This window comes from Falco biarmicus, chromosome 9 (genome assembly GCF_023638135.1).
Source record: "Falco biarmicus isolate bFalBia1 chromosome 9, bFalBia1.pri, whole genome shotgun sequence".
Lineage (NCBI taxonomy): Eukaryota > Metazoa > Chordata > Aves > Falconiformes > Falconidae > Falco > Falco biarmicus.
In genome coordinates this window covers 30524178-30798261 of record NC_079296.1, presented here as the reverse complement: position 1 = coordinate 30798261, position 274084 = coordinate 30524178, and the positions used below count along the sequence as shown (strand labels likewise).

Genomic DNA, 274084 nt, shown 5'->3' with positions numbered 1-274084 from the left:
CCCTGTGAGCACGCACGGGGCTGAGGGGTTGGGGTCAGATGTGCCTGATGCAATCTGGGCACAGGCAGTCAGTCTCCTGTGGTCAGAAATGCAGCAGGCAGCGAGCAGGGTTTGGGAATTCAGTTGCTTGCTTTCCATTCCACCCCCCCATCTTGATTTGACTAAGGTAATGGAATAAACAAGTTTCACATGATAAGGATGAGATCTAGCTAGCTGGGCAGCTATTTGACCATTATCAAGCTGAAAGTGTTTTCCTTTTCGGTCATGTATTTTGCTCCATCTTTTTACTTGCCTCACTGTGTCCACTGGCAATAAAAGCTTTCCCCGGTTAACCACCCAGAATGTGTTCATGAGCCTTGCGCTTCAGGTGACTTACCCCTCCAGGTGATAAAAGCAAGTCCCTTCTGCCAGCAAATCAAATATTAGGAAGAAAAAGATCTTTAGAAATGGAAAGAGTGCATCAAAGTGAAAGCATTAAGTCAAAATGTGGAGAAAGGAGAATATTTCCTTGTTGTGTGAATACATTTTTAAAAAATAGTGTCTGAAGTACAGCTAAGGAGATAAGAACTGGGTAAATTTTGTTCAAAATAGATTCGTATCATAAAAGCTGATAACATTGTACAGTTTAATACTCACTGTAAAAGAAATTTTTCAGTTGTTTAAAATGTCACTAAGGCAGAGCAAATTAGAATCTGGTGCTTCCAGCAAATGTGTTGACACAGTTCATTAAATCAGTCATTCTTCTTGACAGCTTTTCAATACACTTTCTGGAACGTGACTCTATACTCAGTGGATGATACACAGGATCATTTGTGTGTTACTGTGACCCATTCCAACCTGAAGGAAGGATTTTAGCCTCATCTTTTGTTCTGTACCTTAAATTCCCATACAGTTCATTAAAGTTAATCACCTGCTTTCTTTCCTTCTCAAAGGTCATGTTACTACTCTTTGTATTTACTCTTATAATCTTATCTTTGAGGAGACAAACCAATTTTAAGTCAATTTACATACTGTTATAGAAAGGGGTTTATGTACTAGTGCAGAGAAAATAAGAAACCTTGGCAAGATGAGGCAGCTGATACTCTCTAAAACCTTTTCCTTGAAAGCTTTACATTAGGACACACCTAGAATAACATTCCAGTTTCCAGGTCTGGGCCGAATCTTGTGAGGTGCTTTCCTAGAGGGATTTAGAGGCTTTCACAACCCCAGTGCCTGGGAAAGCAGAGAGCACCCATAGCTATATGAGACTACATATATTCTATGCATTTAGAATAATGATATGTGAAGGTAGGAGTTGATCCTTCCAAGTGTACATTTTGCTTTTGTCTTCAGTGACCTTACTTACAAATTCTAACATGCTGTTCTAGACAGCATACAGAAATGAAACAAATGGCTGATTGGGTGTCAAAAATAACAAGCTGACATTTGTTCTCACCCTGCCGTCCCACCCCAAGATATTATTTCTTCACCTGCCATTATGCTTCAATAAATACCATCAAATCAGTTTTCTGGCTGAGCTTAGTAGCATCCTCTCCTTTGAGTAATTTAGGCTCTTTATGTCTAAAAGCCTCTTAGTATTTCTCTATACCCCCAATTCTGTGCTAAGGCTGTTGCCCCTCATTCTTCATGCACTTACTGAAGTTAAATTATTTTGTTCACACCTGATAATGTACTTTATTTGCAAGTCTCATCTTTGATATTTCATTTTTGTTATGTAGAAGTGTTCCAGATTAGAGAGGAAAAAAAAAAGAAAAAGAAAAAAAAAAAGCTAAGGGACCCTTTTTCTTTGCTGCTTTTTTTCTCTCCAAAACCAATTAACTTCTTCGTTTAATTTTTTCTCCCCTCCTCCAGAAATAGTGTTAATCTCATAACATCTGCATTTGTGATTTATACTAAGTATATAACAGAACAGTGTGTATTGGTATCAATTCTTTGCCCCCGTGTTAGTGAGGTAAAGTAAGATAGGCATCGTCGGAGCTAGCTAAGGAAATGCAGTTTTCCCAGCAAGTGTTGATTTAGTGAGACCAGACTGCCTCTATCAAAGTATTTGTGTTGAAAGAACTTGCACTAAATCCTGGATCTTTCACCCCTTTCCAGAAGAGTCTGTTGACACAGCAGGTCTTTGCTAACTTGGAGCACCCTGACTGAAACAGGTCAAGGAGTGCAGAGCAAGAGCTTCACCAGTGGAGGAGAAAGCATTGACAGCCAGGCACGGTAACTCGTTCCCCCACACAGCCACCTCTGGAAAACAACCACCGTGGCCGTATTAGCACAAAAGCTTAAAGGTGCTGCTACATTCCCCTCCTTAAACAATTCAATTTTGGATGCATGGCAGGAAGCTAATACAAGATGAGTATGCAATGTAAGAAATAAACATAAGAAATTTTTCTTGCTCTTTTTCCTTTCTTATCATCCTCTTTTTTTGTCCTTTCTTGCCTGAGCCAGTCTATCTTCATAAACTGTTGATTTGTCTGTTGTATTTTTTTTTCTTTCCTTTTGTTTTCATCTTCTTTTCTTGGAAACCAATAAAAGACTGGTGAGGACTTGCTGTTGGGAACAATAAATAAAGTATAGGTATATGTTTCTTCTGCCTTGGGGAAATACGTTGTCAAAATGTTTAGAATATTTTGTCAGAGACTAGTTAGAATTCCATGGACAAATATTACTGAAACCTCGATTTTCATTCCCAGCATGTACTGTTTAGCAAATAACAGTCTTGTCCAGCTTCTAGCAAAGATGTTGCAGCTGCAGTTTTCTTTTCTGCCTTTTCTTGTCTTTGTGAAAATAAATCATCACCACTCTGTGGCAGTAAAACAGAGAGGTAACCGTTCTCATCTTTGGCATTTCTTATCATTGTCAGAATAAATACTTGCATCTGTGCAACCTAAATACAAAATGATGTCTTCTCTTTTTACATTTAGCAAACACTAACAACAGCAAGCTGTCATCTGAACAGAAAACAAATAATTAAGGTGAAATTTATGCTAAAAAATCTGTATCGCTCAGAAAAACAGAGCTCACATCCCTGAAAATTCAGCCTGCACCTTTACAAAGGAGGTTAGTGAGGTTATGATAAAAGTGACTGTGACATTCATGTTACCGAGTTACTAAGACAGATGGTAAGTGCTGAATGCAAACCTAAGGCAAAAAAATGTAAAATTGTGACCATGGGCTGTCCATTGAAAATATATCAAATTAATTTATAGGGTTTCTGCATAACAATTTGCTGAAAGGACTGCCTTGAGATCCCAGTTTATTGAGAAAGAAAACACCTGGAGGGAGGAGATCTGGCTTTACCAGGAGGACTTCAGGACACCGAAGAAAAAAGCACGTTAGAAGCTTGCGGCATAACAGTGAAAATCACAGAGCTATTTTAAGTAGGTCACTGGGGCTGGCCTAAACAAAAGCAGTAAGGTCTGAGTAATTAATGTAGGAAATCAGGTTGTACACTGGTCTGAGTACATGATTCCTGATACCTGATGCTGAAAGTGCTACATACTCAGATTCCATTACGGCAAATAAGGTTCTGCAGATCTTCTGCATGAAGATCTGTTTAAGTGTTCTCCATTTTAAGTGCTTGAGGAAAGCTTTGTTTTCTTGTATATTGCCAGACACAAAGATGCGTAATCCCGTTTGATGTCTCTGAACACTGCTGTGGTAGAGCCATTCAAAAGTAACTCATACATGCTTATGGATTGCTTCTTAAATTCCTTAAGACAAATTAAATTAAGTTCCATCATACACTCAGTCAATGAAAATCTGGAATAATACCTCCAGCTCTTCCATTTTCACACACACTGAAGAAAAGTCTTGACAATACCTATGCTGCTTGTTTGAATGGCTGACAGTGAAGCAGTACTGATCTAATGTAATACCAAGCACCTTACAGATGTAGACAGGCTAAAACGGTGCTCCTTTACTGAAGTACCTTGACTCAACATTGTCAAGAACAGAATGCTGCCATAGGTGTGGCAAGAACAAAAGCAGTTTAGCAGCTGTTTTCTTCTCCTCTTTCAGGGTGACGTGTCTTTTCCCTGCCACAGCGATGTGACAGCTGTTGTGTGCCATCCCTCAAAGCTGCCCTGAACTCCTAGCCCAGTCTCTGCAGCCCACAACTGGCTTCTCTGCTGCCACCATCCCAGGTCTCCGTAACTCATCAGACAGCAAGGCCAGAAACGTGCTGAGAAGGCACTACCGTTTCTCAGTTATGCATTGCAAGCCATATGATCTCTGTGGTAGAAATGAGCCACAAGTCTGCAAGCACAGCGGGCATCAGCTGCACCAAGGACAGACCCGGTAAGCAGGGACATACCGGGAGGTGGCAGCTTCAGTGCCTCGGCCTGGGTTGGAAGCACTTTAGCCTCACTAAGCATCCAGAGCTCCAGACAGCTCACACACTGCCCTTTGTGAACATGTAGCCCAGTGAAGAACGAGACAGCTGAGGACCCCTGGCCTGGCCAGGGCCCTGGAGAGAGGCAGGAACCGCAGACCTGCTGTCTTCAACAGCTGCTCCAAGTCTCCAGACAAAAAAAAGCCTAGTGATGATTACCGCCTGTAGTTTACATGTTCTGTGTTATTTATCAATGGCAGAACGATGTTTGTGCTTTTTGTAACAGTGCTGCACAGTGAATGTTGGTTTGGTTACTGGTCTGTTACAATTCCTCAGTCCTTTTGCATGTGAGGGGACATCTCTTGACATGGCAGCTTGAGGCCTTATTTTACTTTTTTTTTCTTAGCTAACGTAGGAAGGAGAAGCACTTTCAATAACTGGAAAGGATTCCTTTTTTTAATTGACGGTGTTCAGATGGAGCTCAACTAGTTTAACTGGTAATGCATCAGTCCAGCAAGGTTACTGCTCCACCTGGTGGGTGCAAGCCAGGCCTCTGAGGGGAGCGAGCGGCGCTTCGGCTGGGTAGGGTGGCACAGAGACGGCTCTGGTCTCCCTCAGAGCCACCTTTGGTCTCCCTCAGGGCCACCTTTGGTCCTCCTCAGACCCTCGCCTGAGACCCGGGGAATTCACCACACAGGCCTTCCCCTAAGCCACCGCAGCCCCTCTGGCGGAGCACAGGTACCCGCCGCGGCGTGAAGCGCGCTCTCCGCCTGCTGCTGCCGTTCCGTGCCGGCAGCTGCGAAGCCCGGCAGGCCGGCACCTGCCCGGCCGGCACTGGCGGGACTACAAGGCCCAGGCTGCCGCGGGCCGCCGGGGGGCGGTGCCGGGGACGGGGGACCGTGCCCGCCCCGCCGCGCACAGCATGGCAGGCTTCGCCGACCTGAACGTGCCGCAGGGCCCGGACAAGAAGTGCCTGCAGAGCTTGCTGGAGGCCGCGGCCCACTGTGAGTCACCGCCTCGGGCGCGGCGGGAGCGGGGAGGGCGGTGGCGCTGGCGCGGGGCTCGGCCGCGGTGCGGAGCTGCGGGGACCGGGCTGGGGAGGGCCGGGCCCGGCGCGGCTCCCTAGGCTGGCTTCTGCCTCCCCGGGGGCCGAGCCTCGCCCGCTGCCGCCCTGCCCCGGGCCCCTCACCCGGCGGCTTTCTGCAAGCGGCGTGGCTGGGGCCGAGGCCTCCCCGGGGCTGAGCAGCGAGGAGCTCGCGGTGTGGCTGGCAGGCTCCGGCTCTGCCAGTTTATCCCAGTGTAGCAGTTGGGCTTTTCCCAGCGTGGACACATGTTCCCGCCTGCGGTTTCTTACGGCCTACATCGGCTGTCGTGCGGAAGTGTTGTGCAGCCAGGCGCGGCCAGCGCCGTGCGGGGGGCGGCCCTTTGGCGAGCGCGGCGGCTGCCTCTGGTCCTGCCGGGGTGACCGTCCCTCCGGTTCTGCCGGCATAGTTGGGAATGCTCGCCTTGTCCCCTCCTAACTCCATCCCTCCCAGCTCTGCGTCGTCCGCAGTTTTAACAGCTATGCTGAATGGTCTCAACCATTTTTCCATGAGAAAAGTCGTCAACAGAAACAAACTGGGTCAGAGCCCTCGGGGAGCCCAGCCCCGAGTGTGCACGCTCACAGAGCTCTGCCTCGAGTGACAGTTGTCAGGGCCGGGGAGCATTTAAAAGCTAAACATTTATTTATTTATTTATTTATTTATTTATTTATTTATTTTAAGGCACTCTTTGGGTGAATTCATCTTCAGGAAAAAAAATGTTAAAGGTGAATATGCACGTGATTACTAATTCTGGGACATTTAAGTGTTGACTGTTTAACAGGTTTCTGCATGGATTTGTTTCCATTCATTTACTGGACAAAATATTCGTACTATGTGTTTACTTTTTCAGTGGGATATTCTGCAGTTGCTCTTAATCATGTCATCGATTTTAAAGAAAAGAAACAGGTAATTTTGGGGGGTTTATTTGTTCTTAGTGGGTTTTCTTTTATAAACCTACACGCTTTATCGCACGTTCCCAAACAGCTTTATCTGCAGAAGGCACTTCTAGACACGAGTACAAATGTCTGTATTTGTGACAGAACTCCCAGTTTATAATTCAGTATAATTGCCCTGGAGTTAACTTTTAATATGGTCTGTGTATTGTCCCTAGGAAATAGTTTTGTTAGCATGGCAAATTTCTTGTTAGGATTGGAACACAGCTTTTGTTTACGTTGTAAACTTAACCTATGACATTTTTAATAAGTTTGTTTTGTTCTCTTTTAAGGAAATCGTCAAGCCAGTATCTCCTTCAGAGTTGTTTCCATCTTTGCCTATTGTACAAGTATGTCTACTTATAATCTATCTATGTGCTATTATTCTGAGTTATGTTTTTTACCTTGGTGTGTTTGTATATGTGATTTTGTATATTTCGTGTTAATCAAAAAAAAGAAATCTATTCATTGCTTGATTGTTAAAACTCCCAGCATTGGGAGATTGGTACAGTCATGTTAGAGTAGGCTCTATTGGTTATTTTAGAAATTATTAATTTAATTGCTTTGTGTGAATTTTGAATCTTCTTGTAGTTAAATAATTACAGTATAATTCTTGAAATTTGAGTTTGGGAAATAAATTCCTGATTTTGACGGAGCAAGATTTGGATATAATGAACCAAGTCTGTGTTTCAAATCCCTGAGGAACTGCTTTTGCCTTCAGTTGTGGTCTGCCTGGGGAACCATAGCAGTATTAAAACATACTCTGTTTTTCTTCATTATTTTACTTCTCTTTATCTCCCTCCCTCTCTCTTCCCTTCCTCAGAGGAACAGTAAGTTATTCTTTGTTAAGGGCAGATAAAATATCGAACAGATCAATATAAAATAGGAAAATGTAAATACAGACTTTAAAAGATTAGTATAGGCAAGAATATGTGCAAGGCACCATTTTCTTTTTATAGCGGAGAGGGTCAAAGTCACCACAGATTTTTGCTTTGGAGCTTTTTAAATATGTTATTTCATTTTTGTAGGGGACGTCTAAAAGAATCAAAGTCTTAACGCGGCTAACACTTGTTGTTTCTGATCCTTCCCACTGTAATCTCTTGGTAAGTATGATTAGTATATGAATTTTTTAATTTTTATTTCCTTTTCTCAATGACATAAATGGAACTTTGGAAATTGCATGGGGAGAACTTTATGGATTTTGTAGGACAATCAGCAGTGATTTCTCAGATCACATCTTTAGCAAATAATGTGATCATGAAGAGATGCAGACTTGCAAGACTAGATACGGCTTCTGTTGATCATTTTTCAATATGGGACAACAGTTCTGTTATTCTGTTCTATTCTTTGATTTCTGGACTTCTGTGTGTAAACTAGAAGACCATGAGCAAGCCTTGTGTCTGCTTATGTTTTAGCGCTACATGATCAAAGCAAAAGATGTTAAGTGCCTTATCAGGTGGGTGGGACAAGCCTCAAAATAAGAATGACTTCACAGTATGGCTCACAGTAGACACCTCTATGTAATTGGGTGATTATTTGCTTTATTGTAGTACTTGAAAATGAAAAAGGGATTTTCTTCTCATTATTTTGGTCGTCATCGTTGTATATAGCTTTGACATCTGCAAGAATTCAAGGTAATAATTGTTTCCTCCTTTTGTAGAGATCAACATCAGCAAATATAAGGTTATATGACATAATAGCGGTATTTCCAAAGACCGAGAAACTGTTTCATGTAAGTACAATAATCTGATTGGTATTGCTCATTCAATAACTTCTAGTGCCTTGTGCTAGTTTGAGTACATGCTTTGATTTGGTTTTATTTCCCATTTCATACAGGTCTGCATGATGTGGGGCTAATTAAGCAACACAGGCTACCTGGTCAGTTGGTAGACTGAGAAAGTTGGGAGGGATTGCAGGGGGCTGCACGGCCTTGAGGTGACTGGTTGAAGTCTGAAACATCTACTAGATTAATGGACTTGTATGCCTCTGTTCTGTGGTTTTCTTTGTGTGTCTTGTACTCTACTGAGTACTCCTTTCTAGTGAGGAGAGAAAACATCCTCCTTTTTTTCTGATACATAAGTATGTATATATACTATCAGCATGTAGAAGACTTCTGTCTTGAACTTTAACTTCTCAAACTCAGACAGCTTCCCCAAAACACATTTGCTGTCTTCTGTTAGCACCGCTATTGGTTCCTGGTCTCTGAAATGCCAGGGAAAGTGAGAGGATTTTAAAACAGAACTAACATCGTTCTGAGAGTTACTGTCTTCCTTTTAGTCTTAGGTCTTCTCTTGAAAGTTCACCCAAATGAATAGCTGATCACTTTTTCTTTTGATTTTTCCTTTTATTTATTTTAAATCAAAAGAGGAGCAAGAGCTTATGAAACAGAGCTAGTTCTGGTTGTCATAGCATCTTATAAACAGATAAAATTTCTAGACATAAACATGGCTGATTAAACATAACAGCCCTTGCTGCATTGCCAGAGTGAGATCTCTGGTTGTCTTTTGAATGTTTTGGATGCTCAGGTTGAGTGAGAGAAGCTTCACTTATGTGACTTCATGACATGTTTGTTACTTTGCCCGCTGGGAAAACCATTGAGGCTGAATAAAAATACAGCAGTCTTGGGGGACATATTTGAAGGCAAGGCGGTCATTTTCTCGCTCGGGTTTTATCCTGGCTGTTCAGAGCAACCTTGCAACTGGAACTGCCTCCACAAAGTTTGTGAGCATTTGAAGGTGTGCATGTCTCAGTGTTACCAAACAAATGCTAATGTTTGTAACAGCAGTGGTAGTGCTCCAAGTGTGCTAGTGAGAGAAAACAGTGGGTGTGAATCATTTTCAAAACTTTACTTAGGACTAATTTGTGACCTTAGCCCAACGCTGTTGTTTCTCACCTTGGTTTTATGTTGATAGAAATGCAGATATTTTGAACAAAACACCCAATATACTCTGTCACTTCTATGATTTTAGAAAAACAAGGTGTTAGAAGTGTGTTTGACCGTGAACTGGTTTGGTCCATTTCTGGTGTTTGACTGAAAAAGACACATTATTTAGAGGTTACACCTAAATACAGCGATGTGCAGTAATTCAACCATTAATAACGGCACCAAGCATCTTACTGTCTTCCAGCTTTTATCCATAGCTGCTGTATCTTGAATAAACCCTTCCTACCAATAAAATTCCTAGTTTTAAAACACTGTGCGAGGCAGAATTATCTCAGCTTGGCTTGTTGGGTGATAGGTGTTCATTATCTCAGTCTCTGTCATATTTTTAATCACATTGTTGTCAAATACTTGGTAACAGCTGATGTGAATGGTCTTATCAAGTGGAGCATCTGGAAGCAAGTTATCTTTTTGCCAGAATGTTTTTCTTACAGAACCCAAAATTGTGACATCTGACCTGTTGCAAGCTCATAAATAATATTAACTCTGACTGGAAGAGTAGGTGGAAGTGTCTCATCTCTGTTAGCCTTGGCAGGCCACAAGCAGGTGTGCAGTTTAAGGCAGTGTGAAGAAGGCACAGGGGCACCAAAAGCAGATGTGAATCTCTCTGGAGAATTTACTTTCGAAGGGAGCTTGTGAATATAAAACTGAGTCTGGTTGGTTTGTTTGTTTAAATAAGTTAAAGCAGCCTTCTAGTACTGTTGAGTACCTGTTTTGACACGTTAAAATTATATTGTTCTGTTTTGTTTTTTCTAAATTATTTCCTCTCCTTTTCGAAAATTTTGTCCAAGTACGATACAAAGCAAGAGGCTGTAGAAGTAGGGAAACTTAAATGAATCTTTCAGCAGAATAATTCAGGCATTGGTTTTAACAGTTACAGCTTAATGAAACTAACTTCTGACTGCTTTTATTTCCCTTGCAAGATTTTAGGACTCTTGGGGGTGTGAGAGAGGCAAATAGTTGTAAAATACTTTTAAGTGCCAATTTCTACCAGTCTCTTTTGGTCTCCAGCAACAATGTAAAATCTCACTTCTCAAGTGAGGTCAATCAGTTTGTCGTGTGTTTAAAAAAACACCTGAAGCCAGGTAATCAGCAGGACCATGCTTTGTTGTTTTTTGGGGAAAAGAGCTCTCTCATTTAAGGGTGGATGGTTTTTATTTTCAGCTGTTGTGAATCCTGCTGCAGTTGGACATCCAGCTGTGGAAGTGTTTAAGCTTGCATAAACAGCCACTCATTTCTGCAGGTCCTTGTGTGCTCTGCTGGTGAAGCTGCTTGCTTGGCTGCATGGCAGTTTGGTCTGGGGAATACGCTTTTGGCTGAGAAGTAACCAGAGTTTTTGCCAAGTTGTTTTGCAGGCAGATCTGCTTTCCTGCTCTGATTTCAGCATTCAGCCACGCAGATGGTTGTGCTGGCAAAAAGAGGATGGCTGTGCTCTGGGCAGGCCAATGCAGACAGTGACTGTTTAAGCTGACACCCTCGCAGGTGATGGACAGTGTGTTAGGAAGGAAGCAGGATTGTCTGTGAGGCCATCTTCATGGCTTCCGTGCTGGCAGCACTTTCAGTTGGGGAGGGAACCAAAGCATGTTTCTTGCAAACTGTGTGAGGTGGAAGACTTCATCCACACACGTTCACATTCAGGGCAGATTTGTATGTTTATCTTTTGTATAAAGATTTTAGGTTTTCTAACTCTGTGGAGAGCTGTGTCAATTTTGTAGAGGTATCTACAGGAGTCTGGTGCAAGTGACACTATGCGTAGAGTTTCAGCGTATACCTCTGGATCTTGCAACTCATGGATCTTTCACTGTTAAGGATAAAGCCTTCTAGGGTGGGTGGGTCTTGCACCACAAATTATATTTTAAAATTGGCTGTTGGTAATGCAGCATTACCTCAAGAACATCATTTTTCTCACCAACAATTTGGCACTTGGATTATTCTCCATAGAACAGGATTTTTCGTTTTTGTAGAAGAAATATGTGATCGTTGGAGATGTGGTCTAATTTTAGCATGACCCAAAACCAGTCATGACAAGGTCACGAGCCAGGGAAGCTTTTCTGTGACTGAGTGTGGCAGTCATATGTACTGAAAGATGTCCTCATATTCTCCAAAGGGTTTATATCCTCAGGGGTATGAGGACGCTGTGTTTGCCAAGATAATTGCAGAACATGCTCCTTCTTTAAGTCACTCAAAGATTGTTTTGGGCTGCAGCAGGAATGCCCACTCCATGCCAGTAAGAAAGTCTGTGCATGTTGCTTTTAAAAATTTTTGCTTTTTAAGACTTTTGACTGGTTTAATGATATTGGTTAGTTCTGCCTGCTGTTTTTAAGCAATCAGCAGACCACCAGTATCTAAAAAAAACTTGCTTATATAAGTCTGAGGCTGTAGTGCAAAGCCAAATTTCAATGTTTATTCCTAAAATGTTTGCCAGAGCTTTCTTCGGGCCATCCAAGCCGTGTCAATTTATTTATTTCTGGCTGCCTGGAGTTTCCCAGCAGATGGGGCTCTTGCCCACGGTGTGACCGGGCAGGCACTGGGCTGTGTAACTGCTGCATATCATTTTCTGTGTGAAGTTTTTGCTCTTCAGATCCTTTCAGCAGGCAGGGTAACTTAACTTGCCTGTGTGCGTGACTTGTCCAGGAGCCAAAACTCGGCTGAACATTGGAGTGTTTGGAAAATTCTCCTCTCCAGCTTCCCATGTAGTGCAAGAATTCTCTCTCGTGGGGAAGTATGACTCTTAACTTTATTTTTCATTGGTGGTGTTTCCTGCAATGTTCTTGTCACTGGAATCCTGTAGATATCCTGACATTTGGGTCACTCTCTTCCCTACTGTACTTTGCAAAATGGAAAAGTGTCTTCCACTGTTTCTGGAGCTGATTAGGAAGGCTTGTTTTCTCATCACATAGGGCAGCTTGTATGTTTCTGATATGTATTCTCACTATCCTTCATTTTCAGCTTTCTCTCTTCCTGAATTTCCTACGGCCTCACTGACCTTTTTTCTAGGACATGACTCAGAGATGTGCTGATTCCCATAAATCACCTCTGTCTAGGTGGTAGTTTGTATTCCACCTGAGAAAAGGAGTAAAACTGGCTGTAGTAGGGCTAAACTTACACATGTAAGTCTAATTTGATGCATTAGATTCCAGCTGTGCCCTGCCTAACAGAGTTGGTAAAGATGGGGCATAAAGTTCAGTCTGAATGGCCTGGCAGAGACATTTTAACATCAAAACCCTTGTGATTTGCTAGATCTTTGAATTGCCTGCATGTGTGCTGTGGCTCTTCTGTCTAGGAGGGAGTGCTGTCAGCAGCTAAGAAACATTCCTAAAGCTGGGCTTCTGCTCTCATCTCCATCCAAATTTCATATGGACGAACTGGTAGAAGACTACTTTGCAAAGCAAGAGCCTGCCCTGCGTTAGAGCAGCCCAGCCCTGGGATTCCCCACAACACCTACTGCTTTCATGCTGGTGCGAGGAGGGATGAATGGCTGGCGCCTGGCCCAGGCGTATTTGGAGCAGTTGCTGGCAGGTTTCTGAATGCAGAAAGTTCCCCTATGCGTAGAAAATTCCTTTTAAACTACTTCAGCCTATTTTATCTTCTCTGTTACTATGTTGCTTACAGACATTAATCTGGCCCTGTGTGATTGTCTTTATGGGGTAGGCATATATAATTCCTACATATCTTGTGTGCATGAGATTATATGTAAATTGAGGGCTCCCTTTTATGTGCACTCGATTTTCTCTGTCAGTGTGGAGATTCTCCACTCTTTGTTCATTCCTTCTGTCTTTTAATACAGGCTGTAAATTGTGGTATGAGTTCAAAGCTAAGGTTTTAAACTATAACCTTCAGTGCCATCTTCAGACTCTAGAGACATGGCTTTCAGGAAGGGCTGTACATTCCCCACCCAGCAGGAAAGTGAGGCCCTCTGCGTCAGCTTCCAGTACTGGGCATATGGCACCACCAGTCACTGTCTTAACAGTCTCCTTTTCTTTCAGTCTTTTCTCAGTTTCTTCTGGTAAAAATAACCAATCCTGAAAACAAACAGTTGCTATATTGGAACCGGAGAGTGGTGGTCTAAGGGTCAGTTCCTGGGCTGTTCTCTTCGTAAACAGGGGCTGTCCTTGATTAGCTGTGAGTTCTTCTGCCAAAAGCCAGTGTTGCTTCTGCATGTCCTATGTCAGATAAAAACAAAGCAGTAAGTCTTGCCTTTGGGTTTGTCATTATTTTATTGGAAAAGTAGTTCTGTGAGAGAAGGCTTGGATTTTAAGCCCAAAATGCTCAAGCTGTGCACCTGTAGCCCAGCTGTTTTATTGGCATACCTGCAAACCTCACTTTAAAACTGAACTCACCCTGGAGAGACATTTGTTGCATTAAGAAATGAAGGAGAATATTAGTGCACCTAAAGTTGGTTATGCATTTTTGAGCATATTAATAATCTGTTCCTATTTCTTTGCTGTAGATCGCTTGCACAACTCTAGATGTGGATCTGGTATGCATAAACGTAACAGAAAAGCTGCCATTCTACTTCCGAAGGCCCCCTGTGAATATGGTAAATTTACATCTAAATTGTTTCCTTGCTGTTAATTTCTGTATTTAATGTCAGTCTGAGCTGAATTCCCTCCCACCATTCCCATCCAAGTGTTTCTTTTATGTTCTTGCATAATATATAGTGTTGTTTCAGATGTCCTTCACTTCAGGGCCTCCACTGCAGCATTTAATACACAGTGATGTACGTTCTTTCTTTTTCTGCTTCCTGTCCCCCACTTAAGAAGGCAGAAGTGGTGTTCTCAAGGAATGGAAACAGAGCCTTAAGGCCACTACTATGCCAAGCAGTGAGATGTGGTGTGATTGCTGACTAAGCTGCTTCCCAAACCAGAAGTGGTACGGCTGTGTCAGAATAGATAAACAGCCCTGTGACTTAAAAGACAGAAGAATGTGAATGACACTGTTAATCTGGGAGAAGGATGCCCTGGCAGTTATTTGGAAGACAACTGTATTGAATCCATACGTAGATAAAGGAATGTCTTGGCAAATAAACCAAATGTGGAATTGCTGCATATCTGCTGTGGGACGCAAGATGACTATCAGCATGGATCAAATATTTTGTTAATACAATTCTGCCTACTGTTGGTGGTTTGCCAGAAAGCTTAATCTGAACGTGCCTTTAGGTAAACTATTTTTTTCCTGTGAGTATATGTCAGGGTTCATTCCACATGGGCATTCTTGGCTGATGTAGTCCTTAGTGCTTAAAAGTTTAAATTTGGAATTGGCTAGAAATCCTACTTCCTTTTATACAGAAGGCTTAACCTAGAATAAAAAATAACTATAATTAATCCTGAAACAGAACAGAAGTAATACTTTGGAATTTACTATAGACTGGGAATTTTAGCATTCCACTTGGAATAACAATTTTGTTTGCAATGCTGTTTGAAAGGATCCTAGCAGTCTAAAACTCCAGCAATTGACCCAGGTGAGGAGCTGGGAAGCTCTTAGAGCCCTGTTTTTGGAGATGTTTTCCTTGCAAGCTAGTTCTCAGCTTCCACACTCACAGCTTTAAGGCAGTCTGACTGTCAGTCAGACTGGTTTTGTGTGTCGGGCAGTCAGTTTTGGTTGTTGTGATGCCAACCAGACAGATTAGTAGGCAGCTGAAGTGGTGGGGATGCGGTTAAAATCTCCTTGACTGGAAATTGGTGTGTTGTCATCACCTGCTTTTGGTTTCGGTAAATTCTTTTTGTTTGAAGATGCTGGACCAGTTCTGTGTAAAACATTTGATGTGTACATAGTTTCTGTTGTGCTCGCATGCAGAGGTGATGTGTGGATGTGAGCTGGATTAATTCCATCTGGATTCAGTTACTGGACTTTCTTACATTATTAACACTGCAGCATTTTTAATAATACAAGTATAAAGCATAAAGTAACATTTCAGGCAAATGTATTCTAGGCCATGGAACAGACAACTTCTAGCTTTGAACTGTGTCTTTATCACTAACTCACTGTGTCCTGTAGCAAGTTGCTTAATCTTTCTGTGTATGTTTGCAAAACCAAGAATACTAGGCTTTTGGTGAGGTACTTTGACAGATAGCAAAGGGTTTTAAAGCAGTTGGAAATATAGTCAGTATTGCTATTTATAACATCTCCTGTGACTCGCTGTTATTTAACATTGTCACAAATACCAGAGTGTTCTGTGAGACAGGAGAGAAGGGTCCTCGTTGCTCCTTCTTTGCAAGGATGAATTCCTCATCTGCAGGATGTGGGTACTGTGGGAAGCGATGGCCTGCCTTACAGCAGGCTGTGGAGCTAGAGGAGAGTCCTCAACATTTCAGGGTTTGTTTCTGACCAGCAGTGGTTACTGGCTTCCTCAACTCTGTGATAATGGAAAGCCAATTACAACTAATAAATGGGTGGTATATTTTTGTTTGTTGAACTTCACTGATCTGTCATCCCAAGATTCAAGTAGACATATCTGGTGTACAGTGAAACTTCCCACATCGCGCCCCCTGCCTCCCTTCAGGCTAGGCTGTGCTCTTGCTGGAACAATTCCGCCTTAATTTTTTCATATATAACACAGTTAAACTGAGAATAAGCTACATCAATAATAGACAGCAGTTGTTACATTGTTATGCTTCTTTCCTTTTGACTTTTGATCACTCTCTTTCATGTGAAGGCAATAGATCGAGGCATTTACTTTGAACTTCTTTACACGCCTGCCATCAAAGACTCCACAATGAGAAGATACACAATTTCAAATGCGATCAGCTTGATGCAGATCTGCAAAGGAAAGGTAAGCTCTCAAACTGAAAGCGAGCTAATTAATTCAGTTCAAATTCTTCTGGAGTTGTACAGACTGAATCATTTTAAATTAGTTTGACGCTGGGGTTTCTGAAGTTGTGACTGAATCTTTGCCTACTAATACAAGGACACAGTTATGCTAGCTCCAGATGCTTTCAGCCATGCACCACTGCATGCTTTCTTTTTAAGTTGTCAAACTGTTAGGTTGCTCTGAAAAAAAGAATCTATCTGTTATTACAGTATGCAACACCCAAAACAAAAGGTGGAGGCGGAGGGGAGTGCCAGAGATCTCAGGTTTGCACTAGAACTGAAATCTGTGCATGTCTTTAAAATCTCCCATTTCATATATCTGATTGACCAAAACCACTTTTTGATAGTATAGCTTGAATATGGGAGTAGGAAATAATAAGAAAAATTGGAAATCTTGTTTTGTTAAAAAGTTAGTAAATTCCCAGTGTATAAGACAGACCCAACAGCTAGCTGGCTGTCAGCCAGGGCTTTGCTGCAGTCAGATCAACTGCATTCTTCCTTGCTACTGAAACCCAAGGAAGAAGTAATGCTTGCAGCTGAGACGCCTGTAATCCATTGCTTTCATACCTTGCCTCCTCCTAGGCTACCAGGCTAAGCTGCCTGTCATGCTGGGTCTTCTCAGGCCATGTTTTTTTTTTTTAACAGAGAAGCATATCATAATACATATCCAAGTTAAAAGAGATTGTAGCTCCCACCACCTTTACTGGAAAAGGCTTTGCCGCATGTTGCTAGTCCGTAGAAACCAAAATTGGCATTACCCTGCAAATCTAGTCTGAAGTGGGGTATACAGCTTGGAAGGCCAATTAAAAGCAAATCTGTTGTTAACTCTGTTCCCCTCAGGCGTGGCAACCTATTTTATAGGGCAGCAGAGTGGGTCAAACAGATTAATTCCCTTGGTGCTACAGAGAAAAGTATTTGCATGGCCTTTCCTGAGAAGCCCAGTTCTGGGAATTAATTGCACAAAATACTGACTTGGTGATGAGGTACATACATGCAAACCCCCTTTTCGTTGGGATTCCTTTTTGTCAGTGCTCCTGTTTCCTTTGTGCAGTTAAAGATGTGCTTCTCATGTGGTTGTTGATTTGGGGAGCACTGCTTAAGCTGGCATCGCAAACAGAGCAACTGAGATATTCAGGCACTCGGTCCGCATACAGTGCCCCTTCTTTCTGCATCTGTCAATCTAGTGCATTATCTGTGCCTAGAAAGAAAATCAGCTGGAACTGGACATGACAAGTTGTTAGGTGCTGCAGGAGCTGAGAGAGGACTGCTAGCTTGTCTTTATTTTTTGCTGTGAGGCTCGGTACCTGCTGGGCCAGCAGAGGTGGTTATTAGCCCTTGCTGGCGGTTTCCATCAGTTATGTAAAGGCCTTTTTTTAGCAAGATGCAGGATGGCTGGTCCATGGGCTGCTTGCATTGGCACCTGGCATTCAGCTGTCACCTTCTATAACCTATAGTTGCTGAACTTGTAGCAGCTTTTGGATCCTTTTGTTCCTCTCCTGTTGTAGCAAGGCAGAGAAACTTCCAGAAATGTACCGGTGTCCTCAGAACTGGTGTTGAGCAGAGTCCTTAAAACATACTAAAGCATGCAGGGAATGAGGGAGGGACTTGCCTGCTTTGCCAGACAGGTGGTGTGCATAGCCACGGTCCCTCGCCTCTTGTGTTTTGGTAACTGAGTGTGGGTACTTTGCCTGGAGCAGTGTACTGAACAGCTGCTGTCTCCTTTACCTGGGGAGATGATGTTTTGCCTTTGAATTCTTCTCTTTAGCCCTTCCCTTGCATTTACCTTTGCCTGCCTCTCCTTCACTTGCTAGCAGTGCTTTTCTTGTCCGCTCTTGTTTCCTTCTCCCATCTTACCCATCCCCCAGCCGGAAGCCAGTTGCCTTTGAACCAGGTGGAGCATACCTCCAATGCACAGCAGTGAACCACAATCCTGTGCTGGTTCAAGATGGCTCACACAGCTGCTCTGGGAGCTTCTCTGAGCCTGGGAGACAAGTGTTAGTTGCTACAACTCAGAGCAAGAGACTTGAATTTTCCCAGAAAACTCTTGCAGCCAGCACCACTGAAGCTCAAAAGCACCCTTGGGATCCATAGTCTAGTCATTTTAAAGGTGAGCTATGCAGAAAGAAATATCCTGGGCTCCATCATGATGTGTGCTGTTAAGTCACTTTGTATGTATTGCTTCTGCTTCTGGCTTTCCTTATGCTAAGGCAGTTGTCTGTCCCATCCTATCCTCCTTAGCACACAAAGGAGCCTTGGGCACAGTGTGAGCATGCAGCTGTTTCCATGCAGATCGCTCTTTTACAGGTTGAGTTCCAACTGCACACAGAGCATTTATTTCCAGTGTCTGTCCTATTCTTTGTGCTGGGGAGGTGGCAGGAGAAGCAAAGCAAGGCGAGGAAGGGATGAAAAGCCCCGCCACTTGTAATCAGAGGTGGTGTGGTGTGTTGGTGGTACTGATGTCAGAAAGGGAAAGTCTTTTTTGATGCCTTAGTACAATCCCATTCCCGCCCACTCAAGCAGGAATTCCCAAAGCCTTTTATTCAGTATAATAAAAGGTGCAAGGAATTTTTTTGCTGCTGCAAAGTTTGCACCTGTGCAAAACAATCTTCCCCCTGGGTGAGTATCCTTGGAGGTTTAACGTCAGAAGAGCACTGGCAGCTGGGCTATGGTACCTGCCAACCCCCAAGCAGTCATGTACCTGTTCTGCAGAAAGCCTGTGGGAGAAAAGGGAGAAAGATATCCGTATATTCACGGGGGTGCCAGTGTTGAGGAAAGTGAGCGTATGGCGTGGATTGGCAGCCACTGCATAGCTGCAGACTGCTTTCTTGAACCAGTGTGTTTTAAGGCCATTGTGAATGCTGAGGTTAGGACTGAGTCGTACTGCAACACTGAGTAGGCTGAAAATTTGGGAGCACCAAAACTGTCTAAAGGCATGATCTGTAAGGTGCTTCTGGGGGATCCTAGACTCCTAAGTCCATTTCTGTTAAGCTCAGCCCGAATTGTCATTTGTGTGGGGCCTCTTTCAGCTAGTGTAAATAAAGGGGGCACTTTGGAACACAATGTGTGCATTTCTTCTTTATCCTTAAGGTCCCTTTAAAGTCTGCTATGAAAGATAGGGCTGGTAGGTGTTGGCTTAATGCCATCACTCCAGCATTTAAACTGCTTAGCCTGTCCTTCTACTAGGTGCAGTGCTTCTTCAACTCACATCTGTCTGCGAGGGGCTTGTAACTGCAAGGGAGGGCTCGTCCGTGTGCCCCACTGTCTGTAGGGGACAGGGGGATAACCTGGGTTTATTCATGTCCCCAAACTAAGATCCATAGCCTGCTAGAATTCGCTAAATCTGAGAGCACCAGGTACTCTGATGTTTAATTGGGCTCTGAGCCTGAGCTTAACTAACACTCACGAAGTCTTTGCTGCTGGCTGATTTTTTTTTTTCGCTTCTTGATGCTGTCTGACAGATGAACGTTTGATCTCTTTTGTTTTCCAGAATGTTGTTATATCTAGTGCAGCTGAAAGGGTAAGTCCCAGATTATTATTTTTTTTTAAGTCAGAACAATTTGAGGATTTATCTGTGGCTGAAAATACAGCTTTAATCATACATTAAACATATAAAAATTGTGATTTTCAATATGGTTGCCATCTTGTGGGTTTTTTAATCAATCTGATTCATCAAAGATTTATATTGTGGGGTTTGGGAATTATTTTTTTTTGTTTGGATGGGTGGGGGTTTTTTTTACCGCTGTGGTATCTTCTGTGACAGTTTTCTCCCAAATGGGGACTCTGTTTTCCAGAATAGTAGTATTTGTTTGATTTCCTAGTGCATCTTCAGCAGCTTGCTATTATGTAGCATTTAATTTTGGCTTCCTGATAGCCCTGTCCTGCCTGCTTACATTTTTGTCAGCCTGCGAGAGAGTGCATGCCCACATACAACCTTCTTTGTTTTGTTTTAGCCTCTAGAACTACGAGGTCCTTATGATGTGGCTAATCTGTATCCTTTTCCCAAGTCAAAGGCAACAGTTACTGCTAACATGTGAAAGTTCAAAGTGGTTCCATCCTTTACACTCCTTGAACTTTACACAGCGATGCTTGTTGGTGACCAGTTCAATGAATCAGGGCTCTGAGTGGGTGTGAGAGAAGCAACATGAGGTGGTCATGGGGTGGCCTGAGCAGTCACTGCAAACAGTGATGTCTGTGTTCAGCTACAGGTATGTTTTGTTGTGATATGCATTGATACTGTGTGGGTGTAAGTGAAGAAATGAATAAAACCCACAAAAATCTGTGGACACTGGGAACCAAACCAGAAATTATTACTTGTATTCCTTGGGGTGCCCCATCTTTTGCAGAAAAAGCTATAAAATCATACTTATGTTAAGAAGGAAAAAGTTTCTCTCTGAGTGCTGGTTACTTCTGTTCTGAATTTTCCACTCCTTAGTTACATATATGCTTTTAAATAAGTGGATGTATTCTAGAAACCAAGGAGAGTGTCTTTTCTCCCCTTCTTTCGGGAATTTAGATGCATTTTAACTACTCTCCCCCGCTCCCTGCCCTGCAAGCACGAATCTGGACTGTCCCTTAGAAAGAAGGAGCGTGCTCTGAGTCGTGAGAACCGTGTGGGAGGGTGTGTGGCCTGGAAGGATTTTAAACACAGCATTTCCTTCCCTCTTAAAAAGAGCAGTCAAGCTCAACCAATTAACATATCTACTCTGGTGTCATCCCTGCTCGAGGTGGCTGGGAACTTTTCGGCACGATGCTTTCGTATCAGACCGTGCCCTTTCCCCATAATTGAAATTTTCAATGGGGTAATTGTGATTATGCATATAAAAATGTTCCTGTGTTGATAGACTTTCATTTATAAAAGTACAGCTTCTTGTCTGGAAAAAAGCAATGCTGCCAGCAGCTTTCCAGGAGCGCTGCTGGGGACTGCAGCCAGGAGAGCTGGGTGCCTCAGTTCCCTGCCTCTGGGTAACCTTACGCGAAATGTCACTTAGAGTTACAGTTTGCCAATTCCCAGTTATTTGTAGAGTAAGCAAACCTATCATGCAGACAGACTTCCCTATTCTGTTTGTTCCTGTGTATTTTGATCCTGAACAAAGGTGACAGAGGTTTGCTGTTTGGCCTGTCAGAAAGTGAAGCCAAGGCAGCTGTGTCTACCAACTGCAGAGCCGCAGTGCTTCATGGAGGTAGGTGAAAAGCACATGCAAGCTCCTTTAAGTAGCACATGCATTTGTTAAACTAAGTTCATGTTAATGCCTATGTTCCAAGAGGTCCGAGACCTTATAGAGCAAGGCACACCTTGGGGTTTTAGCTGCCCTGTCCAATGCGTGAAGAGGAGCTTGTGTGGCAAGGGTGTTTTATTTTCCCTTGTGGCCATGTTAGCAAATCAGTGGCTGAGCTGATGGTGCTGTCTGTACCAGAGTACTCACTTAACTACGTTAATGAGTCATAAACCATTTAGCCAAAACACACATCTGCCTGTTGCGACTCCTAGTGAAACTGTCCCTTGTTTCAGAAAGGGTTGAACACTGAGGAGGGATGACATCAGCAGATACTACATCATCGACTTCAAGAAAATCAGGATGCATATGTTTTGTGTTTATCCTCTTGCAGCATGAGCGGAGAAGCAACCTATGCCATGTCGCTTTCTGATGCTTTATTATGTGATCTATTTCAGAGTTGCTCTTCATGTGGAGCGTTTCAAATTTGACGCAAAATCAAATACCCTGAATGTTTACTGCTTAGGAAAAAATGTTACATATAATGTACAATGGCTTGAAGTGTTTTGGTGAAACAAAACTTGCTTCCTCATGCTCTCTGCAGATGCAGCTCGCAGTAGCTCTCTATTTGCCCATTTTGAATATTAAGAAAGTGGAAATTTAGCTTGTGACTCCCTGCACTGGAAACCAAATGTTTGCAGTTTATTTTGTGTCCTGGTGTCAGTGCAGGAAAGAGCCACAGTTTGCGTTCCAGCAATCAATTCAGACCCTTGCTTTCCACTGTAGCACCAATTTCATCATCATTATTTATTCTTGATATGTTATTTATTTTTATAATAATCAGAATATAAAAGGCAGTTTAACTTTGACGGAGTAGTTGCATGAGGCTCTTAATTTCTGCCTCTGTCAAGATTTTTTGGGTAGGTACAATTTCTAGTCACCTTCCCAACAACTTGAGTTGCTGTAAATTTCAAATGCACAGTAGGATTTGGTTTGTATCTCTTGTTTCAGAGGAGCTGGGGCTTGAACTTGCTGTAAATTTACAGCAGCAGGTAGCTTTGATCTCTTGGAAAGGGCATTTCTGTGAACAGGTTCCTCCTCCAGCCTTTTACTCGTCTACATAGAGACAGTGTGTCGGAAGAATTTTTGTCAAGTTTATGTGCAATTCTCAAGACTGTCATCTATCTCATCTGTGAAATTAAATAGCAGATGCCATTTCCCTGTCCCCCAAAGAATACTAGCCCAGAATAAGTCAATATATTTTGGCAAGGTTCTTGTAGAGCTCCTTCGCTAACAGAGTGTAGGGAATCTCTTCTACCTCAAATTTTGCAGGGAAGGCTCCCACCAGCAGTTATGAAATTGGATTGGGCTCACTAGGTTGTTTGGCAAACATGAGAAGTTGGATAACATCACACAGTAGTATTTATGGTAATGCTTAGGGTTCTGTAAATAAAATATTCTTGAATACTTTATTCAAAGTATTGAATATATAAAGCCACTTGGTATGTATAGGGGAGCCTCTGCCAATATAACTGTGCCAGTGTAGTCTAAGAAGCCTGGGGTATGTGAATACATGGGGTTTATTTCTTTTTTTTTTAGGAATAGTATGTTTTGCTTAGAAATGCTTTTTACAATGCTTCAAGAATGTGTCCTTCTGTGGCTATTGAACTGATTAAGCCTGGTTTCCTACAGTATTGTGTGTCTGCAGACCTCAGTTTTCCCTTACGTTTGATGTAATTCTACACCCGCTGTTGGGTTTCCCCACTCCATAATGCAGCATATCCCCAAGCTGCCTGCCCATCCAGGTTGCTTACCTACTGTGTGTGCTGGCTGGCTGGCAGGCAAACACGTTGAACTGTGCTTTGCGGCATGGACACCTGAAATGAGTCTGCATTAAATGCATTAGTGTCACTTTTATATTCCAGAAACTCGGAAGAGTGCCTGTGGGGTAGTGTACACTGTGAAGAAGCCTCGAAAGGTTGAGGAGGAAGAAACAGCACTGCCAGCCTGCAAAAAAGCTAAGACTCAAGCTTGAGGACTGAAGCAGTTGTCAGCAGGAGCCTCTACCCCTCTTTACCCGTCCTCTACCCAGCCCAGTTCCTCCCTTACTATTATATTTAGCCTGGAGAAGAATTATTCTTCTGGTGTTCAAGTGAGGAAGGCTGTGGGACTGAGACTGCTGCATGGTAATTCACCACATCTGAAAGGTCATGCTGGGCTTCTGGCCATGGGCTGGAGACTGTCTCTCCACCCTGTCTTAGGTCTTTGGAGTCAGTGCAAACTCAACACCATGTGTCTAACATATGAAAATTTTCAGTTATACAAGTGCATTCCTTTTTTATTAAAAAAGTTTCTAAGAATGCATGCATTCGAAGTCTAGCTCTTATGGTTTCTCAGATTTTGAACACATCTCTACTAAACCTTACAACCACAAGCCCGTAGGTGAAGTTCACCTGCAGTGGGCTCTGAAGAATAATAGTGCAGTTAAAAAAAAAATTAAAATAAATCTGCTTCCCATTCTGTTTTGTGATCAATAGCTATAAAGAAGATCCCAGGATCTGTCACTTGCTAGGAGGTGTCTTGGATTTGTGTTACAGTCTGACTGACTGACCTGACCTGCCAGACACGCATCCCGAAGGCCATCCCTGTCCTGCAGCTCTTCAAACCAAACAGTAACATGAGGTGGTTACCGCAGGTGGGAAGGAAAAGCCCAAGGTTACGGTGAACGTGTGCTCAGCATGCTGTATTGCAGTCACAGCATAACAGCTGTCTCACCTAGGCCTGAGCAGTCTCCCCGTCACATCATTTTTACTGCATCATTTCCTTCTTCATGTCCTGGTCTGGCAGTGTTGTCTATGAGAGTGTTCATTTTGTTGCCTCCTGCCTTTCTGTTTTCCTTCCTGTTAATGCCTCAGTAAACCTAATCTAGCTGCCAAAAAAGCAATCATAACAGATTTATAATCAGCAGAGCATTTTCAGAGCTCTTCCAAATGTTGACTGAAGTTTTTCTTTTGATTAAACCAACATAAAAATTATGTAAGCTGCTGTACTCTAGATACTTCTGAGCCAGCTTTACTGTGAATATTCCAGTTCTCTCTTTGCATCTGACAAGTTGAGAAGTGGAAGTTACAGCATTTAAGATATCGCAGAAGTCTTGCAGTGGGTCATCTCTGAGCTCTTAGTAACTTGACTGAGCAGAATAGATGAAGTTCTCACTAGACTAATGGTACGATATAATGCTGGTGTAAGTCACAACAACTTTTACTTCAACAAATAATGAAATATTTTTCCATTATGTTATTTTACTTGTTGACCTTGTGTTTTGAGTCTGTTTTATTGTACATATTGGGAATGTAATATATATACATGTATACATACAGTAGTTTGTCACTTACAGACTTATCTCCAAAATGATGCTTTAACCAGAGGAGCAACAAAATGTGTTTATCTGGTGCAATTTTCTGAATGACACATTATCCTGCCTTGGCCAGAGAATAACCTACCTTGAGCGTGACAAAAGTTGTTTGGTAACTAGCATATGGACAGAACCTTTTAATTGCTAGGGATCCTTCTGACTACTTGTTTGACTTGATTTTAAAAACTTACAGTCTGCATCTTTGACCTTTAAATAGATACAGTGCTTCAGGAACTGACTGCAAAGTTTCTTCTCCCCCAGTTTCCTGAAGTGTGTTGTTCTGGCCAGTTTGGTGGTGCCTGAACAATTGAACTGCTTCTTGGTTAGAATGACAAACAGACAGAGTCAGCCAGCACTGATGTCATTTCTGTTTCCTGCAAGGCGTGCTCCCAGTGTCCGGGTGATCGTGCAGAAACAAGTAGCGAAGTAGTGGCTTGCAGAGAAGGGCAGCAAGCAGAGGTGTGCCAGATTTTTATGGAGAAGAGTGTTCACAAATGAAGCCTACAGCTGGCAAGGTGATACTTGTGAGTTGTGGTGCTTGTGTGAGGAAAGTCTCATCTGCCTAAAGCTGTTGGCCTCACTCTAGGATAGCTGGCTGCAGACAGAATAGGTATTTCTTCTGCTTGCTCTTCTGCAGGGTTTCTGTAAATTCACTTTGTCTCCAGAATTTGCACTCCAGTAGCAACTATTCATTGCTGCCCACTCCTGACCCTGCCTCATTGCCCAGGACGTTGCTTTGGCCAGACTGTAAAGCCTGCTGGCTAGAAGCCAACGGACATGGGTGGATGAAGGTGTGCAGGAGCCTGTGGCATATTTTGCTGGGAAGCTACGCTATGGAGTATTAGGATTTTAACTGAATGTAGCATGTAACAGCCCAATGAAATTGGACATTGATGTCCACGTTGGCAGCACTGTTACGGTTCTGCTTCTGCTAAAGCAAAGGGAGAGGTGCTTGCCTTTCCTAGCAGGACTCAGCATCTCCCTTGGCTTGGCTAACTGAAAGTGTCTTGTGCTCCACATAGTAAGTACCGACTTGCTGAGAAACAGAGATTTTAAGTCAAACTCTGTAATAAAACTGTAACTTTGTTTTACTAGCTACTCAAGTACTGTCCTTCTGCTTTTGTATGTGTCTCCATTTAACAAAACAAGTAAGAGACTGCATTTATCTAACAGTGGCAGGGAGGTAGTTCAAGGGCTGGCTGCTCTAGGCAGGCGAAATACTTTTTTTTTTGAGGTTGTTAAGAATTTTACAGAGGCCAAAATGTGAACTTCCTTTAAAGAGGCAGAATTATCCTGTGCATGCTCACCACTCCATAAGCCACCACAGCAAATAAAAAGAACCACTCTGTTTATTCAATCTGAAATAGATCAGTACAAAATGTACAGAAAAAGCAGTACAAATTTACAAATATACATAATCTGTTTTTGCATTCTTCAGTCACCAGACTTTGTAGGAGCCTAGCTTAAAAAAATTCACATTCCTGATACTGTCTCCTCTGACCTTCGTAACATTGCATCTGAATCCTGCAGTCCAAACAGTTAAGTGGTAGTTGGAGGTCTGTCCTCGAGCTCTTTATCGACCACAATTGCCAAACCCTGTGTAAACACCATTATTTAACTGCTTCTTTAAATCCTCTTGGCACCTCAGTACACCTTCTTCCATTGCTCTTTCACATACCACCACTCATTTAACATTATTTTAAAAGAATTTGGCAGAGACAAGGCAACAGGTCCAAGCATTTGCTGTTTAGAGCTATTGGAAGGCTTGAGGGAAGTTGCTAATGTAGCTGGAAATACTGCCATCCAAGGCAAAAGGATCTATGCTGCTGGCAAAGATTGCATTAGGATGTAAAGCTATTTTTAAAAAAAGCTACAGTAATAATGAGAATCATTAAAAGTGACGTTTAAAATAAATAAATAATAAATAGTAATAAATAAAGCTATTTTAGAACCAGTGGAATTTTAACACTCATCTAGCCTTTTAAAACAATTTCTTTGCATGTTTTCCATGAAGGTACCTCAAATAATTAAGTATCATAAATATTGTCAATTAAAATACTATGTTCAGGGTTGTTTTCCTCCAGGTTCATAAGCTTTTAAAAGCAGCAAGAAGAGTGGTCTGGTTTCTCTCCTCAGAACTTGCTTAGATGGACGCTTTTATAGGAATTGTCTTTAAGGCTGTTGAATATTTCTTTGGTGCCGTTCTGCCACTGAAGAACAAGATCCATAGGGGTTTTCCCTTGCTGGTTAAAAAAGCAGAGGAAGGAAGATTTAATTTCAGCCAGTGATTGTTGAGTCCTTTGTCCTTCCCTAAGTGTTTGTACAGCGCATCTGCCTGGTGTGAGACCCTTCTGCATGTGCAGGGCCAGACTTACTCTCACCTCCCTGAGATGAGAGTCCTGCTCGGGCAGATCTGGTCCCAGTCATGGTCAGACTCGTGACAAAATTTCCCTGGGTTTCAGTGAGTCTAAGCCGTGTTAGCAAATGCCATGACTAGCACAGCATGCAGGTGTTTCTTTTGATCTAGTTTAAACTGATTAGAAATACATCTAGCTGAAGCCTCCGTAGGACACTCTTCTGTTTAATTGAGAACTCGGATAAGAGTTTGTACTGGTTTAATTAGGTTATGAACCACATCTAAATTAAACGGGAGTAACTTTTGTATGCAGACAGAGCCTGAGAGAGCAAGTCTTTGGCCTTTGGGGCTGTACCTTTCATCATTTTCATACCCTGATGAGGGATAATGCTGCTTCAGAGAGCGTGGGCAGCGAGTAGGGAGTACCATGTGCTGCAGTGGCTGTTTTCTTCCTTGCCCCCGGATTTGATTGATTGCCAGTCAGTCAAAAACATTGTCTGGCATTGGTAAAACCCACGGTCCATCCCACTGCTGCTTGGTTTGGGTTTGGGAGAAAGGGTTTGTGATGTGCTATGCTTTTAACCAGTGTTACATTGCTCCAGCAACCAGCTCGCTGCTGCTGTGGCAGCTACGAACAGAGCCAAGTTTGGGGCTTCTCAAATTGAAGCTCTGCCGAGCCACAGGGGTTTGCTGCCCAATGGTCAGGTTAACAGGCAGTCATCTAGATGTAGTGCTTGGGCTCGTCATCAGCTGTGGGCTTAACAGAAAGGAGATTTCTCTGACAAGCCAAGGTCTTTGTTGTCTCAGCAGCTGTGCAGAGAGCAAGTGTCTGCTGTATCTTTTCAATATGTGATAATGTGTAATTAAAATAAGTCATAGAAAGATGTGATGATGTTTTAAGTTGCAGCTGATGGGTTCTGGTTTTAGAAGAGGTACTGGTTTTTCCTCTTCTCCCTGACCTCACCCATGTTACGCTTTCCCTGTGTCATCTCTGCTTTAATTAACTCTGCAGCGATCTAATTAAGCCTGTTCACAACAGTCTCTCCCAGCCTTGAAACCTATGAAACTGCTCTGAAGGGAAACTTATCCTAGAGCATTTTGAATTACTGCATTTTTAAAATATTACTTACACAGTTCTTTATAGTTAGATCTGCTCCATACAGAATCAGAAGCCTGATCATTTTGTAGCGGTTCAGCCTTACAGCATCGTGCATCGGTGTGTCTCCTTCCTAGAGGCGTGAGACATGGACCACAGCATCAATCCCACTGGTCCCACACCATAGTCCAGCCTCAACCATGTAGCCAGGGATTTTTACAGGCAAGCGGAACTACTGAGGCAGACAGCAGCTTGATGCTACCTGATAACTGACAGGTAAGAAGTTGTTGGTACTTACTCTGTCTCTGGCATTGAGATCTGCTTCACAGGCGATGAGGTGCTCCCCACAGTCATACTGACCCGTTCTCACAGCCACGTGCAAAGGGGTGCTGAGCAGCTGAGAGGTGGGAGGAGAAAGCAATCAGTGGCATGGAACAGGTAAAAAAAGCTTCAAGAACAGCTGCCAAAAGAGCTTTTCATCTCCAATTTAAAAAGCTGCAGAGTCCCCAAAGCACATACCTTGTCTCTTGCATTTATGTTTATCCCTTTGTCCAGTAAGAATTTCAGAACATCCAGGTTCCCCCCTCGGCATGCCCAGTGCAGGGCTGTAGATTCAAGCTGTGGCAGGAAAAGCAAAAGGAAAGTAATTTAATTAATTCATGATTTTATTTTAAAAAAATCCAAAGCATTTTGATCAAATTTCTAAATTAATCCAAAATAATTTTCATGCAGTTTAACCTAAAGCACTTCACTGTGATTACTGAGTTGCTTCTAGTAACAGCTTTTCTTGTTTTGCCCTGATTTCTTTACTACTGTGAGTTTCTCACTCTTCACACTTGTTGAATATTGCTCTTAAAGACAGAGATCTTGGCAATGCTGCTGTGAGAAAGGACGTGTTTTGTCTATTCTGTGAACTTAGAAGTTATCTTTAGCCAGATACCTGGCTGGTATGTGCGAGTTAATATTTTTTATTTAGTGCCTTTTGTGTTCTAAAATGCATAGAAGATGAAGCTCAAGGGAAAGAATAGGTTTTTCTTTAAAACAAACAAATTTATGCAGGTTCACAAAGTGAATTAGAACCCTTTTCATCTGCAAGATTCAGCTTGTCTACCCTCACTCAGTTCTGCTAGGACCACTCTGCCTGTCATTCCTCCTCTTTCTTACACTCTCTGTGAGCACTGATGGGTTAAGTAAGGGGGAGCAAGCCAAACGTTTAGCAAAGGGACACATTGCTAGGAGTGGAGAAGTAAAAAAACCAACCAAAACCACCAGCTGCAGAAGCTGTTGATACTCTGCTACCCTCATGGCTGGCATTCCAGAGGAGCAGGGGTTCCTCCTGAGTGCAGCCTTGAAATCCTGGTCGAGAATGCATGCGTTGCGTGTAGCACGAGATATGTGCGTGGGACAGTGATATCTCCACCACCTGCTAGCAGGCTGAAGTGGTAGCCTGACCTCAGCTCTCTTACCCCACGTTAGGCTTTGTTGTTTGTGGCGGTCTGGTGGCCAGCATGTTCCTCCGCTTCCTGTGTTTTTCCAGCAACCATTTTGGAAATGGGAGGCAGACGCCCCCTCCTGAAACCTCTTCTCAACAGTGTTATTTTAAGGATAGACTTACAATATGCTGTAAGGCCTTTTAATGCTCCTCTTCTATAAGAAGCACTTCTATATGTGCTTCTCTTGGCACTTAGAAAACAAAGAGCAGTTTTTTGACAGAAGTGTGAACTGATGTACATACCATGTCTTTCTGTTCAAGCCGGGCTCCAGCTTCCACCAGCTTCTTCACCACCTCTAGATGTCCTTCAGAGCATGCCCTGTGCAATGCAGTGCGTTTGTACTGGCAAATAAAACAGTGCAAAGTCAGACATTAAATATGGCACAGAGAGGTATCTTTAAATCTTTTCTCTCCTCCTCCCTAGGATGATGGCAAAAACATACTTTATGCTGATTCATTTTCAAGAGCTAATACTTTTGAGACCTGAAATCTGCTAAATTTTAATAGCATCGTGATAGCTCAGAGCTGCCTACCCAGCATTTTAAAGGGTATGAGAAATACCTGCAGTATGGCATTCAAATTTAAAATTATGCCTGTTGAGTTCCCCCATCGAACATGCTACACTGTGTTTTGCAAATGCAGCTTATGCATTATGGAGTATGAGGGCAGGCAGCATCACTTTTTTTGTCATTATGCAGGCAAATTTCTTGTCTCTTCATCTGTAGCATTGGGTGATCACCTGTTACAGAAAATCAGGGTCTCCTGGACACCAACAGCTTGCTTTTAAATAAAAAAAAGCCTTCTGGGGTAATATTTAAAGGGTCTTCATGGCCCCTTTATCACTAGAAAACTTGATATACAAAATTTCCAGCATTTATTTACTTCCCCCTACCCTTTTTTCTCCTCCTAACTGTGGAAGCTACAAAACCTAGTGGTAAAAGTTATTTTTGCTCTGTAGTGACCTCTGTTCTGTAGCCTGCTTTGCAGTAAGAAGGAAGATTGTACCTCATCACAGACATTTGGATCCCCTTTGTCTGACAGGTATTTTTCAATTACTGGCAACTTATTCTCCAGTGCAGCTCTAAAGAATGTTGGTATATCCACTGGTCCTGTCTGATGGAAAGAAATAAACAGGGCATCAATGTGTGTGGTGCAAAACCCCATCAACGTTTTCCCAGAAAAGGGTGCTTTGAGATAACTTACAATAACTTCTGGTTCTGGTTCAGGTTCCTTTAAAACAGGTGCTTTCACTTTCTTGCATTTTTTCTTCTTCCTCAGCTGAATAATTTTTTCAAGGTCCTCCAAGTTTTCAAGTTTTGACCTGTCCTCTAATTTCTTCTTCTTCAGCTGAAATAAATCAGGGAAGCCAGCAAGGTGAGCTGAGTGTGACCACCGCCCCCGTTCAGAGTGGCAGGACAGCATGTGATACTATTTCAGCTGTGAATCCAGCTAAGACTGGATGAACTTTGAAATGAGTTGGCTGGTTTTTTACAGCTAGGGCTAATTGGCCATTAGAATAAGTTACTAAGTGTGCGAGAAATTCTACATCAGCTGTAGTTTTTCATACATCATTGGACCTCTTCCTAAATGCTGCTTCAGCCGTACATTGTGGCCTGGGTGGCATTAATTTTTGGTCCATGTTAGGCCAGGAGTCAGAGCAGCACTGCAGCCCCTTTGGGCCCAGCAATGTAAGAAATCTCACGTCTCGTGCGGCTGACGAGCTGGGAAGCCCCTACCGTTTTAGCTGACTTCCACCGAGCATATCTTCTTCAACCGCCTTTATGATGCAGCCCCTTGTTTATTGTAACTGATCCTCCTTGATAAAAAAACCACCCTTAAGTGAAGAGCAAGATTTATACCAATCTTAGAATTTTACAAGTGTTACAGTTTGGTCAGCTGCAGCAAATGTCCTCTGTGTCCTTGGAGGGGCAGTTCAAGCCTGCTTGTAAAAAGCATCCCTGCATGAAGTCGGCATGGGACACTGCTAACATCAAGGGCAAATGTGTTGCCTGAACTGAGATCCCAGGTACTGTGAGGTGTCCGTGGCTTCAGAAGGGGGGTTCACAAACAAGGGGTAACTCAGGGTGAATACAGATGACAGATTCTGTCCCATCGTGATGTGAAGGTAAATACATTGGTGAAAACTTGTCATATGGTATACATTTTTTTTTCAACTGAATTCTTTTCAAGTTATTTCCACCTGTTCTTTTATTGTTCTCTGCATTTAGGATTTGATCTGTAGATCGTTGACTTAATGGAAAATAATAAAGTTGGCTGAGTGGACTGTGGGTCAACTAGAAACCCAAATAGTTCTTAGGACCTTGTTTTGGAGGTACTCAAAAAACCTCTGTAGCAAGTATTGATATCTCTGTTGAAGTGAATGTCAGTAGTGTTTATTTAATATTTCTGAGGCTCACTTTCCCACCCTTCTTTTTTCAGAACAAAGTCTTATGCCCCCTGCTAGTTAAACCTTTTCATTCCCAAAATGCTTTAAATTTTTAGGCCAGTTGATTGCTTATTCACCAAAGAAAGCAAGATGTTACAGCTACTGTATTTTTGGGGGGAAAAGCATCAGTTCTTTGGGCTATGGAATTGTCGTGCTCTAGGAATGCAAAATGGTACTTTTCTGTAGACCAGTATCACTTTCATTTGTAATTGCTTTTCCCAAATGTGCTAGTAAATCATGCAGTGTTTTCATAAAAATAATATTTTCAAGGTAGATAAGGCTTCTGGCTACAGAAATGCTCTCTTACATCCTTTTTGGGTTAGTTATTTTTGGTGCTGGTCATTAGGTGTGCAAGCTGGAGGTGTTTCACCAGCCAGGATTGCTCCCGACCCCATACTGAAAGCAGGAGGGACCCCCCAGGGTTTCCATCAGACATTACAGGGAGAATTTTGGGTTCTGCTTCACAGCGTTACTGCCTGCACCCACAGGCTACAGGAGTCAGCAGGTCTCCGTGGCCTTCAGTGGACTTTAGACCAACCCCTTTGGTGGTGATCTCCCAAGGGTTTACCTAGCTCACCATGCATGTATTTCTAGCTTAGAAAGGAGGCAAAATTTCAAGAACTGCAGCAGAGAGTGCACGCAAGATGATAGAAAGCCAAGCACAAAACCCAGGAGCCTACCTCCGCTTCTCGTTTTTTCTCCTTCTCATAAGCCAGATCACCTCGGGTCAGTGAGTGTTCAGAGACTGTCTTTAGGTCCTCCTGCTTCTCTAATCTTACAGCAGCTTCATACTCTCCATTTCTGAAGTCCTCAGGGAGGAAGCTGCCAGTCTCTTTATCGTCCGCTTTCTTCCCAGTCACCTGTAAAAGCAAATGTGATCTAATGTAAGTAGCAGTTTCAGGAATGCAGTACCCACCCCCTGGGAGCATGGATTACCGGGGGGGCTAATTGCTTGTCATTCCTGTCCTGCTCTAGGGGTGTGTGACAGACAGAGCGCAGACCTGGTTCAGCCTGTGCCTGGATTAACTGGGTATGCGGACGGACACAGCGATCTCACTTGCAGGCATGCAGCAACCCCCCTTGGCATCTTCGGGGCTTGGATCGCCATCCATGAGGCCAACTCAGTCGGCTTCCTGCCTGGCAGGGGCTGGAGTGCTGCTGTACTGGAAAATGCCGGGGAGTTGGGAAGAGCATCCTTTTTGTTCAGGGTTTCCATGTTGGCTTGCCAGAATACGTGAGGCTCATGAGAAGGCTGTAAAAGGCTGTGGGGGAAAAAGCCACCAGCACCCTGTGAGTGCTGAGCAGGGGAGCTGCGCAGGTAGAGTGGGAGGAGAGCCTTTCTTCCTTGGCACCTTACGGTTTTATTGAAGCACATTCAATGCAGTTACATCGGGTTGCTGGGTAATTCCAAGGCTGGTTTTACCCGTCGCTGGCAGTACCAAAGTCCCCGTGTACAGCACTCAGCAGAATAGCAGGAGGCGGCTCCTGCGCAGCAGCTCTGCAGCAGCGCGGCTTTCCAGAGCTTTCACAAATACTTCTGGTGCTCAGTTGAGGGTGTACAAAGAGATAACTTGTGAAACTTGGTAGAGGCTGTTGTGTATTTTGAGAGTGTTTCAGTAAATTCACATGGTCTGGACTGCCTTTCCCTTCAATCACCTTGTAAAAATGTGTGTGCTGTAACGTTTAACGCTACAGGAGCTGCCAGGGCCTTGCCAAGGAGCGCAGGACAGCACTGACCAGTCAGGCCGCGTGGCATTGCATCCTAACAGAGCCATCCGGGGATAAAACAGTTCCTGCGTGATGTTCCAGTGTTTCACTGGATCGTTCCTGTTTTCTCAGTTTATTGATCCAATCAGGCTTACTTAGTCTGGACCCTGCGATGGGATGTCCTGTTACTTGTGGTCTGGTTTAGACATTTTTTTTCAAAGACTTGATACACCGTGAACAGCAGTGGGTGTAGGAACCCACTAATTTTCTAATAATAAACTAACAGTTTATTATTAGAAAATAATACTATTACTACACTGTTTTTTTAGTTTTAGAAAATACTTCTGTTTCCCTGCATGGATACCTCTTCCCAGTCCCTTACTAGATTGCAATTTACTCAGTGTGATATAAACTTAACAGCTTCTAGAAAAATAAAAATGAAAATCAAGGTCAAAGGACAATAGTTAGCTAAATTTTGGTCATTCTCTTCTTCCTGGCAAACTATGTTCTGATGCAAAATCCAAACAGCTATGCAGTTGTATCAGTGGTGAGCCCCCTTCCCAAGGAAAAGTTAAAGTGAGAATATAATAGGATAATGTAGGGTATATACAGGGTTTGCACCTAGAGCGCAGCAGTGCTGGTAACCTGTTAAATCACCTCAACGATCCACAAAGGTTGTTTCTCTCTGCCTGGTATAAGAAAAGAGATTATGAATAAATGAAAGAAGATTGTACCTACCAGGTCTTCTACTTTCATCATCATCATATTGGCTGGTGTCTGGAGGTTGTACTTCTGTATGGCTGAAACTCCCAAGCGCTCAGGCCGGCTCTGCAGGGACCGCCACGCTAGCTTTGCTTATATATCTTTGGGAGAACTGTGTTTGAATGAGATAATCTTCCAACCTGGGAATCCAAGTATGCTCCTTGGGCTTGCCAGCTGAGAGGTAGGCTCACGCTCATTCCAGACACGTTAACGAGCCAGATCTGGTGTCCAGGCAGGGAGGGGGCGTCAGTCGGTTGGCGAGGAGGGGTGAGCCTCACAGTCTAACCACACCGAGTATGTCAGTCGGAATGAAATGTGACCTCATCGTTCCTTTGGCGGTGACTGCACGGCTCAGCAATGCGAGTCATTCTGTGTGCCCGGTGCCCACTAGGACAGCTGTCTGTTGATAGAGCATTATAACTTCATCTTTTTTTTTTTTTTTAATAACTGACATTCAGATGACTGTAAGACACTGGAAAGGCTAAGTGGTTTATGTACAATAGTCATAGTAATATGTTCCTGAGAAATGGATTATGACCCCTTAAGTCTCGGAAAGCCATTCTTTTCACTGCTATTTATTCTTGGATGATAAACAGTTTTAGGGGAAAGGATTTTTCTCATCATGATGGCAGTCTTCTATATTTGTTGGAAGGAATTCTCTGAAGGGATTACTGAGCCAGAATGATGTCTCTGGTGCTAAAAGGGCCTATGACATGATAAGTTACAATCAGTGTAAGATCCTAAAACAGCAAGCTTTGCATTTTTCTGGGACTTTGCCAGTGATCATAAGCAGAATAATAAATTATGTCCTATTGTGCCAAAAAATATATAAAACTAATACTGTTTTCTCAGGCAATACTTTTCTTTTGGATATTAGATATTAGGGGTAAAGAAGTGATTTGTTCATTTTTGGAGATAAGATGGGATCTAGGCAAATACATATACAAGTGACGTGTGTGTTTTGGGGAAAAGGAGTTACTGAGTCCTTTGGAAAAGCTTTTCTTGTGCTGTGAATCAGAGCAGCCTGGAAGCAGAAGAATGAACATCAGCAGAAGGGAATTTTATAAAAGGAAGATGCACTAATCCTTGCATTTGAAGAGTGTGGATAAATGCCAAGAAAAATCAGTTCTGCAATGCTTGGAGCTCCTGTCTGGTATAGGCCTGACTGTAGGCATGCAGGTCACCTGGCTGAAATGAATACAACTGCTCAGGTGCTTCCAGTACAACATGTACATAAATGCTTCACCAAATGGAGAACTATCTTGGGTGTTGTTTATATCATTAGCATCATTAACAGGCTGCGTTCCTGACATTGACCTTTCAAGGTGTCTCCTCTGAACTATCCCCCAGTAATCTGAGTACATCCAAACTTGTCTTCTAGTGCCCATCATACCTATGCCCTCCCTTTCCCTGAAATGAAGCTGGACATCAGGTGGTTCCTTTACTACTCAGAATATATATGACATTAGAGGATGAGCCCCAGAACTAAAATAGAGTATGTGGCAGCAAGAGAACCTTTCAGAACATTTTTTTCCAAACCTAAGTACAGCCAGGCTATCATTCCCCCCGAGTGGTATGTCCTGAATCACGCTACCAGGCTTTTTTTCACAGAGTTTTGTACTCCTGCTATATGTCTCTACGATAAGAGGCAGCTTGGTTTAGCTTTTTCTTGTTTACAAATGTGCTCTAACAGCTTATCTTGGTCTGTTTTGTTCTGTGACACTTATTTGGGAGATTGTCTTGAAATCTATAGCCCTAGCAGGGCAGCTGCAAAGACTGGTTTAGTGGAAACAGGTCACAGTAGAGACCTGATGTGGGAAGAAAAATGTAGGGGTTTGCTTTAAAAAAAAACCCCTATTTTAAAATCTGTGAACTACCTCTGGCTCCATTGTATTTGAAGCTTACTTTTCCTTTTTTTTCCCTTTGCTTTCCTTTTTTTTTTAAACAGCCTTTTCTTTTTTTTTTTTTGCTTCCTCTTTTTTTAAACAGCCCGATCCATAAACCTGACTCAGCAAAATCTAAACTGGAAGGTTTAAGCGGATAGCTCTTCCTCTGCAAATGGTATGTGAATCCAGAGCTAGAGTCACTTTACGGGAAAACTCAGTGCTTTGAGAGGAGACACAAACCCACTTCTCACATCATGAGTGCTGCCAAAAAACCCCAGCTTATTTAGAGATAATTTAGTAATTATCTTTAAAATATCCCTTCCCTGATGACTAAAAGAACAATAAAGAACAGAAAAGGATCTTCCTTGATTATCCTGAGTTTCTGTGTGAAAATGGCAGCACACAGAAACTCACTTTAACCAAAGGCTGGAATCTAAATGAACCTAATGGTAAATGGTGTTAAGCTAAATGTCATGTAAACCAAGGTAACCCCATTGAAATAGTAGAAATGCACCGATTCATATCAGCTAAGACTCATGGCTTACTACTGTTGCTTAATATTGGAGGGGGAAGTAGTATAATGAGCTTGCAACCTTGTGCTGGACTGTAACCACTTAATCACCTTTCAACAAGTGATTTCTCATCAAGGTGGTAATAGCAGATGGTCAGTGGGAGATGTGTAACAGGAATCTGAGCAACTCGTGCCACTCCGCTAAAGGATAAGGGCAGAGCAATGATCTGCAAGGTGTAAGGCAATCGGATATTGTCACAAAAAAATTTCACAGACAAAACCACAAAAGAGCAGTAGGTTCAGCATGACAGAGAGAAAACTATATGGCACACCCTGTTCCCTGCTGTCAAAAGAGAAGTTGCTTGAATAGTGTAAAGAATTTTTGTAATTAATTTTTTGAAGAGGTTAATGGTACAGTGAAAGTGTTGTGTGTGATGCAGATGATATTGCCACCTCCTGTCAAGTGTATTACCATCATGTTTTCAATGCCGTCACTGCTGTACTTGGCTATCTTATATTTTCCAGCACTCTGCCCTTGGCTCTGTCCTTGCATCTGAAGATGTTGCCCTTTGGAATGCTATTGTGCCTGGCTGTCTCTGTCCTTTTCCTGCTGCTAAATAAGTAAAGACATGAAAATAATCAGTTGCTGGGGAGTGGTTATGCACCTAAGAGGGTATTAATCCAGCAAACTATGTTCCATGTGTGTCATGTCAAGGATTAATTCATATCCAAGGTACACATAAGCAGCAGTAACCCATAGCTTATTCCTCCTGGATTACTGATCTGTTGGTGTGTAATGGCTTGTTTCTTTCGCAGTATGTGTGAGCATCCAGCATGCCTTACATATACACACATGCAGCAGAGCAGTAAAAGTGTATTGCAAGAACTGTATTTATTTCCTCCTCTTTTTTAGCTGTTTGTTTTCCAGGAAAGGCAGGAAACACTTTTATTTGTCTAACATATACTCTTTGACATTTACTGTAAAAAAGCAGTTTGAGTATGAGTTAACTATAATATGCAAGTTATACTGCTTGTGCTCTAACTTTTTCAACGTAGTGATATATTTCTAAAGTGATGAGGGAATTGCTACAGCAACCACCTAAAAACAACTTGGAGACTTCTTATCAATGTATACTTTTGCATATAAAACTGCTAAAGAGAAACACATTGTCTCCTTAGGGGGAAAAAAAAGACCAACCAGAATTATTTCACCTAGGAATATAAAGTTAGTTTTAAGTACAAAAATAGAAAATGAGAAATTATTAAATTAAAGGATAAAGCTATAATTCCATTTCTTCAGATCAGTTGTTACCAAAAAACCAAGTCACAGTCTGGTAGGTTGCTGGTCTGGCCAGCATAGTCCTCTGGTGTCAAAACCCAAACCAGCAATGAGTCAATAGTTGCATCACTTACTGTAGGGCTTAAAAAAAAACCCTCCTCAAATGACATTAGGGTTGAGGATTTCACATAATAGAAAAAAAAAATTACTGTGATTTCTGTCTAAAACAAGGGATTTGAATTTATCTGATGCCGTGAGCTTTATCATGATGGCATTTGCATGACACGTGAATCTGGCTAATTCACCTTAATGGGTCTCAGCTAATAAGCAAGTGCAGCAGAACACACCAGAAGCGTCTGTTACCTGTGGTCGGATGGGTTTATCTGCTGGCTACTTGACCTTCCCAATCAGCAGCGTAGGGCTAGGGCATGCTCCTGGTGCTCCAGCCCACGCATGCAGGTGCTCTGTCACGTAACCTCCGAGTACGGTTTTGCATGGTTGAGGCAGAGCAGTGTTCCCTCAGCCACTACAAAAAGGCTTTTCTGTATTGACGTTGAGTTGTCCAAAAGGTTTCTGCCATTCATAAATAGTCCAGAACAACTCCAAGCCAGTCAGGGAAGGAAAAGTGCTTAAAGAGCTGCAGAAGAAGTTGTTATAGTGAGAGCACGCCTGCAAATCTTGGTTGCTTGAGTCATGATCCAACAGGAACCTATGCTGGCCAGCTGTTCTGCAGTAAAGCATGGCCAGTGCTTTTGACTGGCAGCAGGGGAGAATTGAGCTTCACTCCAGAGAAGCTGTGACATTTAAAATTTATTTTTATTTTGAATTTCAAACTGTCTAACTTAAAGCCCCCAGTTGAATCGTATTGTACCTTTGCCTGAAAGCTCCTAAGTGCGCTCTCTCATCCCAGTAGCACAATGCCTTTTTCCTGTGTAAATTATAGGGATGCTGTAGTTTTGGGTGATACCAACATCCCTCTGAAATGTGACATAGCATGTGCAGGACTGTTCCTTGTTTGTGCCGAAAAACCCCAGCTCCTAGCTGTCCTTCTCTCCACTTACGCAGCAAAAGTAGCAGCTCAGGAGACAGGGAAGTGCTTCGCTGGGCAGCAGTGCCAGGCTCCAGGGGCTGTCCACGAGGGAGCAATGTCACTTGCAAGTGGCTGCTTCAGTTTGGGGAATTCCCCCCTGCAAAGGTGGCACATTTTGTGCGGGGCTGCTTACCAGCAGTGGCCAAATAACATCCAACCGTTGTTTTTTCCCTGTAGCGTTACATTACAGCACATGTTGAACTAGTTATATAACAGGATTCCCAAATCGCGCTTCAGGCAAAATCAACCAAATTACAGTCACAATATGCGATAACAGGGAGGACCTTGGGAGGTCATCTAGTCTGAGTTTCTGCTCAAAACAAGATCAAAATTGAATTCAGGTAAGGTTGCTCAGGGTTTCATCCAGTTACATCTTGAAAACTTCCAAGTTAAGAGATTTCATAACCTCCCTGGCTATCCTGATCCAATGCCTGAGTATCCTAAGAGTAATTTTTTTTTTCCCCTTATACACAGTTGAAACTGCCCCTGTTTCAATTTATGATCACGGTCTCTCATTCTCTTCCCATAAACCTCTGTAAAGAGCCTGGCTCTGCTTTCTTTGTAACCTCCTCGTAGGCTGCCTTTAGTTTCCCTGAAACCTTGTCTTCTCCAGGCTGAACAAGCCCAGCTCACCCAGACATTTCTTACACCGTTAAGTGCTCCAGCCCCCAACCATCTCAGGACTGATGTTACATCATTGTTTGGACACATGATGAAAACACTAAACAGTGTTGTACCAGGAACTGATCCTTGTGGGAATCTGCTGGAAATAGTTCCATTTGTTACTCTCATCACTTTGTGATCTGTCAGTCAGCCAGCTTTTAATTCTTCCAAAGCGCACCCTTTTAATTCCATATAATGGATGCTTTTTAATCATACCAACATATGCCCCGAAATGAAATGCTTTGGCAAGACCCAAGTAAACTGCATTAACATGAATGCTGCTCTCAACCAGACCTTTCATCCTGTGGAAAGAGACTTGTTTAAAAAGATCCAGCCACATGGATTGGCATTTGGTGCATCTAACGTGTCTGATTCTTTCTTGATAAAGCTCTGTTTAACCCTTCCCCCTGTTTTCCCAGAACCAAGTCAGGTCACCCTGCCTGTTGTTCTCTTTCATCATTTTAAACCAGTCAAAATGTCTTGGGAGATAAGGAAAACCAAAAAGGAGCTTCTCTGCTTTGCTGGCACTGAGACTGGCCTGTGAGATCGTTGGATGCAACCCAAGCAGATACTCTACCTCAGGGACTTTCCTCCTCAGGGAGCTTCCTTGGGAATAAAAGGGAGCTCAGGGACTCAAGGTGAGAACGAATCGGATGGATTGTGCTTAAAACTATGAGAATATCTTCAGAGGACATTGATTTTGTAATCTTTTAGCAAAACAATAGTATGTCGCAACACTGGTATAATACGTGCACCCGGGCATAGCAGCCTCTTTCTTTCGCATTTATTGAAACCATATCCTCTATAATGTTAGAAACAGGTTAAGGAGATTTTGAAAATCACCGTTACCTGGGAAAAACAACCTTTCATGGGTTTTTTTTTGCTTTCTTTTTAACATATTGCAATTAAAATGTAAATGCATAAATCTGCCTCACATTAAATTTGATGAAAAGTTTCTTCCCTCCTTTCACGAGATGAGGTTTCACCGGCAGTGGGGTATTATTGGATTTCTATCCAAGCTGTTTTTAACAAATATCTCCTTTGATTGCCATAATACCAGTGAGGGTGGAAAAGCACTGATGCAGCTCTGGAATTACATTATATCATATTACATTGGTCATCCTCTTGGGGCTAGAGGGTAAGTATTTTTGTGATTGTCAACATAGATGGAAGAATCAATTTTCTCTTTTTTATCAATTTGTAAAAGTGCAGTGCATATACGAAAAAATGCAATTTGAGTTTAATTTTAGAGAAGAGAGTAATTCAAAACCAACCAAACAAAACCACACACACACACACCCCCCCCAAACCCACCTTTTCCTCTGAAGTATCAAAATCGGAGGCAAATTTATGTCAGATGATGCACTTGGAAAAAGCCTTGTGCCCTTCTGTAACACCCAGAATTTTTACAGGAGCCTGTTACAACGCTTCGGCATGGTATTTCTGTATTCTGTTTTATTTCAGGAGTAAATGTAAGGAATGCCTGAAAAAGGAGAAAAGAGGAGTGAATGATCTAACCTGATTTCTCTGGGCCTGCAAACTGCAATGTATTCATCTGCAGGCACTATTTTTAGTAAGTTGTTATTTCACAAGAGAAAATACCAAAAACTTCCCCCCTAGCTATTTTGTTTAAGCAAAGGCATCTTCACGCCAGAGCCAGTTGGATAAGACCATAGGGTAGGCATTTCCCCAAAAAACAGTTATCCACATTAAGGAGCTGACTAGGCTGTGACTAGCCGGTTCTTGCTGAGGCTGCACTAAGCTCATATTCTGCCTGTATCTGACTCACACACGTATCATGTAAGAAATTTTCTATCACCTTTGGGTTTTTTTCATGTCTTTGTAGACCATCTGTGTGGCAAAGCCAGTGTAGGGGTAGGCTGTTCTCGCTGCAACATGACAGAAACACCAGGGAGAGCCTTCTTTTTCCTCCCCCCGGGGCACTGAGGGGGAGGATAAAGGACAGCATTAATCCAAATGAAACACTGAATTTCATGGTGAAGAAAGGTAACACTTCTTCAATTGCAACAGAAATTGCAACAGATACATACTTTCCTTTCTCTGATGGATACCAGAAAAAATATACGTATATATATTGAGAAACTGAGAGTACTGACTGACATTCTCATTATCTATGCCCAACTTTTCAGATGGCCAAGGGTTCTGTCTGAACAGAACAAAAAGGCCGCTGCCTTCTCTGACACTGATTCAGACCTCTGTGTTGCCTTTATTTCAAATGAGTGGCCATTTGGTTCTGTTGAGTAACCTTATGCTTTTGCATCACGTTGCATGATGAGGAGGGGAGAGGGCATTGCTTTCCTGCTTAGCAGCATGAGTGGGAGAGCTGGTCTGGAGGAAATAAGAAATCACCAGGATCTTTGCCAAGAAACTGCAGCTTGTGAAACATAGCACAGTTTTGTCTAGTTATTTTGTTTTCTTCATAAAGTCTCTCTGCAATTCTTAGTTTTGGCAGAAAGTGGAAGACAAACACTGAAACTGCATGTCCATCTAAATTGCACTGGACTCCTGGCTTTCCAAGACATCTCCAGCTGACAACAACTTTGTCTGATCTCTAGCCCAAATAGGTCTAGAAAACCTTTTTCCTTTCCTTTTCAATGTTCTTGAGCCGTATTTGTCAGAGATCAAACTCACGGTCACAGTCAAACTCGTACATTTGCACATACTGGCTCAACATGCCAGGCTGCTGAGCGTCTAGCCAGGTACAGGTGAATGTGTGTTTGTCCTTGCAGTTTCCTATCGGGGTTTCCTCTTTTAGTGTTCGATCATAGAAACCAGGAGAAAGATTTTTGCTTTTTTGAGGGGAAAAAAAAGAAAAGATTCACTTGGGAGGTATATGACATTTGTTACCTCCTATCAGAAATCCCTGCTAGGTGACCTGGAGACCTGCACAGATGGAAGATATAAGAACTGTTGCTTTAATCAGAAGTCAATCAATACATCAGCATCAAAAGAAAAAATATATTCTGAAAAGAGCCAAAATAAAGCACTGCCATGTGCTTTGAACATCTACCCAGCAGTAAGAACACTGGGTACATTCTGTGTGCTACAATGGTCATGTCATTTTTAAGGGCTACTGCGATGTGCATCCCATCCTGGCAACGCTAACACAGGGACTTCAAACACTGAATTTGTGATATCACCTCTAGTAAAACCTGAAGAAATGAATCCCAAGAGTATGCATCCATGCTTCCCTCAGCTTAATGCCTCAGATTTAATGGAAAATTGTATAGCTTAGTGCTGATGAGATTGAAAATTATGCTGCTTTCACTAGGGATTTTTAAGGGAGAAAGAGCACCACATTCTATATCAACCATAAATTGTTGATGAGGGAAAGCATCTTCTCATCGGAAATGAATGTTTGGTAGGATGAGCTCTCAAGGCATTACAGTATCATTCACAGGAACACATACAACTGTGAAGCAGGCCTCCAGTCTGTTGGAACCAAATGAATTAATTCCAAATAAAATATTAGACCTGTTGGTGCCAGTTGATTGAGAAAGTCAAGTCAACTACTAAATGCATTTTGCAAGTGCAGAGGACTTTCTACTTACAATATGCACAACCCAGAACTAGTGGGAAAAAACAGTAGATGAAAAATGTAGATGAAACCGTTCCCAAATAGGAAATCATAAGGCTGTAGTGCCAGGTTTTACTTTTGCTGTCTGAATATTATTTTCAAAACTGAGGAATAGTCATGTGAAGGTGATTTTTCCAAAGACAGAACTTCTAGTCAACTGCAGCATTAAAATGCTCAGATCTGGAGAAGTCCTACCCTTTCTGCTCTGAAGTTAACATCAAGCACCTGCAAATACTTCTTTGGTCCCAGAGCCACTGAAGAACCGTGTTGAGTTGCCCATTTCTCTGATGCTGCAAGGGAACAGTCAGAATGCATCTTCCCATGCTAGCTGTAAGGTAACAAAAAAAAAAAAGAAACAAAGGATATTCACATTTGTAATAACTTAGGACTTTACTGCTTAATTTTCCATTGACCTTTCAAAGAACTACTTTTTTTACTGAGCTGCATAAGCAACAGTGTGCATGTGTTCATTATGTTCTAGGACAAGAAGTGGCTGCAGAAAATAGATGAAAGAAATCCAATTTTGCTTTTCTTTTCTTTTCTTTATTGCAAGTTGGTAAATACTTAGCTAGCAACTCAAGAAAATCAGCAGCCTTGCTGTCTGATTGTCTCTTTACCATTTTGCTGCAGCGTGTCACCTAGTCTTTCTAAAAGTGACACCACCCCCTGCAAAGCCCATGTCCTGTATCAGAACTCTTGGTGCATGTATAAAAATAATGATTGTGTGCTTATTTGGTGGCTGGTTGTAACAGATTGAAAACATTGAAAAAGCTGTCTTTATCCCTGGGTGCCAGAAGTCATTCATAAATAGAACTAGAAAAAAACATAAACATAATACCTCAAATAAGGGGTTAAAATGTAATTTGGTATTGTGGGGTTTTTTGGGGTTTTTTTTTAATTATAACTGTACATTTGAGAGTGGCATTTGTTAATCTTTTATCAAAGCATTCTATTTTTCTTTGATCTAACTCTAATTTATTGAGAGCAGTTGCCATAGGCATCTGTAATCCTGCTTTAAATCCCTCTATGCATTCCACTCTGTTCCAGGCTGGCCTTTTTCCGTGCAGCATGGGGAATGCATTCTCCATTTTGTTTGTGTGTGCATCTCCCATTTGTCTCCGTCAGAGTTACAGGCACTCACATACACATGAATAGTCCCTTCAAGTGTATGTCCTCTTCGTATTTTGTTTCACGTGTTCATTAATTAATGTGATTGTTTGCTCCTCAGGAACATCTCGGTTGTCTATATTAATGGACCCTTCAGAATATGGGGAAAACATAAATGTTTTCTTGCTTGATTTTGTCTAAGAATAATGGCAGGGACATGTGGGAGCAGCTTTCGCGGAGCGACAGTGTTTCATTGACACCTATATGACATTGTTATTAAAAATATTACAAGGGACACTTTAGAACCTCAGACTAAGAAGTGCAAAATGGTGTAACTTCTGCCACCTGTAAATGCCAAGGTAAGTGGCCTGAGCAATTCTGAAGCAATTCCATAGCCATTCCATACTTGCAGTGAGGCGCTGGTCTTCCTTACACTCATAAGGCGTTTTGCATTGGTGGACTGTTCCAAAGCCATTGACTTGGCAGAAGGGTTCTCCAGTGAAATGTACGCTGCTGAAGCTGGTATCTTATAGATTCAGAGGCGAATGCACCCCCATTTCTTACGGAAAATAAGACCAAGCACAGTGGCTGGAGCAATTGCTTAGCTATCAGAAATCACAAGGGAGTTGGTGCCAACTAGGAAACAGAATCAGGTTGGCTTGCAGGTTCTTGGCCTGATGCACCTCCATGTTCGTAACAAAGTTACAGTGGGGTGGGATCAGTCCATGGGGTACGTACAGATTTTTTTTAAAGTATAAACCTACAAATACATAACTGAACAGATGAGTATCCAAGCAATTCTATGGCTAACCTGAACTGCTGCATGTTAACCTAGTCACGATGGGCACAGCTATCCCTAGGCCACCAGTGTTAGGCAGATGGATGTGGTGTTATGGACTGTGACTTCCCCTTGCTCCTCAGGTCCCCACAGTGAACCACCACACGGAGATGTGCACATTGGCTTAGCCCAAGGAAGCACTGCTATGCAGGAGTTTTTCTCGTTTCACCCTTTCCACAGTAACAGGTGACTGATAAAGTATATACAGAGTAGATTTTTAAATCCAGTGAAGTCTCCTCACTATCCCAGTGACAAGTCAGTGTTTACCCTTAAGTTACTTAAAACTGTTATTGCATCACTGCAGGTGAATCAATGCAAACTTCAAAAAATAGTCGGTGGTTTCCAGATATTGTAAAAAAACCAGCATTTGAACTTCGGTTTCATCTTTGGCACTTTTATCTCACATGATTGTTCGTGTTTCTTACCAGTGCTAGGGAGTGGAGGCTTGGTCAAGGCTGGAACGTGTGACAACAGGTGACTCACCTTGTTCACCTGGTTTTCACTCAGGTGGCTTTTCTGTGGAAGGCACTTCTGTGTGGCTTCAGATGCCATTAGCAGTTTAAGAGCCAGAGGCAGAGGTGTACTTCAAGTCTTGCAGAAAGATCACTTCTCATTTGCTTTGTGTTAGAGCCTGCCTTCTCAGGTTTAAAGGCCAAGTACCACTCCACACATTCTGGGTTATCAACCCCATCCTGCTCTTTCAACACAGGCACTTGCCTGAGGAAGAACCAGACCAGCCAGTGAGAATGACCGGTTGACTTTTCCATACATATGAAAGCAGGTAATATGGGAGAAGTCTGGCAAAAAATAGAGTGAAGTAGTGGATGGAAGATCTGACCTCAGCAAAAATGATTTTGAAAAAAACCCACACAACAGTTAATAGCTTGATGACTACCTTACCTTAGGCATCCATTTTCTTTAAAGCAGTTACTTCAGTGATCACAGGATTCCTTGACCCAAAACTGGGGACTAATATAAGCTTGCACTATGTTCTGTTGACTTTTGATCTGAAAACCTCCACTGTTCACGTTACACGTTTACTTCCAGGCTGAACTCAAATCTGGACTCATGTTCTCCCCAACATTGCTAAGGAATAAAATCTATTTTGCAAGATGGTTGGTTTTTTAACAATTCCTGCTAGAATTCTGTTGTTCTGTTAGGTGCGAGTTTCTAATTCTTTTGTATTCTTCCCTTAATAGCATGCTTTCAGACAGACATCCACGCGCCTCTCTTAGGGTTCGTTTCCATGAGTTGGTTATTGTGCTGGAAGGGTTCCTTTTGGTACATTTCCCCTGCATCTATATGGCATCCTGCAGTCCCACCCTTGGTGGGATCAGAGTCAAGTCACTCACCAGGGTGCCCTGGAAGCAGATTTTCTGCCGGTGTGGGTGCAGGGTCCTCCAGCAGCCACCGCACCAGCTGTGCACACCGGGCCAGGGCAGGCAGCCTCCTTGCTGCTAAAGGCAAGGTGCGGCCACCCAGCCCCAGCACCGTAACGCACTGCAGCAACGGCCCCCAGCCCTTCCCCACGCCTGCTGCACCCGGTGGGCAGCGTAACCCGCAGGCAGCTCACGAACGCCTAAGGACTGGACGTACAGGCTTGCCACTAGCTGAGGGAGCGAGGGAGGGAGGGGAAAATCTACTCTGCACGTAGGAACTGCTTCGTTCCTATGGTTGTCGTGAGTCTTGTGTTGCAAAGCACAAGTCATGTCCTGGTGCAAGAGCTGGTGAGAGGGGCAGACCGGTTCCTTTATGGGCTCGTGGTTTTGACCACCTGCTGACAGACATTTGACATGCAGGATGCTAATCACAGCATAAGGATCTGCCAGTTCCATCTTGACAGAAATAGCCACAAGCACGAATTACAGAAATTCCACCTAAGTATACAGTCTATAAAATGCAAGTGAATTAATGGGATATAGGTTATTGAAACATAATAAGACCTAATGAACTGTTCATTGCGGAGAAAAGTGTTAGCTCAGGCACAGCCCGTGTTTTATTTTGCAGTCTTATGCTGTAGACACTGAATGTCTAATGGCTTTAGACCTGTTAGAAGGAGCTATAATTCTGTAGCTGTCAGAATAGTCAAAAACATTTTGTTCAGAAGTTACTTCAAACCCAGAATTTACAAACATATTTGGCTGGAAGTTTCAACTTATTTTAAATTGTCATACTCCCAGCATTTTGTTCAAGAAAATGGAATTATTTTTTGAATCAACTGGTAAGTTTTACCCATGGATTATCTGTATTTCAGGATATTCTCTCTATTTCTTGTTCCAGGTAGTAAGCTCCTCAGTTCATAACTTATATATGTCAAAGGCTATGGCCTAAAAGCCATAATCTCCTGAGATGCCATAGATGAGTTTGAAGCTTCCCCAATAATCAGCTCTTACCTTCTGGCTAAAAAACAGCTGGCTGAAGCTAATACACTCAAAACAGAGACAATGCTAACAGAAGAATCCCTTGAACTATTCCATTGCTATGTTAAGAGCACCATTAGTTAAAAGCAGAAATCCCAAAGTCATAAATTAGTCTACAATGCCTTTTGAAAACCCAGTAACCACAAAATACTTCAGCATCTTTGCAGAAGGTTGTGCCATAGTTATACTGGACTTGACTTTGATTGCTCCAGTTCACTTAAGGTGACAGCCAACCATTTTACGCTCCCTTTGACCAGCACACAGCAAATCTGTCTCACTTATGTTCTGCGAGCTGTGTGCTGTCAGCCAGTGAGACGGCTCATGAAGAACTGTCACACAAAGCAGAGCATCTATGCGGGAGGCATTGCTAGATGCAACAAAATGACCACAAACATCACTATGCTGAAGTGCACACCTTGTTTCTGTGTCAAGGCTTTTCACCCCTCTTCCAGGACAGTATTTGTCCAAAGTCAGCTAAACACAAAATCTCAACAGGACTTCCCAGCTGATGGGATCAAGTTATTAATACCAGTTCTGCTCACAGGAGGGGAAAAGCTTCTCTGAAAAATTCACCGAGTGCTGCTTGTTCTAAGCATAGACAATCCTCCACACTCACCCCCTCCCAGCTTGCCAGGGCAGTTAACTGTGAGGTTACTGCTGGGCTGAGCGAGTGCGGCGGACTCTTCGAGCTCAGCATACTTCCGACCTCATTAAGATGGCTTGAGCGTGAGGGGTGAAAGGGAACAGCTGCTAACAGTATCTTCTAAAAGATGACATGAGGTATTTATTAATCGTAATAGTCCCAAGTGAGAAAGAGGAGTCAAGTGGCTGTTAGCAGCATCAGGCAGAAGTGGGCAAACTCAGCTGCGCTGAGGAGCTGGACACGGAGCTGCGGACACCCTTCCCTGGCACAGCAAACGCAGCGCCGCCGCTGCAGCTTCCGCAGCTGCATGTTCATGGAGCCACCAAGTCCAGGGGAAACATGTGGGGTCAGAAGCTTGGAGAGTTTTGGCCAAGGACTAATAACCTCAGCAGCTGCTGACTCTCCCTTCTACTCTGTCTGTACAGGGAATGCAAGCCCTTCACACTAGAAACTATTCCCAGCTGCAGCTGCTAGGTATTCATAACAAATGTCTAATGGCTAAAATTGTGTGCTGTGGACAGTGTCACCTTTCATGCCACATGGGGACAACTGTGTGTTCCTCACTGCGGCTGGGATACTGAGCTGTCATCCCAACATCATCTGGAGCCATTCTTTCTATCAAGTTACTGTTTTCTAACATTATAGACACAGCAGAACCAGACAGCTGCTGCTGTGCCTCGCTGCAAGAGGGGAAGTGCAACTGTAGTGGCCTGTCTATGACTTGCATTTCTATCAGGTTTGATTCCAGGTTGCAGCAGGACAAGGGACATGCAGGTCCTGTTCAGGTCCCTGCAGGTCTGTGCTCTCTAAGGTAGCGTGCCTTTTGTGCTGATATTTGGTATCATCAGGAGAAAACACAAGGAGGATTTATTCCACTGATGAATGAAGGGAGCTGAGCTGCTGCTGACCAAAGCGAAGTTTCTGCTGGATTGCTCTGAAATGCCTTTCTTCAAGTAATCCTGGATCAGTCTTCTGGGAAGAACATACCTTTCTACCAATTTACAATGTAGAACTAATCTGAAATAATATTTCCATGAATCAATCAGTTTTCCAACCCCCAGATTTTGCAATTTTACAAAAATCTGCTTTTTGTTAGAAATAGTTTTGTTAAGATACAATGTGATGCCACGAACAGCCTGATGACCCATAAAGCTCACAGAGAAGCTACTACACTGTGTAGGGATGCAGTGCAGGCCAGTGACCAGAAAGTGCAATGTACCCCATGCATCAGACCTGCTAGGGACACACACCACACCAGCACCATGTGGGCCCCAGCACCTTCAGGTCACTTCAGTCCAAGCACAAGTGAGTGGTACAGTTGACCTGATCATGTATCATGTTCAGACACATCCTGGATATGCTAGACTTAGTGAAAATATTTGGGACACAACTCTGTTGTGTGCACAGCAACAAGTTGGCTGGGATTTCCTGATGTTCAACAGCCAAATAACTGGGAAGTTTCCTCTTGAAGCGATAGGTTGCATATTGCCACCCCAGATCAGCAGAACTGGTGCATCTGATAATCATATACAACTGCCTTTCTCCAGCTCTAAATCTAATGTGATGGACGGAGGTGTGAACTCCAGGCCAAAGGCTCGTACAGATGATTGCTTTCTCCTACATCACTTGCTTTCTCTGCTTTGTAACAGAAAAATACATCGGAGCCCAGTTCTGCTCCTGTGAAAGGACAGGACATGTCCAAGGTTTAAAAGGTTCTGGGATTATTTTTAAAATGACAAGAACAACCACATGATTTCTTTCTTGCTTACAGGACAAATGCTCTCACAAAATAAATCCAGCAACAAAGGGGAGTGGTGGGGAAAGCTGAATAGCATTTGGTTTCACTGGAAGTCTAGTTGGATGAAAATATACTTCCTATATCTGTATCTCAGGGTGTGTTGCTGGTCAAGTGAAGCCAAGCTGCATCATGTTCAGCCAAGACAGCACCAGATGTGTTGATGATGAGACTTATTAGAGTGTATGTGTACAGAATCAGTATAAAGAGGCACTGCAACCTTTGTTATCAAGTAGGGAAATGGCCTCATCCTAAAATGCACAGAGATCACTTGCCTGGTGCTGAGCCACTGGACTCCTGTGGGAGTTAACCGGAGCTGAGAGCTTTGGATGTCTTAGGGTGTACCTCATACAGGGGCTGATGTACAGGGTTCTGCTTCTCAAATACTGACAGGCCCTCATTCTTTCCTGCAATTTAATTCTAGAATTTGGCACTGGCGTGTGTATTTTTTGCCCCCTTTTGTCATCATATATGACACACATAAATTAAGGTGCAATTGTTATTGAGAGATGAGAGGTAAAAGTCCTTTTTGCGTAATTTTACCATAACTGAAAGAACTTCTTATGATGCAAAGCAGGAAAATAGTGTCTGTCCCAATGGAAAACTGGAAGTTAGCATAACTTCAAGTCAGTAACACCTCTTCCCTTCTCTCTGATGCGCATCCTTTATTTATGTACTGATTTAATCCTTCATTTCATAATGAAGCAATCCTTGCAAAGGGTAAGGTTTCTTAACATTTGCAAGAATCCTGTCTCTGAGTTTCACTTGGGTTTTAGTTTGGGTTTCTGCTGTTGAAGAAACAGTCTTAGAAGACCATTGAAGCCAATCTATCACTTGATTGATCTGGGTTTCTAAATTCACTTACACCTCTTACAGAAGAGTATAAACTATTTTTAAGGACTCTTTTAGTTCAAACTGACCCTCTGAAATGGATGCCAAGAAACAAGCAGTGTATATGAAATGATGCAGCTGGGAAGAAAGAACTAAACCTAATGGATTAGCAAATTCAGGTACTTGTTCAGAGTTTAAATGTATAGAGGATCTGAGGTTTTGGCTTTCATGCACATAAGAAGGATCCTTCCCAGTCCCTCTGACAGTGGCATTGTGTCTGCACTTAGGAATGACATGAACAGATCGTACCAAATCCATTCACAGTTACATTCCTTAAATTTACACTCACAATATGTTTCATCGTGAATAGCATTATACTAAAAATAAAAGGAATAGTGATTAATTATAATAAATGCAAATGTATACATTGCTCTTTGCTATTCCTCTACTATTCCTTCACCATTTCTTTTACAACCTTTCTAACATGACAGTAAATCTCTAATCCATAACCTCTAATCTCTGATACTGTATTATATCATACTAAGCTGTTCCTGAAATAAAACCCTTTACTTTCTTATGTCATTTGTATTCTCCAGCTCCCACCCCCATGTTTGGAAGCTTTTGAGGTGTTCTATGTGTGTTCATGCCACGACACAAAAGACTGGGCTGCAGAATTGTGTGGTGTTAATTTAGATGAGTTAGGTACTTATAACTCACAAGATACTTCTCTGTGACAGCATGATTTAAGGTAATTTATTCACATTCATATCATATCTTTTTAAAGCAATCAGAAACAGTGCTATTTGCATATTATTGTATTCTCATAAAATGGTGTAACTGTTTATTAGACCACTAGGATGGTATTGATCAAGTCTGAATGCAGCTGGTTTTAACCAGAAAGCTAACATAAAAATGCCCATTAAAGCTCATGGATGGTTAGAATTGCAACAAACTTCATAAAGAATCATTAACTGTATTCTTCTGTTTTAAATCCCAGTCATCCCTGCACTCTGCTAACAAGCTGTGCTGCACTGGCAGGTGTTTCTACTAAGGGTCACGGACTGGCCAACCTGCTGGCAGTTAGGTAATAAGGGAGGAGAGGAGATACGACCAGCCCCACGTGGAAAAACAAGCTAGAGTGGAGCAGTTTTGGGTTACAGCAGTTTCCTTTTTTAGCTCTGAAGTAAGTCCTCCCTTTACTTTGGGTTATGGGTGAGAGAGATCTGCTTGCTTTGTTTGCAGTAATATGTTGTAGTCTAATTACTATGTTTGCGTTTAATTGTTATATATAATGGTGCCTCAAAAGAGCTGTGCTTTGAAATTATTGCCTGTGTGATCTGAGATGTTGTGTAGATTTTCAGATTTTGTTTGGGTGTTTGGAATCTGTTCTTGAACTTGTTGCCTTTCCCCTGGGTGACTGACAAAAGAAAAAAAAAAAAAAGTCAGGTAAAAACTTCATTAAGTTCTCTGACTTTGCAACTCTAAGCTACTTGCTATGCTTTGAAGAGTTCCTTAATGTCTAGGACAGAAGATAACTGAGAAGAGAGGATGGGTATGATACCTGTGTTTCTTGTAGAGCAGCAAGAAATGGGATGAGATGTGAATAGAAACATTCAGTTTGTGTGATGGACCACTAGCTGATCTTCTAGAGGAACAGTTCTTTAAGTGGGTTGGAGGAAAAAAATCCTAGATGGCTTTTCTTGAGCAATCTGTCTTTCTTGGCTACAGCCTTCTAGTTCCTCATTTGAAGAAAAAAAATCCCAAAACCCTGACCCCTCAGATAACCGCTCTGATATTTGTGAAAAAAATCGCACTCTTCTCTTAAAAATCTGTTATAAATCTGAGTTCCTTATACCCCTTGTTCCTTTTGTGATGCCAGTTCCCCCCACAGGCTGCAGAAGGGATGTGGGATAGTGAACTTGGAAACCATCAAAGCATGGGAGATACCATGAGATGTACTAATTACTGCAATACATCTATGAAAGGTACTACTAAGTATTCCAGGGCAGGGGGAAAGAAAATGTGGGAAATGTTGTTGGCTGTTCTGGAAGCTGGAATGTTCACACAGACTCCCACATGCAGAGAGGTGCTCGTGTCTGGCTGCAGTGGGGCATGGCCAGGAGCTCTGCAGTAGCCCTGTGTGGCCTCTGCTCTAAGGGCTTTGTCTCTGCTGATGGTGAGGGATTGCTGAGCACAGGAGGCAGCAGGTTCCTCTGTTTCTGCCGCATGGTGAGAGGCAGAGGTGGTTGGTGAGAAGTGCCTGCTGACATTGAGCTGTGTTTTGGCTGGGAGTGCTCAGTATCTATCTTGCTATTTGTTTGTAGGTCTCGAGGAGTGTGAAAACCATGTTTAGAAGAGTTGCCAAACACTGTAGATGCAAAGGAGCTTTGTCTTTGTAGGCGTCTTTCCCTTTTGGTCTTGCTGCTTCACCAGAGTTGGATGGCTCTCCAGGCAGCTCTGTAGCAGGTCCTTGTCAAAAGCCTAACTTCATCACCGACCTTTCCGAGCAGCTACAGGCCTAGAGACAGGGCAGGATACTATCTGCCTGGTATCCATGATGGTGTGTTGTGACTGACTTTTCCCCTCAAAATGTTTAAAAATGCAGTAACTGATGCTTTGTGCCTCCTGAATCTGTCACCCGGAGCAGGTGAACAGGATGACTAAACCTTGCTTGGCTGTGGCTCTCGGCCAGAGTCTTGCTGTGACTATCTACTGTTGCTAATACCCTGCTAACTCTCTGCAGAGCTCCTTGTTACAGGTGCTCTCATTACAGACACTAATTGTTCCTTCCCCCGGTCCCCCAGCAGCAGTGAGGCTGCAGAGGAATAATGCACAGCAAATAGTTTGACTCATGCCCACCTTTAGCCTTACTTTGCAATGAGACCTGCATTTGCACATCGGCTTACGGAAGGATGATTTCCATAGCAACAGCAAGGATATGTGGGATAGCACAAATACTGCCTTAGAGAGCATGTAAAGCACCTTCTTAAGAAATGACTGATTACACAGGCTCTAAAAAAACCCCACAATTGGCAACGTGGAGGAAGCATTGTGTAATGTTACCTTTTCGTGGCAAAAAAAGTTTATATTCATATTTTGTTTTGGACACCACTTTTCTTTAAAACAAATTCTGGGTATAGAGAATGAGGGACTTCTGCTTTATGTAAATTGTTAGTGGATGCAGATGGCATGGTTTTTACCTGTGGTGATTCTTCAGCAGCACAGTAAACTAATACTCTTACAGAAGATCTAAAGGGGAGTTACTAAGGCAAGCATCAAGGGGGAGGGGAGAATGACAGCTGGGTTGATTGAGGGGAGGAGGGAAGCAGGATCAGCTGGCAGTCTCTTTAAATAACAGGTTTGTGGTTATTGCAGGGAGGCAGGCTTTTTGCTATCAGAAGACAGGGAGGCGACGCTCTGTGCTTGGAGATGCAGAGAAACAAGACGGGAAATGTGCATGAAGGAATGAAAAACGTTTAATTCTTGGTTACATGCATACACCTCTCTTTCCCCTTGCTGCTGTTGTCCTGCTGCTCTTTCTGGTTTTTTTTGCATAACTCCATGTAGACACAAAACAGTCCTGTATCGGGACACCCTCCCCGGGCTCCTCTGGGGAAGACGGGCAGACAAGCAGGTTGGCTTCTGCAGGTTCAGGTGCATTGCCAGTTTAGGAGGGTTGGCCCTTCATTCTTGGCCCTTTCATGAGCTCGGGGGAGATGTGTCCCTTGGCACACATCTGCAGCAAGCTCTGCGGTGCCAGCAGTGGTTACCTGGATACACACGGCTGTGTCTTTCTGAATGGCATGAGAGTGGGAGGAATAGCTTCAACTCATTATAGGTGGAATGAATAAAAGTAACAATGCTGATTTCATCACTTCCTTAGTAAGGTGATAGCTAATCAACGCTGTGTGCTGCACTGCAGCACAAGTATCTTAAAAATAAGCAGTTTTGGCAGGGGAGAATTTTTTCGTGTTTCAGATATTTGATTTAATCTGTAATGCTGGGGACAGCTAAAACCACTGGAAATCTTGAATCCCATGCTTGAGCTGGATGCTGCAAAAGACTTCCATGTGCTATGCAATTCCTGCACCCTCCACACAAAGAAATCTGGATGAGTTTGCACAGCCCATCCTCCTAGATATTTCCCTCACCTCTTGATAAATGGCTATGGTTCCTGGCCAGGTTTACTTGCTTACTCAACCAGCCAATTTTATTTTTTTCTTCCTCCTCAGCCTGAAGGTTGTATCCTGTAACTTTCATGTGTGCATGCAAAGTTAGCGGCAACAGCAAGAGATTTAGGACCATCCAGCGGGGAGGGGGAGGGAAGATGACACATCCATTCTTGTCTGTTTGGTGCTTTAATAGTGAGAAGGGCAGTGTGGCGTCAGTGACAACTGGCTGTTGGCTCTGCAGAGGTCTGCCTGTCAAGCAGCAGCTGAAAGACTAACTGGGCCCTTATATTTGCAAATCCCCTTTGGCAATGCATGTGTTCTCCCTCTGGCAGTTGTGCTGAGCAGGGATCCTAGACCTGTGTCTTCATATGGGAGCTACGAGCAGGGCTGTGGGATTTTTTTCAGGCAGTGAAACTAGGGATGGCAAGTCCTGCCTGTGGAGATTAATAATGGTGGGCTATCCCACAGGGTCTGCTGCTGTGGGGTTTAAATCTCTGGAACAAAGCAAGCTATTTTCTTTTAATGAGTATTATGTGCTCCAAGCTTATGCTTTAATAGGATTAAACAGTCTCAGCATGGCCTTGGCAGGGTTGCACATACCCTAGGGCAGGAGAGTCTAGACTCCCTGTCTGCCCCAGGCATCCTCACCCTCTTGATGCTGGCAGGTGAGGAGCATGGCTCTGAGGGCACTTTGGCAGGCGTGGTGTGGCTGGATCCAGCCCTAACACAGGCTGCCTTAGTCTGGGATCAGGTTATTGTCCTGTAAGCATGTATTTACCTGCGAACTTTACTTAAAAAAAAAAAAAGTGAAAGATGAGCTGAAATAAAGCATGCACTGATGCAAGCATTGTACTGAGGGATGCATTTCTCTCTGAAGAGAACTGGGCAGGAACCATTAGGAGCTCAGTGCCATCTCCCTCTACGGGAATGTTTCTCTCCTGCCTGTTCCGTCATCTTCCGTTCTTTTGTCTGTATATGACTTGGTCATATAGAGATGTGTAGTGTCTAACACAGTGTGACCATCTGAGGGTGCCCTTGTTCGTAGGGTTGCTTATTCCAGGCTGATCTGTTGCAAAGCAAAAAGAGGTTGAGAGTCTGAACCAGGGTGGGAGGGCAACCAGGGCTAGACTGGTGTAAGCAACAAGCTTCATGTTGGGAGCAGGGGTCTTGTGACGAGAGGCATGAGTGCCTTCTCCTCACTCTTGCTCCTCTGCAAAGAAAGTACAACTTCTTTTCCTTCACTCTGCCTCACCAGCTACAGCTGCTCTACTCTTATGCCAGCCCTCCTGGCAGGTCTGAGATACGGAAGTTGTGGGCCCACGTTTCAGTGCCTGCCCAGCAAACACTGTGAAGGAAGAGTGCAGTTCCAGGATGGAGCTTTCCTCTTGCTAGTGCCTCTGAAGGCAGCTCTGTGGAAGCGAGTTCCAATTAAAATAGATGACTCTAGAAGACCAGTGCTGGAAGCTGTTTTGTTTTATTCCACGTATCAGTTTTCCTCATGGAAATGCAATGTGTCTGTGTCAAGGCTACAAAATAAAATACCTCTTTTTCCAGAAATGAATAAATTAATCATGAATGTCAGATGGCATTGCCACATATGCTGAACAGAGAACAAAAAGGCAACAGCAGCTTGTAATAAAATTCCTTTTATTGAAGCAGTAAAGATCCACATGATCTTCCACCTACCCTTTAAGATGGTAATAAAAGTGACTCAGCTTGGCAGCACTGGTAACAAGTGGTAGATGGCTTCAGAGTTGTTTTGTTAAAGGAAAAACACGCATTAAATACAGCCTTGGGTTGATCAGGTATTGGCTTCTGAAATAAGTGTGAGGAGGAGGATCTGCCTTTACTGCTGGAAGGTTCATGATAAACTTGCACCGTGAAATGAAAGCATCCTCTGCTACTAACGCTTCCCCTCTCTGCCATCTTTCTGCAAAGGCACATGTAAAGAGGAGCTGAGCAAGCAAACAAGAAGTAGTTCAGAGTCTTGCCAATGATTTCAGGGTGATGCTGTGGCAGAAATGGGAAGATGAGTTCTCTGTGACCTTAACTGTGTTCTCACTTCTCACGGTTGTTTCTAAGTCAAAATCACCACTTTGAGGTCTTGTAATGGAAAGCTCTGTAGCAGGGTGGGATATTGAACTCTTTGTCACATAAATGGCATCAGGAAATAGACACCCCCTCATCCCATCTTCATTCAGCTACTTCTCTATCATCTTTTCCAAACACAGCATATCTGTAGGAGTTTCCAATGAGAATGATCTGGTGATCTGCTTACCTAAAATAAGCAGGCAAAAAGTCATTTACAAGGCACTTTAGTACTCGGAGCAAAATCAGCAGAGAATTGAACTGGAAGCACTTATGAGATAGGCAAGCAAGTCTGGTGCTTCTGCGATGGTGAGAGTGCAAAGGGAGGGATGGTGGGGAAAAGCTGAATGTGACAAGCTGCAGAAATAATAACGTAACTGTTCAGGGATCCTTGTGAACAACGAGGGGTGGGGTAAATCTCTGCAGGGGTGCTTCCCCTGCAGAGGGTGGCAACAAATGCTGCTCTGGAGGTTCATTTTGTGTGCAGGCTGGTAGAAGTTCATGCCAGCTGAGGTACTCTGCTCTGACAAAGCTGGTTTGACAGGCCAACGTGACTCTCTGAAATGAGCAATCTTTCTGCCTGCCTGCAGCCCTTTGGGATCTGACTTCTGAAGGCAAACCACTGGCCTACACAGAAACTTGCATTGTGTTTAGCATCTTTGGTAGGAAGCTCAGCTGCAGTTCTGGGGTTCTGGTGGGACTTCATCAAAGCATTCACCTGCTTTCAGGACTTGGGGTTGAAGAGAGGTCAGGGAAAGCTTTTGTGGCTCCACAAGAAACATGATGGCCAGGACAAGAGGAAGAGAGGGAAGGAAATCTGTTTTGCTTTAACTTACTTAGTTTTCCTAGACGCTCTGCTGGACAGAGCATGTACTGATGCAACTGGCTGTACATCCTGGAGGCTTGTAGAGAGCATGTTGGTGATCTCATGGCTGAAAAAGTGTAGCTGAGGGGTTATGGCACTGATTCTTAGTGGTCTGAATCTTGTGTAGGTACCTGTGTTGCGGCAACATGGTAGTAGTATTTCTGGTTTTGTTTCTTTGCCAGAAGCTGAATTTTTACTACTTAAATGGTCTCTGAATGCATCCTCAGCTTTGACCGCTGAGTGCACAAACCACTGCTTTAATCTTTGACAGGGCCTGCACGCCTTTGGCTTTAGGCCAGGAAATCCTGCAGGTCCATACTCAAACCCATACAGTATTGCTTGGGAGTTTCATTATCTCCCACTGTAGGCTGTGCCTGCAAACATCCGGAGTTTGGATTCAATCATCTGCAGGAAGATGCCTTAAAGGGTATCTTAGAAGAGCAGAGTTGAGCTGGTGCCCTGTGGCGCTGCTGCGTGAAATGGAAAGATACCGTGGATGGCTTTGGGCGGGGGGGAACCAGCTCAGTTTAACTTGGAAACACTCTGGCAAGTGAAAAGTTCAATGCAAGGAAAAGATGCTGAAAGCTGAGGAGGAAAGGGGATTTTAGCTGTTGTGCTGAAAATGCTTGTTTCTCAGTGTTGGGGTATGTGTGAGGTCTGCTGGTGTTATTTCCTGGGGCAGAAGAATTGAAGTTGTGCCCCTGCTGGTCTTTGTGGAGGTTTTTGGGAGAGAAGAGCATGGGCGGTAGGGCCCTGCATCCCAAACAGCAACGAAAGAGGGAGAGGAACTTCTGTTAATAACCTGCTGGAGAAAACTGCTCGGATTTTCCCAGAGTAGCACTACACTGTAACAGGGCTTGGTTAGCAACCTCTGGGGATGAGAAGTTATTCAACCTTGTCATCTAGTACAGCAGCAACCCTATTAAACAGGCCCCTCGTTGTGAACAAAATATCTTGGCGCACTGTGTAGCGAGACCTTTCCAACACCAGCTCTCTGAGGGTGGGAGTGATCCTCTTGCTGCACACACACCACGTGGTAATGCTTCCATAAGCTTCTGCAGACCCTAACTTTTTAACATGCTTAGTTCCTAGTAATCTCTCCTCTGATCATTTCAGCAATTGAATGGGGCTCATGCTTTGTGATGGGAACAGATGCGGCTGCCCATATTTTGTTCTCAAAGGGTATGTCTGCTTCATGCAACAGAGTGCAAAACTAACCCCCCCCCCACACACACACACACACTCTCAGCTATCGCTGGCTATGCTCTGGACTTCACATGGGGCAGCTCTGTGCAGCATGACCTTTCCCCTGGACACCAAAAGCAGCAGAGCTATTAAGAGGGCTGCAGGCAGCACACCAGCTGATCTGGGTTCTGCCCTGTATGGATGTTGCTTCTGCTGTGAAGCTCACCTGGCTCTGTGCACCTACGCTGTCCCACAGCACTGGAGGCACCAGCAGAGCTGGCTCAGAGGTGGCTGCCGTGTCTTGCCACAGAGCAGCTGTGCCTGTAGCACCTCTAGCAATAGTAGCACTGAACAGAGATTTCTGTCTCAGACTCCTTCAGGTAACCTATTGCCCACTCCTTTATACTGGCAGCCTGGTGTGCCGTCAGCTAAGCCTCCAGGTCTCCCATGGTCAGCAACTGAACTTTCACATGCAAGTTTGCAAAGGAGATGAATCTTTCCTGGGACAGTCTCCAAGACGGTGAAGCATGTTCCTCTTCCAGCTAGAGATCACCACAGCTTTTAGCAAAACAAATCCCAAGAACAAGGCACACATCCTCCAACCTATAACACAAACATATAGCAGTGTCTATGTTCTTAGAAGGGGGGAAAAAAAAAAAAAAAAGCCCTACCACAACAAGGTACTCCTCTGCCTGTGCCTCAAGGGAGAGATGGGAACAAACAGCATGTGACAGACCTTAGCTGTGTTTTCTAGTTCCAGGCTGGAAGGCACTCAGCTGATAAGCTGGATGTAGGAACCTAGACAGAACAGTGCTGAAGAGACTTCCACAGATCAACATGCTTTAGTTACTAGGGCATTAAGCAGTCTGCTTCAGTCCTCCTAGAAATTTAATTTAAAAAAAATATAACAGTTGATCTAGCTTTGAGTTGTTATTGGACGTTAAGTAAGATTTCTCAGGTGTGTCTTGATCTTCTTGGATGGACATGGAGAGAATCTGGGTCAAGTGTGTCAGCTGTACAATGCACACATCCAAGCACTACCTTGGGATGAGCAATGTGGTTTGCCAAGTGGTGGTGTTTCCTGAAAATCACTCACTGTGCTTAAAAAATGAGGTTTGCGTGTGGTAAAAGAGGAAAGAGTGGAGGGGAGAAAACTTGCCTGTGAAGACTATTGTGAGAAGGTGTCTAAAATGGGAGCAGGATAGGGGGGAAGAGAGGGGGCACAGTAGCTATCAGAGAAGTCACCTTGCTACTCATGATGCAAAATAGTTAATTAGGTTCCCCTCAACCTGTTTGTAAGACCTAGTGATTCATCCTCTTAAGGATGAGTCACTTAAAACAGTGAACAACTGGCTATGAAAATATTTACCTTAGTCTTCATCACATATTTGGCCTGTCCCTATTTCTTTAGTTAGAATAACTCATCTTGTTCCTTCTGTTCTTTAATCTCATGATATTACAGGCGTTTTGACAACCTTGTATAGGCTAGGTGTGATAGGTAGGAGAAATGGGAATAGCATAGAGGTACTTTTCTGTGGATGGTAGAGATAAGGTAAGAAAGTGTTGAGCTTGTGTAGACTGGCTCACAGAGGATTAGTGGGGAAATGGCAGTTTTAAGGTACCTTTTAAAATCAGTTTTACGGAAACTGTAAGCAACTGTTTGGGCTGATACCTGTCTTGAGACAAATCTTCCTGGGAATTTTTCTCATTTTCAAGAGACAGGCTTCAGAACTCAGGCAATAAAAAGATTTGCAACATGGAAAACATTCTGATAACTTACTCTAGGAGAAAACACTTAGAAATTATTTGTCTTTTATCAGAGACATCCCATGATGAACCAAATCTGTGCATTTACGCTTGCCATATAATGAACATAGGAAAAGAGATGTTCAGAGTTAAGATGAAAAATACAAGTGATGTACAGCTACTTAGTGTTCTGAGAGCTCACAGCATCATGGTGCAGCCCTTCATGTGGCATCACTTTGGTCTGGATGCCTGCAGTCTTTCTGTGGCTGACTGACAACATGGTAACGGTTAGCTGAAGTTTGCATATGTCCCGTGATTCAAGGTTACATTTTCTCAGCTTGATAGTCAATATCCAGCTGGATGAATCTCATTGCTTTAGATTCAGTTTATGCTTTTGCAGCAGGCTGTACTGATGTGACAGCCCAACTCCTTCAATTTGGTGGAGTTTAGTTGTTGCTGAATATACAGCAGCGCAGCCAACATCAGGGCTCAACTGTGCACTACTGTATGGATAGTGGACCACCCCCCTTCGACTCCAGTAGTGCTTGCTGGTGATCTTGTAATAAAGCTCCATTGCTGCTGTTATGTGAATAAGATGTGGTATTAAAACTGTGACACTCATCAGAGTGATGATTAAAACTTTCATACACTTGTCCCAAGTTGTTGGCCCCTGAGTAAGACAGGATAAAACTTCTTGCTGCCAGCCTTCGAGGCACTGCAAGACCAATCCCAGTATCTCCCGTTGCAGTAAGAGCCAGTCCTGTTTGTTTTCAGGTCAAGTGAAAAGAAATTTTTATGGTAATGACATGGAGCTATCAAAATGCCCAATTCAAGGCAGGCAGGAGTTTGGGAACCACCTTTAGTCCAAAGCAAAGAGCGAGAGGTCATGTCAGCTCTTAACGTCTTCACAGAAAATGATCTGCAGGCTGCTTTTATGCTGTTTTGATGATCTAGTTTTCTTTAAAACAGCTATATCATTAATGTAAATGTGTGTTACTGCTTGGCTTTTCCTACTCCTTACTTTTGTTGTTTATTTATAAAAAAGAAGGTGCTGCAATTTCTCTCCTATACCAAAGAATTTCTCATTTTTTTTCTGCTCTCACTTTAAAATCCTGAGGCTAAGCCTTCCCTGAAGACTCTGTTTTCCCGTTTCAAATAACTCCAAGTTCACCAACATAAGCTTATTCTCCTTGTGCCTCTCTTGCTCGTGCTTTAGATTCTGCTGCTGCACATGTGTCAATTTCACTTCAATTGCTTTCCATTTTCCCCTCTGCATACAGTAAATTTCATATAGCAGCCACTCAGTTGTTCATCCCTTTTTGATCCTTGCTCTGCTACAATTCAGTTTTAATGTTATCTTCTTTCCACTCCTGTTTCTCTCAAAGTTAAATTCAAATCACAGAATCTCAAGTAACCTGGATCTATTAGCTACAAATAAGGAGCTAGGTATTCTTTCTCTCCGGCAGTACCTCAGATCTTAAATATTCACAAGAATGGATTCTTACTACCTATCTTGGTTTTATGTTCCCTATCCACTCGGTGGATAAGGAATTGGCTGGTGGTTGACAGCTCAATGTCCAAGTGGAAGCCAGTGACAAGTGGCATTCCTCAGGGGTCAGCATTCGGACTGGTGCTGTTCAACATCTTTGTTGGCAACACAGACCCTGGGGCTGAGCACAGCTGCACCAAGTTTGCCAACACCACCAAGCTCTGTGGTGTGCCTGACATGCTGAAGGGAAGGGATGCCATCCACGGGGACCTTGGCAGGTGTGAGCCCTTGTGAACTTCATGAAGCTGAACAAGGCCAAGTAAAAGGTCCTGCATGTGGGTTGGGGCAATCCCAAGCACAAATACAGGCTGGGCAGAGAATGGATTGAGAGCAGCCCTGAGGAGAAGGACTTGGGGGTGCTCGTTGATGAGAAGCTCAACATGGCCCAGCAGTGTGCGCTTGCAGCCCAGAAAGCCAACCATATCCTGGCCTGTACCAAAAGAAGTGTGACCAGCAGGTTGAGGGAAGTGACTGTCCCTCTGTTCTGCTCTCGTGCGACCCTCCACCTGGAGTACTGTGTTCAGCTCTGGGGCCCCCAACAGAAAGAAGGATGTGGACCTCTTGGAGTGGGTCCAGAGGAGGGCCATGAAGATGATCAGGGGGCTGGAGCACTTCTATGAAGACAGGCTGAGAGAGTTGGGGCTGTTCAGCCTGGAGAAGAGGAGGCTCTAGGAAGTCCTTATTGCAGCCTTCGAGTACCCAAAGGGGTCTGCAGAAAAGCTGGAGAGGGACTTCTTACAAGGGCATGGAGCAATAGGACAAGGGGAATGGTTTTAGACTGAAAGAGAATTTAGGTTAATATTAGGAAGAAACTCTTTACTGTGAGGCGCTGCACAGGTTGCCCAGAGCAGCTGTGGGTGCCCCATCCCCAGCAGTGCTCAAGGCCGGGCTGGACGGGGCTTTGAGCACCCTGGTCTAGTGGGAGGTGTCTCTGCCCATGGCAGGGGGTTGGAACTAGATGATCTTTAAGGTCCCTTCCAACCCAAACCATTCGATGACTCTGTTTAGATCTTCCTGAGAAGTTCTCTTTGGGCTTGCTCCTGCTACTGTCTCTAAGCTGGACCCCAAAGCCACTTGGCCACCTTCTCGCCTTCAGGAGGAGGCTGCTGCAGGATGCTTGATAGCAGAGCCTCGCTCTGCACACCTTAGCTCCAGAGACCTTTAGTGTCACTGGGAGTAGAACTGGTAAGGATTTTTTTGACGCATTAGCTTTTCCTATCAAAATACTGGTTCACTAAAACAGACTCACCTTTCCATGGAAACTTGATCTTCCTTAAATTCTTGTCACTACCAGAATACAAAAGCAGAGCAGCAAATAGCTACTGATTAGGACATTTTTCCTGGCCAAACTGAAACAGGTTCAAAGCTCTTGTCAAAATAGGACATGGTAAGGTGGTGAACCTGGGTACATGGTGTCTCAGGTCAGTTTGAGTCACTGAATTATTCTAGGATAGAAATCGTATGCCCATTTATCAAGCAGGTTTCATCTATTCCTTTACTCTTCAGGAATTTATATAAATAAACAGAGGCATCTTCCCCCCACCCCTCCCTCTCCCCCATAAAACTCATTAATTTTATACTGAGTTTCTATTTTGAATTGTATATTTGACTTGTCATGTGTGGAGGTTTGCTTGGGGAGCTCTTGGCTGGCACTTGTTAAATCTGTTTGCAGATTACTAAATCCTATTGTATAAAAGCACATTCACATAGCCAGGGGCCATGTGAATACCCAGGTAAATGCTCATGTGGATAAATCACTTCCAATAGCTATGTCTTTCTGTGCAAACAACAGTTGTTTTCCTGCCAAGGAAAACTACTGCAATAAACATAACATACAAAAATATGTAATTGCATGTACTTCTATCAATTAAAAATACTTCTAAAGAGATAATACAAGAAATGTAAAGCATTTAATGTTATTTACATGTGATGTTGGGCACTCCTTTGTTGAAATGTTGATAACAAGATTCCAGCAAGTACAAATAACTGAGGAAGGTAGTTTATTCCAGTGATGCATACTTGGCTACCTGCTGAGAATGGTGTACTCCAAAGTGATCTCCTCTTAGGAAAGTGAGATGTTCCCAGTTGAGGGTATTTCTTCCATAAACTAAAACTGAAAAGACTTCCTCCCACCCCCACCCCCCACCCCCAGTTTTGAGCCTTCTTCCATCAGAACCCTGAATAAATGAGCAGAATTATAATGAATGTTAAGCAGATGTTTCTCTTAGAATACTGTACAAACTTGCAGAGATGAGCAGGCAAGAATGAAGATAATCACAGTGGAAAACGAAAATAAAATGGAGACAACTAAAAATGAGGAGTCTGACACAGTCCTGAAAATGAAATATTTTTCTACTTCTCCTGCCATGACTGCACCATAAATCTACTTAATTCTTTATATGTCTTAGTGAAGTAGAGGGAGCAAAAACTAAGAAACCACCTAAGATAGATGTGTGCTTTGCCAAAGTAATTAAATCTCATTTTGCTGCTGTAATGACTCCCTGGACTCTGTCCTTTGCTCCCCTGTAAACACTTTTCCTCTGTGATTTCACAATCCTTTGCTGCACCAATCCATTAATGTATCTACAGCCACATATAGTTCCAGACTGTTGAATTTACTCACTCGAGCCTGCTGCACGTAACCACCAAGCCTGCCTTCGCTAAGGAATAACACTTAGCTGACAGCTGGGTAAGTCCCTCAAAAAAGGCCTTGGGCACTGCAACAGGAATTCTTGGCTGAGGCTTTCGGGTACTAAAGTAATACAAATAACTAACTACGTTTTATCATGGTGATCTGTGTGGTGTTTTAGCAGACGGCCCTTTCAGTAAAGCATAAAATTATAGGTGTAAACTTGTTCTAATGGATTTGTGCTGATGATCTCTGCTTACTGTTCTTATGTAGTTGTTTGGCAATGTGCAAAACGGATCAGAGGAAAGGGCTTACCCTTCGGCAAGGGAAGTAAGTGTCTTCTGGTACACAAAGGACAGTCACTGCAACAGTCTCAAATAATAATGATGCAGCTACTTGCAGGTAACACTGGCCTGTTACCTACAAGCAAGCAACAGGATTGTGTTTTTATTATATCCCCTGAATTCTTACTGGGCTGCTGAGAAGGCAGCATTTACTCTGCCTTCTGCCTGTGGTAGTTGTAACATAAAGGCTGCCAAAAAAAACTGCTGATTTGTGCCAGGTATTCCATCATGGTGTGATAAAGCAGGAAATGGAGCCATAGGAGTGCTAGTTTGTCACGGATGTACTGTAGCTTTGCCTGGCTTCATCTGCACTGGCTGCTATGGGAGCAGGAATACTTACATGTTTGCAGGGTCATGGCCCATGCTGACAGTAGATGCAGTCTCTCTTCCAATTGCATGTAAGACAAAACTTCGTATGTGGCATCTGTAGCTATTTGAAGAAGACAGTCCTTATGATAGCAAAAAAAAATTTGCTATTTTTCCCCATGCTGTCCTTAAAAAAAAGAGCTTAGTGTTTCATTCTGGTTTTCATTCCATGACTCTTCCCCCGCACCTGCTGTGACAGGTATGCAAACTTCTTGAGTACTTCAGAATAATTAAGTAGATTTCAAATTTATAAACAAGTTGCAGGGTATAAAACAAAGAACAGCAGTTGGACATGCAAGTGGGACAGCACAAATAAAGAACTAGGACTGAAGCTCACAGCGTCCCCTTCCTTTAAATAAAGCAACCAGTATTGGCTGGAGTGGGGAACTTCACTTAATGTCCAACAGCAATTCCATACAAATAACATGGCTGTAAACTCATTCTAAAGTATGTTACAGCATTGCCGGCTTGAGTTGACACCTCCTGAAACTGAAACAAGAGGGAAGGTGCAAAGCAGGTTTCTGTGACCAGTCATTTCGCTTCTAAAACCCACTACTACATAAATTCAGATCTACGTTGTTTTTGGTTTTTGTGGCTAACCTTGCATCTATGCTTAATGCTGGGAATGGTCACCAAAACAGCAACTCTTAATATTTCAGAATCTGGTTAGAAAACTGTTGCAAATCTGTTAGAAAACAAATACTAAAGCTGTAACCGTGAGCTGTTTCATTGGGAAAGATGATACTGTTATTTCCTTGTAACAGCTGGGAGTTCATCTGTTGGTAATGTCTAATAGAAAATATAGCTTGTGTTGTCATGGGTTTTTTATTTTTTTTATATCATGTTTGAACCTGAGTCAAAAAAGCGAAAGGGGGAGATGTTGCACTAAGAGTCTGGGGGAAGAGGGGGGGAGTAAGACAGCCCTCCCCTAGAGTCATGAGGTTCAGAAAGGATCCTTTCACTTTCTAAACTCCTTCTCAGAGAGGAGTCTAGGTGCAGCTAAATCCAACCCTAGTCTCAGACTTGGTCAACAGGTTTAAGTCTAAAGGCTTAGATGTGCAGCCACTCGTAGAACCAAGCTCTGCCCGTCAGAGCCCAGTTAAGGACTTTGGCTGAAACGGTTTTGCAAAGCTGGCAAAATAGATGATTTATTAAGGCAGCACGTATAACAAATTTGGAATTGGCTTTGATAAATACACTTGCTGCAAAAATCGAGCTTGAGTTAGGTGTACAGTGCTTGTCCTGGCTAATGTCCAACGTAGTTGGAGGCGCAAATCTGATCAAAGAGGCATCCCTGATGGGGAGGAGAGGTCCAGGCCCGCCAACCCCTGCTGTAGTTAAGAGCTGAAAAAAAAGTCCCACCTTGCCAGGAGTATAAAAGTATAAAATCTGGCATTTTAGGACTAAGTATTGTGTGCTGACTGGCCCTTAACCCAGTGCCAATTGGGGAAGGTCAGCTGGGCCCAGTGGTTCAGCGCGGAGCTGGGGGGTCGGTGCAGACACAGGTGTGTGGTTACAGATGGGGGGGTCTTCCTGGCCTTTGCTGCAGCAACACTGGGCTGTGAGGCCCCTGCCTCACCACGGGCATCACTCGGTTTTTCTCATTAGACCATCTCCGTTGCCTGTTTTGCAAGACAGATGTGCTGCTCAAGCCAAACTCTGGACTGCGCTTTGAGCTGGAGGCAGTCATTGGCCATGAGGTCAGGGTGGGGGGTAGCACACTGTCACAAGAGAGAAGAGCAATACTTCAGGTAACTTAAATCAATTTACAGCAGTCCAACTGACATCCCCTTCCTTTGCCTTGTCCCCTAAAACCAAAGCCAAAGGCTGTGCAGGGGAAGGGAGCGCATTTGAACCATTCTCACTTCGGTACAAATCAGGAGGGCTGCCACCTCAGGAGAACAGGTTTGCTCTCCCAGGCACCAGCTGGTGTAGCTGGGAGTACTACAGCTACAGGGCACAAGCGTGTGGTACAGTGAATTTCTGTGGTAGGAGGGGGAAGATTTAAATAGAAAGCTTCTGTGATGGTCGCTCTAGTTTTCTTTTAGATCTGAGCTTTGCAAGCATTTCTCTCCCTCCTGCCTCTTTTTTTTTTTTTTTTTTTTTCTTAAGCCAGACTTCTTCCATTCTTCTACACAATCCAGTACTAGATGTGCAAGTAAAAATATTTTGTAAGAGGTAGAAATACAAGAGATTTTATCCATTCCAATGGTGTTTTTTCTCCGAAATATATATTTATATATCTATATTTTATATGTAAATAGACATATATTTATATAGTCACTGCACTGAGTTGCTGCTGGACCAACAGCCAAAGGTAGACTTTTCTTTATTGGTGTTAATTAGTGCATCTGTTCACTGCTGGCAACAAAAACATGAAACAGGATTAGGGTCAGAAGACATAGAAGCTGCAATGAAATTAACATTTCAACAGGTGTCTCATCTATTTAGGATTATTGAGTTACTGTCAAATCCCAGTCGTACAAGATGGAGTAAGAATAGGATCTGAATCAGTTATTAAAAGCATCTTCTTTGTTTTCCAAAGCCAGAATAATTACCACCCATCCAAATTTAATTGCATGACAGCACCAGCATCATTTCTTCTCAGGGTGACTAATAAATTTTCTTGGTCTCCAAACCTTTTTCTCATGTTAGGCAGCTTTTTGTATTCCAAAATTGGGGTTTGTAGCCTTAAGTTTGAACAAGTGCATGGTTTATACAAATAGACTTCATTAAGGTAATAAGGTGAAATTCAGACAAACCAATAATTTTTGGAGTTTAATTAAACTGTCATCTTAATTCTGAAAGGATGGTTTTCAAGGATATTGGATTTCATACAGTTCCTTCATAAGCGTTGTTTTTGCCAAGAAAATTTGGGTTGTGGAAACAATGATTTACCTCCCTTTTCACCGATTACAGAAAAATAACAATTTGTGTGAGAAAGGAGTGAACCCTACTCGGAAAGTTCTTCTATTGCTGATAAATGATTATTCAAACATTTAAGTCCTCGTCAGCCTCTACAAATGTCACTGGCAGTGGAGGAATACCTGGTCTCCGGAAGGCCCATATAGCTGAAAAAGATTTTACAGCTAGGAAGACTTAGAGGATAACTTATATTTACATTCTGAAATTACACATGGATGTGTTTTTCACTTTAACTGATGCAGTTTCTCCTGTAATTGAGCCTACAAAACATTCCTCTTTGAGCATCAACAAAAACCTTCTCAGAGCTCCACTTCTAGAAACAAGCCAAGGGAGTGGGTTGCAATTAGAGCTGCCTAAATAAGCAGGGGCTTTTGGATCAGTGGCTAAGCTGGAACATCCAAGAAAAACGTTGAGTTGACTCAAAGTGAAATTCTCTTGGGTTTTTCTCTGTAAAATAACGAAGAAATCTCCCTACCTGCGACTGTTTCACTTGAGTCAAAAGCAGGTTTGCTTTGTTTTAGCATCTGTCTGTCAATTTTCAAAACAAATGTCAGGTAAATGGTTGAAGTATTTTGACTTTCCATTTTCTCCTCTTCGGTCACCATTACACCCTAAATCTGAACTGAATTCATGAAAGCTTTCTCTACCTATTTCATCTTCCCAAGGGAGGAATTTTTCAACAAAATATTTACTGAAGGGTATTTAACTTCAACTCCAACTCCAGTCTTCTGTAGGTCTTATGGCCTTTGAACAGGTTGGGTATTGAAATCTTTGTCTGAAAGATGGTGAATTCCAACAGCCTCCAGTAACCCCTGCTCAATTAAAGATTTAGATAGCTCTTTCTCTACACATTAAGAGCCTGGCCCAAGTGAGGTTAATTTCCCTTAGATGGGGCTGGCATTACTGTTCCCAGAGCTGGTGTTGCTGCCTGGGGTCCCGTTGAACCAGGCATTGCCCAGGTCCAGGAGATAAAGCTGGTCCCTGCTGCAGGGAGGTGGAATTGCTTCTCCAGGCATGCGGATAGGTGATGGTGAGGGAGATGAGCAGCCAGGGCCCCCAGGATGGTGGACAGCAACCACTGCATGGGTGGCAATGGCAGTGACATCCAGGTGCCAAACAGCTGTCAGCTTTGTGTTGCTGCTGAAGCAGAAGAGAGGCTTGAAGGAAGGATTCAAAAGGGGATGCGGAGTAAACACTAGCAAAACCATCTCTCCTCAAGCCTTCAGGGCAGAATGGCAGGGACAGAAACGCCTGTTCAAAACTTCCAGTGGGCAAGGCTGGCTGACAGTGCTGTTCTGCTAAGGGTAGGGCAGGACAGCACATCTTGCTGTCTCTGCACCCTTTATGCCCATTGCTGTAGCAGATCAAGCCATTCTGTTGTGTAGGAAAGCTGAACAAGAGCTGCAGGTTAGATGAGGAAAAATAAACACAAGAATAGTTGTGTGTAGCGTTGGTGCTGACTGATCCAGGACCAGCTTTCCAATGTCTGTGGGGTTCTGGAAGGCTGGAAACATCAGAAATTCAAACCATCTCCTTTCTGCCAGTGTGTTAAGATGACTGCCCAAAGAGATGCTAGTCAAACAGATCAAATGCCTTTGTGGTTTGAACGTGCACCTGTCCCAGATCTGGGGGATGTCAGGTTTGAGCATATTGAGCCTTATTCTGGATTTCTTGTTCTGGTTCTGGCTGGAGATGTGGACCGGGTACTGGATTCTGGTCAAACGTTGGTTCCCTGAAGTTTTTGTGCACAGGAATCCAAGTCATAGTTTATTCCAGTTTTTATACAGTGGCAGAGTAGTGTTTGGTACCTCATGGAAGTGCACAGCCTTAGTCTCCAGCTTGCACATCTGTGCAACCCTTAAAGCCGTCCCAGCTCGCTTGCTATGTGCTCTTCTCATGGTGCCTTTAGGACAACAGAGAAGTATGTGTGTGTAAGCATTCATGCGTATGTTTTTAGTGGTGAAAAGGGTTGTTTGCTTTAATTAGTGCTAACCTTTATTTAACAACAAGGTTTTATGCATTCATTGGTGTGCCTGCCAAATTTGTAAACGGAGTGATTCAATAATTCTTCTAGTATTGTGATAATTACTGTGAAACAAGATAATTGCAAGAAAACTACAGACTTCTTTCAATATTGAATTATAGACGTGGAATATTTTACTTAATAGATTCATTCAAATACTTAATTTTTAGCCTTGCCTGTTCAGGAGGAAGGTTAAAATCGCAGCTTGGGCTGACACAGAATTTTAGTCAGGAATTATATTATTGTATCACAATATTTTAGCACTTATTTAAAAATGGATAAAGCAGGAAGAGGAACCTTTTTAACAGAATTTTTGTTCTATAAAGCCCAAAATGAAAAGCTTTGCATGAAGGTTTCCTGTTTGTTTAGACTTATCTTTTAAAGTTCTAAAATGCACTCAGTATTATATGAAAGGCCCCTCAGCAGCGGCTTACTGTTGGTGTTTAAGGGAGAGTGAATGCTAAGTTGCCACATGGAACTGTTGCAAAGCTGTATAAATAGAGAAAGAAAAAAACTTCACTGTTCTAGGTAACTTAAACTCTGACTACGCTGTCAGTTCTGTCCTTAGGTTACCTGCTCCCAGCATATCTAGTTGCATGGTAAGCTGTGATCTCCTCTGCCTGGGAGTCTGTCCGAACTCCCACAGTCTTCCTGATCCACAAAATGCAAAACATAGCTTCTGCCTTCAGCTTTGACCCCCTTTCCTTTGTTCATTTAGATTTAAAGCACCTGAGATGTGAGTTTGCCCAACCACTCTGGACTGTGCCAGACTGCGTAAGGTCTTTTAGAATTCAGAGCTCCAAGCAAGAGGCTTTGAAAACCATGGTTTAGAGTTGTAAACCCATAGTACAAATCTTATCTCTTGCTAGACCAGCCCTTAACTTCGCAGCTCTCTAATTTTATGAAAGACTAGTTCCTGGGCTCCTGTTAGAGAGTTGTGTTATAAATGATTGCCAACTGATATATCTGCCTTTCTACTTTGTAGTAGGAAACAAAATTGAAGTTGCTTTGCACCTGGTGGGACGCAAGGGAGTTCCAAGGCTGAGGATGACAGAAGATGCATTCTCTAATGTAGGCAGCAGAAAAAAAATGTGTATTTTTAAACTATGAGTAAGTTATGACCTCAAAGAAAAATAAGACATGCCTGAAAGTATTAATTGTAAAGACAAGGGGAGGGTAGTTTTTTGTTCCCCTGTATATTTAAGGGAAGAAAAACCTGGCAACCAACTACCGTAGTGAACTACTTACCTCAGAAAAGGATGCAAGAGCTATAGTCAAAGGTGAGTGAGATGTTATCACCTTCTCTTTGTGACCACAATAGTGTCTGGTGATGTATATCCTTCTTCACAGGCAGGAAAGACAGATGACTAGCATCATGAAGATCAGCCTGATAATCACCACTATTTTCCCTCCAGGGAACTACAGGAGAAAGGTCCTTTGGAGACAAGTTTGCTGTTAGTTCATGAGGTCTCCTGGATGCTTGCTGCCCTGCTTAACAGAAAGGCACTTTGTTTCATAGCTCTGGCTGTGGAAGAGGCAGCAGAAATTGCGAAGGAGCATGCAGAACGTGTTCCCCAAACTTAACCATTAATATGCTCATGTTAAAGGGAAATACGATGTTAACTTTGCCAATCAAATGCATCAGGTTTTAGTTAATTTGTGGCCTGGTTTGGTAACACAATAATAATTAAAATGCACTATCCTCATTAGAAGAAAGGAAAGGTTTGTTGTACAAAAGACTAACTAGATTACTTATACCCTCAATGTCAAGAGCTTTTGAAATCAATAACTATGTATTCTTCATGAGATGCTTGCTTTTTCTTCCACATGTAATTACTAATCCAGAAAACTGCCACAAAATAAATTGTGATTTACCTTTGAGGAACCTGTAGATCCTCAGCTGTGGATTAAAGGAATAAATGAGGCTTTATGCATTTAAAAAAGAACAAACCCAACTGAGATAGAAAGGATCACAGAGAATCTTCCTCCTCAAAACAGGAGACGCTACATTCTTAAACCTTATCTCCTCTTGGAAACCCCTGGTGATGGATATCCCATGTGATGTCTACAGAATCTACTGTAGAGCTTTACTTAAAAGGATGATTTCTGCCCCCCTTGGGCTGTAAGTTTCCAGTTCCTCAGGGGCATTTTGAGATGCATAAACCCCTTTCCATCTAGTATGCTCCCAGCACAGTGATCAGACAGAGCCTTCATGATTTTACCACCAGCACTCTGTAAACAGCCCACACAGTATAGGTCTATTTAGCTGGAAAAAAAAAAAATCAAACCCAAATAGAACGATGCAGTTGAGGTACATCTTAAGAAAAACACCAAAGCTATTACCTTAGACAGTTTCCTGTTGAGACTGTGGAAGGGCTCCCTCCTGATTTTAATTGTGTAATTATAAAATTTGACTTGGCCATTGAGTTTTATGGCAGCTCAATGTGACAAAGCTAACAAAAAGACAGAGCTTGTGCATCAAGGGCTCAGTGATCACAAAGAAGTAAATCAGATGGAGGACGCCTGATCAGTCGTGTAACTCTGTATCAGCTTTTGCCTTCTGGGAATGAAATGAAGGAGTCCTAGTGATGCCAAAAGTAACTAATGATACATTATCTGATGACCAAAAGAAGACTGAAGAAGCTCTGGGCCAGATCTAATGCAGCTACAATGCTTTAAGGCAATTCATTTATGTCACTCTATGTTAGCAGAGGATTTAATAATCCACCATGGTCAGATGACATCTCTTTGGAAAAGCACTTCTAGATTAAAGTGTTTCTTTTCTTTCTCCTCCCCACCCACCATTAAACACTAGTAAGAAGGGAATGGCAATGTTAGCTGGCTTCTTCTCTCCAAAATTCATGGTGTACAAGAACTGCCTTTTAACTGGCACTGTGATGCATAGCTCTGGCACTTGCCCATGCCGTAGCACGGCTAGAGAATATGCTCTTATCGAAATGCTCCTGGCCAGTGTTGTAACAAATGCTGATTGGGATTGGGCTGATACATACTGTTGCAGTAGGGACCGGAGGGTTTGGGGGCTCTTTAAGTCAGAAATGAAAATAAGACAACGAAATGTTAATCTTTTCAAGTAGATGCAGTATGCTGTATGGTTTCCCAGATCTGGCCATCTCTCTGAACACGTGGCAGAGCCACGCAGGCACTGGGTCTGTTGCACAGGGAGATCCGCACTAGACATCCTGGAGGGTAACTAATGGGGCCTTCTCAGGGCCAGGGAAAGAAAAGGGTAGGACACTGCAAACACATAAGCATGCTTGCTGTTGCAGTGGAGAAAAGACGTGTCGTCTGAGAGTTATTAGAGATGCAATTAATGAATGGTTAAGTGCAAAATGGCTCTGTTGTTGCCCTGAATTCTTAAGGAGAAAAAAAAAAAAAAAACCACCCTCTCCTGTTGATTTCCTTCATGTATGTCCTAGTTATGCAGGCTGTGTGCTAGGGGGTCGGGATTTGAGCCAGTGTTTGGCAACTCCAGAAATCAAAGACTTAGCACTTCAACTCATTTGCAAGTACCGTATAATGAGCTTTGAGAATTCCTCTTTAGTCTGAGTTTGCTCTCAGAAGGAGTTCTGTAGTCCGTGTATATTAGGGCAGCATAAATGACAGATGAGTCAAAGCCTTTTTCAGTCTCTTCTCTTTTGAACCTAAAGAAGAATTATCTGACTTGACTATCTATGCTTTCCTAAAATTAATTAAAGCTTTACTTCCACTACTTTAAGTCTCAGTGAAAGTTTGTTTCCTACTTATCACAACAACATTGAAAAGCTTCTTAAACAAAATTGATCAGTAAGTTCAACACTTTCTGGTTCCCAAAAAAATTCCAAGGTGAGATCTTGGGTTTGTTCCCCTCCGATTTCAGATTCTTGGAAGGTAACTAGAATCCTGAAGCCAGCAGAAAAATCTGTGTAGAACTCTGGTTCAGCCTTGTTGAGTGAAGATGAGACGCATCCACTAAGCTAAAGGCTACAGAATCAAGCCAGGTCATAACTGAAGCATGCTTCAAGGCGCTCTGAGGGAGCCTGTTAACTGCATGGAATAGATGTTGATATGGTTTTGTTTTCATTTGCCTTATTTTGAGGTGCGTTTCAGCATTAGTTTTGAAAAGCATCTGATAGTGGCCTCAGACCTGTTAAAGTCAGCGGGAGCTGCAAGTCATGAAGTGATCATAAACCAAACTCACCAGGGTGACCAATTGTGATGGAAAGGAAAGGAGAATGGTCCTACTGCAGAATAAGGTGACTCCCTGGGACTCGGAAAAGCTGCTTTTGTAGCAGACTCCTTGTGCAATATCAACACGTTGCTTCTCTAGTGCTTCAGCTATCCTTGCTCTGTAGAGAGGATATTTCCTTACCCAGTAGGACACAGTCCGAGACACCTGGCAAGTAAATGGCTTTATGAATGCTCATTCTTACAACTGACTAAGGTCATCCTCGCTAGTGTAACTGACTGCAGGTCTCTGGAATGGTAACAACATTTTCTGGCACTACATTGAAATCAGGGCCACAAGTGCCAGACTTGAAATCTTAACAAGGAACCACAGTGTGACACAGAGAGGTTTTGGCACAGTAGCTGAATTGCACCTTGATATTCCTGCAGATGGCAGTGGTACATGTTCTGGACATGGGACATTTACGCTGTTTGCCTTCTGAAAAATGGTGATGTTACAGCTCTTGCTGTGGCCAGAAGTATTTTCTTGGAGTGCTGCTTTAGGACTTGCAACAGTTCATATGACTAGCTGCCGAAACAGCCCCTTCCTGAAGTCCCCTTCAAAAGGAAAAGTAGGAACTCTGATATGGGCAAGGGCTGCCTGAAAGGTGAGGCCAAATCTGAGCAAGATATTTGGGACAGTAAAATCAAGCCTGCCTCTTGTGCTATTTTTTCAAGGTTATCTACCCCAAACAGTGGAGGAAGTCACACAAACAAGTGCCTCTTCATTTCCAATTTCTCAAACAATTGACAAGGTAAAGACAAACACAGTCTGTCCAAAGTTGTGCTGTTCATGGTGCTAAATACCAGCTGCTTCCTCCCAGTACTTTTGATAAGGACAGCTAATTAAGGGCAGAGGGAAGTGCAAGGCTGTTTTAACTATCCTTTTACATGTTTATATGGATAAGTGTATTTTTTAATTTTAATTTTTATATATATAATTGTATATGTATTACTTTTGGAGCTACACTTGCGCTTTAAATTGGACATGCCTTTTTTAGATTTGAGTTTGTTCACTGGGTGTATCTTCCCAAAGAGAGCCAACCCTACCATTAATTAAAGAGCTCTTCAGTCCTGCCTGACAATCTCAGCTGTTGGTGAGAACAGCTGGAATTAATATTCTCACCTTACCTCGTCTGACTCTGGTTTAATATAAAATAAATGATCAAAACATTAGTTTCTTACAACTAGAAGTTAGGCTCGTTTGTTGCAAAATACAGCTGCAAACCTCACTGGTTTTGATGACATACCCCTGCTAGTGATCACTTAGAACGAAATAGGAGATCCATTGCTTAAATACTTATAAGATCTGTTCCTGCAGAAGTCTTGCTTTGCATGTTGCTGTCTCTCTTGCCTATCATCGTCAGCCCCATTACAGTAAGCAGTACAAACTGTACTTTCTTCCACATATCTCTCAAAATACCTCTTGTTATGAAGGCAGAATCAAGAGGAACACTTGATGCAGGTTATACTGTGAGCTCTGCCGCTGTATGATGAAGGAAGAAAAATGGATAAAGATTTGAATCCTGACTTCTAATGGCTGAATAGAAACAGAAATATGTTGTGGGGAAAAAACCTTCCGGACTAGATCTTAAGCTAGAAATAAGACCTTTGCACTGTGAAGTGTTCAAACTATGAAGTATAAACAAAGGATCCTTTTTAAAATTATTTTTAAAAGGTGTGTGGATTTGTATCCTCCCATCTCAAAGGAAACCCAAGTGTCAAATCTGAATGTTTCATTGTAGAATAATGGTAGACAACTATTTGCATGTGAACTTGAAATAAAACCACAAGGCGGGGTGGTGGTGTTGGAATGTAGCAAGTCTCTCAAGAGAGTGTTCTCTGCCAGTAAGAAAACAAGATGAGCCCTGAGCAGAGATATTTATTATCTCATATTGGGGGGTGGGGGGGAAGGGGCCAAATTCCAGTCAGTGCTCATCTGAATCCCCCAAAGCTGTACGTGACAAAGAACTCTACTCCATTTAGACTTCATAAAAATCTTTTCATTTCTCACCAGCAAAAATGTGATTCTGATCATCGGCAGCCTCTGATAAATTCTGTGTTTGTGCTATCATATTTGTCATTTTACGAGCTGGTGCTCAGTGTAAAGATAGATATATCTAATACATGCTGATGTTTGTATTGGATTTAGCATGCAAAGGAGCAGTTCAAGAGATAAGGGCAACTGGCAGACTGCCATTTAGAGATGAAAAAATAATAATTCAAATATAATAAAATAGTTAGAAATATCCTGTATATAAGAGTAGAAAAATTCTTGTCTGCATTAATACCTTGCTGTTTCTGGGTTACTCTAAGTCCAATGTGTGTATTTGAAAAATGTATATGTTCAGTTGCATTGAAAGAGTTGGGTTTTTAACCACAGTGTAAGTGTCAGAGATGGATCGAGCTCCTTGGTGTGGGGGAGGGAGTGAAACTATTTCAGCTGCTCAGGTTTCAGAATTGTCTGCTAAGTTTTAGGCTTCCAGGTAACTGATGCAAAACACAGATAATGGGCTGGGCTGGGAGCGAGGAGGGTAAAGGTTATTAGTAGATCAGTCCTGAATGTGCATTTATTTCTGCTCTCAGCAGTCATAGCAGTCGCTGCTGCTTGCTGGGGATTTTGTTTCCCTGGGAGAGAAGGCTATCAGAAAAACAAACCTTTGGCAACTAGTACAGCTTGTCTGCTAAAAAGACAAAGCATGATGGTTGTGAGAAATACTACCTCCAAAATGAGCATGTATGTTACTCCTGGAACCTGGCACTTCACTAGCTCTTCTATGAACACACAGGCTTCACAACCAACTATTTACACGTACCTGGACAGCTGGTGAGAAAAATTGTGCCATTACCTCCCCAAAAGATTCCAAATTTGTTTGCTAGAGAAGGTCTGTATTGCTTGTAAGGTAAAGACTGCTTTTAGAATTCAGAAAAAAATCTTAAGTCTTGACTTGAATTTAACTAGCATATATTTCAGGGAGCCAAATTTAAGAGAATTAAAAATTAGTACTGAGAATACAGCTAATTCAGAAGCAAGGAAAGAATAATGTAATTTGCTCGTTTGAGTGACAATACAGATCATTTAACCTTTAGTTTTATAGTCCCTTCCCCCCGTATCAAATCTAATCTACCTACTAACTTAAGTATTCGCAAATGCCCTACCTCCTGTTTATCAAGCTGCATTAGTGTTCAGCACACCCTCCCTAAACTGAGCACTGCACGCAGCGCTGCACCCAGGTGAGTGATGCTTGTGCAACGCAGGCGGTCATGTCAGCAGCTGCAGTGGAAAAAGCTGTAAAAGCTGGCAGGGATGGGTTCCACAGCTGAAGACTTGTTTACCTTTCAGCATCACCCACCTAAGCTCACTTCAGTGGAAACAACAGTGAGCTTTTTTCAGTCTATGCAAAATCCTGGCACGTATGCAAATGCAGTTCCACTCTCTGCAGACACACAGTAGCTCAGATCACACCACACAGTGTTGCTCTTCCAGTGCAAGGATGACAGAGCATCTGCACCAGCTGCGGGCCCTTTGAACACTCTGCCAGTGTCAGAGTTGTCATTCCACTCCACGGTGGTGGCTGAGAAGGAGGTGAAGGAAAGGTGTGGGGGTGGGTGGGAACTGAGCAAGAACTACAACTAGGAGGAAAGACAAAAGAAAGGATGGGAGGTGTGTGTAAGCTGGGAGAGGACTGCAAGTGTTGCTGTCATGCTGTAATTAACATTACAGATTTTAATTCAGGGCAAACGTGCCTTCCTGGTGCCACACAACCGTGTCCTCCATCACCTATGTAAATGTTTCCAGAACAACATAAAGTTCGTTTGTGGAAGAGATGCGCATTTAGAGTTTTCATCAGAAATATACATTTGCCTAAAAATGCAATCAAATTAATGGTTCAAAGTAAGCTGCATCAGTATATCCAGAGTGCTATGATTCCTGTGTCACTCAAATGATGAAGCTATCTGGAGCCAACTTAATCTATAACTTGTTTCTGCTTCATTGCAGAGTTAATACCCTCCAGGTTCAGTAACTTATGACTAACAACTTGTTGGAAATACTGAAAATAGCTTATGGAAAGGGAAAAGAAAAGGGAATCAAAGGACACAATTTTCCAAAGCAGAGCTTCTGCAGGACCAAGGAGTTGTTTTCTGAAAGTTTGCTTTGGTCCTATTTCTAGTGAAAAATACTATGTAAAGGAAAACTGTATGGCTCACAAGATTAAAAAAACCCCAACTTTAAAGAGATTGTATCCTCGTTCTTCTACTTATCTGAACAGAAATACTTGTACCTTACTTAGTTCTCTCTGAAAAGAACTTCGAAACTAAGATGGACACCTATTGTTGTCTTTTACTTCTACAATAAGAGATGTCATTCGTTAGATAAAATGTCTTTAATGTCGCGTGTTGCTTTATTGATGTTATGATGATGAAGCATGTCCTTTGGTAGCTCAGTTGTGTTTACTGTATGAAAAAGTGAAACTGTTGTGGTAAATGAGAGCCATTAAGATGTCTTTAATCTGGGAACAATATTTGCCTCAAAAACTCTTTCATGTGTGTGGATTTGCCATGGATAGAAGTAGGAGGCGTGTTTTAGCTGCTGTTGATATATTGTTTTAATTGCTCTTTTCTTTCTCTGTAATTTCCTTTTCATGGGTCTGGGAATTCTTGGCCTGGTTTTCTAAGGAAACAAGGCTTATGCAATCATATGATTTGGATGTGGTCATGCATCTGTCTGTCCTGCTGTGGCAGCTTTTCAACCCACCAGCAAATTTTAACCAACTTGGAAAGTAGCAGCAGTCTGCAAGCAATTTATATTCTTATAAATTCATGAAAATCAAGAGCCCGTGGCTGAGGGGAGTGAGACTTTGAGTGCCCCTAACAAGGGAAAGCCCCTCTGCTGAGGACTCAGTTCTTATAAGACAGAAGAGATTCTGCACAACAGAAGCTATAACTATCCCAAATCCAAGAAAAATGTAACTTAAAATTCACACCCAGTTTACTACCAGTGAATTCAGCTCCCACATAATCCATAGCAAACCAGGCTCCATTAACCCCTCTGCTCACAGACCTGTTTATTGTGACCTTGGTCAGGGGGAAGGTAGATCCAAATGCCACCTGTGCATTACTAATACCCTGTATGTTTAGACTTATCTGGAATAGGTGTGTAGAAATAACCATTAAAATGCTGTATTTTATGCTGCTTCAAGCTTTCAGTTGACACTTAATGGCATAATAAATAGAAATGCATAAAAAGCATTTATAGAGACCTTTATTAAGTGTTCTGTTCCTGGGAAATCTGTTTGGAAAGTGGTCTGTTAGTATCTCCTTCCCCTCTCCCTTGCAACGGCATGCAGCTTTTTTACCTCTAACGAAGTTCAGCCAACACAAAAAAAGTGGTAGGCATTCCAGGTCACAGGCATTGAGGTGGCTCAAACATTTTTGAGTGCTTTTGACAGACCAGAATTCATTTTGCAAACTTTCCCTTGTTATTCTTGGATGAACAAAGGTAGAAACACGGACTCCTTGCTGCGCTCTGTGCATCAGTTTTGTCTTGATGAGGATAACTTGTTGCTTCGTTTTTGCATAAATGAAACTGAGTCAAATCATCCTTTTGGCACGTTATTTCTGTTTGAATTCTCATTCTGTTGTTCAGCACTTCAACAGTTCTGAAGAAAATTAACCACAGTGACCCACCAGTTATTTTATGTTGAGCTACTGGAGTTTATTTTCCTCAGATGCTAAATGTATTTTCATGACATAAATCAAGTTAAAGAAAAGATGATATTTCTCATAAAATATTCTTTCATGTCTTACAGCGTTACAGGGCTGATAATTGTGAAGTTTTCCTATTATTTTCTGTACACAAAATTAGTGTTTCTACTATTACTTCCTTGTTGAGAAGTCTTAAAAGGGAAAACTTGAGAACATATTCAGTTTTATAGTATTTTATACCTGAAACAAAACTGCGGTTCTCACCTACTGCTGTAAGAAAGCTTGCACGCAGGAAACGTTTCCCTTTCATATTGCTCACCTCCCAGTTACAGTACTGATGGGAGGTAAGAACGTTCAGCTAGCAGTCAGCTGGGGGGGTCTGGTTTTCTTTCACAGGTGGCAACTACAGATCTGTCACTATCTCTTGCTTCACTGAAATCTCTGGGCATGGATGGAAGCTGAGCTGAGACTGGGTTTTGTTCTGTGTATAGTTACTTTGTGTTTGCAAAGGACTGGAGATGTCACAACTTGTGTCCCTCCAACAATACTGCCAGTGTGCCAGAGGTAACTGGAGGTAAAACCACCCAAGTGGGCCACTTGTCAGAGGTGCGCTGCCAGCTCTGCTATCAGCTCCAGGTGACAATCAGGATTCAATGGCAAGTTACAGTCTGAAGGCTTCTTGACTGTGTTGCAATAGGATTACTTCATCTGTGCTGTAATATTTCCACCCCTCTCCATGAGGACAGCTTTCTATTTTTTGCTATTAGGGAAACCACACTGCCTGGAAAGATGTCTATATTAAGATGACACATTATATGCTGTTGGGAAATAGATTTGCATCTGATTGGCTTATTCTTAGAAGATTAGAGACTGACCATATATGAAAGTATTTCTTCATGTGTTGTTTCTTATGTTTAATATACAACTTGAAAAGGAAGGCTCTGCTAAAAGCTGTCTTCAAAAATGCTTAAAATCTTTCACAGGAATTGAATACAGGCAGGGAACAATGCCTGACCCCCAGATGTTCTTATAAAATGAAGTACTATGCGTAAAAGGATGCTTTTGGCACCTGTAGCTCTTTACCTTCTGTTTACAAAAGTGTCTCCTGGCTGGGCTCAGAAGAGCCTGCTGCCAATGGGAATATTAGTGCAACAGGAGGGAGAACAACTGGAAAGACCCAATATGTTCTTCTGCAATCGCAGGGATAGGGGCCTGCATTCTGCAGCCTCCCAGTCTCCTGGGAAAGCAGTTACCCTGTGATAGAGAGAGAGGGGAAAAAAAAAAACCTATGAAGGCCTTTTAAGAGAAAGGGATAGGGACAGGTTTGCACTGCCATCTTCAGCCTCAGAAAAAAATGGAGGTCTTTCATGTAGTAGACGGAGCACCTGGTTATATGGGGTATCCCCAGCCTGCTTACAGCAGCCAGGGCAGAAACTCAGGCATGGGGACACCAAAGATCCTCATAGGAAAGGTGCTTCTACTTGTCTTCATACCATGCTGAACCACTCACCTGTCACATAGGGAAGGGATGCAGGGATTTCCTCCAGGCAGCCACTATAGGTGCTACAGAAAGAAAATGTATAACCCCTCCACGGTATGGCAGGACAACAAAAATATAGGAGGAAAGTAACAGGCAGTGAAGTAAGACTTGTGTTGGGGAGAGAGAAATCTGAAAAAATGGAGCTGCTTAGAGTCCTAAAAGGGAAAGTGAACACAGAGCAGAGAGAAAGGCTGGGAAGAGTGGGACAACATATCCCCAAGCCTGCAAGTGAAGTCTGAAAAATTGGTTGTGGGTTCCCCTCAAATACAAACACCTCTTTCCTTAATGCAGCAACACAGCTTCAACTAGGGGTCAGAAGATACATAGTCTGGTAATGAAGTGCTTAAACAGCATTTAAGATTTTCCATTACATAGAAATACATATCCACCAGAGAAATGTATCATTATTATTGATTTAATTGCTGTCATGTTTTGCATCTTCAAAAATCTCTTGGTGACTTCTTGGAGAACGTGGAGCCCAAAGTACTCTGAGATTAGTGGGATATTTGAATTATTAACCCCTCCTGTTGCAATATCTGGAACAAACTCTTTCTTAGGAGTTTACAAAGGACTCTACTGGAAATCCAAAAGTGTCTTACAAATACACTAACACTGCTTTACATAAAGCCACACATCTCTGGGAATCAAGCTGCAGAATGAACCATCACATTATTGTAAAGCTGAATAGCTTTAAATACAAAACGCTGAATTCCCAAAAGCTGCTATCAGTAGCCTTTCTGTTTTATGCGCTGTTAAACTTGTGTGCAACAGGCTGTCACTGAACATTTGTTCCACATTTTGCTGAATGAAGAATGAATGCAAGGCAGCTAAGGTACCTTCCCTGCTGAGAGTAAAGATGAACGAATTGGGAGCTGCTGCAGGGATTGAAAAGGAGAGGCTGAGGGCTACCAGCAGCGTGTGCTGCAGTGATGCTTATTTGGGGATTGTGGGAGAAGGAAGCAAGATACTGGAGCTCACTGAAATTGCCAGAGCTATTATATAAGCCATTAACAAAAACCCCAAAACCACCACAACAACAAAAAACTCCACTCTAAGCTGTTAGCTATGTGGACTATACTGCTAAGGGGCAGGGGGAAGTCCTCATTTGGTGTGTATCTTGCAACTGGGAGAAGTTTGATAATGGATGCATGGATGCTCTCAGAAGACAATCAGTAATAGCTACCAGGCTTTACTATCAGCCTCGAGTCTGGCTAGGCACAAAGCATGTGTGAACTGCATCACCTAATCACACTAGCCATGAAGCCACTCCTTTAGCTGAGTATCACGTGGGACCTGCATCAAACCTGTCGGATAAAGGACTCTGACCTCTTTTACTAATAATCCAGCACCCTTTACACCCCTAGGTCTACTTACCTCGGAACTCTGTGGTAAAAGCTGTTGAGGAAAGATTGGTGAAACTTTCTGAAAAGAAAGATGGCATTAAAGTAAGCATGCTGTCAGGAGGGATTAAATTTGGGCTGGTGAAATGTGCCTAAAACCTGTTCTGGAGACAGAAATCTTCTATGTACCAGACATGCTTAGCATGGCTGATGCCAGCATAAGTGTATCCTGTCACATCGGTATGCCTCTTTCTTCACCTTGCTGAGTGAGGCAGCTATGATACTGCCACAAGGACACACCTAGATCCAGTTGTCACTCTTTTTTAAGTGGCTTTGCAGTCCAAATGACCTCCTGAGTCAAAGTCATAATAAATAGAAGATCACTACTTGTCTTTTTATAAGAAAGAAGGTGTATTTTGCATTCAGAGTCTTCCAGGTTCTCCTAGTCCCTTGGTGTGGTACAGCAGGGGCCACGGTGGATGTGTCCATACATCACTGAGGGGCTCATCCAGGCAGAGAGAAGAAGAGGGGCTCCATCTAATGGTTTAAGAACTCCTGTTCCAAATAAAAAAAAAAAAAGTGAGAGGAGCCTCAGGCCAGCCTTGCTCAGGTTTCTGAGGCTTTGGAGATACTGAACCGTCAAATGATGAGCAGTCAGATTTGCTGAAGACTACCACTGGTCAGGGTGTGCTCCCATTTAGACAGCCATCCTATTTTATTATTTATTTCACCAAATACTGTGACTCATTTTTGAGCCTGATACTTGACAACTGAAATAATTCACCTCAAATATAAGCTAAAATTTGGATGCATCATACCAGATTTTAATTTTGAAAATGAGAGTCCAGCTAGTTATGTGTGGGCTTTTGAGACCTGAATTCCAAAGTGCTGCAGTCACAGCAAAATTAAATTCACTCATCTTCATCTGTCAAAGCAAATCTCAAAATATTAGTGAAACTATTTGAAACTGAAAATATCAAAATCTGTGGATATTTATTTTTAAAAAGTTTGATTTTATTGTGAATATTTTTGCATATACATAGATATAGGTTGTGCAGCTTTATGTGTACGTCAGTTACTAAGCCAGGTCTGACCAAGTTATTTTGTGTGGTGGGAACAGTATTATGAAAATTATTTATTTCCAAGTAGGAAACAAAACTGGTCAGGAGCCATATATTTCCTATCTCAGCTCTATATGTATGAAGGCTTTATTAATAGGTTTCAACTTTTTTTCAATTTGTAACCTTCCCTTGTATTTTAGGAAAATACATATATATAAGGTAGTATTTCAAAGGAAGAAAGCCTTCTGCAAAACATGGTTTTATAATTAACTGGTGCTCGCTCTTCTTGCCTTTCCAAAATGCCTCCTTGAATTACAGCATCACAATAGGGATATGAAACTGTAAATGAGGGTGTCATCTTAGAATCTACCCACTTCTCACTATGCAGTTCACCAGCTGGTTTGTACATCCATGTTTTCATTTATTCTTCTACCAATGTCTGTATCTAAGAAATTATGAAAGCTTTTCTTTCCCTCTGGTTGGTCTGCAATATTCTCTATAATGCACTTAATGAGTGCATTTAAAATTAGTGACTTCTATCAGTAACTAAGGATATGTCGGGCTGGACAGAATGCAGCACAGAACATATAAGCTAAACACAGAGGGAGGAAGAAGAAAATTGCAGTAATTACAGTCATCCACTCTGGCAAGCCATTTAGCATCACTGGCAGATTTCATTCATGTGATCTTGTGGGCAACCAGATGGAAAAAGTGGCATTGATTTTCATGACTTCCACCTCCAGAGTTTGTGAACAAAATCCCCTAACAGCATGAAAAATCCTGCCGCTGCCACTGTACCTGCAGCTAGCTCTCCAGCAGGCAGAGGAGCTGCCACTGCAGCTGGGAACTTAAATTATAAGGGCATCTGACATGCATCCTCTTTCTCTCTACTGCTCTTCTTTTTCCAGTCTCTGTTTCCTCACGCTCTGCTGCTCTTTCTCATTTCATCTTTCCAGCTATGAATCTGTCTTTATTGAACATGCTATATGCCAGTGAAGAAGTAACACCTTTAATTCAAAATTCAAATTAACTCCACAGCAGTGCATATGGATCCTGAATTTGGCAGGAATTTAGATGAGATCTTGAAAGTTCCATTACATAAAATTTGGGGGTGTAAAGTTCTTCCGTTTCACCAATTCATCCTGTCGATTCTTCCTATTTACAGTTGTGGCTGTGTGAAAATAGATTCAGTGTTAAGTTTAGGTGTCCACTTACTTCCATTGATTTATCGCTTAAGGATGTCTGTAAATTTGGTTGCTTAAAGCTTTTTCTCAAAATGTTGAATTTCAATTTAAAAAAACATTATGTTTATCATAAGGTTACTGAAAATATAGTTTAGCCTTTTAACCAAGTATTATAGGAAACTGTTTGGTTAGTATTAAGAGAATTTCTGAAGGCTAGATCTAACTGGAGTGTTTGGCAGATGTTTTTTCAGATGGGTGTTTGAAGGAAGTAAGACCTATAGTCCTGCAGTTTGTCCATCTGCTGGATTCCTTTCCCTAATGATGTTTGAATTTGCTGACAAGTTACAGCTATATTTGACAGATAGAGAGACTTTGAGAACATGAAGTTCCTGGAAGCCTCATGAAAACCAGCAGCTGGTCAGGAGAACAACCCAGATTAATGCCACCCCACTTAATGGCAGCTAGTCCAACTAGTCCCGGACATGTGCTTAGCTCCAAGGTGGAGAGCTGTAAGGGATGCAGAAGGGCAGTGGGTGATGCTTTGTGTGCTGTGGTTGGGAGGGGAAATGGGCATCTGGGAGCACTGGGAAAACAGGCAGAGTTAATCTATAGGAAAAAAATGGGCAGGGAACAGATGGCCACAGTCCATCTGCTCAGAAAACAACTTGTTGGCTTACAAAGTAGTTCATATTTAAAACCAGCAGGATTCATAGAATCATAGAATGGTTTGGGTTGGAAGGGACCTTAAAGATCATCTAGTTCCAACCCCCTGCCATGGGCAGAGACACCTCCCACTAGACCAGGGTGCTCCCAGCCCCGTCCAGCCTGGCCTTGAGCACTGCCAGGGATGGGGCACCCACAGCTGCTCTGGGCAACCTGTGCAGCGCCTCACCAGCCTCACAGTAAAGATCTAACTTGAATGTACCCTCTTTCAGTCTAAAGCCATTCCCCCTTGTCCTATCACTCCATGCCCTTGTAAGAAGCCCTTCTCCAATTTCCTGCAACCCCCTTTAGGTGCTGGAAGGCTGCAATAAGGTCTCCCTGGAGCCTTCTCTTCTCCGGGCTGAACAACCCCAACTCTCTCAGCCTGTCTTCATAGAAGAAGTGCTCCAGCCCCTTGATCATCTTCATGGTGCACCTCTGGACCCAATCCAAGAAGTCCATGTCCATCTTCTGTTGGGGGCCCCAGAGCTGAACGCAGTACTCCAGGAAGAGGGTATGTGATGACAGAAGTATTCTGTGTGGCCTTATTCCCCTAGCCTTTACAGACTAATTATCCAGAGGTGAGACACGGTTGTCTCAGGCACACTCCTCTGGCAAGAAACTTCACGTCATTAATCTCATGGACAGAATGCTTCTGCAGTTGTGGTCTCTCTCCGAGTACCTCACAGGCAGGCAATTGCCTGTATGCTGTTTTTAGAGCAATGTCAGGGTGTCCCTATGTTCCCCAGCAGCCAAACTTACGCCAACTCTTCACATGCAAAGTTGAAAATTAATTGCAAGGACAGGATATTTAAGGCTTTCTGTGAAGTATTCAGTATAGCAGCCCAAGGTGTTGACATGTCTGCCTCGAACAAATAAAAGCCACCTGTGATAACTTCCATTGCTTACCATGAAGCTGTAGCCCAGCTGCCAAGACAGAGGCAGCTCTGCTTAAGCAGAGTAAAGTCCGGAGAAATAACAACTGGACATGTGACTAAAACATTTTCAGTTGCTATAAACTCATCTGTAAACAGCGGAACTCAGAAATAAAGAGAGCATGCACCTCATTAAATAAAATGAGATAAAAATAAATAATGTTCAATATACTATAACGAAACTATGCAGTACCTGGCTTTGAATACACAAATCACATTATGAAAGCACTGTACTTTTTCTGCATGGATTTCCGGCTATAGACTCTTCACATTTTAATGAGTGAAAAGTTTCACATAGTGAGAGAATATGCATTTGATAAACCAAAATATCCTGGTAACCATTCTGATTGGAAGTATGAAGAGCAGTCTGTCAAATTCTCCTTCCTTATCTCTTGGTTGAAAATCTTTTCTATGTTTGCCAAGAAAATATACTAGTACACTACCACCTGGTAAGTAAATCTTCCACTGACTCACTTTCAAAATATATATATTGCCTAATAATAATTTAAGCTCTCAGTAGTAACTGTTGGGACTCCTCACATATGTTTTTGTAATAGTTTTAAAAATAATTCAGGATTAAAAACTGCTGGATCCCTACTGTCTGTCTGGGAAGAAGGTTATAAAGAATGTTACTGTGTTCCAAGTGATGGTGCCAACAGGTACATGCAGAGAGGATAACAAAACGTATAAAATATGTTCAGGCTATGGGGAAGAAAAAAAATGCGGTTTTATACTGTGCATTTTAGTATGTGCTAAAAAACAATTTTTATACAATATTTTGTGTGCTGTGTCATCTTAACTATTCACTAGGGAACAAGATGAGCCTTAATAATTAGAAAAGCTCCTTCTCATATAGGAACTTTTCTATCCATCTGTGCTCTATCCTGTGGGAAGAATTCTTAGCTGCTGTTTCTTTTTAAAGAAATTCAAATAAGATCTCTGATCTGTAGGATGTATTGCTACACAAATCTTTCTTTTTGGCCTTTCTCCTTGTACCGTTGCATCCCATTGTAAAGGAAATTTTCAGTATACACAGCTCTAGTTATCTACATGGAGATCTCAGCTGCTCCACCCTAAATATATAAATCCCTCACCACTCATTTGTTTTCAGCAAGGTCCACAGGCTAGGCTACAAATGAACACTACATAAGCAGAACTTTTTTTTTGTCTCCACCTTTTAAAAATATTTATTCCTACATTCTAGCTGACATACAAATAAAACTTAAAAATGTATTTGCCCTTTTGGTACTAACATGTTTGGATGCCCCAGTGAGGACTGTGACATAACAAACCAGAAGAAACACTTGTGACCTTAAGTATTTTGAATTTTAATTTAGAAATTGGTGTAATACATGAAATTGACTCATAATTTATCTTACTGTTCATGTTACCACTGCAGGTGTTCTAGTAGAAACTCTAGAAATTGTAAAAAAATATTTCTAGGGATCTTAAAAAAAAAAAAAAGTCTAGTCTTTCTTTCACTTCAACATTGGCTCAAATCAACATTATCAGAATAAAATGAAGACTCAAAGCAGGAAGTAATTTTCTTTAGGATAATCCAAAAATGTTTACATGGTAGAGTGTGTACATGATTCGAATGTAGGAATCTGGCTTCACCTCCTCCTCCTGAGCAGTCACTTCTCTCAATTGACTTGTGAGCTGTTTTGCACACCACAGGTTACAGAATGGAAGTGCCAAACACTAATTATAATTATGTCCCCATCTGTAAATGAAGAGTGCTTCTGGAGAATTTGCTCTGCCATCCTCCTTTCCTTCATTCATACCATTCAGCAACGTAAAAGTGACTGTCTCGTGTGGTAGCTGGGCTGATGAAGGATTGACTCCAGTAATTATGCTCTGAATCTCTTGATAAGGGGTTGTCTCCTCACTGACAAAAGGGAGACTTTCTCAGAAACAGCTGCTGTGATTATTGAGTGCAGGTATCAGTCTTGTCCTGCCAGCCCACTCAAACAGAACATTAATAGTTTAGTCTATTAAAATCTACGTTTGCAAGTCTCTGTGAGCAGAACTCCCTGGTGTGAAATAATACAGCTCATTACCAGGAGACAACCTGTCTATACCCTTCTCCATTTTGGAGGGAGATTACCCATAGTAATTCACAGGTACTTTATCCCACCTACAAAATGACACGTTGTAATTGTCTCTTATATAATGTAATTATACCTTGGTTCATATTGCATAAAATTATGAAATTCAAACTACTGCTGGGAAACACCTTTCTCTGACATTAAAACTAAAATGCTTCACAGTAATACTAAGCTACAGGGCATAGTTGAGTTAAAAAAAGGAAAAATAGTGAAATGGAAGGAAGTAGAGAAAGTTTCAGGAACAGTGCGACTAGAGAAGAAATAGGAGTTGCCTCAAAGCACTAGAGCAGGTCCAAGGAGATTCCTGCTGCCTTTGCAGGAGTGCAGAACGCCCTATTGAGAATCTAGTCCTGATGTCACTGTAGCTGTGCTTATGATCTGCTCCAACATTGGAGATGTTTGTCTCTAGTACCAGATGCTGGCTGGTAGATAGAAGATGTTTGTCCTTTATTTACATATTTACAATGCACCAATAAATTATATTAAACATACCATTTATCCACAAATCTCAACAGTTTTGTCCCGAGGAGAAAGTAAACTTTTACATATTCTTGCCATAGGCTCTGTACGAATTTTGCAATTAAGCAGCTATTCCAGCTGACAGAAGATAGAGAGATCTCTGGCAACTCCTCCTCCTGCTGGAGCTGAAGCCAGGCTGAGCAGGTGTTTTATACCTCTTCCCCTCTGCAACCGAGTGAAAACATTCTCAGTCTCATCCAAAGGCAAGAGAGCAAATGTTTTCTGTCGTGTAACTCATATGTCAGTGTGTTTCAGTACTCATACAACAGAAATAAAACAATGCTCAAGTTGAAAATATCCAACAAAAATCAGAACTCACAATTCAGTTTCACTGTTGGTATGATATCCTCTGGAATCAGAGTACCACTAAGCTGCGCTCAGTAAAACTGAAACTCAAGGGTGACTGTAGCTGACCAGTAAACAACTGATAAACAAACTTGCTTGGAAAGCCTGTTCCATATGACATAGAACTGTTTACAACGAATGAAACTGAAATGACTGAAATGCAAAATCGTAGTATAAAATAGTATTTAAGAGTATAACAGTTCTAAACAGGGAGTTAGGAGTGGTGATGCTCTCTTTTCAAATGGAAGTATCATGGAGTGCCCTAGTACTATGCTAAATAAGACAGCTTAGCAGTCAAATTCTGGATGAAAAGGGAGAGTGGGATTCATCACTCACTCTGGCAAGAAGTCCTAGCTCATAAGAAAGCTGCATAATTAATGCTATATATTTTAAAGCTGTGAATCGCAATTCCTATGTAAGCTTTGGAAATGGAAGAATGTACCCTGGCAATATTCCTGAGGAGGCAGGGAGGGCACTCACTGAGACTTACGTATATGAAGTAAGAAATTGAGAGTCAGGGATCTGAAAGATAAACGTATACCAAAAGGTTATGTCTTGTCCTTTAGTGGAAGTTATGGGGGCTTACTTGACAGGCAGAATCTAATGACTCGTAAGTTAACTTACAACCCTAAATGTAGCAATTGCTGAGAACCAAGTTAAATACTTTGATTTTGCTTATTTTTAGTTTTAAAAAATATTTCCCAAGCACATATTTTAACATTGAGAACCACGTTCACGCCGGTTGTCCAAAAAAATGCATCGTCGTCAGAAGAGATCCAGATGTGGCTGTTTCTCTAATCACAATTAACTGACAGCTTATAAAAGCCATCATCTTAAGAAAACACTGACATTTGAAAAAGCTTGGGATCAAGAAAAGAGCCCCAGGGAGTAGTTTAGGGCTCCTCACTCTACTAGAAATAAAATCAGCAGAGGAAGTGAAAGACATATAATTAGAAAACTGAGTCTTGAACCAGACAAACCCTCTCCTCCTGTATGCACAGTCTACTGCGAAGCTGTAAAAGCTGTTTACACTAAAAATTCAGTATCATCTAAGAATCTATATTCAGTATCATCTGGAATCTATAGTTCAGGTTTTCACAGCCACTTGATGGATTTAGACTTTACGTCTTACATTGCAACAGAGCGAGTGGTGCCAGCTCTTGTGCTTTGATTATTAGTCTCTTGCTATTTGGTGTCTCCTAGGAGCCAAGAAAACATAAGAAAAGCTTTCGTCTAATATTATATTTATATAATTGCATATTATATGTATGTACTCATATTTAATCTGTGGCCCTCCTGGCTGTGAGGAAAACCTTGACGGGGAAACCCGCATCCATCATTTAGGCAGTCAGAGAACATTTGGTGAGATAACTGTCTTAGTACTGAATAGTGTTTTGCATTGGTTTTACTGTATGCCTTCCTTGCTGTCTCAGTAAGGAAAGCTAATCTGCTCTGATCTCTGTCCTGCCACGTCTAGGCCATCACCGGAGCTGCATTTTCTACTTGTAGCAATACCCTGAATATCTTTATCTTCTGGTATGGTTCCTTCCATGACTCCAGTGCAGGCATCAGTTGTTCCTCACTGACAGCTCTCTCTCTAGGTCTTAGACTTTGGTACTATCATGCCTCCCAGAACCAGGAGAGCCCTCCAAAGTTTTAACACAGGATTTGTTTTCTAGTAAAACCACTACGTGCTCAAGTACCTTCATGTACAGGAAGGACTAGGAAGGATTTTTTCTCTTTCTGCCTTTTTTTCAGATAAACAAAGACTCTGGGGAGAACTACTGTCTCTCTCTGGAAATGTTTTTCATGATCCAGAATTTCTCTATTTATTTTCTGCAAATGAAAGCTTATAGTCACAGATTTTATTTACCAACCCCTCACCCCCCCCCCCCCCCGCCAAACCAACCAACCAACCAACCAACCAACCAAATAAAACCCAAACAAAAACAAAACAAAACTTTTAAGGATAGGACTCAGGTAAAACAATTCAGGTATGACTGAGTTTTCAGTGAGCCTGATGCAACAGCTTAAAACGTAGACAGCCCACTTTATTTTCAGTGAAAATTCTTTTAATCTCTAAAAATACCCTGTGTATTGTGTGACCCCCATTGAGTACAAACTCAGAGGAGTTGAATGCACTGCTCTGATATCACAAATCTGGCTGATTATCACAAACCCAATTATAACCAACAGCTGACCTGACAGTCAAGATCAACACTAGTCTGATCAGCAAAGCCTCAGAATATCCACTTACTGGCATTGCACACTGATGCCTAAATAAATGTGATGCAGTGACCTGGTCAGATGATGCTAAAGCATCTTAAACTCAGAAATCCTGATAAATGCTCTCAGGAAGGCCTGAAGTAGCTAAAAAGGAAAAAGATCTAAGCAGGCACAAGAGAACTCTTCCCTAGATAATGGGTTTTTTTTAATGCAATGCTACCTGGAAAGCATCACAGATAGATTAAAGCAAACCCTTCAAAACTGCTCTCCTACTTGCCATCCAAGAATGAAAGCTGAACATGTGAAAAGTGCTAACTTGCAGGTGGATGCTCAGCCGTAAGTTAGCACCAGCAGACCTGACTCCTGGCCAACTGCTCTGCCGGCTTGCAGGAAAATGGTTCTAGCAAGGGCCCTTATCCCAAACTTCATGCAAGAGCCATCATGAACACAGGTTACAGGAAATATCAGTTCTGTTATCAGCATGAGGGAGTCAAGTGCTTTAATATTAAATGTCAGGAAAACTTGATTGAGCAGCTTACTCATCTGAAAATGAGTCAGGGAAATTCCTGTGGTGCATATGAGTGGAAACTGGGAATCCCTATCGCAAAGAGCTCTCATGGCATATATTTCAATATTACATTTATTGCCATTGTTGACTGTGGGATGGGAAAAAAAGGAACGGTGAGGAGTTGCTTAACTAGAATTCATGAGTACATGAGTAATGTCATACAATCGTGTTATATTCTCATTACCTCCTTGGTTAAAATTACTTATTTCACTGGAAATTACCAAGGGTAAGATATGAGTCATAATCAGCGCAGGAGAAATAAGCTAATGAGAAAGTACCCATTGCTGAAATGTCTTTTTGCCTACACAAACAGGAATAACGTGATATTTCTGTGCAGCAGTTGTTCACACAACAATAATCTTGCTTCTTGAAGACGCACGCCTCGCACCCGCTCCGCCCGCGTTATCACCCGAACTTTAAGTTTTCCTGATCTGATGCGCAAAGAGCATGAGGAATGGGTCCTTCCCCCCGGCTGGTCACGCTGTCCTCTAGTCGCGACTGAACGCCCAGGACCGGGACGCACCTGCCCGGGGGGGGGGCGGGGGAAGGGGCAGCGGGGGCTGTTCCTTGGCAGGAGCCGGACAGAACGGCAAACGCCACCTCCCTGCCAGGGACGCGCAGCCACATCCACATCGAGGACAGCGGGCCCGGGGCAGGCCCCTCCCGCCCAGGCGTTACCGCTGAGGCCGTGTGCCTTCACGGCGCTGAGGACGCGAACCGAGGCGGCGTCCCGCCGGGCCCGCCGGTTACGTAACGCCTCCCGCAGGGGAGCGGAGCCGCGGCGACCGCGGCGGGCAGCTCCGCCGGCCCCTCGGAGTGGGCGGACAACGCTCCTGCGGCCCCTCCAGCCGCCGAGCCAAGCTCCCCGGGCCCCGGCCGCCGCTCCCGCAGCCTGCCCGCCCCCGGCCTCCGGCGGGAAGCGAGGGCAGAGGACGGGCAGCGGCTCGGCACCGGCCTCGCCGCCCCAGCGGGCATGCGCAGCCGTGGGGGCGCATGCGCCTCCCGGGCCCCCGCCAGCGCGCCGGGCGTGCGCAGAGGCGGCGGGCAGGCAGCGGCTGAGGGAGGGCGGTTGGCGGCGGCGGGCGCTGCCGGAGCCCCGTGGGGCGGGCGGGCGGGCAGCGGTGCGCCCCGTGCCCCGCCGCGGCACGGCCCAGTGGGGGCTCCGGCGGCGGCCGAGTGGCGCCGGGGGCCGCCGGGCCGGCAGCGCCCGAGCCAGGCTGTGCCCCAGTTTGTGTCCAATCAGAGAGTGAAGTGTGTGCACCGAGCGGGGCGGCAATGCGTAAACAAGCCCCGGGAAACTCCTCCGCCCCCCGCTCTCCCCTCCGCGCCGCTCCCGCTCGCTCCCCGCGCCGCCCCGCAGCCGCCCCCGCCGCCCGCCAACAAGTCCGGCGAGGCGCGCGTTCCCGCCGCCCAACCGCCTCAGCCGCCCTCCCCTCCCCCCGCCCGCCCGCCCGCCCAGCCGGCGCCGCCCGCGCTGCCACACGCACCCCACTCCCGCACACGCCCGCGGGTGCCCGCGGCCTCCCGAGGGGGAAGGTAAGGGTCCCGCCGGGCCGGGCGGCGGCAGGGGCGGGCGGGGGCCGCCGGGCGGGCGGGTAGGCGGCGGCGGGGTGCGGATGCGCGGGGAGGGGGGGGATCATGTGTCATAACAAGTTGTTGAACGTGACATTGCTCTTGAACTGCGCCGCGGCGGCGGCGGGGAGCGGGGCCGCGGGGGGCAGGGGCCGCCGAGTAACTTTCTCCTCAGATACGCCGCGGAGGAGGGAGGCGGCGGCGCGGGCAGGGCGGCGGTGTTGGCTGCCGGCGGGGACCGCGGAATGCGCCCGGGAGAGGCTGATGCCGTCCGCGATGCTTGTGGCTTCCTGAGGGGGACGGCGCGCAGCGCGGCTGGGTGACGAGCGCTTCGCGTCTGGCTGCTGCGGGAGCCGTTGCCACCCCTGCGGGGATTTTTCTAGCAAAGCGCCTGGGCGGCTAGTTAGCGAGGAGTAGGTTCTGGTCCAAAGCATCTGTTCCTGCGGGTAATCATCCCTGGCTAATGCTCCGTGGCAGTTTGGCCCGCTTCCGTCGTGATTAGCTTGGCTTATTATATAAGATGTCACCGGAGGAGGAGAGGCGCAAACCCTCGGTGTGAGGGGCACAGGCCGGCCCGCCGCGCCCTCCCGCAGCAGGTCGCGGCGCTGGGGGAGCGCCCCGGCCCCGGCCCCGGCCCGCGCAGGGCGGGAGCTCTCCTCGCTGCCCGCCGGTGGAGCACGGCAGCTCCTTGTGCACGTGGTTGGGTGTGTTTCCCAAACCCCTGAGCAGAAGCATAACCTGCGCTGGTTCCCCTCCGCGTGCCCTTCTCTCTCTCGGGAGCAATAAACATTTGAGCATAGCAAAGTTTAAGAACTTGATTTTTGCTTCCTTTATGTGCATGTTTAGTATGTTAGTATGATCTGGGGACGATTGAATGAATCATCAGTTCCATGGAATAAAAGCAAGTGAATCATCTCTCATACACACACATACAACCGTGCGGGAGCATAGTTGTTACTGTAGATAGTGAAAGGTTAGCGTCGGTTTCTGATACGCAGTGGGATGTAAGAAGCATAGACAGCGCTCAGAAACCTAGCAGGTTTCCTGGGGCTACTTTGTGAACTGTGAAAGTTTTGCAACACTCGCTTGCAGTTTTTCCTGGCTCAGTGGTTGAATGATAACTTCCTTCTGTATCAACTTGCTACCCTTTATTTTACCAAAATTCTCAGAAAGGTGCTGTTAATGGCAAGATTTAATTTGCTGTGTTATTCAAAATGTATTAATTTAAAATAAAATTTAAGAAAAAAACCCCCACCACCCACCAAAAAAACTTCCTAAACATAAATGATATTGCACTACGCCTATACACTGAAGTCAGAGACAGATCCCAGACGCTTTTAATCTGGGATTCGTTTTGCTTAGTTTTGTTAAGCAAAAATACTTAGTCTCTGTTAGAGTAAAAATATATAAATACATATTTGGAAACAAATTAAGGCAGTTTATTTAATAAACACGTTAGGGTTGTACCTAGATACTCTTCTGTTCTTGATCCTCTTGCCTTTTGCTGTGTTAAATAGGATTGAGGCTGGGTCCTGTGTATAGTTTTTCTTTCAACTCTGATTTGGTTCCAAAGTAGAATTTCCATCCTCCACGTTTTCTTGATGTGTCTATCTCTACCTGTACAGAGGCAGAACTATGAATTTTAAGAGATTAATTCCTCTTCTTTTTCTCAGCATACCTGCCACTTGAGAAATTAAGTCACTGTTTACAACAAGGAAGTAGTGCTTTATACATACAAGCACTTGGGTTTACAGTATATGAAGATCTTTGCATGGTCTGCCTCCTTTGGCATCAGGTATCCTTAATCTTGCTGCCTCTGTTTTCTACCTGTAGTCGTTCTCCAAACAGGAATGGAGGAATGAATCAGTCATGGAAAGGGTTGGTTTGGGTAATTGTTACTTTTGGGGAGAAAAGGCATATTACCTTTTTTTGTTTGTCTAGAACTGAGTGCACTGGCACTTCAAAAACGGTTTTATTGCGTTAGCTACAGGATTGGAGCAGCTAAGTGTGGGAAAACTACTACTTCAGGGTTCATTGGGCGGCTTTTAACACCTCACTATCAGAAGATTCTGAAGTTAACCAAGTTAGGACTACTGTGAACACATCGTAATAGAGATTCTCTTAATTGAGGTACTTTGGGTGGTCAGATTAACAAACAGGAAAGAAATAGTTTTATTTGTGCGTTTAAATCAGCATTCATCCATTTGTATTTGATTTCCGTACAAAGAAGATAGAAACATACAGTGTGGGTGGCATTCTATGCACCCAGACCTCAGCTGAAAGCAGTAAAGCAAATAATACTGAAAGTGGACTCACTACTCTGCTCCAGCCATTTTTCCCTGCTCTATATGCGCTCTAGTCTTCAAAGCAGAAGTGAAAAACTCTAGGTTTCACTTTTAAGTCTGCAGAATGTGCAAAATAAAGTGAGATAAAATGGATTGGTTTAAGGTTACTTCTCTGCAGCTCCATTTTTTGGGATTGATAAGCAGATTACTGTAGGATGCACAGCAGAACTTTGAGAACAGTGGAGGGCAACGCAGATAAAAGTGGAGTGTCAACTTTGTATTTTGTTTTTTTGCTGTGTTGGGATACATAGACTTGGTTCTTAGCATGATAAATTTATGAATGTATATTAAATCTTACACTGCCTTTTATCAGAAAGAAAACAAAGATGAAGTTATAATCTTTATTTGAAATTAATAGTACTTTGCTTAAAAAATAGTTTATAGTACTTTGCTTAAAAAATAGTTTATCACCTGCTTTGCAGATTCTTTGCTCTGAAAGACTGGTGCCAACAGCACCTTCATATGTCCTTCCAGCTCTCTCAACTGGAAATGAATAGTTAACATCCCAATGGAAAAAAAAAAAAAGATTCTTTCCATTTTGCAGTTTTGACTTTAAAGACCCTTTCTAGGCAGATCCAGCAGTCCCAAGCAAAGTTTTGAGCTGTTTCTGTAGAAGGACATACTGCTAGTGTTGAAAAAGAGAATCCTTTCTTCAGCTACTGAAAACTTTGCACCAAGTGCATGTTGGCTTGGGGGTCATTTGCTCCCTAAATACTCAGATAAAAACATTTGTTACAGTTCTAGGGTAAGAAGTTTAATCTCTGTTACTAATCTCAATATTTAAAATATTAAGAAAATAGTTAGAAAAAGTTGATACTCTACCAAGGTGTATCGCTTTGTGTATTACAGTTGTAGCTAATCTGTTCTTGAATATTGGCGGATAGCACTTCAGACATTTCCTACAGTGAAGCTTATTTCCCTTATTATTGTGTTTTTCTCTTTACATTTTTCCAGTAAATGTAGTGCTATGAAAAGTAACAGCTTTACAGAATTTGCGACTGAAGCCTGTAGTAAGCAGAGCAGGTGTAGCACTGGCAGCAAGTTCCTCCATGCTATGACAAGACTGTGTATATGTAACTGCATGTGTGCATGTGGGAAATAACAGTGTTACTGTCTCTATCTTAATCATTGCTTATAAAATAAAAATCGCCTACTGCCAAGTGTAGGACACTTTTGGAAGGAAAGCTACATAGTGTTACTTGAGCATTATGGTCTCAACAGCTGTCACTTAGTTCTTACATGTGAAACGTAATCTTGGCTGGTTACCTAAAACTGAAACCATTTATCCCATTACTAATAGTCAAATTCATGCATGTCTCAGCAGTTTTCCTAATATCTGGCCAAACTGTTCCTTTGCTACTATGCACTGATCATTTCTTTCCTGATACAGGATAATTTTCTTCCTTTGTCGTTTTATATGTGTTTTGAGGTTTGGCTGAAATAAAAAAAAAATAGCCTGGAAGTTTGCCATAATAACCCTATTTTCATAAAAGACCTAACTAGGGGAAAGATGAGAAGACTTACTTTCTTAGAGAAGGTTAAAGATGAGAGTAAAAGTTATTGGGAGGATTTTACGTACTTAAAGATACTGTTCTATTACTGACTGATGCATCAGAAGGAGGGAGGTACCAGGCTGCAAGGTGTTGCGGTCTGTTACAGTTCAAGAGCTGCTTTCCCACGCTGAATCTTCACTGGCAGTTGAGTTTGCACTGGTTTGAGTATACCACACGGGCGTTGAGCAATGACTGCTGAAGAACCAGGTATCCACACTCAGATAGGGTGCCTTTGGTGACTTCCTGGGCACAGCTTCAGTACTGGTTCTTCCACAAGGAGAAGAACCACTTTGTTGTCATACCACTTCTCCTCTAAGCAAATTCTTATAAAAAAGAACCCTTCCTACACACTAAATCACAAATGGAGATGCACTAAGAAATAGTGTTGGGACATAAATGGTGAAATTTTGGGTTTTGTCCTCATTCACGGGTGTGATTTATTCTATGCATATTATTGATGGCAGCATTACAAAATTATTTTCTGACAAAGATACATTGTTTCTGACAACTTTCTGGGAGTTACCTGCTTCCTCGGAAAAATCTATGGTTCTGTTCTTGGTCTGTGTTTTATGAATAGCAGACAGCTGAATCGATGAGTACAATCTGACACCAGCAGGGATGGTTGTAGCTTGTAATTGCCATAAAATTGCTTGCATCCAGTTTATTATTCCCATCTTCCAAACTCCACCCTGCACACTTGTTTAGTTCACCTGTTACAGTTTGGGTTTTGTATTACGACCTCTTGGGGAACGCTTTGTCATTCATTCTGTATTTGTAAAATTTGCAGCACTTCAGTATTCTGGCTGATTTGGCTTCCAGTCTCTATGGAGATAAGTAATAAATAATAGCTTTCATTTTAGATGGTTTTGTCTGAACCTTTACTGTGTTTCTATGCCAGGCAAAACCAAAACAATTCTTCTGCAGTTTTAATAGAACATTTGTCCAAAGACCAACACTGGAAGTAAAACATGATTCCAGATAGACAGCAGTATGAATGAAAAAGTAACAAATCTTACTCATATTTTTGTCACTCACGTGAAGCTTCAGTGAGGGAGACCATGAATACCACCAAGAGCAAAATTAAGCCCTAAGAAAAATGAGACTTCAGGTTTTTTTTAACATAGTTCAGCAGGAAGAATCTTACAGGAATTCCCAAATGTGATGAACTTCTGTAAGGGACAGATTGGTTGTCATTTTCATAGTATCTTCTGGTCCTTCTTACAAATAAACAAACAAAAAAATTGTGATTTTCTTATGTAGCCAAAACAGCCTGAGCAGCGGTTTGTTCAATTTTGGACTTGGAATCACACACTTCTTTTTGTACCTGAGCTATCCTGGTTCCCTTTGCAGAGATGTAGAATTAGGGACTGCTTACATGGATTATAGACAGATGAAATTGTTACAACTGACTTCTTCCATGGGGAACCAAATGCTGTGGTAATAGCTTGATGACAGAGAGGCAATTTATCTTCACTTTGTAATTACAAGGGTGATTTCACTTTGGCACTGTATCAGAATATGGGAAATATATGGATTTTCAATGTAGTGTTACCAGGTACCTTTATATGAATTTCTATTTGCAGTGGTCTTTAAAAGTATTAATGTTCATTGTTTAGTTTTTCAGGACTAATATAATTGTTCTGTATCAGTTTCAGTCAGTACTAATGAATTCCATTTTACCAGACAAAGCAAGAAAGTACCCAATTTAGTTTGCAACAACTGTGAGCTAGTAGTTGTGTGGTCATATAGATGATTTTATGACTGTTTGTGTGACAGTAACATATATTTCCTAGTGGCTGCAGCTGACAAACTAATTTGCAGAAGTAGAATAGCGAGATTTCTCTTTAGAACTATAAAATGGAACATTCTAATATGCATTATCATTTACATTTTTAAAACCAGTTTCTACCATCATATAAGAAATCAAAGTATTTCTTTTCTGAATACAAATATGTATTCAGACAGATAGTGTGGATTTATGAGAACACACTTGGATTAATTCTTATGTTTTCAGCTGCTTATTAACATTTTATTTTTGTTTTCAGTCACTTTAAAATTAGGATAATGTATGTAAATAAGAGCTTTTATAAAAAAAACCAAACCTAATATAAGACAAGAACTGTAGCTTTGACTGAGCATCCTAACCCATTAAAAAGTTCTTGTTAAGGAACAATCTCAGTGTCCAGTCTTGGCATTCTCCTAATCACTGCATTTTTCATTGTCTGTGGATTTGTGATCTGGAAAGGAAGTACCTGCAGATTGAAATTACTTGTATGGTCGTAAGTCCTATTTTAGCTTTGTCAGTACAGTGATAGCACTTACTGCTCTTGATCAATAGCAGGCCTTGGTACATAAACGCAGCTCTCCAAGACTTAACACTGAGTCTGCTTAGCAGTTGCTGATGTAATAATACAACGTAAAACTTAATAGCATGACCTATAACAAGATATTAATTTCCTGAATCTGAAGTTGTACTTGGAAGAAAGAAAAAGCACTGGAGTTGCTTTCAATAGCAGAAGAATGCATTGTGTTTCCTAGTTCTGGTTCTTTTTAAAAATGCGGGTAAAATATTACCGCCTTACTAATTTAATTTGGATTGGAAAGTGTGTTTATTAGATTATTCCAGTATGTGTCCAAAGTCCCTGAAAGAGAAATTATCGCTTTTCTTTGGGATGTAAAATGCACCAGGGTTATGTGTTTACGTAAGTTTCTTAGACAGAATTTTTCAGATGACTTTTTGCATTGTGTTACATCTATTAAAATCTTTGTGTACTAACAAGGCACATTACAGTAATAGAATACAAAAAAAAAATATTCTGAGGATAGATTTCAGTGCTAGTTAGTACTGATCAGATCTGACAGACAGATAAATTCTCTCTGCCGCAAAAAAAGTAGTTGATCTTGAGATAAAAGTCTTGAGTGATTCTTAAAGAAGCATCGCCACTAATTAAAGCAAGTGAAATTATATTTATTTCCTCCCTCAAGGAGAAGAATGGAATATGTCAGAAAACAGGCTCTTGATTAATTTCCTAGTGAGAACACAGTTCTTTTTTTCAGATGGAAGATCAGCTCTTAACAGACAATGTGTGGATTGAATGAAGTTAAAAATCATAGAATCATAAAGTAATTCAGGGTGAAAAAGACCTTTAAGATCATTGAGTCCAACCATAAGCCTAACACTGCCAAGTTTCTTTCTTCCATGGTTTTATAAAATTGTTACTTACTTTTTTGAAGAATCATCAGTACTAGCTGCAGAGACAGAAGACCCTTTGTATGATATAAATGATATTTTGACTAACTACTCTTGGTTGATTCTGGCTGTGGAATTTCCCTGCATTCAAAGTGATTTTGAAGAGCTGCTTAATCAAACCAATATTTTTCAGCTTTCCATCTTAACTCTTTGAGTTTATCATAGATAAAGTAAATTTTCATGCTTTCATCCCAAATACATATTTACCACAATTTACAAGTGTTTTGTGCGGACAGTGATGACAGAATGCAAATGGATTTATTTGAAATAATGTACTCAGTGACAGTTGTTGCCTCACGCAGACAAGTGTTTATAATCTACCATTGATGTGTAACTTGCTGACAATTTAGAACGTAAATTTACATGGGTTTAGTCTACAATTCAAAATTTCCATTAATTGCAGAGGAGCTTTTCCAATGAATTCAGTGTGAAGCTGGATGAAACCAGTGACAAATTTGTAACAGAGGTGCTTTTCTATAATGTCTGGCTTCTCAAGGTGTAATAGGTCTTATTACATCAACTGATACAATAGGAAAAAACACACAAACTAGGCCCTTTGTCAGGTCTCAAAGAATTAACCTTGAACTAAGGGTGTGATTTCAGAAGACACCTATATGTACTATTGAACTGGGGAACACTATTGAACTGCTATTGAACATGGGAAGTGCTGCTTCTATCTCTTATGCTGTTTGAGCCCTGGCAGTCATTGAACTTGAAAATAAAGTTTAACTAAGCCATCAAGAAACTAATAAAAACAAGTTTTCTGTTGGTCTGGTGTGTTAAATGGACTTAAAGATGGATCAACAAGCTCCAGAGTGGTGCTTCCCTTTTTTGGTGCAACTGATCCATTAGATCAGCTCTGCTGTTCAGTTAAGTGTGGATTTAAGGACAAGTTGGGAATAGCTGCTTTGATTTTATTGTAATTATGGCAATCAAATAGCTAATTTGAGGCGGAAGTGTGGTTATCACCTGGAAAACAAAGTGGATATTAGTATAGGGAGAAAATGTAAGGTAGTGCTTCATCATGGGCAGAAAAAACCCAGATCATTACCACTAGAAAACTGAAGGCTTTAGCTGGTGTGTCACCATGCAGTAGAGGTAGTATCTCTAGTAAGTCTTATCATTTTTCATAGCTAGAAGATCTGTGAACCCTTGTTTCCAGGTTTAACTTGATGATCAGGACTGAGAAGTGGAATTTTCTTAAAAACTTTCTCATGGAATTCATTCTGGCACCTAGAAGTCTTGCTAATATGTGTAATTGCGTTGACAGAAGAGCAGCGTGAACAGAGCAGTGTACATTAAGAAAGTGGTTCTCTAATATTTATTTAAGGTAATCTCTGGTCTTTCTTGGATACTTAGTAGGCTCCTGCACTGAAGTGGATTTTGTGTCACATGGACGTGAGTTCCTGGAGCAGATTTGATGTTGTCTGGTTCTGGACTATTAGGGGCAAACTCTGCATCTGACTTCTTTCTTGGCAGTGGAGAACCCTTCCCACTTCCCCCATCTAGCTGGCCTATACCTAGATTTCTCAAGCACTCTGATACATAAAGAATATTTGCAAAGATTGGCTGAACATTGGACCTTTGGATTCACATTTTCTATCTTTTTTTGGGGTAATATGTGATAACATTGACAGGTAGCGTGCTGACTGAAATTTCCTATAATTCCTACAAGTGATGATAGCTGCTCATCATGTCATTTTTACTGTATGTTTTCAAAGGAAGCATCTTGGGTCTCATGTATCCAAGGTAGTATCCATAAAAACACAAATAATTTAGAACTTTACCCTTAGCTGAACATAACTACTGTAACTTAAACCTGAGTTGATCCATTTGACTCTAGGCCAATATTGAATATGCATGTAGATAGAGAAAAGCCTAACCACAAGTACTGCTTGTACTTACCATAGTTAAGTTACCACAGACCATGCCTTGAATTGCTTATAAAATTGCCAGTTATTAAATAATTCCAAGAACAAGATTAGGGAAAAGTTGTCATTTTGCCTAGTAAAACAATTTTTGTAACCTTTTCATTAAAGCCAGGACTTCAAATTTGGCTTAATTATTGTCTTTGTATTATGAATGTATTTTTTCCTGTCTTCTGAAAATAGAGTAGTGTTTGATCAAAGTATAAGCCTTTGAAAAAAAGTATCTAAGTTTATATATGTTCTTAGAAGAGGCTGGTGAGAGTTTGCCAGCGACATTTTCCAAAGACGGCATCTGCAGCCAAGTGCTTGAGTGGAACTTTCCCTGTCATTGTTTCTCCTTGAATCCCAGTATGGACTCTGATACAAGTATTAAAAAGGAGGAGTTTAGCTCTGTTTTGACTGTTAGAGGCACAGACATCACAAAGGAGAAAGAAGAGGTGACTGCTTTGCAAAGGAGTGAGAATGGCAAGTGGCGTCTGTTTGCAACTATCAGCAGACAAAGGCAGTTAGAAAACCATTAGGAGGGTCTAAGCACAGGGAAATGAGAAGGTGCATGTTGAGTGATCTGGAAAGGTCTCCTGCTCAGGGGAGGGTAGGAGGCCTAAACCCAGTAGAGAACATACTTCCTAAGCCTCTTCTTTCCTCTGCTATCAGCAAATAGCAGAGAGAACAACGGGTAAAGAACGTCTCTCCCTTCAGTGCTTGCTGGATTGGTATTCATACATTTGAGGTCTGTTTGGTGGGTGGAGAATTCAAACTGCTGACAATTTACACTGCACAGAGTCATACTGACTCTGCAGTAGAAATCCTGTATTTTGGGCATAGTTAAGTATAAAAGTTAGATTGTTCTCATATAGCTCTTTTAAGGCTAAAGGACTAAAATGTTAGGACGTTTCTTGTTTTACGCTGTTGGTGTGACCATTATGTATCCATTGTAGTGCTCTTCAATTCTGTTCTTAAAAGGCTTTCTCCCCAGCAACCCCTTATTCACTGCACAGCTGTAAATTGTTTGGGGATTTATCAGTAAAGGAGTTTTCTGCAGTAGACGGTAGAATGGGCGCAGAGGAATGCAGAAAGACAGGGAATAGTCTCAGCTTAGGGAAGTTGAATGCCACCTTGGAGGACTAGTTTCTGTCCATCTTGGATGCTAGATGACTATTTCATGTTGGGTAGGTAACATACATCAGGAATTCACAGATGGGCATTCATTTTTTAACATTTGTGAAACACATGTAACCAAATTTGCCAGTGTTCTGACATTGCCAGGACAGCTAAAATCACGTGAAACTGAGCTGTTTACTGTCTGAGTGTCTTGAAAAATTGAACTTGCATCGAGTGTATGGAACTAAAGAGTACTTGAGACAGTTTGGACCTAGACTTCTGTGTCTCCTGTTTCCATATCTGTAAATTATGGCTAGCAGTGTTTTGTTGTTGAACAGGTGTATTGGGTCTGGCTGAGCCCCATAGCAGCCCTTCAAGCGCTGTGCTCTGTTTTGGTAGCTACAAAAGTGTTGATAACACACCAGTGTTACAGCTGCTGCTGAGCGGTGCTTGCACAGCGTCAAGGTTGTCTCTCCAGCATTATCCCCCTCACCAGTAGGCTGGGGGTGGGCAAAATCTAGGGAGGGGATGCAGCCAGGACAGCTGACCCAAACTGACTGAAAGGATATTCCATACCAGATGATGTCTGCTCAGATATAAAAGCTAAAAGAAAGGAGGAGGAAGGGGGGGCATTTGTGATCAACAGTGTTTGTCTTCTGGAGCAACCACTCCTTATACTGAAGCCGTGCTTCCCAGGCAGTAGCCAAACATTGCCTGCTAATGGGAAGTAGAGAATAACATCTTCTGTTTTCCTTTACTTCTTTGCGTGCAACCTTTGCTATTGCTTTATTAAACTGCCTTTATCTTGACCCACAAGTTTTTTCCATCTTACTTTCTATCCCCCAGTTCTGCTGAGGAAGGGAGTAATAGAGTGGTTTGGTGGGCACCTGGCAACCAGCCAAAGTCAACCCACCACAATAGGTTGTGAAGAAGATCATTTTTTTTACTATTTGAGGAGCATTAAGTACTGGAGTAATGAGTGGGTATGTTTGTGTGATACCAAAGACCCAGGAGTAAAATAAAAAAAGCACAGCTGTCTTTTATACTAGGTTGTTTGATAGGAAATATACATTCATAGTATTGAAACTGGTATTAGAGTTCACACATGCAAAGGCACAGATTTTTTTTTCTTCAACTCTTTTGGAGTCTGTAATTTTTACCAAAGTCGTACTACTCTTGGAAGGCCCCATCTAGATAGAGAGTTTAGTTTCATGGAGATGTACAAGGGATTGGTTTTGCCTGAAGGTTGTGTATTTAGCTAAAGAAATATAATAGACAAATTGGGTTCAGGGAGAGGCACTAATTATACAGGTACAGTTTTCCATAACGTACTTGGGTATACTGCTTGGAGGTACAAAGATGCAATTTTATTTTCTAAACTAAATATGCACTGGGGCATGTCCATGGCATTTTAAGCAGGTGTAAGCTCCTGCTGCCAGAGCTTGAAGAAACTGAGAAAATATCTGCCTATGGTTAGTGTAATATCAAGACAGAGTATATTAGATGTGGCTCAGTGCCATGGTAACACCAGAATATGGTTTCTAGTCAGCTTACAACACAGACATATCTTGCTGCTAGTCAGCCAACTTGCAAATTTTCTTATAATTAAAACAAATAAGATTCATTAAAAATACTTTATTAAAACAAACAATCTTGTTTTTAGGAAGCTGTGACAGTGATCTTAACGGAGGAGTTCTGAATATAGTATTTGCAGGAAGACAGGCAGAGTTTAGGAAAGAACTAGTGTAACCGTAGAACAATAAAGACTGCAATACTTAAACTTGGACAATACAGAACCTTCTCTTCTTTTATACCTCAGTGAGTGGGATGTTACCGATCCTGCTTATTGGAGTGGGTGAGATTTACCTTGTTCATGGCAATAAACCTACACATTCCTTGAAAGTGGTGATTAGTAGTTAAATGTTGATTCCTGTGCTTTCCTACCAGTAAAAAAAGTGTGAAGATTGCCAAGTTCATCCTATATTGATAAGTGTCTCAAGAGCTTGTGCTGCAGATAGGTCAGAGTAGATCAGACAGCTTAGTGTGGTGTTGCTCTAAAAGTAAAATGTTGGCATTAATGTTTATGACTATGCAGTCAACTGACAGGAGTGTTACATGACGTGTTACAGTACATCCCATATGTTAATTTAGCTGCTAAACTATAGTAACTTTTCTTTTTAATCACTCATTTCTATGTATCTTGTGGGCTGCACAATGTTTAAGCAGTGGCTAAAAATCCCAATACTCCATCACTGCTCATTTTATCATGTTATCATGAGCAACACTCACTTGGAAATCACCAGCTCTGCATGCATCAGTCCCTGGACCTGTACCAAATACAGGAAAGCAGTGATTCCTTATAAGCTATACAGCTAAACAGGGTAGGCAAGTACAACTGCTGACTGTGCAGTTGCTGCTCTTGTCTCACTATATACCAAAATGAATCAGTGTGGTATACCCAGAAACAGAGCATCGAGCAGGAGCTCCAGAACTTTTTTTGGGTGCTACTAAAATAGAAAGAAAACTCTGTGATAGAATAGTGCTCTAGCAGCTTGTACTTCTTTTGGACCATGCATAGATGCAGGAGGAGATATTTAGGCTGTATTCCTTTTCTAGAGGAAAGGCAGCAGATCAGATCTTTGCGGGATACCAGTTTGAAGTACCTTCATAGGAGTCCCCTGCAGGAGTGAACTGCATTGCAATTACATGCACAATAGAGTACTGGGCTTAATGACTGAGAGTCTTTTTCAAAGTTGTTTTCCTGTGAGCAAGTAGGTGCTAAATATTTTCAGTTTGGGGGACTGGAGTTCCTGTCTATGTAAACATATGTTTGCAGTCTTGATTTTTAGGTCTTATGCTTGTGCTTTTCTCTGCAACGCTTCTGTTTATGAGCTAGCAATGTTTTGTATTCAGGGATTTATTTTTTCATTGTCTTTCTTTTTTTCTTTCTTTCTTTGCATGTTCCTGCTTATGTCACGAGTAGAAGGAACTGATCAAAACTCCAGGTAGAAGATAAATTCCAGAATAAGAAGAAAATCACAGAAGGATTGTGGAGAAGAATCTGGAGTACAAGTTCTGGTATGAAATTCTAAATATTTTCCTTGGAATTCAGGTCACTGTCTGCTCTGGAAGACAAACCTCGCTTAGTATAGAGTATAGCATGTAAAATAGTTCCACTGAGTGTGCTGGCTGGGCAAAGATTACTTTTTACCAGAAAGACTATGTTTAAATGGGTTCAGATTAGCATAGTTCCTACTCTGTTGTACATGGTATCCACTAAGATATTTTTCATGCTTTATCCAAATGTTGAAGTGCCTTATATGTAAGAAAACTTGTTTGTATGAAAACTAGCTACAAAGTCAGGTCAACTTTCTAGTGCTAGATTTTTTTGCCACTGTTAAAAATGTTTTGAGTATGATTTTTATCCTTCTTCAGGTATCAGAAGGAAAACCATATGTAAACACTCTTGAAAGGCATTCTTCCATCTCCACAGTTTGAAGTCAAATGACAATTCATGTCTTTAATACTGAAGATGTTGAAATCCTGCACGCGTTTAAATAATGCTTTATCAGTATTCACCTACAGAATACCTTGGTCTGTTTCTGACTCCATATCTCCACTAAAGGCACTGGAAAGCATTCCCGCTAATTTAAGGGGCTACAATTTGAATCCTTTATACTTATTGCAGAAATTGTGAATTTAGATCTGTGAATTTACACAAAGTAATAAATATTTTTCCCCTTGAAATCAGATTATGTTTAAAACCCTAGAAAGCTTATTTAAATTTAGGAAACCTTAATTGCTCTTTTTTCACTTCTGTAGCAATAAATTTGCTTTTTTTGACCAGTAAGTATTTCCAGAATTTGGCTATGTAAAAGCTTGTCAGGGTAAAACCAGGTATACTTGCATTACAAGTTGACTGGCTGGAATCAGTCACCTAATCCTAGAGAAAATGGCTTGATTATTTTTAGTCTTATGTAGATGGGTTTGCTGGTACAATTTCAAAAGCTTTCTCTTTGTGCTTTCCCTTTGTAAGGGCAAGACAGAACACTGGAAAGTCACCATGTATGTTTTCTAGGCCCGTATCATAGGTGCTGTTATATAAAAAAAAAACATTTAGTGCCCACTGAACTGAAATTCAAGTGATGATCTCACTGTTGCTAAGTACCAACTTCAGCTGGTATAAAATGTTGCAGCTAGAAGTTTGTAAGTTCTGTGTTCAGCGTGACCAGAAGGAAGGACAGGGAGCAGAGAGAGGAGAAGCTCATTACAAAAGTAGTTTAACTAGATGACGCAAAACTTTGAATAAGGACCAGTACATCAGCAGAAATGAAATGGAGATATAATCTAGCAATATTCTTAAGGTAATATAATCATGATTTCCCTACAGTAGGCATTTGATTCAAGTGTTAGACTACAGTACAGCTTAACTGAATCAAAGGAGTACCACAAAGGAGATGGAAGCCAAAGAATGCATGTAGTGAGTGTAGGCATTTGTATCCTACCAACTCTTTCTTTGCTTGAAACTGCAGAAATAAGTATGTAGTATTTTAGGTGTTCATGAGGGCAACAGCAGAAGAAAACCCATGGGGGTAATTCTAAAATTGATATATTCCATATAAATGTAATTAAGCTCCCTGAAATTAGATGAGTTCAAATAGAAGTCTCATACACTTCCATGGGCATATTCCAGATCTGAGGTCTGAGATAATAAAATAGAAGAATAGGATAAATAGCAAAAGAGGAATCACTGTGTAGAAACTATTTGTAGATTCTATTTACAGAGTGCCTTGTTCACCCCTCACAAAGCACAGATTTCTAAAAGAGTTTTGAAGGGTTGTGGTATAATCAGCTGCCGATGTCAAGTGGAGACAAAGGAGTGAAGGTAGTCTTGGGTGAATGGGCAAGGGGAATATCAAGCAGTTGTCAAATTACATTGCTTCTGTGGTTGTTAATCCTGTAGTCCCTACTCAAATACTGAACTTGGTTCTGGCAATTGCACTTCAGGGAGGATGCAGAAAAATTGAAAAGGGTAGAAGACCTAAAAGAATGATACAGGACTTGGGACACATTCTTTATCATGAAAGACCGGAGGCACAGTTTAGTAAAAGTAAAGCAAAGGTGACACTTCCAGCCAGTAATCAAGCCATTCCTGAATATTGTCTTTGGTAAACTAAATGGAAACATTTGAGATAAAGTAACTGATATTAAAACCCACATTGTTCAGTCTTTCAGATCAAAGGAAAAGTAAATGATTGTAGCTTAGCAAATGAGGTAATAAAACCCAGACTAATTCAGACTATAATTAAGGATTTTTTATTATTATTATTTTACTAATTGGAAGCATTAATGATTGTGGTAGATTCCTCAGCGCTGGTAATCTTGAAAATTAAGGAGGATGATTTAGTCAGACTAATCCATTGAACTTCAGGTGGGAATTAGTAAGTCCTATGGTTTGTGGGTTTTTTTAATGCAGCTCAGACTAGGTGATCACAGTGATCTCTTTTGACTTAATATGTATTACAGTAAAGGTTGTGCAGTCAGTCTTTACTGTAACATTTGGATGTTTAATTATACAAAGCCCTGGCAGAGAATGTTCTGCACACGATTAGCTGAAAATCTCCAGAATTCAGATTGCTAATTCCATAAAAGCAGAATAGAGGGACATGTATATCAAGAAGGCAGTAGGATGCTATTAGACAGATGAGACATTTTTGAGAACACCGTATCTTGTGTAGTTTGTCAGCACTTTATAAAGGCATGCCAGGGTCCCTTGTAAAATATCGGGCTATTTAAATTTTAAATCATCTTTTATCTTCCTTCATAGCTGGTAGTATTCAAAAAGTGCGTGGAAAGTAAAGCAACAGCTAGCCCTGTAGCTTTGCAAAATATAGCCCCTGGATATAAGGGAGAGCTATGCACTGTATTTGCATAGCATGTTGGTCTCCAAGTAGGTTAAGTATCTGCTTGGCCATTTGGTTTCTGTAAAAATACTGTTCCTTATTTGTTCTGTGTTAAGTCTTTTAAAATGTGTTGTTTTAACAACTGATAAAAGCAAGCTAGCTAAGTTGAGGAATGGTCCAAGGTCAGCATTCCAGAGGAGTTTTTTTCTGAAAGAAGAAAGCCAGACTTGAATGAACATCTCATATTTATTTTGCAAATAATAAGATTAGAGAAAATAAATATTGTGTGGAAGTGTATGCCCTAGCTTCCCTAAGGTAACAGTAACACAAGGATGTGTGTTGTGTAAGTAGAACTAACAGATGCTTAGGAATCCTAAGAAGTCAGGTTTCCTGTCTCAGGCTTCTTCTCTTCTTTTTGGCAGATTTTTTTCATACCACTGGTAGAAAATAAGTATTTTATTATAATTGATAAATGTCCTTGTTAATAACTACATTGTCATCCTTGTACCCTATTCCAGTGGTGTGCAAGAACGAACTTTGCCTCAGATGTACAGTAATCTTTAAGCCCCCTGTAAGAGATACACAGCAGTATGCTTCAGTGTTCACAGCATTTTTCATATGTGTGACTGATGGAGAGAGTCGAAGAGTCAGAAGCCACAGGTTCAACCCCCCCTAAAGTCAGTAGAGAGATTTGCTGCAACAACTTCTGATTTATAGCCTGTACGTTTTGATTTCTGTTTTACTCACAAAATTTCTGGATGAAAATCTACTGCAAAGAGGTTGTTTTTTAATTTTTGTTGTAATACAGCATTTTCATGCTCAGTGAGAGAACATTAAAAATATTGGGTAATACAAATGGTGCTTTACTATGAGTGCAATAAAAGTAACAAGTATCAGTGAGGTGGCACCCAAAAATACTGTCATTTATATCTAGTATATTCCCATTCTAAAAAAAAAGTCAGTATCTTCATAGAAATATCTATCTGTTATGAAATCATGTCATTATTCTGTATGGCATCTTACATTGTGTTTCTTGCCATATTAATTAAACGTCTTCCAGCAGTGTATTAAACAATGTGCCTAACATCTGTCACATGCTTTTAACACGTCCTCTCCCCAAGGAGAAAAGCGTGTGCAGTAGGTGGCCATATTTTGGTAGACTTTTTGTGTTTATTTTGGGGCAAGTATGTTGAAAGCCTTTCTGCTGACAACACAAAATCAATGTGTGATGTTACACAAAGTTACTCCTATATAGCTGATTAACCTACAGACAAACTACAGACTGAGCTGAATGCTGCCTGGGTAAGTAGTTAATCTGGTAACCAGCCCACTCCCATATTCTCTCTGTTGCTCAGAGGTGCTGGTCATGTCATACAATGCACATCTGTATCTGGCCATGGAGAAATGGGACAGCACACGTGTGGTTGTAACACAGATACAGGCTTAGTCATGTCACAGGTGTGTATGAATCCTCAATACCTACTCACATATCACCGGACAACACAGCAGAAAGGTTGGACTAATTTTGATTACATTATTTTTGTGGCTTAACTCTGGTAGGCAGCTAAGCATCACAAGCTGCTTGCTTACTCCCTGCCCCAACCACCAATGGGATGGGGGAAGAGTAAAGGAAGCAAACGCGGGGTTGAGGTAAAAGAAAATAGTTGCTTAATAAGTGAAGGATAAGTGGAAGATGAGAGAAAGGAAAGAAAACAAAAAGTGAAGCAAAGGCAATCACTCTACCTCCCACAGGCAGACTGACACCCAGCCATTTCCCAAGCAAAAATATGTAACCTCCCTAAACCCTCCTCTTTTCCCTTTTTATGGCTGAGCATGGCGTTATATGGCATGGAATATCTCTTTGGTTAGTTCAGGTTATCTGCCTGGTTGTGTGCTCTCCCAACTTACTGCACCCCACTCAGTCTTCATTGTGAAAGAGGGAAGGTCTTGATGCTGTGCAAACACTGTTCAGCAATAGCTGGAACATTAGTGTGTTATCAGGATTGTTTTGGTCACAAATGTAAAAACACGGCACTGTATGAGCTGCTCTGAAGAAAGGCAGATGTCCTAGCCAGGCCCAGGTACAATTATTTAGCAGGATGACTTAAAGAGCATTTGAGACTTACATGATTGGACTTAATGATCTTAAAGGTCTTTTTGAACCTAAGCAATTCTATGATTCTGAGTCTATAAAAATCTATAGATAGCATTGGAATAACAAAATCTTTGACAGGAAAGAAGAAGACAGTCTTTTATAGATAAACTTAGTGCTTTTGAACACATTTTATAGTTCTTATGGTAGAGCAGATGATGAATATTTCTAACCCAGACTGAGAAGGGAATCCACACATCAAAGATATTTAAGGTACATACTTACGCAGTGTGTCCCACTGAAGCAGTGTGTCCCGCTGAAGTTGCTCAACACTTGAATGAATTGAAAAATAAGAATTTAAGTTTGTCTTGGACACAAATCTGTACTTAGGTCAGTAAGTGTTCTGTTTCATTCCTTTTACTGCAGAAGACAGGCTACTTACACAGTTGTGTGCATTGCATAATGCTCAGCTTTCTCAAACTAGAGTGTTTATTTTCTTGTGCAGGAGTCTTTTGGATGTTTTGCCTAAATGTCTTATGTTTCCACCTACTCCTGTCTAACATAATGCATTCCTTTTATAGAGAAATGAGATCTGAAAGACCATATTTGGCATTAGTCTCTAGTGAAACTGAAATTTTTGCTGGAATCTACTAAGGGTTTTGCAGGTTTACTAGCAGTGCTGTTTTGGGAATAGAGCAAAAAGGTTGCTGTTATTTTTGTTGACATGGAGTCTGTAGGGATGTAAGCAGTCCAGCATTCCCCATGTGAGCAGTTTTATTTCCACATGATGTTTGAATATTGCATGAAAACTTCATTCTTTCCTCATGTCTGCTCACGTGTCATTAGTAATAAATAGTCACTGACTCCACTGTGGGGTTCACTCTAATGCTTATAAAGTACAGAAGTACTTTTAGACAGAGTAGAAGGTACTTATAGTATCTAACCATCCTGGGTTTGGGAGGCGTGAGAAAGGAACTAGAAGGAAGAATGGAAATGTGGCATTTTCATATGTGCAGTTTCTGCCTGTGCAGTGGTCATCACAACCTAACGAAAGAGAGCAAAGCATCCAAGGGATTATAATGCAATCTTTGTAGCTTCAAGACTAAGAGGTGTAATAGAGCAGTAGACCAGAGGACCACTTCAGTACTTAATAGCATCCACATGCTTCCAGCACATTTTTTTAATATATAATGTAGTGCTGGAATTTTCTCACAGGATGCTTACAGGAGTTAGGAGGAATGACACTTTGTTCTCCCAGAGTTATCAATGCACTGTGGACACTGGTGGTATCCTGTATTTGACAATTTTCCTCCTAGTTATTGGGAGATTGTGGTACTTGTGCATGTGTGGAACAAGAGTAGTTTACAAGTACACTTCTAACCATGCTGCAAAGAGTGCAATGATGGAGACGTTACCCTTAAACCTCTCTGCAGAGCATAATACGTGTGTGTGCTTGAAACTGTAATAATATTTTTTTTTATTTGCCACCAAAAATACTTTCAGTTAATTACAAATACAAAGTGAGACAGTATTTCTGTTTCAATGATTGTTAATATTAACTGCGCTTCGGAAATGAGTGTAACTGCATTTTTATTTCCTTTTTAGTAATGAATGTGTAGCTGTAAAACACTCTATCAGTACTAGATCTGTATTAACCAATAACCTCTTCATCACAGCAGAGGTAAAAGTACATTTACATAGAGACATAAAAATAATTTGTTTCAGGAAGTCATGGAGGTATTGTGTGGGATTAGGCTCTGTAAACAGCCATATCCCCGTTCATGAGATGTTTGTTAACATGAAAAAGCAAGAAGAGTTGATGGGTCTGATTCTTTATCATCATAAGTAATCACTTGCTCTTGCTTAAAAATGAATGCAAAAATGCAATTAAAACACAGTGTTCTGTTTCACTCCCATTTTGTAAGTGTATAAAATTATATATCTATAAATACAAAGACACATACTATATAAGGTATGAAATTCTGAAGAATCCAGCTTTTTATCTTCAAATATTTTAGTTTGAAAAATGTTATACTTGCCTCCATATGCTGAAAATTTGAGACTTAACTTGTAATTCCTTACCAATTCTGTTCTAAAACTTAACTGCAGGTATCATAATTATTTTCAGGAGCCTAGTACCAATAGCAATATGAGGCAATATGTAGGTTAAGTGTTCAGTATGGCTTTTTTCTTTTTTTTTTTAAAAATAAAATCTGTCACCTCAGAGATTAGCTGTCTGATTTAAATGCATGTCGAATGAACATTCAGATGAAGAATGATGTTGTGATTAACACATGATATTGGAATTTGAGAGTTGGAAGTTTAATTCCTAGGCAATCAGGTCTCTCTGTGTGGCTGACATCAGAAATCTATTAGAAAACCAGCTAGAAATATTTTACACTTTGTATAAAACAGGTTCAGTAATGCATCCTTTTCTTCACACACTTTAGATTGGAGACTCTTTAGACCAGATGGGCTCTCAAAGGGTGTGTTTCCACAGCAGCTGAAGGTGTATTAGCTGAATGGATGTATTTGCACCAAGTGTATTCTAGCCAGCTTTGTTAAATAGCAACAAAATAATGTCAGGTGTTCCAGTAAATGGGATGATCCAGCCTGCGCTGGGCCCTTGTGTGGCTAGGTTATGCTGGTGTGCATTCTGTATGTTCACTTCCATAATTACTGGAGTTCGCTAGATTAAAGAGTAGATCTACTTTTACCTTTCAAAAAATTCGGGTTTTTTTAATCAGCTTTTGGTTTATTCCTTTACTAAATCCTGCAGTCAACATTTACATTTACTTCTGATTTATTCTTCTGCAGAAGCAAGCTTCTTCCATCCTCTGTCGTCCCTTGGCCCTCCCTGTCCCGTAGTACATAGATTCTTCCTTTACCCACAGAAGACTGGAAGGCATGACTCTGTGGCTGCTTTGCTCAGGAAACCTGTTTTGCTGGGGAATACTAGTTGACAGTTGCCCCAGAATTCCCAAGAAGTATGATTTCCTTCGTGCTTTAAGAAAAGCAAGAAATAAATACAATTAAAGCTTGAGTCAATACAGATTTGCACAGATTTCCCTAGGGCTGGATAGCAGTAATACATAGCCCAGACCCTAAATGTAGTTACCCTCATTTTCATCCCAAACCACCTCTAACAGAGAGTCCATTTCCTGCATGAGTTACCCACTTCTGAAATTCCATTCTCCTCTATGACAATTGGACTATAGGTGTTCAAAAGGCAAGCAGTGCACTAAATATAAAACTTAATTGATTGAATAGAGATCTATACTATGGAAGGACATATTCTGCAGTTTAAGATTGTGGAGTTTACCTCTTCAGGAAGGATTTAGATTCCTGTTACGTAAGTAACATGGAATAACATCTCTGCCCCAAAGCTGTAATATTTTGAAAACACAATTATTTTTCTGGAAGCTAACAGGTAAATTTCTTCATCAGAATTTGAGTTAAAATTTGGTGCCTCTAAGAAAAGTAGAAATCCCTAGCAGTAAACAAAGGATAAGAGAAATGGAAAAACTTGATTGAAGGGAAAGAAGAGGGAAGCTGAAACAGGCAAAGCGGCTGTTAACCAAGTTTAAACGGACTGTGTTTTGCTGTTATGCATTATTGCAGGAAGCTTACTGTAATGGTAAATCTAACCTTAAATTGTTTCGCATGTACAGTAGCTTCTTCATAATTCAAAATTTTTAGACATGTCATGGGGCAAATGGGAATGGGCATAGAGCTGCTGTGTAATATAGTGATACTGATCTGTAAGGATTTTTAGGAAAACTCAGTAGCTTTTGTTTAATTTACATTATGGTGCTCACCACAGTGGATCCCATAGGCTAATGAAGACAAGGAGGTGACAGAGCCAGTGCATGCTTGGGTGTATTCCTAGTATCCGTGCTGCACGCTGACAAGGGACCAATGTCATGGCCATGAAACAAGACCCCAGCATTCACCATGGCATACGCCTCTGATACAATTCAGACTCAAACTGGGATCGCTAACACCTTCTGTTCACAGGTTGCCTAGACCTGCAAGTAGCAAGCATATTCCAAACTTACTGAGTAACTGGTTAGTATCTCACAGAATCCCAGAAACCTTGAGGTTAGAAAGGATTTCTGGAGGTCATCAATTCCACTGCCCCTGCTTAAAGCGAGGTCAACTACAGCAGGTTGCTCTGGCCCTTATCTGTTGGGGTTTTGAAAATCTCTGAGGATGAAGACTCCGAAGCCTCTCTGGGCAAAAAAAATAATAATAAAAAAAATACGGCACTGTTCAACCGACCTCCCAATAAAACCCTTCCTTTCCTAATGTTTAAATGGAATTTCCTGTGTTTCAGTGTGTCCATTGTCTCTTGTTCTTTCACTGGGCACCACTGAGAAGACTTTTGCTCAGTGTTCTTTACTCCTCCTTCCATCCTCCATCACAAATTTATAGACAACAGTAAGATTGCCCCTGAGCCTTCTTTCCTGCAGGCTAAACACTTCCAGCTTTCTTAATCTGTCCTCATGTGATAGATGTCAATCCCCCAGTCATCTTTGTGGCCCTTCACTAAACTCGCTGCAGTATGTCTTTGTCTCTTTTACTTGGAATTCACAACTGGACACAGCATTCCAGATGTGTCTCACCACCTCTCTTGACCTGCTGGTAATAAGCCCAGGTGGCTGTTAGCCTTCTTTACTGAAATGTGCATTGCCGGCTCATGTTTAATTTCATGTCCACCAGGAAATCCAGGTTTTCTTCTGCAAACCTGCTTTTGAGCCTGTCAGTCAGCATGTACTGGTGCAGGGGCTATTCCTTGCAAGCACAGACTTCGCACTTGCCCTTGGTGAACTTTGTAAGACTCCTGAAGGCCCATTTCTCAAGCCTCTTGTGGTCTCTGTGAGTGGTGGCACAACCATCTGGTGTATTAACTACTGCTCTCAACGTTACATCATCTGAAAAATTGCAGAGTATGCACTCTGTCCCATCACCAGGTCATCAATGATGTTGTTAGGCCGTACTGGCCCCACTATCCACCCTTGGGGTACCCAGTTGTGACTGCCCTCCGGCTGGACTTCGTGTTGCTGATCATAACCATTTGAGACGAGCAGTTCAGCCACTTTTCAGTCCATCTCGTTGTGCATTTGTCTAGTCCAGCCCCTCTAGTCAAAGCAGGGTCAACTAGACAAATTGCCAAGGGTGGAGACTCCACAGCCTCACCAAAGCAAATAATTCCAGTGTTTGTCCACCCTCACAGTGGATTTTTTTTCCTTATGTTTAAAGGGGGGTTCCCATATTTCAGTTGGTGTCTGCTGCCTCTAGTCCTATCACTGGATGATACTGAGAAGTCTCTTGCTCTGTATTACTTCCCCTGTCAGTTATTTATACACATTAATAAGAACCCCCCTGAGCAAGGCTAAATAATCTCAGTTCTCTCAGCCTCTCCTCATATGACAGATGCTCCAATCCCTTAATCATTTTAGTGGCTCTTCAAGCACTTTGTACGATAAAATCGTAAACTGAGAAAATTATGTGGTAGAATAGCAGTTACCTTTCACTCTTTATTGTCAATATTTGCATCTTGTCTGATTAATGTTACTGTGTTCTGTGGTTTTGAAGAAGAGACACTTACCAAAGAAGTATGGATCTTCATGATTTTTTGTCTATGCTAAATGAATTCCAAGAATACTATAAGTGGTTACAAGTTTATTACTCTTTGAGCACTAAGCGCTGTTTAAATTGGCTCCTGTTTACATCAGTTCCAGTGATTTGGACATCAATGGACATCATTGAAAGGTCATGTTCATAGTGAGGATATTTGCTCTAAAATTAATAATATTGACCTTGTTACTAAGTAAAAATTATGTTTCTAAAGATTTGGGTGGGGGGTCCTAGACTCGAGACAAACTATGGAGCTACTTTTTCCTTCATCAAAAAATGACTGTATGTACTCTATATACTGTATACTTTCTGTATACTTTTCTGTATACTTTCCATTTCTCTTCTTCATAACAAGCTTTGTTATGTGGTTTTGTTAGCACAACATTAACTGTACCAAAAGTTGTAGTTTTCAGGAATATTATTAAGTCTCTTTGTACTAAAATTTATTATATGTCCTTATTATAAATAAAGTTTATTTGTCCTTATTGAATGAGGGACACTAATGTGAATTTGGATTATTAGGAAGCAGTTTCAATACCTCACTTTGAGGGCTTTTTAAATGGGTTTGCATTTTTTACATTATTCACTAATTTTATTTTTTTTTAAAGGAAGGTGGGGGGGATTGCTTCACTAGTACAAATGCAGAGAGACGCAGATACAATGAAGAAGTTTGTACCATAGATTTTATATCGGATAAAGTTGTAAATTGGCAGTCTATGTTCGAAGGTACCTCTTTTTGATATATTTTGTAACAAATGGTTTCTCTCATGGTTTTGATAAGTTGCTGCTTAGTGGAAGGCATTGCCCTGAAATACATACATTAGTTGCTGACTGATGGAGGGTTATGATGGCACCAGTGTTTCTGACAAGTTTAAAAGACACAAGGATAAAACACTAGACGACATTGCAGATTTCTCAGCAGGAAAATGTAAATCTCCTTAATTTTATTCCTACTGAGCTGTGGCAACTAAGGTCTTATATTTAAATGTGAATTATTAAGTAGACAGCATGATGATGATAGGAGGAGGCTATGTGTTAAATGTATCAACAAGTTCTCATAAGCCAAATACCTTGTCAAAAATTCATATTCCATCTATGCATTTGGGAAATAATTTTAAGAGTATTATGCCTTTTATTCTTAAAAGCATACCAAGGATATTAGATGAGGGAGTGGAGTGAGATTTGCCATGTAAATTGATAGGTGAAACTTTGCTTTAACCCTCCAGAACCTAAACTTATCACAGCACTGAAGAAAATAGTCACATGTAAAAAACCTCAGCAAGGTGTATACAGGTTGCACTAATATAGAAAGGTCAGATACTGTATAGTATCTTTACAACAGTTTGTCATTTTAGAAAAACATTCTTGAAATGTATTTAACAGGCAGCTTGGTTCAGTACCAATCGTGAAAAATTTTGAAAGTGAAAAGGTTTGGACAGGTTTTGGTTGTTTGATGGGGGGCTTTTGTTTTGGTGTTTGGTTGTTTTTTGTTGGTTTTTTTTTAATGTGTTGACACTGTTAAAAAGAAAATAAGAGGCAGCAGGCAACCTCAAGCTGAGGTACTGTATATGAGATAAATCTCGTCTCTTAGTGTTTGACAATGACTATAGGATTTGGAACTCTTGCAATACAAATTAGAAATAGCAGTGAGGTATGAATAAATACTAAAGAATGGTGCATGCTCTCTGCTTATTTTATAGACCTTTATAAAATATAAGGAGGTGACTTACATACATGTGTACACTGCTGCATGGACTTCCTAAGCGTGATGCAAGTGAATAGTCAGCTACCTGCTTTAGTGAGCTGGACTGTAGATTTGCATGGACTATGGGCATGCACAGTGAGGCACGAATGGTAGTGTTTGTAGAATCAGGGCCTAAATATTAAATATAAACACAGTTCAATTCCATTTAAGTATAGATACCCCTGCAGGAGAATGTAGTGGATTTAGCAAAAATGTGATTCTTGCTAAATGACAGCTTTTTAAAGAGGAAATAAAGATCTGTTTTTCTAAACATAAAGCAAGAATTGTAATAAAACAATCCAGTCTGAGCATTTATCAGACCTTTTCAGTAAGTGCCATTAGATATTTAAGGACCAAAACAGACATTATTTTGTTTTATCCAGACAAAATCATATCTAGAAGGGCTTTGCCTGTGCTTAGGAACTGATTTCTTAGACTCAAAACCATGTAATCTCCTAAAGTACTCCCTACAGTTATTGCTGTCATTTTCTTCATGCAGAATTTTCTAGCAAACGAGTTCATGATCTTGTCTAGCTGATGAGACTGGACAAGTTAGTAATGTGAGAACGAACTTCTGCAGACAGTACAGCTTTTTAAAAGCAGGATTGTGGGAGGGACTCAGCCCTGCTCTGTCCAGAGCCGAGAAAGACAGTCCAAACCGCCATAGCCTACTCAGCTAAAATGCACGTGATCTTGTAAGTACTGTGCTGAACCCAGACTTCCAGGCATTACGACAAGGAAGCTCAATATGCAGGGATGGTAAACGTAGTCTCACAGCTTTTTGTTGATTTTGTGCTCAGTCTAATTAAATGCATATCAACCCAGAACATGCTGTTTACATGCAGGCAGAGTCTGAAGGCCGTGATTTTGGAATTGCAAAAAAAATTCAGTATTTTTTTTTGCATATTGAGAAGTGTTTTATACATCTTTCCTTTTCAAATACTCAGTGATGATAATGTTAGACACAGGCACCACTTAATGAAAACGTTGCTGATCTACTGCAGTCATGGGACTAAAGTTGGGAAACCAGCAGTCAACTTCACAAGCTAATGTGACTGCAGAACTGGCATATGATGCCAAGTTACGGGCTGAGGAGTGATTGTTCACTTAAGAATAGCTTCTGGCTAGAATCCTGAGCTTGTCTCTCCCAAAACTGGCATGTTATTTACATGAAGAATCAATTAAATGTATCAGTTTTACTTAAACTTTTTCCATTAGTATGTTGGATAAAAATTACTAGCATTTCAAGATCATGCTTTCAGTAAAGTGTTATTTGGGGTGACTCTCTTTGTTAATGTGAACTGTTATGACCATCCAGAATGCATAAATAATTTCTGGTTTTGCTTATTCTTAGAATAAGATGGAGACAATGCCTTTTATCTAACTCAGTAGGCCAAATTCAGCAGTGACTAGAGTCATATGATTGGATGGATTGGATCATGTGGAACACACTGCTGCACACAATTTGACTTTTTTTTTATATATATACACTAAATTGCTATCAAAAAAGATCATATGAGGATGTGAAGCTAAGGTTAGAGTATATTGGTCTGCCCCCTATTTTCTCTTAATTTATCCAGAAAAACCATTATTTATTTTACAAGTTAAAAATGAAATTCACAACTATCTATTTTTTATTTCCTCCAATGAAGCCTCCTGTTTTAATTCGCAGACAAAGTGATGGTTCCCATGAATGAGAGTCTTCCCATGCAGTTCAAATGAAATGGAGTCCATCCAACATTGTGTTATTAAGTTAAAGGTTTTATTCTTGTGAGAGCTGGAAACAGAACTCCTGTTGAAAATCGATTGAAGTAGGGTAGTTAACTCCCTGAGACATTGTGAATGTCATTAATTTGTCTTGTAAAAGATGAGGCAATTTGGTTGCTACTTTCCTATTTCCTTTCAAGCCTCTTTGTTTGCTGGTTCTGCCATCATAACAGGCATGAGTAGATTTCTTGAGGATTGCTTTTGCTGAGCTTACTGGAGTTTTAAATTTGTTTTGACTTAAGATCTAGTAGCAAGTCTTGTTTTTAATTTGCAGTGCAAGTTGATTGCATAATTGTGAAGCTGTTTGACATGTGTGATACAATTTGATTTGCATTCCGGCTAGTTTTCAACTGTAAGAAACAAAATCTGTTAGTAACAATTTTAGCAGGAGTCATTGGAAGGTTGTTACAGTTTGTTTTCCATTTCCCAGAGACTGAAAAATTACACTCTTATAAAATTATTTGAACACTTCACATTATTATGTAGTTGAGCTATATACATTGATGAAAGTGGCTTTGATATTTACAGGAGAAGAGTGGAAAAATATATTTTATATATATATAAAGAAAATGCAGTATAGCATGGGAGAAACAATATAATGCTGACAGAAACAAGGATTAAAAGAAAATAAGTAATTGAATTATAGCAAATAGTCATTAGAATGTCTTCTGGAAAAGCAAAGACTTCACTGAGATCCGATTAGAAAACTTGAAACCTATGATTGTACTGGTATAGAGGTACTTTTCCCCTAGAAGGATACATACATAGAGCTGGAAGAGTGTTTGGCCCATGACCAGCAGATCCTGGAAATCTGTGGAGGAGACATAGTCTTGCCCATGCAGACAACAGCTGTATTCAGGCTGGCCTCTGCATGTTACACCACTGGATTTTTTCTGACAATGTGGCTTTGATTGTCACTGATTGATTTCTCTTTTTCCATTGTGTAGTAGCAGGAAGACTTGAAATAGCATTAATTCCTGAGTAAAGTTTTTCTGTAGAAGCCACAGAATAAGCAGGTGATATTATTCTAGAGAGCAGCGTAAAAGGATACTGAACAGGCCGAAGCACGTAATCAGATAGCAATAGAGGTAAAGTAGTTAAGAAGTATTAGAGATTACACAATAATAGAAATGGCAACACAGGAGTGATTTCCATGAGTTCATAGAAAGACTAACAAACTATGCAGTGGACATGAAATAACTGGCCAGAGATCAAAAATGTGATTCTGAAGATGCAAGATCTTTGTGGTGCGTGGAGAGCAGCTGATTTAGAACCAAGGTGGGTTGTTTCAAATTTGTGGCTTTTTTAAGCTGTTACCAAAATCTGTGACCATTCCTTGCTCTTAAGTACTTATACAGAATTGCTGTAAATTTATATAAAGCAGAGGACTGTAAAAAACTACTGCGGTCATTCTCTGTGGTTCCCCACAATTGGAGGCAACTGTGAAATAACGGCTACTCCATTTCAGCCTACAGAACATACCACGAACCTCGAAACATTTTTTTCAATACCCTATAAAAAACTAAAGGCAATGTAGTACAGGAGACCAAAGTGCGTGGAAACTACAGTGTTCCATAAGACAAAAGCAGGAGAGTCTGAGGTATTTTAGTTGCCCACAGGTCCTAACTCCACCACAGAACATTGTTTTGAGGCCAAGCACACAGGCAAATGGGGGCACAGAAGCCTCTTGATTGCACATCTTGTATGCTTCCTGCTGTTGCATCACTCCCTGTGAACAATCTCTGGTGATTCAAAGGCAAATCCCACTTCACCATGGCACCAAAAATCAATTATGTATGAAGAAGAAAAAAAATTGTGGCACAATGCAAGGCTTTATGCCATAATGATGAATTTTTGCCTTTGAAGCCAGAGTAATGTCAATTAGGTTATTCATACGTGAAGAATCATCTTGGCGACATGGCAGCTTATACTGTACCTTTACTGTGCTTAACAAAACCCACCAAACAGAAAGCAACAGCTGATCACAGTTCACTGTTGGACACTAAAGTAACTGAATAGAGAATTTGGTCACTAATATTTTAGAAGTTTGTCCCACTTCCTCTGGGAAGTTTCTTGATATGTTTGTGTCTGATGCATGCAATCATGCCTATTAAAACTATTGTTCAAAACTGAAATACAAAACAGTGACAAAATAATAGAGGCAACACAAGGAAAATACTTTTAAAAAATATGTCCATCACACATAATTCTTAAATCTACAGCTTCTTTCAGCTGAATAATTTTATTTCTGCTGTGATAGATTGGTATTTTTAAATTTGCAATATCCCTGAAGACTGTAACCACAGTTCTTAAATCTGTTATTCACAGGGAGGTATGTCAAGCTGGTCACAAGATTTTCCCTCAGTGTGTTCAATGGTCAGCTAATAATATGTTCTAAACCAGCTATTTTTTCACTTCAATCTCTGCATACAAGGGGCTGAAGTTCAGTTGTCTCCTTCATCCTTGTGTCAATTTCTAGTCAATTTTATTTCACAGTTGTGATTTTTTTTCCTTGCAGTGACAATCTCCCTCTCCCACTGCTATGGCCCTGCTCCTTACATGTTTTCTGTTTCTCTAGCTGGAATGAGACAGTGTTACAGTGTGCCAAGGAAATGTTTAACAATACAGATCTGCTCATCTTTCCCTTAGTAGAGGCGCTAATTTGATTCGCTCTCCTTTACTAGCAGTCAATTATTATAAAACCTGTAGGAACTTCCTTTAAAAAATTCTTTTTAAAATTGGCTTCAAATTAGTTCAACAAAGTTGGAACACTTTGTGACACCATTTTACCTTACTCTTTAAATGTATCTTGAACGCATTTGTCCTGTTTACTTACTTGTCAATAGCATAATACAGATGTTAGCATTTTGCAACCTGCTTTGCTACTTTACTTTAGACTACAAAAGAAGAGTAAGCATAAAGAAATGCTATATTTATATCCCAGAGTGCTTAATATACAGCATCTTATACAGAGCTCAGTAGGGATGAAGAAAAACCCTCACTGTAGAAATGCAAAACCTCATTGCTTGTCATTTTCACAAATAAGAGATGGGGATAAGAGTAACTTAATTCCTATTGTTTCCTATCAAGTCCAGGACAGTCTTCACACTGAGCATAGTCATATTGTTTATACAATAAACAATGTTACTGCTCTTTGCCTAAAAAGCAAAGAAATATGATGCATGATCCCAAGATAATGGCAAAGACAGTAATAATGACAGTAAGAGTTAAGTTTACTTACTGCTAGTAAATTATTCATATAAATGGGAAAGTACCCAAGATGTAGCAAGGGCAATTCCAACTGGACCTAAGGGAAAAAATCCATGATGAGGATTGCCAAGGGTTGAGACAGGTTGCCCAGAGAGGCTGTAGAATTGCCATCATTGGATATATTCAAACTTTATTTAGATAAAGCCCTGAGCAATCTGATTTCATTTTAACATTAGACCTATTTTGAGTGGAAATTTAACACTGGAAATAAAAGATCCAAAAGTGGTTCTGTCTGGTCTATTTTTCATACCTGAGTAAATATGCAGTAATTTCAAATGATTTGCCAGCACTTTGACAGAAGTGACCTTACCTCTGTTCAGCACTGATGAGGCGACATCTGGAGTGCTGTGTCCAGTTCTGGGCATCTCAGTGCAAAAAATAAATGAAGTGAGTCCAGGACAGGGCCACAAAGATGATTAAGGGACTGGAGCATTGCTTGTATAAGGAGATGCTGAGAGTGCAGGAACTGCTCAGCTGGCAGAAAAGCAGGCGTTGGAGGGATCTTACCAGCATGTACAAATACTTGATGGGAGGGAATGAAGATGAGGAAGTCAAACTGTTCTCAGTAGTGCCCACTGACAGGACAAGGGATAATGGGCACAAACTGAAACATAGGAAATCCCATCTAATCACAAGGAGACATTTCTTTACTATGAGGGTGGGTAAAACTGAAACACATTGCCCAGAGAAGTGATGAAGTCCCCGTCTGTGGAGATATTCAAAACCCAACTGGACACAGTCCTGGACAACCTGTGTTAGCTGACCCTGCTTGAGCACAGGTGTTGGATTAGATGATTGCAGCAGGTCTCTTCCAATCTAAGCAATTCTGCAAAGTTTTCAAGATTTTGGAAGTCATTAAATGGCATTTCCATTAGATCCCTAGAGACTCAGTGCTCAGAGAAGGTGAATACTGTGGCTTCCCTTTAAATACCATTCAGATTGCTCCACAATGCCTATTAAGAAAAGAGGGATTTTCCCCCCCAGTATTTTCCTAGTCCAGGTGTGCCCCAGTAATTCTTCCATCTACAAAATAAAAGTAACTCTAAGGATAACTGCAGGGTAATTGGAGACTTGCCTAGAAAACCGACTCCGGTGTGGCTCTATAGGGGCTGTAAGGTTGTACTCATGTGGATCTACTTGCTGGATTAGAATTATTCGCTCATTTTAAATGCTACTGACAACTTGGCTGTATTGACAAATGTTTATTTTCTCTCTGGAATTTACTTGAGAACTGACATCAAACATTCGTATTTTTCAAAAATGTTGGAGCTGCGTCAAGTAAAATTAATTAAATGCTTAGAGTTCACAAGTTCTTACGTATCCTGGCTGTTCCTTTAAAAAGATACATTTTATTCATATTAAATGTAAAGAATTACTCTCACAGTAGATGATCCAGTAGTTCTTTGGCCATTTCAACAAAGTACTCATCTACTTTTGTAATGCTTAGAAAGCAGTCTTTCTTTTCTATGTGTTAGACAAGCTCATTTATGTAAAAAAGGATTTAGTTTTAAAAGAAAGAACTGTGTTAGAGGACAACTCTGAGAACTGCCAAGTACGAGTCGGTTAATAGGAAAGTCAGAAGTTTAAGAAACATGGAAAAATGATAGCAGCTGTATTTTCATCACAGACTTGAGGGCTATAATCACCCTCTCTGTCACACAACGTTTGCTGTCACTAATACATGATATATATTTACTCTGACTAGCTCAGTTTATTTTGTTAATTCATTTTGTCTCATAATACGAAAATGACCACCTTCTTTGATTCAAATCCTGTTATTTAACTGCTATAAGTAAATCAAAACGCTCACATTACTTAAAGGCCCTATATTTTTAAATGAACCTGTTGCATGCAATGCTAGGAGTTAACTACTTTTGGAATTGTAATTAATTCATAAGCATTTATTAACAATTTGCTTCCTCATGATTTAAAGTAGGAGTAAGTATTTAAGGATCTTTGTTATACTCGTTTCCTCTGAGGATGGAATGAGAGGTGCTTCTATAGTGCTGCTTATTTGTTCTGTATGTTGTGGTCTTGAAAGGTGCTGAATGCCTCAGCTTTGCGTTCAGTGAGAATTAAGGGCACTCAGCATCTCATACTAGCAGGGCCAAGCTCCTATGCTGCAGAGATGAGGCAAAAATTTGTCATGGTACACTGCCACTTACCTGGCATGGGACTGGTATTCCTCAAAAGAGGGACTTCAGTATGGCTTGTGGGGATATACTAGTTGTGTGTGTTTGCAAGTGTCACAACTGCTGTTCAGTTATTACCGTATGGGCTACACAGCATAATAAATTATGTAACTTGTGTTTTTAATGTGCTTGAATAGAACAGTGTGCATCCTTTATTATGTAAACATGAGCCTAGCTGATAAATTTGTTTAGAATTCATCACACCCCCCCAGTAGGGACACTGCGTAAATTATGCTTTGAAATTTCACTTGAAATCCAGTTTACAGGTCTTACCAGGCCCAGTCATTTTGAAACAACCAGGAAAGCATCAGCAGTCGCTTGTTTTAAATGCATGTATATAAGTTTAATAATGCTGTGTCATGCTTAGTCTACATTCAGGCAGAGCCACGCTCATGCTCATTCTGAAAAATGTCAACTTCTGCTAAACCAACAGAATGTGACTGCTAATGCAAATATTCCCATGAGGCATATATAGTCTATGCTGTCTACTTTATATATTAGAGTTTGGTGTTCTCTCACCTTTGACTTGGCAGCGTGCGCTTTATGGTATAATAATGCAAACAATGGTTAACAATAGAAGGTCAAAACCATCGAAATACAATGTTTTGTTAAACTATACCATGTGCTGCTTGGAAGGATTTTTAGCTTCACAGACTTTTGTTTGTGTTGTGGAGAAAGAATCTCATACAAGATGGATATTTTATCAGGAAAAACTATGTAGTTCTGTTGAATTACTGCATGCCAGGTTTATCATGCATTCACCACTGCACTGTAACTTTAACTGTAACAGTTTTTAATGCACCTGACTCAGCCTGGGAAATGAATTGATGTAAATTGAGATCTACTGGAGGGGAAATATTCCAGAAGTAGGAGTGGACGGTAGGAGCAGGCCTAAGTTATTAGAGCCTTCTGCCGTTGCAGTATGTACCCTGGGATGAGAGGGGAGACTGCACAGGAGGAGGGCTAGTGCAAAATGAGGGTCTGTTCCAAACGCAGAATGGAAAAGCAAAGACCTAGCAGTGGCAGTATTGCAGCAGATACTAAATGCCGCCCTGTGTTTCTGTTATCATAGTTAAAAGGAGCGCAAAAGAAAATTTTCTAAAGTAGTGCAATTGAAAAATACCATTAAGGCAACTTTAGTTTGATGGATAATTTCCTGGTCATACGGTGCATTTCTGTGGATAGCGGGAGCAAACAGCAGGTGCGTTGCACCACGGGGGCAGCTTTCACCGGGGCTTAACGGTTCGCTGGCCCACCGGTGCCGGCCCAGGGCAGCCCGTGCGGAACGCGTGTAGCTGCTTGCGGGCTCTGGGCCTGACGTGGCCCCTTGGCTTAGCGTGTCCTCTCGTGGGGTGGGAGGGCGGGTGGAAGTGTCACCCCTCCGCGGGCAGGAGATGAAGCTGCCCTCAAGGAACGGCCTAAGGGCCGAAGCGGGGCGAGCGCCGGGCCGGGGGCGCGGGCTGCGCGGCGGCCACTGCTGCGCTCACCTGCGGCCGGCAGCACCCCCGCCGCGCTGCCCCCCGCCCCGCTGCCCGGGGCCGCGCAGGGGCTCCCAGCCGCTCCCGCCCCGGAGCGGCGCTGCGGGCCGTGGCGCAGCAGGGCTCGGCCGGGGAGCAGCGCCTGCGCGCCCGTCCCGCCCGCCCGCTCTGGGACCGGCCGCGGCAGCCTGGCGGGGAGCGCAGGAGGGAGGGCTGGAGCGGGGGCAGGCGCACGCCGTTCCCCTTTCTCTTTCGGTGGGCGCCCGCCGGGCTGCGCCAGGTACGGCGGGGGCCGAGGCGGGGGCGGGAGGCGCCGCAGGTGCGGGGAGGCGGGGGCGGCCGCGAGTCGGGCGGGCGGCGGGGAGCGCCCGGGCAGCGCCGCGCCGCCCCGCCCGCCGCCCTCGCTTGCCGGCGGGCTCCCGGGACGGCGGGGAGCGCTCCTCCCCGCGGGGGCCTCCGAGGCCTGCGGGCCGGGGCGGGCGGCGGGGCGGCCGCGGAGCCCGCCGGGGCTGGGCAGCGGCCCGCACCTGTCACCGCCGCCCCGCACCTGTCACCGCCGCCCCGCGGCGCCCCGCAGCTGCTCCAGCGGCCCGAGCCGTCGGGCGGCCGCGCTGCTTCGGACCCCGGCCACGGGGCGCGCAGCCGCTCCTACGGGAATGTCACCCGCGTGCCCCTGCCAAGTTGATGGCGACGCTGGTCCGCCGGGGCATGTCGCCGTGCGGCCGGGTTTATGCTCCTCTCTTCCCGCGTGTGTTGCAGGTAGGAGAATGACTCGCCTGGCCCGGGAGCAGGAGTTATGAGCCATGTCCCTGTGAGACCTCCGGAGTTGGGAGCAAATGCCTGGAGAAGTCCAGCTGCACAGAGCAGCGCCACAGCTCCCGTGAACCGCGGGCACCGACGCCACTCAGACTCGCTCCTCTGGCCCCGAGCACTCTGCCAGCGTTTCCTACCCCACGAATGGCTACTCAGAGGAGGCACTTGGTGAAAGATTTCAATCCTCATATTACCTGCTATATCTGCAAAGGCTATCTCATCAAGCCAACCACAGTGACAGAGTGCCTCCATACCTGTAAGTAGTACTTTGCAAAGTATTTCCACTTCCTTGAAGCGTTAACATGTTTGACATGACTTCTGTCCCAGTTTTTGTTTACTGCTGAATTGTGGCGTGAAATGATACGTAGTTCCTGGTGGGGTTTCCTTGACACTGGTCTGCCATCTGACTTGTCTTGGGGGCACATCAACTGTGCTTAACACTTTGCAGGGTAAAGATACCCCTTTACTTTCCCCCAAGCTAGTGGTGATTGTGCTGGCTCTAGCACCGAACATGTATCACTGGTCTGGCTGATCACAAGTAAGATCGTTAGGTTGAGTGCGGTATTTTGATAACATAACTATGCCTTTGAAACTTAGGCCGATGTATCTGTTGGTGGTGTGCGTGATGCATACACCAGTTTGGTCAGTACTGGCTCACGGCTCTCTGTAATGTGTCCCACGGCACGATGCATAGAAGGACTTGAAAGCAAAACATTTATTTAGGGAGTTGATCTCTTTGAATGAAAGTGACTTGAGAAAAATTATTCAGGTTGTCTTATGCTCCTAATACTTCAAACGCATTGGTGTGTATGAATTATATTAAATGTATGAGTGATCCTGTCCAACTCAGTCAGTTCACTTCCACAAGCTAAGTTGCCTAACTACTTGATTTTTTAAAATTTTTTTTGTTTGTTTTTTACAGTTATTCCCAAGTAGAAGATAGTTTGCTTGAACTTTTTTGAGATTTGCTATCTTTCCAAATAAATTGTGAATTATTCTAATAGCAAGGGGAACTCTGTGTTTTCCACTAGATTCCCCATTTTTAAACCTTTAATAAATATCAGTTAAAAGCCTTGTCTTAGCATTTCCTGTCATTTCTGTGTAGCGTTGTTCATGCGGTTGTTATTGTCTTCACTGTTAATTGTTACATTATGATGTTACATCCCTGGTGTATCAAGCTCATAGAGAGTTAAAACATGTCATTCCTCTATGGTATTCATAGTACAAAGATAATATGGTTTGCCATTATAATAATTTAGGTTTTGAGAAGAAATAATGTTGACCTGACTTTTTCCAAGTCTAATATCATCTAAGGGTTATAATGTGTTTTGTGGTATTACTTTGCTGTTTTGGCTAAGTTGGTAAGGGAAGTTAAGTTCAGGAGGCACGAAGTTAAGCAGTGTCCTTATAAGAACTTGAAATAAAACAGGAGGGAGAGAGATGTTAGCTGTTATTAAATTATCCTTCCCTTTAAAGAAAATGGAAAAAATCCAGCATTGGTTAACTCTTTTATGGTGGAAGTTTAATGACAGTAGTAGCTTTTAAAAGGTTGGGGTGAGGGCAAAAAGGTGGCATCATAAATCAGCTCAGACTTAGGAATTTTTTTATTATTATTACGGTATCTTTCTGTTTAGATAGTTTATTTGTTTATTTACTTTCACTCCCATTACAAAAAAATAATGGCAGAAGGAGCGATTTTTTTCTCAGCAGCATCTGTTTCTTTTGTTCCCTTGTAGATTGTGAGCTCTTCACTGAGACAGCTCTGTTACTGCCTAGTCCCCAGATTAGGGCACATGAATTCAACTGAGCTGCCATATAGTTGCACAGGTCTCCTCCAAGAAAAGCTGCCATGTATCTGGGTCATTAAGCAGAACTGCAGGAAAGAAGGTGGTGTTTCTTTAAAGCAAAGTTTAGTTGCTAAAATGCAACGGTTACAATGATGGGAAGGAAAATGAAAAACTTCAAGTGGTGACATGGAAGTCTTTTGTCTGTAGAGGAAAAAGTGATCTGTATGCAGCAGAATTCAGGAAGATACCCTGATAAATTATTTTACACTTTGGCTTTTAGAAAATATTTAAACTTCTTATTTTCCCCCTGAAGTACAGGCATGGTTCTTCAGTCATATCCAAATAGTTACCACAAAATAAGATTTTGACTGTCCTTTGGTATTTGTCTTTTACTACTAATTGCCATAATTCAAAATAGTGTTGCACAAATGATCAAAAATTGTAGATATTGGTGGTTTAAGAAGCCGCATTAATTCATTAGGTTCTGGGAGTGCAGTGTATTACTCTGGACAAGGCAAAAAATGTGTGTTGACATAGATGTTCTCTAGTGATCATAGAGGAACTACTGTCATCAGTAGTAACCAAATCAGTTAGTGGTTAATTCACATCTTCTGTGTTGCTGAAAAATGTTAAGTAGTAAAGTTCTGCTCTGAGAAATGTGTGCCTTATTAAAAAGAGATGTTTCTGATGGGATTTTGGAAATGTTAGACAACTCCACCATTTACTGAGAAGAGTAAGTGCAACTTGGGCATCAGCAGTACAAAGTTTCCTATCTCTGTTGGGAAGGAAATGCTTATATTACTGCAAAATAATTATTCTGCAAATTCAGTACTTCATTTATCTTTTGCTATTTGCAACAGAATAGTTTTGTCTGATAAAGACAGACCTTTTTTTCTAGTGCATTACACAGTTGTCAAGGATGTTTAAGAACTACTGGTTGAAGCAGGCTAGATGTGAGGTAAAAGGTACGTCCCATCATCTGTCTCCTGAGTCACTCTGCTGTTTAGTACAGTGTGTACTTACAAAGCTTGGGAAATAAACTATCCTAAGGAACATTCTTTAATGTCTAAAGAAATATCAGACTGTTTACACAATCATAGAAATGTTGGTTGGAAGAGGCATCCAGAGGTTGTCGAGGCCAACTTCATGCATGAGTCAGGTTAGTTGCCAACACTATACCAGGTCAAAGCATGGCTCTGTGCAGATGAGTTACAAATTCCTAAGCATGGAGTCTCCACAGCCTCTCTCAGTAACCATGTCTGCTGCTATGCTATTTACCTCATGAAGAAGTTTTTCTGTATGTCCTACCAAACAACAACTTGTGACCATTGCTCCTTGTTGATACTATTTGACACTACCAGGAAGAGCTGGGCTCTGTCACTCCTGTAACTGCTATTCAAATGGTATAGGCTGTTACTAGATCACCTACAAGCCTCAACCATGATTTGCCTTTGGTCAATCAGTGTTGCCTATTCCTGATGGCATTTTTGTCCCTCATGTCGTTGGAAATTGGTTCCAAAGGTTGTGACATGATCTGCCATCTTTCCAGGGAGCTAGGTGGGACTGTTCAGCTGTAGTTACCTGGGCCATCTTTATTAAAGGTGGGCATAACACACTACCCTTTTCCAGTCTTCGAGCACCTCCTATAATCACCATTATTATGGTGATAAGCTTTCAGCTTAGTGAGTGTTACCTGGCCTACACATGTGAATACATCCAGCTTTTCTCAGAAGGCCCTAACCTGGGGCTTCCGGACTGCTGGTCGTCCCTGTCTTTCCCAAATCGTGCTGGTATGCATGGAAATCTGGGATCGGGCTCTGCCTGTGAATACCAAGGCAAGAAAGATATTGAGGACTTCAGACCTGTCTATATAATCTATTCTTAAGTTGTGTCTCTCATTCATTGACAGACCCTCATTTTGTCCCTCTTTCAGCTACTAGTCTACTTGCAGAATGCCTTTATGTCCCTCATCAGTTTTAGCAGTGGCTGGGCTTTGGCCTTCCTAATTCTGTCCCTAAGTGCCAGAGCAGTGATTTTATATCCTTTGGTTTCCCATCCTTTTTACCACTTCTAATATGCTCTGGTTTTGCATATTAATTAGGAAGATGGTGCGCTAAGCAGTTCTTCTGAAAAAAATTCTCTGTGCAGTGGGCTAGTTAGGTCTAAATAAATTGAGGTCTGAATAAATTTTCTTATTAAAAAAAAAAAAAGGGAAAAAAAAAAGAAAGAAAATGGCCAGCTCTCCTATGTAACTTTTTCTAATGATAGCCTCCTTAGGAAACCTGACTAGCAGTTGCTTAAACAAGCTGGAGTCTCATCTCCTGAAGTTCAGAATCTTAACTGCTGTTTAACTTGTATCCTTCCTCAAGATCCTGAGCTCAGTCATCCTGTGGTCACTGCAAGGCAAGCTGCCATCTACAGGTGTATTCATCACCAGTTTTCCCCTGTTTATAAACAGCAGATCAAGTGGTGTATTACTCCGAGTTGGTCTCTGTAGTATTTGCCTTAAGAAATTGTCAACCAATGCAGACTAGGAACTTTCAGAAATGTCCTTCCATGCAGGGAAATGACAAGAGATGTAATTTTCAATATCAAACCAATATTCTTGCAACCAGAGTGTTTTTCAGATTTTGCTAAAAACTTATTCTCTCACCAGGAGATCCCCAAAGAACTTTACTGCAGCAAAAATTTCCACCTTCAGGCAAGCAAGTTGAGCTGCTTTCATACTGCTGCTCCTGCAGAAGCTTCAGTCAGTGGCATGTAGCAGGTCTTAGTTTAGCAGATCCATCTTTATTTTTTTATTTTTCAGAAAGATTTCAACCCAGAAACTGTGTCTTGATCACCACATACTGGAATTATCTGTCTCTTTTAACAGAAGGGTATCCAGTCTGACTGTGTTTGGTAATTGTAATTAACAGTGAAATAGTCTCACATGTATAGTTTCTGAGAAGGGTAGTTAACTATATTAAAGTTTTCTGTCCTGTTTTTATGCACTTTCCCTAAAAGTAAGTGCTTTTAAGGCAGGTTTAAGGTAGCTAATTAAAGACTTCATTAAACATACCAAATGGCTTGTTACATCTCTGTGCCATCACAGAGATGAGTTTGATGTTCCGCTAGCTGTGCGTATTCTCTGCCCCTCCTTTGCTCACTGGATCAAAGAGTGATTAACTTTGAGAGAGGAGATCCATAGAAGAATTTGAAGGATGAGTTGACAAAGAACTTGTCCCACAATTAACTCATTAAACTTTCACTTGTTGAATACTTTGTTTTACAAAATGCATTATGAAATTTTATTTAGGTACCTTGTTAATCAGCATTTTAAAAATAACCTAGGAAGAGTCTTCTCATTGAACAATGTGTGTAGATATGCGTAAGATATGTACTTTTTATGTTTGCATGACATGAAGATCACATTCAGCATAGTCCTGACACTTGTGTCTGTATTTTTCAGCTGATTCCAAAGATCTGAAAGAATGTGTGAACCAGGTATCTCTGTATTGGAAAACATAGCATTATGTAGTATGTTATGGTTGCCATCCAGTTAGCTTGTGTCACACAAGTGCTTTTATCAGCTGTAGGAAGTCATCTTATGTGAGTTTAACTTTTATTGTGGCTCACCTGAAGTGTCATAGTACAACCATGAAATTCAGGACCTCGTTTCACTGGTGGTTGTAGCACATACCTCAAAATTCTGCAAACTGTGTACATGTCGGTTAAGCTCTTTACTTTTGCCTGTTTGCTGCCACACTGTGACCTACACTGCGAAAAGTGAAACCCTGTGATTTTTATTAATCTGTACTGGAAGTGTTAACGGGTTTTGGTTTGGTCTTCCCACCCTCTGCCCCAAGGTGGTGAATTAAATATATCTGTAATTTAATGGGATTTAAAGATTCCCTTATTCCCTCAATACTTAGACTTCATCCTGTTCTCTGAAACTTCAAAGTGATAAGGTTTCAAAACGTCCTGGTTTCAGCTGGGATAGAACTAATTTTCTTTTTAGTAGCTTCACTTAGTTAACCCATGACAGAAACATGTTCACTGTTTTATATTGAGAATAACAGAGGATGATTGTACCTATCATATCTGAAAATACTGGTTGATGATCCTACTCCTAGTAGGAATGTCACATACCATTTCATTATTCTTGAGTGCTAGAATTTACGTAGTGTATCCAGTTCTGGGCTCCCCAGTCCAAGAGAGACAGGGAACTACTGGACAGGGTTCAGAAGAGGGCCACAAAGATGATGAGGGGACTGGACCATCTCCCTTATGAGGAAAGGCTGGGAGAGCTGGGTCTCTTTAGCCTGGAGAAGACTGAGAGGGGATCTTACCCGTGTCTACAAATATCTTGAGGGTGAGTGTCAAAAGGGCAGGGCCAGGCTCTTTTCAGTGGTGCCCAGCGACAGGACAAGGGGCAGTGGGCACAAACTGCAACACGGGAAGTTCCACCTGAGTATGAGGAAAAACTTCTTTACTTTGGGGGTGACAGAGCCCTGGCACAGGTTGCCCAGAAAGGTTGTGGAGTCTCCTTCTCTGGAGACATTCAAAACCCACCTGGGCACAACTCTGTGCAACCTGCTTTAGGAGAATGTGCTTTAGCAGGGGGTGATCTCCAGGGGTCCATTCCAACCCTGCCCATTCTGAGAAAGACATGCTACCAGGATGGCCAATTTCAGAAAGAAAAGCTCACTTCATCCTAGCTTTCTCATGAACACTATCAGAATTTCGTATTAATTAAGTGTTGTTGCCCATTGGCTTTTTTCAGTTCAAGCATTGGAACAGGCTTCCAGGGAGGTGGTGGAATCACCATCCCTGGAGGCATTTAAAAAACACAAAAAACACATAGATGCTGTGCTTAGGGACGTGGTTTAGTGATGGACTTGACAGTCCTGGTTTAATAGTTGGACTTAAATCTCAAAGGTCTTTTCCAACCTAAGATGACGTGGTATGCTCATGATTTAGCTGGAGCCATTTTTGGGGGGGACAGCCTTCAGGACTACTGGTAGTATCAAAAAAAGTAAAAGTACAGTAATTGGAGTTTGAAGATAAGAACATTTTTGGAGAATATTACATGAAGTTTTTCAGCCAGCTAATGAAATTCTATCTGTGCTGGTGTCTGCTAACAATTCAGGTCTGGACAGTTGCAGGGTTTCTATTTGTTCTTTAGTATATGTTTTTACAAAGCATTATGTCCTACGGCAGTGCCTGTTCAAAGAGTCTTAACTTGTGGAAAGTATTGCTGCTGCTTCACCTGTGACTGAGACCCATTTGTGACACTTCCTGACCTCGGGACCAAACATGCACTGTGAACTATGCGGTCAGTTGCTCCCTGTGCTGCTTTGTATTTCAGGTGGGTGACAGAAGGATAGTTCAGGTAGTTTCAGGAGCTGGGATGTCTGAGGAGCTGCTGATCAGCTGAAGAATTCCACCTTGTGATGTTTGCCCCGGGCTGAACGTGTGTGGACACTAGGTCTTAAGAAAAGCTTTGAGCCAAGAACCTTCATATCTTTTCTATTTCAAGGATTACTTCTGTTGTTTTCAGTTCTAGAGGAGCTTCTCAGTCATATTAATGAGGAAAGTTTATAGAAATATTGACTACTTATGTTTTAGAAGTCAGACTTGTGCTTTAAGTGTGTTCTTAAATGCTCTGTTGAGCTGGCATGAGGGCTTCTGTGTGGGTGATGAAATTCTTTGTATTCTGTAAGTGCAGTAGCAAAATGTTTAGTTTTAGGAGTATTAATTATAAAAAGTATATAGAAAAGCGAAGAAACGCTGTAGGTATAAAACATCACATTTGTTGCTCTGTACTAGACGTCTTACCCAGTGGAAGTGTTAGGGGATGCATGCGCAAAAATCAATTAAGTCTAGTTTAACAAATGATAGAAGATCTGTGGTACGAGAAGAGTTCTGTGATTACAGGTTCTTGCATCTGTATGCCAGCACTAAATAACCCACAAGCTGTGGTTAAGAAAAACTTCACTCGTATCCTGAGGGCTGGACGGTGCTCGCATAGCATCAGCGTTCTCGCCTGTTTTGGAGTCCCCGTGTGCAGGGGACAGCGCTGCGCCCCACCTACTGAGCTCGTTTGGCAGGACTTGTGGGCTTCCTCAGCTCACTTTACCACATCATCGGAAAGCTGTCCTGCATCCAGCACTGCTAGAGCCATTCAGCTTGGGGAGAGCGCCAAGAGCCAGGGAGCTCTGAAGTCTGTCCATCAGACTTAAAGAGGAAAGTTCATTGTAATTTCAACCAAAGCTATGAAGTTAATGTCCTTAAGTCAGTGTTTTAAAGCAGCTGGAAAAAACAGCTACACGGAGGCTTAATGTGTGTGCGTTGTCAGTGTCACCTGATTTATAGTAACTCTTTTTGAGCATACTGAGGCAAAGGTAAATGCAGAGGCTTTGCTTGTTAGGTGACTTTTGTTAAATGAATTTCAAGATACCCTAAAGATTGTCATATAATTAGGATTTACCAGCTTGTTTAGAGGTACTCTTAGTTCTTTAGGTAATTGATGAAAGAAATTACAGTGTTTCAGCAGAAAGCATATTGCAATTGCAGCAGTCCATTTATTTTTTTCAGTCCATTTACTGATGAATTTGCAGTTCTCATTTCAGTTTAGGTGAAGTAATAATAAACAGAGGATAGAGTTTATCTCCTTCTAGAATATTGTAATGCAGTAATAATAGCAGGCATATTTATTCTCATCAGCTTGACTTCCATTTTCTTATTAATGGCAGTAAAATCTATAGTGTGCAATTAATCATTTGGAAGCAACAATTGTGTGACACCTTGTTTAATTTAATTTCAGTTTATTGGATTTTAAATTCACATAGTTGTTGTCTTGGGTTTGTTTATACTTGCTGTGGTCATGATCCTGATTTTTTCATTGTAAGATTCAAGTATTAAATGTTTACTGTAAATTCTGTCATTGCTTTTGAAGGCTCTGTGTCAAAAGGGAAACATAGCCACTGTGAACTTTTCTCTTACAATAAGTATTTACAACAGTATTTTCAGTTGCCAGTGACAGTGTTAGAAAGAAAATAATGTGCATAAGTCATTTTCAAATCATCTGAAATGATGATCGGCTCTCCTGGGGTAGTGCATGCTGGGCAGCTCTTTCTCAGAACGTGCTCTTTACATGTGCTGCATGGTATGGGTTTTGCATTTGTGCTCTTTACATGTGCTGCGTGGTATGGGTTTTGCATTTTATGGTGCTGGGAGAATTCCATATAGTAAAAATACGATGTACTTTAAAGCAGTGTTTGTCTGACCTGTGCCATTGAACTCTGTGTCTTAGCACAGCAGAACTAGCTATGTCTTTGAGGAACAGGAAGTGGATAAGATGCATTGTAATTATTTGCTTTAAAATAATAGTCTTATCATTGATGCATCAAGTAGTTAGCTGGTATCAGTAGATCATGCTCAAGTAATATTACTTAGAACTTCGTCTCAGTTGGTTTTTTTCTTTGTTTTGTCCGTCAGTTTGTAAGACTTGTATTGTTCAACACTTTGAAGACAGCAATGACTGTCCCAGGTGTGGCAACCAAGTGCATGAGACCAATCCACTAGAAATGTTAAGGTAAGATGACATTGCACATTTACTGAAATGGAAGAATAAACCAAAAAACCTTAATATTTTCCTCTTGAAGGGGGAGTGGGGGTGGAGGGAGAGAGAGAGCGCGCAACTGTGCTTGCCCATAGATGCTGTCAATTTCTCATCTCCCAATAAATTGTAAATTGGCTTTTTTCAGATACAATAAAAGGAGGAAAGATAAGGGGAAGACACAGAAAGACTGGGTATATCGTACAAATCAAATATTTTAGTACCTCTATTAAACAAAAATGAGCCAGATACCTTTTATTCTTTACATTAAATTAAATTCTAGAGTTTCTTTTTTCAAACCGTTTCGGGCTTTTCCAAACTGCATGCAACTTTCTGTGTTCTTAGAGCAATGTAGAAAATGAATCATGTAAGTAACTGAATGCTTTCCAGCGCATAGATCTACAAATCTGCTGAAATCTGCTGTCAGATTAATGAAGACGTGCATGAAAGAAAGTTTTGACACTAAAAATACCCTTTCTTGAGAGTTTGCCTTTTTTATTTCACAATAACGCACCATTTTTAAACAACCATTTTTTTCTGAAAATTCTGTATTCTCTTTTAGTGGTGTTATGTTGAAATAAAGGTGATAGCTATCCTACAAGTGTAGTACAGAGAAATCAAGAAATGTCATCATAAGTGGAAGAACTTCATGTTTTCCAAAAATGATGAAGCTGCTCCCTGCCCTCACTGCCAGCACTCCTTACACACCCACACCCGTACACACCCCCAGTGGTTTTGGTTTGTACCACTGTAGTGAACTTAGGAAGAAATATTCTTACATCAATGTTAAAATAAATCTTTACATCTGGAATTTTCTAGGGTTGGTATTATTTCCTAATGTCGTTGTGTTTGTTACAATTTGCCATGTTTTGCTTTGATTTTTGACTGGTATGTGTATGCTTTGCAATTCTATGTTTCAGTTATATACCAAGAGGATAGGTGAGAGATTAAGTTCAGCAGCTCTAAAGGGTGTTACTAGCTTAAGTCTTTATAATATTTTTTTTTTTTGGAAGGGTAGGGCTAAAAACATTTATGTAGATGTTTACCATAAGTATTTTTCTGATCTGTCAGTGTCAGAGGCACTGTGTCAGCCATAACAGAAGATGCTATACAGAGTGCATAAGGCTACTAATAAGCTGAAAACAAAGGCATTTTAGAAATATTTCTTTTATTCTGATAGGACCATTTCATAGGAGCTGGAAAATGCATCTTCTGAAACATCTAGTAAATGTTTAGTAAATTAATAGTATGTTTTAAGCAGGAAATGATAGACGGGTGAGAGAAGTTGAGACCACAAACCAGAAATGTTGGAAGAGCTATTTTCTCTGCTATTATTTCCTGAAACTCCTTTTAGAGTCATTGGGGGTTTACTTGCCCACAAACTGCATGTAGCTACTAGTTTGCTGGTTGTATTTTATGAAACAGTTTTAAACATTTGCTAAACTAATAATCAGAAGAGCACATGAGCAGTGTAAGGGAATTATCTTTTTTGGATTTTGCCTGCATATCTTAATATGTTTTATACTCTGACTGCAGAGACCAGCCCCATCATTGCTCAAGAATGCAGTCATTTTTTGAGAAATGGCGTTGAACACTCTAGACAGTATTTTTAACTGAGATTTTGAGATAAACTTATAAACTACTTTATAAACTCAGTTCTGAATAACTTCATAACTATGTGATGGTTTTTAGATGTGGGTTTTTTTCCAGCTGGCAGCACTTTGGGTCTGTTGAAACTATAAGCCTAAGTCTGAAATTCAACATTGACCTTTAAAATGAAAATCTAGGAGAAGTGTTAAATTCTAGAATTCCCTTTCCTGACATAGCACGATTCTGCATCATCAGTATTCAGTAGGGTCTGTGTTGGTTGTACCACGAAGGCAGGCTTCTTTTTTTCTTGGTATCATGCTTCTTTGGATGCAAGTTTTCTTGAGTGATAATCTTAATTTGCTTCACTTCAGATAATTAGCAATTATCAGAGAGTAGCTTTGTTCATATAACTCATTCAACATTATAGAAGATGTGAAAAAAGAAACTATAGGAAGCTGACATAAATGCTTGGTTCTTCTTTCTATACATTCTTATTTGGAGGTCGGAAGATGTGGGGGTGGAAAGAGGTATGTCTAAAATACTAATGTTTCAGCGTTAACAGGAAGTACCCTGTTAAATGACTGAGACCAACTTTGGAGTTACGTCAAGTAGTTTCATTCTGGAATAGGTTTGGTGCATATCACAGAAATACAAATCTTTGTTAGAGTGCTCATAGCATGGATAATAGGAACACTGTCACATGCATCTGGAATTGAGGCTCTTTTTATAATTTCCTATTTCTTTCCCTGTAGTTTAAGTTTAGTTTCCCTGTACTTAAAGATCAGATAAGTGTTATTTTTTTCTGGGTTTTTAAAGTACTGGTCAGTATCTACACTATAAGGATGAAATAGCTCTTTTTGTTTGGTTTTTGAAAGAAAATAGTCATTTATAGAATATGAAGACAGTTCTAGCTGCTAGCATTGTAAATATGCTAAGTACTGGTTTTCTTGCTATGTGAACATTACTGGTGACTTTTGTTTTGGGCTGTTGAAAATGAATTAGAAGTCCTAAATAGGAATTTTCAAAAATAGATGTAGAAAAAACAGCATGTATTATGCCATCCTGAGGAATGGTTAGTGGGATTTTGAATTAAGGTAGTGATGTTGTCTTTTGAAGTCTTTATTTCTTTTCTGTTAATGAGTGAGTTATGAAAATTGGAGCTTTCTTACAATGTGAAATTAATTCCATTTCCAAGACCGATCCCCAATGTCATGGTTTAGCCCTGGCTGGCAGCTAAGCACTGCACAGCTGCTTACTCACTCCCCCCACAGTGGGATAGGGGAAAGAATTTGAAGGGTAAAAGTGAGAAAACTCACATGGTTTGAGTTAAGAACAGTTTAATAGGTAAAGCAAAAGCTTCACATGCAAGCAAAGCAAAACAAGGAATTCATTCACCACATCCCACCGGCAGGCGGGTTTTCAGCCATCCCCAGGAGAGCCGGGCTCCATCACACGTAACAGTGACTCTGGAAGACAAACGCCATCACTCCGAATGTCCCCCTCCTCCCTTCTTCTTCCCCCAGCTTTATATACTGTGTATGATGTTCAGTAGCATGGGATATCCCTTTGGTCAGCTGGGGGCAGCTGTCCCAGCTGTGTCCCCTCCCGACTTCTCGTGCACCCCCAGCCCCTCGCTGGTGGGGTGGGTGAGGAGCAGAAAGGGCCTTGGCTCGGTGTGAGCGCTGCTCAGCAGTGACGAAAACATCCCTGTGTTACCAACAGTGTTTTCAGCACAAATCCAAAATGCAGCCCCATGCTAGCTACTATGAAGAAAATGAACTGTACCCCAGCCAAAACCAGCACACCCAAGTTTCCAGTGCTCTGCTGTGGGAACTTCACAGAAAGCAGTACCATCTGGTTGCATTGGATATTGACAGGAGAAGCTAGGAGAGATAATGGACCATTTGGAAAGGTAGATCTATACTAGCATCCATCAGAAGCTAAGTGCTCAGTCACCTATGGTTTTGGTTTCCTTTCTGTCTGTGCGAAAGTATTCTCTCTGCTTCTTTGCTTTAAGGGAGCTCTGTTTCACTTGTTTAAGATTTCTTTATTTCTTTATTTGGGAGTTTAATCCTTATAAAAAGAAGCAATTAAAAAATGGAATTCCAAAAAATTGGAACTAGTCACAGAACAAGGAGATTGGGTAATAGGTCTTAATTGTAAACTTTAAATTTCAAAAATCTGAAATGCTCGTGTATTTATTATAAGAAGGTAATTGTTATCTATTAAAATGGCTTTTAGGCATTCCTCAACAATAAAATCATTCAGTCGGCTTACAACTTTGCTGCTGCTAGTGAACAAAAGATAGAGAACAGTTGTATGTTTTGTAACGAGCCTATAGTGTATTATTAGTAACATGTACATATATACATGTGTGATAGAGAGGTATATCATTACTGAGATGAAAACTGAAGGCAATTGGAAATGTAACAAAGGCAATTATTGTATTGTAGCTTCTGACTGAATCTCAAGTTACTTAATTTCTCTGCCCATGTTACTTAGTACTTTGTTTTGTCATGGGTTTTTGTTTAGGCTGTGAACAGTGGGAGTTAAAGTTCACAAAAGAAGATGTAAAGGGCAGAGGAGAGAAAGGAAAAGGAAACAATGAGAGGGAGAGGAGTCTGAAGGATAAGTGAGACTGGGAGAGGAGGTGGAACTAAAAAGTAGATGACTAATTAAATGGATAGAAGAGGAGCTAAAATTCAGAGGAAAGGGAAGAAAAATATTTTAGCTTCATCAGCAAAGGTAGATGCACTGTGTCCCCCGGAAGGGACCGTAACATCTGTTTCTGGCACTGATACCACAACGTCAGAGGATATGCCTGAGCTGCATGGTGTCATCTGGTAGACAAACTCATGACAGATTTAAATAGTTTAAATGAATTATGTTGGGTACTAAGAACTGTCTAGCCAGAGCAGCATGGATGCTCTGTGGTCGTCTTTTTTCTTGCCAAGACTGGTTTGTGTGTGTTATAAAGAGTAGGGAATAGTCTGTTCAGTTTTTTGTAATAGCCTTATTACCAAAGCACTTGAACACTTAGCATGATAGTGGAATTTATAATTTTCATGCTTATTTCTCAAGACCTGGACCTTAAAATTGGATACTAAACAGAACAAACTGGAAAAACACAGTTGTTTTCATGTAACACAAATTAAAACAATGAAAATTTTAGAGTATGATATCTTTCCTCTTTTCCTTCGTTTTTGTCTTTATACATTAAAAAATAAATTCCTTGGTTATTTCTAAAAAAAATCCACTCAAGATGTGGTTGAGATAAGCTTTAATTCACTTGTCTCTCAAGCTAAAATCAATTGGTTTTTGCAAAGGTTGTATTAGCAGAAAAACGCAATTCATTTTATTCAAGAGTTTTTGTTATTTAAAGGCTAAAAATATTTTAAATGTGAAATGTATTTTTTCCCTTTGAAAGGCTGGATAACACCTTAGAGGAAATTATATTTAAGCTGGTGCCTGGACTTCGAGAACGTAAGTTTCTTATCGGGTTTTGGGTACCTCTTTGGGTTGATGGAGGGAATATGGCTATTTCTAATGATATACCTGTAATATTGATTTAAAAATTCACATTAATGTTCTTTGATGTTAACTAGAGGAACTGCAGCGAGAGATCGAATTTTGGAAGAAAAACAAACCTCAAGAAAATGGACAAGGTGATGATTCCCCTCCCTCCTCCCCCCCCCCCCCCCCCCCCCAAATGTTAGGTAACATTGCTTATTAAGCCCTGTTTCTTCAAACAGTTGTGCATGTACATTATTTTTACTGTGTTCAAAGATACTACAGAAACTCATAACAAATCTATGTAAATGTAGTCTGGGACTTCATGTGCTGCTGCTTATCTATTAACCAGTTGTTTTACAAACACTGGCTGTTTTGCCATTATTTTTATTTGCATTTGCCTTAGCTCTCACTTACAACACCCACTCATGCAATTTTCCACTTGAATTCTTAATTTTCTTAATACACCAAAATGCAGAAGTACTTGAGTTTTTTACAGATTATTTTCTGTTACTGAATTTGACCAGCTGTTAAGTAGGAGGTTGTCAAGAATTAGTTATGACAAGTAGTAAAACAGTTTTCCACACATGCTAAACAATTGTTTTATATAGATTCCAAAATGCCTTCTTTTTTTTTTTTTTTTTAAATTGACCCGTGAACTTTGAGAGCTCAGTATTGAGGTGCTAAGTGAGGATTACATCCAACTGGTTTTATGCCACTTCAGATTTGACATCAAGGTTTTGATACCACAGCCTTGATTTGGGCATTTTAAAGAATTTTTGAAAGGCTCTGCTAAGCTCAAGAAATAGCTATGTTTTAGCTATTATAGCAAGAAAGGATTGTTGTCAAGTAAACGTATTGCAATACTCCTCTGCCCGCAATTGTTTATAATATCTTCTTTTCAACTTTGTAATATCTCTATTGTCTCATGTTCTTTCTTGCTAGTTTCATTGATTTACATTTGGCATCCACAATAAGGGACAAGATTCTATCTATTATATAATTAAGAACTGCAGGACAGTTTAGATTAGATTATATCAGTTTACTACAACATACTGTGTAGTGTATACCTCTTGAGTTTTTAAAACACTTGGAAAATATTTTTATGGAATATAGATGTTTGTTGACTGTTTAGAAAACTATTTTCTGCTATATTCACAGATTAAAAAAACAACTTACATTTTGAAAATTTGTGCAAAAGAATGAGACTAACTTTAACCAATTTATTCTTCTGATTCTTACCTTCCTCCCATAATGTAATGGTAAACCTAATGGATGTTGGTCAGAAAGTGTAATGTGTGATTGTATTGTTTTGTGAATCAGAGGAAGGCTCTATAACTCTGAAAATGTATTTTTAAGTAGCTACAGATGTATCCAGCTCTGTTAGTGACTGTATCCTTGGGCTATGGAAATTTGGCTCTACAAAGCATTTGGAAGTCATGACAACTCATTGAGACAAATTATGAGCATTTAAACTCTTCTCTGCCATAAACAAGCATCTTGCCTGAGAATAAATTATTTGGTGAGAATAATTTCAGTAAGAAGGGTCTTCTTAGTTGTCAGTACCATGCCCTGCCATCACACAGTCAGTCTAGTTTAAAAGAGTCCATCAGTTATGTCCTGTACCACAGGTCACAATACAGTTCCTAACCTTAGCATCTAAGATCTGTAAAAAAAAAATCCTGGGACTTAACAGTTATCACGTGTCAGAAAAAAAAAAAAAAAACCCAAAAAATAAAGCATATCTCAGGCATTGATGTCTCCAACAGGAGAGCAATTATCAGAGAGAACTGATGGACAGTGCTAGGAAACATACGTGGTACACAGAAAAAAAATCTTTTTTGGTCCTCTCCAGTCTGAACTGGAGAAGGAAGAGGGCAAGCAGCTTTATGTTGACTCACTCTGGTGATCAGTTTTATGATGAATATCTCAGAAAAGCACAGTAAGTAGATGATTTCCAAGGTTTGCAAGAAAATTGAGGAGAAAAAACAAACCACGAAACATACTGATCTCCTTTGTAAGGAAGGACAGAGTGGAGGTGTGGGGGGGTGTTTGTTTTTCCCATCTTCTGTTCTTGGCTTGATGATACTGGCTTGAAGAACACAGAGTCCATTTTGGTGAGAAGCAAATTTCTTTTTTTCTTTTTTAACTTCTGTCATATTGAACTTTAATTACGTGCCTCTAAAGGACTCTCATTTATTTCTGGAGACTGTCTGTACAAACATCATTAATTCTAATATTTATAAGGATTTTTTACTAAACAGTCTGGTACCATTTACATGGAGGAGTATTTCAATTTCTATCAGAATACCTTGAAAGATGTGACATTTTTTGCCTTCACACCAGTTTCTGGAATGATTTTATGTTTGGAATTTGCTAATTTCCGTCGTTTTGTGGTTGGTTTGCCTTTCAAGACTCTTCAAACTGCATAATTAAATCTGCCTCTATTACTCAGCAATGATAACTGTTGAAAGTTGTGGATGTGTTGGCATTACCAAAGAATCTGTGACTCATAGTCAAACTCCTCACACAAATGCTTGTGACAGGTAGACTGCACCTGCTTGCTTAAAAGAGTTAATTTCCTGGATTTTCACAAAAAGAAAAAAAAGAATTTGTAGTTTGATACTGTAAACTGTTCATAGCAAAATGATAGCAACAAAATGCATGTACGATACACATTCAAGTAAATGTGTCAATAGCTAGTAGGGAGATGTGGAGAAATCTATCATTATAAAATACTTCAAAATTTTGAGAGACAAAAGTAATGAATGTAGCTTAAAACTCATCTTGAATATATGAACAGAATAAAATGAACGAATTACTGTGCCTAGAAACTTAGGTGTGGTTTGATACTTCTTAAAGTTTTCATTCTATCTTCCCATCTTAACTCTTCTAAATGACTTCAAAAGTTTGTGTAAGTGTAGGAAAACAGCAGAATGTGATCTGAAAGTTTTTCATGAAATGCACAAGTAGCTTATTCAAGTTACTTGTGATAGTGTTTTATTCCAACAGTTTAAAATTTGTTTTAAATCAAAATAGATGGCTTGGAGATACAGAAAAAAACAAATTTAAATAATAGGGTCGTTGTATATTGGATTCCAAATCTGTAAAGATTACTCCATTTTGTGGTTCATTGTATGGTTATTTACATATGTTGTGGCCTTATCTAGATGTACTTGCTAGTCTTAACATCCAAGTGTTCAACTATGCTAAATCTTGGAAAACTGTAGGTGTTACCTTTTCCAAAGAGTTCGATTTTTAAACTAGGAATCAGTAGAGCATGTAAGAGCATCGGTGAAGAGAGATAACATGGTATATGTGATTATATAGGATTATGTGATCTGCCAAAAGTATGGGGACCATTCCTCTTTTCTGTATTCTTTGTTTTTAAAGGGGAATAAGTAGGTATATGACTCTTTGGTTATAAAATCCTTCTGGAGAGTGACACCTGGAATTTTTGCAATTACAGTACTTATACCAGGTCAAAAGTGAAAGTCAAGTTTTTTATCTTCCCTTAGTTTACTTCATGATAACATTTCAGGAACTTGTTTCCGCTGGATCATTGTGGCAGGCAGTTAATTGATTACCCATGTTGCTTTGATATACAAGGGTTGGGATTAATTATTCCACTGTTTATTTAAAGCAATTATTTTTTGGCAGTGAACTGCCATGCCATAGAGTAGGTTTATGTGGCTGAGTGATCTTGATGCATGTACAGTGGCAGGGTGTTAATCACTGTACACAAACAGAAGTATACAGCCATAACCATTAGTGGCCCATCACTGTGTCACACAGAAATCTGTTGTTTGCATATTACTTTAAAATTTAAGTAGTAAAACTTTGTTTTCAGAGATTTGTAAATTGATCAATTTAAGAACGCACTGAATTAAAATTGTATAAAGTTAATTTGAAGAAAAAATATGCTCTTGAAAATGAAGTATTACTTTAAATATGTGTTTCTTGCTACTGTGACTTGTAATTATTTTACACTTAAATAATTTCATCTTTGTATTTTTACAGATGAAAGCCCAAAAGCTGATAAACCCAAAGTAGATGAGGAGTGTGATGAAAATGAAGAAGATAAAGACTATCACAGGAGTGACCCACAGATTGCGATCTGCCTCGACTGTTTACGCAACAATGGGCAGTCAGGAGATAATGTAGTCAAAGTGAGTAGTAAAGATAATCTGTGCTGTTGTTATTGCTGGCAGAATAGCATCTTACCGGAACCAAATAATTTTATAACTATCAACAATGAACTTTGAAGGTGGTGACCTGTCTCCACTTCCACACTCATTTAGTCCTTTTGTTTAAGACGTTACAATACATCTTGGAGTTTTGTAGAAGATACAGTTCCATATAGGAATCCATCTGTGACAGTGGATTTTTATTCTTTTCTAATGGATTATAGTTCTGTAGCCTACAGCCCTGATGGTATATAACTGCATTACACAGCAGATGACAGCATACTATGGAGGTACTTAAAAAGCTAGCTGTAGGTGAGCTGCCTCACGCTTCCAAGACCGCTGTCTTAACATGCCAGCATGAAGCTGCTTTTCAGATACGTTGTGCACTGGGTGACTGGGATCCAGATCTTCTGAGCTGTAAACCTGATTCTGACACTGATGTGTCATCTGTGGCCTTAGGCAGGTCACTTCCATCTGTAAAATGTGGAGACTAATACCTGCTAACTGCTGATTTAAGAATTACAGATACTTGGTTTCTGTTCCTGAAGGGAACATTACCTAATGGTATCGAGTCTAGAAGAAAGTGTTTACAAAGACAAAAATTAAAAAAAATACTAAAGATTTGTCTAATAAAACACTAACATTATCTGTATGCTACATCACATGTATTATTTTGGAAGTTCTTACACAGGAAAAAAGTTCTGATTCAGCAAGAAAATATATGTATGTGTTACCACTCTCTGTTCATGCTATACACAGTAAGAAATCTTTATCTCCATCACTATGTAGGAGTCGCAGGTTTCCAGCTTTCCTGTTGAATCAAAGCTATTAGGTTCTGGATCACAGATTCTGTGATAATAGATCATGTCTCAGATGTGTGTAGCTTCCCTGTATTTTACCTAGATTATTTGAGGATGGTTTTAGTTCCCCTTTCTCTCAAGGACTGAAGAAATTCTAAAGAAATGTAACATCTGTTTTACCCCCAGTGTTACCAACACAGACACTCAGATTATTTAAATTCTGGGGCTTTTGGTGGTTTAGTGTGTGGTTGTTTGTTTTATTTTCTTTCCTCCCTTCTTTTGGAAATTTCTGTAGAACCAGAGATGGGTCAAATGAACTTGTTTGTCATCCTGTAAATTTTGAACAAAAATGAATCTGTGGTGCCAATATGGATTAGAAGAGAGTTCTAAAGAATTGGTTACTAGTTGAAAAAAATATCAATTACAGCTGTCCTTGCACTAAAGATTGCTTACGTGCCTCAAAATTTCTAACATGTTTTTTCTGTTTTGTTGCTGTTGCTTTAGGGTTTAATGAAGAAATTTATCCGCTGTTCTACTCGAGTGACCGTGGGAACTATAAAAAAGTTTCTCAGCTTAAAATTAAAACTTCCAAGTTCTTACGAGGTACATTTAAAAGAATGATGCTTGTATTTTTATTTCCCTACAAAGTAGTAGGTTTTTATGAAATGTAGTCATACTTGAATTTGAGGAATATTTTTAGCCCAATCACTACGTACTGTTCAGTATTCCAAGCTGTATTTTCTTCCCTTAAGTGAGAAGTGATCATTTTACACAGTGATTGAAGTTACTGATCAAGGAACTCACACAATTCTAGTAACTTCAGTTTGTTGCTCACCTGGGAAGGAACAGATACATAAGGTTTTGATATTTTGATGTAAAAAATAAATGCTTTCTTTTTCCATGTGGCTTATAAAAAAGTCACTTAATACAGGTTTGGGCTTGTAGTTACTGAGGAAAACGAGAGCTCAACTAGACATACACCAAATTACTCTGCAGTTCTGTTGTCTTTAGATGTAAGAAAGTCTCCAGTAATTTTGAAGAAATGAGGAGCGATACCATTTGAATCTTTCAGAATGCAGAGACTTTTTTTGCACCTTCATTGGAATTAGGTAGAATTTGATGGAGAGAGGGTCTTTGCTACGTGAGTGGTTTGATCTTGGCCAAGACTGTTCCCTGGGGGGATTTTCTAACATAGTAGTAGTTGTGATTCAGGGTGGAACTGGGAAGTGTGAGACTCCTGCCTCTGCTTCCCCTCTTCCCAGGGATACAGGAATTTTGACCTCAGCACAGACTCTTTGTTCAGCCGGTTCTCTTACTAGTCAATGACTCCATGAACTGCATGCTGCCTCTAGCACAAACGGCAGCCTCCCAGCTTTGGTCAGAGGTAGGGCTGAGTTAGCCTGGGTGCAGAGCTATACACAGGAGCTTGTCACCGTATCATGATATGCTGACCAGCCATTTTGATGTCATTTGGTTTTGCTAATTATGTTAATTTAATCTATCTCTGGCACCTTAATGGTTTGTGTTACGCAGTATCAGTTTACTTCAAAACCTGAATTTAAAAAAAAAAAACAACTAGAAAAGCATTATGGCTATAGTATTGTCAAACATTTTCAGTGGAGGCTAGAAGTAAGATGCTATGATGCAGTTTAAACCAGTCATTTTTCACATAAAATCATTACTTCTCTTTTTCTTTTGTCTTCAGTTAACGAAGAATCATGTTTGTACACTCAGAATTACATCTGCCTTGTAATTTATAGGGGGTTTTAACTTTGTAAAATGACTTTATCATTTATTTTTAAAAACTAAAATTAAAGTACTTCTGGTTTATATCTTTCTGTTTGAAAGACTGTTGATGCAGCAAGAAAGCCTTCAAAATACATACAAGGCATTTTCTTCAAACAGATACTGTGTAGTATTAATAAATACAGGGTGTGTTTTTCGACTAGTGATTTCCTGTCTAGTTTAGCAGACTTTCTTCTGTCCACACATTAATTGAAAACACAAAAGTGAAAGAATAAAGTGAAATACTAGCGTACAAAATAGCAGTGTTAGCATGTTGTATTAATCCAGATTTTATGTATGTGTCTGATAGAATTACTGTATAATAATAGGAGTTTGAGCGATTAACTGTCAGAGATTCACTTAGGAGTTCATTTAGACATTAAAATTTTGCATCCCTTTCTCTTACTGTTTGTTCTGTTGTATTTTAAGCTGGATGTACTATGCAATGGAGAAATCATGGGGAAGGATCATACTATGGAATTCATCTATATGACAAGATGGAGACTAAGAGGCGAAAACGTAAATGCTGTTACATTATTAATAAATGATGGTTTGGTATATTTATTATAGGGACTACACATGCTTTCACAGCTGGGTACAAAACCCCCTTATTTAAAAATGCATTTTGCATGTTTTCTGGATTTCTTATGTTAAACCCTATGAGTGAAACCCTGCAGCACGTATATTGTGAAGATTCTGAAACTAAAAATAGCAAGTATACAAATTTTACGTGCAAGTTCTACTCAGAGGTTTAAGCCAAGTATCTGAAAACCCAAGCACTTGTTCTTTTTCAGCAAATTTTCTTTTAGTGACCTTTTCAGTTACAATAGTTGGGGAATCTGCATCCAGCAGTTCTTTATTAAGTATCTTTTATTCAGTCGGTAAACTGAAAGTGACACTGAAAAATTACTGGTGAAATCTAATTGTCTTATTACTATTTCTGTTAATACTACACCCAGTTTTTTAGACATACTGTGTAACACTAACGTCCAGATAAGACAGCTAAATGGGTTTTCCTTGCTGCGTGTGTATATTTTAGAATTGCAATATCTAACTGACTAAAAGACATTTTTTTCAGGTCTGGTACTCTGATTTAGTAGCCTGTATATTACCTGTGTATTTAATTTTTTTTTGTTAGAAGTCATATCCCCATTTCTTCTCTTTCTTCTATACATTTGTGTGTGGCCATTGATTGTTCTTCACTCTATTACTTTGTAGTGTGTGTAGATTTGTTGTCTGTCGCTACCAGTGGAGGCTATATTGGAGTGCCGCTGAGGTTAAGCACTTAACACACGTTAATATACTGATATGTAAAACTTTCGGTTTGCTTGGTTTGGTTTGTGGGTTTTTTTAAGCTTCCTAGTACTCAGCACAAAAGCACTGGGGCATGGACAGAGAAGACAGAGGATTAAGCATACTGTGAAGTTAACAATTCACAAGTTTGTTTTAAGTTTTAACTTAATCTGAAGGGGGAGGGGGAAGGATAGACTTTGATATAAATTAGGGGAGTTAATGTGGTCATTAAATTTGAAAGTAATATTGCACTGAAATTTGATGATTGCTGAAACCCCAGTATGGCACCAATACATAGCTTTAAGTAGTACTTTTTCCAGCACTGCCATGAAACCAGTGGGTGTTTGTTTGGCTTGCCATCGGCAAAAACTTTAGTGATAGTGGAATTCTTCAATGACAGTCCTGCAGCTCCTGCCTACAAATGGACTTCTGTCAGTTGCATTGGTTTGGAAGCAACAGTAACTATCATCTTGACAAAAAGGACATTATTTGTACTGGTTAAAATTTTTCAAAATTCTCAGAACTGTAGTTTTTAACATGAAGTGAATATAAGAGTTGACAACTCTTGATTAAATTTGTAAGTTGTGTTTATGTACGCATAGTATAGTCAGGTATGTGTTCATCTTTTCCTTTATGTAGTTTTAAAGCACTCCCCTGAAGTCAGAGATGACAGACAAAACTCTGTAAAAATTACATTGCACTGGTAATAAATCCAGTGACATCTGGGCTTCTGTGACTTTGTTTTCCTTAACTGCATTGGGTCTTGTTGTAAAACAGAATTTGCAATGGTAATTAATTAACAGTCTTTTCTTTTGGATGAAGGTCAAGTAAATCCATTATCTCCGACTTCGGTACTATTCACTGTGAGCTTTTACTGGCATACATGTGGCCCTTACAAGAGGTAGAGTAGTAAAGGGAACATAACCATTTATGCATTAGAGAAGTCTCCTGTTTTAAAGAAATAGGTTATTTTTAAGCTCTTCGTTTGAAAATTTTTAAAAAATTAAATAGTAAATGTGTATGTCCAGCTGTGGCTGCCTCTTATCTGATCAGAAAATCATCTCCTTCGCAGTTTCGGTGTCAGAACTGCTCATCTTCGCAAGTCTGCTCTCAGGATGGCACTTTTTATCAGGTAAGAGGCACTCACGACTGTACATACTACAGTCATTAAGGTCCTGTCAGCACTTCAATTTAACCCAAGTTGTGGAGTTTTTATAATTCCACACTACAAAGTGCTAAAACTCTATGAGCAAGGCCTGAGCGTTTTTGTTCCTTCAGAAAAAGCTTCATTGAATGAATAACTAGAACCCATTCAAAATGTTTAGGAGTTTCTTTTACTTTACATTAGGCCATTTATGGTTTTGTTAGAGAGATATTCTGTGGGCTGATAACCTGCATCAGTCTGGAAGGATTATCTACTTCTTCCTATCTCATCCTTCTAATTAGTAGCATTGTGCAGTCATTGATGAGGGATCCAAAACTGAAGAGTGTGAATCAAGAGAGACTTCGAGTTGGTTTCATCTCTTTATGGCAATTCACATGCTGTCTTTAATGGAGTAAGGAAATGTTAGCTGTTTCTAATTCTATATTCCTTTCACGTCTTTTAAAATTAGAAATGGAATAATGCCTAATCTCCAGAATATAACAAACCAAAACCTCCTGAACCTGCAAACTGAAGCTGATTTCTGAATTTCATTGATCAATCTGGTTCATACCAATATGAAACAGTATTTCAGTTTCATCATTGAGAATTTTAAACTAGTTTCTACAAATTACTTTGGAAGATTGAAATAATATTTTTGCTTGAGCAAAAAGTTGAAATTGATGATAGAGGTTCACTCTCCACTGTGGGTGGGAGTGACCTACTGCAGTCATGCATACTTCAATAATTAGAATTGTTGCAGCATAGTGCATTTTATTTGTACAGTTGCTTTGTAAATTTATTTGCAAGACACAGAGCCTCGCTGGTTTACATGGCAGTTTCGGTGAGATGACCGCTCTGTCTGTGCCTTCGTGCACTTGCAATTAGATCGGAAAACTTTAAGAGACAATTTATATAATCAAAGTGAAAAACATGTGAAATACCATTTAAATAATATGGTAGTCATATCCTATGCAAAAATAAAAATAAAAATCTGAGACCAAGTAATTTATGATACTACAAATGTATATTTGATAATTGCACATGCAGACTACACATGGTGCCCCTTGTCTTCTCTTCTAAATGCTCCTGCTATCCTGCTACTGTTGAATACTTCTTGGTTTATGTTGTGATTTCTCTGCACTCCAGTTTGTAAATCCCCAGCAAGTGTGATCACATTTAGTTCTGGTGACCTTTTCACTACCATGGCATGGAAGGTTTATTAACCTGTATAAGTCTCTGCAGCGGTATCTTTCTTTTTTTGGTCGCTGAAGTTCATCTGAATTGCATTTGAAGGATGCAGTAAAATATTCCTGGTTTTAATGATAGCTTCTGTAGTAATTCTTTGTATTTCTGAATGTACCATAAGAAATTTATATTAGTTATGTTCCTCTGCCCTGTGGCAAGGAGGTATTTAAGCTGCTGAGACAATAAGATTTTCCTCTGTTTCATGCTGTAGAAAATGTCCAGTATCCTAATGAAGTTAAAAGGAAAACATCAAACTTAAATGAAATGCTGACATGCTGAAAAAATAAGACAATTAGTGAAAAAGCACTTCCAGCAACAAGCGCCCAGGCATTCCACAGCACTTTCTGGAAACTCACTCTTGCCTCCCATTCCACAACAGTTTTGTCCAGTTCAGGGATCCCAGCAGTTGTCCCAGTAGGAATTAATAAAAATGTATCACTGGATCTGAAGCTGAGGAGTTTGGATTTGGGTGAGAAGTTAGCCCTCATCTCTCAGAAAATCAGCTGACAGCAATTTGACCTGATTTTTTTTTTTCTTTTTTTTTTCTTTTTAATACCAGAAGTAGCCTGGTTTCCATTAACTAGTGCTGACTACTAGTATAGCTATGGAACCTCCGTATATATAAAAATCAAAGATCATAATCTGTAAATATACTTTGGTTTAGAAACTATAAAATTTCAAGATTGCTTTTTCTCAAACACAGCAACACAGAACTAAGAGGAGTTGTTTGAGCACTCCAAGTGAAATATATAAAAGCAGCTACAGGAATTTTATATTAATGACAAATAACTACAACTAACTGACTTAGAGATTAAATAGAGATTTGAAGTACAGGTGTGGATTTAACTGTTGAAATGTATAGAATTATTCGTATACATAAAACTGATTCTCATATACATGTGTCTTAGAGATAAGCTATGGCTATTCTTAAGGCAATCTTTAATAGTATTTTCTTTGTAGTTTTTATGAATTATGTCCTCATGTTTTCTTGTCTGTTTTTGTTGTTTTTCTTTTGCTTTTATTTTTAGTCTTACCCTATGGTACTTCAGTATCGACCTAGAATTGACTTCGGTTAGACCAAAGGGCCAGATCCCACTGAGATGAATCCTGCACTATTTGTTTACCCATCGACAGATTGCACAATGAATGGATGTGCCTGGATTAGGGGGACACAACCAGATTTTCAGCATGCAAATAAGGACATTGTCTTTCTTAAAATTGTCAGTTGCATCTCTGTTGTTTCTTATTAGAGCAAGCCAAGTGCCATTCTGCTACTGAAATGTGCATAAGATATTTGTGTATCTTACGAGTGTGCTGCAAATCATAGCCAAAATCATGATGTGTACAGTCAAGATTCAAAAACTATGGAATATTTTTGCTTGTGTGTTAGAAAATTTTTCTGGTCCTAATATTGATTACACTAGCAAAATGGCAGAGTGCTCATTCCATGTGGTGTTGCAGTTTCACACACTTACTATTTTACTGAATATTGTTGTTTAAATCATAGAGTACTGTACAAATAACTGAGGATTATACCTTGAAAATATTTTGTATAGAAAATATATTTAGACAAGTGGTGATTGGGCCACTACTTTTTTCTTGATAAGCTTCTCATGGGTCCAGGTATAGCTCACTCATGAGTGTGCAACAGTCCTTTTGCAGTGAGTAAAGATTAATTACCCTTAACAAGAGATGCAGAAAATGGTAATTCAAAACAGCAATTTTAAATCTTCTAAATAGAATTTGCTAATATTGCTTAAAAGCATCACAGCCTTTGTGATTGCACTTTTCTATGGTTTCCCTAAAGACTGGAATGTGGGATACTAGCTATTTTTAGGGAATGGCTTCTGGTCAGATTACATTTCTTTTAATAAAGCCTCCATAAAAATGAAGTTAAAAATAATGTAAATGTCTATGGAACAAATAAATTTCACTATAAGATTACAACCAAGGCAAAATTTTACATCATTATTGCCGTTTATAGTAAGCATTTCCTTTTGAGATTGGTTGGAGATATATAATACGCTAAGACAAAAATAATACATAGCTTTAATTACATTATATATCTCTTGTGACTATCTGGAGTTTAGAATTCATTACAGAAATTTTCATTAGTTAAAGTCACATCATAAAACTATTTCCATAAAATTAGAGGTAATGCAATACTGAAGATAAACAGTCTGACCAAAATAATTGTTAAGGTCATTTTTTTTTTCCAAGACCTGGTAGTGCTGGATAAAAAGAGATTGTTGCCTTAGGTATTGCAAGCGTAATGGTCCTAGTATAGAATGTTTATTGGGGTTCCTGGTAGTGTTGCAGGGAGCATAGTAATGCATATGTTTTCTGTAGTCTTCCGTTGTCTTTGCTCTGCTTAAAAGTCAGTTGAGTTTTTCACTTCAGATTCTGTGGAGATACTACTTATAGTTCAGTACCTTTATGTAATTTCTACTTAATACATGCCTGCTAGTATTGTAAATAACTATTTGTTTTCTTATGCCTTTTGCATACAGCAAAAGGGAACCAAAATCAATTTTTCAGAAGCTACTGTAGAGTGAGCTAATCATTCTTGGATAAGGCGAAATGAAAATTCTATCTTGGGATCAAGTACAAAAGACAGACGCAAGGCTTAACTCCTTTGTAAATTTACGTTCGTGTACATTGGTGTGTTGCTGTAGGAGAAGTAACCATGTTGTGTATTACATCTGGCCCCTTTAATGTTAGTAGGAGTTCCAACATTGATGACTTGAGGAATCCATATATAGTTGGGTTGAATTCTACCATTGCACTCCAAAGCCCGTATGACATGCAGAAAAAAAAGATACTGTCGGTAGCAGTCTGTTCAGGAAACCTGCCATTGCAGGTCAAGGTTGCACATATTGTGCAGATGCCAGTGAACCTGGGGAAGCAAAGCATTTAGGAAGCTGCTGCTCCTTTCTGCAGGCAGTGTGCTGACTGCTCCAGGCACCAGTTTGCCCACAGTGTAGATGGGAAGGGGTGCACGTGCTGGCTGCAGGGAGTGGTCCACTTTTTGCCCACCCGGTAGATGTTGTGCTATTTGACAGAAACAAGAGGATGCTCCATGTAGGGAGGGCCCTTCTCCTCTGCAAAGCCTCTAGGGAGAAAGAGATTCTTTGTGTATATGGAGGCCCTTCTCATGGAGTAGCTTGGCAGAGCAGAGCATGCGTTCTAATGGCAAATCATTCTTCTCTTTAGAATATAGTTGTTTTGTACAGTAGAAATAAGATATTATTCGTAAATGCACATACAGTGACACCTTACAGTTTTTATATATTTCACGTGTTTTTATACTAGAATTTTCACTGTAGACTCACTTGATGTAAAATGCCGCATTCAGTTTATCACAAAACTAATGGTAGTACGCTTAAGCATAATTTCTGCTTGGTTCAGGGGACGATTTTTTTCTCAACAATCACACTTGCTGTTTTGACAAATTTGAACAGGCTTGTTTGAAAAAGAGGAGAACGCATTATTTTTAATCCATTTTAAGTTATCTTACACGGAAGTTTGCACCACCTAATGGCACTCCTGAAATAGGACTACTTTGTATTGACTTCTGAACGGCAACTAATAGAAGATTTGACTGTTTAATGACTTTCTGTGTTCACAGTTCAGAGAACCATGAGTTCTCTTGATCAGAATTATTGGTTTAATTCATGGTATTTTCTTGATAGGACTTAAAGCTAGATTGCAGAAGGCAAATCTTCATTTTAAGCATGGAAAATACTGACAGATATGATTTAATGTTCCCAGCTGAGAATCATGGCATTAAATGCATATGATCTAGCCGCCCACACTTTATGCATTTCTGATTTGATGGCAGGGTGCCTGAGTGCTGTTATAGATTAATAGTTTCTGTAGCAGTGAAGTGCCAGTGAAGTACGTATCTTAACTGGGCAGCTTGTATAAGACAGGTGTTGCCTTCTTTACAGGAAATTTCTGTCCCATGCAGTACGTATGTGCCAAGTATTTACAGATATGCATATTTAATTCATTTGTGCCAATTAAGAATATCTGAACAGCATAGGAGGATGAGAATGCATGTACAGATTCCTGTGTGCCAAAGATGGGGTAAAGTGAAACGAGTACCTAAGCATTCCATTAAAACTGCACCATATGCCATCCTAGAGCAGATGTCTGCGTACAGTCACACTTTCCGAGCACTTCCATGACAAAGTGTCAACCACTGCATGTTTATAAAGAATAGGAATATAAAATAAGTGCTGCTGCCACTGTGTCTCTGTGGCTTTTCCATATCGGCAGTACCTAGCTGCAGAGGTAGACCTAAAAAATTCCACACTACTACCTAACCTTGCTGTCTCTTATTTGGCACATTTGGTGGTGAGGCTTTTTTCCCTGAAAGCGAAAAAACTTGTATCTGCTTTTAACTCTGGGGTGACTCATTAGTGAAAGTCATAAGCAACTTTTTGTTGAGCATAGCTGGATGCTGAATTTTTCTGGTAACAAACTGTAAGCTAGAATTTACAAACAAGATCCTATAATATCTCAAACAATATGGAATTAGATGATTAATCAATAAATGTATCTTTCATCATGCATTACTACACTGCTCGTAGCTAAGGGCCTAGTCATATAAACATATTTTTATTTGGATGAAATACCAAATACGATTACTACAATAATCTAAGTGACTTATCACTATAGGTACTGTTCACATGAAAGCTTCTGGGATTTGGGTCCTAGGAGTACGCAGTGCTGTAAGTATATTGTGCATACTCAGCTGGCTTGCAGTTATTATGCAAAAAAAAAAAAAAAAATTATAAAAAGTATAACTTTGGCTTTACTGAAAACATTACATAAAGCAAAGTGCCTGATAATACGGAATACCTTTAAGCCCATTATTTGCATTTGGCAGGCTGATATTTCCTTTGGTATTTTATTTATGGTCTTAGTATTTTCAACAAGAATATTTCATAGACATGCTGTATTGAGAAGCTTTCTTTCATGGGAAACAAGCAGAAAAAAACGTGTTCTATTAGATAATTTAAAATTGAAAAAAAACCCTATCTCGGTGGAAACTATGTGAAAAGAATTACTTTTATATTGAAATTATTTCACTTTCTGCATGAGGGACCCTTGAATTCTGGATCTTGCTCCTTTTTTATTCTCCATAGGTTCCAACAATTTGATTTGACTTTTCTCTTCTGCAGTTATCAAAACCAGTTCCAGTATGTATCTGCAGGAGAAAAGAGGTTGATCACGTACCATTTAGATATAAGCTAGGGTCGTCTTCTCTGCTGCAGGTAAAGTAATGGTCCAGAGTTTCATCTCATCTCTCCCATGTATAATCATTACGCATGACTTTTTGAGAGAAGCAAACAATTTTTCCTTCTCTGCTGTTCTCTAAAATAACAAAATAGGCCAGGTTTTAGTCCTTTAATCGAACCGGTGAATGAGTTGCATTGTTCCATTTGTGATTTTTGTACATTTTCATATCACTGAAGACACCAAGAGGCATTCACTCCACAGAAAAAATAGTTCTGGGAGGGCTTGCAACAAAAGGAATAGCATCCAGCTCAGGCAGGTACTATGGTACGACTGGAGAACAGACAGTTGTTCAAAGCCAGTCTTAAGTCCCAGAATAAATAGATTGAGCGATTGAGCCCTGTTTACAGAGAGGCTACATAAAATACTGGTTAATTACATGGACTGATCATTTTTATCTTGGAGAAGACCAAAGGCAGTTAAGACTTACATGCCTATCCACAGCACATATATACGCTGTCAAGAGCTTGTTCCAGTTTCTTCATTTAACCTAGACAGGTTGGCAGCATCTGTTTGCTTCCATTGGAAATGCATATGTCATGCAGGATATTCCTCTCTCATTTTACTTTATGCTATGTTATGTTATTATTTATCTCCGTTAAAACGTCTATTCAGGCACCCTCTGTCCTGTAATTAATCCTAGGTTCTTACAAATCTTTTGCCCATTCCCATACCTGAGCCCATTTGCTGCCCAACAAGTAGAAACATTGTGAAGTTCTAAAGGAGAAACTGCACAAGGCATCACTCATTGGGTTTTGTTCATCGGGTAGCTCTAATGGGTTTTAACAAAGTTTTCACAGTTCGGCATTTAGAATCCTTTCTAGCCAGTTTGAACAAGGTAATGCTTCCACAAGGTGTTCGGCTAGAGATACATGTTTGGGGAAGGATTGCAGTCTACTGGAGTGTGTTCCAGGATGAGTCCCAGGACAGAGGGGATTGATTCACCCTAAAGGAAAAGTGAAAAGCTTCTAACTGCTCGTTACCAATAGTTATACGACGTGGGTAGTCTGGCCTTCAGACCTGAGCTGAAACATCCCTCTGTAGGAATATCCTCAAAAAAACCATCTTGTAGTTGTAGTGTATTTTTCTTCATGAGCAGATCTACCTGTTGATTTATCTTTTTTTACTACCAGCTACACAGTCTGTAGATCAGATTAAAACGTCAGACTCCAGAATAAGATACTGAATAATTAATGAATTCCTGACAGATTCTGCCATCCAAGATATGTGCCGTAAATCTTCTGAATTCAGGTAGCCTACTACTACAGTTGAGTAAAGCTGTTGTTTCATTCTCTAGTAAACTATATAGATCCATACAGTTCTGGAGTGCGGCAGTGAAACGGCAGAGCTCTATAGAGGGATGGAAATGTCCAGGCTACCTTTGGTACTTGCAGAAAGAGACCCAGTTCTGTAGGTTCAGGATGGAGGAGACATTCTGGAATGAAAGATATCTACAAGTGGAAGTTTTAGGCATTACATACATCTTAACCAAAGAGAGGCATTGGTTTGACTTTGCTTGTTTATCTGAACCATTACGCGTACTTTTCTTTGAACTAACTTTATTGTGTATTTTTAGAAAATGCTTCTAACAAGGTTAATAATGTGACAGTTGACAGGATGAGGTGAACAGAAGTAGTTACTGTGCATTTTCCTTTTTCCTCATGGTAGCGAGTGGAAAGCAGAGTATGAGCTGAGAGTAGGTTGCTATATAACAGAGAATTTCTGCAACAGTAAAACATTTGTGCTGCTAGTTAGCATACTGAGGTTTGTATTACAAATGAGGTTGTAATAAAGATGTTTATTATCGAAGTGCAAGGCACATTTTATGACGGTATTCTACTCCTAAAGTTCTGGTTTGTATTATATTGGGTATAGTAGACATTGCTGCTGTTGTCTCATGAATTTTGATGCGATAAGATGAAACATGCTCTCTTTTTACTGAAAAGTACCAGATGCTAATTGATTTTAAATTACTCTTTGTTGTCAGATATTTAGTTTGTTCATAAAAAAAAAAAAAAGTTTTTTTAAAATAAACTATTTTTATGGATAATTTGATTGCCTAGTAGTTTTAAGGGACCTATTTAATACCAAAGGTAAAGCCACCCAGAAACTGACTCGGAGAAGGCACTGACACTTCTCTGGAGCGCAGTGGTTAAGAGTTAAACCTGGAATCAGTCAAGGAGAACTTAACTGGTGGTGGCCGCCTGTCACCAAGCTAAGGGGTTAGGCACACCTAGCGGTCTCCAAAACAAAACAGAAAAGGAAAAAAACCAACAGGAGTAGCATGAAGGTTAACAGACCTAAAGTAGCTCGTTGAGTTTACATAGCTCATGTTCCCGAAGCAAAGCACAAAGGCTTGTCTCCCTGATGTGTCTGCTATACCTGGCCTGTGAACTGATGACAAACTTCAGTGTGCTGTCAATCCTGCAAACCTTCCAAAGCACAAAATATTCACCAAGCTACTTTGGGGTTTTTTAGTCATAGTTCAGTGATATTTTGGAGGGTGGAAAGGACAGACTTGGACGATAATGAGAAGATACTAAGTATGTTTTACAGATTTTTATAGATATTTTTTTAGCAAATGGCATTGCTGTCCTTGATGTGAGACGATTGATTTAGCAAGTCAGTTATTTTACTTGTGCAGTCTAAAGTAGAAAGAATAAAGAAATCCAAATATCTTGATTTCATTTTCCAGGATAGTGATTAACTAAACTGGAAAGTAAAAGGACAATTTAATTATTTAGCTGACTGAAATATTTCATTCTAAAAACTTACTGATCATTTTTTTTTTCTCAAATACAAGCTTCTTAGAATAAACATGAAGCAATGCATCATTTTTTCCCTTACTGTAGACTTAACTATTGAAAGGAAAATATTTTGCAGTTTTTAAAATTAGTGCAAAGCCTGAATTGTTGGATGTTCCAAGCTACGGAACAGATGATATAGAGCTACACTCAATGGAAATTTTTTTTTTTTTTTTTTGGGATGGGGGCCTAAGTGTCCTTATATAAGCTGTGATCCAAGTTATGATAAGAAAGGAGCCTATGGTGAGCAGTAATAATGTTCTAATGCTTCCTTGCATTTGATCAGTGGTTACCAGTTTTTAATAAAGCAGCCCTCACAGTACTTAGGAGCTCATAGAACATATTGTGATTTTTATGTTGCTAATCTGTTTTAAAGTATAAAATGTTTTAAGCTTTTTGTCAAAAGTGATAACATCATATTACAAATAAACCTTTTTGTGGTTGTAAAATTTAGCTTATAAATCATTCAAATTGAAGTGAAAGAAAACACAGGTCATTGTTAATGACAGTCTATCCTACTATTAAGAGTATATGTATTTTTGTAAAGGCAAAGCACTTGTAGATATTTAATCAGTCCAATATCTATCTATGTTAATGTTTTGAAAAAAAAGAAAACAAAACCAAAATGCTGCTTAGAGAATCACTTAGATATTTTTATTTTTTGTGCTCAAATGCATTTTCTGTTGATTTATGGAATGTTTATTCTGTGTGAAGCTGTATAGTTAGTACAGCTGGGCTAAATGCATTTCTTAACTTAATCAACTGTATCTGATGATGAGAATATATTTTCTGTCCAATCAGAAAACTAATTGCAAAACATAGGCTGGTGGTGCTGTGTTCCATCTTTGATATTAGCTGTCTTATAACATTTCTAGTTCATAGTAATTACAAAAAATACTAATAATTTTTTTGCAATGGGTGTGTTTTAATGGACGTTTCAGGGTATATTTGGTTATTCAGCTGAATCTTACTATACTTATAAAGATTTTTATAAAACGGAGACAGAATTTTATGCACAGGATTTAAAAAAACAGTTCCCCAGATGAAAAAGTATGCCAGATTAGTCAAGTATAATACTTTCCTCCAAAGGAAACTGCAGCAGGGTACATACATGAAACATGATTGCATCACTACAGCTTCTGAGCATTTGTACAAATAGTATTTTTTAAATTCAGAGTAACTTATTTCTTGTAGTATTTTGCATCTGTTTGAAACCTCACTCAACTATATTTTGATCAACATAGTGCATTAGTGCAGTTTCAGGGGAAAAAACAGTAAAGCAAAGGATTTTATTCAAGTACAGTAAAGAGTGGTGAATACCGTTGTGGTTGTTAGCAGGCAGTCCAAAATCTATTTACTTGTTCCCATGGGATTCTACAGGGGTCTACTCATGGGCCCGATGCTGAGTTAAGCTCTTCAGCTTGACCTCAGTGGAGCTACTTTCTTTTATTATCCTTATGGCTAAGACTTGAAATGGCCCCACTTCCTCACTGAATTTCCTTTCATGGGTGGCTAATATTGCTTAAATTTAATCTTCTTACATTAACCTTCCCATAAGTAAATGAGTTTTGCAACACTGAGTGTATACACTAGCAGTAGAATTCAGTGTTACAGTTCAGCCGAGTAAATACTTGTGTAATTGTCAAACTGGTGGATGGTTTCAGTCAGGCTATGAACACTTGTAACGGCACAATGCCGTTAATACACATGCTTCACAAAGATCTGCAAGTGATCAGGTTTTGATGCATTTTATTTTTTCAATATTGTCCATTTTTATAATTTTTGTTGAGCTAATTTCTATAGTAATTTATTGGAAGTCAGCATCTCAGGGTCCACAAAGTAACAATTTAAAGACTTAAATCCGTTTGAGTGCAACTACCAGTATTGCAGTCTTGTATCTTTTAAAGAACCAAATATGTTGTGTTTTGAAGTATCTTAAAAACCACCGTAAATTTCACCCAGTGCTACCAATGGAATGGTGGGGGTTTATTTTAATCTGTGCTAAAGCCCTTAGAAGCTGAGTGTGGCCCTGGAAAAAATGAGACGTGTATAACTGAGTTAGCACTAGTAGCGATTTTAGGATTAGGTAAGGGGAGCGCTGGTACTAGGGGGGAGTCTGGCAGAACCCCACGGTCCTGCCTCTTGGTGTAGAGGGAGGTGTGCCTGTTCAAAGCTACGCTGACGTTTGTAAACAAGATTTATTTTAAAGCAACAGCTCATGCAAACCCTGTAAATGGACCTTTTAGAATCTTGTGTATAAATACCTCCGATAAGTAAAGGTATTTTTAATTCTGTAACTACCTGTATGGCCCAGTACCAGTGACATTAAATTATTTGAGTGCTTCATGCTAATGTCAAGAATGTTGACAGCACCTTTATAATAGCTGATAACAAATAACAAATTGGTCTGACCCATATGCTGCAAGATGCCTCTAGCCCAGTTGGATTAATTTTCTGAAAAATCTAGATGAGCAAGAAGTATAACTAATCTGCTTACTAGCACTGAAATTGCTCCTTTCTCAAAGCAATAAATATATTCATGTTGTAACATCTGTTGTGCAGCCTACAATACAAGTTGTTTTGTTGCATTGTTTCTATATAATTTATTTTGTGCAATAAAAAATCTCTGGTTTTATCTGACTTCTCTCTGGTTTGTAATAATATTTGAATTAAAACATTTACTAGCTTTATATCTTAATCATGCAAGCAAACTATCAGCTCACAGAAGTGCAGCAAAGAAAATGGAATGCGGTAACATTTTCCCTTCTAGAAAAATCTGAAGGTACTTAGCCTAGTTTTCTTCTTGTTAATGTCATAGAGAGCTTTACCATTAATTTTCATGGGTGCAAAGGCTGCATAACACTGAAGTTGGCTGGATTTGACATCCCATTTGTAAAATACAACCAGGTGGGTTATGCAGTGTGACTGTGTGTTTGAGACTTTTTCTTTTTTTTTAAAAAAAAAGTACATTTCAGTACTAAACAATCCCATAGAGCTTCTGCCACAGGTTTTTTTAAAACATAATTTCACTGCTTTTTATCATGTCAGATTTTTTTTTTCCTTTTCGACATTTTTCTGACTTAATATGGTTTCAGCAGTATTTATTGTTCTGTGCACTTACCTTCCGATTACCCTTTATTATGTTGTTGGGGGTTTTTTGACTCTAAGGTAACATAAAACAAATGTGTATGCAAATTGGAAGCCAGGGGATCTTTATAAATGAGCCCTTGGTATGAACTAACAGTCTTCGTGCTAGATACTGAGTTATTGCAAAGAAAAACAATGGAGGGAGAGCTGTCAGTCAAAAACACTCATACCTTTTATCTGAGATGCTGCTGTGAAACCTGCAGTACCACTGCATGAGATCTGAGATGTGGTTCAGGTTTGGGAATGGTGGAAAGGATTGCTGATTAAACTAAAATGACCTGAAACAAATAGCATTTTGCATCCTCTTGTAAAATCCCAGAAGTTAGCAGAAGAACAGATATTAATTGCTTGTGAACACAAAATGTGAAGGTATATACGTTGCATTATATATATATGATTAAATGAGACACGTTTTCCTTGGGATTTGTTAGAAACATTGCGGTTTGCTGATAGACGGGCAAAGAGCAGTTGCAGCACTGCTGGCAGCTGTGTAATCTGTGCAGGAAAAGCACTGCAGCCTCACTGGCTTTCTTTGAACCTTCTTGATGTTGAATATTTGACCTCCAGATTTGTCAAAGGTCACAAACTAATACTTTCTCTTCATCTAAAAGTGTTCTTGAGATTTAGGGGTCACTCAGTGGAAAAAAAGAAAACAACCAAACTTCACATAATGCCGCTACATTCTTTATGGAACATAAATTGAATCATATTTAAGTGCGAAATTCTGGTCCTAAGCAGGGAGTGATGTTCAAGCAAGATTTCCATTAAAAATGTTGGTGATTCCATTATTTTAAAGAATTACTTTGTTTCAGGTAGCTAAAAAGAGTATCATTGTGGGGAAAAACACAGGCATAGGACTAGTAACAAATGCTTGATCAGTCATAAGTCCGGATTATTTTTTTTTGAAGGAGGAAGGTAGGTGGTATACAAACAGCTATTTACATCAGGGGCACAACATATGAATTTCCCTGTTAGAACTGTGATCCAAAATGTTTTCTGTCCTGGTCTTGGGGTTTTTTTTTTCCTTTTATTCTAGAGAATATGCTGTGCAACATCATTATAGGCAAGAGTAATGTTTTTCAGAAGAAAAGTGATTTAGTAATCTAGTTTTCATTAAAGAAACAGAAATTTGCTGGCAGTATGTAATATGAGCACCTCGTTCCAGTGGCAGACTTCCAACATCTTCATTTGGAAAGAAAACTGCTGCATTCATAATTCATAAAAGCATTGGCATGTATCCCATTAAGCTAACACAGGAAGAGAAAACATTCTTGTATTCAAAACCATTCTGTCCATCTTTTCTAAACTATTTATAGGTGAAGTTCGTCCTTTCCTGCAGTACACAAATGACTACATTAGGTGCATTTACAGATACGGAAAATAATTACCATAAAGAACCTATTCTTAAGAAAAGCTGTACTTAACAGCAGTTTTGGAGACACTTTAAACTCCTTGGATTTAATGTCATCCTTTGGTGACTGAAGATGCACAATATGCATGTGCCAGTGCCCGCCCCTGCAGACTTCCAGTCCAGCTGCCAGTAGCCCCTACAGGTTTTAATGTCCTAGTACGTCTGTAGAACTGGCAGAGCTTGTTACTAGCCAGTATTCTTCCTTTTAATTTTTCTGTCCAGGTCTTTCTGAGGGGTATGCCTTTTGCCTTGACTGCTTTCTAAAAGGTGTTTTATTCCCATGCTCCTCCCTGTAAACTCCTAAAAGTGATGCAGATATAAAGAGACTACTCTGCGTGCTCATCTTGTCCTTATGCTGCACCAAACACGAAGCTTTCTGACGACCCGAAGGAGTGAGCTGGGGAAGTTTGCTGCTGCTCCTGTGCTTTGCTAGCTTAGGATGTTAAATTTGGAAACCACCTTGTTACTCGTGAAGAACTCCCAGCAGAAAAATGGCTTTGAGCAGCAGATGTAATGGTCTCTTCTGAGACAGATAATGCATGACTCCTGCTAAGAAATAAATTATTTACTCGTGATATAAGGGGCTACTTGCCTGATTCCACAGGACTTACAAAACTGAACACAGTCACCTGAGTCTGGTTCATATGAACAGTTTGACTGTCACCAGCCTTGATATAAAAGAATTTTATGATAGCAAAAAATTGCCTGTGTTCTAGTGTACATCTAGGAAGTGTTAGCTTAGCTGAAAAGAACAGATTTCCTACTATGTATTGTAAAACCTACTATACAGCATTGTGTACAGACTATGTCTTTGGGTTTATACTGCATATATTAAATAGTTCCATAGATTTTCTATGGTACAGCATCCAGAATTGGCTATTTGGACAGCATTCATTTTCTCTAAGTTCTGGAATGTATTTGAATCTGTTAAAAGGGGGAGAAGAGATGTACTGCTAAGGGGTACCCCTTGAAAGCAAACGGCACCCAGAATACCACCTGTACTTACCAAAGTGTTCTCCTCCATCCGCAGCATTGATTGCATTATAATGTTAAACAGCAGTTTCACAGACGACTTCTAGACCCTTTCTTTTTCTACAAATGTTCAGCTCAGATTGTTGTTCTCTGGTAATGAAATTCCCTGGAACGAGAGGAAAAAGGCATGGATCTGTAGTGGTAAAGAGTTCTGTAACTTGCAGCAGTCATCCTATCCTTCTTTTCATGTTCTGCTGATTGCCAGAATCTTTCTTCTTAGAGTGAAAAGGTGCTTCCAGAGTACCTTACAAATAAATGAAAGAACACTGCTAATCTGCTTGAGGTAAGCAATGCGTAAAATTCAAAAATTTTTCAATTTTTGAATAATTGCTGTTTTGAAGAGCTCTCTGGCTAACACTTTGAGGACAAATGTGCATGTTCAGAGCATTACCCATCTATTTTGACATTTTTTTATATTTATTCTCAGACTTATAAAATGAAAAATGTTTGGTCCTTGTGACAGGCTAGTGGAGATTTGTGTTAATGCAAGAATAAATAAATAAATAATGCTATAGCTTATTTGGAGATATTATACTATGAAGGATAAAAGCTGCACTGTTCTTGTTTTCAACCAAAGGCTGCTATAACTTAATTTTCCATACTTGCTGTGAACACCACAAGGAATTGTGTTTGCAGTATTGTAATAGCATGGAACCAAATACATGTTATGTAGATGCTTGATCCTGTAAAAAGGCATGTGCTTAAAGAGTACTCATATGTGTAACATGTAACGTGTACATAGGCTTTTAGATGCTGTTGTGGAAATCTAAACCAAGAAAATCACCTGGAAGATAGATGCCTACCATGTCAAAGGAATCCAGAGCGCTTTGGAAGTTATGTATTTAAAACATATACATGCAGGAGTGACTTTGCCATGGCAACGTGGACATAGGTGAAAGCAGAGTAGAGCAATTTAGTACAAGAAAGTAACTGAAAGATAAGTTTTCAAGGCAACAGTAATGTGAAATCAGAATTTATACCTAAATCTGTTCAGGTCTGTCTCCTGACTTTGGAGAAAAGTGCCCAGACCAACCCTTTCAGTGACTGCACATGGTGAGCCGCTTACCATCTGCATTCAGCCTTGGAACCCTTCTTGCTGCCTGCAGCTCTTGGCCAAGACCTGTTCTACGGCAAACAAATTCTCAGGAGTAAAAGAATTATTTCATCAGAAAACATGGAGTAAGATGCTTTATCACGATGCGCCTTAATATAGGCCCATTTCCCAATGTGGGGAAACTACAACAACCGCTGCTTAAAGAAGCTGAGGAGAAGCTAAATTCTTTTAAGTTCCTCTTAATATCTGCTGGATTTTGAGAAGGGAGTGGATGTGGTGGGAGACACTACTCGTCTTTCCAAGGGAGGGGGCTGTATACTAATTTTCTTTATCCTGGTGTCATCTACTGTTAGTCACATGGGGAGACTGGCTACAGCCAAAGGTGAAGAGCCTGTAAAAAATTCAGTCTTCAGCTCCTGTAGTTCTCAACTCTCTCAATTGCACAACAGCAGGTAGGGCCACAAATTTCCAAAGACGTAGCATTGCAGACAGCACCACGCGGATGAAATTGCAGGATGTGCCAGCACAAGGGAATACCAGGTAGCCAGCCCACGGGGCAGCAGCCGGTGGGGTACCGGCCCCGTAGCTGCAGTTGTGCAGCACCGTTCAGGCTGTTGCAGCTCTGTGCACTGAGCTGGGAACTGGTAGCAGACAGGCGGTGGCTGCGGGCTTTGAGCCCAGCTACGAGCTGCGGTCATTGCTAGTCAGGCTACCTTTACACCGTCCTGCGTTGTATACGATATGTTTGCCTGTGGGTTATATATAAAAAACTGTATTTCAAAGTATATTACCTTTCACCAAGAAACACATTTTTAGTATCACCCACCTTCTTAACTGCTGCCAAGCCATGCCTCAAGTTAAGATAGATGACCGGTAGATATGTTTCCTAAATGTCCTCACATTTTACTACCAGGAAGCTTAGGCTTAGTTCCACCTACTGTTTGCAGTCCAATGTTAAGAGTTACTAAAGAACTTGACCTTAGAAAACTAGCATCCTAGAGCCTTACCATAGAATTACAGACAGAAAAAAAGATGTCCCAGCTATTGCAGAAGAGAGAAAGCTTCTTGCTGTGGCCTGACACTGAGGTTGTGAAACCCAGTGCAAGACTCTGTCCGTGGATTCACAGGTGTCTTGTTGCTAAATACATCGGGAGCGCAGGTCATGGTGAGGAAAAGCCACCTATTGTGAAGCAGCTGTATTGTCTGGTCTGCTTTTATTTGCCCACAGGTGATCATGGGATAATATTTATTTGGGAGTGGGAGTGGTAAAAAAACAATGTGGTAAGGTGCACACAGTTGTGAATATAAATAAAACATTTCTGTGACAAAGTAAGCACTGGGTAGTGCTTTATGCTATTAATAGCTGCAAAGAAAAGATACTGTGTCCCAAGAGCAAAAGCACAGGGGGTTGTAGCCCGCTGCTAAGAGAACTTACCTAAATGTAGTCTCCACAGAGGCTGACAGTTGTTTCCATTTACTCTGTAAGTCAAATGTGTTTTTTTCCACTTCAGTACAGGATCAATTATACATATCTCTAAAAGCCTACAGGTCCAACCACCTCTAATGCAACAGACCACAAGGCACATACGCATTTCTGGTTTGAGGAGCTGAAGCTGAACTGAATCTGCATCTCTTCATGCATGAGTAATATTTAGAAAAGGTGAAAAAAATCCAGCTTTGGTGAGTGATGACCCATGAAGGTTGCATTAAGAATGCTCAAAGTGTCATAGATCCCTTCCAAGCAGCATTTTAGATGCTCCAGTTGTTTTTCTACAAAATTCACAGAGGGAGGTGGCAAGATTTTCCCTGACTTCCATAAATGCTTGAGCAAGCCAGCAATGCCCAGATGCTGAAGTCATTCTGAGTAAGAATGAGGAGCATCACACAGCTGACTGCTATCAGCAGAGCAGTACGCATGTATGCAAGACACAGGTCCCAGAGTGGGACACAGAGCCGAGGTGTCTGTCCCAGGGAATGGAAGGAAAAGTTCCTCTGTGACTCTCCAGAATCAGATGGATCAAGGCTTGTTTAGCTTTTACCCACACCCAGTGCTTTTGTCAAGGGTGAAATACATACATATGGGGAGTCTGTGCTTTGCATTCAAAGAAAAATTACTTTCTGACAATTTCCCAAGAGTCCCAGGCATTTTTTCCCCCCTAAATTTAATAGTAAAATCCAATACTGGAAGGCCAGAAGGCAAAGATCCTCCCTTAGCACTGAGACCTTCAGTGGCATGGCGACTGCAAATGTGACAGCAGCAAGAGAGAGTTCTGTGACTGGAAAATGTCTTATTAAATAGAAAAAAATACAGCAGATTTAAAAAATAACTCACTAAACTGTACATCAAAATAGAAGCCAGGGAAAGCAGAATTAAAAAAAAAAAAAAAAAAAGGAAAAAAGAAAAGCTTGTTAATGGTTTTATAGATGTCCTCCATGTTCATTAATATCTGGCCTTTTTCCTGTACAAAGGCAATAGCTGAGCCCAAGAGCAGCCACTCCCTGGGCTCAGATGTGTCCAAGTCAGGATTTGTAACTGCAAATAATACCTGTACAGTCGTTAGGCAGAAACTGAGCTTAAATGCAGGAGGCAGCTGCTGTACATCAGCGGTGACGGCCAGGGAGGAGGTGTAGAGAGTTATCTTAAGGTTTGTAAACCCCACCTGCGTGCAGCCTGTCACCAGCCCTGACCTTTAGGAGCTTGGCGCTGGTTAAACGGAGTGACGCCGAACCCAGGCAGGATGATACACCAGACACTGCTTCCCAGCTCTAGCTCTCTTATGTGATACAGATTTGAAAAACACCCTTAATCGCCAGGATCTATTATTTTCAACAGGTGATGCAGCTGAACAATTCTGACAGCATTTCTGCTAGGTATTTATGTAGAAAAACTAAGGTAAATTGATCTGCTATCCTGCTGCCCCACAATAAGCAGAACAAATAGTTACTCATATTCAGGAGCCGTTGGTAGGAACGTGCTGGACCTTGACATTTTAAGCTCACTGTATATGATACCTGTCACAGATACTTGTTTAAATTGCAGAAGGATTTAGCTCTCCATCTTTTGTTATCAATTCCATCCAAGCAGCCAATGGGCTTGTGAAGCCATGAGCTTTGGCTGTGGGTTTCACCAGCAGCGGTAACTATTCTGTTTGCTCTCAGCACCAGAAGTCCCACCTGAGAAGCCAGCTGCACTGTGTCACTCGTTTCCATCCTTTCAGGTGGGATCTCCTACCAAATCAGGTGCTGACTTATCAGATCTTCTTACAGAAGATTTTCCTCTCTTTGTCATTAAAACATCTTTGTCCTTTTAACAGCAACAGCTCTGCTTGAAATGACAGTGGTTCATTTCTTTGCAACCAGCTCTTCTGGCGGCAGTTGTGTCAGCAGGGTGGAAACTGCTGCTAAAGCAGCGGTCACAGGTGTGTGCCGTTGCTGATGGCTGAATGCAAAGCTCTGTTAGTACTCAGCTGCTCCTTCCTTATTAGCACAACACCAGGATATCCTCCCCAGGTAGCCGGAAAAACTTTCCCTAGTTTGGAACGTTCCCATCCCATCCCACCCATGGGAGGTGGCACCAACCCACAGGGGGTTCCCCAGGGCAGCCACAGCATCCCCCAGCCAGCCTCTCCCCTAACCCGTGGGGCAAGTTGATCTGCCCTGCACTGCCTTTCAGCTGAGAAAACTAATTTTGTCTCTTAAGGGTGACACCTGTAACATGAATTAGTGCATTGCAGTGCCTGGGGTTGTGAGGCTCCTGATCTGCAGAGATGGAGAGTTGGTGTAGGTATGTGAGTAGATCTGTCCTACAAGTGCCCTGGTTAGCTGTACTCTGTTAGAAGTGCCGTGTTTGGTTTTTTTTTTTTTTACATCCTGGTAAATACATAGTAGGTAGGTAGATCAGTTTCTCTTTTCATTCTTTTTCCTGCTATCATTATTCTGTTTTTCTCTTAGTTTTAGCTTCATATTATAGGCTTGCAATTGATGGTCCTAGTTCCTTCACACCTGTCTTATGTTACGCTCTATATACTGCAAGGATGGATGCTCTACGTTGGTTCTCTATATGAGTGCTTTTTTCTCTCTCCCCCCTTTTTTTTCCCCCTGTGCCTCCTGCCTCTGTGGAGACCTGTTTTGGTTGTTAACAGCCTTTCCTGATATTACACCCGAGAACAACTGCACTTTTTCTTTCTTTTTTTCTTAACCATTAAATTTAAAACTTCATTTTTCCGTTCTCTTCCAAACTTTATCGAAGGCCAGCTAACACACCCACTAAATCCTGCTTAAGGGTGCCAGTGCCCCTTCTACCCAAGTGTGACTCTCAAGGAAAGTCAAACTGGGGCCAAATTCTGTGCTGCCTCTGCCAGTGTGTTAGGATCAGGGAAACTGCATATGGCAAGAATTTGGACAGGGTTGAGACCCTCCTGGAGAATAACCTGATTCTAAGCTTTCTCAGTTTAAGTCTGGACTTGCTCCATGGGTACCGTGTTCATGTAAAGCAGACTAGATCAGATCCCAAGATTCTTTTTTTAGTATAAGCAATATTGAACCTCATTTTTCTTATTGTAAGCAAAAGACTTGTAAAAAGAGTGTTGCTGCGTATTTTCCTCCTGTGATTAATGTTATTGCGCATTACTTGCCACAGGTTGCAGGTTTGCAAAACCAGACCCTACTGAAGAAGTTTTGAGGGTCTCCCCAGTGGCATCTGTACATAAGCTGAAGTAATGCAGCTGCAGGAGTTCCTCGGGATCTCCAGGTAAGTCTTTGCTCCCTTTCTGGCGTGGACCTCCTCCTGGGATGAAACAAGGCAGTGAAGTCCCCCTGGGCCAGCTGCAGAACGCAGTGATTTGTGCTGTACAGAGGGGACACCTGCTGAGGGTTAATGTAACCTTTGCATTTGTTTCAACATGAAAAAAAACATTTATAGTAGAAGTGAGTTAACTGTAAATATAGTGAGAATGGACCGGAGCTCATCACATTATTCATCTTTCAGTTAGCTAATTAAAGCTGTGGAACACAGTCTTGCTTTCTGCATTGCTCCCTAGTATAGATGAGGTATTAATTTCAGCTTGAGCTGCAGAAGGACGTTGGCAGGAGCTGTTTGGATCCGAGTAGGTTTCCAGCTTTGTTTTAGTCTGTTTCAGTCTGTTTCTGAACATCTGCTGGGGTGGGTGGCTGCTTCGGGGGGAGTGAAAATTAACTTTATTGATTGAGTAATTTCCTTTATGAAGGATCTGAAGGGGATGGCTGCCTGCAGAAATCATATTTGTTAAGTGGCCATATTTGGAAAATGAGTCAGTGAGAAAATAGCATGCAAATCCCCCAGCTTATCTCCAGCAGGGCAAGAACAGAGATGTGCTAAGAAAGGGGAAGAGATGCTGACTTGGAGATGCCAAGCTAAAATGACCCTAACAGGAATTCTGTTTAATTTTGAACTGAAAAACAATCAGGAAAATGTCAGAACTGCCCGTTTCAAATGCTAAAATTTCTTCCTAATGAAAAAAATATGCACTAAAATCTGCATGTCTGCAGGCGAAATATGTTGGAAGTTCACAAGTGTCCATTATTGGTGGCTATGTAAGATTTTGCAGCTCTATCTTTTACCTACCGTCACCTACTTTTTCTAGAAAAAAGACCTAAAGGGGAACACAATTATGCATTTAAGGTATGAATAATAAAAGAAAGGGAAAAGAAACATCTTTGTGTTATATGTACTAGACTGGCATAATACACAAGGTTTGCGAGGCCCCAGAAAACTAAAATAAAATATCTCACAGGCAAATCCTTGGGTTTCAGACAGCTAGGCAGCAGCATGTCAGATTAGCTACAGTCACTGTCCCTTTAGCAACTTTGTCACCACTGACCTTTATCATTTACTGTAGAGGACGTTTTCCACAGTCGCCTGGCCTGGCCTGGCTCTCTAAACCCGGGGGCAGACTGAAATAGTTCCTACTTTCTACCAGTTTGGGGGTGTCTGGGGTCTTGTTTTCTCTTTTGTTCCTGAAGCTGCGCTGTGGCCTTGTTGGGCTTTATGTCGGTGTGGGCTTGGAGTGCCTGCTAGGGAAGTGGTGATAATGCTTGTTATTTGGAAAGCGGGAGCGGGGGGCAAGGTGGAAGGGGGGAGGAGACCGGCAGCAATCTGGTCAGAAATGCGAAGCTACATCACTGCTTTTGTCCCTAGGCTTGGGACCAGGGTGGGAAGTGGTGGGTGAAAAAATATGAAATCTGATATTTACTAAGTAAGCTTTTAAAACTCATGCATTAGTCTGGGAGGCTGCCCACGGAACAGACTAGCTCAGCAACGATGCAACGGCAGCATCCCTTGCCAGAGCCAGAAGCAAGGCAGCTCCGCACCAGCGCGGGACGAGCAGCGAGGTGCTGTGGGGTCTCGCTGCCCCTCTGGGAGCGCGGAGGGAGCTGGGGACTCGGGACTGCCGTGTCCCGGGGAGCCTCTGAGCTTACACAGGCCGCTGGGAAAACGCTCTGGGGCCTGGGGCAGGAGGGTATAAAAGGTTTACGACAGCATTACTCGTTTTCACTGCAAATCGCCCCCCACCTTACTGTGCAGCATGGACACCTCTAACATCAGCAATACTGCTCTTCTGGAAGAGCATGCGGCGGGCAGGGCAAGGCCCCGGTGCCGCCAGGGCTTGCAGGGCACATGTGCAGCACCGGCAGGGACGGGGTGACCCTGCCCTGTGCCAGCTGTGCCCTCCTCCGCCCTCTCGGGCGCTGCTTTGCCTCGTGCTGGTGCTCTTCTCTGTGAAACTCTTCTGTGTTCCGAAGACAGTGGAATACAGTCTTTTAAAAATACTCTGATTTATCATTGTCTGATACCAAGATTACTGTCTTCTCCCACTGATGCCAGAAAAACCACAAACGGCATTAAAGCCAGTGAAAAACTCCTGAGTGTTTTCCAGCCCACCCAAAAACTCTTCTCTCTGGAGTGGTTTTGCTGTCTAGTTTTTCAAAGATGTAAGTCCCTGTACTGGGCACTGGTGAGGCCGCACCCCGAGCCCTGTGTTCAGTTTGGGCCCCTCGCTACAAGACAGACATTGAGGGGCTGGGGCAGGGCTGGGGCACGAGCAGCGGCCGAGGGGGCTGGGGCTGTTCAGCCTGGGGAGGGGGCGGCTCGGGGGGGCTTATCGCTCCCTGCAGCTGCCTGACAGGGGCTGTAGGCAGGGGGGGTCGGGCCCTGCCCCCAGGGAACAAGCGACAGGACAAGAAGGAACGGCCTCAAGCTGTGCTGTTGCCGCACGGAGCGGGTGACGGGCCCAGCGCCAGCCCCGCTCCCAGAGCTGTATGGCACGTCATGTATGGCAGCTCTGCGCAGGGGTGGGTGCCAGGCGGTAAATCCACAAAGCTAGCACACCTCCTCGCACACAGTAACACATTTTCTACACTCTAGGCAACTGTTTAGAATTACATGTAGTCACACTTATTTCTCGCTGGTTCTTACGGGCCTCCTCTCCTTGCAAAGATATGCTATACTTTTTGTTCCCCCCCCCCCTGCTTCGTGTTCCTGGGATGGGAATTTGTTAGCAGGGGGCTTCCTTTGCTGGCGGGTGGATCCCTCAGTATGCTGGTTAGGATAGCTCACGCATCGTTCAAATAATTTTCTGTTCAGACTCATTAACCATTTGGTTCTCCTTGAGCTTATCTTGTTACGCCCCAGCTTGACACATTTATATGTCTACTCCTTCTCCCAAGGCCATGTTTTAACTATTTGTAACATTTGTTTTTCAGCTTCATTCTTGTTTTTCATTATAGATATTTACATACTTTGTCTAAATTTCAAGTTAAATAACAGACTGACTTTCTATTAACCACGAACCTGTGAGCTGGTCGACTGCAGTGCCAGGGGAGGTTTAGATTGGATATTAGGAAAAATTTCTTCACCAAAAGCGTGGTCAAGCATGGGAACGGGCTGCCCAGGGAAGTTCTTGAGTCGCCATCCCTGGAGGTATTTAAAAGACGTGTAGACGTGGCGCTTAGGGACATGGTTTAGTGGTGGACTTGGCAGTGTTAGGGTAACAGTTGGACTCAATGGTCTTAAAGGTCTTTTCCAACCTAAGTGATTCTATGATTTCAAAGGTTATTACAGGGAACCAGTTGATCAGAGCAGTGTGGAAGTATGGTGCTGCAAGTAGGACCAAGAAAGGGAGGACTGCAAGGTGTGAAACATGCTCAAAGCAAGCTGTGACACAGCAAACTGTAATGGGGGGGTGTGTGTGTGTGGTCCTTCATTAGGGGATAAGGTCATCACAAATTTAAAAAAAAATTACAACTCACCACATGTCAGAGAGCATTAGCTCTGGCCAGCGAGGGTTTTGGCAACTCTTTGAAAGATGATCTTTCTAAGAATAATACTGAAACCATCTATTTACAGTAAGGGTTGTGTTCTGACCCTGGACTGCACAGCATGGTTATCCTTGTTCTGTTTACAATAATAAAGATGGATGTATCACCCTCACGTCCCAGTGAAATACAAATTAGGTTATTTCCTTCCAGCTGAAGCTTCCTCTATGTCTTAATTGGATGTACTCTAATTCGTCTTGAGAGGTTGGGGAAGAGGAACATGCTGTGTGGGAAATCCTGGTCTTATAGGAGGTCTAATACGCAGGTTGCTGAGGCTGTTCCATCAGCTCCCTTGACCTGCCCCAGGCCCTCCATTTCAGTACCCGTCGACTTGCAGAAGAGAAAATAATCAAGCAGTGCATAAAAAGTTTGCATAGTACTTACAGCTGGATGAAGGTCTGCACTATTTTATGTAACCTAACACAATTATTTAAATGGCTGGCATGTTTATAAATTCCTAAAGTCTCCCATTGACTTTTTTCCACAGGCAGCATATTCAGAATTTAAAGTAGGTTTTGCTAGTGCCTTTTTTATGTTAGCCACGTTACCTTGAGCTGCACCCTTTCTGTTAGACTCTAGCTATTTATCAGCTAGCTCCTGCACTGGGGGTGTCTTAAGGAATTCAGACAAGTGTCAGTTCTGATCTTTGTTCCAAAATGACAGACATTAATCTGCTTTGGCACTGGGTTTGGTGTAAAGGATAGAGTCACTTACACCTGTGTGTAGAGCAACATCAAACAAGGCTGGACTGACTGTGTTTGCTGTATAGATTTACTCCAGCTCTGTATGGACTTCCACAGGGGCACAGACGACTTTTGTTGAGTTGACCAAAACTGGTTCCATAGGCAAGAAGCAAAATCCCACCTTTGAAAAAAACCCAAACAAACAAACAACAACAACAACCAAAAAAAAAAAAAAGAAAAAAAAAACACCCCACGCACAAAAAACCAACCACACAAAAACCCAAACAAAACCCAAACACTTGAATGTTTTTCATCCTGCACTCTGTTTTTTGGGGGGTTTACTGCCAGCAGGAAGACCAGCAATATTTATTTTTTTTATTCGAGTGCAATTATTGGCAAATTGCTTAATTCATTGGTGAGCCATTAAAATGGGGGCTGAGGAGGGGACTAAGCATATGACAGGGAAGAGAGCTAAAGGGATGTGGGTGTGTTTATCCTGGAACAGAAAGGGTTGGGAGGATTGAACTGCATTCTTCTGCTACCAAAAGCGGTGTTAGAGAGTTGAAAGAGCTAATTTCAGTAAACAGACACTTCATTAATTACTAAAATTCTTTGTAGTCAGAGGAACAGGGACTGCCACTGAGGTAACACAGTACTGAGAGTTAGCATGTGCCTGTGTACTGGTAATACCTGTTTGCTGCTAGAAAGCCAGCTTAAGCCATCTTTGTCACATATTCCCTTCTCAGACGATATCTGGGGTTTTCAGCATTCTTGCAGTTTCTGAACGTGTATTGTGTCCTTGGAGTTGCTGTCCTGACAGTGGGTGGCAAAAATTAAAAAGCTTCAAGTTAGAAGTCCGAGTTCCATGGGAATTGTAAATGCCTCAATGAATTTCAGAGGATCTTTAAGCAAGCAAAATGAGAGACTGCTCCAATGCCTCTGTGCAATCAATTTCAACATTTATGACTCAGACTGTGAAACATGCAACACTGAATTTTTCACTCTGGGCCAAGAAGAAAAATAAGGTGGTGTATCTTACCATACTGTGAAGTATTATTACAGGACAGCAGCAGTATGCTGAACTTCTGAAAATGCTGTTAGTGTAAATTACATGAAAATAGCAAAACATTACAGGCTTGGCTTTTGGGCATACACAATTTAATGTCATAATTATTTTTTTTAGTTGCACTTTTCCCAAAGCACAGGAAATGCTGAAGTGAAAATATGTGTATTTCTGTATTGAATCAACGTGGCATAACGTGATAACTGTTTTTTCAGTTGGTTTTTATCTTTTGTACACAAGACAGTAGGGCTTAAAGGACTGGCAGTATGGCAGCCTCTAGTCTCTAGGCCTTTGCTGTGGATGCCTGACGTGGTCATCATCTGACACCCTCACAATAGTCTACAGAACCCAGCAGGTGACCCAAGCCCAGCCTGTGAGTATCTGTTGGTGTGTTTCCAGAAAGGCTGTGCCCTGAGACAACCTTTTTGCAGTCTGACTAGCTTTAAAAAACCCAGACCTAATACTAACATTGTTTGAAAAGGAGTTCTACGAAAGCGTTTTTCACCCAAAAAAATAACTGAATGAAACTGAATGAAGTATTTCACACCAACTGTAAGGTCAGTGTAGTGCTTGTACGTATTGGTTCCATCTGGAAAGCTGCGTTACCATACCAATTTTTAGACAAAATCACTGGGTTTTCCCCCTAGCATTTAGAGTGGCAGCCAGAAACCCTGAGGAACTGGTCATGCAAAGTCTGTACGCTCAGCAGGCAGTTGCCTGGGTGAGTGAGACATCCTACCACGGGCTTCAAGCTTCAGGGAGAAGCTGTTGTGCAGGAGCCTGGCCCTGGCTCTGCCCTGGGGACGCTTCCAAGGCCCATTCCTCCAAGGAGCAGGGTATGGCTTGCTGGGTGTGTCAGACGTGCACCTTTCCCACAGCGATGGGCGGTTACAGCCTTTGCAGAGAAAGCGGGAGATTTGCATTCCTTTCCTTTCTCAACCTGAGAGTATTCAAATCCACATGTCTTATTTTCAAGGCAACCGCTTATCCTGGAAGAACACCCTTCCCCTCTCCTTTTGAATGTGTGCCACCAAATCAAAATTAATTAAGGGGAGAGAAAGCATGAATACAGAGAAACAAAAAGCTGCAGGACCGTAGGCTAATGCTCAGGGCACTCATGAGAAGAGGGGAGTTGTGAGCTGTGATTCCTGCCCCCAAGATGAGTTGTGTTTGGCACTTGGACAGAAATACGTGCAAGCATTTCTGGCAGCACAGAGAGTAACCAGAACTCCCTGCTGGCACTGGAGTGTCCTGAGCACAGTGAGAGCTTCCCTGAACAGTGTCAGGGCTTCAGAGCGCTGCCTCAAGGAGGATGAAGCTGTCACCTACCAACAAAAGCACGGGCGTCCTGCTCAGAATCACAGCTTTTTTCTTGCCCGCAGGCAGAGGCAGCTAAGTATCAGGCTGGTAATGGATTAAGAGGACCCCACCTCATCCTCTGTTCTACAAGGTGACAGAAGCCACCATGGCATCTGTCTGCACCTTGAAGACTTAGAAACCAACCACACCGTGCCCGAGTGGTTCCTGCCACCCTTAGCCTGAGCTAAAGCCCTGCCTCGGGTGCAGAGCAGATTGAAGCAGAGCTGGATGGATACTGAGCTCTGCTCTGGCTGAGCTGAGACAGTTCTGGATGTGTAAAGTGGTGCAGCTCTGTGCACCTGGGCATTGGGAAGTGGAAAAAGTAGGTACCTGTCAAATTGAGTTACCTCCAGTGCTAGGAAGCAACCAAGCAAAGAGATTCTGGGATCAGGTACCTGAGTCCTGCATTAAGTCCCGTCTGATGTTGCCTGGTAGCCTTTTTTGTCTCCTCTTTCCCCTGCCCCCCAGGTCTGTTGGTCTGAATTCCCTCATTGCAAGGACCCTAACAGCTCTCTGAGAGGGTGAGCACTTCAAGGGCTGAGGTATCACCAGTGCAACTAAGCATAAGAAATGCCTTCCACTATAAGGAAAAGCCAGTTATAAACCTGCTTTCAATGACTCTGTTAAAGGTTGTCTGTTCCAGAAGCTTCCAATGACAGTGCTGTTTGTTTTAGTACTTAGTGACACTAGCTGCTTTTGAGGATGTGTAAGTTTGGCTGCGATGACTTTTTAGTCTGGACATGCTCAGTCAGGGCATGTTACTGGAAGAGGGATCAGCATTGGCTCCCTCCTGCTGCATTGGCAGGCGTTCCCCATCACTGATGTCTGTTTTCTTTGCTGCTGGAGCCAGGGAGAGGAGGCTGAAATGAAAGTTAGGATTGGCAAGGAAAAAGCGAGGTGTAAAAACATGAATCTCTGCATTCTAATCGCAACTATGGTTATAATTAGTGATACGGCAAAGATAAAATATGCAGCATGCCTGAGGGACCTATATATCCAGCTGCTCCTGGATTGCTATCTGACAAGTTAATTAACCAGAACAATGTTGAAATACATACTCAGAATAACTGCTTGGGACTGGACTTACTGTTCTCTAATCATAGTGACATGGAGAGAGCAGAGAGAAAGAAACTTAAGGGAGTAAAGAAAGCAGTGAAATGAGGGAACCGTTTCTCAACCAGGTTGAAGGAGTTCAGTCTAGTAAACCTGCATTACAACTGGTGTTAAAGATGAGTGAGCTCCCTCCCAACCACAGCCTGGACTCAGAGCATACTTAGAGAACTCAAGAAACACAGAGGAAGAGGAAAGAAGTTGAACTCTATGGCCAGTCCACTTCAAAATAAATTATAAAAAAGACAAGACTCTTCCTGGTTTTAAGGAAGTTTCTTTTCTTGTACTTCTGTTTTCTTGTGTCTTCCATTTTCTTTTGCCCAAGAGTAGGCACTTCTGAGTCACCAGGCTTTCTGTGGATGGCAGAACAGGAGCATAAGCAGTGGAATGATGATGGAGCATTTCCCAGGGTAAGCAGAATAAGGCTCTGAGTTTGGCTTACTAAATGAATTGCTTGCTCAGCTGTAGGTGCTTGGGTGCATAGTGCTGAGTAACTGCACGTAGATACGTCATTATTGCTTGGTGTGTGCCGACAGATTCTGGTGCAGAGGAATAAAATCCTTGATCCAAAGGGGAAAAATGCAAAGGTGGCCTTAAATGATAATTTCTGTCTTGTGTGAAACGCTGATGTATCAGTGCTTGTTCTTGCCCTGTCTGCTTGTGGTAGAGAGGTGAAATAATGAACTTTTTTGTTTGACCTGTAGAAGATGTTGGTCATGTGGAAACTATTTTCTGGAGAATTTCAGATGGGTTTTTATAATGACTACACCTACAAGGACTTGGTAGGGCACTTGATGATGCTTCAGTGGCACTCTGCCACACCAGCACTCTGCCACTGGTTTGCTCACCTTTTGGTCTCTTTGCTAAGCGTACCGCAATCTCCCTCCCAGTTGCTCCAGTGGAGATGGACTGTTCCAAGATTTGGAAGTTCAAATAACTGGGGCTGTCCATCTGCTCAAATGTGGAAATTTGAACTGGATACTAACTCCTGCAGGGAAGTTGCCCACTGTTGAAAGCATATGACTAACAACATGAAACTAGTAAAGAATTGCAAGTGAAATAGGAGGCCTTGTATGGGAATTGTACATCCCCAGTCAGACCCAGCTTCCCTCCTGTTGCAGATAGAGTTTGACGTGTGTGCCTCGTTAGTAGAGAAAAGATATAGCTGTAGGAGGTGGCACATCAAAGAGACCCATCATAATTTTCGTTGGCTCTGTGTATATACATTCATTAGAAGGGTTTTTAAAAGTACCTTTCAAAATTTCAAATTATTTTCTGATTTATTAGCTATAGAGGTGTATTTATGCTTGGCCCAATGAACCTCTTTTGCATCTCGTGCTTTTGCAGAAGTTTGCTATTAAAAGAGCTGCCTATAGTAACTGGCAGCTTTGTGGTGGAGGCTCCTTTCTGCATGTGGATGTCGGGGCTACCTTAATTTCCTGAATAATCGATAAGCAAATGAGAGCATCTCCTCCAAACTGAAAATTAATTGTAACCAAACTTTAGGGAGCCCCAGTGATGATAAACAAAACCAAACCACCTGATAAAAATGCGAGTTGAATAAGCTCATGCTTTCTTCAGCTCAGAGATAAAAATCTCCGTTTAAACAAAGTCTTTTCAATTGCACTGTTTATTCACTCGAGAACACCACAGCATGTTCTGTGCCCTCACTACAATTCCTTGTTCTCTTTCAAGCCACTAATACCCTGTTCCAGGACAAAATCTGGAAGGAGGGCATGGGGGGGGATTAGGAGGCCAGCAGAGCGGGACTTATTATTGCAGGCAGTAGGAAAAGGTCACCGCTTCCCTTAAATAAGCTCCTTTGCAAAAGTATGAAATGTCACCGTGTTTTTGATAGACGTTTATAATTGCTAAGAGAAAACAGTAAGGTGTGGTAGATGTAGCTGAGTGTTCATTTTCATTTTAATATATTGGGTACTTCTGACTGAATGAAAAAAGTCCACAATGCTGATAGCCCAAAATGAAGTTTCGGTGCAAAAGCCACATCTTGCAGTCCTTAATCAAGCAAATCTCCTAATGATTCCGATGGAAATCTTGCTGCAGGAAGGATCATTTTTTGGCAGTGAAATACAAGAGCTACAGCAAAACATGAATAATCTTGACATGATTTACTTACTTTCCTCTTTGTAAATGACTTTTTTTCTTATTTGTGCTTGTAACAAGAAATCTCCTCCTTCCTGCACCGCCACAGAGCCTGCTTTAAAACCCAAAAATTGTTATTGGCCTGTTTTCAGCTGCTTCTCTTGACGTCAGTAGGGAGATCTGGCTTTCCCTGAAACACATTAAAGTAGTGCATATGAATGTTATAAATATGCCAAGAAATAAAGATATTTCTTCAAAGTGAGCAGCAGCTCCTACCTCAGCAGATGCCCTGCCACCTCCACTCAGCAATAGGCAGAAGCACGGCTGCTTGGACAGATGCCCTTCTTCTGAGTTGTTGTCTTCTGTTCCAAAGCACATCTATTATTTCTAAAGGATTCAGACACATCAAGTTAAATCTAAACAAAGGAAGGTCCCAACAAGTCAAACGAAGAAGCAGTATTATTTTACTACAGATTCAAAAAGAAATAAAATATTTGCTATGATTTCATATTCCCTGTGCAGAAAGAATGCTTACTATTCAGCTATGGTGACTGGGTTATTTTTCAGTGCACTTTCATATTGAAGGAGATGCAGAGGGTAACCCAGGACACCGGTAAGTGGCTTTTCTTGTAACATGAGATTTTCATGCAGCACGCATACGAGCGAAGCGTTTGTGTGCAGCTCAGCACAAATAATCCTGCACAGAAGATCATACTTTGTTATTGATGGAAAGATGATAGGGCTTCTCAGCCACACGGAAACAGCTCTCCCAATGGTTTGCATTAGTTCATATAGAAGGCATCTAGACTATGTCGCTAGCAGACAGCTCTGCCTTATTAGGATAAGGCAGTTTTCTTCTCCGAGTCTGCATTTTCCTGGGTTGCTCGGGAGCCTGATGAATGGGTAGATACCAATCTGACTCTCACTTTTTTCATGCCAAATAGATTACGCTGTTTTGACATAAATTAGAACCCCTTTCCTTAAGCTATATGTTGGTATTTTGAGTCTAAATATATAGTTTTCTATCTTTGGGAAGGCATGGATTGTGTTCATCGCCATCTGTGGGTGAAAGCTATATTCTTCACATGTTTAGGTCCACATAAAGTCCTAAAGATGTGTATGCAAGAGGGAGAATTTCTACCTCAACCTCTTCCCTCCTTAATCTACCAGCAGTGGGTTTTTCATGTGGGAATGTCCTGAGGAGCTGCTGTAACTATTAAGCAATTATTATTAAGAATATTTGGAACAGTCAGCACTGGGGCTTGAAGGACACTGCAAAGTAAATATGGATATAAAACAACGGGCACTGGAAATTTTGGCATTAGGCACATGTCTGGGTTTTTTACACCAATAAATTCTACAATTGGAAAAGCTGCAGCAGCACATGAAACAGCTTCAAGGAGACTAGTCTTCCTCTTCCCTAAGAAACTTAATGCGATAAACACGACCTTTTGCACAACCGAGCAGAGCCTGGTGCTTTATGCCAGCGAAGGTGTCGGTCTGCACTTGCAGATGCTGAAGCTACGTTTAAAACGTGTGCCTGCAGGGCAGCTGGTCGCTCGCACCCTTCTGCAGGTCTGTGGAGCAGAAACCTCGCCCCAGTGCAAGCGCCAGAGTCCGACCATGGGGCAGCTCAGCCCAGAGTCAGATGGTCTGTTACTGCATTTTTTACCCTGATTTTACCCTGATTAATCTGTTACTGCACCTTTACCCTGATTTCCCCTGTTTGATGTAGTCTGGCCCAAAATGTTCAAGCAAGAAGGTATCCTGACATTTCCCTTCAGCTTAAATACATGGTTGGGAAAAGCTGACAAATTACTCTCGTTTGTTCTCTGGGCTAATTTTGCAAACCAAGCACGACTTGCCGAATACTCAGAAAACATCTGACAATGTTGTTACAGAATAGACTTAACCAGGTAACTTCTGCTTCTAGAAAAAAGTCAGGCACGAGGCCACACGACTACTTCAAACATTTTCTGAAACCACGTTTGCCAGTAAAGGCTCTTTCCAGGAGTAAGTGCAGGCTGTCCCTGCACCACCTTAGGAGCCGCTCTGGCATCAGCGGTGAGAAGGGCAAGACTTGGAGACCCACTGCATTGAGTCCCACTCGTTTTGTATAAATCTTGAACAGACAATCACAAAATGCTGACAACTTCCCCAAGTGTTTTAGACATTCTTTCCGTCGCCTAAATTGCTGTTACAGGCGTAACTAACAAAATAGCAGAATAAGAAAAGAAAATTCCTCTTGCTGCTTCTCTGAGTGAGAGGTCCCAGTAACTCTGGTGGAACCCACCATTGCTATAGATTTCATTTCTTTTTCTGCAATATTGTTAATTCCAGAAGGAAGAGATCACTATTCTAGACCCTCGGTCCAATAGGGAATTAATTTCTCTTGGGCATTTATATCAGTTCTCTTACCTAGATTTTTGTCTCACTTCATAGCTTTTGTTTCTGTAAGTTCCCTCAGGGACATCCCACAACACTTCCTGCTCTTGACTTTCACCAAAGCCAAACAGCGCTGCAGGAACACCCATAACTTCCTTAGAGAGATTGCTGAGAGAATACATAATCTCCCTTCTTTTTTTTTTTTTTTTTTTTTGGCTTGCTGTAACATGTTTAAGTTTCGTAGGCATTAAAACTTTTAACACTTTTTAAATTTATGACACCAAAGAGATGAGTGGTATAGAAGAGCCCTAAATCTAAATTGCATCTATTATGTTGCCTTCTGCTAAACGTACTCGAGAATGCGATGCCTCTCGCCTCATGGCGATCCCACTTTGTATCAAAGACATGTACTTTTCATTAATAAAAGCTGAAAGCAAGCCTCAAGCAGTGGTGTTATCTTGTAAATCATTAAATCCTTAAGTCCCAATCTGCAGAAAAAAGGCAGGTTTAGACTGTTATACTTGTGCAGAGCCTCACTACCTCCCCTCTCAAGGATTATAGCTTTCAGCAAGAAAGAAATGTGCAATGGGTATGAAAAAATGGAAATCAGAGGTGAAACATAATGCTGACCTGGGTAATACACCATTTCTTTAAATATGTGTGGTTTTATTAGCTACTAAAAGCTTGTTTCTCCATTGTAAAATACTAACAGTAGCAGCTTCATTACTGTGACAGAATTCTGCTTCCAGTTAAATTTGTAACACTAAAAAAAGTTCCTTATAGCCATTTTCACAACAATATCTGCTTAAGATAAGCTTGAAAACTGTCTGACATTTCATCCTTCTTACAGACCATTACTTGGCGGTTCATTCACTTGTTCCCCCACTCCTCTTTTCTTGGAATCTCAGTATAAAAGCAGACTATTGGTTTTCAGTTCCTCGTTGTGGGTTTTCACTTAACTGTGTAAAGGAGGAAGGACATTTTTATTTTTTAATCCTCTGCAGTGTTGGTTGGAAAACTGTTTTGGTTCAAGAATGTCCACGTTTGGTCTCAAAAGAACAGATTATAGTCAGAGAACCTGAAGACATCTCAAACAGTTGCTGAAGTTTGAATGACTTAGGGTCAGAGTAGATCCCACTATAAAGCATCTTCCATCTCATACTTGCCTTCTTCAAAGCAAAGGATTTAATATACTCCCTCATGATTCTCATGGAGCTGTGCGCGAGCTGCATCAGAGAAAGTGTTTTATCAGTTACAGGGTTTGGGGCTTGTCTGGGTTTTTTGATTGGTCGGTTGGCTTTTATGTAAATAGGTTTGCATCTAATCTCGTTTCTGTTGGTTTTAATGAAAGTAATGGCTGCTAAAGTTGTCCAAATGACAAAGTAGTGTAATTCCTACCATAATGAAAGCCAAGCATTAGAAAACATAAAAATTAAAGTCTAGGGGTCCCTTAATAATAAAGAGAGGTACTTAGCGTAAGATAGATTTGTGATCCTATCTGTTCATTTCTGTTCTAAGCATCCAAATTCTGTAAGTTCTATTTTAAGTAACTTTATTGTCACCTGGCAACTTAGCAGATTACCCTAAACAAAGGCTTTCAAATTTTGAAACACCTCCAGAATGTCCAGTTAAAAACAGTTTTGGTGGTGTTCTTCTCTGATGTGATTTCTACAGTATCGGACGCCTGCCTTCATAGCTTTGCAAATCGCATGCCTGAGAGCAAGGGCTAAATTTGCCGTTAGTAATACCTTTCTTACTGTGTGAGCCACAGAACTAGCACCTTATAGGTAATAAGATGAATGTTTCTCTCCTTGCATTGCTGCAGTTCTTGGCATGAGGTTTGCTGTGATGGAGGGTGTCTGTCTCAGGAGCAGTTCCGCAGGTCTCCATCTCGGACTTGTAACAGTCTGGTTACAGTCTGGTCCCTGTAACGCATATGGGGGCTGGATCCAGCTGCCAAAACCTATCCAGGTGCTCTGTGTCTGAACAGTGACCGATGGCTGTTTTGTAAAGCCTGGGCTCATAAAGGTAGTCTGATCTTCGCTGGGGCCATGGGACCCTGCAGTTCAGCTCCCCACATGCCAGAGCCAGCGCCATGAGCTGCCTGGGCTTGCCGTGAAACCTTAGTCCAGTGATGTCCACCCAACCCTCTGCAGGTGGCTGATAAAGCCACGAGCTGGGTTGTGGCTTAGCTTAACACGCGGCAAAGACGGGAACACATGAAAGTAGAGACAACCCCGTCAGCCCTTTGGAGCTGCTGTGATATGAGATGTATGCCACCGCTCACGCCGCAGAGGCTGGCAGGGCTCCGCTCCAGTGCGCGCCCATCGCAGGAGGCAAGACATAACCGCGAGAGTGCTAGCGCTGGCTGCCAGCCTGAGAAATCCACCGGGCGCCCTGGCCCCGCTCACCTTTGCCTCCCTCCGACACACGAACTAGGCTGGTAATGGAAACAATTTACAAGGCAATAATTTTTAATTCCTCTCACTGATTAACAGCCATAAACGCAGAGGTGGAGCAGAAACTCATCTACTATTCTTCTAAGAAACAAACACTTCAACCATTTATTTGACCTTACAGTAAAAAGGAGCCTGTTACAAAGATTTATCTGAAATTTTCTGCTTGTCTGAGCAGATAGCTAGTTTAAAAAGATCAACACTTTCTGACAAAACAGGGCAGGGCTTTCTTTCATTTTATAAAGACAAGAAAACAATCTTTGACTTTGTAGAATGAAATGAAACAGAGGCGGGAACGCTGCCTTTGCTGGGTCCTTTGCTCAATTTTCCCCCACGTTTTCTGACACCTCCTAAACTATTTTGCTATTTAGTGCAGTCATGATGGTGAGTAGGACTAGAGGACTAAGTGTGTCTCTCCTCCTGCTACATTTTAAGAACCTTTAGAGACTTTTCAGGACATACTTCCATCTCATGTAATTTGAACAGGATTTTTTCTAGTAAGATTTATGATGTTCTCAATTTTTAACCCTATTCCTTTTACAAATGGCAAATTATTTCATTTTGTTAAAAAGTGACATTAGAATCAGCACCAAACCCCAAAATAATCAGAGGTTTTCTGGGGGCAAGATGTAACATGAGACAGGGAAGACAAATTTCCTATGTTACCAGCCTGCTCAGGGCAGCTGAAGACTGTTGTGGCATCTGATGTAACTTGTCCCGGGATGCTTGGAAAGCTTGGGAGGTGATGTCTTGCTACACCCCTGACGAAGCCTGAAGTGCAGCATACTAAGCCAACCCCTCACCTGGCCATCTTTCTCTCTGCTGTGCTGGAAGGAGGGACAGGACTGACATAGCTCCTTCACTGGGGGATTCTTCATACTGTAAACACGGCAAATTTTGCCTGAAGTGAATAATGCTTGAACTGTGGCACTTCTCTACTTGTGGAGCTGCTGCATGAGAATCTTAACTGATGCCAGAGTTAGTTCTTTTAGCTTTTGAACTTGACATTTTAACTTCATGTCTTTCTAATCCATTTAACTCTGAGCCACCAGTACTAGAGTCAATTAGATAAGGAGGTTCATTGCGCTGCTGTTCATATCTATTGTGATCCTTCACTGGGTTTTGAGGCTGCGTGACAGGAAGGGAGAGGTAAGGTCTGTCTTCCTCCTGTCTGCACGTTAGCTGTGCCAGGCTGGGACTAACAACACCCAAAATTATTCCTCCAATAATGTCTGCAAAATACTTTGTCATCATTGCTTGGATATGTTGGAAATTATCACGGGCTTGAAGCAGAGATTCAGGGCCTGGGTTTCCTCTTCTTTTTCCTACATCTGCTATATAAAGTCCTTGTATCGTGAGAGTGAATAATCATCCCTAATGATCTCTGCAGACAAGTTCCTGCTTGCTGCCTCTGTCCTTCTAATGTCACGGCCCAGTACTGGATTAGTGCCAGCATTAACAGGCATTTCCTTAACATGGAGAAGTGGGACATCACATGAATATTATCTTTGAATTGCCTCTGGCTGGTTTTGCCAGCCATCTGTCCAAACTGTGCAAAAACCATCATTTGTTTAGGCTGAATATGGTGCTCTGGTTGAGATCTGCATTGCTGTTCCTCTCCATGGGGTCTAACTTGCCCCCTCCACTCTAACCAGTGCGTACCTGACAGGGAACAAAACTTGGCCTGGACATCTCACACGTGCCTTGAATGCCAGGCTGCTCTTGTTCAGAAGGTTGCTCTATTTATACCAAGCAGAGAAGCACTTTCTTTCAAAGCTACTCTAAAAAACAACAAAAAATAATCTACCTTTCTTTGGCAACTAGTACCTAAGAGCCTGGCAGTTTAAGTTCCCCTAATAACAGCTCTAGGAAGTAGGGGAGGTCTGTTTTGTCACCATTTTACAGACCAGGAGAGGAGAAGAACCATCCTACAAGATAAAATAGCCCCAGTAAAACAGAGCACTGAAACAGCTCTTCTGCTAGTTGAGCCAGGCCAGGCATCTTTTGGTCTCGTATCCTGAGTGACACAGGCTATAGGCAAGCACGCTAACCACTGAAACGCTGATACCCAGTCTCCCTCTGTGGTGTACCCCATCTGGCTGGAAGACCTTTGCAACTTCTACCCAACCCATGTAACTGATGGAGTACGGGGCTGCCCTCTCATGCCTGAATACAGACTCAGAAGTCAGGCTTGTATATACATTTTGGAAGGATGCTTCTCAAAATCTTCGAGTAAGGCAAGCTAAAAAGGCTACAATTTCCACAGGAAAAAAACACACAAAGTATGCTTTTTAAAGGCCTAACTATAGTGAAGTATAGTAATTGCCAGCATGTGTATCTTATTTTCAAACTGTAATCCAGCCAATTTCAGCTAATAAACTGGATCGTGTGTTTGTTTACAGTACTCTCTGTTTAAAAGAGAAGTCACATTTATAATAATCACACCCACATGGAAGTAATTTTATTCACGTCTTATCAGTTGTTCATGCTTTTAGAATATTCCTTGTTCCAGTTTCGCTGAAGCAAGAATTATTCTAGTTCAGAATCTGTTTAAAGAAAAAATAGTGAAACAACCTTTTTTGCTAAGCACTGCAGATGAAGTGAGAACTATTTCTGACCAGTACCAGATCTATCCTGGGTTTCTGTTGATGTACAGCTCCGCTATACTCTTTGCCTGCCCAAAAACTGGGCCCTGGGCCCCGTAAGAGTTCGTAGCTGCAGTTGAGTGACCAGCATCACCTTATTTTCCCCGTTTATTCCAGCCTTTCCCAGAGTGAGCACGTTTCAGGCGTTTGACAGATCGAAGTGCTGCTGTCACCCAGCACAACCTTGCAAACAATGTCTTTCAAATTTTGCTCTTCACATTGTCCAGATTGCATCATTCCCATGCAAACTAAGCCAAATTAATGACTTTTTAAAGTCCCTATTGCAAAAGAGCAGAAAGTATGCACATAGGAGTTTAAAGGAGCAAGGACTTGCTGCCAAAAACCGATGGTGAACTTAACATCATATTCTATTGTTTTTAACAGTTGCAAAACAGAATGTTCTCTTTTCCAGTTCATTTAAATTTTATGATGGGCTTAGCCTGAACTATGATTGTATTAACAGAAGGAGGTAAATAGTGATGAGTTTTCTGCTGCAATACATAGTTTTTCATTGTTGTGCTTCAGCTTTCATATGAAGAATAATTTTCCATTAATCTATTCTTTATTGAATTAATATGTTTATATTCCCTATTTTCCTGTATTTTGCAATCCCAAAATAAGTATTTAACCATATAAAAAGACTTTTAAATTTTTCTGCCTGTTGTTCCTCCCCTAACTTCCACATTCCTAGCAAGCAGATCAACTGTGATCAACCCTTCTGAACCCTTATTCCCTCTGAGCGGCGCCTTGCTTCACAAATAGCTTCACTGACATCAGTGCATGTCCTTGTTATGTCTGGCAGCAGCTATCAAACTGTGATTTATCAGCCCAGTGAGATTCTGGCAGTTCCAACAGGGTGACTAGCCTGACAGAAGAACAATTGTTCGTATAGTTTATATGGTCACAAGCCCAACAGAAGTGGGATGAAACAGGGGAAAATTTGGGAAGGTCTAGTGTAAAAGCTAAATAGCTGTGAACATAGATATTAGGATCTGGCCCTTGATCATAAACAGGGCCGTTGAATGCTGTAGGACCGCTGCAAATGTTTTGTGCTGGAAAATAGAGTAGCAGTCTTTTGCATTTGAAGATCACGTGTGTCTGCCAGGATGCTTCATAGATACAAACATTAAGTTTGCAGCCCAATGCCTACCTGCAGATACCATTTCAGCTTTGTTGCAGAAATTGTTGCAATAGCTTGTATGGACAAATGGAAAATATTACGCCTTGTGGTTTTTCAGCTACAATGTCATGTACTTACACCATGCCTCCCCAAATCATCCTACTTGTTTTGCTATTTCAAAAGAACCACCTTACAATCATTTATCCTTGTGTTTGCTAAATAACACAATAAGAGCTCAGTTCAAATGCAGAACTAATCCCACATTTATCTTCATTTCAGCTAGTTTATTGTTTCATCATGTTTATTAAGTGTTTAAGAGGCCAAAGTCACACTTGTAATAGTCAAGGAATGGGAGTTAGTTAAGATCCACATCTAAAACTAATAAACTTGTCAAAACCTATAGGGCCTGATAATAAAACAGCAGATCGCTTTGTGATGATAACTCCATCCTTACAGAAATCTGTATTTCATAAAACTGGAATTGAGTTGTTAGTTTAGTATGTCCAATTACTGCAAAGAAGGATGCTAGGCACCTGGGAGACTGGCTGTGGGAACGGGTAAGGGCGTGCAAAGCCTTCTAGTTCTCCAGCAGGAAACTTAGTGGGGATGAGTAAAGGCCATATGTAGGTATTGAGGGAAAAGCCACGTTGAGTATTTGAAGCAGTGAATTGTGGTTCTTGTGAATACCAGTTTTGGAAAGCCAAAATTGATCTAGGTCATTCAGCTCAGAGTTGGAGGATGGACAGTGGAAGTCTGAAACTCTGGCTCTTTCCTCCTTTGAGGTGTTTCCCCAGCTTCAGGCTGCTCCGTGACACAAAGAGTAGTCTGGAGAAATTATTGACACTGTTGCTCGTGCTGTCCACTGCTTTTTGGGCACACCGGTCTGCCTTTATGCTGCTCTGGCAACACAAAGCAATCATCAGCCCTTAACGTTCTCACCTGGAGGATTATACCAGCAAGTGACAGGCAGGATGCCCCCGTGAGCCCCGTGCTGTTCTGGGCAGTTCCCAGCAGCTTTTGTTATTCGAGTTCGCAGTGTGAGGGTCCGATGCTCAGCTGGACTGTGAGGGTCAGGCAGAAGCCAGAACAAAGAAAGACTCGCTCCTCATTGCAGCTAATGAGAGATGGGCTGCTGAAGGTTAAGTACGAGTAAAGGAGGCAGAGAGAACTTCAAAGGCTGAGATGAGATGAAGAGCTTGAATTTTGCCTTACTTGTGTTTTCCTCACATGAAGGAACCATGGCAAGAGCCTCTGAAAATGTGTCTGAAACTCTGACACCCCAGGTGACAGGCTGTACACAGGGCTGTCTTGAACTTGCCCAAGGTACATGGAAAAGAGTTCCAGCTTTATACTGCATACCTTTCCATTTGATCAAATGACATAAGTGTTGGTTTGGGGGGGGTATTTTATTACCTCTGGTCCCTCAGATTGTGAAAGGAATACTGGTGGAGGATTGATTGGTTTGGGGTTTTTTCACTATGACAAGAGAAGCGAAGTCTAGTGGAAACTGAGTTTCTTAACTCCAAACATGCAGGTGTCTAAGCAGAGCTTGCTTCCTTGCTCAGGCAATACATACTATTTCAAACTGACCCTGAGGGTTAAACATTACTTTGTTAAGGGATACTGCTATGGGAATGTGCAGGACAGAAATGGAAGGTGGCTTTGAGTTGAAGAGAAAGGAAAGTAAGGATTAAATTTTAGCAGTCTTGTTCTTTTACTGATGAGGCCACAGCTAGTTAACTGCAGGGTTTGCAAACCCTGCACTTCTTCAAACTGTGTCACTTCTTTATGTAGGAGACACTGAAAAGGGAAAATGAGGAAATAGCAGAAATTAGAACTTTATCTGTCATATGAAACTAGTTTTATAGTGTTAATGCAGACAATATAGAGGAGTGACAGGATCTGCCTTTAGTATAAGTCTTGTTGAAATAATTAGCACTAAAGAGACGAAGCTTTGAAGAACAGAGTCCTGATATGCCATAAAATATGCATTTCTAATAAGTCATTTAAATTAGAAGTGTTGAAAAGGGAAATTGTTCCAAGACTTCTCCCAAAGTCTGTGGAATAGTTAGATGGGAATAAGGAGGGAGTGTGGGGATGGAAGAGTTGTTTTGGTTTTGTTTTCTTTTTTAACTTAAAACCTGAGATGTAGCTTACCACTTACATTATTGATGAATCCCTTCCTATTTCTCTCATCTAGTCATATGATGCTGACCAAAACTGGGAAGGAAATGTTTGAAATGTGTACCTAAGCCCCTTCTCCCGTTTCAGCAATTTGTATTGTCGGATATAGAGTAATATGAACCAGCAAAACTGCCTGAGGTATTGGTTAACACTGCTCTGGAAGATTTATTACCACCCAAAACATGAGAAATTCTTCTCGGTTGACTGATTTTTATAGTAGTAAGATCTCAACTGAAGAAAAAACATATACTGTGGCAATGTTTGAAAAAATTCCCTTTGTACTACTGTGTTGCAACAGGCTGCCAGCCAATGTCATCCACATGTCTTCCTGGTAGCAAAAAAGATTTTCAGCATTTTTTCTTACTAAAATGAAACATTTTATATATATTTCAAAAGCATCCTGTCATCTTAAATTAGATTACATATATTTAGTTTGACTTCAAAAAGGAAAACAAGGTTCACACCTCTTATAGTTTGGCTTCACTTCCTATCACTCACTTCTCTCCTTTTTCAATCATCTTTCAGCAGAAACTCCACTGTGCCAACCAATTTAAAGCAGAATTCCCTAGATTAAATGGGTCTAAGTTTATACAGCAGAGAATAAAGGGCAGAGTGCTACAGCTGTATGTAGGAGAGGGCCATCAGTAGAGTTGCTCCCACAGACTGGGAGTCTGGAATCTGACTTGCCACATGAGCTAAGCTCACGTGAACCCCAAGTTCATCACAGCTAATGCTTTGCCCGCAAGACTAGAACAAGCCAAGAGAACAGCCAGATAGTCATTGGAGACATTTGCATCATGAGCAAATGGAAAACTACTAAGGCAAGGACATCTTGTGTCCTTGACCTCTGTTTTCAGTTGTACAGCACTCTGTTACCATTAATAATTCTTACTTATATTGTGGAGCTCCACTTTGGACTGTGGCTGTGTTATCCTTGATGAAATAGAAAGACCCAAAAGACTTTTTTCTGCTTAGGGTGCATTTGCCATGACCCATGGACACTGGCAACAGCCTGGTCTCTGGCTTATTCTCTTCATAAATCTCCTCCAGAGCCAGACAGGCTGGATTTCTGGCTGCAGAGCACCACCACAGTGCACAGTGATGAACCCTGGTGGGACCAGATTCAGCCTTAGGACAGACCCCTAAGGTTTAGGGGTCCCTCCTTAATCCAGAGATCACAACTTTGTGGCCATCCAAGAAGGCTTCAAAACAGTTCATCGAACATGCATGAAGTATAAGATTAAATACTTCAAACTCACCAAGTACCCATCATTGTCAAGAGGAATTTTCAACTAGACTGTAAAAAGAAGCTGAGCAAAGTCCTTCTGTTTGGAAACAGTCCTTTTGCTAGAAAACGGGGAGTTTTTACCCCCGTCACCTTCCCTGCCTACCAATTCTTCAGATTGCTGAGCAGCCTCTAACAGTGTTATTTCATCATACCCATCCATTAGCACTGATTTATCGTTTGCTGTATCACACATAGATTGCCAGCTGTCTTTGGGCCTGAATTTGTATTCCAGATCTGTACAACATTCAGCACAACAGATTTAGGGGCTCCAGAAGCAGAGATGAATAATGTCTGAACACAACTCTGCTAGCTCCTCCCGTGTGACTCTTGGAAGCGTGGATAAAAATCTAAATTAATATTATTTTATCTCACTTTTCTCCTTTCATAGGGGCAATAAAGTGAAATGTCTCCCTTCAAAGCTGTTGCACCACTGAGCCAGTCACCCTCTCAGTAACACTCCTGAGAAGAATGGGCACAAAGGGAGCCTGGGCAGATTTTAAAAAAAGCTAACCACTTCCTAAACGTACCGTTGTTCATGAACAAGGTGTTACCCACAACTTCATGCAAAATTCTGCCAGCTCATTTTAGCAGAATAAGTATTGTACATGTGCATATTAAAGATCACAATTTTTTAGCTGGCTATTCTCCTGAATAGCCTGAAGTACTTCATTAAGAGTATAAAAGATAAGAAAATACACAAACAACTCTTTTAAAGAAAGCTCACTGCTCTTAAGTCAATACATGTATAGCTGCCCCTTTATCCTCATAGCACAGAGTCATTATAAACGTAATGACAAAGTAAAAAATATTTTTTTAAAAGTCATAGATGTCACTCAGTACTTCACTAAAATTGGTACTTACAGTAAAAGAAAATGGAGAGTAACTTTACCAAATTAATTATTAAAGTTACAAAACCTTTATCTTTGTAGAAGTTTTGGATTGTTAATTTTGGGAGAGCACCTTTTTAGATGCAATTATATGGCGCATCTGTTTCTATAGCAAAGAAATGATCACTGTGTGCAAATCTAACCCCACTGGTGTTTGTGGGAGATCGTGTTCAGCAAGACACGCAGTTCTGTGCGCTCTGCATCCCTCTTGCGTGTATCAGATGTTGTCAACGTTTTGGCATGGAATTCACTTGCTTCCACTTTTCAGATCCACGCTCATGGCCCTGAGGTGCTGCGTTGCTCCTGTGTGCAGAGCGATCAGACGGTTGCACCGTCCCGCTCCTGCACCTGTTCTGGATGTATTTACTTTTCCTCTACCTCTTCTGAATGCTCTATTGATACCCCAGACAGAAAAGGGGGATTGAGTGGTTTAACAGTAATGTGAAGAGTATTTTGCAACATGGGAGTATGAAACCACAAGTTTTAATGGTTATGGCTAGAATTACTAAAATGCATAACAATAGAGAAGCAAAAGAACAAGTTTAATTGTTTTTATTATAACTGGCAATTTACTAAGAAGCAGATTGTTGTCAATAAAACTGCTTATATGGGTAAAATGGGCAGGAATTGGCTCTACAGCTCTCTAAGGCTGAAATCTAATCACTTTGGTTAATTTGTTATTTATCTAGAACATTTTGTTTATTACTTTATTGTCCTTCACAAGTAACTCTGCGTATAAATTTCTCTGCTCCCTCTCTTCTGATTATGCAGTTGTAGAACCTGAATGTATCAATTTAAGTAATTCAACAGATGCCACTGTCTGTAGCCACAATTTCAAACAGGGTCATAGGTACTTCTCTAAAAAGGTTGTCAGAACGACTCTTCTCTTCCGGCTGCTCTCTTAAATCACAGTCATTGTGTGCCACCCAGAGTTGAGATAGCAGAGCCAGGGCACAGAGTGGGTTTGGAGGGGAGGATGAGTCACCACGGTCCTTGCATGTCAAGCATCCCCTCCCATATTTCCCTAGAGATGAATGACTTTAAATACAGCTAAAATATAGATGTGTCTTCCCATGACAAAACACAGGGAGGAAACCAACATCTTCAGTAGCTACATAGATATGACGCATGGCAGAAAACTGATACTAAATATGGTGCAAATGCTTACCCATATATGTTTTATTTACCTATGACTCACTTCTAAACCGATAATTTCTCATCCTGCAAGGGACAGAGGGGAGAGAGGGATAAAGAATGTCAACCCAGTCCCAGCTTATCTTGCTGGCAACACAGAAAGGCTTAACTTAAAATGTTCAATGCTACATTTTGCTTCTTCTGTGGTGACGTCTTCTGGGACTGAAATTCCATCTCCCCCTCTGCATGCGATAACACTCTGCATTTCCATGTGCCCAACAGTATTTTTAGCACATATTGCAATTCCCTAGATGGGAAGCAAAACCACAATGCTGTATCTCAGTCCAATGGTATCACTTCAGACTGCTTCCATGAGCTGGTACTTAAGTCATACATCCTTAATTATATCAGATACATACTAGGATTGCATTCTTTGCCCTGGAAGGTTGCTGTGGTATGTCATGTGTCAAATCACACCATAAGCAAAAAATATTCACTGAATCTTTTTTGGGCAGTTCTTGCAAAATATAACCTACGTGCACATTCCCCTTCTGCACTGTAGGCAGCCAAGCACCAGAAGTGAAATTGGGCTCTGAATCCCAGGGGTGCCCTGGCTGAGTCTCCCCCAGGGATTGATTTAGTCACCCTTTCCTGTACAGCCCCAATATTGGTGGGGTGAGTTCCAGCCCAGGAGCTGGTGACTGACCTTTAGGCACTGCACTGAGCCACCACTGAGCCCAGGCCCTTCTGCTGGCCCTCACCATCTTTTCATGAATGATTTACCAACCTTCACTGGTTTTTCCTTGGGTTTCACACAAGCAGCTCTCCATGTGACCACACAAAATGCTCCTGCGACACCAGGGCAGGGGAGTGTTGGGATGACAGCAAGTAGCTGGATGGTGGGGACGGGTGGACAGCTTCCTTTGGCACCAGAACTGATTTATACTACCTGAAAACATTCATGAAACTACAGCCACTGCTGACTATCAACAGCATGAGTAAGCTACCGAAAAAATCCAGCTTCTATTTGTCTCACTTGGAGACAGGTACAGAAGAAACTCTTGGGAGCTAGAAAGCTCTGGCAACAACCACGGTGTTTCCTGAGGGGAAACATTACAATGCAACCAGGGGTTCACAGAGCCTGGGGAGACACAAAAAGCATCTGGCCAAGGTGCGCTCCTCTGGCCCGTTCCCTCTGACGGCTTGGCTCAGGGAGAGACATGGCGCTGCTGCTGCTGCACAGCACCTGGAGCATATGCAGCGAGCACGGGCGACACTGGGAGCTCTGGGCTGAACGGGGCCTCCTGGAGAGCCCTGCCAGCCTCTGAGGGTCCCGTGCTGGGCACCATGGTCATTCCATGCTCTTCCCTAATCTGGGCCTAGGCTTCCTGAAACCTCTTCCCAGGAGGGTACAGTGCTAAAGAAAAACATTTTTATGCCCATACAGTAGCAGCAGATGATGTATGATGTGGAAATCCTCACATTCACACAGCTCCAAGAGGTGGTCTAGGCAGATGCTGACACAAACATGGACTCTTCTGCCTGTATCTTTCTGGGCTGTCTCATTTTTATGTACATTAGGAAAAAACACAATCTCTAAATTTTCATATATCTTTTCAAAGGCAAAAGGTTGATAAAGAAGAATCCCTTGTGGGTTTGGGTTTTCAAATTGTTTTATTTTTAAAATGAATTTAACGTTTTGAAATTATTAAAAAAGATTCAGATTTGTAACACACTGAGGGTTGTTTCTTTTAACAAACATGATTTCGTTCAACCTCCAGGTTTGCAGAGTTAAGAAAACGGATCCCTGAGTTTTCTGTAAATAAGCTTTTAAAGAAATAATTCACAGTGCACATAAGTAGAAAACGTTTGCTATTTTGCAAGGACAGCTGTAGCAGGAGGGAAAGAAACTTCTGACCAGGTTCCCATCAAATGATGATGTGAGATATGTGACCTTCCTAATAGCATATTGGACAGCTTCTGTTTGAAGAAGCAAGCTCCTGCTGGCATGATTTCAAAACCTGACCATAAATTAGTTCTCATCCACAGCTGTCTGAAACCCAAAGAAATCAGCTCAGGTTCCTCACATTGCTTCATTCTGACAGGAAGGACTAAAATATTTGCATGCCATGAGTACTGTAAGTGTGTGTTGTTAAAACTTGGCTAATAAATAGAGCTTGATATGGTATCATTATCTATTATTTTGATACAGCTCAACATTACATGGAGTAAATATTAGAATAGAAATTACTGATGAAAATCTCTAAAAAGAGGCATAGCCAATGAGCGTTGAAATTCTACCATTCCTCAGGAAAAAAATTATTATGATTGAGTATGGAATATGTATTACGTATGAGCAAATGCTTCAATCTTATAATCTTGTGACTGGTCTTTACTTGTATTTCAGTCCAGTTGGATTCAGTGGAATGAAAGGATCTCAACTTAAAAATAATTGTCTGTAGCCATTGTGGCAAATTTCTCTTTGTTTTATAAACAGATGGAGCATGCTTCCCCAAGAGGAGTAGAATAAAGAAGTAGTCATGCACATTAACTTGTACTGGCACAAGTGCTTCTACCAAGAGTAAATTGCTCACTGGAAAAAATACAGCTATGAATTTGAAGATCATATTCAATGAGCACGTTCAGTTGAAGCCTGATCACAACCTTTGTGTCCTTTAAGTATTCTTAAAATGTAGAAAATCAACAAAAACCTAGATAGTATGAGACACTTTAATTATATATAAATATGTTTGCAAATAATTTTGTGTATATTGCCTGCATTTATTACAAATGGAAACTTGTGCTGGAGACAGAGCTCTGACTTGGCAGGACATCCCCAGCTTTGTTAGCTCTTCCAACATGTCTTTCAGGGTAATTACAAAAGAAGAGAACGGGGTGTGTGTCCTGTTTACATTGATCTGCCTTGTCCTTGCAGCTGTTGGCTGGACATTCTGCAAGAAAGGTCCTGTGTTTTATAATCTCCTGGTTTTATTTTCTAGTCTACCAGAACTCAGGTTTATTTACTTCAGGATATGGCAGAGGGCCTTTCTTTGCATGTGTAAAATGGAGCAAATGGGTTCACCTGTGGATATTTATTTGGGTTGGTTTATTCTATGAGGGGCAGCTTTTTACCATTCAAACAGTGTTGTAGATCTGAACATAAGTGATCTATACTGTTACAAGTTTTCTGAATTGTGATGCTTTAGATTTTAGAACACATAGTCAATAAACACCATGGTGGACGTAGAGCTGTTCTCTGCAGTAATCACTGTGAAGGTCAAGGAGGTCACCAGTAATCCCTGGGAGGAGGATCTTCCTTGTCTAAATGGGAGTGTTAGGGAACCTCCACAGTGCTAAGGATTTTGTCTTCCCTTCCACTGTGCTGTCAAGCAATATGTCATCATTTTGGACAGTGTGTTCACTTCAGGTGTCGTCTTGATTTTTTTTAGTGTTAACTCCATAAGGATAGTTCTGTTTCACCAAAAATTACTTATGCTTCTTTCCACGGCACACCATCCTTGGATTATTACTCCAGTGTGATTACTTGTCTTATTCGTCACTGTTCAGGACTATAATGTTGGAGAATGGAGGAGGAAGGGAGGTGATACTGTAAGCTTTTGTATACTTGAAAGAGCCAGAAAACTAAAGCATCTGCAACCACTGCATAAATAAGCCATTTGACACCTTTAAAAGCTTTGACATACTCTATTTTTGGAATAAAACTAGCATCTCTGCTGAGAGCTTACATGCTAAGTTTCAGCTTGATGCAAATTAGAAAAGTCCTGAATAAAAACTGCTAAAACTCAAGAGTGTATAAACACTACCTGATCCTAACTGACATTCAAAATAGACAGTAGTTAAGCTGCAGTACTTATATAGTACACTACTTCATAGCCTGGAAAGATAGAAAGTAATCTCCTTCTTTAGAAGTGCTTTACCAAGTATATGATTGGGTCACCTGAAAGGTTATTATAAATAGAACTACTTGGCTGAATACAAATGACATTATAACTTGGCACCACCGTCTTGGGAAGGAGCCTGTAGTCCTGCGGTGCTCACCAGCAAATCAGACACCTCTATACTCAGTAACAGTCAATTCTGCAATATCAGCTGAAAATGTGGGAGACTGTGCCCTTGTTCTCCTGCTGCCAGCTCAGCCCCTGGGGTGAGCAGCAGGGATCAGCAGCAGGGCTGTCCTCCCCTGCCTTCCCCTCTGCACCCTGCCAGAGCAACCCTGCTCGCCCCCACCCGGGCTTTGCGGCATGGGGAAAACCCACACACATCTCCTTAGTGTCTCTTCTGCTGGACAGAGGGTTCACAGGAAGCTCTGCGAGAGCTTTTTTTTAAATGGCCCTTAGAGACTATGCCAGCATGACCTGCACTGCAGCGCCCCGTCTGCAGCCACATGCCAGATGTCCTGGGTGTTCAAACAGCATCCACATCACACAGCACTGGGAATGCCCTTTGCGCCCGTCCGATCCCCTAAGTGCTTCTGGTACGCCTGGAGAATTATGAGTTGTGGCCCTTGCTGCCTCTTGCTGGCATGCAGGGAGCTTCTGGTGTCAGAGTCCCCGCTGACTGAGGATATGTCCTGAAGCTTCTGTCTTCCCCCAAAGCCACTGTGAAACCTCAGGTATGCTCCTCAGAGGTATAGTAAACGTTTCAGTATGTGTGTGTGACGGGCCTATGCTGACACTAAGGACAGTCGGGGGTCTTGGGAGTTTTTCTCTCCCTCCTGTGGTTTTGGTCTGTGGCTGCCATAGCACAGCACGGTATTCCTTATCTCTACTCCCTCTCACAGCTATTCCAGGCAAGCTGCCAAAAGGCAGCCAATGAGTCTATAGCAGTGTCCAAGGGGAAATTTGCAACTGATAGCAGTGTAGGAAAGTTAAGAAAATCCTCTGGAAGAGCTGGGTTCAGAACTCATATATAGCATGCAGGGGAGAAAGCCCTGCGACACATTTTGAAATGACTGACTTTCTCAAACAACTTACCCTGAGCACGGAAGAAGGGAAAGCAAAGCAGCCCTGGAGGAGGGAAGGCTGAGACTAGGAAAGCCAGGTACCTGCCTGTTTGACACAGAACCCAACAGCTACTGCTCAGCCAAGTGCTGAGCTGGGACACATCAGCGCCTGTGCTCCAGATCCGCAGGTGGATCTGTGCCTGGCTCCTGGCTCAAGCTATACATGAAGAACAGGATTCGGGGGAGAATTGCCCTCAGGGCTTGCTCTGCTGCCGGAACAGCCCCACCAGCACTGTGGGAGAGGCTCCCTCTTCACTCTGGGTTCCCACAGGCTTGTAGCAACAGATGAAAAGCAGAGCTGATTTCCCTTACAGACCATGAAAAGCATGGCAGCAAAGGATCTATCAGCAAAAGCAGCAGCATTCAGTGGGTCAGGGCAGTAACTGCCCCAGCCCTCCAATTCTAGTTACTGTTGTATGTCTGCCAGAGGCCCTTCTTCCCTGGGAGATTCACTACCTCTGTAAGCTGTTCAGACAACTCTCCTATTAATAAGTTAGCCATAAGTAGGGAAGACAATGAGAGTTAGCTAACCAAGATATTGGAAGTAGCAGGCATCGTACCCATCCCATTAAGTCATTACAAGGGGAATATCACATGCTGCATTAAAGATGTGAAATTCTCAACAGTCTTCAAGCATCCAGCTCTTAATCCTGCCCAAACTAACATATGGGATTAATTTTGTCTGTGCCATTTGCCCTATCACTTTCCAGGATGCTCATGCAAATTGTTTTACCCATGAGCTGATCGCACATTTATGACTTTAAAGCTCAAAATCTAGGAATTTCTGCCATGTCAGACATGTCTGTGAGCTAACGTGATTTCCAAACGCTAGGAAGCAGGAGCGCCGCAGTGTGGGACGCTGCCCGAGCCCAGGCCGGTGCCTCTCCGGCGGGGCTGGGCGGCTGGCGGGGCTGGGCGGCTGGCGGGGCGGCCGCGGCGGCGCTGGAGGGAGCTGCAGCCCCGGGTACCACCGCTCCTGCTGCTCAGGCCTCAGGCAGAGAGGGTGAGCATACCGAAATCATTTAAATTTTATCTAGCGCTGTCACTTCGGTTCAAGAATGTTCTCTTTTTAAAGCAATCAGGCTAGCTTGTTAAGCCACAAGTAAGCAAAGATTCACAAAGCCATGCTAAACAGAAATCTTAATTCTAACAGTATTTTACAATTTTATAGCTCATCTGACGACAAAGGTACAGAAGCAACTTTCTGAATTAAACACTATGTACTGCCTCCTCATTTGAACCTTCTTTAGCAAGGCACACGTGTTTCTTATTTCCAGTCTGAATACAAATTGGATAAAATTCTGTGTCCAATATCTGCCTCGCTTCCCGATGAGACATGACGAATACAGAGGGTTATCTCCTAGCCTTAACTTTTGTCCCTTGCTATACCTCAGGGAAGATCATGACACTGTTACATCTTGTAAGAGTTTAAGTGAAGTTAACTGAAGTTTAGAGATTGAATAACCAACACCAACTTTCTGGAGAGAAGAAATGGAAACTTTAGTAACTAAAGTCGTGTGGTCACTAAGTTCATTCTCTTCATTTGGTGAATTCTTCTCTTGCCATATCTCTCTCCCAGTGTTTGCATACACTGCATTATCACAGAAAACCTCACTAACTAAAATAGCCATCGTGTTTCTAAAATAGAGGCTAATGACTTCTTTCAACGCAAAGGTCCTGTTCCATGGCAAGGGGTAATATAATATTCAGCTTATTCAGGCAGATTAAAAAAAAAAGAGTTAATCTCCAGCCTGGAATGAAAAAATCAGCTGTTGCCTAGGCACCAGAGCCCATGAGCCTTTCACGGTTAGCTGGTACAGGTGTTCTATTGCACCAGTCAGTGATAACAAGGAACCCAAAATGCAAATGTGATGATGCAGGTAAGACAGAACACGTGGCTACCTCGTCCTTCTCTGTACCAGGAATGCCCAAGCAGGATGCATCCCATCTGATGATGTAGCTTCAATCAAAAGTTTACCATTTGCCAAAGATATAATCAAGTATCTGCCAAGACAAAACAACAGCTGGGTAACTTGCATGTAAGTACCTCAGACAAATGAGCTGAGGAGTTCTTTGCACCACTTTTCTAAATGTTTTAAACTCTTCAAAAAATGGGTTTTCCCAAGTACTGGGGGACAACCAAAGAGTAAGTGGGAACTGTAGATTAGTTCATGTAATGTCAGTCATAGGGAAAATAATGTGGCATTAGTTCAGGAGAGTTTGAGTGCACCTTGCACATGTGCTCCTGGGAAAGAGGGAGCTTTTCTCCCTCACAGGTGAAGGCCTATGATACAGGGACTGAATGAGTAAGACAAGCTCAAGTTTGACAAAATTTTCTATTCTCAGCAAGAATAATAAACATAATTGAACTAGCTTGTCAGCAATGGCAGACGGATTTGCAATCATTTGGATTCTTTAGAACAGAACTACCCAAATTTATACCTTAGTCCACCTTCAAGAGAAACGGATGACTGCCAGTAGGGGAGGTCTGATGAGACTGCGGTCATCCCTTACAAGCTCTGAGGCTGTGCAGTTTCAGAACAATCACAACTTGTGGGCACATGTGAACTTCCATCTTCCCTAACGGGTGATGTGGGCAGGTGGCACAGGAGGGTAGAGCAGCTCAGGAGTTAGCTGGCCAGGGAGTCCAGAAGTCATGTAGTCTCTGATTTTGATGATTCACATGGCAAGCGTGGCAAGCTTTCCAACTGAGTCAGCAGAGTAACAGGTGGATTTTGGTGGCATCTTGCCTGAGTTCTGCTAAAAGGTCACTGAAAAAGATGCTTCTTTGTAAAACATTTCCATTTCAATGAATCAGGTCTTTCTGTTGAAACTGAAATGTTTTGCCGAAAACCTGTTGTGTTGGAAAACTCCCAACCATTTATCTCTCTCCCACTCCAATAGAGAGGAAATGGGTTGTATCCATCCTTTGCTTCCCCTTTCAATGTTTCAGCCATCCCCTGCTTCCTCTTGTGCCCACTCAGGGTCCATTTCACAAAGTACACATCTGTTAAATGGTCTAATTATTTTGTATTGGAAAGTATACGAGATCTTCAAAGACTATGAAGAGAAAGAAACAGTACTACTCAATAAAAGAGACACAGTATAGCTGCATGATGAAAACGTATTGCCAACTGAACAGGAAATTCAGCCTACCTTTTCTAAAGGACACAGGTCACTTCAATTCCTGAAATGCCACTTTGCACAGGGATTTTTGATACTCTTTGATTGCAAACATTACTAAAGCATTTGACAGCCAGGGAAAAACCCATAGTGGGCCAAAACCACCCCTAACGTTACTAAATTAAACCAGGGCTGATTTTGGCTATGACTGCGTTTTGGCTTCTGACTGCAGAGGAACATGTGAGGTACACTAGGTTTGTCATTACAACAGGGAATTTAGCCCTTTTTATTTTTTTTCATTTGTGCATCACTCCCAAATGCCAGTCTCTGTGAGTGTATCTGTTACTTGTAAGCATTTGCTAATCATTTGTGAACAAATGTTAGCATTTGGTTTGTTTCCATCTGTCATTCCTAGTGGCAGTCTGTGCCTGGCCACGTCATTGCACAGAGATGTGCCATTGACTTTTTTCCCCTTCCTGACAACTCAGACTCTTTGGATAGAAGAAACATATTTGTGAACAACTTTAAAATAGGTTGTCAAGAAGGTCATCTTCTGGTTGAAAGGATCAACACCCTGCTAAGGCAGGGTTGCTCTCCCATAAGCACAAGAAAACATGTTCAGGGTCACGTACTGCCTGTGTCCCCCTGCAGTCATACCGGGGTGTTACTGCAGTGTAGGTATGCTTATCTGAGCCAGCAGTGTGGCACGCCAGTGTGGGGTCCAGCGCAGGCTGCAAACTCATACAGGAATGAGGGTGGATGTGTAGGCTCAGGCAGTGTGTACCTGGCATGAGCAACAATTTTTGGTTGAACTTTACCCTTCCCCCACTCACCAAAAAATACTGTGAAGTAGCTGGCACCATATGATTTAAAAATTTTAAGCAGCTCAGAAGGGATTAAAAAAATCAAGGAAAGGGTGCTTGGAAGGATAAAGAGGGAACATAACAGTTGAGGATACAAAAACAACCACTGAGGTAAGCAAAGGCACTATCGGCCTCAAAGAATGAACTGGAAATATTATGAAAGGCGATACAAACAAAAAGCCTGCAAACTCTTTCAAAATAAAGGCATTTAGTGTTCATGGCCCTTCGTCAAGGCTTCCAGGCCATGTGGCCAACAAATTCATGAAGTCCTGTAAAATGGCAGTTGCATACCTCTGTTTAGTTTCGCAAAATTGTGTACATTGTACATCCCACAAGTCTTGCTTGTTAGAAGACAGACTATCTTTATCCTGTTCTGATTGCTCCATTGCCTGCTACCCAAGTTTATCACTTTGGCAAGAAATGATTGCAGGGTTTACATGCATTGCCTCATTACGCGCAGTACTGCTGCACCCACCCAGCTAGCATCCATCCATGCTAGCAAATCGAAAGCCAGTTTAGATGTGCCTTTCCCAGCTGTGGTTATATCTTTGACTCCCTCGTGGATCTATGAATTACACTGAAATACTTTAGTTACAAACCCTAAGCACCAGATGTATGCTGCCTTTGTCAGAAGTAGGAAAATGTGTTTGCTTCTACTTCGGTGTGTAGTCCTTTTACTGTCTTACAAAAAATAAGAAGAAAAGTTTTTAGCAGTACGTTTGTGCCTGGTTTCGTAATTGTCATGGGTCACAATATTCACCTGAATTAGTTTTGTTCAATGGAACACCTCAGTCTCAAACAGCACAGGATGGCATAGATATTAAAAATTTATGTCCTTGATGTTGCATTAGCTTTTTGTGAAATAATCTTGGCAGAAGGCTATCTCAGTGTTTTTGAAGCTGTTGAATATCAGGCCTTTATAGCTCAACGGAACTAAAAACAAAGACCACATTATGAATTAATTTGTATACTTGCCTACCTACATTTCTATTTCCTTCCGCTTCATCTCTCTGTGCACACTCAAGGGAGAAGATCCTTCGATGTTTCAAGTTGGCACAGCTCCACAAAACAGCTGTGCCAATTACTTCCACTGGGGGACTGCCACTGGGTGTATAGCTGCTTGTACTGCAATTACTATCATTATGTTGTCTCTTGGCACCCAAAGGAAAAAGGTGAGCGAGTGTGTGGGGGACTTTGCTGAAGTGCGGCAGGCCACTTATGCAAACCACTGAGAGCAATGGGGAAGTAAGCACAGTGAGGAGTGAACTTTTTGGAAAACCATTTCTTGTATTTAACTTGTTATGACAAAGCATTTTCTTAATGAAACCTTATAAATTCCAGGTCTGCCAGTTCCTTCAAACAGGGGAAGCATTTTCCAATGTGTTAGATTAACACTGCAGTACCTATTATGCCTTTGCTTGTGTGCGGTTTATACAGATCTTTACCACAGCTCCAGTGCGCAGGAGCTACTTGTGTAATGCCTATGCTGAGAAAAACCGTCACGTGGGTTACCTCCGATTCTGACCAAACAATTCTGAAGATTTGTTTCAAGTGGTCTCTGATGAGATTCACACTCCTTTGACCCTGAATCTGGGAGGGGAGCTCTTCTCCAGACACAAAATCAGAGTGGCCTGAAAGAATCTTGTCTTGTCTGGCAGCTAACGGTCTGAAGGGCTTAAATTTCGTGTAGTTTAGCGTACAAAAACATGGCACCACTCCCACGTGGAAGGCCTCCCACACACTTGCATGCCAACCCACGTGGTAGGTCAGCACCCACAGACAAGTGCTCTGTTACATCTAGTCTAGATGTTGAGTGGCAACCAGTTCAACATAGCATCTCCTCTGAAGGTGACTTGTTTTAATGGTGTTACAGCAGAGGTTCAGTAAGCACCGGCTACTGCGGAGAGGCTCTGGCAGCAGGGATTGCCTCAGGCTTCCCGAGGCCTGCCCAAGCCAAGGGCCGAGAGCTGCCATCGCACAGGCCCTGGCATCGCTCTGTTCTTGCCAGTGAAACAGGCAGGACTACGCTCTTACGCTCCCATTTCGGTATTATTTGCAGTTCGTTATTTACAGAGAGTGTGACTGGAAGCCGTGATGAAGGTGCCATGAGGTGACAGGGCGGTGCCACCCGCGGCGCAGGCCCGGCCAGCGGTGCAGGGCAACACCGGCCCGCTCAGAAGGGGGCGCGGGCGGCGCCGTGGCCGCACCACCCGCGGTCCCTTCACCGCCGGCGGATATTTACTGCTCGTGTATTCACTTGCTGCCGTGCCCCGGCCCCGCCGGCCGACAGGAGCCCGCTCCCCGCTCCGCTGGCTGCCCCCTACCGCCGCCCCGCCGAGCGAAGCCCCGGGAGCCGCGGCACGGCCGGCGCCGCCGCTTTTCCTGCGCTACGGAGTTTCCGTAGCCGTGTCCTCCGCTGCCCCCGCGCGGCGCCCCCGGTTGCCAAGCGCGTTTCTATGAGCCGCCTATAAACAACATGGCGGCGGCGGCCCCTCTTCCTGCCCGCGGTCTGTAGGTGGCGCGGTGGCTGAGGGGGCGCAGCGGCGGCGGGGCCCGGCCGCGCCGGCCGCCTGCGCTGCTCCGCGTCCCGCGCTCCCCCTCCTTGCCGGGGCCGCGGCGGGGGCGGCAGGGCTGCGCTCCGCCCCACCCCACCCCACCCGCCGCGCCGTGCGGGGGCGTGCGAGCGCCCGGCGGCAGCCCGGCTGCTGCATTGCCGCGGCGGCCCGCAGCGGAGCGGAGAGCGGCGGCGGCTCCTCGGGGCGGCTCGGGGGCGGCGGGAGGGAGGAGTAGAGGGCGCGGGGGCTCGAGTACCGGCGGGAGCTGCGGGGCGGCCGGGAGCGGGGCCATGTCGCTGCAGAGCCCGCCGGCGGCCGCGGCTGCCGCTGACCTGCCCCCCGGCCCCGGCGCGGGGCTCCCGGCGGGCGCAGAGCTGAAGCAGGGCAGCGCGGCGCCCCCGTCAGCCGAGGAGGGCGGCGAGGAGGAGGAGGAAGACGGGGAGAAAGACACGGAGCGAGAGAAACTGCCGCCCATCCCGTCGGCATCCAGCGCGGCTGCTGCCGGGGTAGGTGTCCTGCGGCCGCCGGTGGGGCCGGGCGACCCGCCAGCGCCCGGCCGGTGCCGCCCGGCGGCGGGGAGCCGCACCGGCTTTGCGGACCGCGCTGCCGTTTGCTGTGTTTGCCGCTTCATTGGGGGGGGGGGGGGGGGGGGCGCACCGTGTTCGTTTTCGTTCATGTCCTTTTCCCTTGAGAGGCTTTCATTCAGGTTTTTTTTAAAATAACAAGTGCATCTGTAAGCAGTGACATAATGAAGCTATAAATTCTTCCGTCTACTTATAGTTCTTTAACATTTCTCACCGGTCTGCGCCTCGGGGTTAGTCATGACTGAGGCTTTGCAGCGCCGAGCGCTCGTTGGGGGTTGTCGGGGGCGGGGGGGGGGTGTCGGCTCGTAGCAAGCCTGGCAGCAGCAGAGCCAGCTGGGAGGTACTTGTGTATTTTTAACTTTTTCTTACGAGATCTTTTCCGGTTTTTACTTTGCGTTGAAGCAAAGATGACAGAACGTTGCAAGAATCGATGGATGACTTAACACGGGTAAAAAATCTGTGGGAAGGATATTTGCCAGAATAATTTAATTTCAGAAACCTTGTGAGATTTTTAATTCTACTGAAGTTATGATCTCCTTTGTGCTGACCATACATTATTATGAAACATAAAATTTTCCTGGCATGAGTTGGGTACTTACATAGCTCAGCGTTAAAGCTTGCAGTGAGTTATTTCAGTCCAACAACAGAGCAAAAATTTCACCAATCCCGTAGTAAGTAATACGGTTATGAGGTTTTGATTCAACGGTTCTGATACGTAACTGACTTGCTAGAAATTATTTTACATAATTTGAATTTAAAAGATTGAGCATCTGATGTTTGACTGTCGTGAAATAATTGTAACATTAAATGAAGTAATGCAGGCAGACTACAAACTCCCATGTGCAATTCCAAAAGACTTTAAGCTTTGCAATTCTGTCAGAGTGTGGAAGAAGGTGTGTGTTCTTGTGATACGGATTTGGTGGGAGAGGTCTGTACGGACAAGTGCCCAGGAGTTCTTTTTACCTTTGGAAATCCCTATTTCAGACTTTGAATGGCAAATGCTAGCCCCTTAGAATAAAAATACAAGTGCTGCTCTGAAGTTTGTCGGGCTTAGCTCAGCTAATGAAAAAGGTGCGCAACTGGGCAGCCATGCGGAATTCCCACCGCCTTGGAGCTGGATGTGCATTGTGTACTCCTGAACCGTTGCCCACAGGCCTGAGTTGGCTAAGTTGACCTGCTACAGATCTGGCTAGGTGTGACTGCTTATCAAATGCCTGTGGGATTTTGAATTTACAAAGAGCTGCATGTGGGTTTTAATGTTATGTTACAGACAGTGAGTTTTGTGGACAGATGTAATGGACAGTTCCATAGCCCTGGATTTCTCTGTAACAGAATACAGAGAGAATGCAGGTATGCTTTTGTGAGGACCTTTATGAGTTTCTGTAAAGAAGATATCAAACCATTGGTCTGCTAAGCCCTAGTTGTGACCAGCCTACCAGGGCTTTGTGAAGTATGTTATGAGATTCATCATACGTAGCAATGCAAGTTCCTGTATTAAAAGTTCTGATTGAACACCAAAAAATGAACATTACTTCATCAAATTCTCTCAAACACTTTTTAAAGAGAGAAGTGTGTTCTCAGCTTCCTCATTAAGCTAGGGAAGTTTGTAATACGGTGTGATGACAAAAGGGAGAACTTGCTGTCTCTTAAAAAAATACCTTTGCTTATTCTTGGGGGGTTTGCCATTAAAAATTACCTTCCTTTAAAAATACATGCCTGATACAAATACAGTGATATTCCAGATAACCTTAATTTTTGTATGCTCCCTGCCTATTATTTTTAATTTTATAGCCACCATATGATGACTATGGTGATATAGGTACTATACCTTGTTTCTGTATGAAGTGAGACTCAGATATCCATGTCTCAGAACATCTCCCCAGATTTTGTGTAATTGACATTTTCTCCAGCGCTTTAAAGATGCACCACAGATGTCTGCAACCAATGTGGCAAAGGTGAAGGTGACATGAAGGTGTGACACACCCTTTAAACAGTTTCCATTTTCCACAATAGCTGTGTAAAAGGTCAGAATTTTAGTAAGTCAGTAGATAACCATGGTATCCTTTTTCTCCTCTAGTGCTGAAAGATGTCTCATCTGCAGTTTAAACTGGTTGCAAGTTGGAATAAAGGGATGGTGTGACCATTGCTGTTGTCATTCATATCCTGGCTTTTCCTAGCCAAGGGCTGTGTGGAGTTGTGGAAGAATGGTTACTTTTTTTTTTTTTCCCTTGTATTTCTGAGGAAAGTTGTGGAGATTAAATTAGTCCATGAATAAATTGACAAGGCACTGCAAGGAGTTCAGGGCCAAATGGTGATTAGAAATAATGCATAAGGGGTGATGGTTTGGAGGTCAGTGTTCAAATTCTAAAAAGAAGCTTGTGGGAAGCTAAATAACTTACCCCCTAGTAAGCAGGAACGAGTAGAGGCTTCTGTAATGCAAAACCAGTCCTATGTTATGGCTTTCAAGATAGGAATGGAAGGGAAAAGCCTACTTCTTGCGTAGGCTGTTTTATTGACAGCTGCCTTTAGGTAATCTGAGTATCTTCCATGTCTTCTTGCAAAGGCAAGAAAACCTTTTACTCCTTACTGGCCTTTGCTTGCCACATACACATGGGTCTTGAATGAGTTATGTTAGGGGTAAAGAGTAGGATTTTCAAGAAGTGAAGCATGTGCTCTTTGCAAACAGTTTGACTTTCACCATCTAATTTAACTTCAGAAATGAAAACCATAGATCTGTGAAGCATAATGCTAGTACCTTTCCAGTCTTATGGAGAACTTAATGCTTTGGAGAACTTCCATGAAGAAGCCAGCAGAGCAGAGTTGTCAGTTATTAATATGCTCCTCTTAAAAAAGAAGGATTAAAGATTACTTTGATCCACTTGCTCCCTCTAAGCATACTCATTCTTGTATGTAGGGTTTCAGTTTTCTGATGGCAGTATGTGTGTAGGCTCTTAGGCTCTAGAGGCTTGCTGACCTCCTACAAATTTTTCTAAGTATGACATGGTGCTGTACATTTGTCCTAGATTACTCTCCCAGGAGATGTCAGAGATCCTCATTAATAAGTATGCAGTTTCCCAATATTCTCTAGGGATTTCCATTAAAGCCTTTGTCCATACGTTTGTTTAATATTGTTGGAACTGCACTTGGAGCAGGATGATGGAGTTAAATAGCACGTGCGTTTTTTATTCTGAGAGTGTCATTAAGAAGAACATTTTAAAATAACTGTTCAACTGTACTGTTTCAGCGGTGTGGCTGGAGTGAAACCTAGAAAGCTGAGTCAATCAAAAAGGCTGTCACAGTAGTCTGTTTCATAAAAGCTTATCTTCTCAATTATCTGTGATAACTATTCTCTATTAATAGAGACTATTCCAAGCTCCAAAGGTTTTCTACCTAGAGCACACATTTTGTGACACAGCAGATTAACCTCAGATCTGGATTTGTTTAAAAGCCTGTTTTTCAGTTGATCATGTCTTGGCATGTTTGTTCAGGACCTGGTTTTCGCCAGTCATGTGCCAGGTGATTTTTAAGAAGCATCTTAGTGATATTTCAAAGGTGATAGAAAAAAAGAAAAAGGTAATGTGAAAATTCCAATGGTAACTACATTTTATTTTTGATTGTTTGTTGCATACCAGCAATTGGGAGCTAGAAATTGAAACTTTTAAAACCAGAAGGCTTGCTGATTGTGTAATTTGCTGAGTTTATAAGCCATGGGAAAATGGATGTTTGTGCCATAGTTATTTAGAATTCCTGACAGTGCACCAGCTTGCATATACTGTGGCATGGCAAGTTTATGGGCTGTGTTACAACCCTCCTGGTGGTATTTCAGGATGTTGTGGTGTAACTGAAGTGCTTTCCTCAGAACTCTGGCTGCATGTCTTAGTCCAAATTTACTACTCTTAAGGGGAAAAGGGAAATGTATGGGTTTAAAAAAATTGATGGGATATTATGTTAATTATTCTAGAATTTTTATTCTTGTTTGGGGAATTACAGTTTTGATTTGCATGAAAACATTTTTTTCTAACTGGGAGCATAGATACTAGATATCAAGCAAATGAATCTGTAGGTTAGTGTGAGGCTGAAAATTACGATGTGCAGGGAGAGTGTGTATGTTTTCTGAAGTTGATCTACTTTGTCTGGTTTCAACTGATGACTTGGAGCTGAGATGGAAATTAAAAATCTCCATCATGCAACTTCTGTCCTCTTGGGCAAGCTGCTTAACTCATCTATGCTTTGCAGGTTGTCCAGAGTAAATAACTGTATCTACTAGCACTCCACATCAAACAGACTGACTGGAGCAATCCTTTGGAAGTCTGTTGTGTGATTTCACTTCTGTTCACTGTTAAAACACATTAGCACTCAACACTTCTTAGCAAAGGCTTATGCAGACAGACTCCTTGGTGGCAGCACATACAGGTACTCCAGCAGGTTTTTTTAACACAGTGTTAACAAATGTTTGTTGGCTATCCTTTCTTCACCAGGAGCAAATGCTGATGATTCTGAATCATTAGGGGCTTTTACCCAGGTAGCCACTGTTGAAAATGTATTAACATAGAATTTTTGGTCCCACATTTCAAGTCTTGGGAAATTTGTCTAAACTACTGCAGTATATTAGGGTTATTTGGAAAAAGGACTATGTGGCACTCATCTGTTTAAACTGAGCTGGATGTAGTGAGGAATATAAAAGCAGTTAGAAATCAGGATATGGACAGTTAGAATATTGTTGAAAGCATTCTAATCTTACTGTGTTTTTCTCGCAGTAATCCAAGGATATCTTCATACCCTGAAAATTAATACCTGAGTTTCTGAATGTAATGGAAAGGAATTTTATGGTATCTCCCCTGAATCAATTTGAAATAAACTTGCAGAATCATTATTTATGTCTTACTTGGGTATTACCACTCTGATTTCAAGATAAAAGGTATTTAAGTACTCTGTGTAATACCTCATAAGTAAGATTACACTTGCAGTAATGTATTAGCCCTTTATAGCTTGCTGTCATCTTAATTACAGGGGTTGGAGAGAGGAGCCAAAAATCAGTTTTCTACTTTCAGCAATTTCATCACAACTATCAACCAAAAGAAAGAAGGCATCGGAAACAGAAATTCACCTACGCAACTTGTTATACCCAACATCAAAAATGGTAAGAGAATAAAAGCCCTGTGTTACTTAGTTACCAATTTAAGAAGGTGCTCGGTGTTCTGCCAGTATTTGTATTGTGGTAGTGCCAGAAAATCTAGAAACCTAGATTTCATTAAATTATGCTATGCTGTACATTGTACAGGCAGTGACATACATGATAATCCATCCTCTGCAGAGGTTAAGTCAACAGAGACGAGTTGGATAAGAAAAACAAATGGTCTTGGAGAATGAAATAATAATCTGAAGTTTTAAAGGAAGTTACAGATTCAGTAGTCCATCTGCAGATACTGTTTGTCTAATTGCAGTCAGATGGCAGCTTCTCTAGAAATTGTGTCAGAACTTTGTGGAGAAAATGTTTCTATCTCCATCTGAAGGATGACAAGCATAGTGCTTTTAAAGGAGACAGATGCTGAGAGTTGCTGGGTTTTTTGAGTGAAGATGAAGGCCAGTGATGACGCGCAATAAAATTCACAGACAAAGATTGGTCAGTTCTGAAGAGCTTTAAAGGTGAGAGGAAAGGTGGTTGTGGTATGTTAAGGTAAAGATAGGGAAAAGATAGAAAGTGGACTTGTGTATTCAGTATGGTAGGCTAGAATTGTGAAGCCTGATGAGATGGTTCATCACAGACCTGAAATTTTTATTAGATTGTTGGGCTAGGATATGGAATTTTCATAATTTGGGACTTCTGATAAAAGGCTGTTCAAACATTTGTCAGGTTTGTATTGATCTTGCCTATGAGCAGTTCCCTCTCAGCCTTATTCTGTGATTCAGTAAGTCTTTATAGCACTCAATGAATTTAAAGCTAGGAAGAAAGAGACTGTATTAAATAAGAGATCTCAGTAGGGTGAGTTTGAAACAAAACTGCTGACAGGTATTGTCAGTCTTAAATTTGTGTAGAGAAAGATGGCTTATACCTTGCAGGATTGGATTCTTACTAAAATAATCTTTGTATCCTTGCAAGCTATTCTGCAAAAGTAAAAGTCACTCTCAGTGATGTTCACTCTCATGTGCCTCAGTTCTTGCTGCACATGATACTGTCCCAGTAGTAATTACTGCCTCATAAGTGCTTAGTGGTTAATTTTCACCACATTAAGGCATGGCAGTATTTATTACAGTCAAGGATATATTCTTGAAATAGAGCTCAATGTGTAAAATTCAGCAGATATTCTAGTAGTTTCAGGATAACCAACCTATGTAAAACCAGATAATTTTTACTAACAGTCCAAGGTGCACTCAAAATTTTTTGAGGAAGTAGAAGTATTCTATGAAAAAAATCATCAAAAAAAATATCAAAATAATCATTGAAACAAACTTCTCATTTAAAAAGGCTTCTTTTGCTATTCTAGAATTCAGGAATGAGGCTGGTTTTGTGGGTTTTCTTTATCTATACACATATTCAGAGAAATAGCATGTGTGTGTATGTGTGCTTATACTGGTAATACTTCAGGCCTGAGTTCAAAGACTGCTGTTGAAAAACAGAAGCATGGAAGAGGTAATGCTGGTAAATACAGCATGAGAGCTAGGGTGATGTTTGCTATGTAGCTACCACAGAGATTAAATTTATATAACAAGTCTTCTAATGCAACAATGATCTAGTATGAAATCTAGATATGAACTAGATTGTTCTAGTTCTTCTATAATGTTACAAATATAGGTAAGATTTGTTTGCTTTACCTACTTCGAAAATTTTTATCTGCTAGTAGCCATGTTGGTCATAACTGCTGTTCTAAATTCATTCACACTAAATTTCCTTGTACTAGTCAATTCTGCTTCGTATCAATGAGATTTTCTTCCTCAAAGTTTTTGATCATTCCCTAAGCAGTCATGCATTGCTGAGTCTTTGTTTGATGTAACTGGGCAAACAGCCAGAAATGATTGCTTTTTCTTGTCTTGTAATAATGTGTTATTGCTGCTTATCAACTCAATGCATAAAGTTTCAAGTTTCTCCTCAATGGAACTCAAGTGAGAGATCTTAATTAATATTTTTAAATGTCAGATGAACAAATACATCTATTTACAAATAAACTTGAATTATGGCAAAACATACTGAAGTTGACAGTATTTATTAAACATGTTATTAAACCCCAGTTTTAGTATATCTAATTTAACCTACATATATTTCAAAGAAAACTGCATCACTGACAGGGTGCAAGTTACCAGCTTAGCACCTGCAGCCTCAATTTACTGAAATGAGAAACAGCTTCTGTCAGCAGCTGTCTCTTCTACAGATGTGGAGAGAATATTTTCCTCATTTCAGTGTATTCAGCTGGTTATAATTCAATGTTTAATCCATTTCAAACTGAGAAGACAGAATGAGAGCTAAATGAAAGTGACTTGTCTTTCTCAGAGTATAAAAATAAGACATAGTCTTAGTTTCTTTTAGGTCAGGCCATCTTGCTTTCAGAGAATGATGTGCAATAGCAGAGCACTTGCCTGGCAGCATTGTTTGGCACCTTGGCTTGAGTTGAATTGATTTAATATGTATGTGTCCACTTTGGTTTTTTTTAATTACTGCTCTTCTCTTTCAATAGCTTTAAATTTCAGCCCTGAGAGTGGGCAAGATTCCATATCTGTAATCAATGCCATACTTGGGGAGCAGGGGGCTTGAGGGCAGCTCTGATCTATTATCATCTGGTGAGTGGTGGCTGAGTTAAGTCACAATGACAGCGTCTCTGTCATTAGCATGAGTGTAAAGAATCTGCCTTTGGGTTTTGGGGATTTTGTTAGCATTTGTTTCCCTGCTGTGACAAATGGAGTAGGCAGCTGAATAGTGATACTACTTTGATGTTTAGTTAATTTTAAAAAACAACTCTTGGAAAAGGCCTAGAGGGCTCCTGGAAAATTCATACAGGGTTTTGGTTTAATATGTTTGACTTCTGAGGACACTTTCTTTATATAGTGTCTTTTATCCCAAACATGTCATAATTTATATAGATGCTTCTAAAAACATGCAGTATACATCAGACTAAAAAAGCATTTTAAGGATATTTGAGAAGACACTGTCAGTAAAATGGATGTTCGTGTGTACTGCATTGGAATAATTTTTTTTCATTATTTTGGTGTGTTTACCTTGGCCAGCTGCCAGACACCCACCCAGCTGCTCTATCACACTGCCTCTCCTCAACAGGACACGGAAAGAAAAATGAGATGAAAAAGCTCATGGGTTGAGGTAAAGGCAAGGTGTCCACTTTCCAGTTACCATCACAGGCAAAACAGACTTGGCTTGAGGATATTAATTTATTGCCCATTTAAAAAAAACCAAAACCTAACACCTTTCCCCTGCCCCCCTTCTTCCCAGGCTCAACTTTGCTTCCTTGTTGCCCACCCTTGGACTTCTGTCCCCCAGGCGGTGCAGGGGGTGAGGAGTGAGGGTGGTAGGCCACTCACAACATTTGTCTCTGGTATTCCTTCCTCCTGGTGCTGTTACCCTGCTCCAGCACAGGGTCTCTCCCACCAGATGCAGTCTTTCACAAATTTCTCCAACATCGGTCCTTCCTGTGAGTTGCAGTTCTTCACGAACTGCTCCGACGTGGCCCGTGCCGCAGGGTGCAGCCCTTCAGGAAGGGGCTGCTCCAGCATGGGTCCCCCACAGGCCCCAGTTCCTGCTAGCAGCCTGTGTGGGCACGGGCTCGCCACGGGCCACAGGGTGGGTATCTGCTCCGCCGTGGGCTGCAGGGGGGCAATCTGCTTCACCGTGGGCTTCTCCGTGGGCCGCCAGGGAATCTCTGCTCCGGTGCCTGGAGCACCTCCTCCACCTTCTCCACTGACCTTAGGGCCTGCAGGGTGGTTTCTCCCTCTCTCCCCCCTTTCTTTATTTAAAAATCTCTCTCAGCCGCTATGCGGTTTTTTACCCTTTCTTAAACATATCATCACAGAAGTGCTGTCTTGGCTTTGGCCAGTGGTGGGTCTGTTTCGGAGCTGGCTGTGCCTGACACAGAGGCAGCCCCATCTCATCTCACAGAGGCCACCCCAGCAGCCACCCCTGCTGCAGAGCCTTGCCACGTAAACACAGCTCAACACTCTGGAACCAGGGAGAAAGTAAGGAGCAGAATAGGAAGGCCTTGTTAAAGCACTACTATCTGTACTTAGAATAGGCAGCCAAATTTATTGAAAAGAAATGTTTAAAGATGCTGCTGTTTCAGCTGTAATTCTCTGCAAGACAGAAAACTTGCATTTTTCATTTAATTTATTGGTGAGATTCTTTTAGGAGGCTATAGATGATCCACAGCCAGCTTTTAGCTAAAAATTATGTATCATAGTGTAGAAAAATTGAATGAAGACTTGTCCTTGTATGTCAGAAAACAGTTGGACTTTGGTGTGGTTGTGCTTGAGATTTTTATTGGGTAAAGGGAATATCAGTGTTACAGTTTGTATATTACGGAATTTACATCATATGCTGTAAATACAATAATGGGCAACACTACTATTTATGGCTAATAGCTACCAGTCATGGACTGCTCAGTTTCTCTTTCAAACAGCAAATAGAACAGGATCGTTCTGTGTAATTGTAATTCCATGACATCCTGTGATTTTTTTTTTTTTTTTTTTTTTTTTGTAATTATGTTCTAACTTGCTTAGCTTGAGTTCCTTATAGGTTCAGGTAGATGTGATGTTCAGAATAGGCACTTTGTTTATGCATCTGACTTCAGAAGGCACTTGGCTTAATGTTCAGAAGGTTGAGCATCTACAGCTACAATAAATTTAATGAAAATACTGCAGCACTCATTTCTTGTGTGGTGTGAATAATGCTGTGTGTATACCATTGTGTGATACAATACCAGCGTGACTTACGTAAGTACAGTGGTTTGCTATTTTCCCTAAGAATGAGTTGGAACACAGGTCACCAGGTTGGGGTTTTTTTGGTTGGATGGGCTTTTTGGGTGTTGTTTTTTTGGGTGTGTTTGCCAGCAGCATGTCAGCAGTTCAGTTGTGAGAATCTGTCTTGTTTTTTCCTTTGTTTCTGTAATAGGCAATCATTTGTTTGCAACTTGGTCCAGAAGCTCGTTTATAAAATGGTAGCAACTGCCTTCTTTCAGAAGGTGTTAGATAGGAGACGGGCTGGCCAGTTTTCTCACTCAACTGGCAGGAGGCAGCACTTCATTCACAAAGACATAGTTATGAACTCAGGATACAGGTTTTTGTTTCTAGGGTTTTATTTCCCTTTAATTAGTTGAAGTTTCCATCATGTCTGGGATGAGCATGTGGTAAGAAAAGTACTGGGATGAATAGGGGTTTAAAGATGTAGAATCAACCAGTGTGACTTTCCTTTTTTATTTTTCCCCCTAGGTCCTACATACCCGTATTTCACGAGCTAAATGTTTATGTATATTGTATATGATTACATTATGTTTATTGTTCTTTGCATTTTTTTAAGTGAGGGACCTACCACCTATTTGTCTCGATGTACGACAAAAGCAGCGCATCTCTATAGATACACTACCCCAAGAACTGAAAGCACCAATTCCTCCTGAACCTTCCCTTCCCATCCGAACCAAAACAGTGAAAGATTTTCAGTAAGTTACACTGAGGTTTCTAAAAGTGTACTTTCTTTCTTTGGACTTTTTTCATTTTGTCCTAATTCATACATCTCAAATAAGGAAACAGTTCAGTAAGACTGACAAGTAGTTAGTCTGGTTGTGATGGTGGGATCGATAACTTTGTTACTGTGAAAATGATCAAAATACTTTCTCTAGCTTGAAGTGATGTTCTGTTCAAGAAATGGCAAAGCTTGTACTTCAGAGTTAGAAATTCAGCTTCTGACATTCAGTGGATGTTTAGTCTGGGGGGAAAAAAATGCATGGCTTATTGTAGGCTGGAAAATCCCTTTCAATCTTAGCTATTTTGTTTGTATTGCCAATTATGGGGTGTCCTGTCCATTGAAGTATTGGGCATTCTCAGTCTTGTGTGCACACCAGACACTTACATGTGTAACATCATGTTTGAGGACCTGGAGTGGTGATTATGTGGACTACACTATTTCTGACTTCGTCCAAAAGTGCCTTTCTTCATGCATTATGTTAGAGAGTGTTGATTTTCAATATTAGTTTTATGGCAAAAACTTACTACTTTTTTCATGTATCCTTGCTGCTTATGTGACCAAAATTTTAAGCAGTGTAAGTGTAAGCTATTCTAGCACTTCTGAAAGGCACGATGCTTTAAGTTTGTCTAAGTAAAAGTAAAAGCTAAGATCAGAGTCTGCGTAGTCAGTATTTATGTTGCTGCCCCATAAAACTGATTTTCACATCAATTCTACTTCTAGATAAGTGTGTTGTGTTCCACTTCTGTTTTTGCAGATCAGTACAGACCCTTAATCAGAACTGTATCTGCATTAGATTTCTTCCAGCACTGTTATGATACTCGGCACACAATGCTTGATTGACTTAGCTAGGCTAGCAGAAGTCCCCAGGGAAACCACCTGAATTGTTTTTAAGTAGTATAGCCCATTTCCTTGATGTCAGGTCTGCATCACAGAGTTTTGCCGGCTTTACTTTGTTCACTGTAGGGACAAGGCAATAGGGAATATTTTTCCTCTACTTAACATAGCTATGGTCCTCAGAATTGTGATATTGGCACTGCTATTTGAGGAAGTGGTATAATTTTGTGGGAAAACTAATGATATAAGGCTGTTATATACCCCCTAAACTGGGGGACTCTGCCTGCAATACGTGAACATATATTGGCATAGTATTTCTGTAGTGTGGATGTGTTCTTAGGGGGGTATTACTAATTCATTGGAAGCATGGGGTGGGGTTTTTTTGTTTTTTTCAGCCTTAGCACCTACAGAGCGGCATTATGCTGCTGTAATACCCTGAAGTGTTTTACAATAGGGTAATCTCGGTCAGGAAATAGGGAAAAGTATTCCTAGGAAGAAGCCTGATTCTTCTGTTTCTCAAACAGATGGGGGGGAAAAAAAATCACAGTTGCTCCAAGTCATGTGAGCATGTACTCTTCATTGCTCTTTTCTGTATTTGAAATTTTTGGCGTTCAGTAAGGACAAGGAATGCTTTTTGATTAATCAGTGTGTGTATTTGGTGGAAAAGGAAATGTATAAAAAAGAATTGGACAAGAGGTGATCCTTTGTTGGTATTCAGGTGATCTGAAGAGCTGAAATCTTTTCCATATTCAGATTTTTGTATCTATTGATTGCTCTGCCTACTTAAGTAATTATAAAGATTTTTTATTCTTTCAAGTATAGTATAAAAAAAAGTCATTAGCATTTTCAGTATGTCTTACTGATAACGTCTTAAAAATAGCTAGTGCAGAGAAATTATCTGGGGTGGTGCGAACTGGGATTTGTATCACCAGCATTGTAGATAACCAAAATAAAATTCTGCTTCAGAGGTTGGTTGGTTTTTTTGTTGTTTGTTTTCAGTGTGTGATATTATACAAAATTTCATATACAGTTACTTGCTTTAAGGTCCAAGGACTTTAAATATAAATCCAAAGTTTTGTTGTCCCCTTAAAGAAAGTGTACAGTCACATACAAAGTTTGTTTTATTTGAAAAAATTGAAAAGAAATAAAACCTTTTACAAATGATAATGAGTTTTATGACTTTAGGAGCCTGCATACTTAAATAAACTACTCTCAGAAATCTTATTATGTCAGTGTATCTTCAGCATAATTCTGTTCTGCTAATTATTTGTCTTAACATACCGAACTGTGACACCATGAATTAACATTTTGGATAAAAGACATTGTTCAGGTATATCAAACACAAACTATGCTTTTGTTCTCTTGTAATACTATGATCTTTAAATGTCAAGGAAGATGTTAGAAAGATACTGGTATTATACTTGCCTGTCTTCTAAGTGTGCTTAGTGAGGAAAGCTTAGAGTTACAGTGCAGTCTAAGGCCTAAGTGTCTGGGAAAACTGAACCCTTATATTACCAATATTTTAATATATTCTTTCTAGGGATGATGTGGAAAAGGCTAAGTCATCAGGAGATTGGAAGGCTGTACATGATTTCTATTCTACAACATTTGATTCTTTCCTGGAGATAAATGCTGCATTTAAGGTAGAAAATAATTCATAATACTCTTTAGTACTTAGAGTGCTTTGTTTCTTCAAAGTGTTTACAAAAACATCGGTTAAAGGCTTGCAGCTAGTTACTCAAGGCCACTAAGATCATTTTGTCATGATCTTGCCTGCTTTTGGTGGACCATCTGTTATTGCATGGATTTATTGATTCCAGTTTCAGCAACTGTATTTCACATGTCTGTGGAGCTTTAAAATTCCAGTATGTAGTTCGTTCTGTGACACTATGGCTGTGTAGATACTTTCCACACAAGGTACAGTTTAAAAACAGCTTATGCAGCTAATACAGAGGCCCAGGCAAATCTGGAAGCAGAAATTCCCTGTGCCTAAAACCGAAGTGGGATATGGGCTTAAGCAGTATAGCTGTTCTTGTGTTGTGATGACATACTCAGTTTTCCTTGGGAAAGATCGTATTTGTGCATAAAAACTTTCTGAATTCATGCTAAAATTAGTATTTCCTGACTGTTACAGAGCAAAATGTGCTCAGGATGTTTAATATGGATAGTAGAGCTTGAACCTAGACAAAATAACCTGTGACTTTGAGTTACTTGACAAATACCAAATGCTTATGGTTTTGTTGCTCTTGTTTGATGATGGATCAACAACAAAGATGAAAAATGAAAAATCAATGTAATTCATTATTTGAAATCCTCTTACATTTTTAAAATGGAGCAATAAGGTAATGGAGTTACATGAATATTGCCAATGTTAAGTATTATTATTGTTTAGCTTAATCTTTCACATATTAGTAAAAGCAACTTAGATTCTTATGTTTTCATAAGGAAAATAAGTAGTTATATCTGTATGTTTTGTTTAAACTTGCTGTTAAACTTTTATTTTTCAAAGATAGCTAAAATATTCAAAACATTCCAAAACCAAAATGCTTCATGTATTGTCTAACTTTACAGAAAGATACCAATGCACCATTTAATACCATTGAGGACTCTGGAATCAATGCAAAATTTGTGAATGTTGTCTATGATGCCTTATTAAATACTGTAAGTAGAAGAAAAGAATTCATGTTTTAAAATATTGTAACAATTATTTCAGTAAAGAAGTATGCTAAGAAGTAATTTATACCAAAAGTTTTTCTCAGATAGGCACAATTTCTGAAGAATCACTCAAAACACACTTAAAATGGTCCTATGAGAATTGCCCGAGTCATGAAGGCTGCTCTAGTAAAAGAGGAGAAAATTTTTGCTACTAGTAATGCACTAGTTTGTACTGTGGTAGATCTCAAAGACTACTTGCAAGATATGTATGACTGTGATCAGACATTGCATGGTGGAAAATAAGGACAACATGAGGATGGGGGTAGCAAAAAGGAGATTCTGTGCCTCGTAAACAAAGGATAGGAGTAATTCAGAAATTATATTTACAGTTTTTAAGTTGTTTAAAGCCTTGAAAGCCACCGTTGGCACAGCTCCAGGCCTCGGCTAATAGTCTGCAGGGAAAGACACTTAGGAGCTCAGCATCATAACACAAAGACTTCTTAGCTGGCTTGAATCACAAGCAAAACAAACTTGCTTGTTCATACAATATCTTGTATAGAATATTTATAATTACATCAGATATGATTTTTCCTCTCCTTTTTCCATAGCCTCAAGATGTTCAGAAGTCAGTCCTAAAAGGAATAATTAATGGTCTGCTACAAGAATGGACAGGGTAATTATAGCAAATGTTTTCATTAGTGCTGTGCCAGCACTTAAAACTGATACATGTTTTGTCTTTTTTGCTTTAGCCAAAGAAAATGTTCTGATAAAATTTATTTGTATCTCTTAAGATACATAAGAACTTGTCTTCTTTTGTAAGGCAAATCTGCTGAAATGTACCTTGAACTCTGTAAGCTGACATCGAACCTCTGAGAGGCAGACCCAGACCCAGCCATACATTTCCCCACAAAATCTCAGCTGCTTGTGGCCAGGGTGATCTTTTGGGCATCTGAACTGTGAGATGAATTAAGGAATTTATCCAGAGTAAATCATATTTTCCCCCTACCCCCAAAAGCAACTAGGATGTTTAACCTATATAATTCCATGATCCAAAGTTTACTTCACAATTTAAGTGTGTGGTAACAGCATAGAAAGGGTAGTGCAGGATGCAGAAAGGGATAGCCCAAAGGTGGGAGGTTTGGAGATGACGCCATTTTAACAGAAAGTAATAGAAGTGCAAATGCAGTTTGATTCACAAAAAGATACAGCAAGACAGCACCTTGTTGTGCCTCACCTGTGACCCAGCCCTTGGCTGTTCCTTTCTCCACTTTATACGACCTTTTCTGTGCTGTTGTGCCATGTATATCTGTGATTATGTAAAAGTCTTGAAGCTGACGAACAGCAAGAAGTACAGAGGCTGCAGTGGTACAAGTGTATGGAGAATTCTGGCAGGAAATATCAAAGATGAGTCAAACTCTTCTGTGGTATTGCTCGAGATTAGACAGCAGCATGGACTTTGGAACACCTCTTGCTCTTCAATTCTATAATTCTTTTTTTTGTTGTTGTTTTCGCTTTTGTTATGCTACAAAAGATGGCTGATACAACAGCCTTTAGAGAGGAGTCGGAATCTTTAAGTGTCCCTCTCTGTTTCTGAGAGCAGTGGAGATCCTTACATGTATTATTCTACACGTATTGGCAAAGCAAATTTAGAGTGCATGACTTCGTGAATCCTGATGTGTGTATATGATGTATACATACATTTCTGCTTATTATTTCATTCATTCATAGGCCACGAACAAAAGATGATCTTAGAGCATACTGTATACTTCTACAGGTAAGAAAAATACAGTATTTTTATTTAAGTATATGTCTGATTAACTTATAATCTATAAACCAGTATACTACGCAAACAAGATATTTTGTGTAGCTGAGATAATTCACATTTAATTTCTTGATATAAGAATGTATTAAAATATGGAAGAAGTGTAGGGTATGCATGATGGGAATGGGAGCTTAATGGAAGATGATTGATAGGGAAGGGTTGCATAGATTAAAACCACGAACTAATAGGCATGTAATTGTTTCCTATCATTTTGTGGGTTGAAAGAACAAATGTTTTAGCAGGTTATTTGTTCTTATTTCTTCCTTTTTCCCAGATTTGCTTTGTTGCTATGCTGTAACTCTCATCTTTCCAGAAAGTTTCAGTATATGCACTTGTTGATATTGTAGCTTTCTCCAGTGTTGCATTTTATCCAGCAGACTTTCTCCAGCCTGACTGGCTACACTGTCTGATTTCTGTTTGTGTTAACCTATTACCTTTGCTACTGTAGTTGATCTGCATTTGTAGCAAATTTCCCCTTGAAATTTTGCCAGTGTAGGTAACACCTCTCCACACAAGGAGAGGTTTCTGATGTTATTTGAGAAGATCAGATGGTAATTTGATTTTTTGAGACAGTAGTTCTGTTCTCTGGGGTGGTATACTAGCTGTGAATTATGAGGAATGTATCCTGCTGAGAAGTGGGAATGTGTGAACTCATGTGTAAGAGGGAGAGTAAGTTTGGACTGATGTGCGGGAAGACGGGAGCTGTGAGAATCCTTATGACTGAGGTGGAAGGCACATCACTCAGAGGAGTGTGTAATTTATGTGCTACATAGTAAATGATAATAAAGAAAAATATGTTGAGTACTGCCTTTATTACCTGTGGGCTTTCTTCTGAAACGAACAAAAAAATCATACTTTAGAAGTTATGTATTTTTTTTATTTGACCGGAAGTTGCAAATCACTTTTTTTTTTTTTTTTTTAGTTTTACCACTGTCACAGTGATTTTGTGTATTCCTTTCCTGCGTAATTGTATTGGCAACAACAAACATAAGAAAAAATCCTAATGACTTTTTCCCTTTATGCAGTTTATTAACCTAACACATTTTTTTAATCTTTTTCAGAATCCTCAATTTAGTAACACTTCTACTTATGTCATCTATGCTCACTTGCTAAGACAGATAGCAGCATTAACAGAAGCTGACCATCATTTCCTAGTGCACTGGTCTAAAAAGTAAAAAAAATAAAAAAATAAAATAAAAAATTCCATTTTTAGGATTAAAATTGTTACTGTATTTCCATTTATGTTGACTGTTTTAGAAATTCTATGAAAGTTCATTTAATTGACTGAAGAGATTGTTTTTGTTGTTTTCAAAGTACATTTGGACATAGACCACTGGTGATACTGATTTATAGATGCAAACTTTATATAATATGTAAAAATGAATATCTACATGCAAAACAGCCTTAACTGTAAAATAACTTACGTTTGTAAGTTTCTTAGATACATGTTTAAATGGTATTATTAATACAAACATCTTCATGATCTTTAAATAAAGGTTTGTCTTGCATAATTTGCAAAAGACACTGTAACTTTACTGTATTGTGTGAAAACCACAAATGAAATTGAGTCCCTGCTTTGTAGTGTAATAGAGGTGGTGAAAGTGTGTAGTTAGGGCATTAGATTTTGAAGTAATTGAAATAACTCTAATAGCACCTCACTAATACAAGTCATGTGGGGGTAACTGCCCAAAGAGCAGCTTCTAAGGTGGTATGCAGGTTGCATTCCTTTTGAATGGCCATATTCACAATTCCCTTATCTCCTAGGGAATCTGTTAATAAAAGGCTTTCTTCTCTGCAAGGATGGAAATTATATTTCCCTCCCCCCACCCTGTAATATGTCTAGATTTGCTTAAAAGTGTGGTAATGTATGATTTCATTTGAATCGGTGTTTACAAATAAGGTTTACCATCTTGGTTAGGGATGCAGTAGGCATATTGATGTTTTTATTCTTTAAACTTGTATTAGAAATCTAAACCACTAAAATAAGAAAGATCTTATTTAGAAAAGGATGCTTTAATATATCTACATGTGTATGTGTATTGTTGTGATATTATGAAAGTGGTGCAGCACATAATTTAAAATGACATGCTCTTGTCACAAGCATGTGAAGTACTTATCATGCTTTATTCAATAGGACCAAGTATCTCAAAATAAATTAAAAAATCAGAATTCCTCAGTATTCAGATTATGGAGTGAAATAGCTAAGGATTTTTGTTTTCTTTTTGTTTTCTAGAAGTCAAGAACAAGTAATGATTCTGTTGCTTTTATTTATGTATTTATTTTTGTCAAATCACAGACATTAAAAAGCATAGTTAGAAGTGCACTGAAGAGCATTGCTGTTCAGCCAGTACTTAAAAGCATGTTTCTTCAAACTTTATATTTAGAATTTTGTGTTTATGTATAGGACAAAAGCATGGCTTTTAAAAAATAACATTGAAATCTGATAATATGAACTAGTGTGAACAGTGATCACATGAGAGTAATTGCAGCATGTTTGTTTTAGGATTTCACAGAGGAGGTTCAAGCAGCTGGTGGACAGGTTACTGCAATTTATTTCTTTACGCTTGTTTCCTGCAAAACCTGAAGAGTTTCCACCTATGGTGAAATGTACCTGGTGGATTCCATCAGCAACCAAAGTTCTGGCTTTATTTAGTAGGTATTTTTCTTGAACTGTGTATGCATGTGTATGTATATGTATGTGCGTTTGTGTGTGTGTATATATAGAGATATATATGTGTATATGTACATGCACGTGGTGGTGGGTGGAATAGTTGACACATCTCTTCTCGGGGAGGAGACTGACAATGATGGTGGCACAGTATAAACTACAGTAAAATACCATAAAGTAGTAAGTAACAGAAAACATCTTCTGTGGGCAAGTCCTCATACTTGTTTTCCAGTAGAGGATAACTGGGATATGTCATTTTCCTGTAACAACTGAAGATCATTCAAACAAAAATCCACAAAAGTAACTGATGTTCAAGGTTTCCCTTGGATTTATAAAACAAACAGTTTTAAGTGTTTAATTGCCAGAATTTCTTCTGCAGCTGGCTTTTCCCCTGCAGAAGTATTTAACGTCTAAGAGAAGTTAGTCAATTCGTATGCCTCTGAAGTCCAAAACTACAGCTTAAAACTAGTAAATACCTGTCCAGTTCAGCACAGAGCACAGCAGATTTGACCACTGCAGATGCAAACCTCCTCCTCCATCATCCCCAAGAGCTTAGTGATTAGAGCATTTACTATGGAAATGGGAGGCTTAATATCGGTGCCCTTTTCTTGAGGGGTAAAAATCCTTTTTAGGAGAAAATGAAACCACCAAGTGAAAATTAAAATTGGAATGAGGATGGTCTCGTTTTGCTGTGAACTTAAAACTTTTAACTAAAAGCATTCTGCACAGTACTGCCTGTCCAGAGCCACAGTTTAGATACATGAGCTCAACTGTATCTAAAACCAAGATATGTGTTGTCTAGTCATCTGTTGAAGAGTTAATTGATTAATTCTGCAAAAAGAGATATTTAGTAATGCAAAATATACAACTACTGACTGATCAAAATTAGATTATATTTAAGTGCAAAGAGAGGATAGTTATTGGCTGTTTGATGTTATATGAATGTTGCATAATGAGATAGGCAGCTTAAATGAGAATTGGTTTTCTTCATTTTGTCAAGTATTTAATTTTTTGTACTGGTGAGTCTAGGTGGTACTGTAGTTACCTGAGGAAATAGGTGTATCTTTGCATGCTATGCTTTTTACACCTCCCTTTCCATCCCTTTTGCAAGCAGACATCAAACTCAAACAGGTAATCGTTAACTGGAAAGCATGTAGATGTAATAACATAGCTATGTTTGAAATTAAGGTGTTTAAGAAATCCATCTATCAAACTGCTTTTTCATTTATTTCAGCAGAACATAGCATGCTTTATTCATGAAACCTTAACTTAGTGTATATTGTTAAGCAGGCTGGAGTCAAATGGAGGTTCTGTTATCATATATGGCTGAACTAGGGATTTACTATATTCTACAGCGATTAATGTGATGTCATACAATATTACGTTATAGTTTTAATTCTGTAGCTAAGACTGAGGCAAAGTTATTTGTAGCTGATTTGGCTTAAAGTTTCTGAGGTCACTGGTGCTCAGGATGCCTAGAAAACAGATGTGCCTGATCCAGGCAGTGTTTTAAGAGGGTTTTGTGTTTTCTTTGTAGATGCTGCAAATAGTCTGATCAGTCCTCCTATTATTTCATATACGGATTTCTATAATTCTACACTTGATCATATTGATCTTATGGAAGAATATCATAACTGGCAATGTTATGGAAATTCTCACAGGTAAAAGGAATAACTGGTCGTTTCTTGTTAAGTAGTATTTCAAAGCACTGTATTTATACTATGTATATCTATTGGATATACTGTGTATGTGTTACACATACCCTTTATGTGTGTATATAGAGTCACATTAAATGCTGTATTTTATTGGGAGAACAGTATAGCTACTACTTGCTATACTTGCAACTGCATGGGTGCAAGATTGACTAATAAAACATTCTGCTGTTGTAGTCTGAAGAAAAGGTGTAAAATGTAGATGATAATAATATGGGGTTATTATTTATTGGCATAGACTTCTGTGTCTTACTACAAACATATTTTAATGTCCAGTATGTTCTCAGAAAGTGGTATTGTATGCATACTTAACCATGAAAATGCATCTAACTACCTGTATATATGTGGGTCTGATCATATTTGTTCCAGTGAAATCAATTGTACTTTTTCTGTTACGTGAAAATAAACACACAAGTTAAGTCTTTACAGACTCAAAGGTTGTAAAGGTATTTCTCTTCTTGTGAGAGGCAGCAGTCAGTATGATTTAGAAATGTCTAGAGAAATGGCAATTTCATCCTTCTGTTAATGTTTAAAATCTTACTAACATTTTCTTAATAAAAATGTTATTTGTGTAGCTGTATTTTTCAGCTTATCAGTCTGTATCACTCAGTCTTTACAGCTTGAATCACAAGATCTATTAAAATTTCCCCATATTTCAAGACTTTTCAGTAAGCTAGTTTAAGACATTAGCCATCCAAATGTAGCTTTTTGTTTATTGTGTCTGTGTGCAATTTTCCTTGCCTTTATCAGCAGTTGAGAAAAACTTGGAGAGCATAATTTGCTCCACCAAAGCAGGTATTTTAGGCCAGGCTTCTGTCTGATACCTGATATTCTGCTTAGGAAGGAAGAAAGAAAAAAAAAAAAAAACCAAACCACAAACCAAACAAAATCCACCAAAACCCATGACATGATAGCAATAGAAGTACAGTAGGCTTTGCGTAGTCTCAGTAAAAGCATTGGTATCTGAATACTGCTGAGCTTCAGAATTTATTTTTTTTCCTTTGGCACCATCTGGCTGTTTTGGCACCCACATCCAACCTTACAAAAGGGCTGTGAGATTTCCACCTGCTGCAGTTCTTTTCAGTTAGCTGGGACATTGGGAATTCAATATATGTCAAAATGAAGTTTGCTTGATACATCATTTCTGGAGTAGCTGAAGTGCAGACTATGGCTGTATAATTCTTAAAGTAAATATAATTCTTTTGCTTTGTTACAACTATATGGTTAGAACTAAGAAGGCCAAGTAGGAGCATGTCCTGATTTACCTTCCATATGAAATATTTTGAAATACGTAATTCTTTGAACTAAGTCAACGCTCCTTAGTAAAATGTTTTGGATTAGGATTTCCAGCAGACTAAGTGAGAATATTTTTTTCCTCATTTTCCTTCCTTTCCCAAAGACATTAGAATCTAGAGCTTCTCACAGGCAAGATTCAGGGTGCACATGCAGTCTGGATTGAAGATGCACACATACAGTCTGAAGCTCTGGGTATTTCTATGTGAACTTCTGCTAGGTGATACGTGAACTAAATCAACAAAAAACTTAGCAAAATAACCAGTAATAAAAAAAAACCTTTTACCTTGATTGTTCAAGTTTTTCCAAGTTATTATATTACTTGACTGCAGTGGAACATGGCTGTGATCTGATGTTAGAAATCAACACCTGTAACCCTGGGTTAAATCTGAAGGACTAGTGGGAAATCAGGTCCTTTGAAAATCAGTTATGTAGCAAATAAGTCAAACTAGAAATATTTTTACTGTATACCTAAGAATGCTGCACTTAGATAGCTTTTTCCTGTATTTAATAAGAAGAAACTTAATGTTTTCTTTAACTCAGTGTATCAATTAAAATTTAGTACTTAAAGCAGATGACTGATTTTAAGTCTACTGATAATGATAAAAAAGCTTTATTGAGGATAAGTATTATTACTAATTACAATTTTAGTAGTATTTGAAAATAACAGTTTGTTCTACTGAATTAAACATGTATGTAAAACAAAAACAACAGCAGCTATTTGCAAATTACTGTCGGTGGAGGAAAGGTAGTTACTAAATGATAATGCAACAATTCACAACTGTGTACTTAAAAAGAAAATAATATGCTAGATGCTAAAACGGAAATAATGTGTTGTCTTTTCTCTTGTTAGGTTTTCTTTCTGTCAATACCCATTTATTATTTCTATAGCAGCAAAAAAGCTTATTATTCAAAGGGACTCAGAACAACAGATGATAAGTATTGCACGGGTAAGTCATTTAGAGATAACTGTTTGTCCCTTATCCATCGATATTTTATCAGCTTTTGTTAGATTGATATTACATACAGCCTTTCATCACAACTCCTAGTATTTCAGATTACTCTGAAAAAGAACTTGAGCCATTTTACTATTACTAGTTTACAAATGTCCATGCTGGATTGTCTCAATATTTTTTATTTTCAGGATGCTTATAAATACTGGTGTTTTGGAGAAACAGTTACAGTAATTTAATTTTTTTTTCTTTTTTGAGAAACCAGCATAATGTGCTTGCTTGTTAAATTAACAATGTAATTAAGGAAAAAAAATTCCATAAGAATTTTGGGTTGTTTCCTATTTTATTCTGCAAAGATATGTTGTCATGGAAGACCAGGATGCAACTGTACGTTCACAAGTGACAGAAGAGGTACTGCTTCTGGGCAGCCTATTCTGTTTCGGAAGGGGCATTGTCTGCTTCCTTCAGTGGTAATTTTCTTCAAGTGCTAGGTGATACTGGCTTCCTCGGTGCTCAGCATGGCAGCACCGCTACATATCCATTCCTGTCTTGCTGGATGTTTCTTGTGAATAGCTAAGTAAAGCACAACCCAGTCTCCGGATTCTCGTACGTATGTTTTTAACTGTTTGGGGAGTTAAAAAAGTTGCTGCACAATGGCCACCTTCTTGTTAAATTTCCTGGTAAGTTAGTTCAAATATGGTGTAAATGCTATCTGCAGTAGAAAAATTGCTCTCCACCTCTCAGAAGATATTGAAACAGCTATGATATTGGGGTAATGCCTTTAATGCAAGATACTAAGGACTTGTGAAATGTAAAAAGTGTGGCACTTTGCTTTTTAAATGAAGATACTGTATGTATGATGTTTATTTTTCATTCAAATAGCAAAGCCTTGTGGATAAAGTCTCTCGTAGGCAGAAACCTGACATGAATATGTTGTTCCTAAATGTGAAAGTGAGGAGGACGCATCTCGTTAGTGATTCACTTGATGAGGTAACAAAATATGTAATTAAATGGTGTGTTGCTGCAGAATAGCTATTGAACTTAGATTTCAGTTTGATAAGTCATATTTAAATTTTTCTGAAATAAGACATTGGGAATAAAACTGTATAATACTAAATAAAAATAATTACATTTCTGTCACAATAACAGCGCTGCAAAGTAGATTGGGTTAGACATTCTGAACTTTATTTTCTGTCCTTATACTGCTCCATAGCTAAGCCCATAATAAACACACATTTGCATGCCATATAGTATGTATTTGTGTTTGCAATTTTTGTTTTAAGAATACAGTGCATAATTGTCATGTAGGACTTGGTTCCACAATAGGAACATGAATAGTAAGTCACTGATCACTAATGAGTTTGTTCTGTTCTAATTCTTGGAATATTTTTATTCTTTTCCTTTACCAACTTCTCTACCCTGCAATAATTATTTTAGGCTTTCTTTAAGTTCTTGTCTTGATTTTAACTAAATTGCTTGCATTCTTGAATGTAATTTTTCCTTTTTTAGAAATGAAACAGATGTGTCCATTAAAGTGGGCAATTCTTCAGTGTCCACTGAACCATGCCAATTAACATTATTTAATGAAATCTAGTTCCCTACTCTTTCTCAACATTAAAACGAGCCTGATGGTATTGAAAAGTAAGTCCAAGTGGTGAAAACAAAACCAAAAAAATTCTGATTACTCATGTTCAGAAAACATAAGTTTAAACGTTTTTTTCCTAGATTAAAGCCTGTCTATTTTGGCCTTCTTTCCTGAGATGAAAGAAATAAGAGTCGTAATACTGCTTTCTGTCAGGCATTGTAGGGATAGCTTTACCACACTGAAATAACCAAGAGCGACTTCAAGTTCTGATAGCCAGAATATTCTCCTATTTATTTCTGATGTTTTCTTCTGCCCGTCTTGGGGATGAGTGAGAATGTATAATATTCTCCACATTCCCAAAAGTTTGGGGAATGGAAGGTGGGGAAAGATGTCTTATTTATATTTCAAATTGAAAAAAAATCAATTTGCAAAGGAAAATCAACTAATAAATAGTTTGTGTTAAATAATACAAATACCTATAGTTTTAAAATTTGTGCTAGAGGAATTTACTTGAGCAGCTAACAACATAAAAATTACTTTAGCACATGCATCTTCCTGGTTGGGGAGCTTTCTCTGGAGCTGGCCAGTAATTAATGATTTAAAAAATTGTATAGGGTTTTGAACTGAAAGATCACTGCTAATTGTGAAAGACGGTAGTCTAATTCTTTGCAGGTCTTTTGCATATCTGGATGAAATGCTGTCTCTCAAGATAAAGGAACGAAAACAGCTTGTTACCACTGTCTCAAAAACAGTTTTACAAAACAGCTGATACTTGCTGGCAGGTATCTTATGCTGAACAGAACAGTGTCCAAATACTGAACGTTTTAGCTACCTCCTTATTTCTAAATATCTCCAAAGGATGTCTAATTATTTTTTTAATCTATCATTTCTTCCTGGTAGCACGTCTTCTGTGCAGGTAAAAAATTATGTAGGTCCGAAATATTCCAGACAGACTCAGTTCATTGCATCTAGTAGCGTATTAAAAGTCTGTTTGCATACCAAGTAGCTTCTTTTCAAGTCTAGAGAGTGGCACCTTGTGCAAGGCAATTGATGATGTTATGTAGGCACGATCATCTTGTTTCTGTAATTCAATCATTGTTTTAATATAGTTTTGACCTATCAGTAAGAGATGATGCAAATTACTAGTTTAAACAAAGCAAGAGCAGTAGACAGATGCGTTCTCCATGGCTAGAGGTAAATCTCCTTTTTTCTTCCTTCCTTCCTGTTTTGCAATAGCTGGCAAGGAAGAGGGCAGATCTGAAAAAGAAGTTGAAAGTCACATTTGTAGGGGAAGCTGGTCTTGATATGGGTGGCCTGACGAAAGAATGGTTTCTTCTTCTGATTCGCCAGATTTTTCACCCAGATTATGGTGAGTCCTTATGTATGTTCTTAAGTGCAGTGTTAAAATATATTCATTTTAAATTATTGAAACAGTGATGGATAAGAATTCTTCATTAATCCAATATTAGACTAGTTACTAATTGATGTAAAAACAAAAGCAGGCAAGTTAGACTTGTATATAGATGAGAAGTAGTTTTGGCATAGAGGAAGGCAGAAGGGAGTGGGAAGCACCTGAAAAGCTTTGAAGACCTTGGCTTTGGACAAGATGGTTCAAGCATTGTTGAAAAACTGAGATTTTGCTTCAGTGGTATAGCAAAATCAGACTGTGAACAAATCTCTGATCAATGGAAAGGTTTAGAATTAGAATTGGGATTCCGAGTTTTATGCCTTTAGTCATGGTAAACCTTGTTTCAGAAACAGGAGACTCAATGTGTATGGTTTGTTAGTGTCCCTAGACTAGTGAGTATATTGGATACAAAGCAGGGGGATTCAACACTAGCAGCAGACTTTCCTTGAAGAAGTTCTTCAGATATGTCAGTTTTGTTACAGTTTTTCGGTCTCTGTCCAGAGACAGGATCTTGATTTACCTCTGGGCAGATGGGAGAAGGCCATCAACTTCTTTATGGAGTAGGAGAAGGATAATTTAAATAAAATTATAATTATATTAAATAATAAAAATATAAATCTGTTATAACTCAAATGGAGTCAGGCCTTTGAAAGGGTTATTTCTATTTCTCTTCTGAGTAGAAAACTCATAACGGTTTTCTATGAGTGCTAGTCCTAATAACAAGCTACGAATAAGCAAAAGCTATGCAAGCCATTGAAACCGACATTTATCTGCCCTTGGAAGTTTTCTGTAATTCACAGAAATATATGTGTGAATGTGTATATTTGAATTTAAGAATAAATTTCTTCCATTTAGCATAATATATCGTTTGTTTGCAATTGAAATACGATATTCCTGTTGCGAAACAGGCAGAGACATATATAGCAGCCTCTGAAGTAGATGGTTGTTGTGGCTTAACCCCACCTGGCAACTAAGCACCATGCAGCAGCTTGCTCACTCCCCCCCCCCAGTGGGATGGGGGAGAGAGCTGGAAGAGTAAAAGTGAGAAAACTCACATGGGTTGAGATACAGACAGTTTAACTAGTAACGCAAAAGCCGTGCACACAAGCAAAGCAAAACAAGGAATTCATTCACCACATCCCACCGGCAGGCGGGTTTTCAGCCATCCCCAGGAGGGCCGGGCTCCATCACATGCAACGGTAACTCGGGAAGACAAACGCCATCACTCCGAACGTCCCCCTCCTCCCTTCTCCTTCCCCCTAGTTTATATGCTGAGCATGGTGCCATATGGCACAGAATATCCCTTTGGTCAGCTGGGGGCAGCTGTCCCAGCTGTGTCCCCTCCCGACTTCTCGTGCACCCCCAGCCCCACGCTGGTGGGGTGGGTGAGGAGCAGAAAGGGCCTTGGCTTGGTGTGAGCGCTGCTCAGCAGTGACGAAAACATCCCTGTGTTACCAACAGTGTTTTCAGCACAAATCCAAAATGCAGCCCCATACTAGCTACTATGAAGAAAATTAACTCATCCCAGCCAAACCCAGCACAAAGGTTTAGCAAATATTTGGGTAGACATAAGGCCAAATGTGTTTGTCACCTGCCATCCTTGCCTCTTTCTCCTCATGCTGCATTTTCTGTTTTTACACTGCCCTCAGCTGTCTTCATATTGCTAGTTTAGGGGATGCTGTTACTGTGCTCAGTTCTAGCAAAGTGCTGGCTGCAGCCTCCCATGTATCGATGGTTTCCATTTGCCATGATAGCTGCACTCATGTTGCCTGCAAGTTCTAGCACTATTTCTGTGATTGGTATAGCTAGAAGTTAGTTCTTACCTGAATCTTTGTCATCATATATTCTTTTTGGTGTATCTGTGTGGCCAGTATTCTTAAAGTGGTCTGAGATGCTCTCAGGAGAGGAGTCAGGTGCAGAGACAGTATAAGCAGTTGTGAGACTGAATGAAATAGCCTGCCTCTGCTGTTACCAGGACCTGTGAGCCTATAATGATACCTGCAGGCCCAAGGAGAGAGGAAAAAAAAAAAAAAGAGGAAGATTTTTGGAGTTAACAGGAGATTGGAAGATAAGAATGAGCATTCATAAACAGGCAGTTCAATCTACTTGTTTTATATTGCTGTAGATGGATCTGGGTGGTTTCTTTTTCCCTACTCTAATTTATCAAATGAGTCAGCTTTCCTCAGCTGTGCATGGATACATTACTGATGTTATAATAGGTTAAAGTGTTCCCAGCCTGGCTTTTAAATTGGAAAGACAGATTTCCAGGGACTTCAGCACCTACTAGTCATTGGTAGAATGCAAGAGCTTGTCTGTCTTTGCTGGGGGTGTTCATGTCTCTTAAATATGCATGATCCTCTGATGATTATAGAATTCCTTCTAAAGGTCCAGAGTTTTAAGTCATAAATATGTCCTCAAATCTGCTGAGATCATTAATTGTCTATAGCCTTTTTTCTAGTAAAAAGGGGTCTGTGTGGAGAAATGACATTGGTGATAACCTTAATAGGAAACAATTTATCATGGAGAAAGTGTTCTGTAGGTTTGACAGTTCTGTTAGTAAAAATGTGTTGTCAGCAGAGCTTGGTAACTGATGAGTTTGGAAATATTAGAGAGAAATATATTTTTTTTTCACAAGCTCTGGCAGGCTTCCTTGCTTTAAAGTGTAAATTCTTCCCTTGATAGGACTATCAGTCAAGTGTGGGAGGAGTTCAGAAATGCTCTTGTCCCTTGGAAAGGGACTGTATGCTCTTGTTGTCTTTAAAGCTGCAAATAATGTATATCAGAAGCTTCACAGGAAAACATCACTGTTGTTACCCTTTCCAGGTTAGCTGATCCTGCAGATTTAACCCATGAAATTAAGGAACACTCAACTCGCTCAGTTTCTGCCTTCCAATCTGCATTACTATGTTTTCTTCATCTTGGTGTGGACAATTAGTAAATGGGATTTGAGACTTGTTTTTTTCCAGCATCACTGCCACATTTCAGTATGTGAACCTTGCTCAGCCTTGCATGCAACTGTTCTGTTGCTTCTGGTAAAGGCACTGTCTAAACCTTTTGTGATGAGGACCTTTTTGAGCTGAAGTTGAAAAGCTTTTTCAGGAGAGTAGGGGAGTATAAATACGAAGGCAGAGTTTTACGTATAAATTTGTATGAGTAGTAGATGTCCCTGAGACATCAGTTGGATCTTAGTTCTTTTTTTAACCCAAAGGAGTTTGATTTTTCATTTAAATATTTTTTTTTTTCCCAAACTTCATCTTCAAACACAGATGTGGTGAGCTACTGCATACAAGATGTCCTTTAAAACTATTCAGTGCTTTGGTTTGTACACTGAGTATGGAAGCAATAATAAATTGTCAGCCCATTCAATCCCAACAGATTAAAACCAGTCCTCACGTTTTATCCAATTTACTTTGCATTGCTGAAGTGAATTTCACTGTTAGTGCACACTTAACTAGAGTGTGTCTTGTTTCTCTGAGCAATACTTTCTAGGCATCTTAAGGCTGTTATGTGGTTTCATTAGGTAGGTTTTTGCTTTCTATCACTCTTTAAAACAGAATGATCCATATCTGATGCAAATAGCAGTCAAACTAGTCTATAGTACTGATTTCAGTAGGATCTAAACTTGTCATTGAGACCAGTAAGCGGCTTTTTTAGGGTATGTGTGGTTTGGGTTTTTTTAATTTTTTGACAGAAAATGTGAAACATACCACTTTGCTGCTAGTGCATGTATAAAATAAACGTTTTACAGCTTTCTGTTCTAAGAAGGAAAGCTTCATGGGTTTTTGTGTTGTGGAATTTATGCCAGCATTTTTAAAGACTGTCGTCTGCTGCTGACCCAGGAAGGGGGAAGAAAGCGGGTTACAGCTGTTTTGTTTCGGGCTGTACAGATGATGAAGTACAGCGAAGAAGCAGATGGCACAGAGACAGTGCGGAATATCCACGACTGGAGGCACTGAGGAACATGTCGTGCCAGCACCCAACGGGGCTGGTGGGCCTGGGCCTGCTTCGGGCTTGGCACTGCCCTTGGTGGTGTTACTGGAGCACCTGCAGGCGCCTCGGTGGGTGGGAAGACGGGGCTGGGGACAAGCACGGAGGTACAGGTGCTCCTGGCAGCGCTCGTAAGGGTGCTGGTGTGAGACCGGAGGGTTTGTGTGACGCTTTCCTGAAGCTCAGGCTATGTAACGGCCGCCGTTCTTGTTCTGCAGGCATGTTCACCTACCACAAGGACTCGCACTGCCATTGGTTCAGCAGCTTTAAGTGCGATAACTATTCTGAATTCCGATTGGTTGGAGCCGTATCCTTTTATGTCCACTAGAGGGTGCTAAAGCGACAGCCGGCCGGGGAGGTGGTGCGGGGTGAAAGGCGCTGGTTAAAGCTCCTTCAGATGTGGTATGTACAAGTATGTTCCTCTTAAAATGTATTAAAAGAACGTCATTCAAGTAAGTGAACTAAAACCAGGAAGAAAACGGGGGTATGTGGCACATTTTACAGTCAGAAAATACTAGAATTAAGATTAAACGTGCAACTTTTTGGTGTGTAAGCTGTATTTTTTTTTACGTACTTACGTCTCCAAGTTTAATTCAATAAGTATAAATGAGGCTGTATGCATTAATATTTTAAGTCCCCATTGATCATTTTTAACTGAATGGAAGCCACATGCTGCTTTGAGTGTGAGTTTATTTCCTAGGTTTTCTGTTGCGCTCATTTACGAAGTCCTCAGTGAAATGATTCATGATAATAAACACTTAGAACTCCACTGAGATGATGTCTCCATTTTACTGATTGCAGTTGGACCATATGATTGTTGTAGGTCTCTTCCTACTGAACTATTCTATTCTAATGAGAATCTGAATCATGAACTAGATTCCTCTAATGTTTGGTATGATTTCAAATTTGTTTCACAAGACACGCTTAATTGTGCTAGCTGATGAGTGACAGTGCAGGTTTATCTTTATGCTTTTAGATTTATTTAAAAGAAAAATTGCTATACTGAGCTCTCTCTAGAATTTTTGAATTAAAAATACATTCTACAGTTCTTCTTAAAAACATATTTCTTAACAATACTTCGGAATAATTTATTCTAGAAATGCTTATATAGAATATTCTGATGAAGATTCTCAAGTGTTCTGTTAATGTGCATCATTTGACAGTTTTAACTGCTACTTAATTGTAATAAAAAAACTGCATTTAAAACTATCAGTCTAAAAAATATAAATATTTCCATTCCTTCTGTGTATTTAGCATGTATTGGAGTATACTGAGTAAAATCTTAAAATATTTATTCCAAGTAACTTTAAATATTAACTCTAATATGGATGTGTGGGGATTGCCCTTAACGTTTGATATGTATAGCTTATGGGACTTGCTGTATATAATAGCATCACCTTGGATATTCGTTTCCCACCTTGCTGTTACAAGAAATTATTGAGTCCTCCCATTGTTCCCTGTGATCATAATGCACTTGTAGGAATCTGTGATGTCACGTTGGATGACCTGTTTCAGATTATGCCCGTAAGTATTATGGGTTTTAAGAAGCTAAGTTACTGATTTAAAACCTGTTTTATTTGTGTTTAATGCTTGCATTATAAACTGTTTGAAAACAGCCTTTTGTGTGTGAACAGGCTGATCGTGTCCTTTTGTTGAAAACAGAAATTTTCCATGTTTTCTAGCATGGCAGAATTTTTATTGATCTACTTGACATTAGAATATGAAAACCTGATATGAGCATTCTAGACACATTTTCCATAGTAAAAAGAAAAATGTAACAGTTTATGCTGAAACAAAAATAAATATATATATATATACACACACACACAGATGTGTATTAATTAAGCAGTGAGTTTCTCTTTGTGTATGCATTTTGAATATACAGCTTTTTTCCAAGATACTTTCTGTATTAAGTAATGATTCTGGCACATCCTTGCAAAGTACATCGCTTACTTTTGTAGATTTACTGAAGAGTTTTTACTTGTATTGTAGGAACTGGCCCATGGACTAAGTGAACTTCTATCCTATGAAGGCAATGTTGAAGAGGATTTTTACTCGACCTTTCAGGTCATTAAATATATAGTTATGACTGATTCTCAAACTTGTTCATAATTTTTACCACTTTTTTCTGTGGAGTGGCCTGCTACTGTGTTACTGCTGGTTGTCTGGAATATAACTGCATGGGCATTGAAGCTTGCTTCAAGTCTGGTCCTGGGGCCTCAGGGCATAGAGGCTGGTTCCCTTACTGGGCTTGAAGCTGTTGTCCCCTGGCAGCGTAGGTGGATCTGAGAACCAACTGCCAGGGCTGCATGGCCAGCTGCTGGTGCATTTCCAGCTCTTTGCTTGTTCTGACACCATCACCATGCAGTCAGTAACCCAGTTTGCAGAATTCATCTGGCTGCAAAACAATCTCTCTTCTGTCTAACCCAGATGCTAGTCAAAGCTTGGTGTGGTTATTTTGTATGGTTGTTCCAGGAAATCTCACTTGAACAATAGCTTATTCAGTTTCCGATAGTTTTGCCTGACCTGTATGTCTAACTGCTATTCCAGTCAAGAAACCTTTTTCATTTATTCATTCTTTCAGAGCACATATTAGTTAGTAAAATTTCATGCTGGCTTATGGATGTGTATTGCACTAGTATTGACTTTTTTTTCCCCCTCAGCTTTGAATTACTTTATTGTCAGACCATATGAGAATTTTTGTAAAGCAGGTACTTTTGAGTTCGTAGGTGAGCTACAGTAGAACAAATAACTTTTTAATTGTATTTGATGTTCCTAAATTGTTCTTTTGTATGAAAAACTGTGACTCCAGAGCCTGCAGGTCAGTTTGATATGCCACTGTGTAACAGGACCATTCATTCTACTTTGAATACCAATTTCTTGAGTAATTTGTTGAAAATTGTAATATTTAACTTACTTAAACCCCACAACCCTCAGAATTACAGCATATGCTAAAGAGGCGGACAGGGGAGATACATGAAATAGTAAATATAAGCTTTGTAATTTGTGCGTATGTGAATGTATTTTCCAGTACTGACCTTGACCCCTCTTTTTCTCCAGGTTTTTCAGGAAGAATTCGGTGTTATAAAATCTTATAACTTAAAGTCAAATGGAGATAAAATTCCAGTCACAAATCAGAATAGGAAAGGTACTTCAATACATATTAATGACATATTTAGCAGATTTCAGTTTGTCCTTTTTTCATTCTTATAAGCCTAGGTATTCTTTAAGAAATTGTGAAAATGAAATTACTGTAGTCCGTTCTGGTATACCTACCGATTTAATACTATCTAAAATTAAATGCATTCATTTTTCTTTATTTAGTATAATTTGAGAGAACACAAGAAATGATTATTTTAAATTATTTGATACATCAAAATACAATGTTTTTCTTTTTTAGAATATGTGCAGCTCTATGTTGATTTTCTTATCAACAAATCAATCTACAAACAATTTGCAGCTTTCTATTATGGATTTCATAGTGTCTGTGCTTCATATGCGTTACTGGTAAGAATAAAATGAAATACAAACATCTGTTTCAAATATGTGACTGACTTATCTAAATTAAACAAATTACACTGGCTGAATTTAGAATTTGTGAAGAATGTCGATTAATCAATGTAGCTGATTAAGCAACGTAAGCAGAAGAAATTAAGCAGGCAATCAGCTGTTCCCTGTACTGTTCCACTGAAAACAGATAAGTAAAGCTCTACAATTAGGTTTATCAGCATGCGTTCACTGACACTTCACGGGCTCTCAAGTGAATGTTTACAAGGATTCTGTTATTCCCTACAGTTATGAGCAGCAGAACAACTATGTCTGTGTGCTCTTGAGTGACTCCTCTGAAAACTCCTATTACTTTTTGGAGGAAGAACACTCAGTGAGGTTGAGATTAAACATTCTTCCATGTGCAGTCCTGTTTAGCTGTTGGAATGCCTTTTGTAATTTTGTAATTTACAACATCCCTTGTGCAGTAAGAAGAGAAAGAAAGAGGCAATTACAATTTGCATGAGATTTTATTCATCCTGTGAAATTAGCCCACTATGACACACTTGCAGCAAACTGAGATGTGGCTTAACGGCAGGGAAGGTTCTGGAAGGAGAATGAAAATCCATTGAAATGCCCTGACATACTTTCATGCAATTTAACATGATGTAGTAAATGAATAAGTAGGTTCTGCAGGCGTCAGTTGAGCAGTTGTTGGACGTGGTTTATTGTTATGTGTATTTGCTTTGCACAGCAGTGTGTATAACTTAAGAGTCAAGTTCTGTCAGCCACTACTGCTCAGCAACCTACATTGGCACTCTTCAGTGTAAATGAAATGGAAGTTGTAACCAGCATTGAGATCAAGACGCTCGCTCTGATTTCCATATGTACAAACTTAATTTTCTCCCTGATCCATTTGTAATCTAATCAGATGACAAGTCAGTGTAATAAATGTAAGAATAAAAAAGAAGTGAGGAACAAAAGAAATATGCTAACATATGATGTTACCCAGTAACTTGCTTTTTGTTTTATACGGTTGTCAGAGATTCTTCAAAGTACTGAGGAATTTGTTTTTCTATAAAACATATGTATCTAAGCTACAGATTTATATGGAATGAAATTCTGTAATGCCAAAAGAAAAATTAAATCTGGACTAGTAGCATCATTTCTCATCTTTTAAAAAATTAAGTATTTTATTCTTAATTTCTGTCAGCTACTTCGCCCAGAAGAGGTTGAAATTCTTGTCTGTGGCAGTCCTGAACTGGATATGCCCGCTTTACAGCGAAGTACCCAGTATGAGGGCTACCAAAAAACTGATCTGACTATACGGTAGGCTTAATTTTTTTCATTTCGATTACTGAGTTTAAAAAGATCGTAGAATGGTAGACTGTTGGCAATAATGTCTTCAAGGATAATCTGAGGATGACTGAAGTTATAAAAACCTGTTTCCAAATAAGATAAAGACACTATTAAATTACCTGCAAGTAGGAAGAGTTAGATCCTTAATGGTATAGCATGTTGCTGAATACTTTTAAAATGTTATGATCAGTTTGAAATGGAGGTAGTTTAAAAAGAATAGCTTCAGACCCTGCATAGTGAAATTTGCACCTTTATTTTTATTATCCATTCTTCTAAAAATGCTTTTTCTCTTCCAGTTCTATTTGATACTAAGGACATAGACGTTTAAATGGGCGAGTAGAAGGCATTTATATTTTTATAGAGAAGTGGGTTTGGGCATCATTTGACAAGACATCAGTCCAAAACTTGTGACATTGTACTTGTCAAGTCCATAGGAATGTATTTAACGCTGCATATTAGGGCACTATTGGTGTCCTATATATTACATTAATTAAATTCTCAGTAAGTGACATTCTTCATGCAGTGCTTGCAGTTGTCTTATGATCCTCATACTGTTTTGTTGTGAAACTGTGTCTTTCACCTTTTCTTGTCCCTTTGTCCTGAATACAGATACTTTTGGGATGTAGTACTTGGATTTTCTCTTGACCTTCAAAAGAAGCTGCTACATTTTGCTACAGGAAGTGATAGAGTGCCTGTGGGAGGAATGGCCGATTTGAATTTCAAGATTTCTAAGAGTGAAACATCCACTAATTGGTAAGTAGGGTTTTTTTAAATTTTGTTGTTAAATTATTTCCTGAGAGCTTTTATCACTCTTGAATGTCTTTTTTAGAAGATCAAACTAATGTATAAGGAAGCAACTGCATGGGCTCCTTTAGTTTGTCTTCAAAATATTATGCCCATTTATTGATTGCATGAATTTTGCAGATGACAATTAATACAAGATTGATTGCTCAGTCGGTGTTTACATTTGAGGCCAGGAATTCTTTATTTATAGAGATTCCTTACATGTTTTCAATTAAAATAATTCCTTTAATTGTTCTTAACATGACAGCTGAGCTAGTGAAAATATACTGTGAATCACCATGATTTTCTCTGAATTCATTGAGTGTCTGTCATTTTGTATAGCAGCCCCTGCAGCTGCAGAAAATGCTTGCATTCTTTCTTGATGGTCTAAGTAAGAATTTTAACATGAATGGCTGAGAAGATGTAGCCTTCCTTTAGGGTCTCTGGTGAGTAAGTGTACGGCTGGTACAGAGGCTGCTCAGAAGGAACAGGAACAGTGCAGCTTTAGAATTTCATTGTAAAAGTTAAATTGTTCATGCCAAGTTCTTATGTTTCTGGTAGTGTTTTATTTTGTATTGAACTGATTTGAGAAATTCCACATACTTTCCAGCTAGTATTTTCCTTCTCAAGATTGGAGAAAGTCAGTTTAAATAATTTGGAAAGCTCTATAGAAAAGCCTACTGTTCTGAAGCTCACTGCTGAGCAGTAATTGCTGCTAAGCAGTAATTACTGGCTTTACCGACACTTCTCAAACGTTTAGAATAATCAAAATATTTAAATGGAACTACGTTTTTCAAGTTTAAATTTTGTTGAGTTTCTGTGGAGAGCTGAATTAAATGCATAAACAAAATAAATTTTGGTTTTGTTTTTAAATTTGGTGTATGTCATTACTGTGGTATTTCTAATGTTTTATTCAATGAGCTAATAACTGGTTCCAGTAACATGTTAAAGCAACATGAGGATCTGATGGAAAATGAAGAAAAATCAGTCAGTGTTGAATCTCTGTTTAAGTTCATTCTCATGTAAATTGTTCTTAAAAATGGAAAAAATGTTTTGAAATAGTGTGCATTTTAAAATTATGTAGGTTTATGTTTTGCAACATGATTTCAGTGAGACTGCCTGCACAGAGACGAATGTAGACGTTGGCATTGTATTGCTCACACAATAGGATCAAAGCACATAATAGCAATAGGAATTGCCAAATTAATATCCAGTTTCCCAGCTTTCCAGATGCTGAAGCACATGACTCCAGTCTGATTAACGGATCTTTACTTGCTTATTTAAAAGGTGGAGAGGGGGAAGCAGCTTGGGTTTCCAGATCTGGGGAGATATCACCCCCTTTCAAGAACATTTGATAATGACCAAAGGCCAAGCTGCTGCCATTCAGAAGACAGAACTAGAGAGCTTTTGAGTCGCATACTGAAGTTTAACTTTTAAGTGTCCAAGTCGTAAAAATTTTTCAATGTGTTGGGTTTAATTCCAAACGTCAGGTTGAGCTTCAGCTCACTCTTTCTCCTCTCTCCCCCCAAGTAATCAGCTGTGGGACAAGTCTATATCAGTGCTGTCCTGCATGTCACTTCAGAATGTTAAGGGGAGGAAAATCCAATGGCTGCTTAACGCCTGTGGCTATGAGGCAGGATGTTAGTGGCATTGCATATTGATGCGATGCTAAAACACATGCTTCTGCTCCTGAAGGACAGTCCTCATCAAACAAATCTGTTCCAGTGAGGAGCAGAGTTTTCAGTGTTTCAGTCAGGCAATCCTAAGAGGTGTCTGCAGTATGTATTTATACTAAGCAGTCAGAAGAAACTTGCAACTGGAAGTGTTGGAATGGCTAAGACCAGAAGTTGTGAACTGTTGTTTTTCCAGGGCTTCCATCAGCTCCTCTGTGCTGTGCACCGAGGCTTATGTCTGTGAGGATGTATTTTACGAGGCTGAACGTTGGCTTCTGTATCCTTATGGTAACTGTGGCTCATCTAGGTGTCACTGTAGTCAATATAGGACCCTTCATTCTTCATGTTGTGGATTCTGATTATAACCAGATTTTGTGTTTAGAGAAAAACTGACTTTTGAAGGCATGTGGTACCCATAGTTTCCAAGATCTGGAAGGAGATGTTTCTCACTTACAAGAAAAGAATGGTGGGGAGGGGGTTGCAGGCAAAAAAATTCACCTGGGGTGCATATGACCAACAGTGTTCAACAGAACTTGAACCACCAACACCAGGATAAATGTTCCTTTTACAGAGTTTCTTATTTAAGTAATGTTTAACTGAAAATGTGTAGGCAGTTGGCAGTATTCTGCTTCTATTGTATTATTATTATTATTATTATTTTTATTAAATGTGTTGTGTTGAGGTTTTCTTTCATTATTTCAGGTTACCTGTGGCCCATACCTGCTTCAACCAGCTTTGTCTCCCTCCTTACAAGAACAAGAAGGAACTGAAGCAAAAGTTGATCATTGGAATTTCAAATGCAGAGGGGTTTGGTCTAGAATAAAATGAAATACTTCAAGAACAGCTTTTTTATGTAGCATTCACTCTCTTCTGATTGTGCCTTTAAGCTTTTTGTTGTTATGTTTCTTGATACTGTGCCAGTCTTACCCAACTTAGAGATTTCTTTTTTTTATTAAATATGAAGTGTACGGTTTTTCCTGAATGGCAATACATTTACTGCTTGCTTTGTCACAGAAAGTAGCTTTCTTTGTACAAAAAACTAGTCTATTTGATAAATGAAACCCGACTAAAGACAATTTCTAAGTTATAGTTTGATTCTGTTTTTTCTTAATAGCACTTTATCATTCATCATAATTCCTTTACATCACAGGTACCCCACCGGGAGATAATATACAGAATATTTCTTTAATAGCTAATCCCAGTGGTAGAATGTTTTCAACTAACATGAATAATAGGGGGAAAAAACCAAACATACAGCATGTAGCCATATTTTCACAAAGGCAAATAGGAATTTTAGTCTTTATAAAATGTATGCAGTTTTAATATTCTGGCTTTCCTTTTCAATGAAACAGGCTGTCTAAGAAGCATGTAAATAACTGCCTGTGAACAAATAGGGTTTTGATAGTGCCATTTACTGCTAAAAATTTATTTTTATGAAGAGGTTTTAGACGTTCTATATTCAGCTTTTACACTTGACTGTACAAGAGTGTTAAAAGGTACTTTTATCAGCTTAAGGGGATTCAAGTTCAAACTACAGGTGTTAAGCAACTTGTATGTTCATTCATTGACAGAAAACTAACCAGATCTGCTGTAGCATTATAGTAAACAAAGCTAAGTATTAAATTCCACATACAGTGAAATATTTCAGAAAAATAATGAAATCCACAACACACAGAAAACTGATACAGGGTATCATGCTATCATTTTTGTCAGCAACTTTGTTGGAAGTCTTAAGTTGTGACAGAACTGAATACGGTAATGTTTCAGAAGGATGTTGAAGCTTTCATGAACTTGAAGACCAGCATTTAAAGACAATGTTTTGTGGTTTTTTACTGCACAAACTACATGAAAAGAATTCTTGCTATGCGTGCTCTGAGTTAGTAAATTAGGAGCTGGGAAAGAAACTGGTTCTAGAATGCAGATGTAATTATAAGTCTGGGTTTTATTCATTAAATGGAAAGAATTTATCAGCATGCAGTATAGTATTTTTTTAATATGAATAGCTACTGTGTGTTCTATAGATTTTTTTCTTTCAGCTGAATGAGGCCCAGATGTTTCAAGACACTTTGGCATCTAATTTGTCAGCTTTGCCCATTGACTTCTGCTGGGGCATGGATGCTTAAATATCTTGTGGTGTCTGTACTCAATTATTTGCAATAAGAGTGAAATGTTATGTTATTCTTGTTTTCCCTCTCTGTATTATTTACATACAACTAAGAGATTTATACAAGATGAACAAATTAGTCTGCCTAATCCATGGTTTCAAAGCTGTTGCAGATTTTCTTCAATAGCTAAGTGTAATTTCTGTTTTATTCTGCTTTCTAGAGAAGGTACTGATGACATTAATGTTTTATTAAAGCAGAGATAAAGAGTAGGATATTTTAAAATATTTGGCACTGTATTCATTGTGGTCTCCTTGAAATGTGTAATACAATTTCCAGTGAGTTCAGCCTGGAACAAAACTAGGTTAGCACAGAAAGTGTTAAAAGCAACACTTCAAACGTGCATTTTACATTGTCTCTCCCAAATGGAGATTTAAAAATAAATTTTAATTTACAGGATTTCAAATGTTAAGAAAGAAATTAAACTTCCACCATTGCACTGAATGAACTAGATAGCTTCAAGCAATGTTAAATTTCTAACAGCTGAATGTGGATATAGATAAATCTAGAGAGAAATGCCTCCCCCCTTTCCCCTCTCTGTAGAATGGGATCCATGGAAGGTTGGCTTATGAATGAATAGCTATACAGTTTATGTGAAAACATGGCAGATTAGCCAAGATATTTTTTTATGGCTTAAGCCCACTTTTAATAAATATTTATCTATTATTGTTAAAATAAAAGCTTTATCTTCTTATTTTCAATGAATTGCACTTTGCCTTGGGTTTAGTTTTATTTATTGAAGCTTTTTCGATTTATTGTGTAATATTACCTCAGAATTCTAAAAAGGCTATTGTATTTGCATCAGTTTTTAAATAAGACTGTCATTCAATGACATTTTATATATTTCCTGATGTTGATAAATTCAACAGTAAATTTTGTATTTGTTAAATGAAAGCATTGCACTGTATTTATGAAATAAGCCTTTGATCATTTTAAAACTTTCCTTCAATGATGTTTTATTGTTCTTTTGTCTTGCCCTGTAATCCAGCAAATTTTTTTTTATCTCATCATTGTTTTGTACCGTACAGAAGAAATCTGGTTTGTAAAAACTTGTTCATTACTAAGTATCTATTTTTATGTATTAAAATTGTGCAGTCATTAAATCAAATACTCCAGTTTCTGGCCTCATTTAATTTCACATTTCCAAAATTGATCATAATGGGTTTAGAAGTATGATCAACCTATCTGCTTTTGTCTTATTTTTCTTCTGAAAAGTTTTTTTTACAATAACAGTTTTGCTAAAACATGACATGGTTTACTGAAAAAGGAACTGAGTTTCAACTACCAAACATAGAGCCAGAAGTATATTCCATGTTTATAGTCAGTTACAGGTGTTCCAGTGGATGACAGCATGTAATGATGCTGTAAACTAGCGTGGATCCTCAACTTAATTTTCCCTATTTTTTTTTTTATTTCTTCAGTTGCAAGATTACTTTGAGGTACAAGGAGAGAAAAAGCCAAGCTACTGAATGTTTTATCTTTTCCTGACTAATTGTAACATTAAAATGGGGAGGGGCAGGCAGCAAGGACATCCTGCTTTCTTACGGACACAGGTCCTGATCACAGGACCAATACCTGACCAGCTTCAAACTTGCTGCTTCCCTCCTTTGTACCGCTCAGGCTGCCCACAGATGGCAGCAAAGATGAGGACTGAAACCACTTAATTAGATGCCAGACCTTCTGCTAAGTTGCAGTAGATATTCTAAGTACGAATAATGAGGAAAAAAGTTACATCTTCAAAATGTATACCACAAATAACTTCAGATTTGCAAAATCAGCGAATATAAATTGGCTTCTAGCGAAGGGACATGGAGGAGGGAGAAGCAGTTGCTTCTGTCTAGCACTGGGTTTTGAAAATGTCTTCTCTTTCCAGGAAGAATTCTCTAATGTGCTCTGGGATCAATGAGAGACTCTGCCAAAGCCTCAAAGAGAGAAGATTGATTGTTACTGATATCTGAACAGTCAATAGCCTCCAGACTGATATTAGAGGTTAGAAAACCTAGCTTGCCTTGTCCTGTTCCAGCTAGGGATCCGATGGCTGGTGCTGGGGCTTAAAATTGAAATGTAGTATTTCCTTTGGGGTTTTTTGGCCAGAAATGGTGAGGTTCCTTCCCTGTAGTTTTAGTTGGTCATGGTACTGGTTGACTTGCTCCAAAAGCAAATGCTATATCTATTGTTATTTTTCATAGCTGTGGTATTTAATATCCTTCCCTGGAAAAAAATTTGAATATTTTTTCCTCTGTTTTGTAAAAAAGCCTCTGTTTTAATGTCCTGACTGGTAGACTGTAAGAGAAAGTGGTTTTCCTTCTAGAGCACCTAGTTCTCATCAAAGAAGATTCTTTTCTTATTTTGGTCAAGTAGTTTTCCGTTCTATTTGGATTTTTTTTTTTTTTTCTTCAGGATCTGTACTGTTGTATGTGGTGTTGAAGTTTCTTGCACTTTCAAAGATTCATAGTGTCTAGGAAAATAGTAACGGGATGGCTTGGACTGCCACAGCTGTTTCACTTGTGTTAGAAAGGTTCTAATTCATAGTCAGGCGGGGTTTGTTATTAAATTATTGAGCAAAAATGGGCCCCTAGAGATCTGCACCTTTCAAATCATTAATGAAATTATTAATAAAGTCTTTAAACCTCAATGGCTTTATGTAAAATATAACAGGGGGACAGGTATGGCAAGGGTTGTTATAGTTTGATACAGCATTTGTAACTGTAGAATGGGTATTTGATTCAAAAATAACTTGTTCTACAAATTACACTTAGGAAAGAACTCTGAGGTCAAGAAGACGGAGAGCTTTTTGTCTTCAGGATCTGGTAGAGTAGTTGCTCATTAAATGCTGGAAGGGTGAGAGAAGTTCATGTAAGATGGGCAGCACCTAATGTAAGTTCAGTTCTGGACTCTTTTGCAGTACTAATGTTAAATAAAACCTATATGTGTAAGAATAGGATATATATGTTAATGGCTTTGTTGCATGATTCAGGAGCATGTTCTACCACAGCAGGGCTTCATTTACTGTTTTTGTTTTTGATGTCTGTTTTTGTGATTTGATATTTTGGTGAGTGATGAATAGACTTCTACTTTTTGACGCAGTATTTTCTTCCCATGAGAGTTGTCCTAGATTATGTAGATGTATGATGGTCAGGTTTAACTTAAAGCCTTCTGGTTTGTGTGGTGCTTTTGACTCACTAGCACGCTTTCATTTTAACCAGGAGAAATATATCTGTTCTCAGAGAGTCCTTAGTATCTTTACACTGGCATCTCTGGCTGCTACCACACTGTGGATAATGGTAACCCAGCTTCTGCTGGGCTCTGTAGGCATTACGGGAACAGAGTTCTTTGTAACAGCGTGTGATCCAAACCATCTTGTCAGTGTGAGTTTACTCAACATACATGCAATCTCTTTGCGTTGCAGAGAGCTAGAATATCCATTTATGTTGCTACTCATTTCGTGTCAGTAGGGATACTGTGGAGGGCAGGAACTGAGTTTTGTCTCTTGGAAAATCAGTCCTTCTGAAAACAGTGTGGTTTAAACTCAAACATGTGGGTCTTTGTTGTCTTCTAGTGATTTTATGTAACCTCACACACCTCATTTTCAAGGACTGTGGTGGCAGCATGTGTACTGCTTGGAGGTTTTAATAGCTGGGCTTGATTAGTAGCAGGAATGGGTGGATGGGCCAGTAACACACACGTGCCATGGTGAGCAGAGAAGGCACTTAATTTTGTCATCTCGCTCATCTGTCCCACATTACAGAGGGATACTTTCCCAAATCTTTCTGGATTTAGTTGAAATTAAGCTGTTTCTCAAATGGCACATTCTGGAAGATGAAAACTCTCTTCCCAGTAGTCTGTGCTACTGGAAGTTACTATAAAGCTCTGGAAAGGATTCCAAGTTAATAATTTCTTAGATTGCTCTGTTAGTTGCCAGATAGGGGCTGAAATCTCCTGGGGTGTAATAACCAAGCTGTGTTTGAATTGCCTAGGGGGTGTTTGCTTTTGGCTATTGATCATCTCCTAGCCTATGCTTGCCCTGTTTCTCCTGGTGATGGGGTTTCACATGCTTACAGATTTTTTTTTTAAAATGTGTTTCTTGCACTGAAATATTTAATACCCATCAATTCTTCCTTTCAAAAACTGGGCTCAGTTTCTGCAATAGTTTAGGATGCTGGTCAAGAACTCACAGGTACAGAACTAGAATCTCAATGAAATTAATTTAGAAGACCCAGTTTTATTTTATTTTTTATATATTTGATTTTAAGAGTTAAACATCCTATAATCAAAGCTGTTCAGGCAGCATCGACACAGCTGTACTGAGAGCTGTGCCTCTGTTCCTCACTCCCTGCTTTTTTGTGTGTAAACTACTGTAGGCACATAAGCAAAATGTGAGAGATGCAACAGGAGTAAGATTTTTGATATTAAAGTGATAGTGTTGGTATTTTTAAGCTCTTTGCTTGACTTGCCATCCCCCTGTGCTAGCTGTACTTGTGTTTTTCATTTGTAACTGTTTGCAGTGGGTACACTGCAGTCATGAATCTGAGGGTGATGTTGTTTGTGTCATATTTTATATCATTAGTTCTTCAAAAGAAAAATGAACTTCCTCGATTTCTCTTCCTTGTCTCCAGGGCACCAACTGATACGTCAGGGCATTTATATTTTATGGTGCGAAGGTACCCTCAGTTTATCTTTTGACCTTGAATTTCATCTCAATTTATTTGTTGCTGATTTTATTAATTATATGTGTATGGATTCTATGCTTAATCATACTTGTAGGTGTACCATGAAGAAGAAACCAGTGCTTTCATGCAGCACAACCAATCCCTGGCTAATTTCTCCTGTCATTACTTATAGCAACAATCTGCATTCTTTGGATAGCGATGCTGCTTTTCACTATGTTCAAGATCTACTGTCATTTGTAATAAAACAGATATCTAATTGTAGGATGATAAAGAAATGAAAGCTTTCATTTGAATTTCCCAGATTAGGAAATCGTGCCTTGGGCTATTTATGACAAATATTTTTCTCCTTATTTTTACCTAGACCTCAGGGTTGTTGTTTTTTTTATTTTTCCAAGGCATTGGGTAACTTAGGGGAATTTAGCAGACATTTAAGAACTGAGTTGTCACTTACATAGATTAATTATTTGGCTAGCTCTCTTGTCACTCCTTATCCTAGCTACATGCAATGTCAATCCTCTATTTGTAGCACACTTTCATAAATCAAAGTGATTCTAATATTAATGAGGAACACACGGATAAAGCTGCCGAGAAAGGATGAGGAGTTGTGTGTCTAGGGTGCAATTTGTCAATGTGTCTTTGCCTCTTCAGAAAAAAAAAGGGGGGGGGGGGGGGGGGCTGTTTAAAAATACTGGTTCAGGGTGGTAGTAGGGGGAAGCGCAGAGAATCACTGTGCTTCATCTCTCGTTTCTGAGGAGCTGCATAGAGGCTACATATTGAAGAAAAGCTGTCTGGGAGAAAATCCTTGCGGGGTAACATTACGAGTTTCAGCTCAGTCATCACAATTTGACCTCCTCTTCCTTTTTCTCACGATTAGCTTATTTGAGTTGCCTTAGGTGGGTGTTTGCTTTCTTTGCTGTCGATCTGGCCATAGCCCATGCTTACCTAATTTCTACTAGTGATGGTTCCCCATGCTTTCAGATTGTCAGAATTCTGGTTGTGCAACCGAGCTCCCGCCCTGAGAAAGAAGCCAAAACTTGTCATATGGACCACATGAAACCCCGCCCTACCCGACAATATTTAGAAAGCTCAAGAGTTAACAGCGTATATCTCAAGCCTGTCTAGATGGAACCATTTTTAACCAAGACTGATCCCAGCGTTACTGGGAGATGATGATGTCTGCCCAGCTGGTGCCCTGTGCCACCACTGCGGCGGGGCTTGGCAGCGGCAGGTCCGGTGGTGCCCTGGCTGCCCACGGGCAGCGGCTGCAGCCCCTCGCCCCAGCTCTCCGCCTGCTGCTCAGTGTTGCATTTGGGAGTCGTTTCCACTTCAAAATGTCAGCCAGCAACAAAGGCTGGATCCCAGCTGAAGCTCACTGGGTGGCTTGCCTCTGTATTCCGTGGTTGATTTTTCATCCTTGTTCAAACAGGTTTTGCTAGGAATTAGCAAGTGCAGGTGAGCAAAAACATTTGAAATGTTGGCTTACTACTATATTGATAGGATTAACAGGTTGAATACCAGTCCTTCTTTCTTTTGAAGAAAATAGGTATTCCTCCCCTTCCCCCCTAATTACCTGCCTTTTTTAGGTATCACTTTTTTATGCTTGTTAGTACATGGACATACAGCTGTCTTGAGAATGTTGTAAATGCAAAATCCTGATGTGCTAAATTTCTGCAAGTAGCATTCTTCTTTAACTAGGTGCATCTAGGCATCTCAGTGATGACTTCATTCAGTTTAGATCCCAGCAACTTTTCAGCTGAGTCAAAGGAGAAAACCAAGAAGCGGGAGATTCTTGTGTTTTGAATGGATCAGATACTACTACCAAGGTGTCGGCCAAGTGGTTGCTGACTTCTTTAAAGTTTTTAAATCAAGGCAGTTTTGGAAATGTGCAGCAATGATGTCATAGCTTCATTTGTCTTAATTATAGCAGATAAAAGACAAAACAACTGCAGCAAACACTACCTCAGAGCTTTTTGTTAGTAATCGCAAAGAATTTTTCACGTAGCTTATCACACCTAAAAGCAGTGTATAAAAAGAATGTGGAAATGTAGTGCTTAGAGGTTCATCACAAGCATTGAATATTGCTAGTCCAAAGCAGCTAAATAAAGATGTCTCGTCTTAACATACGGTACGTGCTGCACACTTTATGTCCATTATATTTTGTAAAGCTGAGTAAGAGCATTTCCAGTCTCCCTCAACTACTGTTTTAGCATAGGCGGATTGTGAAGAAAGAACCACAGAAAATACTGAAACACACATTGGCAACATGCATATAATGAAAAAAGGTTTATTTATTTTTGTGTATTGAAGGGTGGGGTTTTTTGGATGTGTTTTGTTTTGGTGGTTTTATTGGTGGGGTTCCCAGACTGCCCACAAGCAGAGCACAGGATGGCTTTGGCTGAAGGGAATTAAAAAAACAAGAGGTAACTCTAGGGCAACGCTCTGGTTTGTAACTACTCCCTGCTTTCAGTATTACATCTAGCCAGTAGCGTAAGTGCGTGTTTCACCAATGGCTTAGTTTTATAGCAAATGTGTCTGACTTTTGCAGCAAGGTAAACTAATATACATCAGAAATCACATTTGATAAATAAAGCATCCATAAAATATAGCTACAGGGATTTGCATATTTACAGCTATTCAGACCTATGGCAATCCTCCCTTGCGCCTTCAGAACCTACCTGAGGTTTTGCTTGATCCAAAACTGCTGATAAAATTTAGTGGCAAATTTCAGCTGCTGCACTTTGCAGAGAGAAATATTTGATTTATAAAGTGAGGGAGGTGTCATGCCTTTCCATCCTTTCCACTTAACACTCAGGTGGTCAGAGCATCAGCTGGTGCTGGGGGGACCTGGCATTCAAGCCTTCTGAGGGCAGGATTTGGACTTGTGCCTGCAGCCCGTGAGCTCCTGAATCGCTGGTTTGCATCAGGCAGAGGGAGCCCGGCCCTCTCCTGCTCAAGGTGAGCACCCCGACTCACAGACTTCTCCCGCCATCGTGAATGCCATACGAGCTCCAGTTTTCCAGCTGGATGGTTGCTCTTGCTAAACACATCCCAGTGGAACAGAAGTGGCATTTCTGATTCGGTGTGAACCAGGGCCTTCTGCCTCTTCACCTCCGGGAAAATAAAACAGCCCGTACTGCACTTTTATCTTGACTTGCTTTCCATCTTTGTTTTTGGAGGATGTTTTGCTTTGGTGGCTAAAGCAAAATATTAATCATACTCAGGAGCCATGCCTGAAACCCTCCCTCCTGTGGGCAAGGCAGGTGGGACCTAAGAGGACGACAAAAGGGGCTGAGCAGGGGGAAGAATTCTGCAAGGTGTGGTGAGTCTAATAACCAAAGTACCATCATTCTTCGTGCCTCAGTATGACATTTTCCTGAGCAATGTGCAAAAGTAACAAGCCAGAAAGACCTTAATGGCTGAAAATACAGAGAACACTCTGAAAGCCATCATGGTAAAGTGTTCCATTATTACATAGCACTACCTTCTTTATTATCAAACTCAGAAAATGACATGTTTTATTGTGATATCAACAGTATATTCTTTGGGCTGTATTTAGCTGTTTACATAACATCATAAACCTTCAAACAAGGCCTTGCCTGGCCTCTGAGCCATGGCAGGGATTATTTTCCCGGGGGAAATTGCCTTGTCTCGGGAGAGGACCAGTGCAGTCAGGCGCCGAGCTGCGTAACCGCTAACTGGAGCAGGCAGGGAACCTCTGTGTCCCAGGCTCAGTTGCCCTTCCCGTCAGGTGTTGGATTTATTTCCTGATGCCAGTTTATTGGCAAACATTTTCTTGTGTGAGAGTAAGAGACCGTATCACTGGTTCTTACTTCTACCTTTCAATATTTCAGTCTGCGTCCTGCGCTGTGTATAGTACTCATGTGTGAACAAGTGCAATTTAAAGCAGCCTAAAACTGCCATTTCTATATCATATGGAGGGCTTTGTAAATGTGTTTTTCTTAGTGGGTGTTTGCAGAAGCTGTACCAGCCCATGGATACTTATGAATGTTTTCTAGGCCATTTCTTCTGCAAAACCCTGCCTTGGATTGCAGATAATTAAAAAAAAGAAGCTTGATTGTTCAGTTTGGTGCATGTGTTTCACAAATTTTGTTAGTAGAAAAAAACTTAGCACTTCAGGTGCTAGAGGTAGAGCATGCCTATGGCATTCCAAAATTATTTTAATCATGGAAGAATAGAGCATCTCGCATAAAATCGCGTACAGGATTGAACCCAACCTGGATTTCCTGACTTGTAGTTCTCTGTTCTACTGATTAGCTGTTTTTTTCCATGTAGATAAATGAAATATAGACAGTTTTGAAAAATACTGTGTTGAAAAAAATGCATTTGGAGTCTCCCTCAAATTTTTGAATTTTTAATGTGCTTTCTAAGCGGAAAATAATCCATTTTGATCATAAAGCTTCAAGCAGTTTTGCAGAGATAGGTGTTGAGAACGCTGTGTCATTTGCATTATGAAGCATATAATGTGAAAGTCCTTAATTCAAGTCAAGGAAAACGCTCCCTGATTTCAGCAGGCTTTGGATGAATCCTATATTTGCCAACTTGTAAAAATCCTGTCAATATAGGACTCAAGTTTGGCTGTAGAAATTTCAGCCTGACAACTGATTGGCAAAGACTTTAATACAACTATTTATATGCTCACTAGTTCACAAAATATGTTGCCCAAACTTAACAACTTGAGCATTCATTCTTTCCTTATTTATGAAAAATTATAACTTTGTGTATAGAGTTGCAATCTGCACAATGGAAATGTATTTTTTAAGCTTATTTCCATTATTTTCCCCCTTTTATCAACCTTGGATGTTTTGTGAGTGTTTATAGCCAAAGCATAGAACACAGCAGAAACACATAAAGCTCATATCCCCTCTGAATATTCCTAAATTGCCTTATTTTTAAGATACATCTTAGAATACTCTTGAAACACAAATACCCTCTGTTTTAATTGAGGAGGTGTTTGTTTTCAGCTGTTGGAAGGTAAATAGCGTTCCTGTAGGTTGTTCCCCCCCCCCCCCCCCCCTCCCCGGAAGTACTGCTACACCAATTATTATGCATCTTTTTCAATGAACCTCTCATTCTTTGATGAACTGATTTTTGTCAAGACAAGTAAAAGAGTTTGAAAATGCTCTTAAAAGTCTCCAGTCTGAGGGGCAGGATTGTAATCAGCTACAGGAACACTGCACTGTGTTTCTGAACATACTAAGCAGAAAAATCATCAAAACAGAAAGGAGTAAAACAGCATGAGCAGTGGTGTTCCTGTTTCCCATGGGTATTTATGCAGCATCTATTTAACTTTTTTACATACATCCTATTCAGTAAGAATTAATATTACCATAAATTAGCTGCTCCAGTTCAGTATTTGAGCTCAGCTGTGCTAGTCACTTTCTGATATAATCTCCCTAACTCCAGACGAAATTCTGCCCAAGGTGGGTTTGACCATTTCCCAACACAAACTCTGCATCGCTGCCCTCTGTGCGGTCACCCTGAGGCTGCCGCTGCTGCGGAGCGTACAGAGCCACTCACTAATCCGTGGGCAGCAGCTTCCATCCAAACTCCATCTTCCAGCACTGTTGGCTACCATTGAATGTTTGAAGTTCTGAATGATCAGGCTGAAGTAATAAATTAATGTCCAGAATGTGTAACTTTGCAGTTCCTGCAGGTACGTATTTGTACGGGTATCTCAGTGTGGGCTTGTATAACTTATCAGCTTTAACTTCATCAAAATCATATTTTGACTACTTCTCCAGTCTAATTTGTTTTTATTTACTCTGAAATAGTTTTTTCTTTGTCCACCAATCACTTAGTCTGTTGCCCTCTTTTTTTTCCTCCTTTTTTTAATAGGAGATCAGGTGTTTGCCAGTTGTCCTCTAAACTCATTGAAGAACTTTGACTCTGTCCAAGCAAGACAAGCTGTTGGTATGTTGACAAGGAGTTCACGTGGGCAACTTGCTCAGGTCATGTGTGCTGTCAGCACCAAAAGCTGTGACTCACAGCGTTAGCAGAAAGACAGCTATTAAACAAGCAGAGCCGTCCTCCATCCTAAAGGCGTGAGTTCACGCTCACAAGAATCCACCCCAAATTTTTATCTCCATATTAAATCCTCATTCTAATGTGGAGGAGTGTTTGCTCAGAGGAGTGTTGACAGTTAAGACTGGGGGAAAGGAAAAAAAAAATCTCTGCTTAAAAACTCTTGAAAGGATTTCATCTAAAGAAACATACCCAGTCTTGCATTATAAACTTTTAAATCACTGTTAAATGTTTTCTCTTCTACCATGTAAGACCAATTCACCACCTAATTACCCCACCTTTTCAGTGTAATTAATGCGTTCTTGAAACATGGTAGAGATTCCCTTTAACGCTGGGATTTGTGCATTAGGGACATCAGACTGCTTATAGCACGGGGTACCCTCCTGCCTCCAGCACCCGCTGTATAAAGGTGGGTTCGTGGGCTCTGCCACCCCTGTCCCCACAGGTGGCCTGGTCTGTCAGCAGGAGCTGCGCCTTCGATCCCTGTCCCGCAGGTCACTGCCTTAGAGTGCTGCTGAGCTCCTCCAGGTCTGCTGGGGAGCGGGCAGGACATGCTGGACATGGAGTGTGGCTCTAGGCAGGGCTTGGTGTCTCCACACTACCCCTTCTCAGCTAGCCACGAGATGCAGCAGTAGCCCACCCGGTCCCGGGGGCACTAAGCTGCACCCGGCAGGACCACAGCCGATGGTAACGCAGGCTTAGGCAGCCTCCCCAGCACCCCACCGACCTGCCCCAGCTCCTGCTCAGCAAGTGAGCAGACCCACAGGTCCTTGTGCGTGTGTCACCTGCAGACCTCACACAGCAGCACCCACCCCTCCCTGGTAGAGCATGGAGGCCCCTTTAGCTCTGTCCCATCCCCAGGGATTCATCCCAGCTGCAGTGATATTCCAGTCACTCTCCCACAGTCTCTCCCAAAGAGCATCCAGTGATGCTCTTCTCATTGCAGCTCCCAGGTCACTCCTCCAGATAGTGCCTGTGTATACGGAGGCAGCCACTAATAAAGTAAACATGATTATTTTGCTTTTGGGTTTAGTACAGCCAACTCATTCCCCGAGCTACATCGTTTGTGTGTGACATTGGTTTTGTAAACATCAGGATGCTTCATTATCGCTCTGTTTTGAAAGCCAATAGCCTCTACCTTGGAATTATGCTGTGTTGTCAGTTTCCTCAAACAAGGCTGCAACAAGATTGGAAATTATTGACCCTACACTAAATCAGATAATTTCCCTAGGCTTCAGTTTCCCCATATGCAAAAGTGGGAGTAATGCAGGGGTTTAGTAAAAGCTCTGGGTACTGAAGGACACCAGACAGTGGAGAACCACAAAAGCTGCCCTGTTGCTTGCAGAGTAGTCGGGTAACCTCACCAGAATCAACCTTCCTCAAAAACATTACCTCGGGATGCAGATTAGTGTTTGTTTTAAGAACATATATGTATCTGGAAGGAATGATAATACACTGAGTAAATGAAGATAATTCTGGACTTAGAACAAACATAGCTGAGCTTTCAGCTGGGGCGAGAGTGTCTTGGTGCCAGAACAAACACGCTTTAGTTTTTCTTTGGCCTTTCTTTGGAAAAACTAGCTGTGCGCTCATAGCTGCCAACTTCTGTTGGCCGAGTTGACACGCTTCTTACAGATACAGATTTAACTCAGCCAGTGATTGCAATAGACTTTTTTGCCTTTATATGGTTGTTTCATATTTCCCTGCATCTAGCTCAGCCTACTCCCAGTTGTGTCTGCATAGATTAAGAAACAAGCTTTGTGTCTCTGGTGTGTGTGCTGATGCTTTTATGCTTAAGGGGTGCTTAAAGCCCTGACTTCTAGTCAGTTGTTGAAACCTGATAGTGTCAATAAAGAATGATGCTGAATAAGTATTAGAACAGCCCCCTTTTCACCCCAAGAAATACGTTATTCTTGATCATTCTCCCCTAACATTGATCCATATTCAGCTTTTCAGAAAGTGTTCTTAAATAAGCAGCAGACTTAGTTTACACATGAAATAGTTCTTTGTCCAAATCTTCACCATATTTAAGCACAAAGATGTTTATATTCCCTAAAGAAAGAGTTTTCTCCAGGACGTGGTCTGTTAGCGTTGCATTAGCAGAACAAATCTGGAAGCTGCAACACAAATCTGTGCTACTGACTTCTCTCTTTACCCAGGATGAATAGATGTGCAAAATGGCACATGACTATTAAGCCATATGCAATGACTCCCTATGACCCTCAATTTCCACTCTCTGCAGTGGCAATTGCTACTAAACATAGCTTTATGTTGGGGTTGTTTTGGGTTTTTTTCTCCCCCTCCAGGGTTAGGACTGTCAGAAGTTCCGTGGTTACTCCCTCTCTGGCAGATGTGACAGATGGAAGGGGAGGTACAGACAAGTAGGAGAGGCAATAAAAACAGGTGAGAAAAAGTTTGGGAAATGTTAATATAATGTGTCCTGGTTTTGGCTGGAATAGGGTTAATTTTCTTCCTACTAGCTGGTACGGTGCTGTGCTTTTGGATTTAGTATGAGAATGTTGATAACACACTGATATTTTAGTCGTTGCTAAGTAGTGCTTACTCTAAACCAAGGACTTTGCAGTTTCCCATGGTCTGCAGTGAGCAGGTGCATGAGAAGCTGGGAGGGAGCACAGCCAGGACAGCTGACCCAAACTAGCCAAAGGGATATTCCATACCATAGAACACCATGCTTAGTATGTAAACTGGGGGGGTTGGCCAGGAGGGGCCGACTGCAGCTTGGAGACTGGCTGCGCGTCATTCAGCGGGTGGTGAGCAGTTGTATTGTGCATCACTTGTCTGTCTTGGGTTTTATTCCTCTCTTTGTGGTCTCTCTTTTCATTACTATTATTATATTATCATTATATTTTATTTTATTTCAATTATTAAACTGTTCTTATCTCAACCCACAGGTTTTACCTTTTTTCCGATTCTCCTCCCCATCCCACTGGGGAGGAGATGAGTAAGTGGCTGTACAGTGCTTGGTTTGCCGGCTGGGATTAAACCACGACAAATGTAAGCAGTACCAGTATTTGTCACCTGCATATTCTGCTTGCAATAATAGATTATTATTTTTCCATCCTGATCATATCAGTGTGGTCCCAGCCCAGTGCCTATGAAAAGACTCTTTTCAGTGCACTTAGAATTAATCTAAACCATGGTAATGCAAGGAAGACACATATCGTTACATACTATGCATATTTGTCTGGCATGTATTAGATTTTTGGTTTTATCAGCACTGAAGAGTGCAGTGCTTTCAAAAATCGCTTTTTGTGGTATTTTCCTATTTCAGGTATATTTTACACAATATATCTAAGCTGAAGTCCATTGAAAACCTGGATGCATTCTTGTAACTCACAATCACTTTTTAATATCCAAGAAAAATTAGGCAGGACGTAAGAGCAAAACAGTATATTGGACAAAATAAAGAATTAAAAACCTCTGGATTGGGAACACTTCCATGGCAAGCGCTATCTTCCTCTCTTTTATTTTAGAGGTTAGCACAGGCAAGTACATAGTTTGTATGGTAAGAAAGTGCAGCCTCTCTTTATATATTTGATGGTGGATTTCTGCTATAAAGCAGCATTCTCTCAGGAGACTGTTTTGCTGCTTCATGGGAAGCTTTGCAGAGGGAAAATAGAATAATATCCTGAGTCTGCAAGAGTCAGCATAATGATAGCGTGTATTTCCAGCCAGCCTCAACCTTCATTCTTCCGGGATCAAGGCAAGGTGCTGGGGTGCCAGGGGGGTTGCTCTCATTCCTTTTTACCAAGCTGCCTTTTGCCTGCCACCACTTCCTTACCGCAACAGCCCTCTCTCCAACAACTGGTAAGGTGCAGGCGAGTTTGCCGTCTGGCATCCCACCTGCTGCAGCCCTGGCACTGCTGCTAAGATCGTTAACACCACTGAAATTCCTTCTTTGTAGTCACAAAATGCCCTAAAGCGGGTTCACCAGAACCAGAAAAGAATGCTGGCAAGGGCAGCAAAGGGCAGGCAGGATTGGGGATGTTTGGGTGAGAAAATCCTGAAGCTGCTTCGAAACTGGAAAGCTGTGGCCAGGGAAGAGTCTGGCTCCTGAGGGAAGCCCCTGCTTAGTAGGAGCTCGCCTGGACTTTCTATGTTGGCAATTTGCACCAGAGTTCTATGCTTCCCATACCCTGGGTGACTGGGGAAAGGAAAGAGAGACAGCATGAACCAGAAGTGATGTGTGAGCAGGTTGGCTCAGCCCAGAGTCAGGTTTATCCGGCTGCTGAAAGCGAGGACATTTTGATACCAAAGGTATGGCATAGGTACTCCCAGCTGGCTTTTCTTTGCCTGAAATGGTTGAACATCGCTTTAGCTGGGTCTTTTCCTTTCTTTCAGCAATATCCATTTGCCTCACCAAACAGCTCGTTTATCAACATCTTTTCAACACAGTCAATTGATCCCAGGCAGAGCTACATTAGTCCACTACTGGGATAAGACACAGTAATTTCTAGCCACACAAATTATGCAGAATGAGGATTTTGGCCACTGAAACAAAGCCACCTCATACTGTTTTCTTATTCCTAGCACTTCAGGAAGAATGGGGTAAAGGCATTTTCTCCTGGATGGCAAACAGCTGCCTCTGTTCACTTAACAGGGGTGAACCCTCCATTTAGGAGCACTAACAGTTCTGATTGCACTCAGAGTCAGCAGAGAGACTCTGGCTGGCATCCTTCAGAATTCAGGGGTGCATCGATAGGCTGTATTTGGAAGAGCCATATCACTCTTAGCTTCTGTGTTTTGTGTTTGTGCTGGCGTGGATCCTCTCCGTGTCTCCATTCATATCGCAGCTGTGTACCTCTGGGATATAAATACTCATTGGTAAAACCTAAGTGAAGATTTGCTGTGTGGCGTAACTACCCAGGGTTGGCTCCCATTCAGGTGCTGGTGGGTGCAACCTGGGTGGTGGCACCACATGAGCAGGGCTGTATGCCACACCAGGGGTGCTTCATCTGCTGCAGGTGACTCTGTGCTTTCTGTACCCAGAAAGCGCATCTATTTGTTCACATACCAGCTTTCTGGAAAACTCTGGCCACCTGACCTGATGGCTTTTAGCAAAATAATTTTAATATGTCAGCTGTGAGGATTATATATTTTCCTACATTTTCTATGAATGTTTTAAACAATGTACAGATATTTTTTCTAAACCAAATATTTTTTTTTCTTTTTTTTTTTTACTGTTTGAGATTGAAAAAACTGAACAAATTCTTGTGGGACTGAAATGACAAAGGACTTTCTGTCAGTTAATGAGTCCCAGGATTGATAGCTAGTAGGTATAAAGATAGAATGAAAGCCACTTTGGTTTCATTTTTGGCAATATTGCCTTTAAAGAAGTTTAAACACTTGCTTAGAGGCCAGTTTAAATGCTTGCTTGGGGAGGAAGGAGAGGAGGGGAAGACCTCTAGTTCATGGCATGGCTTTAGTTCATTAAACTGTAGAGTTTACATTTCTGTTTGCTAAATGTGGAAACAGCCAAGCTCTTTCGGCTTAAAGCAGCATCTGGGGAAGTGTATTGAAATACAAAAAGCACAAAGCAAAATAAGCTGCAGCAGGGTTGTCCTGTATGTTTCTAGAAGACATTGGTGGGAGATTGTTTTCTAAAATACATTAAGAAAAAGAAGAATCTCACATTTTGTAAGCGTTTCGTGTTTGTATGTGGCACATGATTTTGTCAAGAGCTGTATTTCTCCGATGACCACAAAAGTCACCTTTGCTTTCCGCTGCAGTAACATTAATGCTGCAGAGGCCACAGCAAAAGCTTATGGCTTTACTACAATTTCCTCACCTGCCTACATCAGTTGTTTACGCTTCATATCGCAAAATCCAAGTTTACTTGGATTACAAATCCTGCCCTCCTGAGCAGGGCAGATGGAAGTGAAGCACGGTGTATGTGCTGGCACACTCGCAGTTCAGTACTGTCTCACTGAAAGCAGAGGCTCTTCAGCCTGCTGGAAGTTTGCTTCATGGCATCTCCAACAGGGAGCAGAGGCTGACACCTGCTGCAGGGCTTCAGAGATCCCTGTAACCTTTTGGTGATGCCCGGGGGCCCTGCACCTGAGCTGGAGGGGAGGCTCATCCTTTTAGATCCAGGAATGAAATCAGCACGCCGTCAGAAAAAGAAACACAGAGCTGAACCTGTAATACCTACACCCCAGCCTCTAAAAACATAGAAAAGCTATCCACTGCTGGCTGTCTTTTGAATTAATGATAATTGGATTTCAATGTGGTAAGACTTCACTAATAGGATAGCAGGAGAAATCTGCGTCATACACAAGGTCTATAGATGGGGTGAATACTGATAGTAACACGCAACAAGTATCTCTGCTCAGGTACTCCTGGCCAGTCTTCAGGCTTCCATTTAATGCAGTACTATGTAACCCAGATATGTAAAGCTCAGTGTGAACTCGAATTCTGTATGGCATAGTTGTAGCTGTGTGGTACCCTCACCATAAGCTGCGTACCTAAACAACGATGCTGTTGTACTGAGGAAGGAAGGAGAAAAAGGGGAGGTTAGAATAGCTGCGCCTTTACAGCCCAGCTCCAGCAAGCAAATCTAACTGGTTTTGCAAACAACTTTCATTGCTCTAAATTCATCAAATTCAATTCAGTTGGAGAGCTGAAGCAGAGGTCTAAAGGACTGATTTTGGCAGGAAATGCAGACTAAATGAGAAAAGATTCTGCTTTTGTTTGCTCAGTCCCATCCTGAGGTCTCCAGATTAGCCCATCAGTTATTAATGAACATCATGCTACATCAGGGGTCCTCAAACTACAGCCCGCGGGCCGGATACGGCCCCCAGGGTCCTCAATCCGGCCCCCGGTATTTACAGACACACACCCCTGCACCGGGGGTTGGGGGGGGAACCAAGCAGCCGCAGATGGCTGCCTGCCACTTCATCCGCGCGCTGGCCCCCTGTTTAAAAAGTTTGAGGACCCCTGTGCTAGAGCAAATATCTTTACATAAAAAAGACTTGAGCAATCCCCATCTTAGGTCAATCTAGACTTATTAGGGTAAAATTCTGTGACTTTAGTTTTATTTTTTTTTAACCTGAAAGGTGCTGAAAGAGGACAGAAATGTTTAGTGAATCAAATCCAAGAGACATTTCACCATGCTCGAGGCAGACCTTGCCAAGAAGGATCATTTGTATTGGCAGTCCTTCAAAGGTCGCCCTCTAACCATGCTCAAATCAGGTGAGTCCCACAGAGAACTCCTACTTTATTTTGGGCATGGCTTCGGTCTGCAGCCACACAAGCCAGAAGACAACTGTTAAATTTTAACTGGCATTACAGTTTCTGTCTGAGCTATTAAACTCAGGTAACCTGTCACTGGTAAATACATATTTTTAGACATCTGCATGTTAGTAAACACGTGGAGGCTGATCAAGAAAGTTCTGCTCCCCCTGGGTTTTCAGTGCAACTTTTTTAGTAAAAAATTGCAATGTTTTCATTTTTAATGGATTGTAAGAATTTTTCCTCCATTGTTAGCTAAGCATTATATTAGTGCATTTTAGAAAATCAGCAAACTTTGAAAGTTAGGAATATATTTTGCTTTCTTTACTTCATACAAATACTATTATTTGCCCATAAATGGGAAAAATGAAAAACAAAATTTAAAAAATATTCTTTTTCACAAGTTGTGAAATACTCTTTTACTTCTCTGTGTTGGGCAGACAACCCACCTTTTGGCAGCCTGAGAAGCTGGTACAAACCTCTGCAGTCATCAGACTTGGATTTAGAAAAAGAAACAGGGCTGCTTGTTTGCACTTCTTTTACAAAATTAACTTTGCAGGTGAGTCACATAAACAAAGCACCAGTCCCAGCAAATAATGTTGGCATTTATTTTACCCTCGCTGGGTATTTAGAAATTTGCTTACGTGAGAGAGTGAGTTGTACCCTTTCTGCACTCTCATGCCAGGGCTTCTGCAGCCTCCCCTGTCACTTTTGGGGGGGGGCTGGGGAGTCGGGGGCTGAGGAAGGGGCGGTCTGAGGCTTTGGTTGCAATTGTAACAGTGAAAAATGTTCTTTATATTCCTCTGTGTGTGTGAGTGGTTGTGGGTGGTTGGAGGTTTTTTTGTTATTTGTTTTCTGTTAATGAAAGTTGAGTGAAAGGTTGAGGGGGAGGCTGGTGAGATGCATGGGTTATTCCTAAGCCCATTTCTTGCAGATTCAAAGGTCTGTTCCAAGCTGCTCCAAAGCATCAGCAATGCAGAGGTTTGCTTCTGTGGGGAGGTGGATCTGCCATGTAGTCCCACCTGGGAGCATGTCTCTGGCCACGTCAGTTAGGGTGCAGGGCTGGAATCACATACATGTCAAACTTCTTTCCCATCTCTAGAAAGGAATAATGTACCAGAAGGTACATTTTTTATTCTGTTCACATGAGGGAGAACTCAGCTCAGGTGTAAGGTTTTGCTTATAGGCAGGTCAAACATAGTGGTTTTAGCCAACTTAGTTTTACTTTTCTTTTTGGAAAGATTTAGCACGTATGTAACATGGCGCTCTAAAGCTGAGACTTCTCTTTCCCTGATATCTCCAGTCTTCCTTCCTGAGCAGCAATTTTCTGAAACACATCACTTTGTCTAGCCTGTCACTGATTGAACATTAGTTATTCTAAAAATGTCCTCGTTGTGTCTAAAGGGATTTGGTCTGGCTGCCTGACAGAAGGCTGCAAAAAACAGCCCCCAGCTCTCTTTCAATCTGCCACACACCAGTGTGGAGCCCAGGCTGTCACTTGCCAGGTATCCCCCAGAAGATGCTGACAAGCTACACCACCTTCACTTCTGAAAATTGCCAGAGTCAAAGGGAGTGATGGGAAGGAAGTTCTGCTTTTTGTAGAAGCTGAATGTGCAGCAAACTGGGCGCTGTAACCTGAATGCTTGCAGAATGCTGTGGATGGACAACGAGGCTGCATAGACCTAATCGATGTACAATCTACAAAATAAACTTTTGAATTGAAGCAGGCCCCTTGAGGCGCTCTGTTCATGTACAACATGCTGCATACTCTGACTGCTGTCCCAGTGACACAGCAAACTAGAAAGTGTGCTTCTGCAATGCACATGCCCTCATGTTTCAAGCCAGCTTAAAATTCAAAAGGTTTTTGTAAGCTTCGGTTCTGTGCCTGTGACACCGGACCATCCTCTGCAGTCAGGAGCAGGTGGGCACATTGTCCATACATTGACAAGTATTACTGAAGTTTGGCATCGTGGTTACGGTCATACTTTAGGAGATTTCTTCATTCTTAAAAGCTTTTTTAAACCACATCTTAAAAGATGCACCAATATTTTTTTCCCTGTGAGCACCAATATTGGACGGCACCCCAGGGAAAACTATCTGTTGTACAAGGCTCTCTTGTGCTATATTTTCTTTTTCAAAGGTATTTTTGTTTCTTCAAAGACAAATTTATGCAGTTAAAAAATAGATCAGATGGTCTTCTCACTGTAGGTTTTTCCTATATGGTGACAATACTATGCAAAAAATATATTCTGTGGTTTTTCAGTTTTCTGAGGCTAAAAAAAGTAATGAAAATCATGAGCTAAAAGATGCACCAACATACTTGAGTTCACTGGAACATAGGCCCCATTCAGGAATGTGCTTTTATAAAGTGTAAGAATATACTTTATATGGAATCGACTGTTAATAAAAATACCAGTATTAAAAAGAATCTAATATAGACACATTACAGCTTAAACCAGAGATTTTGTTGAATGAGTTTGTAGTCGAATGAATCATAGAATCATAGAATGGTTTAGGCTGGAAGGGACCTTAAAGATCTTCTAGTTCCAACACCCCTGCCATGGGCAGAGACACCTCCCACTAGACCAGGGTGCTCCCAGCCCCGTCCAGCCTGGCCTTGAGCACTGCCGGGGATGGGGCACCCACAGCTGCTCTGGGCAGCCTGTGCAGCGCCTCACCAGCCTCACAGTAAAGAGCTTCTTCCTAATATCTAACCTAAATGTAGTCTCTTTCAGTCTAAAACCATTCCCCTTTTCCCTATCACTCCATGCCATTGTAAAAAGCCCCTCTCCAGCTATTCTGCAGCCCCCTTTAGGTGCTGGAAGGCTGCTATAAGGTCTCCTTGGAGTTTCCTCTTCTCCAGGCTGAACAGCCCCAACTCTCTCAGCCTGTCTTCATAGGAGAAGTGCTCCAGCCCCTTGATCATCTTCATGGCCCTCATCTGGACCTACTCCAAGAGCTCCACATCCTTCTTTCTGTTGGGGGCCCCAGAGCTGAACACAGTACTCCAGGTGGAGGGTCTCACAAGAGCAGACCGGAGGGGCAGAGTGACCTCCCTCAACCTGCTGGTCACACTTCTTTTGGTACAGGCCAGGATATGGTTGGCTTTCTGAGCTGCAGACACCCATTTCTATGTCATGTCAAGCTTCTCATCAACGAGCACCCTCGAGTTCTTCTCCTCAGGGCTGCTCTCAATCCATTATCTGCCCAGCCTGTATTTGTGCTTGGGATTGCCCCGATCCATATGCAGGACCTTGCCCTTGGCCTTATTCAGCTTCATGAGGTTCACACGGTCCAAGCTCTCAAACCTGCCAAGGTCCCTGTGGATGGCATCCCTTCCCTCCAGCGTCTCCATCCCTCTTGTACATTAATTATTCCACTTGTCAGCTCATGCAGATTGAATTGTAGCACGGGGCTGGACACTTTACAGTTTGCCAGCTCTCCATCTTCATGGTAAATTGTAATACATGAGTTTAAATTGTTTCTGTGTTTGAGATTTGCTGAAGTATTTTGAGTAGAGGAATAGCAAACTTGCTTTTGCTCTTGCTCTGAAGTCTGTTCCTACACGGTGTAACAAGGGAGAAGAGTGGGAATGGAAAAGAGGCAGAGGAAGAAGGGACACTCTTTGCGTGACCTAATTTGGTCAGGGTTTTGGAAGTTCATAATAATTCACAGTTGTTTACTACTCTCTTTTGGTATTTCTACACTAAGAGTAATTTTACTTGCAAGATCTGGCAAAGGGATGGTTAGCACTTATTAATACAGCTTTGTTATTCAAAAGAGAGATTAAGATAGAAGTTAATTGACAGTCTACCCACAGTTGCACTTTATAATTCATAATGCCGTGCATGAACAAGAACAGTCTATTCTGTAAACTTGCTCAGGTTCCACAGATCTATAGATCTTGAATAGGCAGGCCAGTGACTCAAGGCTATCCTCCTAAATGATGCTGTAGTCATGGCTCACAAAAGCCCACTGAAGTCACGACCAAAAAGCATGAGTCACGGGTGTGAGCACCATGCCCAGTGGCTTTTACCTGCTAGTGGGAACTCAAAAAGTGCCTCATCTCCCAGGAAAACTGTGAGCTGCTCATGCGCAACCTTAGGTTGTTGAACTCAGCCTGAACCCTATTTATTTTTACTTCTGCAGAGAGGACACGAATTATCCTTCTGACACCAGATCTGAGTAAGTGGATGCACTCCATGTGATCGCATTCTTTCTATTGCAGGAGGCAGCGGCAGGCTCCAGTGCTTCCTCTCAGTACTCTGTTCCTATATATATTGCTGCGTCGCATGGATATGCTTACATGGTCATGTGGGAAAAGAATCGTGTAGCTTGAGAAAAAGTGTGTGGGAGTGAATTATTCTCGAACAGAGGGAAGAGAGTCCACAGCTGAGCAAAGCTGGCAGGTCTTGGCTGAAAAAAAATTGCATGAGTTGCATACAGTCTCTTATACTACCCACAGTAATCACAAGAAGAAACGTCCCATATTTTGATTCAGACATAAATGAAAGGCAGATTTTGCAGATAGGGGTCCCGCTCTCATGAATAACTAGTGGACTGATACTGTTACCAGCCCTATTCCAAACCTGAGTGAGACTGCTCTCAGTTCCCCCAGTCCAGGGGCTTCACTTTCCCCATGCTTCCTTCCCGTTGAGGAGATCCACCAGCAGCTGAGCAGCCTTCTCACTGGAGTCTGGGCTGGGGCTGTGTCGCTGGTGCCTCTGTTTTCATTTCACAGCAGAGTCTGAAGGGCAGGAAAGGGGCAACTCTCTCTTCCCTCCTGAAAGCAGCAGTGTGACCGACGCTAGTTTCTCTGGTGGTCACTGTATCTTGAGCAAATGAAGGAACTGAAACCTTCTTGCAAGTCATTCTAAAGCCTAATAGAAAGCACTGTGATGCTGCTCATTTAGCCAGCTGTCAGGAAAGCCCTTACTGTCAGACGTGATGTACTTCAATTAGAAACTCAGCTTAGCAAGAGGAGTGCTCTTCAGACTGCAGGGCTGGTTCTCATGACTTAGCAGGGCAGCTCTTGTGGCTAGGTTTACCCAGGCATGCAAGAAGTAACATAAGCTATTGCTTTACATGCCAATATTGGAAAGATGACAATTTAGAAGATAAAGAAATTAGCATGATAATGGGGAAGGATGTTTCAGCTCTTACAGTTCAGTCCTGGGACAGGGAGAGAAGTCCAAAGTGCTCTTAGTTAGATGCTCGATATATACCTCCCCAATTTCTTTCCCCAGAGCTCGCAGAACCACTGACATACAATTTCCCTAGGTAACCTCCCCGATGATATCCTGTAGCAGGGATAAAATGAAAGAAGGGCAAATGGGAAGTTCACAGCATCCAGGACCACTGAATGGTGGTGGTAACTGAACACGACCAGGTGGGTGAGCTGCTTCTAAAAAAGCAAGAGCTGATCTCCAAAACCAAAGAGTCCAGTTCAAGCCTGAATGACTTCTGTGTCTTTCTTACCACCTCCCTGAGTAGCTGCTAGCTTTTTCTTTCAGTTTCTTCCATGATGTCCCAGAAGGGAGATTTCAACTCTGCTGTCCATTCCAGCCACTTCTCAAGATACTGAGTTAACAGTCAATCCTCATCTAGCAAAATCAGAAAAAGCTAATTCTCAACTGGCCTTTCTCTGTACTTGCATTTTTTTTTGCTGCTGTTCATAAGAGATTTCCTTATGTTTGTCCCGTTTTATGAAAGTAATCTGAGCCAGCTTATGTATACAAACTCCAGAAATCTCCACATCTTCTGGTGGCCTTGAGACTCAATTCCTTTAGTTCTGCAGCTTTCATTCAGAGATAAATTGATCTCTGAAAGGAAGCAAAATGGAGCTTCATTTAGCTGGTCAGGGTTCAACCTTACCTGTAGCAAAATGCAGCCCTTTTCTCCTGGGGTGACTAATACCCACATAATAGCAAGCAGCCTTTGCAGAGCGAACCAAGCAGCAGCACAGTGGCAACAGCAAGTCCTGACAGGGCTTGCTAACAAGCAAAAAGTGAATAACATTGGGAATGCCACTCGTGGCAAAATAAGAGCTGCAAGAGGTCAGAGGGAAAAGAGAATGAAGATGAGTATAACCAAAAACACTTGAAAATTGGACAGATGTTACTAATGGGAGAAAAAACTTTTAAAAGAAAAGCATGGCAAGGAAAGGGCAGCACAGAAAACCAGCAAGTTAGCAAACAGTGGACTGAGCT

The 274084-nt window shown here is 41.0% G+C and overlaps 4 protein-coding genes across 13 annotated transcripts; 3 read left to right on the top strand and 1 right to left on the bottom strand.

Moving 5' to 3' along the window:
- The first annotated feature begins 5213 nt into the window (after window positions 1–5213).
- RPP30 (ribonuclease P/MRP subunit p30) lies at window positions 5214–24608 on the top strand. Of its 3 annotated transcripts, none has more exons than XM_056352078.1 (11): window positions 5214–5334; window positions 6194–6318; window positions 6638–6694; window positions 7373–7447; window positions 8005–8076; window positions 13736–13825; window positions 15941–16057; window positions 19583–19612; window positions 20046–20083; window positions 21196–21275; window positions 23234–24608. In XM_056352078.1, the coding sequence occupies exons 1-11, from the start codon at window positions 5253–5255 to the stop codon at window positions 23341–23343; spliced, it is 876 nt and encodes a 291-aa protein (XP_056208053.1). In that variant the 5' UTR covers window positions 5214–5252; the 3' UTR covers window positions 23344–24608. The 3 variants fall into 3 exon arrangements, with proteins under 3 accessions (XP_056208053.1, XP_056208052.1, XP_056208051.1); XM_056352077.1 differs by having other exon boundaries at window positions 5219–5334; window positions 6263–6318; XM_056352076.1 differs by having other exon boundaries at window positions 5219–5334; window positions 23215–24608.
- A 386-nt stretch (window positions 24609–24994) lies between these two features.
- On the bottom strand, window positions 24995–36487 carry ANKRD1 (ankyrin repeat domain 1). 4 transcript variants are annotated; one of them, XM_056352075.1, is made up of 9 exons: window positions 34559–36487; window positions 32794–32973; window positions 30871–31014; window positions 30673–30780; window positions 29911–30009; window positions 28695–28793; window positions 28474–28572; window positions 28210–28308; window positions 24995–26966 (listed from the first exon to the last, which is right to left on the bottom strand). In XM_056352075.1, the coding sequence occupies exons 1-9, from the start codon at window positions 34583–34585 to the stop codon at window positions 26856–26858; spliced, it is 966 nt and encodes a 321-aa protein (XP_056208050.1). In that variant the 5' UTR covers window positions 34586–36487; the 3' UTR covers window positions 24995–26855. The 4 variants fall into 4 exon arrangements, with proteins under 4 accessions (XP_056208050.1, XP_056208049.1, XP_056208046.1 ...); XM_056352074.1 differs by having other exon boundaries at window positions 32794–36487; XM_056352071.1 differs by having other exon boundaries at window positions 30673–31014; window positions 34559–36486.
- A 28955-nt stretch (window positions 36488–65442) lies between these two features.
- PCGF5 (polycomb group ring finger 5) lies at window positions 65443–165933 on the top strand. 5 transcript variants are annotated; one of them, XM_056351320.1, is made up of 11 exons: window positions 65443–65537; window positions 108326–108420; window positions 130188–130497; window positions 139511–139607; window positions 144649–144704; window positions 144827–144886; window positions 148752–148900; window positions 150223–150321; window positions 151933–152022; window positions 153869–153928; window positions 156214–165933. In XM_056351320.1, exons 3-11 carry the CDS (start codon window positions 130386–130388, stop codon window positions 156259–156261), a joined length of 771 nt encoding a protein of 256 aa, XP_056207295.1. In that variant the 5' UTR covers window positions 65443–65537; window positions 108326–108420; window positions 130188–130385; the 3' UTR covers window positions 156262–165933. The 5 variants fall into 5 exon arrangements, with proteins under 5 accessions (XP_056207295.1, XP_056207294.1, XP_056207293.1 ...); XM_056351319.1 differs by having other exon boundaries at window positions 65445–65537; window positions 108323–108420; XM_056351318.1 differs by lacking the exon at window positions 65443–65537 and adding an exon at window positions 95000–95129.
- A 44311-nt stretch (window positions 165934–210244) lies between these two features.
- Window positions 210245–251022, top strand: HECTD2 (HECT domain E3 ubiquitin protein ligase 2). The gene is made up of 21 exons (XM_056352394.1): window positions 210245–210776; window positions 215865–215994; window positions 221368–221506; window positions 223907–224009; window positions 224938–225027; window positions 225630–225694; window positions 226750–226795; window positions 227905–228014; window positions 229347–229495; window positions 231049–231172; window positions 233370–233466; window positions 234352–234459; window positions 236291–236423; window positions 240668–240756; window positions 241815–241973; window positions 242442–242516; window positions 243510–243597; window positions 243850–243956; window positions 245149–245264; window positions 245904–246047; window positions 248453–251022. Exons 1-21 carry the CDS (start codon window positions 210561–210563, stop codon window positions 248571–248573), a joined length of 2409 nt encoding a protein of 802 aa, XP_056208369.1. The 5' UTR covers window positions 210245–210560; the 3' UTR covers window positions 248574–251022.
- The last annotated feature ends 23062 nt before the right edge of the window (window positions 251023–274084 follow it).

Bases quoted from the DNA above. Each gene is read 5' to 3' on its own strand.
- RPP30 (XM_056352078.1), top strand. From the start codon at position 5,253: ATGGCAGGCTTCGCCGACCTGAACGTGCCGCAGGGCCCGGACAAGAAG. The intron at 5,335-6,193 runs GTGAGTCACCGC...ACTGTTTAACAG, and splicing joins GCTGGAGGCCGCGGCCCACT to GTTTCTGCATGGATTTGTTT. The intron at 7,448-8,004 runs GTAAGTATGATT...CTCCTTTTGTAG, and splicing joins CTTCCCACTGTAATCTCTTG to AGATCAACATCAGCAAATAT.
- ANKRD1 (XM_056352070.1), bottom strand. From the start codon at position 33,042: ATGCTCCCAGGGGGTGGGTACTGCATTCCTGAAACTGCTACTTACATT. The intron at 28,794-29,910 runs GTATGTACATCA...TTCCTGCCACAG, and splicing joins GGCTTGAACAGAAAGACATG to CTTGAATCTACAGCCCTGCA. The intron at 28,573-28,694 runs GTATGTGCTTTG...CCCACCTCTCAG, and splicing joins ACATAAATGCAAGAGACAAG to CTGCTCAGCACCCCTTTGCA.
- PCGF5 (XM_056351320.1), top strand. From the start codon at position 130,386: ATGGCTACTCAGAGGAGGCACTTGGTGAAAGATTTCAATCCTCATATT. The intron at 139,608-144,648 runs GTAAGATGACAT...TCCCTTTGAAAG, and splicing joins AATCCACTAGAAATGTTAAG to GCTGGATAACACCTTAGAGG. The intron at 152,023-153,868 runs GTAAATGCTGTT...TCTCCTTCGCAG, and splicing joins GGAGACTAAGAGGCGAAAAC to TTTCGGTGTCAGAACTGCTC.
- HECTD2 (XM_056352394.1), top strand. From the start codon at position 210,561: ATGTCGCTGCAGAGCCCGCCGGCGGCCGCGGCTGCCGCTGACCTGCCC. The intron at 224,010-224,937 runs GTAGAAAATAAT...CTAACTTTACAG, and splicing joins AGATAAATGCTGCATTTAAG to AAAGATACCAATGCACCATT. The intron at 236,424-240,667 runs GTGAGTCCTTAT...CTTGTTCTGCAG, and splicing joins GATTTTTCACCCAGATTATG to GCATGTTCACCTACCACAAG.